Here is a 270,668-nt window from a genome sequence, read left to right as displayed (position 1 = left end):
TTCCAGAACCTTGAGCAGAAACCAGTGTCTTTTCTGTGTTCTTCAGGTTTTTTTTGTGAGTAGTTGGCCTCAAGCCAGAGTATCTGTTAAGAATCTCATCTTTAGTTGTTAAATTAAAAGATAACCTCTGTTACTTGATTTTTTATGTGATTTTTACTCATAATTCAGATCCTCAAAACATTTTATAAAAATGTTTTAATAAATTTGCAATGTTGTGTCTGAAGTTGTCTCTGGTGTTTTGAGCTGTTTTGGCCTAGTAGAGGATGTATTTGCTACACATTTATACAGTGCTTGCTCTTTTGCCAGATGTTCTTTTGTGGGAGTTGTGGGGGAGGTTCTCAGGCAGTGTTCAGGCCCAAGATACTCAGCCAGCCCTGTGGGAGGTTGAGGTGCTCCTCTGGGTCCAGGTTGCCAGGGACCACCAGGGCCACCTGGTGGTGCTTGAAGGCATCCAGGCTACCCCCAGTGATGCTCAGGGGACCACATAGTGCCCAAACCCTATCCCATCCCCATGTTTTTTCTAAACAGCATTTTAATTATTGATTCCCTTGATCCCAGTAACAGCTGATTAGATAGGGAATCAAGTTTTATGGGTTACTTGTCCCAGATCACATGTCTAGTAAGTAGCCAAGCTGGGATTCAAGCCCATGTGGCTTACAGAGTTCTACAGAGTTTACAGCAGGAGGCCTCAAACTTGGCTTTATACACTGCTGTGATGCTGTTGTGTTTCTTAATAGCGTGAACAAGAGATCTGCATTTTATTTTGCAGTGGGTCCTACAAAGTACTTAGCTTGTCCTGACTGAGAATCTGTACTCCCAAATAAACCCTGGCCCAGTATGACAGAAAAACCCTTCCTGGTACAGGGCTGGCTACTCAGGTCTGCTCCTTTACCAAGCCAGCAAGCAATGAGATGTCTTGTAGTATTTATTTTTTTTCTTCAATTTTTGGGGGGAAGTGGAGGCAGATGCGGGGGGCATGCCCAGCTATATTTAGCGGTCATCCTGCCCTGTGCTCAGGAGATTGTATGAAGTGCTGGGAGTCGAATGGAGTCAGCTGCATACAATGTAGGTGCCTTGTCCCCCTATACTATCTCTTTGGTCCCCTACTTTTTTTTTTAAGCTGTGATATAACGCCAAGAAAAAGTGGTAAGATTCAAGTAAGTAAGTAAGTAAAGGCCCTCCCGTTGTTCATCGATTTGCTCGAGCGGGCCCAGTAACGTCTCCATTGGAGACTTTGTTGTTACTGTGTTTGGCATATCGAATACGTCACGGGGAGCTTGCCAGGCTCTGCCGTGCGGGCGAGATACTCTCGGTAGCTTGCCGGGCTCTCCGAGAGGGGCACAGGAATCGAACTCGGGTCGGCCATGTTGGCTGCGTGCAAGGCAAACGCCCTACCGCTGTGCTCATGTAAGAAGTTCCAATTTAGTGAAAAGAGGCATCACCAGAGATGATGTCTAATGAAAATGCTGAAAGCCTGCCTCAAGTGCTGGGGGAAAGGGAAGTCGGGATAGAGAAAAGACCACCATGACAATCAATGATGGTTGGAGATGTCCCTCTGGATGGAGATGTGTGCTTAAAGAGGGCAAAGGACCAAACGTGATGACCTCTCAGTATCTGTATTGCCCAAAAGTAGAGAGATAGTAAGAAGAAAAGTCATACAGGCAGGCCAGGATGAGTAGGGTGGGATGGTGGTGGCAGAAGGTATACTGGGGACACTGGTGCTGGGAGGTGTACCCTGGTGAAGGGCCAGGTTTTGGAACATTGTATGACTGAAACCCAATCATGAACAACTTTGTAACTGTGTATCTCATTATGATTCAATATGAAATTTTTTTCAAAAAAATAATCAAAATGCTAAAAGCTAATTAGCTAAAATGCTAGTCAGGTCTTTCTTTTTTATATATATATATTTATTTATTTAGACCTCCTTAACCTTACTCAGATGGTCTGGGGTCCCCTTCCAAAAATTCTTGGCCAACTAAGTTGGCAATTCAATGCGAGGACCCAAGGATGCAATGCTAATCGGGCCCTGCACTCTCAGGGTTACCCAGGCCACCCCAGTGATGCTGGGGACCTCCAGGGCCACACCCATCAGTGTTCAGGGTGTCCAGAGATGCACCTGGAAGTGCGTGGGGGGTGTTGTAGATCAAACCTCAAGAATTTAGTCTGGATCTGGCACAAGCTGAGCATGCACTATATCACCCACCCTGTCCTCTCTCCTCTTCCTTCTCATCCAGCCTCCTTCTTGGAATAAGATGCCATCACAATGTTTTCCTGGCTTTTGGGCTGGAGACACCATAACAGAAGCCCTGGTCAAGGTTCTCTGGCCATGCAGCAGCCAAGCAGGCATTCTTTGTGCTTTCACCTTCATTGTCAAATCTCAGACTCCATTTCCCTTGTCATAAAGGCCATGGGCATTAGACAACATATCCGTGTGGTTCAGCTGGGCACTGAGATGAGACAAGCATGTACATTTCTGGAGACTGATCTGAGTTTGGAAGCATGGGGCTGGATAGCAGCAAATGCGTTTTGTTTCTCTGAATTTTTCTCTGCTCTGTCCTTTGTTCCTAAGATGCATGGTGTGTATAACAGGTGAGCGGATATGGACCACACTGGTTCTGTCAATGCCTGTCTGTGTTCTAGGGCAGCCTTTCCAGATCTGCACCAGGAAACCTACTGCTGGGGCTTAAGCCAGAAGCTGGTTATATTGTTTCCCAAATCCCAGTTGTGAATACCTTGCAGAGCCTTGACCCACACAGTCCTCCTGGAACATCAGAAGAAGAATCTGTTTCAGTGAAAGTTTAGAAAGTCCTGCCTGGGATCAGTAGGCTGTGAACACATTCAGACCCAGACGGGTGTAGATTCTCACACCGTTCTCGCTGACAGATTATTGGGTAAACAGATGCGCTTCTGCTGGGTGTTGCTTGTTATGGCTAATCCAAGTGCTCAAGGTCATCGCTGGCACAGGAGGCTGGTGTGAGGGGCACAGCTTCCTGGCTCTGCATTTCTGTGACATTGTTTGAGTCACAACTCACACTGAGGACTGGTCACTAAAACATCTGTTTCAATTTGCCTTGAAATGCTCCACTTTCACTGGAAAAAGAGACTATTCGTGAAAAATGAACTACATCAGTCTTTGAATGAGAAGGAAATAACACATCCTCCCCAAACCCTACTTCCCTAGGAAATTTTATTTTTATTTTTTATTTTATTTTATTTTATTTGCTTTTTGGGTCACACCCGATGATGCACAGGGATTACCCCTGGCTCATGCACTCAGGAATAACTCCTGGCGATGCTTGGGGGAATCGAACCCTGGTCAGCCTCGTGCAAGGCAAACGCCCTATCCACTGTGCTATCACTCTAGCTCCTTGTTTTTGTGTTTTGAGCCACACCTGGCAGTGCTTGGTGACTGCTCTTGGCTCTTTTCCCGGAGGTCACGCCTGGCAGTGCTTGGGAGACCAGGAAGAATCTGGGATCAAGCCAGGGCCTCCCACATTTGGAATAATTATCTGTTTAGTGCTTCCTATAGCTCAGCTACCCCAGAGTGGACTTAGCTTGCCACGTCAGCAAGTAAGTGTGAGATCCAGAAGTCATCACAGGAAGCATTAGCCTGCAGTATAACGTGCTTCAAACTGTGTCCATGGGCAAAAATGTTGGATAGTCGGGGTTCAGTATTTCATTGGATAGTCGGGGTTCCTTGCTAAAAAGATAACCCAAGCTCTGTGCTTAGAGGAGTGATTCCCAGAGTTCTAGGGACCATATAAAGTGACAGGGATCAAATCAGGTTTACCAGTTGCAGGGCAAACGCCCTACCCACTGTACTCTTTCTAACCCCAAACAAAAAAAAATGTTAAGCCCTACACTATAGAAGAAATTGTTCTATTTCCCCTCTAAGCAGTGAGACTGCCTGTCATTTAGGACTTGAAACTATGACCTCATGAGACAGTGAGAAGGGCGAACGTAAATAACATCTACCTCTTATTATGAAAATAGTTTTTGACTTCATGGACTTATGAAGAGTTCTTGAGGAGTTCAGGGTCACATTTTGGGACCATGGCTCTCCACAGTAGCTTACCAGTGGTCGCTGGCCCATAGTTAAGTGATCTCTGCTATTCTGTTTGCTGTGCAGTACATTGCCACAAACTTCTAGGCTGAGCGCAACGTCGGTTATATTCTAACTACCAGTGAGAAATCCAGGGAGGACTTCAGACTTCAGGTCCCCAGGGGAAGCAGTTCAAGTGGCAGCCGAGGCAGGGTTCTCGCAGGGGCTCCATCCTTTTCCAGTCAGGTTGTTTGGTTTTGTTCCCAGCTGTCCAAGACATGTGATGACCTGCTTTTTTCCAGGGCGCTGGTGGTTCCCTGTTTTGAGCCTGTTTTGAGCACTGGCGTTGGAGTGAACACACCTAGGATAATCACTCTTTAATTAACTCAAAGCCAACTGATTAGGGAACATAATTATATTCTTTTTCACCCCAAATCTTTTTTGCCATGTTAATGTCACATCACAAGCAGAATGATGGCCCCTGATATTTATTTAAAAGCCCCATCCTGTTCTTCAGGATAAGAGATTAAAAGGAGGACCTATCTCAGAAGGTAGAAAACTGGGGTCATTTTAAAGTTCTATAATTTTTTGTTGTGTTTTGAAAATGGTATTTTTTGGGACCAGAGCGAATAGGTGGGGTCCTTGCCTTGCACATACATAGCTAATGTGTTTCATCCTCACCACTCCGTATAGTCTCCAAGTCCACCAGGAGTGATCCCTGAGCACAGAGTAAGAAGTAAGCCCTGAGCACAGCCAGGTGTGGCCCAGACCAACCAACCACCCTCATCAAAAAAATGAAAAGGAAATATGTGTTGATTCTTACTATTGAATTTTAACATAGATTTGCAAGCATTCCATACTTCCTAATTTTATCCATAGAAAATTTAGAAACAAATGAGGACCCACAGAGATGGTATGGTGGATAGGGCACTTGCCTTGCATGTGGCCGATCTGGGTTTAATCCCCAGCATCCCATATGGTCCCCTGAGCAATGCCAGAAGGAATTCCAGAGTGTAGAACCAAGGATAACCCCTAAGCACTTCTGGGTGTGATTCCCCCCACCAAAAAAAAAGAAGTGATTTTTAGTATTGGCATGATTTTTTTAAAGCTTCACATAACGGTCACACCCCATTTGGGGGACAAAAAAATAAATGTCATAAAATCTGTGAGGGTTATATTACTAAATACCATACACATAGCAGGAGCCCAAGATCTGACTAAGTGGTAAAACATGTTCCTCATCTGAGACCATGGGGCTGATCCCCAATACTACAAAAAAAAAAACCCACAGCAAGTACTTCCCACCCTCTTGGTAATAGAAAAGTGAAAAATACCAAATATTGCCATGAATGTGGAGAAATTGAAATCCTCATACTGTGTAAGCAAGACAATAGAATAATTCAACTGCTTTTGAAAATCCTAGCAAATTATTTAGAACATTAAATCTAAAAATACCATTCACCCAACCATCCCACTTCTAGGTACTTACCTCAGAAAACTGAAGAAATTCAAACTGCACCCCAGAAGTTTTCAGTGTCACAACTATGTATTTTACAGCTCATGTAGAAGCAGCATCAGCAGTCACCGTGAGGACCCAGAGTATAGTGGGTAGGGTGCTTGCCTGTGTCTGAGCAACTTGAGCAGCCAGAAGACTTAATGCAACAGCCAGAAGCTGCCAGAGGGAATGTTTCTGTTTATTGTAGGTGATTCCATCTCTGCCGGCAGCCCAGCATCAAACGAAGACTGAAGGTGCTGAAACAAAGCATGGCTATTGGGAAAGGGCTGAGTCAGATCTGGAAGGGGAGAACCCAGAGAAGGAGAGCCAGATTCCTAAAGGAGACACTCTGCCTGACATAACCTCTCCTGCACCTCCTCCTTATTCCTTCAGGGATGGTCCAGCCAAGAGCAAAGGTGAAGCATGCTTAGAGTCCTTCCCAGACAAGACTCCTAGTACTGATACCACAGAGCCAGAAAAGCCCTCCCGTTTTTTTAAAATTTGTTTTTATTTTTATTTTATTGAATCACCATGAGATAAAGTTACAAGCTTTCATGTTTGAGTTACAATCACGTAATGATCAAATACCCAGCCCTCCACCAGTGCACATTCCCCACCACCAATCTCCCCAGTATACCCCCCCTTTCCCGCCCTCCCACTGCCTCCATGGCAATTTCCCCCATATTCTCTCTCTACTTTTGGGCATTATGGTTTGCAATACAGATATTGAGAGGCTATCACATTTGGTCCTTTATCTACTTTCAGCACACATCTCCCATCCCAAACGATCCCTCCAACCATCATTTTCTTAGTGATCCCTTCTCTATTCAGGCTGCCTTCTCCCCTTCCCTACCTCCCCCCCCCCCCATCCGCTCGTGTGTGTGTGTGCGCGCGCGCATGCACACACACACACACACACACACACACACACACACACACACAAGGCAGGCTGCCAACCATGGAACAATATTCCTGAAAGTCCTCCCTTCTGCATCTAATCCACAGACATTTTTTGGCTGGGGGAGGGAGGATGCGGTGGGCCACACCCAGCAGTGCTCAGGTTATTCCTGGTTCTGTGCTCAGGAATAACCCCTGGCAGTGCTTGGAGGATCATATGGGATGTCAGGGATCAAACCCAGCTCTGCCACGTGCAAGGCGAGCTCCCTGCTCACTGTACCTTCACTCCTGCCAGATCCACAGACTCTAGGGGCAGATTTAAATAGTTGCCCACTCACTAGCTAGGACCCCAGGCTTTGCACAGGAGAGACCTGAGCGGGATCCCTAGCACTACCCTGAGAAGCTCGGGATTGGACGGGGAGCACCAGGCCAGCCATGGCTGTGGTGGTCCCCAAAATATTCTTAAAAGTTGCTGTTTTCTCACACTAAATTGGAGAGCCTGGTAGGAATTTGTTACAAAGCAATCGGCAATTAGAACAATAAGTTACTTAGCTGCTATTTCCTATGAAGTTTGGTTACTCTGACAACTTTTCACTGCTCCGACAGGAAGAAGAAACTGGATTTCTTATACCATTTGGTAGGAAAAGGATTTTTTCTTCTTGCTTGCTTCTTGGCCTACGTGTAACCTTGAAACAGAAACCATTGGTTTCTTTTACGTCTTTTAACCATGTGCAGATGAGTTTTGGCCTTGATTCCTAATCTCTTTTCCTTCCCTGTGTAACTGAGGGTGTTTGTCCACTCCCCCCCCCCCCCGCCATCCCCCCCCCACGCCACACACACACACTCTAATAAGCTTTAGCATTTAGACAGAAATCATGTGTCACATACATGACGATCGGCAGCAAGAATGTAGAAAAGGAGATAGAAGCTGAGCTGGAAACTCATAGCCAAGTCAAGTGAAAATAAAAACTTTCTGGCAGGGAAATATGAAATCCTCTCTCTCTCTCTCTCTCTCTCTCTCTCTCTCTCTCTGGTTTTCCATTCTATCTTTTTAGGATGAGAATTTAAAATTTAGTCAACTATAACGAAATTTTAAACACATTCAGTTGAAGTACCATCAAATACGGTCACCCTCCTCTCCCCAGCCCCCCCCCCCTTTTAAATTGCCAAGCCCCAGGATGTGCAAACTGAGACACATGCTGTGAAATAAATCCAAAGAGAAAGAGAAGCTGAGCAGCAGCAGGAGGGCGGCAGGAGGCTGGTGTGACAGCTTCTCTCAGAAAGGGGAAGAAGCTTCAAAGAAAAGGAAGGAAAACAAGCCTTTTATGGAAAGATCATATAGAGACTTGGTAGAAATTCAGCAAGAAATAAAAGTATCCCATGTGTTCCCTTATTCAGTTCCAGTCTGGAAACCAAGTTAAAAGAGGTTCCAGTTTTTTTTGGTTTTTTTGTTTTTGTTTTTTCTAAGCTGATTTGCTCCAAATTCCCTAAACCCTCTTAGCCAAGCGAGATTTCAGAAAGGGTCCAACTTCAGTCCATTAACTTCCCAATAAAATGAACTGAGTCAAAAGTGACCAGATAGAGGGAGCTTGAAATGTTCATCAGAATCCAGGAAGCAAATTGTTTGGGGAATGTACTGATAGGTCTGAGATCTGATTTAAATGGCATGACCTTGCTGAGGAAGGTAGGATTTACAGGTGGCACAGGAGTAGCCATATGTGAGCCCTGTCATGAGTGAGAATGAGAGTCAATTCTCTCACCGTCAGTCCTATAGCTAGACCTTTCAAATACATAAATTGGGTGAGAAATTTTGATTGTAGAACTAGGTTCGAAAAGGAGATCAGAAAAGAAATATTAAAATTACTTTATGTCTAGAATTTACTGCGAAGATAGCCAGTCTGATTCCTAAACCTGGGTAGGTCCTTCTCATTTAAAAATAATCCCAGGGCCCCAGAGATAGTGCAGTGGGCAGGCCATTTACATAGCATGTGGCTGCAGCCTTGGTTCAGATCCCAGTACCTCAGTTGCTCCCCTAAGCACTGGGAGGCATGACCCCTGAGCACAGAGACAGGAGTGACCCCTGAGCACTGCTGAGTGTGGGCCTCCAACCCAAAAATAATAATTAGCCCTGTACTTGCCAGATGATCCTGCTCATATGTGGTAATTAAAGAAACAAGAGGGGCTGGAGAGATAGTACAGATAAGGCACTTGCCTCTTGCATGCAACTGACGTTAGGTTCAATTCCCTGCATCCCATATTGTCCCCTGAGCACCGACCACCAGGCGTGATTTCTGAGCACAGAGCCAGGAATAACCACTGAGGAGGGCCAGCTCTGCCCTCCCCTCAAAAAAAGAAAGGGAAGTAGTGGTGTGGGGAGCAGTAGGTCAAAGACATAAACTTTTTTAAACCATGTTATCTTAGGAACAATGCGGGGACACAGGCAGTTTAGACAGAGAGGATTCTGGCCGAACATTGAGTGAGAAGGAAAGGATAAATGTCCTTTGGGACCCTAAAAAGTGACACTGATCTGCTTGCCTGGCTGGACTGAAGATATCAAGCAATAAACGCTTGGCTCTAAGTAGACCAGAGAACTTAGAGTCCAGGGAACCACTTGTGGCTATAATATAAATTACCGATTTTGCACCTCCAAAGAAAAATAATCAGTCCTGGGCTTTCAATGTACTGCTAACTGCTGAGGACAAAATGTCATTTTCTTTATCCCAGCAAAGGCCATGTGGCAAAGTGTTCGATAAATATTTGTTTCAGCATCAAGCGGATGAAATCTTCATGGTGGCTGTAAGGGGCTGACTCACCCAAAGGTGCCCCTTCCTTCAAGGACACACTTACCACCTCTTCAGAAGGCCACCCACCCTGATCCAGGCTGCCTCTGGAGTGGTGGCCATCAGTGCAGACTCCTCATTGTGTGTCGCTGGGGAGAGAATGTGAGGGAGCTAGAAGGGCAGACAGTGTTAGGTGCCCTGGGTTCCATTCTGGCTTTGCCACCATGCAGGTGTCTACTCAATCTGCTACTCGGTCACCATATAAGAGGAAAAACGCAAATGAGGGCACCTTGATGTTGCTACCTGTTGGATAACATTGGGTTGTCCTTGCACCTCCCACAAGGAGTTTAGGTTTATTGAGTTACTCCCACAACGGTGTCCGTGAGGCACATCCAATTCCATCAGGCACTAATATTCCTATATTGCTTTTCTCTTTCCTTTATCTCACTTCTATGGTTTAGCAGTGTCCTTTTTGTTTAGACACAGGAAGACAGTTGATGCTATGGTTTTGTAACATAGGAGTTAATTGACTCCAAATAATATTTACTCCTGGGCATCCATCATATTAACTTGACTTAAGCCTCAGTTGCCCTTATTTCCTAACATCCCCAAAAGGAGAGTCCCAACAAAAGGACTGGATGGACCCAGGGCAACATGTAAGCTATCCTGGCATTGGAAAGGGACAAGCTAACTGCCATGAGAAGTAAAATAAGTTAAGAGCATGGTCATAGAACAAACTGTCATGACCCAAAAAGAAGTAACTGAATATGTTAGTCCCTTCCTAACCTGCTGGGGTTAGGAAAGGACTAACCTGGCCTGAGGACTGTGGTCTGGAATATATAGTGAGATATCCCCAGGAAGAACCAGTCTTTAAGCTTAATATATCTCTTACTGTGTTCATATAAGATGACTAGAAATATTATAAGAAGTAAATTTATTATGATTGGTTAAACGGATTAGTAGCCAAGGAAAGGAGAAAGAAATACACCGTAGATGGAATCCTGCCCTTGAGTGGATCTCCTAAGTAATCTAGAGTGCTGAACCCTCAAATGAGATTTTATCCTTGAGTTCACTTGTATCACTTGTCATCCTGTTGTTCATCGATTTGCTCAAGTGGGCACCAGTAATGTCTCCATTCATCCCTGTCGCATGCTAGTGTAGCACCATGCATCTGCACGCTCCAGGAACATGAAGAGCCTCAAACCATTCATTCAGGGTCTTCACTAAGAAGTCAGTCCATCTCATAGGTGGGCGGCCAGGCGTTCTTTTGACATCCTGTGGAATCCAGTCAGTGACTACTCTAGTCCAGCAATCATCTCTGAATTGCATTACGTGTCTGGCCCATCTGACTTTCAAAGCCTTGGCAAATGAGACAGCATCCCTGATTTTCGATCGTAGATGGAGGTTCGAACTCTGATTTCTTCTCTCATTTGGATGACACATGACATTCCGAGCATAGCTCTTTCGATTCCTCTTTGAGAGACCCAAATAGCATTCTTAACCTATTTTCGTAGGGTCTCTGAGGTGTATGTTAATGCAGGAAAAACGGTGGAGTCGAAAAGATGTGCCCAGAGCTTGTGGTTCTTCATCTTCTTAACTACTTCAAAGCTCTTGAAGGTTTTCCACACTGCTCTCTTCCTCCTGTGCAGCTCAGGTGCCAGGTCATTTGTCATGTTGAGTTCTCGACCTAGGTACACATAACTGCTGCATTCGGAGATGTTCGTTCCGTTGAGAGCGAATAGAACATCAGGGACTAGTCAGTTTCTTATGAACATTGTCTCCGTGAGATTTAACTGCAGTACGACCTTTCCACAGTCACGGTTGAAGTTGGCCAGCATTTGTGCCAACTTGGCTAATGTTTGGTTTTATTAGAATGATGTCATCAGTGAAGTGGAGGTGATGTAGTTGCCAACCATCTATCTTCACTCCCATTCCTTCCCATTCAAGTCGTTGCGTGACATTCTTGAGGGTGCAACTGCAGAGTTTTGGTGAAATGGTATTGCCCTGCTGAACCCCTCTCTTTACTTCAATGATCACTTCCTTGTAGAATGGTGAGATACTGGTAGTGAATCTGTAATACAGCTCATGGAGGATCCTGATGTACTGAGTTTGAACGCCCTGTTTGACTAAGGCTTTGATAACCGCTTTCGTCTCAACAGAATCAAAGGCTTTCTTTAAATCGATGAACATTAGACAGAGCGGCATCTTGAACTCTCAAAAAACCTCAATGAGCTTGGTCACCATTGATGGTTGATCATGCTGAATCCTCTTCAGAACCCAGCTTGCTCGCATGGTCGACCTCCATCAAGTGTTCTGCCAATCCTACTCAGGATGACTCAAGTGAATAAATTGTAGACGACAGACAACAGGCAGATTGGGTGATAATTGCTGATGTCATGGATGTCTCCCTTCTTGTACAAGAGAATAGTCCTGCTGGTTTTCCACTGGGATGGAACCTTGCATTCAGACAGGGAGTGTGTGAAGAGCCAAGCCAGTGTATTGACGAGCACTGGTGGCAGATTCTTCAGGTGTTTGGTTCTGACCTTGTCTGGAGTGGTGCTGTACATTTCCTTACCAATGAAATGGTATGTTGGATTTTGTTAGGGAGAACTCTGAGAACGACATGTCCATCCTATGGAATTTGGTATGTGGGCAGGTGGGCGTGGCTATTGAAGAGATCAAAGTAGAAGTCATGGATAACCTTGCCCTTCAGGAAGATGTGCCTTCCTCCATCAGGATGTCAGAGGGCAATCATCTTGATCTTGTAGTTGGTGAAGGACAGACGGGCATTGTGAATACTTTTCCTGGCTTCTGCCGCATCGGCCAACACTGCTGCTCTTCTCTCTTTGAGGTCTTCCTTTATCGATTCTCTGCACAGCTTTTCGAGCTGGGATGTTAGCTTGTGATTGCCTGAGGCTTGTGCCAAACCACTTTGGCAAATGAGCTCCAGAGTTTCCGAAGACAGCATCTTTTTGTTTCTTTCTCTCTCAGCATTCCTCACACAATGATGGAGGTGCTGAGCCAGTCTATCATATTCCTTATCGATGTTGTCAGCGACAGCATCTTCCCATATTGCCACAATACTGCCAAAGAGCTCCCAGTTGGTGGTCGTTCTGAAAGTTCTCTTTTTAAACTTTGCAGCCCTTTCTCCCCACTCCATAAAGTAGAATTTCGCACGAAGGAGACAGTGGTCTGATCCTGTTTGGAATTTTGGGACTGCAGCGACATTGGTCAGGCAAAATCGTCAATTGAATATGATGTGGTCAATTTTTTTTTGTGGAACTGTCCACTGGGAGACGCCCATGTCCAACATTTAGATTTGGCCTTCTGGAACTGTGAGTTACCATGGATGGTCTTCATCAGCCTGATGAAATCAGTCCTTGAGTTAATCTCCTAGAACTTCCCCTAAAGGAGGGACTTTACATCTGTTTGTTGTTATGACAATGTTCAACCCCATCTATGTGTACCCCCATCCTTCATGGTTTCTATATAACTATGCTGTAAGGGGAGTGACGAAAGAATGACCAGAGTTGAGGACTAGGAGGACGAGGATGAGGGAACTATGATGACTGGGTCTACAACCAAAACTACGACTGCAATTGTGCTGTAAGGGAGAGATCTATTAAGTTGGGGAGGGAGAAGAGAGAAATAAACTGATACCGACCAGCCTAGGGCCCTTTTCTCCTTCATCTGTCTATCACCGTGGACCAGCCAGGGGAACGGTTCTCGGCCACTGAATGCTCTCTCCGCCCCCGCCCCCCATTGCCCTGCGCGCTCACGCTTTTTGAAACTCACAGCTACCCACAGTGCTGCCATTGTGATAATAGTGATGAATAATTCCAGCTTCCCATGTTTATTGGGTGTTCTGAGCATGGCTGAGCCTGCATGGCTCTTGGATTGACTTCTTTAGTACTCAGACCCAGGTAACTGGTGCCCCACATTTTAGAAAAATCTTCCCCCCTCAGTGGCCAGAAGCATACTCCCTTTCTGGACCAAGTACTGACTTCCTACATGCCCATCATTTCCTGTCTCGGGTATAGCTTTTAGATCCCCAGAATCACCTATCTCAAAGGCCTATCTCAAAGCTAACTCCTAGGGTTGCTCAGGACTAAGAGATTTTCCAGGAAGGGCCTCCTGGGGGCCATCACAGAGTGGGGCAGGATTAGAACACACAGCCTGTGATGTGACCACGGCAGATCAGGGTCCTCCCTGAGAGATGCAACTGCGTAGAAAGAGAAGAGAACCAGGCAGAGGGCTGGGCACTGTGTGCACTTGGCCCAGGTCTGTAGCTGACTGGGGAACACCTAGTGAAGGTGCTTTGTGACTGCCACGTTTCTCCCAACAGAAATTAACTCTGGAAAGCAGGACACAGGCATCGCTCAGCAGAGTCGGGGCTCACAATGCTGTCCCAGCTGGCTGTGTTCTTCCCCTCCACACTGCTGCACAACCAGGTCCCAGTCCTGAAGAGCCACTTCCTCCCTGGAATGTGCTCCCCATGCTGTTGGCACCAAGGGAAACGTGCCAAACGCCAAGGATACCAGAGCCTCATCCAGAAATAATTGCCATGGGAAGTTGATTCAACGGGAAAATATTGGGCACAAGAGTCTGACAGTTAATCCCCAGATTTCACTTTTTGTTCTGAACTTCTGACCTACAGCTGCTAGTCCAAACCACAAAATATCGAGAAGGTGACTTAGCTTGATGTTAACCCTCTTCCACAAGGGTTTGACCAGTCAAATAAATCAGTTTTAGTCCATTTCCTTTAAACTCTAAAATCAGGAAATTACTTCTCATATGTTAACCCCCCCTTCCCCCGCATCTACCCACCCATCTTCCCTCCGAGGACATCCTGAGGCATATGAATAAAATCTAATGAAACACACTCTCTCTCAATGATTCCTCATAATGAAACATTCAGGAAAAGAAATAGCGGGGGGGCGGGGGGGCAGCTGTGATTCTTGCGATTCTTAGCCAACTGAGCCCATGGGTTCAGCTCAAAAGCCAGAGGATGTGCTTGGGCCCTGCCGAGCCGGGGATACCTGGTTCACCCCAGTAGTGCTGGAAGACTTCAGAGCCACAACAGGTAATGCTCAGGGGTCCTAAGGCTGCACCTAGCAGTGCTCAAGGGACCATATGATTCTAGGAATCAAACCCAGGTCAGGTGCATGCCACGCATGTGCCTGAACTGTTGCATTATCTCTCAGCCTACATGCAACAAATTTCTAGGTAATTGGAAAAAGGGCTGGAGCGATAGCACAGCAGGTAGGGCATTTGTCTTGCACATGACCGACCAGAGTTTGATTTCTTCGTCCCTCTTGGAGAGCCTGGCAAGCTACTGAGAGTATCCCTCCCACAAGGCAGAGCCTGGCAAGCTCCCGGGGCGTATTTGATATACCAAAGACAGTAACAACAAATCTCACAATGGAGATGTTACTGGTGCCCACTCGAGCAAATCAATGAACAACAGGAGGATAGTGCTACTGTGCAGTGCAATTAGAGAATGCAAATTTCTCTACAAACCTACCAAATCATTCTTATGTTATGTTAAGAAGGCATATGTCGACATACTTAATATCCAAGCAGATAATTTCTGTTATATGCTGGATATTAACTACAAATATCTATATCTAGTAACTATAATAGCTAATAGTATGAAGTGCTTAGTATGTGACCAGCTGAGGTGGTTTTTTTTGTCCTTTTTGTGTCTTCACACACTTAATCTTCATGTGATCACAAGTTATAGTTAGTATTATTGATTCTTTATAGAGGAAGAAACTGAGGTAGAGAAGATAATAAGCTTAGAACTAAAAATATATTCAATGGAAGTCATCAAAATCTCGTATATAACCAAAAAATGCAATTTAAATTGGAAAGTATTGAGTAAATTGCCATATGGCTATATCATAGGCTACTGCACTGCCATTAAAATCATGCTGAGGGTGGAAGATGCAGGTAGTAAGGCACTTGAATTGCATCCCCATGTCCCCTTCAGATCCCAGCTCCACATATGGTCCCCTGAGCACTGCCAGGGCCTCTCCTGAGCACAGAGCTAGAAATAGCTCCTGAGCACCATGAACATTTAATAGCATAGAAGGTGCTTAAAGCAGATTATTAATTTGTCATTTATAGAGTCACATCCAGTGGTGCCTTGAACATGCTAACCTTGTGCTCTGCCACTTGAGCTATCTCTCCAACCCTTAAATCCATCTTTAAATGATGCAAGCAAGTGCTGGATCAATAGTACAGCAGGGAGGGCATTTGCCTTGCACGTGGCCAACCTGGGTTATATTTCCAGCATCCCATATGGTCCTCCGAGCATGGCTGGGAGTAATTCCTGAGTGCAGAGCCAGGAGTAACCCCTGTGCATCACCAGGTGTGACCCAAAAAGAAAAAAAATATGCAAGCAAACATGTCTCATGAGCACAGCTTCAACACCTATGCAGAGTTTTTAAATAGGCTAATAACATATAAAATGCTTCAAAATTCTTATTCTGATGAGAAATTATGTATGAAGTCTATTCTAATAAAAAACTTCTATTTGATTTTGTATTATGTAATGATGGAAAAAGAGATTTTTTTCAATGGCAGTTCCCCTGAGTTATTAGTTTGGGATGTATTAAAAAGGGAAATAATATCTTCTTAGAAATACCAGTAGAAATAATTGCTTAGTAAGTCTATATCCAGTACTTGCTGTTTTATATTGCAATTTTCACCATCTCTCATATATCCCTGCCAAGGAATCACAAGGGACCAGGGGGACAGATCAACTGGCTGAGCACATACTATGCATGCAAGAGGACCAAATTTAATTCCCACACCACATCCCAAAAGCACAGGAATCGCCTTTGAGAAAATGGCTGGGAATAACCCCCCAGCACCACTAGGTGTTCCCTCCCCCACAAAGACACTGTATGAAGTTGAGTTCATAGAGTGTCTTAGCTAAATAGATGCTTCACAGAGTGTCTTAGCTCTCTCCCCGGCCACCCGTAGGAAAGGGGTTGGGGCCACACCCAGTGGTGCTATGGGAACCATTTGTAACGCAGAGAATCAAATTGGACTTGGCAGCATGCAAAACAAGTACCTTATTGCCTGTGCTATCTCTCTGACTCCATTAGCTCCAGCTTTTTAGATGAAAAAAAAAAAAAGCTTAGCACAGCTTTAACATTTGCTAAGTCTCCACAGGTGGTGCACAGTAGGACCAAGACTGAAATACTTCATCACAGTGTGACTTCTGCGAGTACACAAGGCCTGTGTGCAGATAGAGGCAGAAATATTTCGCATTGACCCTGTTATGACTTAGAAAACCTGAGCTGTAGTACAGGAGAACATTTCACACCAGCTTTTGGGCAGGCTACTAAAATCAGAATCAGCAGATCTGAATCCTCAGCTTGGTCATGACATTAATTGGGCTTATGGGCAAAGGTGTTAATAGAAAATTTCGGTCTGGAACTATTTGTGGATTTGTTGATCTCACATGATGGGAGTGTAATTTGCTTCCTGGGACCCAGTATTTGTCCTACCTGCATTGCCCCGTACTTTTTTTCTCTGGATAAATCACCCCAAAGGCTTTGATTTCTGTTGAGGATGAAGACATCTTTTTTTTTTTCCCCTTTATTTTATTTTATTTTTTTTAAAGTTGTAGATTTACAATTTTTTGTGCTTTGGTTCCAATTATACAATGATCATATACCCATCCCTCCACCAGTGCCCATTTTCCACCACCATGGATAATATCCCTCCCACCCCCATCCCCCCATCCCCCCTGTCTCTGTGGCAGGGCAATCCCCTGTGTTCTCTCTCTCCTTTTGGGCGTTGTGGTCTGCAAAAGAGGCATTGAGTGGCAAACATGTTCAGTCCATAGTCTACTTTCGACATGCATCTCCCCTCCTGGGAGGATCCTCCAAACAGAGGATGAAGACATCTTATTATGACATCTCATTCCTATTTTGACAAACTGGCAGGCTACCGAATGTAGCCTGCCCACACGGCAGAGTCTGGCAAACTCCCCGTGGCGTACCCAATATGCCAAATACCAGTAACAATGATGGGTCTCATTCTCCTAAAGAGCCTTGAATATAATCTCAGGGCTAGGATGAAAGAGACGTTACTGGGGCCTGCTCGAGGCAATCGACGAATAACAGGATGATCTGTGATCTGTGATCTGTGAGGATGAAGACGCAAAAGGTTTGCAGGATCTTTCACCAGCAAAACATCCTTGGTTTCCTTGGATTTATTTTACTTACTTATTCATTTTTAATTCATTTTTATCACTGGAGCAATAGCACAGCAGGTAGGGCATTCGCCTTGCATGCGGCTGACCCAAGTTCAATTCCTCCGTCCCTCTCAGAGAACCCGGCAAGCTACCAAGAGTATCCAGCCCATATGGCAGAGTCTGGCAAGCTCCCTGTAGCGTATTCAATATGCCAAAAACAGTAACAAGTCTCACAATGGTGACGTTATTGGTAACCACTCGAGCAAATCGATGAACAACGTGAGGACAGTGCTGTGCTACAGTGCATTCATTGTTTGGGGGGTTTTGGGGCCACATCCAGCAATGCCCAGGGGTTTCTCCTGGCTCTGCATTAGGGAATCACTCCTGGTGGTGCTTGAGGGATAGTATAGGATGTTGGGAACAAACCCGGGTCGGCCACATGGAAGGCAAGTGCCTTACCCACTTTACTATCACTCCCATCCAATCCTTAGATTTTTTTTTTAAACATTACTCTCAGGAGCCTGGGATGTAGCTCAGTGCTATAGAACTTGTCTTGCATGTGTGCTGCTCTGGGTTCGATCCTAAGTATTGCAAAACAGTAAAAATAATAATGAAGGTGATGGTAAAGGTAAAGGCCCTCCCGTTGTTCATCGATTTGCTCGAGTGGGCCCAGTAACGTCTCCATTGGAGACTTTGTTGTTACTGTGTTTGGCATATCGAATACGTCACAGGGAGCTTGCCAGGCTCTGCCGTGCGGGCGAGATACTCTCGGTAGCTTGCCGGGCTCTCCGAGAGGGGTGGAGGAATCGAACTCAGGTCAGCCATGTTGGCTGCGTGCAAGGCAAACACCCTACCTGCTGTGCTATCGCTCCAGCCCTAGAGAGGATTTTAATTATTAATAATTTTTTAGTGTTACATGAGAGGTCAGTTCTCATAAAGAACCTTATAGCTCTATTTTAAAGATCATTGGTGATTCTAGAAAATTTGTTTTATAAAAGTGTCTCCTTCCAAGGAGACATGCAATTATAACAAGTAGTTATTCAGTATTTAGTATACCTCTGGTCACTAATTACCTTACTCTAAACCCTCAAAACCCATGAATGATAGGTACTGTTATAATTTCCCTTCGTTAGAGGACAAAACAGGTTTAAAGACCATGGATGGTCTGTTTTGTTTTTGATTTTAGGAGCCATACCTAGTAGTGCTCAGGGCTGGCACCTGGCTTTGTGCTGAGGGACCATATACACATCTGAGAACAAACCAGGTTCAGCGGAGTGTGAGGCAAGCACCTTACCCGAGGGCTACCCCTGAAGCCTAACATACATAGATTGATGAACGAACAGATTTTAGGAGGAGGCAGCACAGATGTAAGGCCATGTTCCAGTTCTGAGAAGGGAGAGAGTCAGTTACACAAAGCCTTGCCTTACTTTTGGCCCTGAGAGGGACACAAAGAATTCACCCACTTTTGTTCATCCAAACCCGTTTCCATTATTTTTGCATGTATATAAGTTCACCGGGTTTTTGAGCCAGAAAACTCAATGGTTGGAACACATTCTTCTTTTATAAATTTTATTTTTATAAAGTTGTTCACAATAATTTATTACATTCAATATCTCAGCGGGCTGGAGCAATAGCACAGCGGTAGGGCATTTGCCTTACAAGCAAACGCCCTACAAGCGGCCAACATGGCCAACCCGAGTTCGATTCCTCCGCCCCTCTTGGAGAGCCCGGCAAGCTACCGAGAGTATCTCGCCCGCACGGCAGAGCCTGGCAAGCTACCCGTGATGTATTTGATATGCCAAACACAGTAACAACAAGTCTCATGGTGGAGACATTACTAGGCCCGCTCGAGCAAATCGATGAACAACGGGAGGACCGTGACCGTGAATATCTCAGCACCAATTCTACCCCCATTACACTTTCCCATTACCATTTTTAAAAAAAATTTTCCCACCACTACCCAAGCCTGCCCCACAAGCAGATGCTAAATAATTTATTTTGTATTGCTTGTTATAAATAATCCTCTAAAAATGATCCAAACCAGTTTCCTCAGATGAAAGTGTGCAAATTGTTGTATCTCACCTTGGAGCCATTAAATCCCTGAATAAGAGATCACTAACATGTGACACGTTGAGTCTTGTGTGCTAATATCACTTGATCACACTTGACATCCCTTTACTCATCAATTTGCTTGAGTGGGCTCCAATAATGTCTCCATTTGTCCCTGTCATGTGCTAGTGTAGCCCAATGTCATCTGCTCATTCTAGGAACATGAAGAGTCTCAAACCGATCTTTCAGGGTCTTGACGAAGAAGTCTGACCATCTTATAGGTGGGTGGCCACGTGATCTTTTGACATCCATGGAAGCCAGTCGGTAATGGCTCTAGTCCAGTGGTCGTATCCAAATCGCATTACATGTCCAGCCCATCTGATTTTCAGCGCCTTGGCAAACAAGACAGCATCCCTGATTCTTGATCGTTGATGATCAAGAATCCACTACCTCTACTATCAGCCGCTGCTACGCTTCAGGACACTTTCTGGACGCTCAGGCTGAGACTCATGCATGAATGAAGGCCCACAGAACCAGGTAAGTGGATCTCTGTGACTTTGGACTCCAGGCTAAATGGGACCGAGAATAGAGATCCTCTGCCTGCTCCCACCAATCTCCAGCAACCAAGGGATTAAAACCAGAACCCCCACCCTACCCTGCCCTGTCTGCTTCCACCAACCTTTCCAGACCACGTGTGTTAATATATTTATATTTACATATTTAATCAAGATGCCTTCTACTTTATACCCCATCAAATATGGTGTGCATATCAGTGGTATATGCTATATCATATTCTTGGCATATCATGGCATAAAGTATAAGATATCACTCCAGGAATCCTAAAATTTTAATTGGGTGTTAGAGTTGAAGTTAATTTTTTAACTGGATGGTAATTTTGGGGGTCTGGAAGCATCTCTGCAGTGTGTTGCTCTCTACTGAAATTTGTGAGTCTCTGGATCATGGCCATTAATTAGCTTATATGGCACCAGAGGCAATTCATGGGCATGGCTTCCAGGGACTCGAAAGCACCAGGAGATGTGGGGAGGGTGCCCACCCCCGAATCCATATGTGCCTGGAGGTTTCAGTCAGAAAATCTGCATACTTGGCTCTTTTTTTAATTAGTGAAACACTATGAGGTACAGTTGTAGACTTACAACAAGGTTCATTCCATACTTGGCTTTTTCGGGGGATTCATTCTCATGTGTGAAGGGCTCATCCCGAGCCTGCGAAGATCAGCCATGAGCATGGTGGCAATTGGATTCTGGGGTTGGCGGCTGCTGGGCTCTGTTGGGGCAGGTGGAGGGACTCACCCATCCCCCTCAGAGGTCCCCTGGATGAAGTAAGCCTGGCGCGGCATGAGGAGGCATCTCTGCAATGTGTCACTTTCTTCCAAGATTTATTTGTGAGTCCAGAACACATTCTTCATAGGCAGGGAGCCTGGTTTCAGTTCATGGGGCTGAGTGTTTTCTCAGTTACCTCTAGGAGTGATTCCCCAGCACCAAGCTGAAGGTACTACTGAATACCACCGGTGTGACCCAAAAAACAGATTATAATTATTATTCTAACAATAATAAATGTATTATGTTATAAATAATAAATGATCCATGTTATGCACAAAAAACATATTTAATATATTTTTAAACAAGGGCTTGGTTCACCATTATTACCTATGTAATATATTTGATAATCGCACCTAATCTTTTTAAAATTTCCCTCCACCACCCCAATAACTAGTCCAGGGATTCTAAAATTAGAGTCTATGGAAGTCTCCATGGACCCTAATTTGAGAATTTATCTGTAGATTTGCTGGAAAGTTTTTATTTGTTTGTTTTTTTGCTTTTTGGGTCACACCTAGCAATGCTCAGGGATTACTCCTGGCTCTGCTTTCAGGAATTACTCCTCGTGGTACTCAGGGGACCATATGGAATGCCAGGAATTAAACTTGGGTTGCCTGCAGGCAAGGCAAACACCACACCCTCTGTACTATTGCTCCAGCCCTGATTTGCTGGAAAGTTAAGCCCTAACTCTCATAAGATTCTCCGTAACCCTCATTCCATCCCATCGAAGGATACAAGAGTTCCACCTAAGAATATGAGACTTTTTATTTGTAAAACTTTACAACAAAATGGGGCTGGGGGGTGGACATCAAAAAATAGATGAACAGACACTTCCTCAAAGAAGACATTCAGATGGTCATATGAAAAAATACTCTGTATCCCTTATCATCAGGAAAATGCAAATCAAAACAATAAGATATCACCTCACACCAGTGAGATTAGACATGTCAAAAAAACAAAAACAACCCATGCTAACCTGTATGTGTGGAAAAAGTGACCCTCATCCATTGTTGGTGGGATTATTGATTTGTTTATCCTCTGGAAAACAATATTAATGTTACTCAAAAAATATAAGAATTTAACTTCCATATGACCCAGAAACTGTACTTCTTGACATCTATCCCAAGGGCCCAAAAACAAAATTTCCAAAAGACATCTGTGCTTCTATGTTTATTGCAGCTATATTTACAAGATCTGGAAACAGCCGAAGTACCCAAGAACAGAAGACTGAATAAAGAAACAATGGAATACTCTTGACTATAAGAAAAGACTGACCCCCAACTGACCCCCAGCACCATATAATCCCATTAACGGCCAAGACCCAGAAACTATAAAACCCAGCTCCCAGAAGAAAACAGCACAGAGTCTCCTGCCCCCGCGCCGGGCTGTCCTCGCCGGGACCCCTTGAAGGGGGGCAGGTTGGGTTTCCCTCCCCATCCCGAGCAGAGCTCCGGCAGCCAAAGACCTCCAGAACCAGTCACAACCGTGCTGAGACCACTCTCCACACGCATGAAGGTACCAGCAGAGGAACAAAGGCATGCGGGTCCTGGGGCTGAGATCTCCAAGACTGCTCGGATGGGGGCTGAGTATCCTCCACCCAGATCCTCCATCCTCCAGTAGGCAGGGGTCACACCCACCAACTGAGCCCCAGCAGGCCGTGTAATTCCATCAATGGTTAAGACCCAGAGACTATACAACCCAGCTCCCGGATGCAACATCTTATTATGACATCTTATTATCTCATTCCTACTTTGGACAAACGGGCAGGCTACATTCACAGCCTCGTGACATCTTATTATATCATTCTTACTTTGGACAACCTGGCAGGTTACCGAATGTAAACTGCCCACACGGCAGAGTCTGGCAAACTCCCCGTGGTGTACCCTATATGCCAAATACCAGTAACTATGATGGGTCTCATTCTCCTAACCCTGAAAGAACCTTGAATATGGCACCTTTTAAAATTTCAGGGCTAGGACGAAGGAGACGTTACTGGGGCCTGCTTGAGGCAATCGACAAACAACAGAATGATCGTGATTGTGATTGTGATAAGAAAAGACTGTCACTGTCACTGTCCTCCCGTTGTTCATCGATTTGCTCGAGCGGGCCCAGTAACATCTCCACTGGAGACTTTGTTGTTACTGTGTTTGGCATATCGAATACATCATGGGTAGCTTCTGCCGTGCGGGCGAGATATTCTCGGTAGCTTGTCGGGCTCTCCGAGAGGGGCGGAGGAATTGAACTCGGGTTGGCCATATTGGCTGTGTGCAGGCAAATGCCCTACCACTGTGCTATCGCTCCGCACCAAGAAAAGACAAAACTGTATAATTTGCCATTACATGTATGGAACTAGAGGATATCACACTGAGTAAAGTCAGTCAGGAGAGGGACAGATACAGAATGATCTCTCTTATATGTGGGATATAAAGAGACATAATAAGGGAACAATAAATGGGGCTGGAGATATAGTAAAGCACTTGCCTTGCATGTGGCTGATCCATTTGATCTTTTGCACCCCATATTGTCCTTTGAGCCTCACCAAGAGTGATCCCTGAGTGCAGAGCCAAGAATAAGATCTGAGCACCATCAGTTGTGTTCCAAAAACAAAAAAATAACAAAAAAATTTTTAAAGGAAGCAGCAAATATCCAAAAGCAACATAGTTGAAGAGTTGATCTATAAACTCAGGCTAACTTGAGGTTGGGAGGGTCCTTAAGGACACTGGTGGGGAGAAGCTGGCACTCTGGTGGTAGGTGGGTGTTGGAAGGGTAGATGCAGAAATGAAACTCTCGTTAACAGTAATCATGGAACCTCCACAAAATGGGGGTCATTTCAAGGCTTTTCAATGATCGATTTCTTTTTAAATTATTATAAGGGGCGTGAGCTTGTCTGGCATGTGTGAGGTCCTGATACTCACCCTGCCCTGCCATGCCATGCCTTGCCCTACCAGGTATATCCTCGGGGCTGGAGCACGCCAGCCTGGAGCATAGGCTCTTCACGCCCTTGCAACTAGACTTCCCACCCCTACCCCAGCACTGCTGGTTGTGTCCCTTATTTAAAATCATCTTTTAAAAGTATGAGGTTTGAAATGTAAAGGTAAACTATTTCATTTCCTTTCCTTTTGTGCCTATTGAATCGTCTCCCTTCTCCAATAGTTGTATATGTGTGTCTGTGTATATTTGTGTGTCTGTGTGTATGCGTGTGTGTCTGTGTGTTTCTGTGTTTGTAAGCTCTGGAAGAAGTAAGATGTGAAAGGAAAGAAGAGAAGAAAAGAGGAAGAGGGAGAGAGGAAGGAAAGGAGGGAGGGAGTGACTGAGGAGGGAGGGAGCGAGGGAGGGAGGGAGGGAAGAGAGAAAAGCAGGGAGGGAAGAGAGAAAGGGAGGGACAGTCACGACAATCTAAAATTAATTTTCTTAATAGAAGTGTTTCATGATTTTTTCATTCCTCTCGCCTGAATCTCTTGGCTCTCATTATTGTTATTTAGTAGTATTCACTGTGAATTCTTTTGTGGGCAACTGTAAATAACTAGAACGTATTTTAGCTAGAGGAGCCAACACAGCAAATTTATGGTCTGTTATAAATTAAGTGATGTGATGACATAAGCTTAGTGGTTAGACTGGCGTGCATATAAATCAAATGTAATCATTTAACTATAAGTTTGAGATAGAAAATAAACCAATTCAGGGTCAAAACAAAAGGCAGAAGTAGCAAAGGGATAACAGTTTGCCAAAGCACAAATACACTAATTCTGCTGCAGTCAGCAAAGGGGAAAAAAAATCTTTCAACTGGATGACATGACTTTGTTTTCTTTTTCTCTGACTTCCATAAAGGGAAATTGATTGCTTTTGCTTCCCATTGGTCTTCTACAGCGTGCATTGGGGATTCCTTTGGGGTTGTCTCTATTTGTGGTGTTTACATCTCACCTCCTGCATAAGGTAGAGAAGTAACAATCAGTCATGCTATGACTCACACATGCTCTGCAGGGTTCCAGGCACTCAGTGGACACCTCATTCCACAGCACACCCCCAGGACAGGACCACCCTGAACAATGGTGGTTCCTCTCTCTCTTCCATGTCAGAAACTGAACTCAAGGAGCTGGGGCCAGATCCGATAGCCTTGCTGCTGGTGGATGAGTGGAATGTGATGCAAACCCAAATCTGCGAGCTTCCAAAGCCCATTGGCAATGCCTCTGGATAGAATTATGCTTGGTTCCCTTCGTGTCAGAAACTCATGAGAATATGCAGAACTTGAAAATGCTTTTGAAGATTGGCCACATGACATGTCCCTTTGGACAACATGCTTATCAAAAGAACTTTTCAAAATATCGCTTTCAACACTACAGATTTTGGGCTGGAGCGATAGCACAGAGGGTAGGTCGTTCGCCTTACACGCGGCCAACATGGCCGACCCGAGTTCGATTCCTCCGCCCCTCTCAGAGAGCCCGGCAAGCTACCGAGAGTATTCGATATGCCAGACACAGTAACAACAAAGTCTCCAATGGAGACGTTACTGGGCCCGCTCGAGCAAATCGATGATCAACGGGAGGGCCTTTACCTTTACCTATTGTTGTTAGGCTTTTTCGTTTTTGTATTTGTTTTTTATTGAAAAACTGAGATAGACCCTTACAAAGCTATTGATGATTAGATCTCAGCCATGCAGTGTTCCAACACCCATCCCTCCACCAGTGTACGTTCCCCCCCTTTCGCAGCCTACCTTTATGACAGGTGCTTTTCTTCCTCCTCTCGCTTTCCCTCCCTTTCTTTCCCTCTCTCTCTCTCTCTCTCCCTTTCTTTCCCTCTCTCTCTCCCCCCCCAACTTTTGCTTACTTTTTTAAAACTAACTAATGATTATAGTTTAGTCTATACATCTACAGTAGAATTACTGCTTCTGATTCTGATCATATTTTTTTGTTCCACCTCTTACTGTGGGGAGAAACCAACATATAGAGGTGAAAACTCGGTCACTCAGCCATTGACAAGTTTCTCTGTCATCCCACAACCCATGTGGTGATGTGCTTCTCTGTGGGGAGACCATGTGGGGTGGATGCAGGTGCCATGTATCCACATCCTGGACAGATTCTTGAGTTTTCCCAGCCTCACTTGTTTTGTTTGTAGAGAAGTCTTTAAAGGGTTGTTTCAGGGTTGAATATACTGACATCTCCCCCCAAGCATATGATCATCTAATCTTTGATAAGGGAGCAAGAAAAGTGAAGCGAAGAAAGAAAATCCTCTTTCACAAATTGTTCTGGCAAAACTGGATGGCTACATGCAAAAAAGTGGGCTCAGATCTCTGCCTAACGCCATGTACAAAAGTAAGATCAAAGTGGATTAAAGACCTCAACATCAGATCAGAATCCATAAGGTACATTGAAGAAAAGGTTGGCAAAACCCTCCATGCCATTCAAGCTAATGGTATCTTCAAAGATGTCACGCCACTGGCCAAGCAAGTGAAAACAGAGATAGACAAATGGGACTATCTTAAACTAAGAACCTTCTGCCCTCAAAAGAAACAGTGACCAAAATACAAAGACAGTCTACAGAATGGGAATGGATATTCGCCAAATACACATCCGACAAGGGGTTGATATCAAGGATATACAGAGTACTGATTGAACTCCACAAGAAGAAAACATCCAACCCCATCAGAAAATGGGGTGATAAAATGAACAGAAGCTTTCTCAAAGAAGAAATCTGAATGGCAAAAACGGCACATGAGAAAATGCTCCACATCATTAATCATCAGGGAGATGCAGATCAAAACCACAATGAGATATCATTTCACACCACAGAGACTGGTCCACATCCAAAAGAACAAAAGCAACCGGTGTTGGCATGGATGTGGTGAGAAAGGGACTCTCCTTCACTGCTGGTGGGAATGCCAACTGGTTCAGCCCTTTTGGAAAACAGTATGGACGATTCTCAAAAAATTAGAAATTGAGCTCCCATTTCTAGAAATATATCCCAGCAATACCACTTCTAGAAATATATCCCAGAGAGGCAAAAATGTATAGTCGAAGTGACATCTGCACTTGTTTGTTTATTGCAGCACTCTTTACAATAGCCAGAATCTGGAAAAAAAAACCTGAGTGCCCGAGAACACATGACTGGTTAAAAGAAACTTTGGTACATTTACACAATGGAGTACTATATAGCTGTTAGAAAAGATGAAGTCATGAAATTTACATACAAGCGGTACTACATGGAAAGTATCATTGGTACTACATGGAAAGTATCATATTAAGCGAAATGAGTCAGAAAGAGAGGGAGAGACATAGAAAGATTGAATTCATCTGGGGAACATAAAGTAACAAAATAGGAGACTAACACCCAAGAATGGCCGAGATTAGTACCAGGAATTTTACTCCATGGCTTGGAGGCCAGCCACATATGCTAGGGGAAAAGGGAGCTCAGATAGAGAAGGAAGCACCAAATAAAGGATGTTGGGAGGATCCTCCCAGCATGGGAGAAGCATGCTGAAAGTAGACTATAGACCAAACATGATTGCCACTCAATGCCTCTTTTGCAAACCACAACACCCAAAAGGAGAGAGAGAACAGAGGGGAATGCCCTGCCACAGACGCAGCGTGGGATGGATGGTATGGGGGGGTGGGAGGGATACTGGGATCCATGGTGGTGGGAAATGGGCACTGGTGGAGGGGTGGGCATTTGATCATTGTATAATTGAAACTCAAGCACAAAATTTATAAGTCTACAACTGTACCTCATGGTGTCCCACTAATAAAAATTTTTTAAAAAGGTTGTTTCAAAAATAAAATGATTTAATAAATTTAAGCATTTTCTTAATATCTCAGTCAACACTCAATGCTTACTTTTCTTCTTAGACTTTTTGAAGTCCTTATTACACTTTTGTTTAAAAGCATTTTTAATTAACCTTTCTTTGTACCATCCACCCAGACCTATCTTGGTTTTGTTGTCCTGGAGTTGCTGAGTGTGGATGCCTTTGCCACCATATTGCTAATATTCTGCTATTTGTGCTGCAGTCAAAGTTTTCCCAGAGGCTTTGCATACCTCTAGCAGTCTGTTGCACTTGGGTACACTTTGAAACATGACAACAACGGGAATTGAAATAGAAGAAGCTGAAAGCATTTCAGGTAAGTAATGCCTTACTATATTTTCCTCTTGCTGCATATGAAAAGAAATAAAGGAGCACATAACTAAATAAATAGAAAAAAACCTAGGAGGTCCGGGCTGTTGTTTTCAGAGCTATTTTCGTCTTAATTTTCTAAATATCTTGACAGAATTTTCATTCCTTCATTAAGCAGACATTTTCTGAGGACTGAGATGCGCCCTGATTGTTCATATACATCTGGTGTCCATCCATCTCGAATTTTCTAGGACAGTCCTCATTTTAAATGCCTTTGACATCTTTTCATGGAATTAAATTAGCAAGGCAAAGTGAGGGAAAGTCTCTGTCAGAACCTTTAGGTAGAGTTTTTTCTTGTATTTCCTTTCTTCCTGTCCTGAACTTAGGAAACACCAGTTCAAGTCTTGCAAATCCCATTGAACACAGGAGTTTTGAGCAAGACAGCGTGTGTGTACATGGGGCGGGGGGGGGGGGGGGGCTGGCAGGGGGTGCGGCACCAGAGGACATCCAAGGGAGGGGTTGTTTATCTGTAACTCACTGTATTCTGGTACCTGGTAATAATGAAAATTCACTTTTATTTTCTCATGATACTTGCTTTCTCATGTTTATCATGAGTTGAGCTACTATCCGTAAGCATTTTTTAAATAAAGATTTTAAAAATCCTAGTCTTGAACTAGAAATTAAATTTTTTTTTGTTTGCTTGCTTGTTTTTTTTTCCAGCAATGCACAGGGGTGGGGGTGACTCCTGACTCATGCACTCAAGAATTACTCCTGGAGATGCTCAGGGGACCATATAGGATGCTGGGAATCGAACCCAGGTTGGCCGCATGCAAGGCAAACGCCCTACCTGCGGTGCTATCACTCCAGCCCCTTGCTTGTTTTTTTTTTTTTTTTTTTTTTTTATCCATATGCAGTAGTGCTCAGGGCTTGCTCCTGACACTATGCTCCAAGGTCACTCCTGGTGGTGGTTATGGTACAAGATGTTGAAGCAGGGGCTTGTTCGTGCAAGGCAAGCACCTTAACCCTTGTACTATCTAAAGGCCTCTAAATTTCTGTTTTTTAGCAACCCAGTATTGACAAGTGATACATTCCAAGAAGCCAAAGCTTTGGGCTCCATGGAGACAAAGACCATCAAATTTTCTCCTTGTTATATTCCCATATGGAACACAAGTAAATATCCAGAAAGAATAAACAGATCTGAGGCAGGAGAGATAACACAGACGTAGGGCTCTTGCCTTGCATGCTGCCAACCTGGGTTCATTCCCCAGCATCTTAGAGGGCTCCCTAAGCCTCTCCAGGAATGATCCCAGAGCACATAGTTGACAGTAAGTCCTGAGCACCACTTGGTGTGATCCCCCCCCAACCCCCTCACCAAAGAAAAGGGAATAAACAGTCATCTTGATACTCTAGTCAGTGTCTTCACTTTCCCAAATAAGGAAACTAAGCATCATAACTCATCTAAAACTTGTAGAAGTTACATACATTGCATGTGAACATTGTTTATGTGTTCATATATTGTTTCTTATGCATATAATATATGCATTACTTATACACGGATTTTTACACAAAAACCATGTATTATTTGCATAATGAAGAGTCAACAGATTTTATTATTGAGCAAGTTTCATCAGTTACATTTAAAGTATAATTTGATGTTCATAGTTTTTGTTACGGGTTGTGAGTAGATTAAAAGAGCTTTAATAAAGCTAAAGCTCTAGATTCAAATTCTGCTTCTTTCTCTCACATATGTGTAATCATAAGCGAAGCTTTGTTTCTTTCTTTGAACTCTCTAGATGTCTGTTATTTCTACTATAAAATGAGAATAACTAGTAGGGTTAGAAGTGCCGCTTATCTTGCCAGGACTATAACTGTAATGGTAGCTGCTGCTATTGTTGTTGTTTATTAAAGCATTTCAAAACACAGAGTGCAGGCACTGAAGTCTAATTACAGAGATAACCACAAGTTCCAGAGTGTATCATGAAGGCTCAAACTTAATTAGTACGAAGGAAAAAAAGTGTTTCCTGAGTAATCCTATCCAAGCGATAGGAGTACTTTCACTTGCATCTTGTTATGCTTGTAGTTCTGAGAAGCAAGTGCCTCCTTCCGGGCCTTATTCCAGTGAGAAGAGGGAAGCCCCACCCTCACAATGTCCCTTTTGAAGCTTTGCAAGAAAAAATAAGACAGGCAGTGAGGTGAGGGAAGCCACAGTTAAATTTAGGAGCAAGGAATGATCAATCTGGATTTAGAATAAGTGTTGCCAGAAGAATTAAAAGAACTATTATTTAAATTATTACTGGGTTTAAGCTGAATGGAACCTTTAATCCAGTTTAGTGTAAACACCAGATTCTTGAGGTAGGGAGCTCCTGAGGGTTCCCTGCTCTCAGGTGTGAGAGAGCCAAAATCAGAAGACCAGTGATCTAAATCCTGAGGATATCCCCTAAGTGCCAACCAAGAAGGGCAGATCCCCTAAGGGATGAGTGTTGTGGAGAGGGAGACAGGCTGATCTCTCACTGCTCTTGGCACTCCCTCCACAGCCAGGACTAGGGCTGCAGCAGCTGTGATCTCAGGACTGCCACAACCTCTGTTGTGTCCTCCTTCTAGAGTCTGGCCCTCAGAAAGTGGGCAAAAAGGGCTGGAATGATGGCATGGTGGATAGGACACTTGTCTTGCACGTGACTCGCCTGGGTTTGATTCCTGGCACTCCATATTGTCCCCTGAACACCACTAAGAATAGTTTCTGAGTGCAGAGCCAGGAGTAAACTCTGAGCATGGCCATATCTAGCCCCTGAATAAAACAAAACAGAACCAAAAACGTAGGCAGGGAGCCACAGGCCAGTGGGCCTCAGGGCCCCCACAGACTAGAGCATCTCCTTGTCTCCTCTTGTTCTGGTGGTAAGGTATAATTCTGTGATAATTCAGGACACTGAGGTGGGAGCCTTCAGGGGATGGAGCCCAGAAACTGACCCCTGGAAATGGCTACAGGAAGAGTGTTCAGATATTCCCAACAAGGAACATGCAGGAAAAATGCAAAAGGGTGAAATGAAGGAATAGTATCCTTTAATTGTGCGTGCATGCAGAAGCACATATGCGCGCGCGCGCGCACACACACACACACACACACACACACAATTTGTGTACATAGTGTGTATACTAAGAGTTCTGTTAAGAAATCTGAAACTTATACTTCTTTGGACCCTTTAAAATTCCCAGTATAGGACTGGAGCGATAGCACAGCGGGTAGGGCATTTGCCTTGCGCGCAGCCAACATGGCCAACCCAGGTTCGATTCCCAGCATCCCATATGGTCCCCCGAGCACCACCAGGAGCAATTCCTGAATGCATGGGCCAGGAGTAACCCCTGAGCATTGCCAGGTGTGACCCAAACAGCAAAAAAAAAAATTTCCCAGTATAGGGTCAGGGACCTAGCTCAGCAGTAGATTACTTGCCTTGCATGTGTGAGGCCCTGAGTTCAATTGCCAATTCTGTAAAAAAAAAAAAAAATAAGTAAAATAAAATAAAATTTCTGATACAGTATTATATTCATGTAGATGCTCATTTGATTTCTGTTGAGTGAAAGAATTCATGGGCCAGAAGGATAGCTCAATGGGCTGAATGTAAGCTTTGCTTTTGGGAAGTCCAGATTCGATTCCTGGCATCATATAGTGCACTGAGAAATATCAGAAGCTACCACCGAAGATTGTTCCCAAATCCCCCAAAGAAATAAAAAGCAAAGCAAAATGCATGGCTGTCGAAATGGAGAACTCTGGGAGGTGGAGCTGGAGAGATAGTACAGCGGGTACAGTGTTTGTTTTGCTTGAGACTGACCCAGGTTCCATCCCTGGCATCCCATATGGTCCCCTGAGCACTGCCAGGAACAATTTTTGAGTATGGGTCCAGGAGAAATCTTTGATCACTGTTGAATGTGGCTTCCAGATAAAAAACAAACAAAAACACCTCTGGGTGGTGAGGGTTCAGAAGAAAGGAAGCTCGCTCTTGGGGTACTGACAGAACGCTAATTCTCTACTTTTTTGGCTGTTATTTCTGGGCCCAGTGGCTGCTCCTGACTAAATTCTCCAGGTTTGCCTCTTAAAATGCTCCAGAGAACTTGTGGTGCCAGGGAGCAAACCAGAGGCTTCTTCATGTAAAGCCAGTGCAAACCCCACTGAACTATTTCCTTAGTCCTAGACAGGTCCTTTTCTTTTCTCTTCTCTTTTCTTTTTCTTGTCTTTTTGTCCTTCCCTTCTCTCCCCTCTCTCCTTCCTTTCCCTTCCCCCCTTTCCCCTCTCCTCCCTTCCCCTTTCTCTTCTCCTCCCCACCTCCTTTCTTTCTTTTCTGTGCTGGATCAAATCCAGGGCCTCACACATGCAAAGCAAGTAATCTACTGCTGAGACACATCTCCAGCCCCTTAAGCTCAACTTTTACTGTCAGTTCCTATTAGATATGCACAATCTAGAGAAATCAGTATGCTTCGTTAATACACAATAGATTCCCTTCTGCTTGTTTGTTTTGTTTTGTTTTACAAGATTTGATGGGACTGGGGAAACATCTTGCTTTAGAGTGATCTTTTTTGATATTGAAGCTAAAGAAGCACAACATGGGTATAAAGGGTCCTCCTTTCCACCCTGTTATTCTATCCTGATTTCACGTTTCATCAAGATCCAAGATAGAAGATTCACAATACTATACAAAATAGAGGCCAGGACACTGTACTGCTAGTGTTGCTCTGCCAAAAACAGCAGCTCACTTTCTTTCTTTTTCTTTCTTTCTTTCTTTCTTTCTTTCTTTCTTTCTTTCTTTCTTTCTAAATTGAACCACAGTGAAATACACAATTATAAAGTTGTTCCTAATTGGGTTTCAATCATACAATGTTCCAATACCTGTCCCTTCTCCAGTGTACATTTCCCACCACCAATGTTCCAAGTTTCCCTCCCATCACCACCCTATCCCCACACAGTTTTTGCTTTTGGACATTATCGTTTGCAGTACAGGTACTGTAAGATTATCATGTATTCCCTTTATCTCCTTTCAGCACTCAGTTCTTGTCCAGAGTGATGATCATTACCAACTATCATTGTCACAAAGGTTCTTCTGTCCTAACTGCCTTCTCCCTCCACCCCCTGTCCCTCAACACACACACACACACACACACACACACACACACACACACACACACACACACTATGGACTGGTCCTCCTAGTTCCTGTTTCTACCAGCACCTTATTTTGTTGTCAGAGAGGGTCCTGGAGGACAGGCGCCCCATGGTCATCTTAACTGGAACTGATTCTGGACAGAGAAAGCTTAAAACCTAGCTGTCAGTGGATTGTGGTGTAAAGGTTATAGCGCTTTCCTAGTTCTTTTGCAAAGAATTTCTTCTATCTTTGTAGAACTTATGATGTTTTTAGCATATTTTGAAAATAATCTGTCACCTACAGAGGGAGGGGTGAGAAGTAAACCATTTCTACATGAGTTGGTTGTTATTCTCAATACAAGTTGGTGGCAAATTGAGGAAATTCTCACTGTTTGTGATGGTTAATTTTATTTGTAAACTTGAGTGGGTCCTGGGGCTCCATATGTGGTCAGACTTTATAATGGATATTTCTAACAGAGCTTTTAGGATTTGTTGACCATTTAAATGGGTTCATTCAGAATAAAGAGAATTTCCTCTCTGATGGGAATGGGCCTTATCCTATCAGGTCAACTGAAGCTCAGAATGAAACAAAAACATCAGCCTTTCCCAATCAAGAGAGAACCCACAGACGATTTGGGGCTTGAATTGCATTGCAGTCTGGCATCTTCCTGAGTCAGACCGGCCTCTGACTGCTGACCCATCCTGAAGATTTTGAAGTTGTCAGCCTGTGTAACCGTGGGAGCAGATTTCTTGTAATGAAGCTCTTTCAAACAATGGATGTGACTATGGCAGAGCATATACAATGGGTATGTGAGGCTATAGCCCTAGCCTACCACAGGTAGATCTCAAATCCTTTGTCAGTAGAAATAGGTAAATTAATATTGATAGGTATCTTTGTGGTATGTGTGTGTGTGTACATACCCCCTAGATCTATCTTATTGGTTGTGTTTTTATAAAGAACCCTGAAGATACATTGCTGTAAAAAATAACAAAACAAACAAACACTGTCCTCCCGTTGTTCATTGATTTGCTCGAGCGGACCCAGTAATGTCTCCATTTTTTTTTTTTTGAGACTTGCTGTTAATGTGTTTGGCATACTGAATACATCATGGGTAGCTTTCCAGGCTTTGCCGTGTGGGCGAGATACTCTTGGTAGCTTGTTGGGCTCTCCAAGAGGGGCGGAGGAATCGAACCCGGCTCGGCCAGGCTGGCTGTGCACAAGGCAAACGCCCTACTGCTGTGCTATCACTCCAGCTGTAAAAAATAATTACATATTATTTGTGTCAGTGGCTGAGCACAGTAGAATTTGTATCTTAGCCAAAAAGCAACCAGATTCTCAGGTTCCTTGTTGGTTCCAGTTTCTCACTAATGAGTGCTTTAGTTTTATTTCATCTTATGATCTATTTTCCTCCATACTCTGAGTCCTCTATTTCCAACTAGCAGAGAGAGGAGAAAAGAAGAAGTGACAGGTGACATACCCATGCTTCTCTCTTACCTTGACACATGTGGTACACACCATTTCCAACTCTCTTTCTGTGGCAAGTTATTGGACTCCAACACAAGAGGCAGTGGGGTTGGGCAGTGAAGCCTTTGCCTCATCCACAGCAACTCTCACTATAGACAAGGAAGCAAGGATTTGGAGCTGGAGGTGTGGTTCAAGTGGTAGAGCACATGCCTAGCATGTGTGAAGTCCCGGGTTCAACCCACAGTGCCATGTGGTATACACCATTTCCACTCTCTTTCTGTGGCAAGTTATTGGACTCCAACACAGTGGTCTCCCAAGGACAGTCTGGAATCGCCCTGGTGACCTCTGAGCACCACTAGCTGTGCCTCCTCAACCAACTTTAAAAAGGAAAACCAAAAAATTGGTTACTATAATCTTCAGGAATACTTTATTACATAGTGTGTGTGTGTGTGTGTGTTCATACTTGGGGGCTTGGGATATAGAGCTGAGGCCACAACCAGCCGTACTCAGGGACTACTCCAAGCATGAGGGTCGTTTCTGGTGGTGTTCAAGGAACCATGCAGTGCCGGGGGGTCAAACGCGAGCCTCCAATTTGCAAGCTCCAGCCTTTTGCACCATTTCTTCAGCCCACATAGTGCACTTGATTTATTTGTTAGTATTTGGGTTGCACCCAACTGTGGTCAGGTCTTACTCCTGGCTCTGCACTCAGGAATTACTCCTGGCAACGCTGGAGGGATCATAAGAGGTGCCAGGGACTGAACCCCAGGTTGGCTGCATGCAAGGCCAGCAGCATACCTCCGTACTCTCTCTCCAGCCCCCATAGTATTTTACAGATGATTTTCTGGTTTGTATGTATTTCTTGATAAATTTGCTTCCTTCTGATATGACTCAGAGCCTTTTCCTTCCATTTCCTGAGAGACTGACCTCACGGCATTTGCCCTTTCCTGGATTTCACATTGAATAAGGAAAGTGAGGTTAGTACAAAGGAAGGGTCCGGTCATGACGACAGCAGCACGGTGGTGTGGGCGGCCTGAGCAGGACGAGAGCAACACAATGGGGTTCAGGGAGGGGAGGGCTCTGGAACTGTGATGGTGGAGAGAGCATTCATGGGAGAAGTGTGCTTGAATGGGGACATTAAGTGGAATTTTTATGGATACCAGGGTATGGTGATGGTGTTCCAAGGAGGGTGAAAAAGGAACACGAGCAGAAGAGGCAAGAGTGAGAAAGTAACTTTTGAGGTATAGTTAACCAACCAATCTGATTAGAGAAAATACTGGAAGAAAATATTGTTTCTGTCAAAAGACAAGTTGCAACTGGATTGTGTTTGAAGTGAATTAAAGTGGTAATTGTCCTTTTGGTCACACCCAGCAGTGCTTAGGGATTACTTCTCACTCTTTGCTCCAGGATAACTCCCAGTGGTGCTCGGGGAGCATGTGGTGATGGAGATCAAACCCATGCCCCCTGCATGCAAAGCATGACTCAGCCTGTGGAGCTATCTCTCCAGCTCAGAGTGTGTGGAAAAAATGATGCTCTTAAGAAATAGTTTGATTAAAATAATAATTTGGAGGCCAAAGAGATAGTACAGGAGGTAATGCCTTACATTAGCTGACTCTTCAATCCTGGCACCACAGATGATCTCCAAGCTCTGATGAGCACAGAGCTCCTGAACATCACTTGCTGAGGTTCAAACTACTTCTCCCAAATTAATAATTTGCTTTTTTGGGGGGGTGAGGACCACATGCCGGGCTGTCATGCTCTTCCAGGCATCAAGCCAGGTCTCATACAAGCAGAGAATAAGTGCTAGTCTTTAAGCTATCTCCCCAGCCTCCCTCAAAATTAATATTTAAAAATACCAATAGAGCCATCTTTGAAACGTTCAGAATAAGAGAAGGAACACATGGAGGGTGCGGGATCCCGGAGGAAAAGAAAAAAGAAAAAACAGGTTCCAAAAAGAGCCAAGAGCACCGGCAAGTTCCAGATGGAGTAGGCGCCGCATCCCGCCTCCCCCAGATGGAACCCTGGTGACCAGAAGCCTCTACAAACACAGCTCGAGTATGCGGGAACGAGGACTTTTTCTCAAATCTGCCAGACTACACCTCCCAGGTAACCTCTGATCCCGGAAGTCACGCCCACAGCCCGCCCCCCAGCGCCATCTTTGAAACGTTCAGAATAAGAGAAGGAACACATGGAGGGTGCGGGATCCCGGAGGAAAAGAAAAAAGAAAAAACAGGTTCCAAAAAGAGCCGAGAGCACCGGCAAGTTCCAGATGGAGTAGGCGCCGCATCCCGCCTCCCCCAGATGGAACCCTGGTGACCAGAAGCCTCTACAAACACAGCTCGAGTATGCGGGAACGAGGACTTTTTCTCAAAACCGCGCGGCCGCTTATGCGGCCGCGCGACATCTCTCTATATACAAAGTGATCAATGAGAAGTAAACCACCCAATCTTTCTCCCTGAAAATCAGAGTTAAGTTTGGAGCATGGCCACAGCCCCAGAAACACAAGGACTTAATGCAGAAACCAGCAGCTTAGAGCAGAAAAGTGAACGGACGATGAGTTAACCCAGGCCATCATTTCTGCCCAGAGGGGAAAAGGGTGTTGCCCCATTCGCCCTCTCTTCTCTGGAAAGAAGGATGGCGGCCGCATGGGAGCCTTGTGGACAGCAGGTATGAGCCGGGAGTGTGGGGGCGACTAAAACCTCATGGGAAGGGGGGCGTTCCGGTCCGTCCTTCACGCCCTACCGAGGTCACCAGTTGCCCCCCACGAGCGGCTCTCCAGCACGGCCACAGCCCCAGAAGCACAAGGGCTTAATGCAGAACCCAGCAGCTTGGAGCAGAAAAGTGAAAGGACTATGCGTTAATCCAGGCAATCATTTCTGCCCAGAGGGGAAAGGGTGTTGCTCCCTTCCGCCCTCCTCCCTCTGGAAAGAAAGATGGCGGCCACATGGGAGCCTTGTGGACAGCAGGTATGAGCCGGGGGTGTGGGGGCGACTAAAACCTCATGGGAAGGGGGGGCGTTCCGGTCCGTCCTTCACGCCCTACCGAGGTCACCAGTTGCCCCCCACGAGCGGCTCTCCAGCACGGCCACGGCCCCAGAAGCACAAGGACTTAATGCAGAACCCAGCAGCTTGGAGCAGAAAAGTGAACGGACTATGCATTGATCCAGGCCATCAAGTCTGCCGGAGGGGAAAGGGTGTTGCCCCATTCGCCCTCTCCTCTCTGGAAAGAAAGATGGCGGCCACATGGGAGCCTTGTGGACAGCAGGTATGAGCTGGGAGTGTGGGGGCGACTAAAACCTCATGGGAAGGGGGGCGTTTCGGTCCGCCCTTCACGCCCTACCGAGGCCACTGGTTGCCCCCCGCGAGCGGCTCTCCAGCACGGCCAGGACTCCAGAACACAGAAACCAATTTCTTAACTATCTGACTTTCAGTAGAAATACTTCCAGGGTCAATAGGTAAAAGAGCAGAAATCCAAAACCAACATTTAATTCTTGAACCCAGCCGTAGAAAGCAAATCACTTCACAATGCTTTTTCAGCATGTCTGATTTGGGGGGGGGGGTAAACTCTAAATAATAGTGGTGAATCTTTTATTGAAACAATGAATCTAATCAAAGCAGATAGAGTGTTAACTAGAATTCATCTGCTTCACAGGGACGGGGAGGGGTGGGGGGTGGGGTTTTATTGGGGTTCTTCATGGTAAAAAATAAGTATTGGTAAAGGGAAATGTGTTTGATATTTGCATGACTGAGACATAAACCTGAAAGCTTTGTAACCTTTCCCACAGTGATTCAATAAATAAATTTAAAAAAAAAATACCAATAGAGTGAGCCTATACAGGATCATTTGGAGGGCAGAATACAGAAGTGGCATGAATTTTCATGGCCACTGATTATACAACCTTGAGATTTTCTTCGAATTTGTCAGAACATTTTTCAGCTACATGTGAAAAACTCATGCCCCTTATACTAACTTAAGAGGGAAAACAAACCAATGTCCTGGTTTATATAAAAGAGAAATCTAGGCTGCATCTGTTTTTGCATGACTGAATCCATGAGCAAAAAGTACACATTGGAATTCAGTCTTTCCATTCCTCAGCCCTGCTTGAATCTGCTTACATATTCTCTGTGATGGGCAGGGACCCTGGCAGCCGCAGTCTCTCTCTCTCTCTCTCACTCTCTCTCTCTCTCTCTCTCTCTCTCTCTGTCAGCTTGTGAAGCAGGGGTGTATGTGGGGGGACGGGGGAGGGAGAGAGGGAGGGAGGGCGGGCCTTCCTGGACGGAACCCCAGGGAACAGGCAGATGCTTCCTGCCCAGGTCCAACCAATGCCAGACCCCTCCGGCCAGTACTGGTCATGTGCCCCAGGGAAGGAAGAAATGTGCAAGTGGGCAAGGCGTGGAGGAGCTAGTTGGTCCATCTGACCTGAGGATGACCTAGCAGAAGGAAGAGAGATTCTGCTACTACGCATGCAATTCACTCCAGCCTCCCAGTTTTGAATTAACTTTTCTTTTAAACTTAAATTTGTCTGTGCATTTGGGTGCCTCGGGAGCTGCTCAGGCTGTGCAGTGCTGGAGATTGCTCAAGCCACCCCAACAGCTCTGGAGGGGCTCCGGGGTGGCACCCAGCAGTGCTCAAGGGACTATGTGGAACTGTTGGCTTCATGCAAGCCAGATGCCTTAACCCCCTAGTTATCTTAGTTGGGTTATCTCCTTCGTCCTGGTCTTCTCTGTTTACTTCTTTTTCTTCTTCTTTTTGGGGGGTTGTGGGGCAGTATGGTTTAGGGCCACACCAGCAGTGCTCAGGGACTATTCCTAGCCTATGTTCAGGGGTCAGTCTAGAAGATGCTCAGGTGCCACTGATATGCAGTGCCCTTGATCAAACTGTTGCAAGGCAAGCACTTTTAGCCCTGGACTATCTCTTCAGCCCTGCTTTTTCTTTTTCTTGAAAACTGTAAGTTCCTCATTGATCAAACATTTGAGTGCCTTTTGGTTAGTTTGGTTGATATTTTACAAGCAACTTATATTTCATATCCTAATCTCAACCCGAGCTGGAGCCATAGCACAGCGGGTAGGATGTTTGCCTTGTACGCAGCCAACATGGCCAACCGAGTTTGATTTCTCTGCCCCTCTCGGAAAGCCCGGCAAGCTACTAAGCGTGTCTTGCCCACACGGCAAAGCCTGGCAAGCTCCCCGTGACATATTGATATGCCAAACACAGTAACAAGTCTCACAATGTTACTGGGCCTGCTCGAGCAAATCAATGAACAACGGGAGGACAGTGAATCTCACCCCATGCACAGAGTAAACACTCACCTCTCTGAATGCTCCTGCAGAGAATTACACCTACCTTACACCTTCATCCTCATTACTCTTCCAATCCCAGCCCTAGAATGAGGCCTTCTTGCTTCCTGTCTGATCTGCAGAAAAAGGAGTGCTACGTACGGGTCAGTCTACCTCTAATCTCTGGCCTTTCTCATTCTTTACAAATAACCAGCGTTATCTTCATAAAATAACAGGTCAGGTTGCCAGTGGCCTTGACATAGAACAAATTCCATTACTCTTTGTATGGTGTGTGCTGGTTTGTCAGTGCCCGCCATCTCCTCCCACCCCCAGGATGTGTGGGTGCCTTTGCAGTGTGACCTTGCAACATCCACCATCCCGTTCCCTCCTACCACCCTTAGCCTCCCACCCTCCCCCACAGCCTTTTTGTATCTGAGTTGACCTTGTGATATGATTTGACAAATAAAAGCACCAGTTGTAACTTGAAAGTTCTGAAGCTTGGGCTGAACAGGCCTGATGACACCGTGTTTGCTTGTTTGGAATGCTGTTCTGGGACTCCAAGGTAAGGAATGAATGAACAGATGGACGGATGGAAGGATGGAGGAGGAGAGGGCACCTAGAGAGGAGCTGAGATTCTTTGGCCAACACCTAACACCAACTCACAGGCACAAGTGAAGTCCTCTTGTTTTTTGTTGTTCACTTTCATTTGTTTGGAAGCCACTGCTGGCAGTGCTCAGGACTTACTTCTGATTCAGTGCTCAGGGATCACTCCTGATGGTGCTTGTGGGACCATAAATGGTGGTGGTGGTGGTGGTGAGGGCTTGGGGGAAGATGACTGGCTATACAGAGAGCAAGGTAAGCATCTTAATGTCTGTACTATCTCTCTGGCCAGGGCAAATTATTTTTTTTCTTTTTGGGTCACACCTGGCAATGCTCAGGGGTTACTCCTGGCTTTGAACTCAGGAATTACTCCTGCTGGTGCTTGGGGGACCATATGGGATGCTGGGAATTGAACCTCGGTCAGCCGTGTGCAAGGCAAATTTCCTACCCGCTGTACTATCGCTCCAGCCTCAGGAAATCTTCTTAAATCTTCCCGGGTACCTATTTCTTCAGGTCTCTAAAAGCACATTGATGAGCCAAGGAGAAGCACAGAGGAATCCCGATAAACTGATGTACAAAGAATGGTTCATGTTAAGGCACTGAACTAACTGTTTAGCAGCAAAGGACAACTCAAAGAGGTAGAACCAGTAGGCTGTATCTGGAGATAAGGGAGACTAAAATACCCGCTATTCATTGGTACAGATGTTGGATTCGGACAGGGTGTAGTAAGAATTGGGTGCTTCAGGAATATTCCAGTGGAACTACAGTAGGCAGGTGAATGCATGCCTTTGCGGCTGTTTGCACTGGGTCATGAGCTTCAAGGCTTCAAAAGGGCTTGAGTGTAGAACCACACAATGAGTAAGGAAACAGAAACCGAAGGTCAGAAGAGACCTTTGAGGGACTAGCAGTGAAAGATGAGCAGAGCAAAGAAAGCCAGGAAAGTGGAGAGATAGACATTAAGACACTTGCCTTGCATGCAGCTGAACTAGGTTTGATCCCCAGCACTGCATGTGGTTCCTTGAATACAGCCAGGAGTGATCCCTGAGCACAGAGCCAGTAATAAACCCTGAGCATTGCCACTGTGTGGCCCCAAAATCCATGCTCTCAGAAAGGGAAAGAAAATTAGAAGACGGGATTGAGTTTTATGACAGTTAAAAAAGAATTGCTTTCTTCCGCTGCTTTCAGGTTGGTTAAGGAAGTGCAGGGGAGAAACTATGGAAGTCAAAAAGTTACTATCTGATCATTGTATAATCGAAACCCAAGCACAAAAAATTGTAAATCTACAACTGTACCGCATGGTGTTTCACTAATAAAAAAAAAAAAAAAAGAAAAAAAAAGTTACCTGGGGTGGTGATGGCAGAATGTCCCAGGGACCTAATTATTCTTTCTCAAACAAACAAACAAACAAATAAACAAACAAATAAACCTTGGGTTTCCGGGATCAAACCTGGGCTTTATAGATAAAAGACACATATTATACTCCTGAGCCATATCCCCAGCCTCCCCAACCTCCTGGAAAGTTCTTCTTTTTTTTAACTCAGAATGTTTATTTTATTTTATTATTTTATTATGTCCCCACTTTTATGGATTCACAGTGAGACACAGTTACAAAGCTTTCATGTTTGAGCTTCGATCATACAATCATCAGACACCCATCCCTTGACCAGTGCACATTTTCCACCACCAAAATCCCCAGTATTCCCCCTCCCCCATTCCAACCCTTCCCCTGCCTGTGTGGCAGACAATTTCTCCCATACTCTCTCTCTACTTTGGTTACATTTGATATTGCAACACCAGTCCCACTCAAACCTGCCAAAAAAGGTAATGCTAGACGATTTGTTTTGTATTGCTTGTTACGGATAGAATTATAATGTCCAGGAAATTCTGTGTTGTTCTCTTCCAGAAACTTTAGTTTATAGTCTCTGGGTCTTGGTTGTTGATGAGATTACATAGCGCTAGAGACGGTTTGTGGGTATGACTGCCAAGCTACTGGAAAATTGGGGATCTGGGGGGAGGAGGCCCAGTCCCAATCTGAGCAGGCTTGAAGATCTCAGTCACGGGTTCCCACATACCTGGGTTTTCCTGCTGGTCCACTCTCGGGTAAGGTTCATCCCATCTTGAGTGAGGCTCATCCCCTCTTGGGGGAGGCTCGTGTGAGTGCATGGAGAGTGGCCTTGAACATGGCAGCAGTTGGGTTCTGGGGGTTTTCAGCTGCTGGGGTTCTGTTTGGGGCAGGGACGGAGACTCACGGGTTCCCACTTACTTCTATGCCACAGGCCCTAACTGCATCTTTTGATCTCTTTTGAGATTTATGGGTCTCTGAAATAAGGCCAATAAAGGAGCTGAGCCAAAGGTAGTTTTTGGGTGTGGCTCCCACATACTTAACTTTTGTTTTTGTTTTTTTTTTCTTTCTGGGTCACACTCGGTGTTGCACAGGGGTTATTCCTGGCTCGTGCACTCAGAAATTACTCCTGGCGGTGCTCAGGGGACCATATGGGATGCTGGGAATCGAACCTGGGTCGGCCACGTGCAAGGCAAAAGCCCTACCCCTTATACTATCAGTCCAGCCCTCATACTTTAACTTTTGACTGTTTAATTTTTTGGTAAACTTGACCCCAAGTTGTTGGGGTCTAGCCAAAGGCACAGCAGCATTTGTGGGGTATCTGGAAGTCTGAAGGTACCATCAGGCTACTGATACACTCACCCCGCAGGTACAGGTTGACCTGCTGGTGACACCATACCCCCACCCCCACCCACCTCATCCTGGAAAGTTCTTATCAAGATGCAAACTGCCTCTGGAAATTCCACAGGTCAGAGGTGAGACATTTGCCCATCTCATCCAGGACACTCTGAAGTGCTATGCTTAAAGGCATCAAAATTGCGCACATAACCCCAGTACAACTATGCAGAAACAACAAACCAAATTCAACAGCCATCCTTGTTGCGCCAGAGATCTGAAGAAAACCCCCACACCTTTAGAGCACTAGAGACAAACTTCACTTGAAGAGGCAGAAATGTGTGCAGGGGCTGTCACGGAAAGAAGGAAATTAAAATCTAAGACAACATACACAATGAGGCCAGAGACAAAAATACACGAACATAGAAGGGACGCCTAAGCTTTCCCAACTCCTTCAGCTTGCTTTCTCCGTCCCCTCCCCCTGAAAGCTGTATTTTAAGGACCTGTTGATGTGGCTCAGTGACTGAAGGCATGAGGCCAAGAGTTTGATCCTTGGCACAATACTGCAGCACCCAACCCCCCAGCAAACTATGCTCAGACATCACAATAACAACAAAGGGAAGAAGGGAAACATAGGTCCCACCCTGTTGGAACAAACAGTCGAGTGCCTTATGCTTGCTGGGTTCCATTTCACCTATATCTTTCCTCTCATTTCCTCAAGTATTATCTATGCTGGTACTGAGCATATTCAATGTCTCTGTCCCTGCACGAGGCTTTCTTCCTTCCGCCTGACCTGCTAAAGCAGACTCTCCTCTGGGCAGTCAGTCTATCTCTAATCTCTGGCTTTTTTCATTCTTTATTTACAACCCCCAGCATTATCTTCACAAAACAATGGGTGAGGCTGTGTAAGACCTTGCATAGAACAAATTTCATTGCCCTTCATCCATGTGGTGTGTGCTTGTTTGCTAGTGCCCACTAGTGCCTCCCAGCCCAGAATGTGTGGGTGCACTTGCAGTATGACCTTGCAGCTTCTCCCACTGAAGATAGAGCTTTGATAAACTACTGTCCTGTGAGGACGTCAGTATTACATTTATGTTCCAGGATATGTAAGTAGAAAACTATATATTGATGCCAGTTGGAAAGTTCCCACCAAAAATATCAAAGCAATTAATTAATAGAACTACTGATACTCTTTACAATAGATAATGTGTGTGAACATGTGTTTAGTCATTAAATTGCCGTCATGGTCACGGTCACAGTCCTCCCGTTATTTGTCGATTTGCTTGAGTGGGCCCAGTAACGTCTCCATCGTGAGACTTGTTGTTACTGTGTTTGGCATATCGAATACACCACAGGGAGCTTGCCCGGCTCTCCGAGAGGGGTGGAGGAATTGAACCCGGCTCTGCAGGGAGCCCTGCGAGACCACTCTCCAGCCCGTGGAGGTGGCCCTAGGGTCCGTAGGTGCAGGGAGGGACAGACCGAATGAACACAAGACACAGGAGACATAATCCAGAGAAAACAGGACAGAGCAGACAGGACAGCAGACAGGATAGGAAAGGACAGGACTTTATTCAGGGCAGCAGGGTATTATATACTTTGCGATGCAGGCAACTATGCTTACATCACAGAAGGCAATTACATCACTAGGTCATATCATATATGGTTAGGAGAGTTACAAAAACTACATGTTTCACATGCTTGATTAGTCAGTGTCAGTTACTTCTTATTCTTGGGCTAGCTGTGAATAATGTTTTCTTTTAGATAACCACACATAGCTCAGGATATGCATAGGCTGCAGTCAGAGCAGACTCAGTACCAGATTTGCGCTAGTCAGGACCCGCTTGTTCAGGGTCAAGTAGGCCAAGATAACCATACATAGCACAGGCAAGTAGGCCCTTCGTCAGTTAAAGGGCCAGCTTCCCACACGGCTCGGCCGGGCCAGCTGTGCGCAAGGCAAATGCCCTACTGCTGTGCTACCACTCCAGCCCAATAACAACAACAACAACAATAACAATGATGATGATAAATAATTTTAAGGTCAAATGAGAGTGGGGCTCATAATTAAAGCCATCTACCACAAGCCTACAGCAAGCATCATCCTCAATGGGGAAAAACTGAGAGCCTTCCCTCTAAGATCAGGGACGAGACAGGGATGCCCACTCTCTCCACTTCTGTTCAATATAGTACTGGAAGTACTTGCAATAGCGATTAGGCAAGAAAAAGATATTAAGGGCATTCAGGTAGGAAAGGAAGAAATCAAGCTCTCACTATTCGCAGATGATATGATACTCTACTTAGAGAACCCAATAACCTCCACCAAAAAACTCCTAGAAACAATAGACTCGTATAGTAAAGTTGCAGGTTATAAAATCAATACCCAAAAGTCCATGGCTTTCCTATACGCAAACAGTGAGAGAGAAGAAAGCAACATGAAAAAAACAATCCCGTTCACAATTGTGCCCCAGAAAATCAAGTACCTAGGAATCAGCTTAACTAAGGAAGTAAAGGACCTGTACAAAGAAAACTACAAAACGCTACTTCAGGAAATAAAAGAGGACATGAGGAAATGGAAAGATATCCCCTGCTCATGGGTCGGGAGACTTAACATTGTCAAAATGGCAATACTACCGAAAGCATTGTATAAATTCAATGCAATCCCTATAAGGATACCCATGACATTCTTCAAAGAAATGGAGCAAACACTCCTGAAATTTATATGGAACAATAAGCCCCCACGAATAGCTAAAGCAATTCTTGGGAAAAAGAAAATGGGGGGAATCAACCTCCCTAACTTCAAACTGTACTACAAAGCAGTAATAATTAAAACAGCATGGTACTGGAACAAAGGCAGAACTGCAGACCAATGGAACAGGGTTGAATACACTGACATCTCCCCTCAATCATATGATCATCTAATCTTTGATAAAGGTGCAAGTAATGTGAAGTGGAGTAAGGAAAGCCTCTTTAATAAATTGTGTTGGCATCATTGGACGGCTACATGCAAAAAAATAGGCTCAGAACTCTGCCTAACACCATGTACAAAAGTAATATCAAAATGGATTAAAGACCTCAATATCAGACCAGAAACCATAAGGTACATTGAAAATAAAGTTGGCAAAACCCTCCATGATATTGAAGCTAATGGTATCTTCAAAGATGCCACGCCACTGGCCAAGCAAGTGAAAACAGAGATAGATAAATGGGACTATCTTAAACTAAGAAGCTTCTGCACCTCCAAAGAAACAGTGACCAAAATACAAAGACAGTCTACAGAACGGGAAAGGATATTCGCCGAATACACATCTGACAAGGGGTTGATATCCAGGATATACAAAATACTGGTTAAACTCCACAAGAAGAAAACATCCAATCCCATTCAAAAATGGGGCAATGAAATGAACAGAAACTTTCTCAAAGAAGAAATCCGAATGGCAAAAAAGCACATGAGAAAATGCTCTACATCATTAATCATCAGAGAGATGCAGATCAAAACCACAATGAGATACCATCTCACACCTCAGAGACTGGCCCACATTCAAAAGAACAAAAGCAACCAATGCTGGCGTGGATGTGGCGAGAAAGGGACACTCCTTCACTGTTGGTGGGAATGTCCACTGGTTCAGCCCTTCTGGACAACAGTATGGACGATTCTCAAAAAATTAGAAATTGAGCTCCCATTTGACCCAGCAATACCACTCCTGGGAATATATCCCAGAGAAGCAAAAATGTATAGTCGAAGTGACATCTGCACTTGTTTGTTCATTGCAGCACTCTTTACAATAGCCAGAAACTGGAAGAAACCTGAATGCCCAAGAACAGATGACTGGTTAAAGAAACTTTGGTACATCTACACAATGGAGTACTATGTAGCTGTTAGAAAAGATGAAGTCATGAAATTTACATACAAGTGGTACAATATGGAAAGTATCATGCTAAGCGAAATGAGTCAGAAAGAGAGGGATAGACATAGAAAGATTGCATTCATCTGGGGGATATAAAGTAACAAAGTATGAGATTGGTAAAGGTAAAGGTAAAGGTAAAGGCCCTCCCGTTGATCGTCGATTTGCTCGAGCGGGCCCAGTAACGTCTCCATTGGAGACTTTGTTGTTACTGTGTCTGGCATATGGAATACTCTCGGTAGCTTGCCGGGCTCTCCGAGAGGGGCGGAGGAATCGAACTCAGGTCGGCCATGTTGGCCGCTTGTAAGGCGAACGCCCTACCCGCTGTGCTATCGCTCCAGCACAGTATGAGATTAATACCCAAGTATGAGATTAATACCCAAAGTATGAGATTAATACCCAAGAATAGCTGAGATCAGCACCAGGAGGATTACTCCATAACTTAGAGGCCAGCCGGGTATCCTACAGGAAAGGGCAGTTCAGATAGAGAAGGGAGCACCAAATAAAGGATGCTTGGAGGATCCTCCCAGGAGGGGAGATGCATGTCGAAAGTAGACTATGAACTGAACATGTTTGCCACTCAATGCCTCTTTTGCAGACCACAACACCCAAACGGAGAGAGAGAACACAGGGGATTGTCCTGCCACAGAGGCAGGGGGGGATGGGGGGATGGGGGTGGGAGGGATATTATCCATGGTGGTGAAAAACGGGCACTGGTGGAGGGATGGGTATCTGATCATTGTATAATTGAAACCCAAGCACAAAAAAAATTGTAAATCTACAACTGTAAAAAAATAAATTAAAAAAAAATGAGAGTGGGGCTTAGTGCCTTGGGCTCTGCGGGGTGGGGGCTGGCCAGGAGAGAGAACTTACAAAAGTGATCCCTTGGGGCAGCTGGGGGTTAGGGTACAAGCCTGGCATCCCCAAAATAGACCACGTCGGCCCGGAACAGCGGCCGGGTCATGAAGTAAATATAGATGGCAGAGGACACAGCGGCACTAAACTTGCCCAGAGAAGACCCCGGAATTTTGTGGGTCACCTGCGGGGATCAGGGACTGAGTGACAGAACACTGCAAGTAGGGCTCTGAAGAGTGAAGCAGTTTATTGAAAGGACCTTGGGTTAAAGAGAGTGGGCTTAGGGGCCCTAAGCCCACTCTCTCATTAAATTGCATCCCCCAAATAAACTCATTCATCTTGGCTTTAGCTACTTTATTTTACAATTTTGTTGCTGTGACTGTCTTTTCAGGGTGTTACACCCAGCTATGCTCAGGGCTCCATCCAGGTCTGTACTTGAGGATCACTTCCTGCAGATGCCATAGGAGGCCAGGCATGAAACCCAGGGCTCCTGCAGGGAGAGTCTGCCCTCAATCCACTGTGCAATCTTTCTGGCCCCCTGGTCCCTTTAATATTGTTTGTAGCTCTACTTTGGTGGAGGATGGGGGCCACTGCTACATCTGGCGATATTCAGGGCTTACTCCTGACTCTTTGCCAAGAGCCTAACCTGCTATACTTTCTCTTCGGTCCTGTAATTCTACTTCTCAACCAAAGACTCAATTCAACACACAGAGGCAGACAACAGGGGCCTGGTAAACCAACATTCCTGAGAAAGAAGTCTAAATTTTATAGCATCTGCTAATCTTTGTAGTGTAAACAACGACACCCTAGTTAAAGCTGGTTTGCAAAAACCATGAATCTTTAGTCACCCTGAGACAGATATTTTTTTTCCCATCAAAAGCTTTTATTTATTTATTTATTTATTTACTTATTTATTTTTAATTTTTATTAGTGAAACACCATGAGGTACAGTTGTAGACTTACAAATTTTTGTGCTTGGGTTTCAACTATACAATGATCAGATACCCATCCCTCCACCAGTGCCCATTCTCCACCCCCAATGATCGCCGTATCCCTCCCACACCCCATCTCCCCCCCATCTCACCCTGACTCTGTGGCAGGGCATTCCCTTTTGTTCTCTCTCTCCTTTTGTGTGCTGTGGTTTGCAAAAGAGGCATTGAGTGACAATCATGTTCGGTCTATAGTCTACTTTCAGCATGCTTCTCCCATCTTGGGCAGATCCTCCTAACACCCTTTATTTCATGCTCCCTTCTCTATCTGAGCTGCCTATTTCCCTAGCATGTGCAGCTGGCCTTCAAGACATGGAGTGAACTTCCTGGTACTTATCTTGGCTATTCTTGGGTGTTAGTCTCCTATTTTGCTACTTTATGTTCCCCACATGAATGCAATCTTTCTATGTCTGTCTCTCTTTTTCTGACTCATTTTGCTTAGCATGATACTGGTACATGCATGGTACATGTAGTACCACTTGTATATAAATTTCATGACTTCATCTTTCTAACAGCTACATAGTACTCCATTGTATAGATGTACCAAAGTTTCTTTAACCAGTCATGTGTTCTCGGGCACTCAGTTTTTAACAGATTCTGGCTATTGTGAAGAGTGCTGCAATGAACAAACAAGTGCAGATGTCACTTCGACTGTACTTTTTTTGCCTCTCTGGGATATATTTCTAGAAGTGGTATTGCTGGGTCAAGTGGGAGCTCAATTTCTAATTTTTTGAGAATAGTCCATACTGTTTTCCAAAAGGGCTGAACCAGTCGGCATTCCCACCAGCAGTGAAGGAGAGTCCCTTTCTCACCACATCTGTGCCAACACTGGTTGCTTTTGTTCTTTTGGATGTGGACCAGTCTCTGTGGTGTGAGATGATAACTTATTGTTGTTTTGATGTGCATCTCCCTCATGATTAATGATGTAGAGCATTTTCTCATGTGCCTTTTTGCCATTCAGATTTCTTCTTTGAGAAAGTTTTTGTTCATTTTATCACCCCATTTTTTGATGGGGTTGGATGTTTTCTTCTTGTGGAGTTCAACCAGTACTTTGTATATCCTTGATATCAACCCCTTGTCAGATGGGTATTGGGTGAATATCCTTTCCCGTTCTGTACACTGTCTTTGTATTTTGGTCACTGTTTCTTTTGAGGTTCAGAAGGTTCTTAGTTTAAGATAGTCCCATTTGTCTATCTCTGTTTTCACTTGCTTGGTCAGTGGTGTGACATCTTTGAAGATACCATTAGCTTCAATGTCATGGAGGGTTTTGCCAACTTTGTCTTCAATGTATCTTATGGATTCTGGTCTCATGTTGAGGTCTTTAACCCATTCTGATCTTACTTTTGTACATGGTGTTAGGCAGAGATCTGAGCCCATTTTTTTGCATGTAGCTGTCCAGTTTTGCCAGCACAATTTGTTAATGAGGATTTCCTTGCTCCACTTCACATTTCTTGCTCCCTTATCAAAGATTATATGATCATATATTTGGGGGGCAATGTCAGTATATTCAACCCTGTTCCATTGGTCTGCACCTGTCTTTGTTCCAGTGCCATGCTGTTTTAATTATTACTGCTTTGTAGTAGAGACAGATATTTAAGTACCAGTTGCCATATGCCGGAATGAGAGGTGCCCCAGACAAGAGCCAGCAACTGTTTGCATAGGCGTGAAAGAAGTTGCTCCTTCCGGCCTCACAGGCCCTCCAGCCTAAGTGCAGCCAGGCAAAACCAGCATATGTCTGATCCTGCCAAACCAAAGAAGCATGAGAAATTGTGTGTTGTTTGAAGCTACCTAGTTTGGGAAAGGTTCTCATGTAGTAGTAACTTAGTGACAGTTTTCCATGATGGACTGCCGGAGACAGGGTCCTTTGAGAGAGAAGTTAGGACCTTGCGCAGAGAACCCCTCTCCCCAACCTCATTTGCATCTCATCTGACAAGGTCCCTGGAGCAGTTTTCAGGCTTTCTCTTTTCAAAGCCAAAGATACCATTGAACAACATGAAGGGCATTCTTAGCCTTCAGGTCCCTTTAACTATGCCAGCAATATATATCCCTAGGTTCAAGCAGTGTTTTACAGAAGAAATTGTTTCCTTGGAAGTCAAGACTGATGATCCCAAGAAATGAGGGATATTAGAATAGCCATGAACAAGACCACCCAAAGGCGAACAAAACACTTCTTTAATTACCTCTGCCTCTGTTTTATTATTTCCTCTAAATATGGATGTTTCTGATCTATCTTGCCATCAACAATAGACTTGGATCAACTATAGCTGATAAATATTGCTGATCAACTGTAGCCGTTAAGTATTGACTTGATCCAGGGATATTTATTCCAAGACACACTGCTCCTAAAGTTAATGCTCATGTCAGGGTTATCCTTGGTTTCTGCCCACTTTTACAAAACTGGACTCCTCTGAGACTTTCTTCAAGTAAAAATTTTATGGTGAGGATCAATCACAGACTACCTATAGTATGGAACGAATACCTACGGATACTTACAGATAGCTTCTGCAATTCCAAAGTATCAGAACCAGAGCAATGAAAAACAAGCCTTTAAAAAATTAGTTTCCTGCAGAATAGCAGAAAGATGATGACTTCAGAAGTCAAGGAAATGTTTTGTCTAAAAAAGTGTGAGAGAGGTAAGGATGAGGGAGAGATAGAGAACCTTCAGCTAATGTTGTGTTTTGTACCAAGCAAGTAGAATCATAATAATTTCGCTTGATACCAGCTTCTGTTCTTTTATTTTGCTTCATAATAAATTTTATTCATATACTTTTTATCCTCTTCTGTGTAGGCAGCATTTATTTCATAAGAAAAACAATTTAAAGCTAGTATATTCCACATTCTCATTATATCACCTGTAGCTTAGAAATGAAGAATATTGACCCACCTCAGATCTCATGAACCTGTTTGTTGATGCCTAATTGGCTCATCTGCACATTCAAAACTGAGATGCAGGGACCTGCATTTGGCACTTGCCTTGCATGTGTGAAGCTCTGGGTTTGATTCCTGGCATCAAGCACACATACACTACACACATACACAGAGACAATCATTTGTGTTATTCATTCATTCATTCATTCATTCATTCATTTTCTTAACCTGCTTATTTCAGTTCAGAATCTCCTGTGGCCACAGTGTAATCCAGCACCCTCAGACGGGAGGCTCTTCCGTGGCCATGTACAGTCACACTCCTCAGACTGGGGTGATTCAGACACACAATCAGCCTAAAAGACTTGTCTCTGGGGACGTGGGAGGAAACCAGAGCTCCTGGAGCAAAGACCAGCCAACAGGGAAGAGTGGCCAGCTCCACTTAGAGGCTCCAGCTGGGAATCCACTTTTCCTGCAGCAACATTATAACTGAGTGAAACGATATTATTAGAGGACCTGCTGTACTTTCTGGAATCTTTTCAACTTTAGTTTCTGGGCAGCTGTATCCTTTTTTGATTCTACTTTGTGAAAGACGGTTTCCTTCCCTGTCCTGTGGGTGTTATCAACTTCACAAGCAGATGCTGGTGCCTCCATTCCCTTCACAACATCTTATTTTTTATTTTATTTTATTTATTTTTTAAATTTTTTAATGAATCATAATGGGATACAGTTACAGAATTATAAACTTTCATGCTTACATTTCAGTCATACAATGATCGAATACCCATTCCTCCACCAGTGCTCATTCTCCACAACCAATGTTCCCAGTATCCCACCCACATACCCTCCCATCCCCCAAACCTCTGTATCAGGCAGATTCCCTTTTTACTCTCTCTTTTAGGGTGTTGTGGTCTGCGATGCAGGTGTTAAGTGGCCATCATGTTCAGTCTATAGTCTACTTTCAGTACATATCTCCCATCCCTAGCGGGTCCTCCAAGCATCCTTTACTTGGTGGTCCCCTCTCTATCTGAACTGCCCTTTCCCCTCAGCATGTGAGGCCAGTTTCCAAGCCATGGAGCAATCCTCCTGTTCCTTGTCTCTACTATCTTTAGGTGTTAGCTTCCGATTTTGTTACTTTATATTCCACAAATGAGTACAGTCTTCCTATGTCTGTCCCTCTCTTACTGACTCATTTCACTTAGCATGACACTTCTCATGTTAATCCACTAACATGCAAAATTTCATGACTTCATCTTTTCTAACAGCTGCATAATATTCCATTGTATAGATGTACCAAAGTTTCTTTAGCCAGTCATCTCTTCTCAGGCATTCGGGGTTTTTTTTTTCCAGATTCTGGCTATTGTAAAAAGTGCTGCAATGAACATACAAGTGCAGATGTCATTTCTACTATACATTTTTGCATCTCCAGGGTATATTCCCAAAAGTGGTATTGCTGGGTCAAATGGGATCTCAACTTCTAATTTTTTGAGAAATGCCCATACTGTTTTCCAAAAGGGCTGAACCAGTCGCATTCCCATCAGCAGTGAAGGAGAGTCCCTTTCTCCCCACATTCACACTAGCACTGGTTGCTTTTGTTCTTTTGAATGTGTATCAGTCTCTGTGGTGTGAGATGATACCTCATTGTTGTTTTGATCTGCATCTCCCTGATGCTGTAGACCATTTTTCTTATGTGCCTTTTAGTCAGTCAGATTTCTTCTTTGAGAAGTTTCTGTTCATTTCAAAGCCCCATTTTCTTATGGGGTTGGATGTTTTCTTCTTGCGGAGTTCAACCAGTGCCTTGTTTATCTTTAATATCAACCTTTTATCAGATGGATATTGGGTAAGTATCCTTTCCCATTCTGAAAATTACCTTTGTATTCAAGTCACTGTTTCTTTTGAGGTACAGAAGCTTCTTAATTTAAGATATTCCCATTTGTTTATCTCTTTTTCCACTTGCCTGGAGAGTGGCAAGTCATCTTTGAAGATATCTTTAGTTTCAATGTCGTGAAGAGTTTTGCTAACCATGTATTCAATGAACATTATGGATTCCCATCTGATGTTGAGGTCTTTAATCCATTTTGATCTGACTTTTGTGCATGGTGTTAAGTAGAGGACTGAGCCCATTTTTTTTGCATGTAGCTGACCAGTTTTGCCAGCACATTTGTTAAAGAGGCTTTCCTTGCCCCATTTCACATTTCTTGCTCCTTTATCAAAGATTAGATGATCATATATTTGAGGGTGTATGTAAGGATATTCAACCCTGTTCCATTGGTCTACTGCTGTTCCAGTACCATGCTGTTTTAATTATTACTGCTTTGTAGTAGAGTTTGAGGTTGGGGAAGGTGGTGTCTCCCATCTTCTTTTTCCCCAGAATTGCTTTAGCTATTCATGAGGGTTTGTGGTTCCCTATGAATTTCAGGAGTTTTTGATCCACTTCTTTGAAGAATTTCATAGGTTTCCTTATAGGGATCACATTGAATAGTGCCTTGGGGAGTATTGTCATTTTGACAATGTTAGTTCTCCCAATCGTGATCAGGGGATATGTTTCTATTTCTTCCTGTCCTCTTTTATTTCGTGAAGTAGTGTTTTGTAGTTTTCTTTATAGAGGCCCTTTACCTTCTTAGTTAAGTTGATTAAAGGTATTTGATTTTCTGAGGCATGATTGTGAACGGAATTGCTTTTTTCATGTCCCTTTCTTCTCTCTCATTATTTGCATATAGGAAAACCATGGACTTTTGAGCATTGATTTTATAGCCCGTGACTTTACTATAGAGGTCTATTGTTTCTATGAGTTTCTTGGTAGAGGCTTTGGGGTTATCTAAATATAGTATCATACCATCTGTGAATAGTAAAAGCCTGATTTCTTCCTTTCCTATCTGGATGCTCTTAATATCCTTTTCTTGCCTCACCACTATTGCAAATATTTCCAGTACTATATTGAACAGAAGTGATGAGAGTGGGCATCCTTGTCTTGTCCCTGATCTTAGAAGGCTCTTAGTTTTTCCCCATTGAGGATAATGCTTGCTATAGGCTTGTGGTAGGTGGCTTTGACTATATTGAGGAACATCTCTTCTATACCCATTTTGGTGAGAGTTTTCATCATAACCGGGTGCTGGATCTTGTCAAATGTTTTCTCTGCATCTATTGATATGATCATATGGTTTATATATTTTTTGTTGATATGACAGATTTTATTGATTGACTTCCGAATGGTAAACCATCTCGCATCCCCGGGATGAATCCCACTTGGTAGTGGTGTATGATCTTTTTAATGAGTTGTTGGATTCTGTTTGCTAATATGTTATTGAGGATCTTCACAACCACATTCATCAGAGATATCGGCCTGTAATTTTCTTTTTTGTGGTGTCTTTATATGTTTTTGGTATAAAGGTTATATGTGCCTCATAGAAACTGTTTGAGAGTGTTTCTATTTCCTCCATTTCCTGGAAAAGCTTGAAAAGAACTGGGATAGGTTCTTTCTAAATGTTTGGAAAAATTTGCTAATGAATCCATCTGGACCTGGGCTTTTGTTTTTGGGGAGACTTGATTACAGTTTCAATTTCCTTGATAGTAATGGGTCTATTCAAGTATTCCAGATCATCTTGGTTCAGCCTTGGGAGGTTATAGAAATCCAGGAATTTATACATTTCTTCTAGGTTCTCTTGTTTCGTGGCATACAGACTCTCAAAGTAGTCTCTGATGATCTTTAGAATTTCTTTGGTTTCTGTTGTGATGTCTTCCTTTTCATTTCTTTATTAGGTTTATTAGGGATCTCTATCTTTCTTTGTGAGTCTTGCCAGTGATTTATCAATCTTGTTTATTTTATCAAAGAACCAGCTTTTGGTTCCATTTGTCTCTCAGATTGTTTTTTGGGTTTCTAAGTCATTGATTTCTTCTCTAAGTTTTATCATTTCTTTCCTTCTGCCTGTTTGGGCTTCTTTTGTTGGTCCTTCTCTAAGGTCTTGCGCTATGAGGTCAAGTTATTCATGTGGACTGTTTCTTCCTTCCTGAGGTATGCTTGCAGGGCTATAAATTTTCCCCTCAACACAGCTTTAGCTGCGTCCCACATGTTCTGGTAACTTGTGTCTTCATTCTCATTTGTTTCCAAGTATCTTTTGATTTCTTCCTTGATTTCCTCCCTGACCCACTCGTTGTTCAACATTGAGTAGTTTAATTTCCAGGTGTTTGATTTGGTTCTCCACATCTGTCCAAGGTTAACTTCTATCTTCAGTGCATTGTGGTCTGAAAAGATCGTTGATACTACTTCTATCTTCCTGATTCTATTGAGGTATGTTTTGTGGCCCAGCATGTGGTCTATTTTGGAAAATGTTCTGTGTGCATTGTGAAGAGTGTGTATTCTTTTTTATGGGGATGTAAAGTCCTGTGTAGGTCTATTAACCCTCTCTCTTCTATTTCTTCCTTCAAAGCCAGTATTTCCTTGCTGAGGTTTTATTTTTTCTTTTTGGGTCACACCTGGTGATGCACAGGGGTTACTCCTGGCTTTGCACTCAGGAGATACTCCTGGCGGTGCTCAAGGGACCATATGGGATGCTGGGAATCGAACCTGGGTTGGCTGCATGCAAGGCAAATGCCCTACCTGCTGTGCTATCTCTCCAGCCCCACCTTGCTGAGTTTTAATCTTGTTGATCTATCTAGAGGTGATAAGGTGGTGTTAAAGTCTCCAACTACTATTGTGTTTGTTAGAATGTCCTCCTTAAAATCTGTTAACAGTTGTTTTAAGTATTTAGCTGGTCCCTCATTAGGTGCACATACATTTAGGAGTCTGATTTCTTGCTGTTGTATGTCAGGATCACGATCATCCTGTTGTTCATCGATTTCCTCGAGCAGGCACCAGTAACATCTTCTTCCTAGCCCTGAGGTTTTAAAAAAGCCATTTCAATGCTCTTTCGGGATTAGGAGAATGAGACCCATCATTGTTACTGGTATTTAGCATATTGAATACGACATGAGAAGTTTGCCAGACTCTATCATACGGGCAGGATACTTTTGGTAGCCTGCCAAGTTCTCCAAAGGAAAAAATAAGATAATAAGATGTCGTGCCCACACGCTTCCGGGAGCTGGGTTTTATAGTCTCTGTGTCTTGGCCGTTGATGGGACCAACCTGGCGCTGGCAGCAACTGGTGGGTGTGACGCTTACCTACTGGAAGATGGAGGGTATAGGTGGAGAAGGCCCAGTCTCAGTCCTAGTAGGCTTGAAGACCTCAGCCCTGGGACCCGCATGCCTGGGTTCCTCTGCCAGTTCTTTCATACATGAGGCCCATCCGGACATGTGGAGAGTGGTCACAGCATGGCCGTGGCTGGCTCCGGAGGTCCTCAGCTGCTGGGGCTCTGCTCGGGGCCGGGGTGGGGGGCAGAGAAACTCCACCCTCCCCCCTCCAAGGGGCCCCGGTGAGGACAGCCAGGCATGGGGGCAGGAGACTCTGTTGTACATATCCTTTGATTAATAAAAAATGGCCTTTGCTGTCCCTCTAATCTTTTTCAACCTGAAATCTATGTTATCGGATACTAGTATCGCCAATACATCAGGATCATCCATGAGTTGTATTACGGATTCACTATCAAGATCTCACCATTCTACAAAGAAGTAATCATTGATGTCAAGAGAGGGGTTCGGCAGGGTGATACCATTTCACCGAAACTTTTCAGTGCCACCCTCGAGAATATCATGCGACAATTGGAATGGGAAGGAATGGGAGTGAAGATAGATGGTCGGCAACTACAGCACCTCCACTTTGCTGATGACATTGTTTTAATAACACCAAACATCAGCCAAGCGGCACAAATGCTGGCCGACTTTGACCGAGTGTGGAAAGGTAGGACTACAGCTGAATCTTACGAAGACAATGTCTATGAGAAACAGCCTCGTTCCTGACGCTCCATTCGCTCTCAAAGGAATGACCATCTCCGAATGCAACAGCTATGTGAACCTAGGTTGAGAAGTCAACATGACAAATGACCTGGCACCCGAGCTGCACAGGAGGAAGACAACGGCTTGGAACGCCTTCAAGAGCGGCGAAGAAATAGCTAAGAGGACGAAGAACCTCTGGCTCTGGGCACATCTTTTTGATTCCACTGTTCTTTCTGCACTAACATACACCTCAGAGACCTGGGCCCTACGCAAACAGGATGAGAACACTATTCGGGTCTCCCAAAGAGGAATTGAAAGAGCTTGGAGTATCACGTTTCACTCAAGTGAGAGAAAGAATCTGGAGTTTCGACCTTCATCTACAATCAAGAATCAGGGATGCCATCTCATTTGCCAAGGCATCAAAAATCAGATGGGCTGGTCATGTAATGAGATTTAGAGACGACCGCTGGACTAGAGCTGTTACGGACTGGATTCCATGGGATATCAAAAGACCGTGTGGCCGCCCACCTACCAAATGGTCAGACTTCTTCATCAAGATCATGAATGATCGGTTTGAGGCTCTTCGTGTTCCTAGAACGAACAGACACCATTGGGCTACACTAGCACAGGACAGGGACAAATGGAGACATTACTGGCGCCCGCTCAAGCAAATCGACAATTAACGGGAAGTCAAGTCATCTAGTGATCAAGTATCTCCACCCCAGCTTTTTTTGAGGAAGTTATTTGCTTGCAGGATTGTTTTCCATTCTTTGACTTTGAGTCTGTGTTTACTCTGACTGTTCAGTTGTGTTTCTTGTAGGCCACAGAATGTTGGGTTTGGTTTCTGAATTCATTTTGCCACTCTGTGTCTCTTAATTGGTGCATTTAGACTATTGGCATAGAGAGAGATCACTGTCATGGGTTTTGTGCAATCTTTCTGTAGAGGTTTGCTGTGCTTGTAGGTGTTTTTCTTGTCTCAGAGTAGCCCCTTTAGTCTTTCTTTTAGGTTTGGTTTTAGGTTCAGTCTATGAAGTTCCTGAACTGTTGTTTATTCGTAAAGTAGTGTATTGTTCCTTTGAGTTTGAGTGAGAGTTTAGCCCGATAGAGAATTCTTGGTGAGGAGTTCATTTCATTGAGTTTTTTCACTATAACCCACCATTATCTTTGGTCTTGGAAAGTTTCCTCTGATCACTTATCACTTAACTTCCCGTTAGTAGTCGATTTGCTCGAGCGGGCACCAGTAACGTCTCCATTTGTCCCTGTCGCGTGCTAGTGTAGCCCAATGGCATCTGTTTGCTCCGGGAACATGAAGGGCCTCAAACCGATCGTTCATGATCTTGACGAAGAAGTCTGACCATCTGGTAGGTGGGCGGCCACGCGGTCTTTTGACATCCCGTGGAATCCAGTCGGTAACAGCTCTAGTCCAGCGGTCGTCTTTAAATCTCATTACGTGACCAGCCCATCTGATTTTCGACACCTTGGCAAATGAGACAGCGTCCCTGATTCTTGATCGTCGAAGGATGTCAGAACTCCGGATTCTTTCTCTCATTTGAGTGAAATGTGATATTCTAAGCATAGCTCTTTCTATTCTTCTTTGGGAGACCTGAATAGCCTTCTCATCCTGTTTGCGTAGGGTCCAGGTCTCTGAGGCATATGTTAATGCAGGAAGAACAGTGGAATCAAAGAGATGTGCCCAGAGCCAGAGGTTCTTCGTCCTCTTAGCTATTTCTTTGATGTTCTTGAAGGCGTTCCAAGCCGCTGTCTTCCTCCTGTGCAGCTCGGGTGCCAGGTCATTTGTCATGTTGACCTCTCGACCTAGGTACACATAGCTGTTGCATTCGGAGATGGTCGTTCCGTTGAGAGCGAATGGGGCGTCAGGAACGAGGCTGTTTCTCATAGACATTGTCTTCGTAAGATTCAGCTGTAGTCCTACCTTTCCACACTCACGGTCAAAGTCGGCCAGCATTTGTGCTGCTTGGCTGATGTTTGGTGTTATTAAAACAATGTCATCAGCAAAGCGGAGGTGGTGTAGTTGCCAACCATCTATCTTCACTCCCATTCCTTCCCATTCCAGTCGTCGCATGATGTTCTCGAGGGTGGCACTGAAAAGTTTCGGTGAAATGGTATCACCCTGCTGCACCCCTCTCTTGACACCAACGATCACTTCTTTGTAGAATGGTGAGATCCTGGTAGTGAATCCGCAATACAGCTCACGGAGGATCTTGATGTATTTGGGCTTGAATGCCCTGATTGGCTAGGGCTTCAATGACCGCTTCTGTCTCAACAGAATCAAAGGCCTTCTTTAAATCAATGAACGTTAAACAGAGCGGCATCTTGAACTCCCGAGAAACCTCAATGAGCTTGGTTATCGTGTGGATATGGTCGATGGTGCTGAATCCTTTGCGGAACCCTGCTTGCTCGCATGGTTGTCCTTCATCTAGTGTTCTGCCAATCCTATTTAGGATGACTCGAGTGAACAACTTGTAGATGAGACAATAGGCAGATCGGGCGATAGTTGCCAATGTCATGGATATCTCCCTTCTTGAACAGTAGTACGGTCCTGCTGGTTTTCCATTGGGACGGAACCTTGCATTCAGACAGGTAGCGAGTGAAGAGCCGAGCCAGTGTATTGATGAGTACTGACGGCAGGTTCTTCAGGTGTTCAGGTCTGACCTTGTCTGGGCCGGGTGCTGTTTGTTTCTTTACCGACGAAATGGCATGTCGGATTTTGGAAGGGAGAACATTGGGAACGACATATCCATCCTGTGGAATTTGGTATGTCAGCAAGTGAACATGGCTGTCGAAGAGATTTGAGTAGAAGTCATGGATAATCTTCTCCATTGCCATTCTGGAGGATGTGATGGATCCATCAGGACGTTGGAGGGCAGTCATCTTGGTCTTGTAGTTGGCGAAGGACAGGCGGGCGTTACGAATACTTTTCCAGGCTTCTGCTGCATCTACCAGTACTTCTGCTCTTCTCTCTTTGAGGTCTTCCTTGATCGCATCTCTGCACTGCTTTGCAAGCTCGGATGTTAGCTTGCGGTTGCCTGAGGCATACATCCTCTGATAGGTCTGCTATAAATCTAAGGATCCCTTCACAGCATCTTTAAGGTAGCTGGACTCTCTATTTTATTGTATTTATTTTTATTATAGTCTGGGTAATATGGCTACAATAATGCTTAAATTTACAATAGTTTTGATAAACAAAGGTACTGCACAACACCACTGCCCAAGTGCCCATGGCCCTCCACCATGGTCCTTAGGTCATCTCTGGTCCCATTTCCATTCCCCTACCATTTTGTTTGTTGATTGATTGTTATGGGTTTGGTACATACAGTGACCTCAGTTGACCACTGCTAATGACCCTTCATCTAGGTAGGACTCTTAAAAGTCACTGGGCTCTCCAGCATGACTTCTGATAAATCAAAAGCTGTTGTATGACAGCAACACAGCAGAGCTCTGGCTTTCCCTGGTGGAAGCTGAGCTCCATCTGGAGGGATCTGTGAATACCAGGTACCAGGCTTCAGAGACATTTTCAGCATTTAAAGGGAAGTAGCTCTTAAAGGGAAATAGCTATCCTGTGCTCTGGTGCTCTGTGGGAACTCAAAAAGTGATGATGAATGTGTGCAATGTTTTATAGTAAGTCCTTTAAATCTTTTTGCAAAGCTGAGGGTTGAGCTCTTGTCTATTGAATGTGGGGCAAGTGCTCTACCACTGAGCCACATCCCTAGTCCTAGTATTAAGTCTTCTAAATTCAAAAAAATCTGAAACATGTAGAGTTCATGCCCAATTCAATCAGCTTAATCAATGGCTGAATAAATAACAGTATTTCTACATTATTAAAAAAATAGTTTTAATTAAAAAAATTTTAAAAATAACAAAAAATCTGAAACAGTTCACTATAGAGGACTGATCAGTGTGATTGGCTCAGGTTTCTTACATTAGGCAACTCCTACACAGTCTCAAGAGTTAACCTAGTGGGGGGGGGGGCTGGAGCAATAGCACAGTGGTTAGGGCATTTGCCTTTCACACGGCCGACCCGGGGTCAATTCCCAGCATCCCATATGGTCCCCTGAGCACTGCCAGGGGTGAGTCCTAAGTGCAGAACCAGGAGTAACCTCTGTGCATCGCCAGGCGTGACCCAAAAAGCAAAAAAAAAAAAAAAAAAAAGAGTTAACCTGGTGTTGCTACCTAAGTTTATAATATGGGAGTCTAGAGAGATATAATAGAGGAAAGACCTCTAAGCACAGAGCCAGGCCTAGCTCCTAAGCACTGCCTGATATGCCACTGCCTCTCCCCCACCCAAACAAGCAGTATAGAAACATAAGCTATTCCCTGCTATGCTTAATTATCCATTCTTTACAATACATATCTGAAGACCACTATGTACCTGGTTCTGTAATATTGTGCTTGTATCCTATCAGTGCAACACAGAGAGATACAGAGATATGTGTCTAAGCCTTTTTGAAAATCACATCTAAAGAAAGCAACCAAAAAAAAAGGGAAGGTGTGTGGTTTAAAAAAAAGAAAGAAAAATGAAAACAGAACTCTCTCTCTTTCTTTCTTTCTCTCTCTCTCTCTCTCTTTCTCTCTCTCTCTCTCTCTTTCTCTCTCTCAACCCATTTTCAACAGTCATACCTTCCTGGTCCTATCTTGGCACTATCAATTATAAGCCATAAAATTGGGCAGGTTATATGACTCAGATAGAGTAAACTGTTCTCTGTGCAATGAGCATAAAAACATGAGCTGATTTTAGGCATCCTATAAAATTCAATTATATGACTTCAGCCATGTGCTTGGCACGAGAGAAGAACTGCATAAACGTTATTCACATAATGATGAAAGAAAAGAACAGAATCAGGGAGAGAGTTCAGTAAGCTGTAGCACATATTTTGCATGCAGAAGCCCCAGGTTTAATCTCTGGCACCATATCTTTGCCAGAATACTAGATGTAGTTCCTGGACACCACTGGTTTTGAACCCCACCTGCACCTCCACCCCTAAGTAAAATAAAATACCAAGAAAAGGACAAACTTCTTTGGAGGGAGAAGCCCGGAAAATATATTCATATTGTTTTTATTAATGTTCAGACAGAAAAGAGTTAACCTAAGTAGCCTAACAGTCTTTGAAAAGGCATGGCTCTTTGCTGTCTGGGAGCTTTGATTTTGAGTGCGTTCCCACCCTTAAAGGTAAGAGTGTCAAACTGCTTATATGTACCACGTGATTAATGCCGAACCCTCCTTTTCTTCTAAAAGTTCTGGCTTTTGGCAACATGCCGGGCAGAGTGGAAATCAGCTTCAGCTGCAACCTCAGGTACCAATTCCCAAGGGAAAGTGCCAGGCTGGCAGCATCTCCCAGGGGCTCTCACCAGTAGAACTTGTTGCTGGGGAGTCAGGTGTGTCGCTGGAGAGATGAAAGATTTGGATCTGGTTCGCTCCAGAATTCACGTCAGGCCTCTTATAGTTCCTGGTCTGTGCTAGCTCTTCTCTGTAATGGATCAGAGCTATGATCCTCCCTATTCCCCTATACGGGTGTTGTGAGAACTTGTCAACTGTCTATTCTGGGGTAATCTTGGAGCCCCTCTGACATGGTCGTTAACTAATTGCTAAATTGAAAGAAAACCTCTTTTTTAATTTTTAATTTTTATTTAGTGCTGAATGAGTGGTTTGGGGGGCCACAGCTGGCCTTGCTCAGGGCTCATTCCTGGCTTTTGTGCTTATGAATCACTCCTGGCAGGGTTGGGGGACCATATGTAGTGCTGGGAATCAAACCTGGATTGGCTGCGTGCACCCTGGTCACTATTTCTCTCTTCAGTCCATATCAAGTTAGTTAGTTTTGATTTTTACTCACAAATCCGGTCTTTTAAAACTTAAATGTAAATATATCCCATTGCAGGTATTTCTAGTGTAAGTGCTCTGGTGTCAGTTTGAAATATACCAATTATACTAGAACTATTAGAATACTTTCTACATACCAGGCAGGCATATAAAATGTTTTGGTTTGATTAGAATCCTGTCTTTTTCATTATGATACCGCAGAATGTAGCTTAAAGGCTTTTGTAAAGCAAGTCTCTTAAAAATTCTTGCTTTATTTTCTGCTAAAGCTGATCAACAAAAGCACGGATTTGGGTAGGTTGTGTTGAGCTTTGTATCAAATAAAGTAGTCAAGAGTGCTGCTTTCCATTCCTTTGATGAAATGCAGATTTTTCCTTAAAAAAAAAAAAAACAACCGGCTCTTTCACTTTAAAACAAGCATTTAATAGAATAGTACTTGCCCCTCCTCCTCAACCCTTCCCAGATGATAAATTTAGAAAAAGAAAAAAGAGGAGTTTCATGCAAATTTAGAAAAAGCCAAAAAAAAAAAAAAAGAATTTCATGCAAGACTCTTCTTCCAGTTCAGGCTGGAGCATTTTCATCCAGATACATTGGTATTTAACTCACATCCATGAGCATAATTTGTCCTCACACAAGAGGGAGGCAGCCTTTGGAGGCCTCCCAGTTTGCATAACCGGGCAGTGACGATTGCTCTTGTATTATTGCTGCTGATGAAGGCCTGGCCCAATGAGTGCTGACAGATTTCAAAGGTTCTGCCAAACCTGTTAGAATCTTCCTCTTCAAATCTCCAATTGAGACATTCTCTGATCCCTTAGCAAGACGATCTTTCTGTCTTTGTAGCCTGTAACTTGCCAGAAATAACCGAGACAGATGGTAAATGCCTCCAGCTGCAAAGGTAGCAAATACATTACGTCAAATCAATACTTATCTACTGAGCTCAGCACTCTCAAAATCTTGAGTCAGGAACAATAAGGTCAAACCCTTGCTTCTGAGAAGCATTTTATCAGGCTGATTGTCTTAAACAATGGTTTTTGATGTCAAAGAACAGAAGGCCACTTGGGTTGGTTTATGCAAAGTCAAGGACTAGGAAAGAGAGAAAGGCTGCTAGGTTTCAAAAAAGAGACCCAAACCAAGACAAGGGGCAAAGAGGAACTGCTTTGGCGCCCCTCACCATGGCTGCTTTTCTCTAAGCCTTTCTTTTGGTGCTCAGTCCCTGCTGACTGCTGACTGTGTGAACTTGAAATCCCCAGAGATGGCTCTTTGTACCTGCCATCTCTCTCCTCCCCTTTTCTCTCCTTCCCTTTTCTGTCTGCACACATGGGCACTCAGCTAAAGGCCACACTTTCTGGCCTCCGTTGCTGTAATTTGTCACTATTTACCAGGCTCTGCTCCACACTATATGAACAGAGGTAATGGGTATAATTTCCAATTCGTGCTCTGACATAGAAAGGAATGAACTCCTCCTTCTTCCAAAGGGCCCAGGGCTCTAGCTCTATGGAGCCATGATTGTAGCCCCAGACTGAGTAATTTTGGATATATAGGGAAGGGAAATGTGCTTCTGCCTCTATCTTATTAAAGATACTGGTAACTACATATACCTACTTTCTCTGATTTTCAACATAGAAAATTAAAAATGGCCATCTAATGCTGGTGAGATAGTATAGCAGATAGCGCACTTGCTTTGCATGCTACTGACCAGGGTTTGATCCCCAGCACCACATTTGGTATGCTTTGTCCTATCAGAAATGATTCCTGAACACAGCCAGGACTAAATCCTGAGTACCACCAGTTGTAGCCCAAAATACGAAAGCAAAACAAATGATTATTTTGGAGCTTCTAAATTTATAAAGACTTCAGTTGAAGGGACCACCAATTTGGCCAATCAAATACCAAGTCAAGAGAATCAATGGGTCTCCAGCCAGCAAAACAAAGAGGAGTGGCAAAGAACAGAAGCATAACGACTAGGACTCACTATGTGGAGGAGGTAAAAAGAAAGGTGTTCCGGGGGCTGGAGCGATAGCACAGCAGGTAGGGTATTTGCCTTGCCCGCTGTTGACCCAGGTTTGATTTCCAGCATCCCATATGGTCCTGTGAGCACCACCAGGAGTAAATCTTGAGTGAAGTGCCAGGAGTAATCCCTGTGCATTGCCAGGTGTGACCCCCACCGAAAAAAAAGAAAGGGGTTCCCTAAAGAGAGCCATTTATTTTATCTACCCAGGCTCTTATGGAAACAAAGCAGGCAGCCCTAGAGACATCAAATATTATTTTATAAATAACTAATTTATAGCATATGAAAGCAAAAGCATATGCATTTAGAAAGTGAGGAGAAAATCTCAGAAATGAGGAATGAAACAAATATCTCTCTCCCAATTAATGAGGTCTCCTGAACATGGAGTAGACCAGTTAGCTGAGGGTAACCTGTCCTCCCACACGCATTTCCCAAAGTTGGTTGTTCTGCCAAAGAGGATGACAGTTCCAAATAGAGGAGAAGCTTTAGTCAAGAGTTTTCAAAGGGCTTCATTCTTCTGCTAGCCCTCAACCCAGACTTAATTGATAGGAGATATTGGGGAAGGTGGGAGGGGTTGGATAGGGGAGTGTTTGATGAAAAGAAGGAATGTTAGACTGAAGAACAAGCACTTTTGAGGTATTGATGAATTATTCCCAGGAAATAGGTGACAATAATGAAAAATGCTCTTCTTGAGGAGGGCAGGAGTTCTTTGTCACTCATCTTCCCTCTTGCTTTTATTCTTTTTGCACTCAGCAACTAGCAGCATATTGTAATAGAGAATCAACTCTGGAAACTTCTTCCCTCTCTGGGGTAAAGATCCTCTCAAAGATTTTCTGTACAAAAAAAAAATTATAGTTTTAGTAACATGGTCACATTAGTGTAAATGCATATGGAGTTTTCGTTTCTTGGTTTTAGTGTTGGTTTTGGGCCACACCTGGTGATGTTCAGAGGCTATTCTAGGCTGTGCTCAGGAATTATTTCTGGTCATGCTCAGGGACTACATGGGATGCCTGAGATCAAACCTGGATTTGCCATGTGTAAGGCAAGTGGCCTGTCTGCTGTCCTATCACTCTTGCCCTTCCAGCACTGTCATTTAAAAAATAAATAAAACATCTTTTTGGAGAGTGGGGGTTTGGGCCACAACCAGTGGTGCTCATGGCTTACTCCTGGCTTTGCACTCAGAGATCACTCCTGGTAGGCTCAGGGGACTATCTGGGGTTGCTGTGTGAAAGGAAAGCTCCCTACTCACTTTACTATTGCACCCCCACCCCCAAATACTGTCTGTATGTTACTTCTAAATCTCCTCTTCTTCATCAGCCCCTCCCTGTGGCTTGTAATCTCATTTTGTAATAAAAAGCTAAGAGATTGTGATCATTCCATATCATCTCTTGTTTTGTTTCTCTGTATACTACAGATATAGTGTTGATCTGGTATTTGTTTTCCTTGGACTTAATTCACTTCACATGATACCCTTCAGTTCCATTCAAGTTGCAGTGAACTGTAAGATTTTATCTTTTCTTATAGCTGCATAATATGCATAATATTCCGTCGTGAATACATACCACAAAGCCTTTATCTATTCCTCTGTCATTGGATGGCAGGAGTGTTCCCATATTCTATTATGTGTGGCACTGCAGTGAAGAGAGGTATATGCATATCTTTTCAAATTAATGCTTTTCTGACTGACTGGTAGAAGCCAAGAAGTGGAGTTTCATGGTTGTTTGAAAGCTCTGTTCTTATTTTTTATATTTTGTGAGAAGTTTACTGTTTTTCATAGAGACTAAGCTTGACAATATTCCTGCCCACTGTGGATAATAAGAGTTTTTTTCTTAGCACGGCCCCAATTGGGCTATTCTCATTTGTGGAAGGGATAGAATAGTACTCACTACTACTCACTGAAGGGGTTATGTGAGGATTAGCAGATATAACATGTGAACATCCAAAACAGCACCTGACCTAGTGCTGTACATGTTAACTGTCAGTGTTAGAGTTAAACTTCTACTAATCATTATTTGTTCATTGAGTAATGGCGTGATTCCTGTTGAGAGGCAGAGACCCTGCTGAGTTAAGTATCTTGTCCAAAATATAGACTCTTAAGAATTATCGGCATCGAGTTAGCACCAAGATTTTCAGGGGAGTTCTTATCACTTTCATCACACAACTTTTACCTTTCTATAAACTCATCATTTTTGTAAACATGTAGATCTAAATAAGGTATATACATTCTAATGAAATGGGAGTCTAAATAATTTGATTATACTGCACTCATTTCTCTGGTAGGTCAAGTACTAAAAGTCATGGCTGCCTAGAAGAGGCCCTCACCCAGACTGGTGGAAATTGAAGACTTCCATAGAGAAGTTAGACATACCAGGTAACACATAAGGGGCAGTTGGGAAAGACTTTCTGAAACAATAACTTCACTCAATTACTAAAACTAGGTCGGCCATTGCATTGAACGTAGAGAGAAAGTGGCATGGAGAAACCCCTGGTGTATTTTGCAGGGGGACAATCTAAATACAGAGGGCTTAGTAGACCAAAGATGTTTGGGCTTCATTTTGGAAGAACAGGAAGAACAGGTGTGCTATTCAAGAGAATGAAAAGTCTAGATGAATGTCTATCCTTGGGCACATGTGTTTTTTGTTAAATCAAAGATATATGAGCAAATGTCTTGACTTTTCCTAAGTCATTGCCAAGCAGAGGAAGCCAGGACCTGGAAGCACATGGGCTCTAGCTTCCTCACTGTTGTCTAGAGTCTAGGACAGAATCTGGCACACTGAAAACACTCAACAGATATTTGATGAATGAACACATATGTTGGATGAACGATATGGATGTATTATTTCAAGAGCATATTTGACAACTTTTATCCTTTGGGGTTGATGTTGACTAGCACTCTATTGCTGGTTTCCATCTGAAGAAACTGAGTTATAAGCTCTTTATATTAATCAGCCTTCTGGTTGGTTAAAGAAATGACCCAGCAGTCTGCAGAAGGTAACACTGCAATTTTAATTCATAATTCAAAAATTCAAAAGAGTAAGAGAGGGGCTGCTTTTTCACCGAGAACCCAGCTAGAAAACAGTAAGGAGCAGATATAAAACATGACTCCAGGAACCTCAGGACGATTCCAGGGCTGATCCCTGATACCTCATGGTCCCCTGAATACCGCTGGGAGTGGCCCTGTCAACAAGAAGAAAAAGTACATGATCGTACTCCATAGATATTAGTTATAGTGGTGAGACAGGTCTGAATATGTCACCCAAAAGATATTATTTCAGCACAAGGATGGTTTGAAGTGAAAGTAAGAAACAAAAGACAGGCCAGAGCCGTAGCTCCACAGGCAGGCCAATGCACTAAGTTTAAATGATGCATACAGCCTCTTCATCTGCCTCAAGTCACGGTCTAAATTTCCCATCCTGGAGATATCCCTCCTTCTCTATCCTTATACCAGGTAGAAAACAACTCTTAAAACTGTGGACTCTTATTACTGGAATTTGCATATCAAACCTTATCTTTATTGGTTTCCTTTTTTATCTTTACCTTCTTACAATTGAAAGAAACTAGAAGCCCAAATGGACTCCATGCATATTTTGAATGAAAAAGGGGGAAAAAAGTATTATTTACATTTGTATTTTCCTTCCTTCTCTTCCTTTCCTTTTGCTGTTTTTGTAGCAATGACCAGGCATCACATACAGAGTTGGCCATGTCCTTGCACACTTAGTCTGTGTGCTCCTTGGAGGACGGCCCACCTTTTGTTACAGGCCTCACACTCTGGCTCCTGGGGGCAGACGGCCCTCACTCATGGCAGCTACACACGCTCATGATTAGTTGCAGAGATTTCCAGGGGAGAAACACTTTTTATTTGTTTTGTTTTGGGTCACACCCAGTGGTGCTCCAATGAGCATTTATTGATTTGTATTTGTTGTCGATGTGGGGCTGCTGTGCTGTGTTTGTTCCTGCTATTGTGGCACCAGTGAGGGGAACAGGGGAGGGATGGGATTCGGGGGAAGGCAAGGGTGTGATGGGGGCACACCACAGTTCCTGGGACAGCACTTGGTGCATTTGGACTGTGGCTCTGGGCATAAAACTTGCAGCTTCAAGCTTTCAGGGCAGTTGCCTTTTCATTGAGTAAGTCCCAATCTCCGAAATTTATTTATAAGTGTCACTTTCCCACAGTTTTTTGTCCTCTGTTAAAAAACAGTATAGACTCTCTGGAGCCTAACCAGTTCTTTGTGTTTTCACTTATTTTTTTTTTGTGAAAATCTGTGCATTGTATAATTAATATTTTCTCCTGTTACTTTATCTTTTGTCAACTGAATTCACAGATAGCATTCAATTTAGTTAAGAAGGTATAGAGAAATTCCCCCTCCCCCCCACCGCACACGCAGGAAAGAAGGATGAGCATAACTCAGGCATATTGTGTGAACATGACTAATGGTGCCTTAATTCATAGTTGTAAAAATAAGGATATGTGAAGATAACTGATAACATACATATCACATATATAATACACACAGATAGTCTAATTTCACCTTAGGTATCTAAGTTCAAAAGTGCATTATCATACAAATCTCACACAACTATATGAGGTAAGTCTCCATCTCCTTAATTTGTTTTCATATACAACTTCTGGCATGACAAGAATAAAACCAAGTAATTCAAAGGCAAATTTAAAAAGCTGGAATGAATTTGTTGCTTTTGAAATAATGCCTGTGAATCAGACCCATCTTCCTCTTCAAACCTTTCATGTTGAGAGTAGAAAGTGTTTACATCACTAGACAAAGCAGTTTCCTTGAAATTTTTTTGAAAAAAAGACTAGATCTGGCCAAAGTATTTTTTTAATCTGTGATTATGATTCAAGCATCTTAAAATGCAAAGTTGGAGAAAGAAATGGAAACTATTATAGTGGCCAATTCCAAACACACAAAAAAGAGTGGAAAAAATGTTCCTATTATGTTGACCACATTCCTCCCTTAAGTAATAAGAATTTCAATAGAACACACTTTTTTAACATAATATGCTCTTATTATCTAGAGTGCCTGAAAATGTACAGGCCTACCTACTTAATTTTAGTATTTGAATGGGTTGTTAAATGCTTTTTGGGTCACATCCGGCGATGCTCAGGGGTTACTCCTGACTTTGCACTCAGGAATCACTCCTGGCGGTGCTCTGGAGACCATATGGGATGCTGGGAATTGAACCCAGGTCGGCTGCATGCAAGGCAAACGCTCTACCCACTGTGTTATTGCTCCAGCCTCATGAATGAATTGTTAAATGCACCATTCAATAATTTCTATTTTGATTCATGTACATTCTCATTTGGGCTTATTTTCATCTTTAAAAAAAAAAAAGAAAACAAGCACAGAGCACTGTGGTTATTCCTTTAAGGCTGCACCTCTCAATCTTTGATTGATTTACTCCCTGCCACTTCATCCTTCTCTCCCTCTCACACTATTTCTGGTTCTGGAGCACACAAGCCATTTGCTCTGACAACTTTCTGTGCCAGGAGCACAGCCCCACCCCCACCCCCAGACCCTACATCGCCCCTCCCCCCATCTTTTTGACATTCAGCACTTCACTTGAACATCATCTCCTCCCAGACCACCCTCCCACACAATATTGATTTACTGACTTCAAGGCATTAGTGACTCCAGGAAATGATCTTCCTTATTGAACTTCATGATGATGGTCTGGGCATCCCCAGACTGCCTGCCAAACTGAGAGCTTTTAGAGAAGTTTCTTAGCTGTCTCCTTTTATTTCTAGGACCAAAGGAGCCCCCAGTATCAAATTGGTACTCAAAAATGTCTAATGATAAAATGGACTGATGAAAAATTGATCAGGGGCAGAAAAATAATGGGAGCACTTGTGCTGCACAAGCTAACCCAGGTTTGATCTCCAGCATCACATATAGTCCCCCCAGCACTGCCAGAGATGACCCCTGAGCACAGAACCTGGAGTAAGAACAGGGAACAGCTGGAAATGGCCCGGAAACAAACAAAAAAGTTTAGTAGATAGCATGCCTTTGAAAATGTTTTCTATAAGAGTTCTTTAAATTCATCGTATTATAGCTTATACTTTTTCATTCATTTATTAACAGTGATACAGTGATACAGTGATTTATTGAAGACTATTATGTATAAAGTATGGAAGATACAATGTCAAATAGAAAGGTTTCTGCCCTCCTGGAATTTTTAATCAAATAAATAGTAAAGGAAAATTCAGTTAGTTTAGCTTTACTACATTACTGTTTGTTTTATTTTATTTTTTGGATTTTGGAACCACATCCAGTGGTACACAGGGCTTATTCCTGGCTATGCTCTCAGGGATCTCTCCAGGTAGGGCTTGGGGGAACCATATGTAGTGCGGGGGTTCAAACCAGGATTGGCCACATCTACTGTGTATGTAATTTCTCCAGCCCCTATATTACTATTTTAAGCAAATCTCTTTTTTATTATCAATTTTACTTAAGCTATTTAACAAACTATGTATAGTTACTATGTCATATTTTACAATTATCATGCAGAATATTGCTGAAATAATTTGATTCGAAGGCATAAACAAAAAGTATACTCACAACCCAAATATTTTCTATGATATAAACATCAGTTCTTGAAATTCATAATATGTCAAGCCAAACTCTTGAACTACCAAACAAGGTCATCGAGCAAAATAAAGATCACATGATTTTTAATTTTGTTAAGAGAGTTCTAAAAACATACTATCAGCTGTTTATATCTTTTTAAAAATCTGTGTACATCATGTAATAGTTTTCTACAGTAGTCTTCAGTACACTGTGAAACCTAAACTCCCTAGAAATGTATAGCAAATTAATTATTACATTAATGTAAATATAAACGTAGCACTGTAGCACTATCCTCCCGTTGTTTATCGATTTATTCGAGCGGGCACCAGTAACATCTCCATTGTGAGACTTGTTACTGTTTTTGGCATATGAATATACCACGGGGAGCTTGCCAGGCTCTGCCCTACGGACTGGATACTTTCGGTAGCTTACTGGGCTCTCTGAGAGGGGCAGAGAAATCGAACCCAGGTCGGCCACATGCAAGGCAAACACCCTACACACTGTGCTATCGCTCCAGCCCAAATATAAATGTAAGCATATATTTTAAAAATCTCTTTAAAGTTTAAACTTTAGGAATTTTGTTATATTCTTCAGTGCTTGGGGGCTCTTTCACTCCCATCAGTGCTTGGGTGTGGGGTTGGGGATATAGTACAGGGAATCAAACCCAAGCCTCTCACATAAAAAACATGCACTTAGCCAATTGAGCTCTGGCCCTGTATTGCAACTTTCAGTGCTATTGAGCTAAATTCCTGGTCTCCAAATATCTTCATTACCGAAGGGTAAACTCATTTTATTTCAAAAACAGGTGTTCAATAGTTTACAGCATAATTGGGAAATACTCTCCTTTGTTAGAATAGTGATATGTGCTGAAATTTAGACCATTGAGAAAGAGTCCCTATTCCTATAGAGTGGGAAGGAATTGCATTTCAATAAAAAACTCTTGCCTTTACATTTCAGAGTAAACACATTTATAAAGGAATTAAACTGAATTAGTATTTTGATACCATCTTAAATTACAAGCAAGATTTTTGATAAGCAGCAAAGAAGATTGGAATTTGAACCTGGAATGTGAGTCATTTTGCACTCCAAAATTGTTGCTTAGTTGAGATTCTTGTTACTAACCCTGGTCCCAACAAATAGAAGTGTTAAATTATACTGTGAGAACTCAATTATTATAAAGAAGAAACAATTAAACTAGTACATTTGAAACAGGGGGCAGCTAGGGAGACCCTAAAGCTTTTGCATTTTTTCCCCTTGAAAATTATTAAAATCAATTGTCTTGATTCTTCCCCACCACAACCAATGGGGAAAAAAATGTCCACAAGCACATACACTAAAAATGGTTCAATAAGAATCCCAAAGATTACAAACCCAAGAAAGACGACTCTGTCTGTAGCCTCTCCCATCTGCCTAAACTCCTTGGCCAGACAACAAGTTCTTATTTTACTATGGGCTGGAGCGATAGCACAGCGGGTAGGGCGTTCGCCTTACACGCAGCCAACATGGCTGACCCGAGTTCGATTCCTCCGCCCCTCTCGGAGAGCCTGGCAAGCTACCGAGAGTATTTGATATGCCAGACACAGTAACAACAAAGTCTCCAATGGAGACGTTACTGGGCCCGCTCGAGCAAATCGACGATCAACGGGAGGGCCTTTACCTTTACCTTTACCAAAAATCAATAGTCAGCTATAGCACAGCGGGCAGGGCGTCTGCCTTGCACGCAGCCAGCCTGGCTGAGCCAGGTTCGATTCCTCCGCCCCTCTCGGAGAGCCCGGCAAGCTACCGAGAGTATTCGATATGCCAGACACAGTAACAACAAAGTCTCCAATGGAGACGTTACTGGGCCCACTCGATCCTGAATTATAATTGTAAAATTACGAGGAGATTACCAAATACTTCAAGCAGGGATAAAGCATGATAAAAGTAAAAGGACTGCAAAGAGAATAGCAGAAGCACAAAGAGAGAGAATGGGTGAGTGAGTGAATAAATACAGGAATGAAGAGAGGAAGAAAAGAAATGAAGAGAGACAGAGGCAGGAGGTGAGTGATGGGAGAAGCCCAGAAGCACCCACTGCCCGCCCTCCTTCCCTTCCTGTTAGTCCTCTAACTGGGGTGGGGTGGGGGCCTATTCCAGGAACTCTCATCATTTCTGATAACTTTGTTAGTGTCTTCAGCAGTTCTCCTCTCAGCTTCTTTCTCTTTTGTGGGGGAAGAGTGGAGAAGATAATGTGAGACATAACTGGCAATACTCAGCTGCTACTGCTGACTCTTCTGACTTTGCTCAGGAGGCTGGTGGTGCCTGGGGAACCATATGCGGTACCTGAGGATCAAACCAGAGTCCTACACACGCAGTGTAAGCTCTCCAGTCCCTCTGCCCCGTTCAACCCAGCTACCTATATATTAAGGCTACCCCACTTCTCTGTTTCATTCCAAAGCACATGGATTTCCTAGGACTGCTTTCCTGTTATAGATGAGTTCTTTTGGACCTGTGGTCTTGAGGCTTCTCAGTAAGATAAAAGGTCACAAAACAGTGAAATGCTCTTTCTTGTTTTCATCTGGTATAATTATTCACCTTCTTCCTTAGAAGCCTTTTCTATCAGTTGGAGAGATAGTATAGGGGTTATAGCACTTGCCTTGTCTGTGGGTAACCACAGTCTGATCCCCAACACTGCATACGATGTCCTGGGCATCACCAGAAGTCAGCCCTAAGCACTGCTGAATATGACCCTTAAATAAACACATATCCCCCAACAAACAAAATATCCTCCACAGACACACAGAAATATCCACAACGGAAAACAACTAAAGCCTCTTCCACTTTATTTTGGGGCTTCACGTCAATGCATTTTTTTGCAATTCTTTGTTGTTTCTTTCACTCCATCTCTCTCATCACCTTTAACATTTGGGCAAGTTTAGTTTCTACTTTTATGTTTATTTTACACTTCCTCTCTTAGGAAACTATGAACTATAATGACACTGTGAAAGAAAAAAAAGGGATTTTGGAAGCAGGTAAAAATCATCAATTTGTACTTCTAATACCATTGCTGTGTAACTTATACATATTAGTGACCTTTCTGAGTCCCTGTTTCTATGATCTAAAGAAAACTGAAGATACTAATATGTTCCTAAACTTTTTATGAAGATTCAACATAGCGTTTTTCAAGAAGAGGCAGGGCATATGGCCCAGTGATAGGACAGATGCCTTACATGTATGGGTTCCACCTTTGACACAGCTGACTTGCTTTGCATACAGTAAGTCTGGGTTCAATCCCTAGCCTTGCATCGTTCCCTGAGCACCACAGACAGTGATCCCTGGGCACTGCCAAGGGTGGCCTTCCCAAAATTAATAAATTCATTTAAAAAGAATACTTGTCATTATTTTTTGCTGAGCAAGCACTTTGACCATCTACAAAATGGTACATTCAATATAAGATGCTCAGGAATGATGCTTTTGACAATGCCACTTTCTGCCCAAAAGCTATAGACTGTCTAGGAGAGAGATTCACAAGTAAGCAAATAAATGCACTGATAGGAACAATGATAGGAACATTTATAGACAGGGAATTCAGAAGAAGGGCTAAGAAAATCTAATGGAGGTTTGTGAGACAAAGAAGGCTTCTGGGGAAAGGTGATATTTGAGTTGGATTTTGAAGGATAACTGCTAACCAATCAAAGGGGAGAAAAACAGCATGTGTAGAGGCCCCTTGCTGTCAGGAGAGAAGGTCAGGTAATGCTGGGGTGGTGATGGCTGCAATCACATCCAACTATTGCACAATTATTCTCTGCCAGGCACAGCCATATAATTAAGCACTTTGCATACACAATTTTTTGAATATCTTCCTCACAGCATCCCTGTGAGCCAGAGAGCTAGGGCTTGACCCTGTGGCCAAATAAGCCAACTAGACTTCTTAAGTAGGGTGGAGTCTATGATCATCTGTGTATTTAGAAGTGATTAAGGTGTCGGGTGGTTTGTCTCTTAAATGGATGCATTAAAAGACGTTGGACATGAAGTTGGTAGTTTTTCTCCTGGTGTCCAAGTGATTGATTACTGTAGAAATGAGTAGGTGATTCTAAGGTGATTCCAAATAAACTCCTCTAGAATTTTTGTTGGAGCTGTTGGTAATAGTTTACCTCTCTGTTTCTCTTTCCCTGTTGTGGTTGCTGAGAGATTAGAATGGATGGTTGGACCATCTAGAGGTGAATTTGATTTCTCCTCTTGGGAAAAGTTAGCAGGGAAGAAGAAGAGGTGCATGGATGCCCTGACTGATGAGACCTTTGACTGGGACTCAATCCAGTCATGTGTATAATTAGACCTGCTTCTTCTTGTTCCTTCATAGAAACCTCTTAGGGCCACTTTTTATCCATCAGTTGGAGTGAGCTTTCTGTCTGGTGTACTCAAAATATTCAGGTTTCAGAGTCTATTCACCAAAACTAACTCTGGCAGGTTTGTTTGGGTCACATGCCTTCTTGACCTCAGAGACTGGAGATAAGGAAAACCCTTTGACAAGCCAGTCACATGCCTGTCTCCTGGAAAGGAGAACAAAGCTATGATAGACTGTGTCACGTGGAGTGAGGGATGGGCACACCCAATAAAATGGTGAGGAGAGGATAAAGGGAAAGACAGGCCTTGAGAGAGTGGTTTCAGATTCTCCGGGAATCTCGAAAGCGTTTGAGAAATCTTCCTACAGAAGGCATGATTTTTTTAGAGATGAAAGATAGCTCAAAGGACTGGAGCATATACTTTTCATGTAAGAGTCCTGGGTTCCATCCCCAGCACTGTACGATCCCCTAAGTACTATCAAGAGCAATCCCCAAGAACAGAGTCAGGAGTAGCCTGAGTCCTGCTGGCTATAACCCCCAAATCCCACCTGATTCCCATTAAAGTCCTGGTTTTAATTCTGTTCTCTGATAGCCTTTTGACTTTGGCCAAGTTGTATATTCTTTCTCATTGAATCTTAGTTTCTGAGTAAATAGGGATAGTTAATATTTATTATTATAGGTGTGTGTGTAGTGATGCCTATAAGTCAGGTGACCATGTGATTTTTGATTTAAACAAAGACACATTCTGAATAAAAGGGGGAACCATTAAAGAGTTTCATCAGGACTGACCAAGACTAAAAAAGTTATTGTTGCTCTCCCTCTGATACTTAATAGTATCTTTATTAGGTGAAACTTGCGTTTTTGTTGCCCTTAATGCCATACTAATTCTTTTGAGCAGAATAAGCACTTCAACATCCATCAGTCTCTTTTTAGCCCTCCAGAATCTTTCTTTTTGTCTTATAATTGACTGATCCCTTTGTATTTGTACATCTCTTGCATGGGGGATTTACACATGATATTCTTTAGCACGTTTATTACTTTTGTCTAGGTAACAAGGTACATGATAGTGTGACTCACAGACATGCATCTGTGAAAGAAAATTTTCGTGACTACCTACTTTTCCCCACCTACTACTTTTAATTAATGAGAACTTGGAGATGAGGTATTGATCTCTTTTAGAGCACGTATTTCAATGTGTTCCCTTATTGAAGGCATTTCTTAATTGTTGAAGTAATTACTTAATTGTTGGACCACACTCCGATTGTATTTTGTACTAATTTTTTAAAACTTAATTTTGTGCTTACACTTGAGCAGTCAATAACACATTGTATTGTTAGAGGTTGGTAAGGATTTTCTAAATATCTCTTTACGGTGATGTTAAAGATATACAATATGATAAGAACACACTCAAAAAGTGGGCAAATATTTTGAATAATCAGGAAAGATGATAAGTACATGAAAAGTGCCTGGGAACGAGAGAGTCAGTACAGGGGTTACGACTGCATATCCCCAAACCTGGGTTAGCATCACATACAGTTCCCTGAGAACTGCCAGGGCTCATTCCTAAACACAGAGCCAGGAGAGCTCCTGAACACTGTTGGGTGTGGCTCAAAGCCAGGGAAGGGAAGGGAAGGGAAGGGAAGGGAAGGGAAGGGAAGGGAAGGGAAGGGAAGGGAAGGGAAGGGAAGGGAAGGGAAGGGAAGAAGTTTAACCTTAAAAGGAATTCTTATACCAATATTGATGGGAATGCAAAGGAACTAGAACTATCCCTCACTGCTGGTGGGAGTGTAACATGATACAATTGGTAAATATTTCTTTTTGCTTTGTTTTGTTTTGGGGCTACATACACCTAGCTGTGCTCAAGGCTTACTTCTGGCTCTGTGCTCAGGGATCACTACTGGCAGGGTTCAGGGAACCATATGTGGTGCTGGGAATGGAAGCTGGGTCAGCTGCTTGCAAGGCAAACATCCTATCCACTGTACTATTGTTCTGGCCTGCAAAAGTAAGCCCTTTCTTAAGTTAAATATATATTTTTCACATGCATAGTCTATGCATTCCACTCATAGGTGAAATCCAAGAGAAAGATAAGCATTTAAAAGTACATTTTAAAGACCTAGTTCACTTCATTAAATGAGTCACAAACTAGGCAGCAGCCCATCTAGCAAGTAGAAAGCTTATCTGATCAAGCAATTCAAGAGGAGAGGCTTTATAGGCAGAGAAAGGGTAAGGGAAGGGAGAAGGGAATTATTTTAGGTTTGAATAATCTACCTCTGTATGTGGATACACACACATACAGCTACACACACATACATACACACATACACACACACACACACACACACCCCTACAATGGAATACTATGCAGAAATAGGAGGAATTGACCATTGTGCCAACATTAATGGATCTCAACATAAATTAAATTTTTTTTATTTTATAAGATAGTTCACAATATTTGATTACATTTAATATTCAAACACCATTCCCACCACCATATTTGGGATTTTTCATCCCAAGCCCCAAACCCTGTCCCAAAGCACAGAAGAAATAATATATATTGTATTGTCTGTTATGGAAAACTGCTGAAAATGCTACAAAATATCCATAATAGCACAAAATTTGTAAGTCTACAACTGTACCTCGTGGTGTCTCACTAATAAAAATTTTTTAAAAATCCATAAAGGAAACAGTGTGAAGATTGTTCCATTTTGGCAGGTGCCATTAAGACATTCTTTAAGATATCAGTGACTTGTTAAAAGTTGAGTGATGTGAGCTTTCGTATATATATATATATATATATCAGAAAATATGTATATATGCATATATATTTCCCTCTATGATTAGTTGCCTACTATTTGAACCCCATCAAATGTGGTGTGGTACTCTTGGAGAATGGATAGGGAGTGTCTTATGATGTATGCGGTCCAGGAATACGTTCACTTGTGCGTGAAGCTCGGCCTAAGCGTGGGAAGTAGCCTTGAGCATGGCAGTGGTTGAGTTGTGAAGGTTTTTTGCTGCCGGGGCTGGGTCCCTTGGGGAGGGAAGGGCTCTCACCTACTCCCTCTGGGGCACCCCAAGTGAAACAGTCTGGCGCGGGGTCCAGTGGCATGGCTAATAAATTTCCTGAATGAGATAAGTCAGTTAAAATGGAATATACAGGGTATAATTCCATTTATAGAAAATTCCAGGTAATAAAACTGATAAGCCAGCTTCTCGGTGGTTGCCTGACATTAGTCAGAAAGAAAAAAGAAAGTTTATAAAAGGTTTGTTTTGAAGTATACGGTAGTAGTACGTACGTTTACTTTGTTGTAAGACTATCACCACGACCTTATTCCAGAACATTTTTTATATCAAATTAAAACTCCACATCCATTGAACAATTCGCCCATTAAGAAAAATTCATTTTAGTTTTTAGCTTTGGGGACACATCCAGTAGTGCTGAGGTAGAGTGGGGTTGTTCATGTGCACAGGTGAGAACCATGCAGTACTGGGGAGGAAATCCACATTTTTCATGCAGAAATGAATGAAGCCCACAGAATATGTGCCCCAGCCAGCTTGAACTATGTCTCTGGGCCCAAAGTCACATTTCTATCTCCAAGATATATGTGTGTGTGTCTTATATATGTATATATATGTATGTCACTGTCCTCCCATTGTTCATCGATTTGCTCAAGCGGGCCCAGTAACATCTCCACTGTGACACTTGTTACTGTGTTTGGCATATCGAATACTTCACGAATAGCTTGCCAGGCTTTGTCATGCGGGCGAGATACTCTCAGTAGCTTGCCGGGCTCTCTGAGAGGGGCAGAGGAATCGAACCTAGGTCAGCCGGGTTGGCCGCATGTAAGGCAAATGGCCTACTCGCTGTGCTATTGCTCCAGCCCATATATATGTATATACATACATACATACATATTCATTTTACTCCATTTTACTGAGATTTACTGAGCTGGAAAATCTGGCTTAGCTCCTAGATGGAAGAGCTCATAGGCTGGTATATGATAGAAATGGGATCTAGGGCTAGAGTGATAGCACAGTGGGTAGGGCGTTTGCCTTACACGCGGCCGACCCAGGTTTGATTCCCAGCATCCCACATGGTCCCCCCAACACCGCCAGGCGTAATTCCTGAGCGCAGAGCCAGGAGTAATCCCTGTGCATCGTCGGGTGTGACCCAAAAAGCAAAAAAATAAAATAAACAAATAAATAAATAAAAAAGAAATGGGATCTATACTTCAGGTGGGGTGGCTATTCTTCACTGGGACAAGGAAAGAAGGTGAGGTATTATAGGTGACAGAGAGTCACTCTCACACTACTGGAAAAACAGCTCAAACTGCTTGTCTCACTAATCCTGGACCCATTGTGTCATCTCTGTGTGGGAAGAATGCCCTAATTATCATTAGTACCTTCAGATCAAATTAGCAAATCACATATAAATCATTCACTTTCCTCACAATTAGCCCCCTTCTCTCTCCTTCAAGTACCGCCCCGCCCTCCCGCTCCAAGTCCCGCAAAGTCCTTGCACAGTTAGTGGTTCCGTCGAGTTCGTTTGCGAGTCGCCACACTGTTTTTTTGACCCGTGGAGGTTCGACTAGAGGAACCAGCTGCTCTTCTCTTGAAGCTGGCGGCCACACCTCGTCCCACCATCTCTTCTGGCACAGTCTCAGGCTTTTGGTAACCCAAACTACAGAGGAGCATCGGTGGTGGCGATGGTCCTAGGTGTGCCTGGAAAGCGGTGGCAGGAGGAGGCTGCAAGCAGCTTCAAGGCGGACAGCCCTGGCTCAGGGGCCTGGCTGGGCTTCCTCCTTCCTGCAGGAGTTGCTTTCTGTCCGGCCACTGTCGGCTTGGAAGGCGTTTAGCATCTTGTCAGGCGCTGCCCAGGGCAAGTGGCGAAAGTCCAGTTCCCATCCCCTTCTTCACGAAAGGACGAGATCGGTGTGTGTGTGTGTGTGTGTGTGTGTGTGTGTGTCTGTGTGTCTGTGTGTGTGGTGGGGGGAGGGAGGCAGCAATCAAAGCGGGTGGGGGGAGGGAGGGAGAGAGGTGAACTTTGGGGTGGCTGCATTCCGGGTAAAGCTGGGAAGCTCGTTGGGGACAGGAGCTGGTGCAGATCCAGAAGCAAACAAAGCCCTGAGATGCCCCTGGCGTTGCCATAGCGCGTACCCCAGTGCCCCGGGCTCAGCTCTTCAGCGGTTCCCACCAAGTTAAGGTGACTCTGGCGCCCAGCCGCGTGCGAGCCCGCGGCGGTCCCCGGGCAGAGGTCGGCCAACAGGTGTGGGAGGCTGGAGCAGGTGTACGGGCCCGGGAGCCCCCAGCTGCGCCGTCAGGGTGCTCGGCCCGCCCCGAGGCGGGGGTCCCCGGGCAGGGGCGGGCGCAGGCGGGGCCGGGCCGCGTCCTGCAGCTGCCGCACCGCCCCCTCGCGGGAGAGGCGGGAGCGGCTGGGCGCGGAGGGGCGGCCCCCATTGGTCGGGCTCGCGGGCCAATCCCTGCAGGGCCGGGGAAAGGGGTGGGGGGCAGTTCTGGGGGCCTCGGGAGCCGACCGGGAGGCTCTGCGAGACCGAGTCGCCAGGGCACCGCCCCGAGCTGCGTCCCGCAGTCTCCGTCGCCGTCCGGGGAGCGAGCTCCGCGCATCTGCCGCGGCGAACCCTACGGGAAGCCCAGCCCCGACGCAGCCGCTGCCCGCCGCCACGATGACCCACTTCAACAAGGGCCCCTCGTACGGGCTCTCGGCCGAGGTCAAGAACAAGGTATGGGGCGCGGGGGGCGCACGTCCCGCCGCGTGGGCGCGCCGGCTGCACACGTCGGGGCGGCGCGGGGGCCGCCGTGGGCTTCGGTGCCGCTGCGGTTCGGGTCCCGCACCCGGGCGCTCCCGGCTTTGTTCCCGCCCGCCGGCCTGCTCGGGGAGCGGGCGCGGAGTCCGAGCTCCGGGGAGCCCTCGGGGCCGGCCAGCGACTCCGCGGACCGCCGAGCTGCTGCAGAGCGCGCCCCTCCGGGAAGGGGGCGCTCCTGCCCGGCGCCCGGCCTTAGGTGGGGCCGGTGTCCACCGCCGGGACCCCGCGAGCCGCTCCCGCCGCCCACCCCGGGCCGCTGGCCGAGCGGCGCGGCGCCCACCCCAGCCCCGGCCAAGTCTGCCGCGCGCACAGCGGGCGGCTCCGCTCCCCCGCCCCCTCCATTGTTCCCCTCTCCTTCCCCGGGGGGGGGAGGTCCCCACCGGCCCGGGGACCCCCGGAGGAAGCGGAGGCGCCCCGGGACCCCGCATCTCCGGGCCCCCGGCCACGAGGCGCGTCTGCCGCTGCCTGTGCGGGCAGCCGAGACAAAGCCCGAAGGCGCCCGCTTTGGAGCGCTCCGTGCGTCGGACGGAAGTTTCTGCTCGGTCTTTCACCGTGAAACCCCGAGGAGTTGGCGGTTTGGGAGGTTCCAGGCGCCCGCGAGGGTCCCTTTGGGGTGTGGGGGAGCTTTTGTTTGAGGTTTATTGGCTGAAGCTGCCTGTCCTGGCGAGCGATCGCTCTTTGGGTAACTCCCGGCTTGGCCCGCCCGCCTGGCCTCCGAATGCATCGGGTTTATCTTAGGGACTTCTGGTCTGGGAAAGAGATGAGAAGCGTCCCCCTCCCCAAATCCCCTCCTTCCTTCCTCCCTCCCCGCATTCCAAGCCCATGACATCAAGGGGTTTCTTGGGGGGAGGTTTTGGTGGTGGTGCGGGGGGAGGAGAGCAGCCAATCGGCGCCGAACTGCGCACAGACGCTCATTGTCTCCTTCTGCTGTTCTGGGAGCGCCACAAAGGAGCGCCGCTGCGGTCTCCTTCCCGCTGACCCCCGGGCCGGTCAGCTTGCACCGCGCTGCGAAAGGACTCGGGCCCTGTCGGTGATGGAACATCGCAGTGCCCGGGGCAGCGCGGTGAACGGCGTGGACCGGATTACGTGGAGGCAATGAAGCGTCCCATTGCCAACTCCCTAGGGAGATTTCGGGAGCTTTTCTCCACTCTGTTTCGGTCTACCGTCATGTCATTCCATTGCTAGTACATCGGGAACAAAGCAAGCAGTTGGTTTCCGTTTCGGTGGCTTAAAGTGAAATCTCTCCAACCTTTACCTGGTTAGGAGTGTTGCCCACAATAGGAAAGTTGCTTGAAAAAAATTTTTTTCTTTTTTCTTTTTTTTCTTAAGAAAGCCGAGGGGTTTGTTCATCTTAGATTGATTAACTTCGCCAGCTGAGGGCTATTGCAAAATATTTGTCCCCCTTATTTTCAAGGTTTCCAGATGGAGCTTCAGGAATTCTTCACCATGTAGTAACTGTTGGATAGAATACTCTGGCCTGGCTTGTGCACTTTATTCTGTTTTGTCCCCGTGATACTCCGCCGGGAAGTTGAGCCTCCCTTCTGGGTTGTAAATGGTACTGATAACTTTGGCAGGTCCTCAAGTGTCTGACTTCCATTGGTTTATTTTAACCACTCCACGTCTTTTTGCTGACTAAGCAGCTTCTGCTCTTTTTCTCCTTATGGAGCTGACTGAATGCATAGGCTGACGTCACCAACATGATAATAATTCGAAAATCAAAAACTCTCAGTTTTCAGAACCTTTGGAAAGTTGATTATAACTTTGAGCTTATATAAGTGAGGAGGATTTACCTAAGAACCTAGCCCATCTGTTAATAGCTCCTTTAAGAGGAAGTCTTGCTTTTAACAGCGGAGCAGCCCTGTGCACTGCGAAAGTTGTTTGGGATTCTCCAGCACCCTATATGGATCAGGATGCTAAATCCTAGCAAGGGTGTGATTAGCTCAAAATACCAAAGAAAGCTGGGAGTATCCAAAGACTTATAACTATGAGCAAAGTAGTCCTTGAAGGGACTCTTAGGGAATAGTGCTAATCTCTCTTGTCTTTCCCTCTTTCCTCTCCTTTTTATTCTCCACCTGTCACTTCTTCACATTGTGATTATTCATGTAATATGACTTTAATCTGTTCTGGGCTTGGAAATCAAATATCCACAGCTGCTAGGCCTTTGTATAAGATAATGTCTTTCATCAAGAGCTCAGATCTGCCTGATGAATGGGTGTGTGGAAGATGAACTTTCACATTGCTGATTTGGCCACCTTTTGATTTCTTCCTGCTTTTTCTTTACAAAGAGTCTTGCATAACTGCTATGTGGCTTAAATGTAAGTTTTGTTTGTTTTCTTTTTATCTGAAGACGTTGCTTAACAAACTGGAAGGTAAGAATATCTTTGAGGCTGCAGTATAGACGGGAATTGGTGACAGACAAATGTGGATCTAGTTCCCCCATCTGTCCTGTGTGATGTCAGGTGAGGTGTTTGATGTCTCTGGTAGAGTTTGCTAGTCCAGGGGATAGGGAAGTAATAGTTCCCGCACTGGAGTACTGCATTGTTCAGTTGTATATGGTTTGTACGCAGTCAGTACTAAAGACTATGTTGGAGATCTTGGTTCTAAGTAATAGAAAAAAATTAATGCAGGTATTGTATGTCACGAGCTCGTTAAGTATTCCATGTCTATTCAGTAAGCCTTTGGTCTTTTTATATTCTAGTTGTGAAAGAAGTTCATCAATAAATCAAGGGAGTCTTTGATCTTAAATACGTAGCAGAATATCAGGAGCATGTAAACTTAAGTAAACTTACGATGCTTGTTTGACAAGATGATAATAAATGGCGAATACACAGATTTGAACTTTTTTTTTAAATGGTTGAGAGATGTTTGAAACTAGTTTTTAAAAATAGAGTCTTTTAGCCTGGACTGTGACTGTCTCTCTGATGACAACTAATGGATCACTAATTTGCAGTCTACAAAGATCCTTGCAGTGGATGGATCAGGGAAACTATAGCAGATGGGTCTGGATAATTCAGTTGGAACAAGTTGTCACTCATAAAGTGACAAGATCCTCGGGTTGGGGAAATAGTTCAGTGGGCCGGAGTGCATGCCTGCAGAAGACCCAGCTGGATACCAACACTGTGTGGGCTCCAAACCAAAAGAATAAACAGGGGCCTACACATATCGGGCAGGTTGAGCGAGGTCCCTCACTACATCTTGGGGACTAAAATGAGCCAGAAAATACCTCTTTGCTGTAAAAGCCCTGTGACAAGTCCTCCAGGGAAGTCCAGCATTTCCTGACACTTTGCTCTAAACAAGATACTGCCATCAGGACACTGTCTTGCAAAGCAGAGGTGCTGGTGACGCAAGCTTTTGCTTTTTTTAGAGCAAATACTGCAGGGAGCTTTCTTAAGATTTCTGGAAAAGTGGAGGAAGTCCAGTTGGGGTGGGGTGGGGAGGACTTGAAATCAAATTCTTTTGGTAGGGTGTTGGGAGAAGTTAATTGAAATAAAAATGGAATTGGTATATTCATTTTTTTCTTTCCTGTGGAATGTCTGATGACTTAAATAGTTTTCAAAGAGTCTTCTTGGTTACAAAGTGGAATGCTCACTGGGGGCTGGAGTGATAGCACAGTGGGTAGGGCGTTTGTCTTGCATGCGGTCAACCTGGGTTTGATTCCAGCATCCCATATAGTCCCCTTAGCACCGCCAGGAGTAATTTCTGAGTGCAGAACCAGGAGTAACCCCAGAGCATTGCTGGGTGTGACCCAAAAACCAAAAAAAAAAAAAAGTGGAATACTCAACAGCTAAACCATTTGGGGAGGACTTTTTACTGAAATTGTAAGTCATTGATAAGTAAATTACATGACCATATAGTCAAATTTCCATTCTTTAAATGTTACAAATAAGCTTGACAATGGAAATATCGCTACTACAATCATCGAGCAAAGGTTTGTCTTTTTTTAAAAAAAATTTTTTTAAAGTGAATCACTGTGAGATACAGAGTTATAAAACTCTTCCTTGTCAGATTTCAGTCCAATGCAGTGTTCCAACATCAACCATCCACAGAACCATCCACCAGTATACATTTCCTACCACCAATGTCCTCAATTTCCCTCCCACCATCCTCCCCCAACTTGTCTCTATGGCAGACACTTTGCGCCCCTCTCTCTCTCTCTCTCTCTCTCTCTCTCTCTTTCTCTCTCCCTCTCTCCCCCTCTCCCCCTCTCCCCTTCCTTCCCCCTCCCTCTCTCTCCTTATGAGCTCCCTCTCCCTTCTTCTCTCCCTCTCTTTTTCCCTCCCTCCCTCTCTCACCTTTGGGCTCTATGGTTTGCAGATACTGAGAAGTTATCATGTTCCTTTACCTATTAAAATTTTCTTTATACTTTTTCCTTTTCAGGTTGAGATTATGGGGTTGGTGTTTTCACATAACAGTATGGTGGACAATGAATGTTATTTGTGACATTTTTAAAAGAAGCACTATCGGATGGTCTTGTATTTTAGCAGCTATTGCCATTTTATCCAGGAAAGTGAGGAATTGTTTTATTTCCCCTCTTGGTATGAGCTGGTGGAGGGACAGAGCTTGTCTGCAGAATTTTAGGACAAGTATCTTATTATTGTAGTCATTAGGCTCCTATTGCTATTATATATTCTGCTTTATAAGTTTGAACTCAGCCATAATAGGCTCTTACTGTATTTTACCCCATAATTATAGCACCCTGTTTTTTTTAATCCAAAAATTAGTTTGTAACCTCTAAAAACCTTTATATAATTTCATGCCTTCTGAAAGGGCATACAATTTGTTATGTCTTTGCTAAGGATTTATTGGAGCGAAAGCACAGCGGTAGGGCGTTTGCCTTGCACGCAGCCCACATGGCCGACCCGAGTTCGATTCCTCCGCCCCTCTCGGAGAGCCCGGCAAGCTACCGAGAGTATTCGATATGCCAGACACAGTAACAACAAAGTCTCCAATGGAGACGTTACTGGGCCCGCTCGAGCAAATCGATGATCAACTGGAGGGCCTTTACCTTTTTTACCTTTTTGGGTCACACCTGGCAGTGCTGAGAGCAGCGGCAGCCCCCTACCTTGCTTGGCGCCCAGGGGTAGGGCTTGGGTGACCAGTGGAGAATGGGAATCAAACCCAGGACTCTGATCTGTAAGCATGTGAATCATCTCAGCTCTGAGCCATCTTTCCAGCCCCTGTTAAGAATTTTTTCAGCCCTGGGAAGATTCAGGGTTGTTTGTAGAATCTGAAACTTACAGGTTGCTTTTTTTGGGGGGGAGGGAGGGGATGGGGCAGGGTCATCATCATTACAAAAGATTATAAAATATTCTGCAAAATTGATACAGTCATAGGAGTATAATCAGAAGAATTCTTGTGAACTTGAAGGCGTTGCTCCAGTTCTAGCCAGTGAGAAAGTAAAACCTACTAGAGGCCAAAGCCATATTCTGTGGAGACTGTTGGGGTCAGATCCATGGATCAGTCCTTTACTCTATTTTTGGGCAAATTAATCTGTCTTTCTCATTGGTAAAATGAGGATATGGTATCACTTATAGTCCAGTGTTGTTGTGGGAACTAGAAAGTCCCTGTAAAGCATTTTGAATGATTTCTGAAACCACTGTATTGCTGTTGGCCCGTTTGTTTTGCTGACTTTGTCTGCCAGGTCAGATTGTCCTATATTCTCAGTGTCTTCTAGCTTCAGAGACTATTTCAGGTCTTGTGCATTCATTGATAAATCCATCTGTATCTGAAAAAGATTTCATTCTGATAGTACTTCAAAAGCATAATCAGTTCCCCTCAATTTTCCTTTAGTGTTAGAAGTGTTATCTACTCACAGAACCTTCCTTCTCTAGGACTTCAAAGCTCTTTCCCATTCATTCCCTCAGGGAAGTCCTGTGTCACACAGGGTTCATGTTGCCCCGAGGGCTTTGGGCTTCTTCCTGCAGTCTTTAGTCTCAGGTAGGGCTCAGACTCCTTCTGAGTGGACTGATACATTTACTTGCCTTCTAGTGTTTAGATACTGTGTGTCTCTGGAGGGATATATATGTCAATGTGTGGTGTTTGCGTGTTTGTTTTATTTTTGCACACCTGGTAATGCTCAGGGCTTATTTCTGGTAGTGCTTGGGGTGCCCTATGTAAGGCAGTGCCCTCTCTGCTGTATGATCTCTTCCACCTCCAGGGGGTCTTAGAAGGCTTGACCTAAACCTCTATCAGGGACTTGAGTGAACCAGCCTCTGGGTGGAGGAGGCTAATTCCTGGGTTTACCCATGAACAGGGAGGGGATTTATTTAATCTTCCACCATCCTCAGGGGCAGGAGCTTCAGGATGTGTGACTGTTGTATGGTCCATCTGCAGAGGAAGTTCCAAGGAATTGGATCTGAGGGAGGAGAAAGGAGAAGGCCCTTTGTGTCTGAGAGAATTCTTCTGGAAAAGTCAAAACCTAAGCTTTTATGACTTTGTCCCTCCCCCCTCCCTCCACCCTTCCAAAAAACTTCCCCAGCCCCCATTTTCCAAGAGTTTCTGACTGCAGAAGGGCCAGGCAGCACTGGCTGTGGTCTCTCTGGTGGTTCTTTTCTCCCCTTCTCAAATGTTTGACCGCCAATCTTCATTTTCCCCAGCCTTTCAGCCCTGCTTTGAACAAGCTACCAAGGACTCCAGCCATGTCTAGAGAGAAAGTGCTTTATGATTGCAGGTTTTCCTCTCTCTCTTTTTTATTTCACATGGGAAGAAGCAGAGAAAATAATCAATACCATGTGTAATAAGTCTCTCCTGATTCAAACATGTGATTCTACTTTGAATGCAGAAATAGCAACAGCCACCATCATCCTCTAACCAAGTATAGATGTTACACATGTTACACTTGAATGGTCAGGGCCCTTCGGCCCTCACAGCCATGCTCCAGCTCTTCTCTGCTCAGACTGGAAGCATTTGCCTTGGCTGTTTCCTTACTTTTCTTCAGAGACCTGCATGTAGTCATGATGCCTCCCACCTCCTCCCATCCCCACCCCCGCCTCACCGTGGCCACACACATTCAGGCACTTTGCCTGCCAACCTTTCATTTCTCATCTGTTTCCTCTCCAGGCTTGGCTTTTGTATTAGCTCCCCTTTTCTCTTTTCAGTTACAGTTCTGCTGGCACCCTTTGCACTTTTTATAAGAGCCTCTGGGAGACGAAAATGATTCTAGTCTGAGACATCTCTGCCAAATATCTGATTATGAACTCTGGAGCCACTCTGGCCATGTCCTTCGAGGCAGCAGAGCCCCGAAGTGGGTTAGAATCAGCCTCTCAACCCCTCTGCTTGCTGAGCCTCAGCCCTGCCGGGGTGCTGCTGAGTGCCCACTCACCCTCCACCAGGTGAAAGGATTCTGGGTCAACAGTCTCCACCACCAACTTTCATTGTTCATTTTGATTTTGTTTTGGGGCCACACCCATTTGTGCTCAGGGCTCACTCCTGACTCTGGGCACAGGGAGATCACTCCTGGTGGGCTCAGGGGACCATATGGGCAATTGGGAATCGAACCTGGGTTGGCCACTTGCAAAGCAAATGCCTTCCCCACTGTACTATCACTCCATCCTCCACTTTTTCTGTTCTTGACCCTTTGTGAGTTGATCACATGTTGCCCTATTACCAAGACTCTGCAGAGTATAGAGTTTGGATCTCTCTAGTTAGATGATAGAGTTCCTTCTTTTTTTTTAAAAAAATTTTTTTTTATTAGTTAATCACTGTGAGGTACAGTTACAGACTTACAGACTTTCAGTCTGTACATTTCAGTCATACATTGATTGAATACCCATCCCTCCACCAGTGCCCATTTTTTACCACCAATGGTCTCAGCATCCCTCCTACCACCCCTCACCCTGTCCCCTCCACCCCACCCTGCCTCTGTGGCAGGGCATTCCCTTTTGCTCTCTCACCTCTTGGGTTTTGTGGTTTGTAGTAGAGGTATTAAGTGGCCGTCATGTTTGGTCTATAGTCTACTTTCAGCCCACAACTCCCATCCTAGCACCCTTTACTTGGTGGTCCCTTTGATAGAGTTCTTATTTCTCCCATTGGTTAGGAGGGTCAGGGTGGGAGAACGGTCAGGAGTTTATTGAAAACTTTGACTTTTGGACCAAATACTTGCCAAGCCTCTGGTGCCTGCGTCATCTACCTTGGGAAACCATCTTCCTTACCTGTGAGAACTGAGCCTCTTTCTAGCGATCTCTTTTTAAATGCTTACTTTGTGAAAAGAATATTGGTTTTGTAGAAAGCAAGCAGCACAAAGTGTAAGGAAAGTGAAGTATCCTATGTTCTCTCCCTCATCACTGGTATAACTTTCAGTATTGTCCTGTCACTTCATTTTTATTTTTAGTTCCCTCCCCCCCCCAACTGGTAGTGCTCAAGGGTCACTCCTGGCAGTGTTTGGAGATCACTCCTAACAGTGCTCAAGGGACCATGTACAGTGTTGGGTCTGGATCATCTGCATGCAAAGCAAAGTGCAGCCCACTTATTCTATCATTTTGGAATCTGATTGGGTATGGATTCTTTTCTTATTACTTCCCAACTGGTGTGTATTTTCTTAGAAAGTACTTGTGAATAAAAGTAGAGAAATCTTTTCATCAAGCACTTAAATGGTCTTGTAAGTAGTACCAAATTGCTTTCTCATAAAATCCAGTTAATGCTTTGCACTGATGGCATGGAAGAGAAGTTTCAATCTCTTCTTGATGTTGAAAAACAAGATAAAGGGCCGGAATGATAGTACAGTGGGTAGGGCGTTTGCCTTGCACGCGGCCAACCCAGGTTCGATTTCCAGCCTCCCATATGGTCCCCCAAGCACACTGCCAGGAGTAATTCCTGAGTGCAAAGACAGGAGTAACCCCTGTGCATTGCCAGGTGTGACGCAAAAAGCCAAACAAACAAAAAACAAGATAAAGCTATATTTAAGTAACAGTGTCTGCATTCAAGACACTTGCTGTAGTTCTTTATTATCAGGTCACAAGTCATTGATACTTGTGGCTCCTTTTCTATTTCACCCCCACCAGACTCAGATAGAAGCTGGCAGTGGGGTTAGGCCTAGAAATGGGGTGAGGATGTTTCTCCTACAGATTATTTGATGAGGATCAGGATCATCCTGTTGTTCGTCTGTTGCCTCGAGCAGGCACCAGTAACGTCTCCTTCGCCCTAAACCCGAGATTTTCAAAAGTGCTGTATTCAAGGCTCTTTCAGGGTTAGGAGAATGAGACCCATCATTGTTTACTGGTATTTGGCATATTGGGTACACCATGGGGAGTTTGCCAGACTCTGCCGTGTGGGCAGGTTACATTTGGTAGCCTGCCAGGTTGTCCAAAATAAGAATGAGGTAATAAGATGTCGCACGGCCGCGAATTATTTGATAATATTTTTAAAAATAGGAAAACTGAGACCACATTATAATGATCACTTGTCAGCATAGCTATCAGATTGTCGTTGGTTTTATGACATAGATGGAAGTTGAAGTAGGGATTCTTTCTTGTGTCTGTCCGGGAGTGGGCTTCAGTGCAGAGAAGGGCAGGACTGTGTTGAGGTCTGATGATTTACATGAATTAAATCATTGATCCTTCCTAGCCACCCTCTGATGTCATTACCTTTGAGACTCTGATTTTCAGTGAGGCGACTGAGATGTGGGAGAGGGGGAATTCTAACCCGAACATTCCGTTTCCAGAGCCCCTGCTCTGTGCCTTTTTAATCTAGAGCCAGTACTCTAGAGATTCATCATCTTTCAAGGGGGTAAGGAGCAGACAGACCAGAGGGAAGCTTCAGGATTACGTCATTTAACAAGATGCCAGCGGAAGAGAGGCTGTCAGGCTTTGCAGAGGCCAGGAGGAAGACTGGAAACAGGCCACCAGATTTGGCCGCTTTAGAGGTCAGATGATCTTTTTGAAAGCTCATCTTTAGTAGAACAAATTTCCAGGGGGCTTAGGAAGAAAACACAAAGTGAGGAAGTGAAGTGAGTCATGAAATACAGAAACAGAACTGGGCTGGCGCGAGGACAAAGGGCTAAGCTCATCCTTTGCATGTGGGAGGCCCAGATTCAATAGCTAGTACCACATGGTCCCTCGAGCACCACACAGGGAGTAGTCCCCAGTGGTGGCCAGGTGGCCTAAAAAAACAAAGCACAGAAACAGAACAGTGTTTGAGGCTGACATCAGTTTCAATCAAAGATAAGCTACAGACTGCCTCTGCCCGGTGAGAGACCAAATAAAGGCATGGGCTGGTTTTTTGGTGGTGCTGAGCGAGAGCAGAGCGGCAGAGGGAAGCTGCTATGTCTTGAAAAGCTGTGAAGGAAAACAGAAAAGAGTGCCAGGGAGATGGCTCAGGAGCAGGAGAGCATGTTTTGTGGAGCATGTGGGTTCCATCTCTGGCACCACACTCTCCAAGTCTGACTGGGAGTGACCCCAGACACTGAGCTGGTGGATGTGCCCCCATAATCAAAAGAAAGGAAAAGAAGAGGACCGGAGATCAGAGAGAGTAGTGACTAGAGACAAGCCCCTTCCCCTGCCCATCTGTGTCACCTCTCCTCCTGGGGACCGGGCTCTCGCTGTGTCCTCAGCTTGCTTTCCTGGAGCCACAGATGTTGCGTGGAGGAGCTGGGCCTGTGGGGTTTGGACACATGGCATTCCAGCACCGCTCACTGCCATGTCCTGCAGCTGGGCATTGCCCCCTCATCTCCTGAAAAAGCATGTGGAGGGTTCATTCTATTTTTTCTGCCCAGGTGTTGGGAGTGCGTCTTCAGAGCCTGTGTTGGGGCCAGAGTTTTGGTACCTTATTCCTAACTCCATCTTTTAGCATTTTCATTAAAGCCAAATGAGCCAAAGCTTTATTTATTTATTTATTTATTTATTTGTTAAACTGGGGTCAGAATGTGAGCATCTTTGTATGCTGTTTCATGAGCTTTAATAGCCAGCCCCTGCCCTGCAAGAACCCGTTCTCCTGGCTGACCAGCCTTATAATGGACTGTGTCCAATTCTTGTCATCTCTGCCCCTTCATGAAGTAGAACATCGATCTTTGAAAGAGGAAATGGGCGTTTTTCTCCTGCTGTACCCGGGGAAAGCTCATCCCTCTAATTTTCCTAGGGGAGAGAAAGGTAGTGGTAGTGTCCCCAGCTGGTGAGGATATTGCGAGAAGATGGAGTCCTGCTGGCCAGCTGTCCAGAGTGTGCTAGCTGGGCAGAGTGCCGTGCCCAGGTAGGCAGCCCCCAGAGGGGCGGGGGAGGCATCCCACATGTGCCCCCCAGAACTGGCACCAGCTTCCCATGAGCAGCCAGACTCTCGGCTGCCTCTTCCTCCCTGTCTTCTAAGTGAGTGACTGGGGCTCTTGGACAGGGCTTGGGTGGTGGGGGGGGGGGGGGCGTCCCGGGTCAGGAGAGATGAGTTCTTCATCCAAATGGTTTTCACTTGTACCATAGGTTCCTTCCTCCATCCTGAAGACTGTGACTCATTCTAGGGAGCAGACTTGGCTAGGATCGAGGTGATGAGGAATAGGTGAACATTCTGGAACTGCCCAAGAGTTGCTGGTTCAAGTCTGTCCTTTACCAGGCAAAATACAAAACAGGAAAATGAGCCCTTGGCTACTTCCTCTCCACATGCTGATATCCGAGAGTATTTAGTTAAGTTTTAAACACCTTCTGTGATGGATGTAACATCTTAAAGTTTTATTTATTTCTATAGGGGGTCACACTCAGGGCAGAGTGTATGCCACTTGAACTGTCTCCCCTTGCCCTTTCTTTTTTCAATCAGGGGCTACACCCAGTGGTACTCGGGGTGCGGGGTGCAGCAGGAGTCAGAGCAGGTAATCCAACCCCATGCTTTCACCGTGCTCTCATCTACCAAGGAGCCACATCCCTGCCCAGGAATCAGAGGTTACTTAGGAGGCAACTAGAGATCTACTGAGAAAAAAAATTGCTTTAAATTCTGGCTAGCTGCAAAATAATCTGCAAGTGTTGTGATGCACGAACTGAGTTCTAGATGGCGGTTGCTGTGGTCTCTGTAGCTGAGTACTGTTCCCTTGCTTGCCTCTGTCCCCACTGAGAGCGTATTCATCAACAAACTTCCTTGTGCTCCCCACTGCCTGACTCATGGGCACCCCATGCTCCTTCCAGCCTTGTGTGTGCTTCTCGGCATCTTTCTGGAATATCTACACATCTGTCCTGGGACTTCCCTCTGTGTGGCATTCAGAGCAAATTTATTTATTTATTTATTTTGCTTTTTGGGTCACACCCAGTGATGCACCAGGGGTTACTCCTGGTTCTGCACTCAGAAATTACTCCTGGCAGTGCTTGGGGGACTATACGGGATGCTGGGAATTGAACCCAGGTTGGCTGTGTGCAAGGCAAACACCCTACCTGCTGTACTGTCACTCCAGCCCCTCAGCAAATTTTTTGAGTATTTGAATGGTTACTTGCTTGTGTTGCCAGTGTGCCCCCTAGCCCCTCACCCCCCATTCCCTTTCCCAGGCCCCTTTCTCCTGGCTAACCAGTCTCTCATGATGGACTGTGTCTAATTGTTGTAATCTTTGCCCCTGCTAGAAGCTGATGTCAGTTTGTCAGTATCCGCTTCCAGAGTGTGGCACTCAGAATTGGTCACAGTCACACCACGAATAGGGTTTAACCTCCCCGGGCCAAGTGGGGCTGTGAGCCAATGCCTTTGTTTGCTTTCAAAGCGCTCGCTCATTCTAGGGGACAGCATGGTCACCTGCACCGCCGAGGTGCAGACATGCCATCTCCATGGCAGGGAGGAGTCTCATTCTTGCTCTAGCATGGGGATTTTCTTTCTTTAGGAAATAGGGTTGGTGACAGTTGCCTAAGGTGTAGCCGTCTCACACAGGCTCCCTTTCACATCTGTTTCATTTAACTGACTTCTAGTGACCTCATGGGCCTGTGTTAGTGACCAAACCACTGATAGAAGCTCTGTGTTTTATAAAGGGCGGTGTATCTGTGCAGAGCAAAAGAACACGCCCCCTTTTGAGGCATAGTTGTTGGCTCGATGAGCGTTGCTAATGCTGAAACTTTGGGGACACTATGATTTGTTTATTCAGCTAGCATCTTCCTGAATTTGAGTTTTATGTCTATCTATTCCCAGTCAGATATTTTGTTTTTGTTCTTTTGAGGCCAAACCTGATTATGCTCAAGCAGTACTCTCTTCATATTAGGACCATTTGCTAGGGATTCCTTCATGGTGGTACCAGGCATAAAATGGGCCCCTTGCACGCAAAGCCTCACCTGAGCATTAGCTTGCTGAGTTGTATTCCAGCATGGAGTTTCTTTTCATACCCTAAGTTTGCCCAGTAACTGCCACATCATTTATGATGAGGGATCCAATCCTCGGTTTGGGGCACACATCCCCTATTGGCTTCACATGGGTCACACTGCTGGCATGGTGGCTCTTTCCGACCTGCCTGACATCTAGGGTTACCAAAATGGACTTCAGAAGTGCCATAAGCATGAAAAGGACTCCTATCAAAGTAAAACAAATATGTCCCGAGTGATGCATCTAAGATTACTAGATTGGCAGATGAAGGCGATGTGACGTTCATAAAAAGTGGAGGCATTCAAATGCAGATGCCATCCCGTAACCAGATAGATCTTCATGTTGGCACCTTTTCCAAAGTCTGGTAATGCTGTACTCACAGTTCCCACTACACGTCACATGTGAGTAAAGCCAGTCTTGCCCAAGAAGAGCACATGGGCTGGTGTTTTTGAGCATACCCCTTGCATTCTTCTGCTGGTTCCAGGTGAGGCCAGCCCCTCTACCCCGACTCCCAGTCTCTAAGGGTCATTCCAGTGCAACAGCTGGGCTCTGGTCTGGGGTATCTGGGAAAGGAATGGGCCTAGTTCTATTTCCCGTTGGAGCCATGTGCCAAAGTTTCTCACACCTGTGTTAGAAGTACAGGCATTGCACCTCTTGAGTACAAGCATCTTTCTTCATCATTATTTCTGTCTGGGTTCTTCTAGGGATCCGGCCTCTGCACGGACTCTCCTTTTTGGATTAGAGTTGAATTTTGAAAATCTATGTTTAATTTTATCTGTTTTAAAGTTGGGTCACCTGAATGTCATTTTCTAGATACAGAAGAGAACATGGGCATTCACTTACCTGTTTCACAGCTCCCCCTTCGTTGTTTGGACCATTTGTTTTCCAACAGCTTTAATTTTTTAATTTGTTTTTGACTTTGAGGGTCACACCCAGTGATACTCAGGGGTAACTCCTGGGTCTACATTCAGGCATTACTCCTGGTAGTTCTCGGGGACCATAAGGGATGCCAGGGATCCAATTCGAGTTGGCTGTGGTGAGGCAAATGCCCCATGAGCTTTCATTTCTTACTGGCATGCATACATTGAGCCAGAGTGCCTCGGTATTTCTCCAACTGTCCTACGGGGAGGGAGGAGAGCTCTGGCACTGGCTGCTGAAACCTTGACCTGAGTGTGACCCATACAGGCCCCAAAGAAAAGTTGACATTACCGGGGCCTTAGAGCCCACTCCTGTTCATGGAGCCACAGGTGCTTCTCTGGTTTACAGACCTTTGGCTTTTTCATTTTTATTTTTTTAATTTTTTAAAATTTTTTGCTTTTCTTTTGGGTCACACCCAGGGATGCTCAGGAGTTACTCCTGGCTCATGCACTCTGAAATTACTCCTTGCAGTGCTTGGGGGACCATATGGGATGCTGGGAATTGAACCCTACCTGCTGTGTTATCTCTTCAGCCACAGCTCTTTCTTTTTAAATGGGTGCTTCCTTTCTTGAGCAATCATCCGAAAAAGAATGAAAACTGGAGTCGAGGTCGCCAGGTAGAGAGTTGAGCACAGGCAGGCAGGATAGTGTGGGCTGGGCCGGGCTGAAGGGCCGTGTCCCAGAGGTGGCTGTCTGTAGCAAGTGTCCTGAGGGTTCACCTCAGAGAAAGCTCCTGACCTGTGTGCTCAAGCTGGTTTCAGTGGAGAGCGTCTGTTTGCTGTGGAGCCCCTTGACCCATGGCCCTCCCAGCATCCCCTCCTAATGGCTTGGGGATAAAGGAGATGGCCTTCAAGAAAGGGGTCCCCCATGTGAGAGGAGGTACTTCACACACACTGGAACCGAACTGGAGTCTACTTTTCAAAGCTTGAGTTCGAAGCATTTTGGGGTGTTACAGTCTGTTCATGAGCTCTCACAGAGGGTGTCTGGAGGGTCAGTGGTTGAGGAAAAAGAAGTGAAAATTCAGTAGCTTGATGTTTCAGGTGAAATCTACCCGTTCTCTGTTTTACACTGTGCTAGTCCCTGTCTAATTCTGTTCTTCCCTTGTTTGAAATATTCTTCTTTCCTCTCTCCCCCCCATATTTAATACTCTTTATGTCTTTCAACTGGAAAGTAAACTTTTAGGAATCTTTCAAGATGTCTTTCTACTGGAAAGTGAACTTTCAAGATCCTGTGAAGGTCTTGCCTCGTTGATGGGAGCCATCTGAGTGAACATCAGAAGGAAGAGGCAATGGAGAGAGCTGAAGGGAGAATCCTGTACACAAGGCCACTTGAAGTCCCAGACTTTGATTTTACTTGGAGAGTCTGGAGTTATGTTCAGTTATCCTAGTGGTTAGAAATAGGGGTCTAGGATGGGCTCAGGGACACCTGCAATTTGGGGGGGCACTGTTGTGTCCCCAGAGCTAACATTCTGGAACCATTTGCTTTCCACTGTCATAGTCTGAGCAGGGGCTCTATGGGAAAGAAATGTCTCACTCAAGAGTTGACTTGGGATCTGAGCAGGGCACGTCAGCAGTACTTGTACCTAAGTATCAATTCTCTACCTATGTCAGGTGCACCTGTCTTTTTACCAGATGGCGCTTTTGCTGAGAAGCAGTCCCATAAAATAGTGTATAGAAACCTTACTTTCACACCTGCTGTTGGGTTGTTTATTTTTTCAAGCTCCATTTCCATCACCATCCTTTATCCCCTTTTAAGGATTCTGAAAAAGAAACTTCTCCAACCTCAGTGCCAGCCAGGTCTTGGCTGCTCCGTAGCAGCCTGCAGGCTGTTTTATCTGATTCAGTGTCACCCTTTCTCTTAGGGTGTTTAGGCCCTCGACGTTTGCATTTTTGAAAGGGCTCTTATTCTGGAGCTGTTGGATGTAATTCAATGTAATACCTGTGCTTGTGGTTTGGAAGATTTGGTATCCAGACAAACTTCTGGAAAGGAAATATGATTTGGTGGGGAGGGGGGCTGTTGGAAGGGTGTTGGCGGGGGTGGGGGAGTGGGAAGAAGATTAAAGAGACACCTGTAATTTTCACTTTCTCTTGGCATTTTCCATGACTGTTTTCCCAGAATCATTACCATTATTATTCAGCCTGTTTCAGGCACTCAGATTCATACTTGGACATCTGGAGACACCAGCACACGCACCATCAGATCCGCACTCTCCATCCGCTCTGCCGCAGGCCCTCCTCCGCCTTTTCCTCTGTTAGACTCTAGGGCTTGTGTTTGTTTTGCTTGTGCTTTCATCTTGTTTATCTTCCATCTGTGGCTTCTTCCGTTGAGCCTCCTAGCACACCCCTCAATTTTGATTTTTTAGTCCCAGATGACAAAATTTCATCTTTGTGTGTGTGGGGGAGGCGGGATTAGGGAGGAAGGTACACCCAGCAGTACTCAAGTCTTATTCCTTCTTAGATATTATACCTGGCAGTGCTGGGTATTGAACCAGGGTTTGGTTGAGTGCAAGGCAAGCATCTTAGCTGCTGTACCACTAACTGTGCTCTCTCCAGCCCTGATTTTATCTGTTTTAAAAGGTGAGAAGTATCCATTGTCCATGTAGAGTGGGTGAGCTCACACACTGTCCCCAGAACAGCATTTTAGATGTTTTTCCCTGAAATATCAACAAATTTAAGAGAAAACCATATAGTTTGTTGGAGCAGTCACAAATTGTGTGTGTGTATATGTGTGTGGGGGGCGGGTTGGTTTTTGACTGGTTTTTTAATCATACTTGGTAGTGCTCGGGGCCTATTTCCAGTTCTATCTTCAGTGAACCATGTGGTGCTAGGGATGAAACCAGGACCTCTTGTAGACGAAGCATCCTAGCAGCCCCTAAATAGTCTCTCTGGCTCTGCAAATTATTGTAGTATCTAAAATGTTTTCTACCACCCATCACAAGAGCCAGTTTTCACCCCCTGGAGGGGGGTGACTGTTCTCACCCTTTTTGAGAATGTATGTTCATACACACTTCTGTTTTGTGTATTGGTCGGTCATCTGTTATAACAAGCAAACATTATTGTAGAGGTCGTAAAGAAAGTGAGAACGTAGGTCATGCTGTGGGAAAGGGTTACACTGCCTTTGAGCTGGAGGTGACTTCAAACTAGTAGTCCGGATTGTCATGAAGGGAGAGGGACACTCATAGAAGTGAAGTTTTGAGGGCACCAGTTGCTCAGGAGGGAGGTGGGAAGGAGGACTGAAAGACTTGGGCGGGGGGCGGGCAGGAATGGAAAAACATTGAAAAGCTATCAGGGGAATGGTCCAGATACCCTGAAGGTGCTTTTTCTAGTCATTTCTTTCCCCTTTGATTCCATTTGGCGAAGGTCGATGCTCCAGTGCTGGGTGAAAAGCCTCCAGCAGTTGTTCTTCATGGTTGCACAAAGGTGGTTTTGCACAGAAACCAGTGCCTGGCACCAGTGTGAGGAATCTTTGGTGTTTAAGAGGGAGACATGTTTAGCCGCCCTGACAGCAGAAAGTTCATTTATATGAAAAACATTAGTATTTTAGATGGAAAAGTCCTTGTTGCCTTTCTACTTACTGGAATCCCTGAGTTAACCAATGGTGCCATGATGTGAATGTGCATCTAGTTTTCAGGGTGATTTTTTTTTGGGGTGGGTGGATGATCTTCACTTTTGCACAGATATACTGATGGCTTGTCGTGTTACATCCCCGAGCAGTCAACTGGCTGTTGGCATCCGGGCATTGTGAAGAGTCAGAGTTCCTAGCCAGTACTTGATTTATCGACTCCAGTGCTTGATTTGTTGTTGTTCTTTCATCACTGCCTCTATGAGAAGAGTGAGCAGAGAGGTCTGTTTGCCTCTGCTCTCTGTTTCTGGTTTCATCTGTGATGTTTGTGGTCTGGGACATGGCACTGAGTGCCTCAGACATGTTTTGAATAAGAGGATCAAATATGCATGTAAGGACCCTCCAACATAATTTCCATCTTGATTTTTGGAAGAACGAAGGTGAAGAATTTCTTGACAGTTGTTACTGATTGACTAAATTATTTGAGTGACTTATGGGTTACCTAGTGCCGTCATGGACATCAGTCTCCCTGTTGTCAAGACAGGAAACGCTCAGACTGAGGTGAATGAATTAACCAGTGGGTGGATGGGTGGAGCCAGATTCTGTGTGGAGGTCAGACCACCACCCCCCCCCCCCCCCGTGTTTATTCTATCTCACCACATCTTTTACACACAGTTTTTTAAAAGTAATACTAGCACAGTGTTTTTTCTTTTAAGTTTTACATAGTGGTTGCACCCGCATTTTCACAAAAAAAATGCATAAAATCTGCAACAATTATTCATTGAAACATGGTGTCTTTAGATTTATTAAAATGTATCCCCTAGCTGAAATAAATTCTGCTCACCATTAGAGGTTGCTTTCCATAGCCATTGCATAAGGATACCCGTTTCTCCTCATTGTCTCTCTTTTCTGTCCATAACTGAGCTCTCAAAATTTTTATGTTGAGAACATTTTCTGCCCACCTAGACCAAGACTGCGGTGTGAAAATATAGTCAGACCTTAACAATTTTCTACCAGTTCATTATTTGTTATGTGGAGGTATCCCATATGTTCTGGGTAAGGTAGGGAGGTATGTTACCTAGGAATATTTGTCCAAGAAATTATAGGAGGGGCAGCTCCTTTCTACTCCCAGAGACACTGTGACAAAACCTTCCAGCACTGCCCTTTTCTTCCATGTCCCACAGTCAGATGCCCGTGTGAGCCAGACAGGCAGAAAATCAGAAGAGATGCGTATTTTTTAGGGAACGGAGGTGCCACGGGACAGAAGTTCCTCCACATCAGGCACTAACTGGCTATTGAGCCTGAACTCGCCTTCGTAAACAGACCTCCAGGTTTTGAGCACATGTGCTCCCAACATGAGAGCTTCCCACCAATTTTGTTTCAGGAACATTATATGGTGTTCATCATCTTAATACAAAAAGATTGACTCATCGAATTTCCATTTGTAATTGTGGTTGAGTAAATCTGCAGCTTTGATAAATGACTCATCCTGCCAGTGGGATAGAATCCTTTTTTTCTTAGTGGGATGGAAAAATTCACAGACTACTGCTGTCTCTTGAAAAGGCATTCATAAGACTTTTGCACTGTGGTCCATCTTCTACTCCTGGTAGAAGGGAGACATAATTCCTGGGAGGGCTCTGAGGTGACCCAGGGGGCAGTTAGCTGCCTCTGGTATAGTTGAGGTGCCTCTGTGCTCTTGCTTTTTCAAAGGGGAGATTTTCAGGGCTGGTGCTCAGTGATTTTTTTTCTCTAAAAAGAGGATTCTATGCCCATAATTCTGGGACTGTCTGGCCTACCTCTTTATATTACAAGGTAAATAGGGGAGTCCGCAGTTAGATGACTTGGTATGTAGAGTTTTTCACCAACTTCTCCATGGCAATTGAATCTTTCTTCTACCTTGACAAGCAGAAAAGGTTGTCATGGTTGTTAATGGACATGGGGAGAAAAAACAGATCCTATGTGACGAGTCCCTTTTAATATTCATTGCCGGTTGTCACAGTTGGATGGTTTTATTTTAATGTTTTTGGGCCACACCTGACTATGTTGCTCAGGCCTTAGTCCTGATTCTGAACCCAGGGCTCATTCCTGGCTATGCGTGATGGACCCTAGGCGGTGTCGGGATTTAAGGGGTCAGACTAGTGCCAGGTGAGCGCCTTCCCTCTGTGTGCTCTCTTGGGCCCGGTACAAGGTTAATGTCAAGGACAGCTGTCTAGATAATCTCTTCATTCTGATGCTTCTGGCCTGGAGAATATTTTTCTCTTGGGAAGGAGAAGTGCGCCCCCTCTCCCTCCCCGCCTAGGGACCTGCAGCATTGGCTTTTGACCCAGGGCCTCACACAGGTAGGGCAGGTGTTGTGCCACTGGCCACTTTCCTGGTTCCTGAACACATGCTGTTTTGTTTTGTTCTGTTCTTTAAGCCACATCCAGCAGTGTCAGGGCTTACTTTTAGCTCTGTGCTCAGAGATTGATGACTCCTGGTAGGGCTCAGGGGCCACATGTGGTGCGGGGGATGGAGCCCAGTCGGTTGTGTGCAAGGCATGCCCATGCCTTACCCACTGTACTGTTGCACTGTTGCTCCAGCCCCTAAACATGTGCTTTTAAAGAATATTTTGGATTTTTTAAAATTGAGGTTTATTATTATTTTGAAGAGATCTTTCAAATTCTTTGTTTATGAGCAAGCAGTTTTATTTTTTTTATATAATTTTAAGTTTTATTTTCATATGGTTGTTCACATTAATTGATTATATTCAATATTTCAACACCAGTCCCACCACATTACACCTTCCCACCACCCAAAATTTCAAATTTTCCCACCACCATTCAAGTTTGCCTGCCACAGGAAGATACTAGATACTTTATTTTTTATTGCTTGTTCTGAATAGCATAAGAGGTCCTGGACTTCTAAAATTGTAAGTGATTGGGGTCCAGAGACATCTCTGTAGGGAGATAGTCCATATTGAGATTCATTTGGGAGTCTCTGATTCAAGGCCATTAATGTGCTTAAGTGGTACACTGAGGCAGTTCATGGGCATGACAGCAGGACCCCTAGCAGGTGGGGGACGGGAAGGGAAGGCCTGTCCCAGCTACCAACATGTAGCCTGAGGTCTTCAGTCCCTGCTCCGGCATACCTGGATTTTTTTCTTCTGGAAGTCTGTGGCCACTGGGGGTTCATTTGGAGTGGACAGAGAGGGAGCATCCACTCTATCTGAGTGTCCCTGTGGAATCAGCTCAGTGTGGGGTCCGGAGAGATCTCTGGTGAGTTGCTGTCTTCTGAGGTTTACTGTGGAGTCTGGATCAAGGCTGTTAATGCCGAGCTAGCAGTTTTAGCCAGTACAGTAACACCTTACTTTTATTGTAGATTTCAGTAAGTAAAGTATTCTTTTGATTTTGTGAAATGTCTGGATATCAGGGACAGTGCTGGGCCAGAGGGCTAGAAGAGAATTGAATGTTCTTCCTTTCTGTGAGGAGTCTACAGAGATGTCAGTTTCATAGAGTTTTAGTATTTTACTATAAATACAATAGTACTGAGAAGATTGTGTGTACATGTATGTGGGCGTGTATTTGCTTAGACGTGTGTATTTGCTAAATAGAAAGCTCAGGAGTCTACCAGACGTATCGTTTTCTTATCTTGGTAGTATTTTCTCTTTCTCTATTCCAGCTTTTCCCCCTGTGCTGTTAAAATTTAAAAAAAATTTTTTTTTAATTTAAAGCATACCTGATAGGTTCTGGTTACTCAGGGGACCATGTAGTGCCAGCTGTCAAACCCAAGTCTTGCTCGTGTGAAGCCTGCACTCAGCCCTTCTGAGCTAGCTCTCTGGATGTGCTGATCAAATGTTTCAGGCCTTGCCTTGCTGCTACCCCTCCTCCCTCCCCACTCCCACTTTTCATCAGTTGCTGGAACCGTGATGGTTTATTTGGTTTGCCAGTTGATTCTGATGCATGTGGTTTACTGCCTGCCGCAGCTGTGGTCACAAACGGGTGGTTAAAGCAGAACACGGCATTAGCAGTTTCTGATGCTTTAGTGGAAATTCTTCTAAAATCAGTTAATTTGTGTTTCAGATTGCTTCTAAATATGATCATCAGGCAGAAGAAGATCTTCGCAATTGGATTGAAGAGGTGACAGGCATGAGCATTGGCACCAACTTTCAGCTGGGCTTGAAAGATGGTATAATCCTGTGCGAGTAAGTTGGATTCCCAAGTGGCCAGTCCTGTTGTAACAGCCCCTCTCGCAGGCCTTGCCTTGCCCGCCTTCCCTAGACAGGGAGTCAGACCTTGATTTCTGTAAATGTTTTACCTTTATTGATGTTAAAAGACCAACTTTACATCCTAACCCTTGTTTTTGTACAAGCAGTGAATAAGGTGTCACTTCACACGTTTCTTTTCAGACTCATAAACAAGCTACAGCCAGGCTCAGTGAAGAAAGTCAACGAGTCTTCCTTAAACTGGCCTCAGGTAACAGCAAACTAGCAGCCTTCCCAGTTCTCCTTGGTTGTTCCTTATGTTACAGGAATGTGTTACAGTTTTAAAACTTATTTGAAACTGTTAACACTGGCATATTAGAAAACATTTGTGGTTTTATAGGGTTTGTTTTATTTTGGGGTCACATCCAGCAATGCTCAGGGCTCACCCTTGGCTCTGTGCTCAGGGATCACTTCTGGCAGGTACTAGATATGCCAGGGATCAAACCCTGGTTGGCCGAGTGCAAGGCAAGCGCCCTACCCACTATATTCTTTCTCTAGCCTGAAGTGAAGTAGGTTTTCTTGAAAGAAATTTACTTAGAGAAATGTGAAAGAAGAGAGAGAGAGATACAGGTTCAGTAGAGAATGTGGGCTTCACCAGAGGGGAAAAAGTCTGTGAACATCTTTTATCCATGTAATTTTTAATATTTCCATAGTTAGAATTAGTTCTGTGATTATTAGATGTTTAGCTTCAACTTGTACGAAGAAATATAATCTAGAACCTGAAAAAAAATGTAGAGGAAAGCCAGGAATCAGAGCAGTGGTTAACTCTAAAACAGTACTAAACTGTCTCAGTTCCTGAGTATGTAATCAAGCAAAATGCATTATTTATTGAGTATGTGTTTAGTAACCATGGATTTTTTTGTTTGATTGCTTGGTGTTTTTGTTCTTGGAATATACCCAGCTGTGCTCAGGGTTAACGCCTGGCTCTGTGCTCAGGGATCACTCCTGCCGGACTCGGGGGACCATATGTGGTGCCTGGGAATAGAACCCGGGTTGGTTGCGTGTAAGACAAGCACCTTATCCGCCCTGCCAGCTCTGTCCCCACCCCCAGATTTAAATGAAAACATTTCTAAAATTTGACAGTGATCCTTTTGATAAAGAAAATACCAGGCCTTGGATCACTCTGATAAAGAATTCTTTTTCCTCCTCTCCCCTGACACAGAAATCTTAAAAACATAAGAGAAAGGTTTGGCTTGTAAAGAACTGAAAAAGAAACTGGACTGCTTAAAAATGTGAAAAAATCCTAACATTGAGTCACTAAAAATAGTTCACCTTTTCCACAGAGAACTTTACTGAAGAACCTGACTTAGAATTCTTATGTAATATGTTAATGTCAATATTTAGCTCCCACAGTTACACAACTTTTTCTTTATAGTTGGAAAATATTGGCAACTTTATTAAGGCCATCCAGGCTTACGGCATGAAGCCTCATGACATATTTGAAGCAAACGATCTCTTTGAGAATGGAAATATGACCCAGGTTCAGACCACGCTGGTGGCTCTCGCAGGACTGGTATGTATGTCTTTAATAGCCAAACAAAGCCCTCTGTGTTAGAGCAAAATTGTGTCTTTGCTGTCCCCTATGTGGCAGGGAGGAATCTCTTTTTCATACAGTTTGTAGCTTTGTGGAAAAGTGGTGGGCATCAGCCTCTTGGTGTAAGATAGTTTAGTTAAAACACTGTCCCCTTTGTTCGGAATGGTTTCAGATCTCTTTGGCACCCCTAGTTTGGGTTTACCTGGTGACACCATGCCTCTTGACAATGCCATTTCTGCGTTATTCTCTGGGTGAAACTCTGTTGTCAGACTGCATCTGAGTGCCCATGTTTCTGTCTAGGCGAAAACAAAAGGATTCCATACAACCATTGATATTGGTGTGAAGTATGCAGAGAAACAAACAAGACGTTTTGATGAAGGAAAATTAAAAGCTGGCCAGAGTGTAATTGGTTTGCAGGTAATGTGGCATTGCATAATCAGTTACTCATTCCATACTCTTAATTCTCACCATGCCAAGTGTCTCCCATAAGTTTATGCCTATTTAAAACCCACAAGTTGATGATGTTTATTTATTAATTTATTTACTGTTAATGGAATCACTGTGAGATACATAGTTACAGAGCTGTTCTCGGTTGGGTTTCAGTCATAGAATGCTCCAACACCCGTCCCTCCACCAGTGTACATTGAAGTGATGTTTAAAAGAAGACATGGCATATGACTTTACAGTTCTTATTCCAGGAAATGAAATTTTTTTGTATTTACATTCTTCTTCTGAGTTTTTGTTTCATTTTATTTTTGGGACGCATCTAAGCAGTGTGCTAGTGCTAGGGGGTGTTGCTCCCGGAGGTGCTCTGGATTCTATATGATGCCAGATATTGCTTTGAGTTGAGAATTCTGTTACTAAATGTCCTTAATACTTTATGTTTTCTTCTCTGATACCTGTTTTTACTTGTTTGTTGCGGGGGAGGGGAGGGGGGAGGAGGAGATTCTGCTCCCAAGTAATGATCTGGGGGTCTTGGGACCACTTGGAGCAGATCTCGGTCTGCCAGGGTAATGGTAATGTGAAGGTAGAAGTGTGCGATGCTCCTTGGCCTCTGCAGCCCCAGGAATTTCCTGGAACCATCCTGTTGGTGTTCAGGGCCTCCAGGCATTCCCCAGGATCAAACCAGGCCTGGCAGCATACAAGGAATATGCCTTAACCCCTACATTATATCTCCAGCCCTTTGAAAGCTGTCTGATTTGGTGCCCCACTCTGGGCTGAGTCTTTGTGAGATTAATTATTATTATTTACTTTTTGCGGCATGGTTGTTGATTTAATAAATAATAAATAGTTAATTTATTACTTATTATTAGTTACATGCCCAGCAGTGCTCAGGAACTACTCCTGGCTCTGCACTTGGGAATCAATCTTTGTGGACTTGGAGCCATATAGATGCCAGGGATCAAACCTGATTTGGTGTTGTACAAGACAAGCGCTCTGCCTGCTGTACTATCTCTCTGCCTCCCCCCACCCCACTCCCATGAGATAAATTATTTTTATATGGTACAGAATTATATTAGTGATAAGGAGTTAGGACCCTCAACTCCAAGTAGCAACTAGTTGGTTAAATTATAAAGACATGAAAGGAACTAATAGTGTAAAAGTGATAAACAAGCATTCAAAGTATAAGGAAAACAAATGAGGTTCTAAGAAATAGTGGTGTGATCACCATTTTTTCTCCATGTGCTGGGGATGTGACTTAAGTGGTAGAGCAGAAGCCTTGGCTATGTGATGCCCTGGGTTTGATCCCTCACTGCAGGACTCCCTGAGTACAACTAGGTATGGCCTCATAACAAAAACAGACTCACATGCTTATTTTTGTGTGTATATGTATATATTTATATGCATATGTGTAAGTGTGTATGCAAACACATCAGTTAAGAAGTTAGTGAATATGCTCAATGTTTACAGTAAATGTCTGGATGGGAAAATTATAGTAATCTCTCCCCCCTTCTTTGCATAAATATGCCTTATGTGTCTTCTCATATCAACAAATTTTCCTTGAATGAATCTTGTTTTTAAGATCAAAGAACGGTGTTTACAGCCAGTAGAACAGAGTGTACTGGTGGTTGTTAAACCATTCTTCTCAGCGTGGGGGGAGTTAATTATTGTTCTTCTAAACTTGGTTGCTTTCCCATTCTTCATTCTGCTTCTCCAACCCTGTCCGGTGATCCGAGTATCTGAATAAAGTGTAGCTCTTTTTCCGTGGAAATGCTAGTGATTTTGATGGAACATAAAGAAGGTCCCCTTGAGCTGCCAGAGAAGAGACACCTGACATTTGCTCTCACATTTTATGCAAAACGTACCTGAGGAGACAAGACAAAGATTGCTCTGTCCCTTTAAATGATTGTTTAAAGTTACTCACAGTTACTCTTTTATCCAGTTGTTTGGACTATGGAGAGGAAGAAAGACAAGTAGAGGAAATTAATTTCTCATAATTCTCTTACATCATTGTTGGTGTTGATTTTTTTTTTTTTTGGTATATCTGTTTATTCCTTTTTTGTTGTTCTTGGTACCGGGGGTCGAACCCAAGTCCCCATATTTGTCATGCAAGCGCTCTACAGCTGAGCCACTTCACTGGCACCTCTGCATGTACATTTTCGTACAGTGAATTGTGTTGTGGAAGCAAATTGAGATGGGAGAGGCTTTTTAAAGTGAGCACATTCGAATCTATAAAAAAGGACAGGAAAGTCTTTTTTTTTTAAGTTTTGGGGCCATACCCAGTGGTATTTGGGTGTTACTCCTAGCTCAGTGCTCAGGGACCACTCCTGGCGGTGCTCAGGGGACCATATGGGCTTCTGGGAACCAAACCCAGGTCAGCAAGCACCTTACCTACTATGCTATTGCTCCAGCTCCAGAAAACCATTTTCCTCTCGCCAACCATAGCATCAGCACTGGGAGGGAAGTGTCGGTTGTGCCATGTTTATCTTTTGAGTGAAACCAAGTTTTGGATGTGTTACACGTGTTTTCTGCTAATTAGTGCCTATTTGTTTTTGTCCTAAAAGATGGGAACCAACAAATGTGCCAGCCAGGCAGGTATGACTGCCTACGGGACTCGAAGGCATCTTTACGACCCCAAAATGCAAACTGACAAACCTTTTGACCAGACTACAATTAGTCTGCAGATGGGCACCAACAAAGGCGCCAGCCAGGTAAGCAGAACCTTCTTACATATGCAGAGAGCCCAGGCCTGTTAGTTATCCTCACCTTATGTCCGTTCTGAGTTGGTATTGTTGGTATGATACTCAAATAGTCTGTCCCTTCAGGACAGAAGTAGGTTTTGAGGAGAGAGCAAAAGAATCAAAGGACTTTTTCTGTAGTGACACAAGTATGCTGAGACTCAGGGCTTTGTCAGGACAGCTGGCCTTCCTGCCCAATCAGAAGAAAAAATGCTGTTTATGACAGTGTTTCTGCTCCAAGTCCAAATAACTAGCTCATTCTAATAATGTTTCTTTTACTCTTGAAGGAGCCGGGGATTCGTTTGGTAGATTAGATGTCTGGTGCAAGAAATGTTCCACACACATTGCTATTAAATGTGAGGCTCTGAGTGCAGAGTGAGCGTGCTTGCGTTCTGTCGTCATGCTCTGCTGGGATTATTTCCGTACTGCCAGAGACCACTGGCAGCTGGTCTTTTAGCCAGCAAGATTGGAGAGAGGTTTGAAAAAGCCACCCCACCTCCCCTTGGTGATTTTATCTTGACTCCTACCCTTTACTCAATCCCACCAATGATTTTTAAAAAGCATAATTACTCTTGTGGAAAAAAACAATCAGAATTATCACCAAATGAAAAGGATTTACTTTTCACCCAAAAGGAAAAAACAAACAAACAAAACCCCAAGGCAATATTAACTATAAAATTTAAGAAACTTTACTTATTGAGAGTTTTGTGGTGGTTTTTCTCTCTGTGGAACATGCCCTGCCACATGCATCATTTGTGTCCTGATTGCCTCTTGGGTCTGCTGTTTTACTGATTTCTGGGAATGTGTCTGCATGGCATAGACAGGGAATTATGCTGTGAAGAGAAGAGAATAGCTGTTCCAGGACAACAGGCGCTGGGGTAGCTCAGGTACTTTCGCAGGAGTTAAGTCTTTAGGAACTTCTCGTCATAATTTTTGTTACATGGCTTAGAAACTTTTGAAATTGGTAACCTGGGTGCGTATGTGGTCAGGTAACTGCCAGGGATGCCAGCATTTGGTTTTTTTGTTTTTTTGTTTGTTTGTTTGTTTGTTTTCATTCTGTACATCTACACCTCTGCTAGCCCTGAAGTAGGCATCGTCTCTGTTTGGCAGCCAAGAAACCTCTGAGTAAAGTGAAGTAAATTTGTTTGTGTCCACGTAACCATTTTATAGCTAGCTGAGCAAGGGCGAGGGCCAGTCTCCTTTGAAATCTGCTTCAAAAGAAATAATTTGTCATGCCTGAGAGCTAGCTCAGCAGCCTGGAGCACATGCTTTGCATGCAGGTGGCCTAGGTTCAGTCCCTGGTAGGGCCTGGTCCTCTGAGCACAGCCAGGAGTGGCCTCTGAGCACTGAGCTGGGAGTAGCTCCTGAGTACTGCCAGATGTGATGCAAAAAAAGAAACAAAAACAAGAAAGAAAAATATCTGCCAACAGGATATTTTGGTAAACTAGATTTCTTCTTGAATGAAAAGTCATTAGCTTAACTTCTGAGGGAAAGTAATCCATGTCATCCTATTAACGCTAGTTTCATGATTTGTAAAATAGTCTCAAGGATCTAGTTCCGCCGTTGATTTGACTTCTATGTTATGTGTTGTTCCTAGGCGGGAATGTTAGCACCAGGCACCAGAAGAGACATCTATGATCAGAAGCTGACACTACAACCAGTGGACAACTCGACGATTTCCCTACAGATGGGCACCAACAAAGTTGCTTCCCAGAAAGGAATGAGTGTATATGGGCTCGGGCGGCAGGTCTATGACCCCAAGTATTGTGCTGCTCCCACTGAACCCGTCATTCACAATGGAAGCCAAGGAACAGGAACAAATGGGTCAGAAATCAGTGATAGCGATTACCAGGCAGAATACCCCGATGACTATCAGGGCGAGTACCAAGACGACTACCCCCGAGATTACCCGTATGGCGACCAAGGCATTGATTATTAGTCAAGCAGGGAGCTCAGTATTTAGCCCGTTGTTTTTATTCCGTGAGAACCAAGCTAGCCTTGAGTAATTTTTATCTCGTCTTCCTAAAACACTATTATGCTTATTGTACTTAAAAGAAATATTGCCTTACATACATTCCTTTATCCTTTTTTCAGCCTCTTCCCTAAATAGTTGCCTTTTAGTGCTGTAACAGTTAAATCCTACAGCATCACTGATAACTTACATTTGAAGTCAAAAGGAATACTGTGAAAGGGGAGTACTCTTGTACAGCTGATTCTTCTATTCAAGATCTATGCATTTTTACACTCTTCTACTTAAACTGCTATTTTCAAACAATAGAAACCTATTTTTTTTTTACAGTTTAGTATCTGGTTTCTACATGGAAGACTAAACCCCGTGCTTATAGCTAAATGTGGTCTTTGCCAACTAAATTTAAGATGCAGCATTTTAGAAATTTACATATGAATGTTTCTACAGTATTGTTTGCTAATTTTTAAATAAAGTTATGATCTGTGTGCATTTGTGATTATATGTGTACTCATTCTCTTACCTAAATTGACAAGACCTTTGTGGGGTGGTTTCTCAAGGAGCATGTACAGAGTCGGCCTGCAGACATTTGGGTCTGGGTGGTGCATTTGCTCTTCTGTTTGTGCCAATGTATCGATGTAGAGTTGCTCTGTTTTCTTCAACTGTATTTATTGCTGCATTTCTCAGCATAAACTTATCCCATTGTATTTTTTATAAATAAATATTTTTTTTGAACATTCACACGAGCCACAGGCTGATTATTTTCTGATGAACATACTGATAGTCAGATATTTTTTTTAAATTACTCTTTTCCAGGCACTGTTCTCAAGTACTTGAACATTTATTTATTTAATACACACAATAAATCCTGTGCTTGAGACAGGTATAGAAAAATAAAGACCCCAACAAGTTGCATATTGTACATTACAGCCAGAATTCAATGTATTATTTGACCCTTATTCCAATGTGATTCAGTTGACCCAAACTTATCTTAAATACAACTTGGACTAATTTAAAAAATATCCTAGAGGCATTGTTGGAGAATGGGATAGAATTTAGATTCTGTGATGAATAAACCTTGGAAAGAAACATAGTAGGTCAGGTTAATCATTGTTAACATGGGTTTCTGCTAAGAAGTGTCAGCAGAATTGAACCAGCAGTCATGGCATAGAAAAAGGCCAAACAGCGAAGTGTTGTGATGACCAAAATAATCCAATCACTTAAAGTTAACAACCCAACATTTCCTCAGCTTTGATTTCTGATAAGGGGTCTGTTGGTTGTACGAGTAAAATTTGTTTGTTCTAGCCAAGGTAGTCACTGACGACATCGCTGAGATCTGTAGCCACAGACTTGCTCTTCATGCCAACAGTGCCCAGTATCTCAGAGCCGAACATTTGGAACTGTGTAGCAACTCCACATATGGAGTTATATGACAGAATGTGGGGCTTGCAAACAATCATAAAAGTTGTTGTGAAATAACCACATTATTTACTATCAGTAAATGGGCTATTTGGATACCCATTTTATGCACCTGTATACCCAAATTGTATAAAAATTTCACAGATGAAATGGAAAAAGGTTTAGAAACCCTGTTCTAGGGTCCAGAGAGGTACAGGAATAGACTCGATTCAGTCTCTGGCACCACATGTTCCACCCCCAGCATCACCATGGCCAGACTTGAAGTCCCCCAAGCACTACCTGGATAACCCTGGGCAATGTAGGGCCCGAACTGCATGCCATCTGTGGGCCATAGAACTGAACTGTCAGTTCAGTTGGCTGAGTATCAATAGGACTGGCCCCAACCCCCTGGACCCCAATTGCCCTGCATGAGATCAGTGATTCACAGAGTGGGTATTATTACGGCTTGAGGTGCTGGAATGAGCTGTGTGGGGCAGCAGTAGCCTCTAGCACACTTCGGGGGAGCTTTGTCTTTATTTGCTAAAAGAAGATAGATTCCTTGGTGGGGACTGAGCAGTGTTGTTTTCTGAAAGGGGGAATTTGGCTAAGTCAATTTGGGAAGCCTCTGCTTTAGAAACTGCTATGTAACTCACCTTCCTAGAAGAGACCAGAGCAGCTCAGCTGATTTCAATGGTCCTGTTGTCATTTGTAATGTAAACTGGAGGTGGTGTGTTGCTTCTTGGCGTCTTTGCAGAATGTTTTAGGGAGATCTACATTGTGTTACTAGTGCAGGGCTACACATGGGCTCAGGAGACCATGTGGTGCTGGGGACTGAATGAATCCAATGCATACCAGGCATTCACTCCAGACCTTTGGGCTATCTCCCTGGCCTACTGCTCTGCCAGTTAAGTCCTCCTGTTAGCAGAGCCTCGAGATGCCAACCAAGTCCCCTGACTGAGATCATCTGCCAATCATCATGTTAAATATTTAACTTTGTTTAAAGCTTTGAAAAGGAAGAGTCTTCTGGCCTGTCATAAGATCCAAACCTCTGGGCACAGGGCCCAGGGCACATATTTTAAATCTTCCTCCAGGCAAATCTGGTGTGGCTGTGGTTGAAATCCACATCTCCAGAATATTCATCTTGTAGCAGATTGAAGTTTTGACTGGCTAAATTGCTGTCCTTGGTTTATACCAGGCCCATTAGGTAACAATTCCTGTTAAACTTTTGGTTTTTATTGTCAGTCTTAAAACTGCTTTGACAAGTTAGACCAAGACCATTTCTGGATAAGGGAAAGAATAGTGACATTGTAGAGGCTTCTGCAAAGGTTCTAGGAGTGTTCTTTTCATTGATGCCCTGAAATAAGACTTGACATGAGTGCTTTCTTGGTTATATATGTATGTGTACGCATGAATAAAAGATTTTATATAGAGTGTGTGTATGTGTGGGTAAACAAAGTGTTTAAAGATTTTCTGTGCCCATGGGTACAAAACTTTTATCTTACACTTTATGGTTCTATTATTGCAACATGACAAAACAAAGGGACAGAAACAGGACCCTTTGGGCCTTTTCATTATGCTGTGAATGGCTCTTACAAGGAAATTTGTTCCAGGTACAAATAAATACCTAGCACCTATCTCACTATGGGCTGGAGCTCCATTCCTTCATCCTTCCTTCCCAAGTCTTTGTCACACTGTGCCTTTACGTCATTTAATTTCTGGATCCTTTTTATGAAACTCTGAAAAAAAAAACAAAAACAATACAGGATTAGGTCTGCTCTGTGTCTGCACTCTTAAACAGCCATTGGTCTATCATTTTAGCAGATTTAAAATCCGTTGAAAAAGGGACTGGAGCAATAGCACAGCAAGCAGGGCACTTGCCTTGCATATGGCCAACCCAGGGTCAATCCCTGGCACCCTATGTAGTCCACTGATCCCCACCAGGAGTAAGCCCTGAGCACCCTTGGGTCTAGCCCAAAAACCAAATCACAAACTAACAAAACCCTTCTCTGTTAAAATGAATTAAAATATTGAAGGGCACATTTTAAAGTAGGTTTTTAATTGGAAAAAAGTAAATTAGGGAATGAAGACCTAGTGAGTGTCCTATCACCATTAGAAATTCTTTCTTTAGAGTAAAATAAAGCACCGGGGCTGGAGCAATAGTGTAGCGGGTAGGGCATTTGCCTTGCACGTGGCCGACCTGGGTTCAATTTCCAGCATCCCATATGGTCCCCCTAGCACCACCAGGAGTAATTCCTGAGTGCATGAGCCAGGAGTTAACCCCGGTGCGTTGCCGGGTGTGACCCTCCCCCCCAAAAAAAGCAAAATAAAAAAATGAGAAAATAAAGCACCACTGTATTTTCACACCATGCAAAGAAGGATGACGCTTCCAATAATTATACAGCAACTGAAGTGCTTGTTAAACTTCAGGGCCTAGATGAACGGGAGAGTGCTTTGAATCCTCTGCTTAAAAGCAGGAGGGCTTTAATGCCCCAGTTTTATGGCAACAGAATGAAAGAAAATTATTAAAATGACACTTGACCCAGGCAACAGAAAGAGGCTTCATTCAGCTGTCAGATGCCCCTGTATGTATAGGATAAGGCTGTTAACAACTGTATTACAAAAGTTGTTAGAAGCAGCTGCCTGCTATTTCCAGATAAAGCAGTTGGGGGGCTCTCAGGGTATGGTTAGGTGCACCTTGTGGTGCCCTGGCTAACCAAGAGCCTGGAAATAGCAGATGTAGCCAGCCCAGAAGGTCTACACTGAGGCATGCATTTCCTAAAATACAATAGGTATGATGCTTGGGGATACTAAAGTGTTTGGGGGGAAAAATCAACTGTTAATTTCTCAGACCACCCAAAAGTTTCTTAGCACTGAATTCTGTTGGTAAACAGCTGCTGCATCCCAAACACTTTTGACTTGGGGTAATTTTCTCAATTCCTCTTGTCCAGTTCTCCAAGGAGAGGCTTCATTAAGGGAGACAGGTTTGGCTTTGGAAAACAGCTCAGATTCCATTCTGAAAGGCTCCAGGCATGTGGCAGAGCCCCCGAGAGCCCTGGAAAAGATGAGACTGGGTCCCCATCTCCTTTACCAATGAGTCTCCAACACTTGCAGGGCCCAAGAGTGTAACAAGGGATAAAATATCTGCTTACCAAAAACTCTTGGTCCATAAAGTAGGGCTTTTCTGAGGATCCATCATTTGTTTCCAGGTCAACAGCAAAACACAGGAAAAGAACATTCAGCACAGTTTCAAACACAGACAAGAAACTGTGGGCTACTAAATAGGCAAAAAAGGCAACCAGTAGCAGAGGGATGGCCCACAGCTGCAGTGCGCGGTGGTAGTTGAACGCCATCAGGCCTCCAAACACAGTGAAGCACACCACCAACACCTGTACAAACGACAGTCACTGAAAGTGATTAGAACATCAGAGAAGAGTTATTCGGTTACAAGGCAGTTTCACAAATGTGTATGAGAGTGTGTGTCCTTCCCGAATCCAAAGAATGATGGTCAGAAAATGAGGTCCAATGAGATAGGAAGAGGAAGAAAGGAAAGAGCTGTGATGGCTAAAGAAAACCCAGCAGGGGCTGGAATGATGGCACAGCTGATAGGGCGTTTGCCTTGCACTCAGCCGACCTGGATTCAATTCCCAGCATCCCATCTGGTCCCCCAAGCATTGCCAGGAGTAATTCCTGAGTGCATGAGCCAGGAGTAACCTCTGTGCAGTGCTGGGTGTGACCCAAAAAGCAAAAAGAAAATAAATGAATAAATGAATAAATTAAAAAAAACCAGCACATTTGGAGGGTGGGCAGAGAAAAAGCACTTTTTCATTTGATAGTTTCAGTGTCTGTGTAGACAGAATAACAACCTCACAAAACCACTCTTTTTTCGCATGATGTCACAGATAAATGTCTTCATTGAAATGCTTCCATAAACACCATCTTTTGGATAACCATTTGATAATTGGTTGAGTGGCTGTATTGCTATTTAATATGTAATCATTTGTACCCTGGGATTTAAAGCAATGGTGGGAAAACAGGATTACTCCATGCTTTTGCTCTATATATTTATATTCCCAGGAAATGATTACTGACCATGATGTTTTTTGTTTGTTTGTTTGTGTTTTGTTTTGTTTTTGGTAGAACAGCTTCCCAAATAGTGCTCAGGGGCCCTGGGGCCACTGTTGATCTGGGGTCACTCATGACAGTACTCAGAAGACTGGGTGTTGCCAGGGAGGAAATCAAATCTGGGCTTCTCACAGGCAAAGCAAGTTCTCTCTGCTTTGAGTCATCTCCTTGGCCCAATGGACCTAATTCTTTGCCAGGCAAATGGACTAGTCTGAAGTCCCCTTTGTCTTTGGAAGTCCACATAGAAGGACATAACTGAATGCTATTTCATTCAAACGCCCCAAGAATCTGGGACTGGGGGCTGGCTCAAGTGACAAAGAAAATGCCTGGCCTGGGTGTGATCTGAAGCACTGCACAGCCTTGAGCACTGCCCACTCAACAACTGGGATGGGTGGGGGGAGAATCACTTGTAAGAAAACTCATTAGCAATGATCCTATGGGAAATAATTGACTATTCAAATTCATGATTATCTGAAACCTTTCTTTATCTTTTTCCTTCTGATTTCTAATTTTTATTAATGTATTCTTTACCCTAAATTATATTTATTTTGAATTACCATGAGATACACAGTTACAAAGTTGTTCATGATTGGGTTTCAGTCATACAAGGTTCCAACCCCCATCCCTTCACCAGTGTATCTTTCTCATGACCAATATCCCCAGTTTCCTTCCCTCCACCACCACCCTCCCCCCAAAATAAAATAAAATAAAATAACTTTTTTATTTTATTTATATAAAATAACTATAAAATATATAAAATCCAGATCCCGGACAAGAACAGTGCAGTCTTCTGCCCCCGCGCCTGGGTGTTCCTTCCCGGAGCCCCTTGGAGGGGAGCGGGTTGAGCTTTCCTCCCCGCCCCGACCAGGGCTCCGGCAGCCGAAGACCTCCAGGACCAGCCACCACCATGCTGAGACCACTCTCCGCACACATGAAGGGACTGGCAGAGGGACAAAGCCACGCGGGTTCCGGGGCCGAGACCTCCAAGCCTACTCGAATTGGAGTTGAGCATCTTCCACCCAGATCCTCCAAATTCCAGTAGGCGGGGGTCACACCCACCACCTGGCCCCCTGGCGCCGTGTAATCCCATCAGCGGCCAAGACTCAGAGACTATAAAATCCAGATCCCGGAACCGCGCAGCCGCAAATGCGGCCGCGCGACATCTTATCAAAACTTTTTTTTATGACATCTTATTGTCTCATTACTACTTTGGACAAACTTGCAGGCTATCGAATGTAGCCTGCCCACAGGGCAGAGTCTGGCAAACTCCCCGTGGCGTACCAAATATGCCAAATACCAGTAACAATGATGGGTCTCATTCTCCTAAATAGCCTTGAATATAATCTCAGGGCTAGGATGAAAGAGGCGTTACTGGGGCTTGCTCGAGGCAATCGAGGAATAACAGGATGATGAAATGAAAAAATGATGAAAAAAACCTTTTTTTTCAAGGAAGGTGTCATTTCAAAATTAAACCTCTTTTAAAGACACTTTTTGGGAAATGGTCATGAGAAAATGTATTGCTGAGAAGCTTATCAAATTAATATACATAATCCTTTAAAAATTTTTCAATTTTATTTAATTTTTTTATACACACGAATTTTTATGATTATGTTTCAATCAAATAATGTTTGAGTACCCATCCCTTCACCAGTGCCCATTCTCCACCACCAGTGTTCCCAGTGTCCCTCCCCCACCTCCACCCCTTGCACCTCCTGCCTCTGTGGCAGACACATTCTCTCTTACTCTCTCTCCTTTTGGGTGTTATGTATATACATAATCTTATCCATTTAAATACAAAGAGAGTTTACTGAATCTGATTTGAATGGCATTAATGGATTTGTGCCTCTAGAGTGCATGACACATGGAAAGCGCTGGGGCCCAGCTGAGCCCTGAAATAAACATGCAATTAACACACACCTGTGAAATCCAAGCATGTTATAACTTGTTACTGACAGCTAACTATGAGAGCAATGCACAAAACCAAATGTCACAAAAGCACAAATGCTTTTTTCGTGAGGAGAGCAGGGTACCCATATTTGGCACTGGTCAGGTCACAACTGAACTGCAAGATCTTGTTCATTTCAGGGAAGCCTATAGCCTACCCTGTAGCCCCTGGCATTCGTGTCCTACAGGGAGGAGAGGCTGGAAGAATCAAGGATGTCAGTTCAGAATAGTAATGAAGATGGGGTGGACAGGATGTCTGTGGTCAAGAATGTGATTAGCTTTCAGGAACCTGAGGAGTGCAGAAGCAGGCCAAGTGGGAAACAAGCTTAAGGAAAAACTCCTGTTACTTCTCCTTACAACCAAGGAAAGGCCGGTGCTGTCTCTATAGAGAGGAGCTGAGGTTCAGAGGTGTTAGAGCTTTGGGCTTGTCTTCCATTTGTTTTTGTTTGGGGACCACACCCAGCTGTTCTCAGGGCTTACTTTTAGCTCTGTGCTCAAGGATCACTCCTAACTGGCTCAGGGTACTGTATGGGGTGTTGGGGGCCAAACCCAGGTTGGCTTTGTGCAAGGCAAGTGCCCTGCCCACTGTACTATCTCTCTGGCCCAGGACTTGTCTTTTATACCATGAGATATTGGAGCTTTAAGATGCTCTGAAAGGCCTCTACGCTCCCTAAGTTTACAAATAATTCCTTGGGCATAAGAGAGATACTCAATTGGTTGAGTGCATGCAGGAGACCCCTGGCACCTTTGGGAGTGGTCTTTAAACACAGAGCTGGGAGTAGCCCCTGAGAACTGCCAGGTGTGACCCCCAAACAGAATAAAGACTACCAAAATTTCTTTTTTTAAAGGTGCACATGACAGAAAAAAATGTAACTGACTTCGTTCAGAAAGTTAACAATGATGTCTTTATGTTCACAGACAGCTTTTCTTTAATAATGCAGGCATTTCATCAGTTTTCATCAGTCTTCAATACTATTTTTATATAATTTTATGATAGAAACCCTTCATAGAATGAAAGTATCTATTTTCTAGGGGCTAGTGGTTTTTGCTTTGTTTTATTTTAGAAATGAAGAAGAAGAAATCAGAGCAGCAGGAAAAATTGAGCCATATGTACCTATTATGGGCTTCTAGATGAGATCTGAACCTCAGCTCCTTGTCTGCAAAATAAAGATACCTCATCAGGTGAGGACTTAATGAGATCATGAACATGACAGCTAGTATGAAGCACTCAAGCAACACTAGTTCTTACCAAAGCATTGTTGTATGACTTAATTTTGGGATCCCAAGCTTTTGAATTTTTAATTTTTTGTGAATACATCTCACCTTTCCTAGGAAAATAACAAAGTCTCCAAAACAGCTAACTGATGCAAAATGACTTGAATTCTTGGATAAGAGTTTGAGTGCATCTTTTGCTGATGTACAAAAATCTGTCCCATTAATAGCAGTTGCAGTGTAGGCATTCTGAAACAAAAGAAAACAGTTTAAAAATGATAATTCTCATCTTAGAGTTCGTAGATTGACAAAAAAGAACATTTGCAAAACCGAGAAAAAAGTTACGATAATCCCACATCTCTGCCATCTCACTCATTTTCAAGGTATCTTCCCAGTCTCTGGAATATACATACATGTATTTTTATTTAGTTGCATCAAGAAAGATAAATAAATACTTCCAGTCAATATGGTGGGCTGAATATCCCACTTTCAATTATAGAGGTGATGAATAGAGCATAAACAAATTTCCAATACAGAGCAGATTTTGAGGTCAAGAATGAAAATTTAGATGTTGAAGTGAAGACCCTAGAGCTAAACACAGAAAAGTTCAATCAATGGGTTTGAAATAGGCAATTTGAAATTGGTTAGGGATTTGGAGATGGGGACTTAACCTTCTAGAAGCAAGAAATAATTAACCCAGGTATGAGACAAAGGTCAGGCCATTGCAGGGAATTGAGCTTCTGGCACATATTCAGGATTTAGACTTCAATGAAATTCAACCAACTGTCCAGTAAAATGCCTGCCTGTGACCAGAGAAATCACTGGATTCTGAGCAGAGACTACGAAAGATCAGAGCAGGGAATACCGGAGCCTCACAGACAATAGCCCTTGAAGGAGATGATATGTCTGTGAAACAAATGAAAAGATACTGTACTGTACTGTCCTCCCATTATTCATCGATTTGCTCAAGTGGGCACCAGTAATGTCTCACAACAAATTGGGAGATTGTTACTGCTTCTTTGGCATATCGAATACATCACAGGTAGCTTGCCAGGCTTTGCCATGCAGGCAAGATACTCTTGGTAGTTTGCTGGACTCTCTGAGAGGGGCGGAGGAATCAAACCCGGGCTGGCTGCATACAAGGCAAACACCCTACCCGCTGTGCTATCGCTAGCCCAATGAAAAGATAACCAAAGGAAATAACTAGCTCAAGAAATGGGAATCTATTTCTCTCTCTCTCTCTCTCTCTCTCTCTCTCTCTCTCTCTCTCTCACTGAATCATCATGAGATACACAGTTACAAAGTTGTTCATGTCTGGGTTTCATCATACAAAGTCCAATACTTGTCCCTTCACCAGTGTGTACTTCCCACCACCAATGTCCCCAGTTTTCCTCCTGCTTGCCCTGTCCCCCAAGTCTGCATCTTTAGCAGGCACTTTTCTTCTCTCTCACTTTCTATCCTGCTCTCTCTCTTTCCCTTTAGGAATTATGGTTTGCAGTACAGGTACTGAAAGGTTATCATGTATCTTCCTTTACCTCCTTTCAGCACTCAGTTCTTGTCCAGAGTGATCATTTCCAACTAACAAATGAGAATTTATTAATCCACCAACTCTACCCATGTAACAAGTCATCTACTTTTCAAAGTTCCTTCCAATCTCTGGAATATAGGCATATACATTTCTCTACAGAGAGATAACAAATTGAGATAAAAAACCAAGGAAGCATGTTTAAACTGCTGAGGAGATAGGAGTTGGAGAGATACATGGGGATTATGGTGCTTGCCTTGCATGCAACCAACCCCAGTTTCATTCCCAGTACAGCATATAGTCCCCCAAGTACTTCCAGCAGTGATCCCTGAGCACAAAGTCAGTAGTAGCCCCTGCATATCACTGGATATGTGGAACAATTCCACTCCTGGAAAAAAAAAAGATGCTAGAGTGATAAAGGAAGGAATAGTGTTCATATGGAATGAGAGCTTGGTATCAAAAATGATGAGACAAAGTAGAAAAATTGAATAGAAATTATAGAAAATATACACAATCCAAATGATATGGTGTCATTATACATTTCCTTGCTCATTTACATAATCAACATTTTCATGCAGTCTTATGGCCTTTATAATTTTAGATTTTAATACATACATAGTCTATCAGTTTTGTGTAGCTGGAATATTTTGGGCTTTCGAAATTTTTGTTATCTTTAATAACTAATTATTAGGGCTGGAGAGATAGCACAGCAGGTAGGGCATTTGCCTTGCACGCAGCCAACTGGGGTTCGATTCCTCTGTCCCTCTTGGAGAGACCGGAAAGTTACCGAAAGTATTCCACCCGCACAGCAGAGCTTGGCAATCTCCCCATGGCATATTCGATATGCCAAAAACAGTAACAAGTCTCACAATGGATATGTTACTGGTGCCCGCTCGAGCAAATCGATGAGCAATGGGAGGACAGTGCTATAGTATTAATAACTATTTAATGTATATCTTAAAGCCCTAATCTGTAATACATTATTTGTAATAATTTGTAATTACTTCTCTGTTGCTATTATAGTTTTTGATTTTGCTATACACCTGGAGTTGCTCAGGTGTTGGGGATCAAACCTGGTGGGCTTCCTGCATGCATAGTTTGTGCTCTAGTCCTCTAAGTGATCTCTCTGGCCCTTGGAATAGCATCTAAAAGGACACATTTCCAGGAATGGAAATCAAGAAGTGGTGTGTGTGTGTGTGTGTGTGTGTGTGTGTGTGTGTGTGTGTGTAAGAAGATTTCTAGGGTGGTTTCCTCCCACAAAAATACCTTTCCCGGGGCTGGAGCGATAGCACATCGGGTAGGGCATTTGCTTTGCACGCAGCCAACATGGCCAACACAGGTTCGATTCTCAGCATCCCATATGGTCCCCCGAGCACTGCCAGGAGCAATTCCTGAGTGCATGAGCCAGGAGTAACCCCTGAGCATCGCTGGGTGTGACCCAAAAAGCAAAAAAAAAAAAAAAATACCTTTCCCTTAAACAACAATTTAAAAATCATTAAAGACATTTCCCTTGAAATTTTAAAAATGTTTCATGCACTGCAGTTTACAACAAAGAATCTATAACTTTCCAGGAATACAAACTAATTATTTCATATAGCTATTCAAAGATCAGATTATAAAGAAGCAAAATCAGAGCACTGTGTACTAGCTAATCCAGCCTTCGGTGATGCAGGAATGATTCAGAGTAAGCCATAGGAAAGGAGTAACAGGATGGGAATAAGTGAATAGAATGAACTGCCCCACTTTTTGCAAGCTGCTGCAGAGGAATACTTGATTATCCAAGACAAAACAAGACAAAAGCTCAGGTCCACACATTCTCCCCCAAGGGCTTCAGGCTCACCATGGAGGGGAGATTCTCTTTGCTCCTTCTAATGTAAGAATGAGTCCTGCAAAAAAAAAGTCTTAGTGGTATTCCACAAATCTATTTGCTTGTTTCCTTAGATTGCAATTGAACTTTGCTTTGAAAATCCCAGTCCAGGACAGGAGAGATAGTTCAAAGGATAAGAGTATATGTAAAGCACAGGAAAGCCCTGGGTTCAACCCCTGTCCCCCCTCTGAATACTGATAGGCGCATCTTTTCTTTTAATCTTTATTGAGGTGCTATGATTTTCAATACTGTTGATGATAATAGTTTCCTGCATACATCATTCCTACACCTCATCTGCCACCAGAGTACCCACTGTCCTCTACCAAGATCCCAAAGACCCCTCTTATTCAATGCCACCCTCATTCTCCAGGAATGTTGCCTTGGGCCTCCCACATAGGAGAGAGATAATTCATGTGTCCTTTCCTTCTAACTCATTTCACTCAGCAGAATGGATGCTCTCTAATTCTATCCATGTAGTGGCAAATTGAATTATTTTGTTCAACAACAAAGTTTCCAATGGAGACGTTACTGGACCCGCTCGAGCAAATTTTGTTCAGAATTTTATATTATTTTTAATTTTGTTCTTTTTTAAAGCTACATAATATCCCATTATATATATATTTGTTTATATACCACAACTTCTTGATCCATTATCCTACAGTTGGACATTTGGGTTGTTTCCACATCTTGGCTATTGCACTAAACACTGCCATAAACATGGTTGTGAATATATTCTTTGGAATGAATTTTGTGTCTTGGGGGTAGACACCAAGTAGTGCTATTGCTGGGTCATACAGGAGTTCTAGCTTTAGTGCTTTGAGAAATCTTCATACTGCTTTCTGTGGACATTGAGCCAGATAACATTCCCACCAACAGTGGATGAGGGTTCCTTTCCCATCACTTTCCTGCCACCATTGGCTATGTCCAGACTTTTTGATATGTACCATTCTCACTGGTGTGAGGTAATGTCTCATTATTGTTTTGATTTCATTAAGCACAGAGCTAAGAGTACCCTCAGGATCATTAGGTATAATCCAAAAACAAACACAAGATAAAAAAAAAATTCCAATCCAGTTGTTGGTGGAAAGGTGCTCCCAATGTAGAGACTTAAGGAGGGATATGGAAATACCCTTGAGCAACAGAGAAGTGTTGGAGTTACAGTACAGCAGATAGGGCATTTTCTTTACACATAGCCAATTCCCAGCACCATATATGCACCACCCCCTCCCCAGCACTGCCAGGAGTGATCCCCAGCATAGAGCCAGGAGGAAGCCCTGAGCACTGCAGGATGTGGGAAAAAAAAAGAAAAGAAAAGAAATAAAGTTAACATTAACTAAGAAGCTTCATCTTCTAAGGCTCTCAGTGCCTGACCAGTGGTAAATCGATCCAGAATAGTGTCTTGGCAGGGTAGGTAGGTGGTCGGGCATCAGCATGTTTTTACAGCCCAGCAAACAAGGGCAAGAGCATTTCCCCAGGTCCCCAGGTGAATAAGAAAGATTTTAAACCATTATTTCCCTCTCACCTCCTGAATATTACACTACCAATTTTCATTAGAACAAAATGCTCTTTAAAAGCGTGGTGGTGAGGATAAAGACAAGCTCCGCAGTCAGACCGTCTCTGGGTTCAGATCACAGTTTACCGCTGCCTGACTGTTGTGTGCTGGACAAATGGTTCCACCTTTCCCAGACCTCAATTTCTCACCTGTAAATGGAATGACAGCACCTCCTAAAAAAGGGCTGTGGGGAGCATGAAAGAGCTTGTTTCCTATAAAGCATTCAGAGGAAGCACACAGCAGGGTGATCATTAGCATGCAGAGCTCACCCAGGATGATCTCATTTACAGCTGGGAAACAGGCAAGGCTAAAGCTCCAGGGAGGTGCGGGAAGGATGCCTGCTCTCATTCTTTTTTCCAAGGGCTTTCTTTCATCTCACCTGAGGGCAGGACTCCCTTTATCGACCATCATTCAGCTTCCTGGTGATGGAGCAGAGAGCACTGAGTTGCTCATGCCTGTCCGCCTCTCTGCATCCAGGCTCTGTGCCAGGCTCATCATTCCACCACTTTGCCCCCACTAGCCCCAGCTACTTAATGATTTTCTCATTCATACCACGAATATAGTTCTTGTGGAGATCATAGCCTAGTAGTCAATTTAGCACCCCTGCTCCAAAGCAAAAAATCGACTTGGCACCTAAGCTAAAAGGAGGAAAGGTTTGTGTGCGCACACGCTCTCACTCTGGGGAACTCTTCATCAGTGGCACTCAGGGGCCACACCTGGCTCTGTGCTTAGGGGCTGTGAGCAATGCTGAGAATTGAACCAAAGAAATCAGGTCACAGTCACATGCCTAAGCAAGTGTTGTAACTTTTGTTTCTTTTTTCTTTTTTTTGTGACTTTTGGGTAACACCCAGTGATGCTCAGGGGTTACTCTTGACTCATGCACTCAGGAATTACTCCTGGTGGTGCTCAGGGACCTTATGAGATACTGGGGATCGAACCGGGGTTGGCCGCATGCAAGGCAAACATCCTTCCTGCTGTGCTATCGCTCCAGCCCCACATGTTGTAACTTTTGCATCATCTCTCCAGTCCTTAATTATTTCTCTTTCTCTTTTTCTTTCTCTTTTTTTTTTTTTTGAGCCACTCCCAACAGTACTCAGGAGATTATTCTGATTCCATGCTCAGGGATCACTCCAGGCAATGCTCTGAGGACCATGTAGTGATTCGGATTGAACCAGGATCTCCTATATGCACAACAGGCACCTTAACCCCTGTACTACCTCTCTGGTCCTTAAATTGCATTTTCTTATGCATGAATTGATGCCACTGATTTGGGGAGAACCCCAAACTATATATATATATATATATATATATATATATATGTATATATATGATATATTTATATCATGCCCCCTGGAACAGAACATTTAAAACCACACTGACAGGGAAATTATATATGCCTTTTTGCTGTTCCTATTTCACAGTGCTTTACCACAAAGTTCAACCCTGAGTGCTGCAGAGACCTGGAATTAATGTCTGGATGAATAGCAGGAGGAGGGAAGTCTCACTCTAGACACAGGAAATGAATGGAAAATGTCTGCTGTTTTAGCATTAGCTAATTGATACTTATTCTCAGTAGGAGCTGCTCCTTGTTGGGCATCTGCAAAATGAACTGCACGAAACACTGGAGTGTATGTGTAAATCCTCACTGAGTATTTGCATTCTCCCAGGATGAAAAAATTGGGGGTGAATATGCCACAGTAATCTGCAGGCCCTGCCAATATGTAAAAAGAACTGAACAGCATAGGACTAATCACTGTGCTGTTGATTGTGCAAGTGAATCAGGAGATTCTGAGGCTTATTTTAAAACAAGAACTGAGGTAGTAGGCCACAGAGGCAGTACAGGGGATTAGACGCCTGATTTGCTATGCCTGTGGCCAGCTGGCACCACCAGGAGGGATCCCTGAGCAGAGCCAGGAGGAAACTGATCATAGCCAACACAGTCACCTCCACTCCACCAGAAAAGGGAAAAGGAGGTAGGGATACAAAGACTCTTCATTTATTACTGGAAGAAATTCAGTTTTGTGTGCACATTTTTTAGCTTTATCCTAGTGATGTGTTCTGAGTCTTGAAACCAAACCTAAAATTATGAAAATATTTTATAGGAAATAGGGACCTAGGTAGTTACAAGGTTGGAGGGCATGCTTTGCATGTGAGAGGCAAAAGGTTGGCCCCAGGTAAACATAGTCTGTGATTTTGGGTTCCGTTGCTGGTACTGCAATAAACACACACACACACACACACACACACACACACACACACACACAGAGTAGACACAGCAAGAGCGTTCAACTACATAACCTCCAATATTAGGTTCCCATAGCCAGTCTCCTATCTGTAATTCAAGGCCCCTCTAGGAACAGGGTGATTCACTTTCATACCTCCCTGGGTTATCTACTGTCTACAGATTGTAGGAAAGAGGGGTCACAGCAATAGTGCAGTTGGTAGGGCATTTGCCTTGTACACAGCCAGCCAGGTTCAATCCGCAGCACCTCATATGAGAGCATGGGCTAGAGCATTTCCCACCACGTCCCTGCTCAGACCTAGGTTTCTCTTCACCATTTTCCACTGCTGCCTCAGCCACTCTCTCCACCATATCCAACAGGATCCCCAAGCTCAGGGACCTGTTCCAGTGCTTCTTCTGCAGGTTCCCCAAGCAGCAGCCCTGCCGGAGTTCCTTCCTCCCCTTTTCCTGTGTGTCCACTGTGCTGTTCTCCCCACTGGGCTGAATTACAGAGTGGTAGATCAGTTCTCTCAAGTGCTCACAGCCATGCAGCCCCTGACTTGAATTCCAGTCTTTCCCTCCCTATTTCTGCCAGTTTATTGTGCCCCACTTGACTGTGCTCAGGGCGTACTTCTGACTCAGGGGTCACTTTTGCTGGGCTCAGGGGACCACATGCGGTGCCAGGGATCAAACCTGGTCTGGCCATGTGCAAAGTAAGTGCTTCCCAGCAGTAAGTATCTTTATGATTAATTTTCAGTGCATGTTTGGTTCCTCTGCCTCTCTTATAGACCTACATACTGGGATCATGTAACAACTTCTCCTGAGGAAAAGGGGTGAGTGATGGAAGAAGTTTAGGGAGCTCTGCTCTAGGGGAATGAGAAGCAAGGTCTAGTGGGGCTGAAGGCAAGTTGGGGGACAGGAAGTTTCAGGATTCCTATGGGTTTTAGTCTGTGTTTGGGGGAGCTTTCTCTCAGTTTTGCTTAGTTGCAAAGTCTTGCACCTCTTTGTTCTCACCTCAGTTTTTGGGAGACCCCCCCATGAACCAAAACAGTGTCTAGCAGACCTGGCTTGAGTTGAACCTAAATTGGAATCATTAGCTGTCATAAGGCTCAAAGAAAATGAGCACTTCTCTGGAGAGAAAGGCCACACGTCAGCTGTTAGGAATGGTGGCTCTTCCCAGTACATTCTCCCCTTCACCTGGCTTCAGAAGGAGCCTTAGCATTATATCCTAAATAGCTCAGAATTCACCCAACTGTAGTTGTTCCTAATTTGTGTGTGTGTGTGTGTGTGTGTGTGTGTCTGTGTGTGGCACAGTCTTCCTGACCCCCTTCCATCCCAATCGGTAGGCAGGTGAGCAATTTTACCACAAATAAATAATAATAAGGATTCAGAGAAATAGTACAGGGATTGAAGCACTTGCTTTGCACATGTTCTGGTTCAATCCCTGACACCTGGTTCAATTCCTGAGCACCACTAGGAGTGATCCCTGACTACTAAGCCAGGGGTAATCCCTAAGCACCCCCAGTGTGGCCCAATACTTCTACATAAAAACTAAAATAATAAAGGATAATTTGTTGATATTTTTGCTACTTGATTTCAAGAATTGTCTATTTGTATTCTTTGCAAACAATTTTAGTGTTGTCTATATTATTAATGAATGAATGAATGAATGAATGATTTTTGGCTCTTGGGTCCATGCTCAGGATGACCATATGCAGGGATTGAATTGGGGTTGGCCATATGTAAGGCAAGAACCTTGGGCTTGTACCAATTTCTCTAACCCTGTTTATTGTTTTGGGGCCACATCTCGAGATGCTCAGGGCTTACTGTGCCTAGCAATAACTACTGGTGGGCTTGGGAGAATCCTATGGGATGCTAGGGAGTGAGCCTGGGTCAACCAAATGTCAGGCAAGTGCCTGACCACCACTGTGTTATCACTCTGACTTGTGTTTTTTGCTTTTTGGCACCCAACCATGTTCAGGGCTTACTCCTGGCTCTGTGACCAAGAGTCATTCCTGGAGGAGGCAGGGAAACAATATGGGTGCTGGGAATCCAACTCAGGTCACCCACATGCAAGCAAGTGTCTTGCCTGCTGATCTATCTTTCCAGGCCCTCTAGTCCTGTATTATTAATTTATAGGATATCTAATATAAGTTATTACATTTGATGTAAAAAGATGAATGGCACACATTTCCAAAGGTCAGACACCAGTCCACATTCCTCCATACAAATCCGCTGAATTCTGAGTTATTACAATCAGCCCCAACTGGACGCTGGAGCCTGAAGTTGGGAAATGCGCTCCAGGCGCCCACACCACCGAGGTTACATCACTTATCAGCGAACCTCTGACTCACTGCAGGAAAACATTTACTTTGAAGTGTACTTTGTGATTTCCCTTCCAAAAGGTTCACAGTAGTACAGCAGTGCACTCCTGAGATGTCTCAGTAAGACAGGGCAAAGATGAGACCAGATGCTTTCACTGGGACGGGGGGCTCCCCTCGAGGGGCACAGGGCCACTGAGCAGTTTCTACTAGGTACGGCTGCTTCTCTGGTGCCCCCAGAAGTCCAATTTTGTTGCTTGTGAAAGGTGTGCACCAGTTGTGTCTGTGGGGAGTTCCCCCTAGCCCGGCCTGGCCATCACCCTCTCACTCCATCTGTTTGGAATAACATGCTCCTCACTCCACCTGACTATTCTCTTTGACAGAAAATTATAACTCTGAAGAAGGAAGAAAAGGACAGCTAGAGAGCACTGTTAGGTAACAGGGAAGCTGATCAACCCTTGAATTTACTTTGAGAGTTATCCAAGAATGTTAATCGCAGCTTTTCCATGGAAGGAACTTTTTTTTTTTTTGAGTAAAAGTCAAACTCATAAGCCTGCCTGGTTTGGCCCCAAATCTTCCATCAGCTCTGGTTCCTCCTGCTGAACTGAAATGGTTCCTTCTTCAGAGGAAAGTGTGAACTCGAGGTTCTGTTGATTCTTCAAAAAGATCAACAGAGTTTCACAGCATATCAGGAGGGAAGGCATTTGCCAAAAACTCATGCTATGAATAGGCAGCTTTATTCCCGGGATGCCTTCCTAGACAAAGTTCTGATATTTATATACTTCACTCAACATGAAAAGAACCACTAAAACAAACTTGAAAAACCGGATGATGAATAACACTGGACTCTTACTTTCCTTAGAACTGAAAGAAACACCAAGAAGGAGGCCAGACACAGCGGCACCCACCCGGGGGCCCTTCCCGGCACCTAAGTCAGAGGTGCGGGCAACCCGGCCAGTTCAGCAGAGCCTTTCCTCACGGACACACACAGGGAGAGGGGCAGAGGTTGTCCTGGGCTTCTGGGGCTCAGTTCCTTCCTCCACACCCTAAGGAGTTCCTGGTCACTGAGAGGGTGAGTGGGAACCCGCAGTCCCCCTAACTGGGAGCCAGGCAAGAGGTGTGGGGAAAAGGGACGTGTGTTTGACAATGCTGTCTGCTTTGCTTTGCTTCCTGTCAGTGTATTGACTTTTCACTTATTCTCTCTGTGTGTGTATGTGTGTGTGTGTTTCAGAGGCGGTGTAGATCAAACTCAGAGTCTCACACATGCAAGGATGACATTCTGCTGCCAAGTCACATCCTTGGCTCCTTTCCTTATTTATTTTTAAAGAATAATGCTATTATTTTCTTTACTTTTTGCTGTTGTTGTTTTGGGGGAGGGCTCCACAGTCTGTTTATGGGGACATCAGTCCTGCTGATACCTGATCTGGCAGTGTTGGTCTAAGTGTTTGGGGCTAGGGTTCAGAATGCTGGGGCCACGAGGTCCATACCTGGTGGTGCTAAGGGGTGGGGCATGACATGCCAGGGATCAAACTTGGGGCCTCCTGCATCCAAAGTATGGAGTCCAGTCCTTACCTCTCTGGCCCCAATTGGCCCTAGCATGGAACTGTCTGATTTCATATTGCTTGGAATCCCCCCCAATAAATAGATACAAATAAACAGTGTGAATCTTGATTAGGCTTCAAGAAAATAAAACTTGAGTGAAACAGAAGAAATATTTGAGAGCCAAGACAAATGTATCTTCACATCTAGACTTGGGCTATGTGTCCAAAAATCTAGATTTTAAAAAGATCTCACATCATAAAAAATGTTAAAAATTTAAGTGTTTCATTATTTCATGCTTTTCATTTCTTGGCATAAGAGGATTAACCTCATGAAAATAAATAGCCATGCAAGCAAAGAGTTGGGATCAGAAATACCAGGCAGAAAAGGATCAAGCAGTAAGATCTAACGGAGAGGTGTTCTGGTTGTTTGTGAGTGAGGAGCAAAGGAGGGTGGAGTGTAGTAAGCTGGGTTGGATTCTGTCAGTCCTTACTGAGCATTCGAGGAGGGTGGTATTTGCCCCCAGTAGTGCTCAGGAGGCCTGAGGGCCTCACTGGTGATTTTTCAGCTAATTGAACCCAGAAATTCAATACAAGAGCCTGAGGAACCCCATGCTGCTAGGGGTTGTCCGAGCTTTGATGGGGCCTCCAGCGGGTGGTGGGGATTGAACCAGGCTGGGTGTGGGCTTCTTGGTGTTTGCCCTAACCAGCTGCATATATTTCATGGAGAGTGCCATTGCATGGTGAAAGAAATTCCTGGGGCAAAAGCACAGAGTGCTGACTTATTTGTGTATTCATTTCTCTATCTTAACCACTGCGCTTAAGGTCTACGTCACACAGATGGTCAAAGATGAATCAATTCTCTTGCACTTTCTCTTGATTTTAATGGAGTTTTATGATTATTATGATTTTGTCATCACTTTGGACATTTAGAAGAGGTCCCCAAACTTATTTGGCCTGTTATCTTCCTGAAAAAGCAAACAAAGGAAACAGTGGCCCTCCAGAAATCTCCCTACCTTACGCAAACAAATAGAAAGGCACCCCCCATAGTACATGAAGTTCCTTCTGCCTCCCCACTCCCACAGCCCCCTCCCTCTGACCGCATGACACCCCCCATTGGGAAACAGTGACTCAGAGCCTTTTTGAGGATGTCAGGCTAGTTTCCTCCTGAGGCCTCCCGTCTCTGCACCCCATGTCCCATATTGTCTACTGAGATGCCCTCCCCTCTTGGTGAGGCTCCTGTTTGTTGAACTCACAGAGGAAGATTCTTCTGGCAGCCCGAGCATATCTCCAAGTAAGGTTTCCTCCTATAAAACCCAAACCAACGGACAGGTTGGTGTGTCCTTCCACATACTGCGAGGGCTAAAAAGCGCTCAGATGCCACCTAGGAAAACCTTCTCACCTTACTTAAGAGGAGGAGAAAATGCCCACTGATTCACAGAACAGGTAAGTCAGCATGAGTGTCCCGGGTCAGGAATTCAGAGGCAACACCTGCTCCTCCCACGGATCCAGAGCGAGTAAAACCAAACCCCAAGGAGACATCTGGTTGAAATTGGTATTGATGCCCAATGGAGAGGAGTTCCAGGAGGTTGGAGTGAGGGGTCTTCTCCCCACTTCTTCATGTTTAGTGCTCTCTCACTCCTACCACACCTCCACCCAGGAAAGCGACCATGTGTCACCAGCAGAGGAAAGGGACAGGGCAAGAGGCAGGTAAAATGGGACACGTGATGGTTGAGAAAAGCTTGTCAAGTTTTGACTGGACTTCCTTAGAAAGAAGCCTTAATAGATGTTGTTCCCTCCCCCACCCCGAACTATTTATGAAGATCATGGTTTTCTCTCCTCATTATCTTTCTCCTTGACCAGGAACTTCAGCAATGAACAGCAACAAGGCTTCAAGGGCCCAGGGAGGGCCCAGATCTTCCCCGACAAATGCTGCCATTCCAGAGGACACTTTAGTGTCTGAGCTTCAGCTTCCCCATATGAACCTAGAGTCTCATATTTGTATAACTCAAACCTTCATGAGCAGAAACACAAAGCAGGCATGTTCAATGTCCAGTGCTTACCATAGTGCCCAGCACGTCAAAAGATCAGTCAATGGCTCTGTTACTGATAGGCATTATGAGGTTGAGAGGGTGTAAAACATCTTTTATGATTTGAAGCTTAGAAATGGGGAAGTGTCAGGAGGGAGACAGCAGAAATAGGAATGCAAACATCTTTTCAGACTGCATATCTGAGGGGACCCATGAGAGAACAGATATCTATCCTGTGGGTGCACTGCTGTGTGCTAAAGCAGTAAATGCTGATTTGCCAGGGCTGCAGGAGGAAGACCTACTGAGAGGAAGTCTGGGTCCCTGGTTGTGGGGAATTATTATTACTCAATACTTAGCCTGATTCTGTGTTCAGTGGAAAAGTCTCTTATAAGAACAGTATGGGGAATGGGGTGCGGAGACAGAGGAGGGTTTGGGGTGCAGGTATAGTACAGGGCTGTGTAGGTGCCTCAGGAGGAAACTGAGATCCTCAAAGAGGTTCTAAATCACTATTTTCAATGATGAGGGGTCATACTATCTGCAGAAGAGAGGAATGGAAGAATGTGGGGGTCAGGGGAGGAGAAGAAAGAAGAAGAAAAAAGAAAAGAAAAAAATAAGGGGGGAAAAAAACTTTTGCTGAAAAGTATCTGCTGTAATAACAGATCTTTTCTTTCAATGCATCTAAAAGCTGTCTTCCCTCCCATTTTAGCCTTCTCTGTCCCCTGGGACTTCTGTTCAGAAGACAGTTTCCCTGCATGAGTCTTAGGTGTGCTAAGGTTAGGTCATCTGAGCTTGTATTTCCTTTTCTTCATTGTCTCCCCACTGCCTTTAGCAGATGCTAAAACCTGTGTATAGACAGGAGGAATCCGGGGCTGGTGCTGAGCTAGCCTGGGCCCCCACGTTCACATCCTGGCCTCCAGAGACGTGCATGAAGAGGTGCTCTGACCAAGTTCCAGACTGGGAGCTGGGGTCCTTGGCCAGGTCAGCAGCCTTGTTCCCCAAACATCTTTGTTGCCGCCTGGATGGAGTCAAGACCTGGGCCAGGCAGCTGGAGAGTCTCCCTCTGCACTTTGAGAAACCTCCTGATGAAGTCACCAGGCTTCAGCTGTCGCACCCCTTGGGAAAATGAGAGTCTGGCATATGCTTCTTCCCACCCACCCCAATGCCAACTGAGCCACATTGTAAAACGGGAAAGGAGGGGGAAGTTGAAACCAGTTGAGATATGTCATCGTTTGCATCTACCACCTGGATCATTGCCAAAACTTTGAAGAATTTTCTTGCCCTGCCTGAATAAGAACACTCATTGCACCCACATCCTCTGAACTGCACTCTGCCTGCCTTTCTACAGAACTCATGTCTCCAATGCCCGTATAGAGATCCAGTGTGATGAGACGGTCCAGAGCTCTCTAAGACACAAGGTTTCTCCATCACCTCACGATGATCCTTCCTCTCTGTACTCTCCATTAGAAGATTAAGGAATCAAATTCTGTGCTCAGTTCCCCAGATGAGGTTAAGGGACTGGCGTGTTGTACACAACTGTGTATGTGCATGCATGTATAAATTGCATGCATCCGATCTGCAACTCATACTGACACTTACTCTCAACTTTTTAAGGTTTTGTTTGGGCCATACCCAGAGATGCTCTGGGCTTACTCCTGTGTCTGCACTTAGGGATTACTCCTGGAGGTGCTCAGGGGACTGTAGAGGATGCTGGGAATAAACCCAGGTTGACCTCATGCAAGGCAATCTCCTTACACTTTGTACTATCTCTTCAGCCTCAATTAAATTTTTAAGTTTTCTAAAGCTTATATTACCACCAACAAAGGTGAAGGAAAGAGAGTCTCAAAGGAACTGAATGTCTGGGAGCAGCAGATTAATGCAGGTGCTCTTCCACCCCCCCAGATCTGAAAGTGAGAATCCTTGGCCTAGAAGAAGGAAGGAAAAGACGTGTCTGGGCCTTGGCCATGTAGTCCAGGTCTGCTTTTATCAGGGCATGAAAAGACAGTGAGACACTAAAGGAAGAACTTGGCTTGTGAGGTGATCCCAGAAAGTACCACTCTCAGTGCTAAACACAAGAGTCCCCAGGAAACAGACATTTGGGCCCACATGTCCACCCATGCATGAGACCTAGTGAGAACCTCAGGCAAACATGTTTCTCTGGCAACCTGTGTACATAGGAACAAGCAATACCTCCTCAACCCTCCTGGAGGGGGAAAGGCCAATAGGAAAAGATTAAATTAACTGCCTCCTTTTTCATACAGAGGCTCAACACCAGGCGTTCAGCTGAGAGACATGCCATGTGCAAGTCTTGTTCATCTGAGCTTGAGATTCACGTGAAAAGCAAAGACAAGATTCAGAGGCTGGGAATGCAAAACCAAGTCAGATTCCAGCCTGTTGCTTAGGCTGTATCCAAGTGGTTTTTATTTCCTCAGTTCCGGGGACACACCTCCCTTCATTTCATTTTTTTTTTCTCTAGTTCTTTCTTTGGGAGAATGATCACTTCTTTCTCCAACCAGTTTCAGTGTCTGGGACAAAGACACTGGGGAGTGATTTCTGAGAAATGGACTCCCAGGAAGGACCTGTGTTGGGAAGTGGATGGACTTTAGAGGTGGGTGGACAAAGCCTTCTACAATCACTGATTCCAGAACCAAATCCAAAGAGAAGTACCATGGAGCAACTTGCTCTCTATCATGAGGAAGTTCAAGCTTGGGCACAGAGCTACTTTGTGCATTAACTGCATTGAATTTGGGAAATGTTGGAACTAGTTTGTTATATTTATGTATTTGGTGGGGATGGTGGCTCTCAAGCAAGGAGTCCTGGGGGTCTCTCCAAGTGATAGTCAACCAGGCTAGATGGTTCAATGCTCAGGGCTGATAATGCAGCACTGCCTGGGTCCACAGGTGCTGGAGACCATCAGGGCCACAGCCAGTGGTGCTTTGGGGGCCAGTAGTGCAGGGGGTTGAACCTGGGTCCTGTGCAAATAAGGTATTCATCCCAACCCATCATTTCTCCCTGCCCCCAGACCTTTACATTTCCTAAGCATTTAAGGTCATATTGAGAACTTTGTGAAACTGCTTCTGATTGCTTCCATTGTTTATGAAATTGCTTCTTATTAATCGCTTCTCCATGCAACTTCCAGTCTGGCTGTCACCAGAGAGGATGGTGACCCAGCCTCAGGGGCTGGGCAGGCATGGCATACAAGAGTCAGAGAGTGTAAAGAACAAAGGGAGCCCATCTTTGACACGGACCATAGGCAAAACACTCCTCATCAAAGCTCTGTGTCTTTAAGGGCTACCTGCTGCCTTTTTTATGGAGGGAGCAGATTTTACTGACTCCAGAGACAGTATTTATAGATCACTGTTAAAAACACAGGCAATCTCCATTAGCGTAGTGTAGCTTACCCAATACCTGTCTGCCAGGGACATACAAAGAGCATGAAAGGGTTATTTCAAGCAGTATGTGGAGCTCAGCCTGGGAAAGTTATGCAAATGGTGCTTTCAAAGGACCCTTGAAGCCAGTCTGGTGCAAAGGATCCCTGGAGCCACTGAGAGGCAGAGATGCCACAGATCTTGCCCGCAAGAGAAAAACAGTGACTAGGTGTGGAAAAGAGGTCAATGGGAGTTGTAGTGTGAGATGTTCCCTTAACCTGGGGTCCCGGACATGCTCTGTATCCTGGTTACAAGTGTTGATTGGAATGTGGACTTCCCTCACCACTGCCCTTATTCTGAACTCTAAGAATCGAAAGGGCTGATTTTCACAATTTGACCCCCCTCAGCCAGTCAGGAGGCAGCGGTTTAGCTGAGGGTGGGTTGGGAGAAGAAAAATGTGTCTCGACATCACATCTCCGGTAATTGCTGATATTCCCCTAACTGGAGTGGGCACCATGATTAGTCCCAGGAATGCAGCACTGTGCTAAGCGCCATAGAAGAGAATCAGAAATTTGAACACTTAACAGGATGATAATAACAATAATACACATCTTACACTTACTGAGTACATGTTTCTACGTGCCAGGCACAAAACTAAAAGTGTGAAAAAAATGATCTCTAGAAATACTTACAATAACACTGGGAGTTGGGTTTTTTTGCTATCCCCAACATGGCACAAAATATACTTGGAGAGAGTAGAGTGGAAGAATGCTTAGATCAACAAGTAACTCAACATTCTTCTCTTCCGACCACCAAAAGAAAGAGAAAAAGAGAAACTAATATTTATTGTGTATGAGTCAGGTGTTATGCTATGTTAATTGGTGATAGCTTAGTTTCTACACGTTAGGCTCCTCCTAGCCCGGTGCTCTTGAACTGGACATGTGCTCCAGCCTACTGAGCTCACTCCAGCCCTTTTGGGCCTTCTCTAAGTCAGGAAGGATTTCAGAGAACAATGTAAGATGACAACTGCTCTCTGGTCCTTACTCCCAAAGGAAGGGCTTCTAGGCCCACTTAGAGAAGAGGGCTGGGGGCCTCACCCTTCTGAGCAATCCCCCAGCAGGTGGGCCCTGAGCTCCAGAGTGGCTGTTCTGAGGAAAGTCACTTAATGTCTTATCCCTAAGTGCACCCAGTTGAGAGCCAAGCCCAGGAAGCAGAGAATGCAGGGAGTTGTTTCCCAGACAGTCTGGGGCCTCTGAGAAATAGGTGTCTCAATTCCGTTCTATCTAAAGCGTGGGAGTAGCATTTGCCAGCAAACAGCTGGGCACAGGATTACCAGCATCTATAAACGGGCCTTAATGCACATGATTGTGCTGACACACATGTGAGTTTCTTTTTCAAACATGCACACGTGGCGGCCTGTCTTGGGGCTCACAGCATCATCTGGTTGTCCCGGAATAGCTCCGCGCAGGTCTCAGGGTTGGCAGGGGCTGCTTTCATGGAAAGCCCGCTCAACTATTGAGACCTAAGCACACTCTTTTTATTCTTTACTTCATTTTCATAATCTAGCTAGAGAAATCACCCAATAGCCGTATAAACCCCACCCCTCCCAGAGATGCACATGCTGCTCTGGAAGAGGAGGAGGAAGTCCCTGGAGCTGTGCCAGTTGGTGTGGGATGAACCAAGACCTGACAGGAAAAAGTCACCAAGAATCTTGGATATTGACAGCACGAGAAAGAGAATCATTGAAATGGAGCTAGCCGTGAGGGGCAGGGTTGGGGTACTGGTGAAGGCTCCACAATATTCCAAAGTCAAACCTGCCACAAAGGCTTAAGAGACAAGACCAACATTATGTACAGTGAAAAGAAAGTCTTGGCAAGCAGTATGGGTTGGGGGTGGAGGGGCCGTGGGGATGGAGGGAGAGATGTGTGTGTGTGTGTGTGTGTGTGTGTGTGTGTGTGTGTGTTTATTTTCTAAGTAGTAACAAGTTTTTCTCTACACTAGATCTGACAAGTTTATCCAGGACCTTTGTGACCTGCAGTCTTGTTAGGCAGGAAGGCAGGGAGTCGTGAGCCTTTTTGGTCAAATGCCAAGAGGCAGTGACTCATGCACGGATCCTATAGCACCAATAAGCTGATGCCGAAGCAAAGCAGGCAGTCAACCTAATGCACCAAGCATGTGCTTGACTTGACCAAGATGGTGCTATTGCAGAGGTGCTATCTCTTCAGGATCCCTTGTGGTAGTCCATGGCAGAAGCCAGGTTTGCAAGGTGTTAATTTTTACTATCTCAGCCCACTGTTAAGAGTGTCTGTGGTCACTGACCCTTTACCAGGATCTCAGACCCAGATACTTGGTCTTGGGAAATGATCCTTACCAAGGAGCAGTGTGGGGTGCCGGAGAGCTAGTACAGCAGGTAGGGCACCAGCCTTGCATGTGGCCAGCCTGGATTAGAGCCCTGGCTCCTCCTCGTATTCTCCTGAGCATCACTGGGAGTGAGCCCTGCACACTGCTGGATGTGCCCACCAAGCAAACAAACAGTAACAAAGCAGTGCCCCATGGTACTCCTCTTTCTCTGCCCACCCTCGCTTCTAGGTCACTCAGAAAAATTCCAGGGACTCAAGCCCAGGGCAACAAAAACATTGTGATCTCTGTGATTCCAGAGTTAGTCCTTACTGGGGATAAGAATTGTGACCCCACGCCCGGGGAGTAGCTCAAAGGATAGTATACATACTTGGCATACCAGAGACCTCGCTTCCATCCCCATCACCACCCTACCCTCTTGGACTAGCCCCTAAGCACCACTGGGTGTGACCCTCTGCAGGAACGACCCTGTCCCTTACACCACTTGGCCCATTGTTAGGATGCCTGTGCTCAACATTTCTCCCATCGTGTGTCATAATTCTGTGCCAGAGGCAACCCCATGTCCTGCTCTCCATCAGGGATCACATGAAGACCAGTAAATGATGAGGACCCTGGGATCCTTGGCCCCAACTCCATTCTGCAGAAGCTCAATCAGGTGCAGGGATTCTCCCAAACTCTCCCCCCTCAAAAGGCAGTCCCTCTTGCTGGCTGTGCCTCAGAGGACTCTCCTTTACTTGAGCTCCTGGCCAAAGAGGAAATGCAAAGGGTCCTCCAACTAGCTGGCTGCACAGCCTTTCACTTCTGCCAGAGGAACAGAGCACTGAAGGGAAGAGCAATGGGAAATGTAAAGGGAAAAGGCCTGATAAATGGATAATGAACAGGAGTCGGAGGACATTATAGGTGGTACAGGTTTTAGGATGCATCAGTCCTTGTTCCACCCTGGTGGAATGAAAGTCCTTGAGCATCACTCCATGGATAATTGTGCATTGCTAGCTGTGGCCTTGTGGCCCCCGTCCACCACTGCAGTGGTCTAGGTAATCCCTAGCATGGCGGGGCCCAAGCAACACTGTATTCTTGGGCCCTTGCATTCATCTGGCCTGGTTGGCCAAGAACTGCTGAAGTGGATTGGGAGCATTGACTGGGATTCATTCCCCACCCTCTCGCCAGCTCCCCTCTCCCCAACACACACACCGCAGGTACACACAAAAGAAGGGCCACAGTGAATGAAGAAGGACCAAATAATTAGCAGAGTAAAATGTTAATCATGACAAAATAACTGCAATTGAATAGCACAGTCAACCCAGAACCCAACAACACTGCATCCTTGTGTTACCAAGTAAAATGACCTCCCTTCCCTTTCCTGCACATAAGGCAGTCTTTCTTCCAGCACTTAAGCACACAACTCTCTGTCTATACACATATGTGTTTCATGCAAATGCATGTCTCATAAGGCCTCTCCCATCTCCAAATTAGCCTGACAGTTCTTCCAAGGCCTGGCTTTGCTTTTTACTGAATATGTAATACTATCACACCCAGTTTCAAAATGTTTCACAGGCAGCCTAAAGAGATCCTTGTCAGGATAAATAAATGTGTAAGCCATATGGATTATAAACACACACACACACACACACACACACACACACACACACACTTGGTATTTATATTGTAGAGATGAGGAAATAAGAAATGATGACAGGTGGGGTTTAATCCTGCTCCATGCAGCTGTAGGCTGGGTGTTTCAAACACAAAACTGCCACCCACTCCCTCCCTGGACCAGTGGAGATGGATTAGACTCTTATAAGGGAACAGCAAAGCTCCACAAGTCCTTGCTCATAAGTAAAGAGCATCTGGGTGCTATTTGTTACAAATGGATCCCTTTCTCTTTCAGCATCTCCCACCTCTGACGACACAAATCAAAGAAGATAAAATAGGCCTCGGCTCCCTTAAATGCGATTTCCAGAGAAATTTTCCCTGGTGTCTCCTTCCAGTGCCAGGAAATTCTTCAAAAAGGGAAAGAATCTAACTTCCATTTCTCACTTTGAATCACTTTCCTTGGTCTGCTGGCAGCTGAGCGAGCACCACAATGCTGCTGCTGATCTGGCAATAGCACGCTCACCTTTATTCTGACATTCATACCTCACTCTGCTTTCCTGTAGTAGATTTAGGCCCGAGGCAAACATTCCCTTATGCTCAATATTTACTGGACTTTTGCATTCTCCCACCTCTTTCTTTCTTATTTATTTATTTATTTATTCTTACCATTTTTTAAAAATTAAATCACTGATAGACCCTTACAAAGCTGTTCATGATTAGGTTTCAGTCATATAGTGTTCCAACACCCATCCCTCTATCAGTGTATATTTCCCAGCATCAGTGCCCCCAGTTTCCCTCCCATTACACCCAGTTCCCTGCCCCTTGATCTGCCTCTATGAAAGGTATTTTTAATCTCTCTCTCTCTGTCTCTCTCTGTCTCTCTGTCTCTCTGTCTCTCTCTCTCTGTCTCTCTCTCTCTCTCTCCTCTCTCACATTTGGGCATTGTGGCTTGCAATATAGATACTGAAAGGTTATCAGAAATAATTCCTTTACCTATTTTTAACACTCAGTTCTTGTCCAACATGATCATTTACAGTTCTTATCCAACATGATCATTTACATGATCATTTACTGTGATACTGTTCCCTTCTCTATCTTACCTACTCTCCGCCCCCAATTTGTGGTTGATTTTAACAACTGACCAGTCCTCCTAATTCCCACTTCTTTCTCAGCCTCCCAAATCTCCAACTTTGGAGCAGTATCTACTCCAGCTGGCTTGGCCTGTTCCTGCATGAGTCTTCACCCATAAAGAAGCTCTGACAGGAGGGTCAGGGCAAGACTCCATGCACCAAGACCAAAATCCAAAGGGCAATCCCCACTCCCACCACTTGTTCCTTACAGAGCATTTTTCAGAGGATTTGTCCAGTCTCAGTATTCTCTTAAGTAAGGATGGCCACTGCTATTACCCTCTGCCATGAGTCTCCAACATTAGAGAGCTGATTAAAACACAGTTGACACAAGTGCAACTTATGCTCTTGGAAACATTCTGCATTCCCAGTGACTATAAAGGGGTTGACAGTTTGGGAAGCAGAAACTAGGTGGCTTCAGCTTTCAGGGCAGAGCAAACCAACCAAGGTGAACACAGCGGGAGCTGCTGAGTTTCTGGTGTCAGAGCAGCTGAGCCCATGGATGACAGCATTGTGGAGTCCCAGCTCCTACAGCAGCCAAAAGTGGAGCTGCTATGCAGGAATGCAGAGGAGGGATGGTGTGTGTGTGTGTGTGTGTGTGTGTGTGTGTGTGTGTGTGTGTGTGTGTGTGTGTTTTGGGGGCATCTGCATCCTGAGCCCACCTTTCCTCTCCCTCTCCTTTCCACTACAAAAGTGAAGGTCCCCACAAGGACCACAAGGAACCCAAAAGAAAGAATCTTATTTCCGTGGGAACAGTGAAAATGAGGAGTAAAGAGAGGCATAGAAAGATCCCAAGTCAATGTACTTCCAAGTGAAGGAGTGCAGCTCAACCTCGGGCCTTTAGGACCAGCAGCCTTTCTGTGTGCCAGTAGTCCCATGCTGTCTGGGTATCTGTCTGGCTCTCAGTCTTGATTTTCATGGATCTATAGATTTGATAACATGTATTGGTAAAGCAGCCCAATACTTTGGACGAGTAAGTTGCACAGTGCATGCGATTCTTGGAAGAACAAGGCCAGCATATTACACGGTTGTCAAACAGTCTCAGGTTCAACTAGACATACTAGATCACCCACTATTCTGAATGGTGCTGTTGGATATTGCTGTATTTTATACTCTCTGGCTAAAAATGATCCTAATGAACACTAACTAAACCCTAAAATGTATGCCAAGATCCTTCCAATTATCCTTAAAAACAGAGCTTCACTATAAGAAGACCACACAATCCCTTGAACAATGAAAGCTGTTCCTAATTTCAGTTATCAGACATAAAACATGGATGTTCTAATTAATCCCTTTACTTATAACAGTACGTTGATTTCTAGTGATAATGGTAATAAGAAGTACTTTTCTAAGTACTATGAGATTTCTGTGGAGATTTAAATTGTGAAACAGTCTACTGAGTTATCAAAATATCCTTTGTGTAAATTTGACTAGGGGTTATTAAAATTTCCTAAATTACTGCCAGAAAAATAAAACATATATTTAGATTTCCATCTGAACATATATTTAGATTTCCATTGAAAGACCTAAGGGAGAAAAAAACCCCTGGAATTCAAGCAGTCGTAGTATATAATTTTTGTCCTTATTTGTAAAGGGAATATTTATAGCTATAAAGGGAAAACTGGTGAAATATATCAAAATTAAGGAGGTAATTTTTTTCCTATTTCAGGAAAATTATAGTTCTTGGAGAAGACATTGAAAATTAACTCTCAGTTGATATGTGTTCTTATCCTGGACTTTCTAAAGACTCTCTCTCTTTTATTTCCCAAAGAGAAATGCATCGTCCTCCACCCAGAATTTAAAATGAGCCAAGAAATCCTTTTTTTTTTTCCCAACTATAGTAGTCTTCCTCTCATCCTAGGGAAAGTACATTCCAAAATTCAGTCCTATAGAGACTTTGTTTATTGTTAGACCATTACCTAGAATAGTTCACTTTATAAATTAGTTCTCCCCAGAATTTGAAGAGTGGCTTTAGTGAGTTAAGGATCTATAAACTATAGGTCTGTAACTCTTGCTTTTTTATTTATATTTTTTTGTCCTGAGGATTGAACCCAGGGCCTCACATATGCTCAGATAGGAGCTTGTAAGCTGCAGCCCAGCAGTGAGGTCAGCCAGTCTGCTTTTCTCTGACTGTGGCTCCAAACAATGTTCACTTTTTCAAAATCCTGTAGACACATTTCTCCACCACCCCCTTTCCTGTGGTTTCTCGTTCCTTGGTTTCAGTTACTTACAGTCAGTCTCTACTGGAAAATACTCTGGACAGTAAAACGTTTTGAAAGTGATTACGTGGATATATTTTTTATGAAATAAATTGTTATAATTATTTTGCCCTATTACTAGGTATCATTATTATTCTCTTACGGACCTAATTTATAGTCAATCATCAAAGGTCTGTCAATAAATACAGCCACCATAGGACTTGGTACCTCCCCTGAGGGTTTTGGAATGTATTTCCTGGGATTAGAGGGAGACTACTACAGTTGGGAAAAAAATAAAAAATAAGTATTCTTGGCTCATGAAAAACCTACAAAATTCAAACTTCAATGTTTGTAGATAAAATTGTACAAGAACACAGCCATGTCAGTCATTTGTCATTTGTCCACAATAGTTTTCTGATTGACCATGACTATATGAGGAGTTGCAACCCAGACATGGCCCCAGAGTCCAAAACATTTGCACTTTCTGGCCTTTTCCAGAAAAACTATCTATCTCTGAGCTAAAAGACAGAGCCCCACTGGTTCTCTCCCTGGGTTCCTGTGGCATGTGGCAGAGACATACCTGGTTGAGATGGCACAGACATTTGTCAAGACACCAGGAACAGCAGAAGCAGCATCTGAACATGTATTTTGACAGCGCACTGTGCTGCTAGGATCAAGTTCAAAACCAAAGGAACAGAATTAGAAATGGTACAGGGAAGACGGGATCAGGGTATGTCTGCAGACACAGTTTTGACTCGGAGAGTTGGCCCCTGGGGAAGCATTACTCTCTGGCTGTGAGGCAAGTTCTACTTTCCAGGCTACTCTTCTATCACCATTTTTATTCCTGTGAGCAAACTTTCTCTCCTGGTCTTACTCCTATGGCTGCTGCCAGTCTCAATAAAAGGGAAATGGGCTCATCTATGTTTATTAGGAAAGGTAAATAGACCTTCTGGTTTTACTAGAGTCTCAGTTCATCTGTTCCTTTGTCTTTTATTATAAACTTTATTCTTTCAAACTAAAGCTTATATTTATGAAAAATCACTTCCCAGAGGCAATAAAACAAGGAATAAATTGTAGATACTGGTTGTGCCACATTAAAAAAAAGAAGGATCACATTGAACTTTTTTTTGGCAGTAAATCCTACAGTGAGAATTTCAGGGCTAAATTTAAGGGAGTAAATTAGTCCTTTGAAATAAACTTGAACTTTGATATTGCTTGAGTGATAATTTAATAAAGCTTTAGGGAGGGTGACTGAATAAACTCATCTTGCCCACTGCCCAGAGTTTTAAAAAAAAATTTCTGAGAGAAATCCTGAAGTAGTCCTCTATCAGGACCCCAAGAATAACACAACCTTATATGGACATTTTCTTGTCCCAGTGTTAATTCAATTGGATGCAACTTGATCTGGAAGCTTTTCAGCCTGGCTGCGGCTGTGAATGAGCCATTTAATGTAGGAAAGATCACAGGGTGACTGTGAAATGTTTAAATTGTAGACACTGGGTAGAGTTGTAAGGCTGCTGAGGAAGACCATGAAAAAAAAAAGAAGCTTTTTAAACCCAAGAAAGACACATTTCTCTAACACTATCTTTCTTCACCAAAAGGGAGTTTGGCCCCTTGGTGCTTAGGAGATCTGGAGAATGATAAATCTCCCTACTGAGCTCAGCCAGAACATGGATCTTGTGAGTTTTCTTTTAGATTTATGAACAACGATTTCCCCAGAGTTTAAAAGCATAGGAGAGATAGCCAGCTCCCCTAGTGCTTATTAATTTATAATTATCATTACTAATTACACTCGCATATTTTTTCCCCGTAAGAACTATTTCTCTAAGTTTCCTAGGATGGCAGAGCCAATTCAAACTATAGAAACCAGAGTAAGTAGATTTGACCAAGAGGTGAAAATCCCTTGCCGAGTCACCAAAATGCAGGAAAATAATGTTTCAATGGAAATATAAGAAAATATGCTATGATCAGGGCAATTGCTTAGCCTGTGTTTCCAGATAAGCAAGCTAGATCATTTTATGCCAAGTTCATCCATTGTTCCTAACTGATATATGACTCTTACATCTGGACCATGAACTTGAAAACATCAACAATTCAGATTTCACCTTCAAAGAGAACAAAACAAACCCAGAGCTCCAAATAACATTACGAATTCATGTGTCAAATTTACTAGGAACAAATAAATTCCAAAGGTTGGCATCAGGTAAGTTTGTAAAACTCTTACTAAGGCACCAACACAGAGGTGGGGGAGGCAATGAAGATTGTGTGAGAACAGAAAAGTTGGGTCAAGTCCAGCCTCCCCTTGTCTGGCAGGCCAGAAATACCATGAGAACAGCTGTTTTCCTGGTGTTCTGGTTTCCACTGGCATTCATAACCAAATGTGCATGGAAATAAAAACCAGTGAGGAGAAAAAGCCCTGGGCACAAAAGCCCTACAGTTCTCTGTCTTTTGAGCTGAGATTTAGGTCAGCCTGCCCAGTTTTTACTCACAATTGTGCATGTGTACAAACGCCAGTGTGCATTTGCACACACATGCACTCTCTCTCTCACTCTTTCTCTCTCACACACACATGCACACATATCCCCACCCCCCTAATTTCACACTTAATTCAGTCCTCTAGGAGATATCTAAACTAGATCATGCATTAAAGCAGAAACAAGCAGTAGTATTTCTCTCTTGCTGTATATTTTCTTTTAATAAAAGCAAGATAAAAGTCTTTGAAATCTTGTTTGAATTTCTTCTTAACAATACCTCCCATTTATTTAGGATTACAACCAGGAGGAAAACTATCATACTACTGCTTCTCCACCTCACCTCCAGCAGGGTCTTGGAGAAAACCCAACAAACAGGCATAAACAAATGGACTGGGGGTGGGGGTGAGAAGCTGGAGCTGAAGGAGCTTTTGAATGGACATTGTCATGGGTCACAATCCTGCCCAAGAACTTGCTGTAGTTCCAATGATTAACTCTTTCTGTAAGTCACACACTGACTGCATGGTGCACAGGGCTGTTGCCTTACCTTCCTCTTCAGAATGTTGTAAATGTGCAGGAGAATGATCCTTGGAATCCTCACCACAGTGATTAAAAAGGACCCTTTTACTAAGGTTCCTTGATGGTAGCAGCAGAGAATGGAGAGAGAGGAAAGGATTGGGTGATTGGGAGGGTCATTTTTATTCCTGGAAATAAACAAACAAAAAAGAGATAATATTTTAAGATATAATACTCTCTACAGTCATATGATAAGCAAAGATTGTCCAAAAATGTCTCTTCTCTGAGAGTTCAGTTTAAACTATGTTTTAGTTAGATAGTTCCTTTTGGTGGCACTAAATATGACCACCAAAGACTACAGGGAAAAAAATGGTTTTCTTTAAATACTGAGGATATAAGACTCCTTCTTTGCGATATCTCCTCCCTCCTTGAATTCTTTATGTTGCCTCTTAATATCATTAATATTTTTTTGCTTTTTGGGTCACACCTGGTGATGCTCAGGGGTAATCCTGGCTCTGTACTCAGGAATTACTCCTGGCAGTGCTCGGGGGACCATATGGGATGCCGGGAGTAGAACCCAGGTTAGCCGCGTGCAAGGCAAATGCCCTACCTGCTGTACTATCACTCCAGCCCTAATCATTAACAGTTTTGGAGATTTAGTTAGGTAATACCCTCTGAATGGACACAAGCACACACATTAACATTGCCAGCCTTGGCTGGTGATGAAAATCACCATCTAGTCACATGATCTGGGTCTGTAGCCACAATGAGCTCAGCTGCCAGTGAAGGGCACTCTGACCCCAGGCTCCTGAAACCAGCTGATTCCCAGCTCTTTAAAAAAGCACTGCAGTGTGAATCATTGATGGGGCTTGTCATGACGTGGCTCCCAAGAATGCACAAGTCCATTCTGTGGGGTTGGAGGAGTGGGGAAGAATTGAAAAATAACAGGATGGACACAGCCTTCCTTCTCCCCCAGACCTAAGAGATCAAACAAAGTCGAGAGAGGTGTTGCAAACCCCCTCTGGTCACCCCCCCACCCCAGCTGACCGTCTGACTCTCCGCTAGTGCCAGTTCTAGAAAACAAGGCCCCTTCCGAGAAGCAGCTCCCACAGAATCCAAGTGGAGCTTAGTTTTTTCATAGTGGATTGTTCTACAACTTCTGCTGGTTGCTAGTAAGTCACTGTGAATTGAGGATTTGACAAAAGCCTAGGTTTTTGAGGGAGAAAAAGAATGCAGCCAGAAAGGTTTGGAGAGTTGGCAACAGCTATATTTTTCTTTATTTGAATCATCCAGGAAGAAAAAGAGAATATGAAGGCAATCTTGGGAGCAGAATCGCTGCAGTCCAAGGGCCCACACACAAAAATGGACACCCCATATTTCAACTCAATATTACTGAAAATAGGAAATACCAGGGAAGCTATTGCTGATATGAATTCATTTTGATCTGATAAATAGAAGTATTGGGCAGGCCAGGAAAATATGACACATTTTTTCCTTTATTGTTTTTTTAAAAGGAAGAATGTTTACTTTTCCATTTAGGAGATTTATGTGCCTTAGAACTTGTGATGGTGCTCCTGAGGGGAGTGGGGTTGCAGGCAAGGCCTGCTTCGCATCTGTTGGATGACTGATGATTCACAGTCGCCAATAATGGGGGTTTTGGGGAGGGCTGGTCTTGCAGGTATTGAAGTTTGGGGTGAGGCAACAGCTTTTTTTTCTCACCAGAATGGGATTAACCATTTCAGGCCAATTTCCCTCCTCTCTACCATATTCTGTTATATTCTGGAAGGAAGGTGTAGTTTCCAGATGCCTGCTCATCCTGTCACCAGAGAGACAACTTAGAAAGACAAGCTTGAGACTCAGGGTCACTCAGGACTTGCCCTAGAAACTAGGAAACACCCTTAAAGAAACAGATTAAATTAGCAGTGTGTCTATGAACACGCTGCCACCCCCCTCTAATTCCTTGATACTTTTTCCCATTTCAGAGGCAATCAGCCTGTCCTTCTCTGTCCTTCCTGTATGTTGTCATCCTCACAAACAGCAAAACCTGCCTCAGGAAGAGGCTCTGATGACACCTGCTAAGCTAGCTTCAAGTTTATCTCAGAACGTCTTTTTAAAAAAATTTTTAAATATTTTTATGAATCACCATGAGATACAGTTATATACTTACAAACTTTTGTGCTTACGTTTCAGTCATATAATGATCGAGTGCCCATCCCTCCACCAGTGCCCATTCTCCACCAATGTTCCCAGTATCCTCTCCTCCCTTCTCTGCCCCCCAATCCCCCCACCCCAGCCTCTGTGGCAGGCAGATTCCCTTTTACTCTCTCTCTCCTTTAGGGTGTTGTGGTCTGCAATGCAGGTGTTATCAGAACCTCTTTTTGACAGCTGGCCTCAGGCTCAGTCCTGCAATCCTGGGCAATTGACCAACTCAGCGATGAGCTTCTTGGGGGTGGGGGGTACTGGGCTACCAGGCTGACTCACCTGTCCCTAGGTAGAGCTCCTGGCTGAGGAGCTTCTACCCTGATTCTGTATGTGGAGGCAAGGGACGAAGACCAGGACTATGGTGCACAACTGCAGAACTCACCACCCAAGCCTGACTTCCTCACCTTTCAGATTGGTGAGGACTAAAGGCTCCTGACTCCAGAGCTAGGGCAGAGCATGCGGGACGTGGTTGGATCTCCAGCACCAGGTGGCTGCAGAAGCATTGTCGGGGCAGCTCTGGTGGATCCTTGGCATTACAGAGCTCACGGGGCACCCATCCTCAAGTTGGGCACTGAACCAACAGCCCCCCTGATTGAACATCACAGAGTGGTCCACAGGCCCTCTGAACACTTCTCAGTAGGACCCTGACTCCAAATAGTAATAGTAATAATATAATAATAATAACAATAACAATAATGAGGCCTGGCTTTGGGCTCTGGAATAAGGTCCAGAATACCATCTCAAATCCAGCTTCTGAAAACAGCACCTAAATGTCACCCACTTGAGTCCTGGAGCCCCCTTTAGATCATGGTGACTGCTGATCCAAGGACTCAGAGCATGAGTCTAAGCAAGGAACTCCAGGACCAGGAGAAATCTTTTCTAGTTTCATCCATCTCAGGACTCATGAATAATTTATTTTATTGTCCACTTGACCACTTGACTTTCCATTAATCACCGATTTGCTCAAGCGGGTGCCAGTAATGTCTCCATTTGTCCCTATCGCGTGCTAGTGTAGCCCAATGGCGTCTGTTCATTCTAGGAACATGAAGAGCCTCAAACCAATCATTCATGATCTTGATGAAGAAGTCTGACCATCTGGTAGGTGGGCGGCCACGCGGTCTTTTGACAACCCGTGGAATCCAGTCGGTAACAGCTCTAGTTCAGCAGTCGTCTCTAAATCTCATTACGTGACCAGCCCATCTGATTTTTGATGCCTGGGCAAATGAGACAGCGTCCCTGATTCTTGATCGTCAATGGAGGTCAAAACTCCGGATTCTTTCTCTCATTTGAGTGAAACGTGATACTCCAAGCATAGCTCTTTCCTCTTTGGGAGACCCGAATAGCATTCTCATCCTGTTTGTGTAGGACCCAGGTCTCTGAGACATATGTTAATGCAGGAAGAACAGTGGAATCAAAGAGATGTGCCCGGAGCCGGAGGTTCTTCGTCCTCTTAGCTATTTCTTTGACGCTCTTGAAGGCGTTCCAAGCTGCTCTCTTCTTCCTGTGCAGCTCAGGTGACAGGTCATTTGTCATGTTGACTTCTTGACCTAGGTACACATAACTGTTGCATTCAGAGATGGTCGTTCCGTTGAGAGCGAATGGGGCGTCAGGAACAAGGCTGTTTCTCATAAACATTGTCTTCGTAAGATTCAGCTGTAGTCTGACCTTTCCACACTCATGGTCGAAGTCGGCCAGCATTTGTGCCACTTGGCTAATGTTTGGTGTTATTAAAACAATGTCATCAGCAAAGCGGAGGTGGTGTAGTTGCCGACCATCTGTCTTCACTCCCATTCCTTCCCATTCCAGTCGTCGCATGATGTTCTCGAGAGTGGCACTGAAGAGTTTCGGTGAAATGGTATCACCCTGCCGAACCCCTCTCTTGACATCAATGATTACTTCTTTGTAGAATGGTGAGATCCTGGTAGTGAATCTGTAATACAGCTCATGGAGGATCCTGATGTACTGAGTTTGAATGCCCTGATTAGCTAGGGCTTCAATGACCGCTTCCATCTCAACAGAATCAAAGGCCTTCTTTAAATCAATGAATGTTAGACAGAGTGGCATCTTGAACTCCCGAGAAACCTTGATGAGCTTGGTTATCGTGTGGATATGGTCGATGGTGCTGAATCCTTTGCGGAACCCGGTTTGCTCGTATGGTTTTCCTTCATCTAGTGTTCTGCCAATCCTATTCAGGATGACTCGAGTGAACAACTTGCAGATGACAGACAATAGGCAGATTGGGCTATAGTTGCCAATGTTGTGGATGTCTGCCTTCTTGTACAGTCCTGCTGGTTTTCCATTGGGATGGAACCTTGCATTCAGACAGGTAGCTTGTGAATAGCCGAGCCAGCGTATTGATGAGTACTGATGGCAGGTTCTTCAGGTGTTCAGGTCTGACCTTGTCTGGGCCAGGTGCTGTTCGTTTCTTTACTGATGAAATGGTGTGTCGGATTTCGGAAGGGAGAACATTGGGAACGACATATGCATCCTGTGGAATTTGGTATGTCGACAGGTGGACATGGCTATCGAAGAGATTTGAGTAGAAGTCATGGATAATCTTCTCCATTGCCGTTCTGGAAGATGTGATAGATCCATCAGGATGTTGGAGGGCAGTCATCTTGGTCTTGTAGTTGGCGAAGGACAGGCGGGCATTACGAATACTTTTCTCAGCTTCTGCCGCATCTACCAGCATTTCTGCTTTTCTCTCTTTGAGATCTTCCTTGATCGCATCTCTGCACTGCTTTGCGAGCTCGGATGTTCGCTTGTGGTTGCCTGAGGCATGTGCCAAACCACGTTGGAGAATAAGCTCAAGTTTTTGAAGACAGGCTTTTTTTTTTTTTTTGTGGCTATCTCTCTCGACATTCCTCGCACAGTCATGGAGGTGCTGAACCAGTTGATCGTATTCCTCGTCAATGTTGTCAACAATGGCATCTTCCCATGTTGCAGCAATAGTACCAAAAAGCTCCCAGTTGGTGGTCATTCTGGGAGTTCTTCTTTTTTTTTTTTTTCCCTTTATTTTATTTTATTTATTTATTTATTTATTTTTTTCCCCTTTATTTTATTTTATTTTTTTTAAAGTTGTAGATTTACAATTTTTTGTGCTTTGGTTTCAATTATACAATGATCAGATACCCATCCCTCCACCAGTGCCCATTTTCCACCACCATGGATAATATCCCTCCCACCCCCATCCCCCCATCCCCCCTGTCTCTGTGGCAGGGCAATCCCCTGTGTTCTCTCTCTCCTTTTGGGTGTTGTGGTCTGCAAAAGAGGCATTGAGTGGCAAACATGTTCAGTCCATAGTCTACTTTCGACATGCATCTCCCCTCCTGGGAGGATCCTCCAAACATCCTTTATTTGGTGCTCCCTTCTCTATCTGAACAGCCCTTTCCTCTAGGATACCCGGCTGGCCTCTAAGTTATGGAGTAATCGTCCTGGTGCTGATATCAGCTATTCTTGGGTATTAATCTCATACTTTGTTACTTTATATCCCCCAGATGAATGCAATCTTTCTATGTCTATCCCTCTCCTTCTGACTCATTTCGCTTAGCATGATACTTTCCATATTGTACCACTTGTATGTAAATTTCATGACTTCATCTTTTCTAAGAGCTACATAGTACTCCATTGTGTAGATGTACCAAAGTTTCTTTAACCAGTCATCTGTTCTTGGGCATTCAGGTTTCTTCCAGTTTCTGGCTATTGTAAAGAGTGCTGCAATGAACAAACAAGTGCAGATGTCACTTCGACTATACATTTTTGCCTCTCTGGGATATATTCCCAGGAGTGGTATTGCTGGGTCAAATGGGAGCTCAATTTCTAATTTTTTGAGAATCGTCCATACTGTTTTCCAGAAGGGCTGAACCAGTGGACATTCCCACCAACAGTGAAGGAGTGTCCCTTTCTCGCCACATCCACGCCAGCATCGGTTGCTTTTGTTCTTTTGAATGTGGGCCAGTCTCTGAGGTGTGAGATGGTATCTCATTGTGGTTTTGATCTGCATCTCCCTGATGATTAATGATGTAGAGCATTTTCTCATGTGCTTTTTTGCCATTCGGATTTCATCTTTGAGAAAGTTTCTGTTCATTTCATTGCCCCATTTTTGGATGGGGTTGGATGTTTTCTTCTTGTGGAGTTTAACCAGTATTTTGTATATCCTGGATATCAACCCTTGTCAGATGTGTATTCGGTGAATATCCTTTCCCATTCTGTAGACTGTCTTTGTATTTTGGTCACTGTTTCTTTGGAGGTGCAGAAGCTTCTTAGTTTAAGATAGTCCCATTTATCTATCTCTGTTTTCACTTGCTCGGCCAGTGGCGTGGCATCTTTGAAGATACCATTAGCTTCAATATCATGGAGGGTTTTGCCAACTTTATCTTCAATGTACCTTATGGTTTCTGGTCTGATGTTGAGGTCTTTAATCCATTTTGATCTTACTTTTGTACATGGTGTTAGGCAGAGTTCTGAGCCTATTTTTTTGCATGTAGCCGTGCAGTGATGCCAACACAATTTATTAAAGAGGCTTTCCTTACTCCACTTCACATTACTTGCACCTTTATCAAAGATTAGATGAGCATATGATTGAGGAGAGATGTCAGTGTATTCAACCCTGTTCCATTGGTCTGCAGTTCTGCCTTTGTTCCAGTACCATGCTGTTTTAATTATTACTGCTTTGTAGTACAGTTTGAAGTTCGGGAGGTTGATTCCTCCCATTTTCTTTTTCCCAAGAATTGCTTTAGCTATTCGTGGGGGCTTATTGTTCCATATAAATTTCAAGAGTGTTTGCTCCATTTCTTTGAAGAATGTCATGGGTATCCTTATAGGGATTGCATTGAATTTATACAATGCTTTCGGTAGTATTGCCATTTTGACAATGTTAAGTCTTCTGGGAGTTCTTCTTAAACTTTGCAGCCCTTTCTCCCTGCTCTGTGAAGAGATTCTCTTCTTGCTACCACCAACCACAGGTGATGAAGGGATTAAAACCAGGAGCCCCACCCTACCCTGCCCTGTCTGCTTCCACCAACCGCCAGAGACCCAGTGATTGGATTGCGCACAGAAGACCCACCCTAATCCCTACAAGTACCAGATAAATACCTCACCGGCAGACCTCCACTACTTCCACTACCCAGCTGCCTCCACACTCCAGGATGATTTCCAGACTGCGCGGCCGTGCAACACATTATAAGACACTAAATATCCATCTTCCAGAATTGCTGTACCATATTTGATAGGGTTCAAATATGGTTTGAACCATGGGAACACCTACAAGGGTGATTAGAGGACGCCCCAAAAGCCTCTATCCCTCTTGGAGAGCCTGGCAAGCTACTGAGAGTATTCCGCCCGCACAGCAGAGCCTCACAAGCTATCCGTTGTGTATTTGATATGCCAAAACCAGTAATTACAATGGGTCTCATTCCCCTGACCCTGAAGGCATCACCAATATGGCATCATTGAGAAGGATGAGAAAGGAGAGGCCGATAAAATCTCAAGGCAGAACTAGGCTGCCACAATGAAGGAAGACAAAAATGATCATCTGTATTTTCAATGCACGTACGCTAGCATCAGATGCATCCATCGAGGACCTGATGGCACAAATGCAAAAGATCAAGTACGACATCATTGGTTTGACCAAGACAAGAAGGCACCAATGCCATTTTCGACACTGGAGAAGAATTGTTCCTCGGAACATGCGATGAAAGAGGTGTCGGTGGTGTCAGTGTCCTTGTCAACATGAACTTGGTCATGAGCATTGATTCATTCGAATGCCTAATAACCCAAATCAGACGTTTACATTTGAATAGATGTGGCTCACTGCCGGCAGTTTCTATCTTTGTTGTCTATGCACCAACATCCAATTATGATGAAGGAGAAATTGAGAAGTTCTACATGGAGCTGGAGAAGTTCTATAAAGAAGACCACACCTTCTACAAGATCATTGTGGGTGATTTTAATGCCAAGATAGGACCGAGAAGATCAGCTGAAGAACTCCACATCGGGACCCATGGCCTAGAATGGAACGAACAGGGTGAGTTACTGTCTGAGTTTATCATGTCGACCAAGACCATCCATGGTAACTCACAGTTCCAGAAGGCCAAATCTAAACGTTGGACATGGGAGTCTTCCGGTGGACGGTTCCACAACGAAATAGACCACATCATATTCAATCGATGGTTTTGCCTGACCCATGTTGCTGTTGTCCCAAAATTCCAAATGGGATTGGACCACCGTCTCCTTCATGCGAAATTCTACGTCACAGGGCGGGGAGAAAGGGCTGCAAAGTTTTATTGTCCATTTTTTTAATTATCCATCCCCCCATCTGAGGTTCTGGGGATCAACCCAGGTCATCCACATGTTTTCCACTATTTAACTCTAGCTCCTCTTCTTTTCAATTTAAATTTCATTTATTTTTATATTATTTTGGATTGGGGGAGTAGCACTTGCCAGTGTTCTGGGGGTGGGGGATACTCCCAGTTTTGCGTTCATGTGCTCACTCCCAGTGTTGTTCAAGGGACCTCTATGCCGGTAGCCTGAACCCAGCACCCCTCCCCTGCCCCCGCCTGGGCAAAGCCTGCAGTCAATCCACTGAACTCTGTCTCCAAGCCTGAATGCCAACTGGTTCAACCCTTTTGGAAAACAGTATGGACAATTCTCAAAAAATTAGAAATTGAGCTCCCATTTGACCCAGCAATACCACTCCTGGGAATATACCCCGGAGAGGCAAAAAAGTATAGTTGAAGTGACCTCTGCACTTGTTTGTTCATTGCAGCACTGTTTACAATAGCTAGAATATGGAAAAAACCTGAGTGCCCAAGAACAGATGACTGGTTAAAGAAACTTTGGTACATCTACACAATGGAGTACTAAGTAGCAGTTAGAAAAAATGAAGTCATGAAATTTACATACAAGTGGTACTACATGGAAAATATCATGCTAAGCAAAATGAGTCAGAAAGAGAGGGACAGACATAGAAAGATTGCATTCATCTGGGGAACATAAAGAAACAAAATAAGAAACTAACACCCAAGAGCAACTGTGATAAACACCAGGTTGTTCACTTCATGGCTTAGAAGCCAGCTGCACACTGTAGGGGCAAAGGCAGCTCAGATAGAGAAGGGAGCACCAAATAAAGGGTGCTGGGAAGATCTGCCCAGGATGGGAGATGCATGCTGAAAGTAATCTATAGACAGAACATGATTGCCACCCAATGTATCTTCTGCAGACCACAGCACCCAAAAGGAGAGATAGAACAAAAGAGAATGCCCTGCCACAGAGGCAGGGTGGGATGGGGAATGGGGGGTGGGTGGGAGGGATACTGGGATTGGTGGGGGTGGAGAATTCGCACCGGTGGTGGGATGGGTACTTGATCATTGTATAACTGAAACCCAAGCACAACAACTTGTACGTCTACAACTGTACCTCATGGTGTTTCACTAATAAACAAAAAAATTCCTTCTTCTGGTTGTAGTTGTGATGACTAAGAGATCCAGGGTTGCACATGTCCTAGCTGCACCATTGGTGGGCTGTGGCACCCCTTTAGTTATGGTGTTCATTCCTGTTGCCTGCAGTGTGGCACAGAGCTGCAAAAGCCAGCTGAGTTGCAGACAACAGAGCAGGAACGAAACTAGCGGGTTTTTACTTGCAGTGCAGGTGCTCTGAGCCACTTAGCTCTCAGCGAAAGCCCATCACTAAGAACTTTTTGAACAGCTAGGAAAATAAATTTTGTGCTGAGGCTACTGGACCAGGACTGGGTTCCACAGACTGGAAGGCTCCAACGTAAACCTGGTCCCCAGCCGAGAAGCTCTGTGTGCTCCTGCCAGAGCTGTCCATCTTTGACTGTTCTCCCTCTAAAATGATCACAGGACAGGGGGAGCGCAGTTGGAAGAAGTTGTAAGGTTCTCCTTTCCCATACAGAACATGGACATGTCCTCGTTGGCTGTCCTCAGCAGTTCCCTCCAGGGTTAGGAAATTCATCTGTCTCCTACCTCAATTCCTCAGACTCATCTTTGAATCCACTTTCTTGCCTTTCCTTAGTGAATCCAGCAGCTGGAAACCATCTTTTGAAAGCGTGAAAATGCCGATGAAGTCATGCCTCCAGTGTCTCATCTCCAAGTTAATGGCTCTAGTTCCTTCCCATCACACCCCCAGTTGCCTCTTTAAGGCTCTCGGTTGAGTTCTCTTGAAGCAAATGATTGTGAAAGGGAAATTTTTGATGTTGCCAAAACTCTGGCATTTGAGAGACTTAGAATGAACTCCTCAGCTTCCTCAGTGTTAAACAAAGGACAAAGATGAACACACTTTGGCATATTCTACACCCTGTGCAGGCCGGAACATGAGATTAAAGAACTGTAAATTTGCAGATAATGAAAAGCCTTGAGATTTCAAAATTAGGCAGGAAGTCAAAGAGAAAGGAGAATTTCTAATTAATGAAACAGCAGTGCTAAAAATAAATCACCATGTATTCTGTTTTTCAGTTAGTTTATTTTTTAAATCAAAGTAGTATGTAAAATATCTTTAAAAGCCAAATAGTACTGCTACATGAAAGTTTTCTTCCCTAGCTTTACTTTTCTATCTCTAGAGATACATAATATTTTAGCTGTTCCTTCTGTATCTTCCTGCTATTTCTTTTTTTTTTCTTAAATTTTTATTAGTGAAACACCATGAGGTACAGTTGTAGACTTACAAATTCTTGTACTTGGGTTTCAGTTATACAGTGATCGAATATCTAGCCCTCCACCAGTGCCCGTTCTCCACCACCACCAGTCCCAGTATCCCTCCCACCCCTCATCCCCCCCATCCCACCCTACCTCTGTGGCAGGGCATTCCCTTTTGTTATCTCTCTACTTTTGAGTGCTGTGGTTTGCAAAAGAGACACTGAGTGGCAATCTTGTTCGGTCTATAGTCTACTCTCATCACGCATTTACCATCCTGAGAGGAACCTCCCAACACCCTTTATTTGGTGCTCCCTTCTCTATCTGAGCTGCTTTTCCCCTAGCATGTGTGGCTGTCCTCAAAAGCCATGGAGTAATACTGCTGCTACTTATCTCGGCTATTCTTGGGTGTTAGTCTCCTATTTTGTTACTTTATGTTCCCCAGATGAATGCAATCTTTCTATGTCTGTCCCTCTCTTTCTGACTCATTTCGCTTAGCATGACATTTTCCATGTAGTACCACTTGTATGTAAATTTCATGGCTTCATTTTTTTCTAACAGCTGCATAGTACTCCATTGTGTAGATGTACCAAGATTTCTTTAACCAGTCATCTGTTCTTGGGCACTCAGGTTTTTTTCAGATTCTAGCTATTGTAAAGAGTGCTGCAATGAACAAACAAGTGCAGATGTCACTTCGACTAAACTTTTCTGCCTCTCTGGGTTATATTCCCAGGAATGGTATTGCTGGGTCAAATGGGAGCTCAATTTCTAATTTTTTGAGGATCATCCATACTGTTTTCCAAAAGGGCTGAACCAGTCGGCATTCCCACCAGCAGTGAAGGAGAGTCTCTTTCTCGCCACATCAGCATCAGCACTGGTTGCTTTTGTTCTTTTGTATGTGGGCCAGTCTCTGTGGTGTGAAATGATATCTCATTGTTGTTTTGATCTGTATCTCCCTGATGATTAATGATGTAGAGCATTTTCTCATGTGCCTTTTAGCCATTCAGATTTCTTCTTTGCGGAAGTTTCTGTTCATTTCCTCGCCCCATTTTTTGGATGGGGTTGGTTGTTTTCTTCTTGTGGAGTTCAATCAGTATTTTGTATAACCTTGATATCAATCCCTTGTCGGATGTGTATTCGGAGAATATCCTTTCCCATTCTGTAGACTGTCTTTGTATTTTGGTCACTGTTTCTTTTGAGGTGCAGAAGCTTCTTAGTTTAAGATAGTCCCATTTGTCCATCTCTGTCATCTCTGTTTTCATTTGCTCGGCCAGTGGTGTGACATCTTTGAAGACACCATTAGCTTCAATGTCTTGGAGGGTTTTGCCAACTTTGTCTTCAATGTACCTTATGGATTCCGGTCTGATGTTGAGGTCTTTAATCCATTTTGATCTTACTTTTGTGCTTGGTGTTAGGGACAGGTCTGAGCCCACTTTTTGGCATATAGCTGTCCAGTTTTGCCAGCACAATTTGTTAAAGAGACTTTCCTTGCTCCATTTCACATTTCTTGCCCCTTTATCGAAGATTAGATCATCAAATGCTTGGGGGGAGATGTGAGTATATTCGACCCTGTTCTATATGTCTGCAGCTCTGCCTTTGTTCCAGAACCATGCTGTTTTAATTATTACTGCTTTGTAGTAGAGTTTGAAGTTAGGGAGGTTGATTCCTCCCATTTTCTTTTTCCCCAGAATTGCTTTAGCTATTTGTGGGGACTTGTTGTTCCATATAAATTTTGCTCCATTTCTTTGAAGAATGTCATGGGTATCCTAATAGAGATCACATTGAATGTGTACAGTGCTTTGGGAAGCATTTCCATTTTGACGATGTTAATTCTCCCCATCCATGAACAGGAGATATTTTTCCATTTCCTTGTGTCCTCTTTTATTTCCTGAAGTAGCGTTTTGTAGTTTTCTTTGTACAGGTCCTTTACTTCCTTAGTTAAGCTGATTCCTAGGTACTTGATTTTCTGAGGCACAATTGTGAACTGGATTGTTTTCTTCAAGCCACTTTCTTCTCTTTTACTATTCAAGTATAGGAAAGCCATGGACTTTTTGGTATTAATTTTATAGACTGCGATCTTACTATACAAGTCTATTGTTTCTAGGAGTTTCTTGGTAGAGGTTTTAGGGTTTTCTAAGTATAGTATCATATCATCTGCAAATAGTGAGAGCTTGATTTCTTTCTTTCCTACCTGGATGCCCTTAATATCTTTTTCTTGCCCAATCGCTATTGCAAGTACTTCCAGTACTATATTGAACAGCAGTGGAGAGAGTGAGCATCTTTGTATCATCCCTGATCTTAGGGGAAAGGCTCTCAGTTTTTTCCCATTGAGGATGATGCTTGCTGTAAGCTTGTGGTAGATGGCTTTAACTATATTGTTCCTGCTATTTCTTGATTTTTATGGCCCTAACTATTGTCCACTGGTTTTCCAGTGTAGACAATACAGGTTTAGTCTCTTACAAGCTAAATTTCTAACATTCTCAGTTTTCTTCTTCCCTTCTCAATATAACAAGATTGAAGTGTTTTTTCCCCTTATTTTGGCCCTGGGGCCACACCCAGCAGTGCTTAAGGTTTACTCGTGGTTTTGTGCTCAGAGATCATTCCTGGTGGGGCTCTGGTATGGGGTGTTAAGGATCAAACTTTGTTGGCCATGTGCAAAGCAAACCCCCAACACACTGTACTAGTTCTCCAGCCCTTGAAGTTTTAACTCATTTAAAAAATATATCATTGAGAATCCATTGACATAAATCCATTGTGTGTGTTTCCATGTCGATTTACTACAGCTATACACTTGCTAAATGCTCACCACATTACATCAGCTAAGACTTCTGCCATGCCACATGATCACCACTTCTTTTTTGTGTGCGCGTGCATGTGTGTGTGTTTGTGTGTGTGTGTGTGTGTACGGTGAGAACATTTAAGATCTACTGTCTTAGCAACTTTCTAGTATATAATACATTATTATATACTTGATTGTTATTATAGTATATAATATATTATTATATTAAATATGTGATTGAGGTAATACTATTCTAATACACAATATATTGATAATACCATTAGTAATTATAATATTAATAATAGCATATGAATACTGAAATAGTATAAATATTAAATTATTTATTATTTTTATATTATTTTAATAATAATTTATTATTTTACTAATAATTATTTATTATTATATTATTTATATAGATAATATATTAAATATTAGGGCTGGAGTGATAGCACAGCGGTAAGGCATCTGCCTTGCACGCAGCCAGCATGGCCGACCCGAGTTCCATTCCTCTGCCCCTCTTGGAGAGACTGGCAAGCTACCGAGAGTATCTCGCCCACATGGCAGATCCTGGCAAGCTACCCGTGATGTATTCGATATGCCAAACACAGTAACAACAAAGTCTCCAATGGAGACGTTACTGGGTCCGCTCGAGCAAATCGATGAACAATGGGAGGACAGTGACAGAGTGACAGTGACTGAATGCATTGATTATTTCTAACAGATTTTTTCCAGAGTCTTTAGGTTTTTCTGTATATACCACCAGACTTGGTATCCACAAACAAAGACCATTTCCCCCTTTTGATTTGGTTAACTTTTTTTTCTTGCTTGATTTAATTGGCTAGAACTTCTAGTCCTGCATTAGATACAAGTGGTTAGAGTGAGCACTCTTGTTCTGCTCCTAATACTAGAGAGAAAGTTTTCAACTTTTCACCTCTGAGTATGTTTGAGTCAATGATGAGTGTTTATACTATCAGTACATAAATAATATTCATGGGAGAGCCAACAGTTCTTATATTTTTTCTCCTATATGGCTTTTGGATTTTAGTTAAGTTTATAACTATGTCATACTTATATTTGATTTCCAAGGGACATTTCACCAAATGTCCACAAAAGTATAAATCTATAAATCTTTTCTATACAAGTCCACATCTGCCTTTCTGATTCACCATAGACAAACACTCTCTCCACTGCTGCTCAGCTACCATTCTGGAAATTCCCTTCCCTTCTCTTCTGTGTAGAAATCCACTTCCTGAAACTCATAGTTTTCTCCCAAGTTTACTCATTCATTTCATGTAAGAAAGGATGTGGGGAGGGAAATCTTTTGGAATATTGCATGCTAGAGCATGACTTTATTGTCTTTTACCTTTGAATGATAGTACGTATTACAAGGCAGAGAATTTGAGGTTTGAAATGATGGTTCCTGAGAATTTGGACAGCTTTGCTATGCTGTCTTCTTGGTTCAATGCTGCTACTGGGATTTGGATCAGAAACCACACTAGTGTTTGGTTCTCTGCTCCTGATGTATTTTCCCTACTAAAAGCTTCTGAGTTTTTTTTTCTAAGTCCATGTACTCCTGCTCTGCTGCTCTGGTAAATCTCTCTCTTCCCACATTCTCTATTTTTGAAACTTGTAAGATATTGGGTCTCTTAAATTTATCCTGACTTTTAATCTTCTCTTTTCTGCCTCTTAGTGTCTTTGCTCTACTTTCTTTCTTCCTTTTTATTTTAAGCTCAGGAGGTTTTTATTTACTGTTTGTTTTTGCAGTGCCAAGGATCAAACCTATGACTTCACACATGCAAGGCAAGAACGTTACTGCTGAGCTGTCTTCCCAGCCTCTCAACTTTTTTTTTTCTTGCTCTACTTTCTGAGGGTTTTTTTTTTAATTTTCTAATTTGAACTCTCAAGATGTATTCCTCTTTTCGCATTCATATTTTATGAATACCTTTGTCCTCTCTGAGGACATTGCAGGTGTTTTTTTTTTTTAAGTTTTCTTTTGCTACCTGCGCTTATTTTGTTCTCCTTAAATCCCTTTGCTTGTTTTTGTTCATTTTACTTTATTTTTGTCATTAGAGATATTTAACAATCTCTAGGTTCCCAGCCATATTTAAACATGAAGCTCTAAGAAGTTCATTGGAAGCTCTGAAAAAGGACATTGCTTTTTTGCTTGGGTCAGCATCTAGAAATCACTCCATTTCATTAGACCCCTGTATGACACTCTGTGTTGGCCTCTTGTTTGTTTGGGGGCCACACCCGGAGGTGCTAAGGGCTTACTCCTTGCTCTGTACTTAGGGATCATTCCTGGCAGACTCAGGGGGACCATATGGGATGGTGGGGAAAAAACCTAGGTCCCCTGCGTGTGAGGCAAACATGCTACTCAGCCACTGTACTATCACTCCAGCCCCTGTAGGTCTTTACTTAGACGGTTTATCTAGAAGAATGCCCAGTCTCCAGGGAAAGTGACATTACCCTTGGTGTCAACATCTAGGGAACTGAGCCTTGTGTGTGGCTTGGTGGTAATGCATGAGGTGGGTCCCCACATTTCAGTATTTAGGCTCCTGCTTATTCCCGACTACACCTTCTTTGTGCACAGAATCTGATCCCCAGTTTTAGCTGCCCCAGGTACTCTGAGTTCATACCCTCCCTGGTTGACCCATCCAGAGTGCAAGCTCCTGCCTCCTGCTGTATATGGCCGCAGGGGACTGGGTGTTCAGCTGCCCCTCAGGAAAAATTTTATAATCTTCAGAAGTGCTTATCATATCCTGGACCTCCCCAGGTTGTTGTAACTCCAGTTTGTGTCATATTTTTTTTTATCTCCTCTCTCAGCTGACTCACACAGACAGGTTTTTCTCTTACTCCCCCCAGCCCAGCCTGCTTAGAGTCACTCTCTAAACATCCTCTCTTCAGTTTCCAATATTTGGCTGATGTTTCACTGCCTCTGTTTTATACTGTCGCCAGATCATTCTTTTTCATTCCTTTATGATTTGAGATGGGGATCAACGAGGGGTGCAGAAGAAAGGAGACACATCTGCTTCAGTAGGGTAGCCCAAACCTAAAAGCTCACAAACCAAGTGGGTTGGTATGTGAGCCCAAGATAACACAAATTGCCTGACTGCACCCTGCCACTCCCCCACCCCCACCAAGATAAAGCAGCACACCCCGCCTGCCTCTGTAGGTGTTCGGTGGGGGGGGGGGTCCCAGCGCCAGAGATTACAGCCCGTGTGCAGCCTTTAGTCCCTAATGATGGGGGTGCCCAACAGCACTACCCTATTAAAACCCACAGTGCTCTTTATCATCAGGAGGAAACTGCTCCTTGGTATGAATCATCTCTGGTTGACTTTCTTACCCCACAGACACTCCTTTTTATCTACTCATTTGGTCTGAGAGATTAGAGAAAGACCAGCGGTATTCAGAGCAAACTTCCAGGTTGGAGTCTAACCCTGTCATTTTCCTGAGATAGCTCTTCTTGCCTGTGGTTTAATCATTGCCCCGAGGAGAAGCACATACACATACAAAAGAAGTAAACATGTGTGTGTGTGTGTGTGAGCATGTGTGTGTGTGTGTGTGTATGTGTGTGTGTGTCCACCCTCAATTATTCTGATGAGGTAATGGGGTGTAAACACTTAAGTATCATGATGAACACAGAAGCAAGTAATTAACTCACTAGTATGTAACTGTAAGAATACTCTTATTTTATAGTTATATATAATTCCCTTAAGGTTTATAATTCTTTTCTTTTAACCACATTCAGTGGTTTTCAGGGGCTCATATGTGGTGCTGAGGGTCAAGCCAAGGTTGGTTACATGCAAGGCAAGTGCTTCAAACCCTATACTATCTCTCTGGCCCCTATAATTATTTTCTAGGCAAACATTTTTATCATTTCATATAAGATTGAGGGGTGAGGTTCACAGAACTTGTTGAAGTGTGTTTCAAGCAGAACAACAATTCTTTAGTGTGTGCTCAGTAAGAATGAGTATTTATAGAAGCCAATCCTTCCTTTCAGATACCTTTCAATTCTAAGCAATATGATTAACTTCCCCATTTGGTTTCTTTCTGAATTTTCTAACTCAAAGAAAAAGAGTTGGAACTGTGACAGACTGCACCTAGAAGATGTTTGTTTTCCCCTCTGAATGAGCATCCTGCTCAATGTTTAACTTAGTCTTTTACTCTTGCCAACTCCTTTTAAGAGGTCACATCAAAATTCCAACATACCCCTTTCCATAAGGTTGTTCTGGAGGCTTACTCTTGGCTCTGTGCTCAGGGATCATTTCTGGCAAGCTCAAGGGCCATATGTGCTGCAGGGATGAGATAGCATCAGCCAAAGGCAAGCAAGGGCCTTGCCCATTGGACTACCTATCTCTTAGGCTTTGGGAACTCCAAAATATCTTCTGAGATTCAGAACATGAAGCCTGTAGGAACCCAAAGGAGTAACACGCTTGACCCACCTGTTGAAGTAACAAGTGGCCACTGCCCCAGCGACAGTGAATTGCTGGCCCGCCAGGATGAACTCACTGGTCCAGATGAGACCGAGCAGGTGGTACCACCACATATAGCGGATGCCTGAGAGAGGCTGATAATCCACTTGACCGCCTTCGATAACCTGGGCAGCTCCTAAAGTGGAAAACCACAAAGATGCTTTATTGCAGAGTCTTGCCAGCAAGGAGAATGGCACCACAGCTGTGCCGCAGGGCCTGGAGTGAGAGGCTGATGCGCCTGGAAGTGCTTCTATGGCTTCAGATCTTCATAGCAGCAACACAAGCCTGCCTGCACACGGTTAGTATACAAATCCACGGTCCACGGTCCTCCCGTTGTTCATCGATTTGCTTGAGCAGGCCCAGTAAGGTCTCCATCATGAGACTTCTTGTTATTGTGTTTGGCATATCAAATACGTCACAGGGAGCTTGCCAGGCTTTGCCCTGCGGGCGAGATACTCTTGGTAGCTTGCCGGGCTCTCTGAGAGGGGCGGAGGAATCGAACTCGGGTCGGCCATGTTGGCTGTATGCAAGGCAAACGACCTACCGCTGTGCTATCACTCCAGCCCAGTATACAAATAAGGTAAAAAAATTGATCATTTCAGAACTGATGAGTAAGCAATTTGGTTCAAATATTTATCACTTTCTGTAGAATTGAAGACTAAGGTTTGGAAGAGTTAAGGAACTTTTGTGACATCTCACTGCTCCTGGTAACTTGAGGGTGAATATTTGCCTTGACAAGTGAACTGTTAATGCACAAAGTCTTTAGAACTATTTTATAGTCCTCTACCTCACCAGAAATCCAGGTTTTATTTATTGCTGTTTTTTTTTGTTTTGTTTTAGAGTCATACCTGAGGATGCTCATGCACTCCTGGCTGTGCTTGGGGGACCATATGGAATGCCAGGGATCAAACGCAGGTTGGTTGTGTGCAAAGCCAATGCCCTGCCCACTGTGCTATCACCCCAGCACCTCTTCTTGCATCTTTACAATGTCTCTAGGGAGGTGGCTCAGCGACCGAGCACCTGCCTTGCATGTGTGAGGCTCTGGGTCCCATTCCCATATTGCCCCCTTCTAAGACATCTATGGACCTCAGGAAAAATCTTTACCATTTCCAGGAAAGGCTGCAACTAACTATTCAATCTCTTGGATTTTTCTTTATTGTTAATCCCCAGCATTATATATAGTGCTGGGGATCTTACCAAGGTCTCTCATACTTGAGAGGTAAGTGCTCTACTGAGTTCCACACCAGCCCCAGTCTCTTGGAGCTTTAACTTCCTTTCCTGTTATACTCATTTCCTTTTGGAAATGAATGTGGAGTGAGATTAGCTGGTAATTATTTACATAGAGATATTAAGTTCCTTACGATAGCACAGCGGGTAAGGGCGTTCGCCTTAACGCGGCCAACATGGCCGACCCGAGTTCGATTCCTCCGCCCCTCTCGGAGAGCCCGGCAAGAGAGTATTCGATATGCCAGACACAGTAACAACAAAGTCTCCAATGGAGACGTTACTGGGCCCGCTTGAGCAAATCGACGATCAATGGGAGGGCCTTTATCATTTTTTTTACCTTTACATTAATATATTAATGCACACACACATATACATATATAACCTTATGGCTTGTCCTATAGACATATCACTGCATAATAATTATTATTACCTTTCAGAAGCACCTGTACGTTCAGTTGAGTTAAGGCGGCCAAAACAATATTATGCTTTTTGTGAGGTCATACCCCGCTTTACTACAATCCAAGTCCATTTACGGGGGAGTGGGTAAGTTCAAATCCCAGTTGCATTTGTTTTGAGATACCTCCCTCATCTCCATGTTTAAAATAAACTACTCGACATAAAATGATGGGTACTTTGGTCTTTGGTGAGTCTTACGACTTGAACAAAATGTAAAAGACAGCTTCCTATTTCCTTTCCCAACTATAAATCTATTTATGTTCATAATTGATGCCTCTTTGGATATTCACAATAGGGTCTGTGCAAAGGAAGTGGGGAGGCAACTGCTGCCCAGCAATCTGATCCTCCACACTGGGCTGGCCTCAGCTCCTTACACTCTCTGTTCTCTGGAACAAGAGTCACATTGTGAGCACCAGGGAACCCACTTGGTTTACAGAGGGGAGTTAATATTTTGTCAAACACTGGGCTCATTCTGGCTTGGATGCAACCTTTGTCTCAGGTAAAGCACTGAAAAATGCTTATGTTTTCTGCCAAAGCAGGTGTGTTTCAGCAAACGATTCCCAGTTCCAGAGGAGGAGTGTTCTGACACGCAGCACAGATGCTCTGGGGGCGGCCAGTGGATTCTTGAGTACCATTTCCCAGGACTGAAGTAGGAACAGGTCCATGAAGAGGTGCCTGCTCCTCCTGCCAGACCCCACATCCCAGGGACAAATGGCAGTTTTCCAAGAGCTGGGCTGTGGGTGGAGTTTTCTGTGGAACAGGCCGGGTGACTACCTGGCCAGGGGAAAGGTGAGTAGAAAGGACCGAAATGTGAGGCAGGGGAAGTTCATCTTCTTGGCTGCCCTGTGTGTCCTTCAAGGTCACCAGCAACCCTGTCCAGCTCAGCACAACGACAGCAGGAGCCTTTTGAACTCGGTGTCTCCCCTGAGAAAGCAGAACCCATAAATCACTCTGGGCTGCTTACTATTCTGATTGGGGGTGTGTACACTCTATGGTGCTCAAGGCCACTCTCTGCCCAGTGCTTGGAAGTTGTTCCAGCAGTGCCCAGGGGCCAGCAGTGCCAGAGATAAAACGGGGGTTTCCCATAGTTACTTCAGGGAAGGGGAGGGACAGTTTGGCCACACCTGACCATGCACAGGGCTTACCCTGTCTCCCCACTCAGGGAATTCACCTGGAGAGCCCACAGATTCATCCAGGGTGTCAGGAAGTGAACCTGGGTGAGCCGCATGCAAAATGAGTGCCCTGCTCTCTTTACTATCTCTCTGGCCCAGGTCACTTATTTTTAAATATCTGTTTTGAAGCCATTTTTTGTTTACCCCTTTGTTTTTGTTAAACAAGCTGTGGAATGACTTTCCTACAAGGAAAGACGTCTCAACTCTCAACACAAAACTGGGGTTTCCGACCCAACCATTCTTGCTTGGCTGGAGTCGGGCAGAGGACTGAGGATGTTTGCAACAGTCTCCACCAGATCCCAGGAGCGATCTCCCTCCCCTCCTTCATGTATGACATTGCCCAGAGCCGCCCGGGGGAACAATATCAGTGCTTTAGCATTTAACGTTTAAAGAATCATTGCTTTAAAGGTTCTGGGAAGAATCAGTCAGACTCCGGCTCCAGGGCAAAAATTCTGAAACTCAGCTACAAGCTGCGGGTGGGTGGGGCAAGCTTCCTTGTGCACACACGACTGCCCTCTGCTGGTTGGATGTGCCAGTGCAGGCAATAGCCCCTCACCGCCCCAAAGAACCAAATGCTATTTATGAGAAGGGTGACAATTAGCTCCTACTGTGTGTAACTCCTGCTCATAATAACTGGACTGCAGGCAGAGTCCAATCAAAGGGCATCTCGGGAATGGTCGTGGAAAGAGCACTGAACAGATTCTTGGGTCTAGTCTCAGCTTGGGTATGTTTCAAGCAATCTCGTTCTTGGTTCTCAAAGATTAAGAGGGCAGACAAGAAAAACCCGTGTACAGTAGTTACAATTTTGGGCTGGAGAAACACACAGGCTGAGATCACATGTATGTACTATACCATAAGAGCTGGACAAACTCTGGGGGAGTAGGAGATCTTTAAAAGCTTGTTGCATCACTGGTAGCTGAATATACTACCTTCCCAGTATCTACCTTTAATTCCTTAGTGACTTCTCACCCATTCTCCAGGCATGGATGGCATGGTGTTAGGTAAGGTTTTAGGACTAGTAACTTAAAACACTTATCCCTGAGATATAGGTAGGTAGCATTCCAGTTCTGAGATTAACCAATATTTACCACTGCACATTGAAATTATGTGAACATTTGCTGCTGGGGACAAAACAAATTGAAAGAGAAACAAATATACATACAAAAAAGTTATCATCTGTGGGGCTGGAGAGATAGCACAGCGGGTATGGCATTTGCCTTGCACGAGAATAACTCGGGTTCGATCCCCAGCATCCCATATGATCCCCTGAACACCACCAGGAGTAATTCCTAAGTGCAGAGCCAGGAGTAACCTCTGTGCATCGCTGGGTGCGACCCACAAAAAACAAAACAAAACAAAAAGTTATCATCTGAATGTCTAGCAGGAACTCACATGTTGCTGTATGTCTCTTCATTTCCCTTTCTTTGGGGCTGTTTCTAATTCTACCTCCAATCTCTGTGAGATGACTTCCCCATCCTCACTCTCAGTCAAGGACTATTCTTTTAATTTCTCTAAGAAAATTAAAAAACTCTAAAAATCCCTGGTAGATTACCCTTCCCTTCACCCCAGCCTCACATCTATCAAATCTCAGTACGTGATCATAACCGACCACTTTGGGTATGGCAAGCATGACTCTAAAGCTAAGCTTCCACTAGTCCTTGTTCTCACTCTCTACAAGACTCTCTACCAATCCATCCTCTCTTGCTTGCACCATCAAAGTGTTCATCTCACTGGATCATTCTTTACCATCTCACTTTTTGGTTTTATTTTTTCGGTTCTGGAAGAGAAACCTGGAAGGATACACCACCATCGCATCCCCAGCCCCCCATCTCATATCTTTAAAAAAGTATGAAAATAAAAAATATTGCATTATGGCTTGCAATATACAGGGACTGAAAGGTTATCACGTATATGCCTTTACCTACTTTCAGCACTCAATTCTTGTCCAGAGTGATTATTTCCAATTATCATCACTGAACAATATTTTAATTAGCACAACAAAAGTAAATTTCTCATCTCCCCCCAGAAAATGTGTCTTTTTTCTCTCTTTTTTCCTTCAACTTCCTTTCCATTTTCCTATTGCATATCTATGGCCAAATTCTTCGAAACTGGGTCAGGGATTTGGCTCAGACAGTAATGTGAATGTCTCTCAAGTACAAAAAATAGACAATTCCCCAAGATTGTCTTCAGCTACTCTTTTTCATTTATTTCTCCTACATTATTATTTTTTTTTAAACTCTTTGCTTTCTATTTTACCCTTCCCTTGTTATAAGTTCTGAGTGGGGGTGTTTCACACACTTGGCTGTCTCCCACTTTCTCTTAACTCTGACCAATCACAACTCACTCCTTATGCTTTCCAGAAACTGGCTTGTTTCCCTTCTGTGCTGTGACCGACATGATCAAATCACAGTTAGTGCTTATCAGCAGCATTTGCTGCCCCAGATAATTCCCTCTCCTTAACATAGCGCTGTTTTCTCCTCTGGCTTCCTGCTTGTTTTACCCCTTAGTCTTTCTCATCTCCAGGATCTCTGAACACTGAAGTAGCCCCACCTCGAACCTCCCCCCCGCCACACCAAACCCACAAGCACTGTGTGGATTTCTCTTCTCTCTCTCTAGTCATTCTTACCTATTTTTATGCTCCCTCATTTTCAAATGTACATCTCTAGTTGGGACCTTCTAACACCTAACTGCCCACCTGACATTTCCATCTGCCTGAAATACTTTTTTAAAAAAATTAAATCACTGTGAGACACACAGTTACAAAGTTGTTCGTGATTTGGTTTCTGTCATAGACCCATCCACTCACCAGTGTACATTTCCCACCACCTACCTCGATAGCAAACATTCTCTCTCTCTTTCTCTCTCTCTCCATTTGGGGATTATGGTTTGAAATACAGGTGCTTAAAGATTATCATATATATCCCTTTTCTTTTTATTTATTTATTTATTTATTTATTCAATCACTGTGAGAACAGTCACAAAGCCTTTCAGTTCGAGTCTCGGTCGATCATACAATGATCAAACACCCGTCCCTTCACCAGTGCACATTTTCCACCACCAAGAACCCCAGTATACACCCCCTCCCACCCACCCTCTGCCTGTGTGGCAGATTTCCACTTTACTCTCTCTCTCTACATTGATCACATTCAATATTATGACAAAAGACCCAACATTATTATTTGGAATTTTCCCCAATATTCAGACCTGCCAAAAAGACATCATTAGAAAATTTGTTTTCTATTGCTGATTATGAAGAGCATATGATGTCGTGTGGCCACAATAGCAGCCATGCGAATTTGGATTTCTGATATTTTAGTAATAAATCTAGAGGGATTACTGCCCAAAGCCCCTGGATTCCGAGATTGATTTGTGTGCCTCTGGGATCATGGTCGTTCAGATGCCGGAGGAGGAGTTTGAGGGTGGCAACCCGGAGCATTGTCATGGCCAGGAGCAGAGCCAATTCCACCTCCGATCCCACGAGGCCCCTAGTGCCTTGTCAATGCAGTCTCATACCTGGCTGTTCATTAGGCTCTAAAAGTTGCAGGCCACTGTGCTGCCGCCACAAGGGGGGACAGGCGGAGGGACAGACACCCTTCCTCTCCCAGGGCAGCATAGCACCATAGTTAAATGCACAGTCCAGATGCATTTTGGTTGGGCATTCTATTGTGCTCAGATTTCCCCACCATCATTCAAGCCTGTTTTTCAGGGACAAACACTAGATCATTTACTTTCCATTGATCACTTTGCATATCAGGAAATGTCAATATCTCTTTTTTTTACTTTCAACACTCAGTTCTTGTCCAGGGTGATCATTTCCAACTACCATTGCTGAAAAACACTTTAATTAGGACAACAAAGGCGAATTTCTTATCTTCCCCAGAGAATGCACCAAATTTGCTCTATCTTATTTTCCAAGTCACCAAGCCCTCAAACCTGTCAACTCCAACTCCTCTCCAATAAGACATCTCAATTGATAAATCAGGAAATCCTTCAAAAATAAATGGAACCTGGAGAGTTGGTTCAAAGGGCTGAGAACAGCTTTACATACAGGAAGCCCGGGATTGATTCCCTGCACTTGTATGGTTCCATGAGCACTCCTGGGATTAGCTCCCCGAGCACTCTTAGGTGTGGTCTCAAATAAACAAAAGCCCAAAATAAATAAATTCTCATGTTCACATCACTGCCAACATTTGGTCTGAGTCACCAAGATCACCGCAATTAAATAGTAAGTCAGATCATGTTGCCATTCTGCTAACAACTCAGTAATGAGTTTTCATCTCTGATCAGAACCAAAGAAAGTGTTCTAAATGCCCGTGAGACCCAGGATCCCACCCTCTGAACTCTCTGATCCCTCCGGAGCCTCCTCCCTGTAACCACATCATGAGGGCCAAAAGGCCTCCTTGCTGTTCTTCAAGATTCCCTTTTCCAAATCATTTTCTCTTCTACATTCCTCACTTTCTTCAAATCTTTGCTTACATTATCACCTTTTCAATGAGACCCTCCCTGATGCCCTAATTTAAAATTGCATCTCCCCTTAAACATTCCATATTCCTCTTCCCTTCTTTAGTTTCCTCTAGAGCATGTACCAACTCTTAATGTACTACAAAATTCATTAAGTTTTTTTTATGTTTATTTAGTTTAGCTTCTAAACTGGAATGGAAGCCACAATAGGGTCAGTTATAGTCAATGTTTTGTCTATACCTGTTGAATGACTGAGGGAATGAACCTACCACAAGTAACATATCCTATCATAAGCATCTGAGACTGTTTTCTAGGAGCGACCTAAGAATGGCCAAAAGAACCTGAAGGAAATCCATGGCAATGCTGGTTATGTATCTGGACACTAAAGGTGAGCTTTAGAGTATACAAACAACCACAGTGATGCTAGTGGTTGTCCAAACAGGCAGTTTCTCAGAGCCGATTCAAGAGAGCCCCTTACTTCCTAGCCTGTCACCTTGGCAACTCACTCACACAGAGCTTCATGTTCATGCCTCAAATGCCCACCTCTCAACACACCATCCAAAGGGGACTGTGATGCACCGAGGAGAGAATGAATGCCAGGGTTTAGAAATTAGGGCATTTTTGGCATACGCTGGCTTTATTTTATACTGCAAGGCTACTTTGTGAGTGGAACTGAGACTGCTTCAAGCTAAAAGAGAAAGGCTTTGTATTGCTCCCAGTGGGACACTGGACTCTTCCACAATGGGCAATAGAACCTCCACCTCCAGTGTTTAAACTGTTCATGGCTGTCCCAAGTGAAGGGCATTTCCTGTCCCTCCCACAGACATTGCCCTGGAACTTAGAGGTGAGGTGGGCAGTAAGCACAAGAGCTGTCCTGGCTTCTGGGAGGTAGCATGATCTTCTCCCTGCACTCCTGACTGTGGAATGACGCAGAGAGTGGAACCTGAGGGCCACGTGAGCGACAAGATGCTGAGATTAAAAGCTGGGTCACCCAATTCCTGGAAGCCAGGGGGATTGTGCTGGCCGGAAGGGCAGGTTCCTTCTTGAAGACATCATAGGAGAAGAAAATGTTCTTTGATCTTGTATGAACTATGATGTTTCAGGCTTCCTGATACTCTCAGGTAAACCTCTTTCTTTCTGAATGATTACTGTCCTAAACCTGATGGACCAAGATTCTCTCCTGGATCATGACTGAGGTTCATCACAGGCTTTCTGCAAGCTCACAGCCTGTCTGTCCGACACCACTCCCCCTCCTCCCACTGACCCAACCCCCAAAAGGGATCCACAGCCTCTAGGAAATGGAAAATATGGACTTTCGGGGCTGAGACTTTCTGGGAGCCTGCTGACCATCCCCAAGTAATCTTTAAGAGATTGTTCTACTCCAGAGGAGGAGGAGGAGAATCTGTTTAGGAAGAAACTACATGGTGTGGTGGCTCTTCCATGTGGGACTGGCCCAAGAGGAAGCCTGAGGAATGCATTCACAGGAAGGAACTGTATTCTCTGGTTGACCAGATGTCTGCTGTGGTTCCCCTCTGCCTGATGAGAGCAACACAGTATCCCAGCCTTGACCACTGCAGGTGAAAAGTCAGCGATCTAGAACAAATGTGTACAGACTTGCCAGATGCTTGCTTGCCCACAGTGTGGGAGGGAAGATCATACAGCGAGATCAGGAGCTCCGACAGGAATGAGGCAGCCTTTCTTTCATTCTGCCGACCTTTCCTCCCTGCAGGACTTTCTTGGGCAAGGAAGCAATGTCTGTTCTGATCTAAGCACCTTATCTACTTTTGGGAATGCTTTGAGCAGCCCTGCTCTGGAATGCTGCCGCTCTGTTTGAGGACTTCCAAAAACACACAATTCTACTCCAAGCCAAATGCAACCTCTGAGGAAGGAGTCCACCCATCTGTATTACAAAAGAACCCCAGGGCTGACCAGGTGACTCAGAGGACAGTTTTGGAGGAGAGGCTGCTCAAACAGGAGACACAGGACAAGGTACTGTTTTCTCAGGACAAGGTGTGGTGAACTTCTAGAGCACTTGCTGTCAACTAAGCCAACCCTGGGAGCACCTTCTGGGGTTCTTCCTAATGAACGGATTGAGATTAGCACCTTGCCTAACATTTCAACCAGAGCAACTGATAATATTCCCTCTATTGCCTTTTGTTTGGATTTTACTTTGCCCTCCAACTCTTCCAGTTGTTACTGATCTTTTTTTCATAAAATACAGACCCAGACTGAGCAATAGCACAGTGAGTAAGGTACATGGCTTTGCACACAGCTGACCCAGATTTGATCCCTGCATCTCATGTCATCCCCAGGAGTAATCCCTGAGCATCGCTGGGTGTGGCTCCCAAGCAAAACAAAACAAAAAAGAAAGAAATAAAGACAACTCTTTTATATATGGGAGAAAAAGCTTCTCTTGCTCACTCCACCTTCAGGTCAGAGCAGCTGCCAACTCCACTGTGACTACTGGCATCGGAAACTCCCACTGAGAGGGTGGTTTGGTCCTGATGAAAAGAAATTACTCCAACACATGTTCTGTGCATGATCCAAGAGAAGCATCCCGCGATCCCCCTCTCCCTTACCTGCAGTGCCCAAGCAGAGCAAAACAGTCAGCCAGAGGACCCAGAAGAAAATGAGGAGGGCAAATGTCCACAGTGGCTGGAAGAGGAGGAGAGGCAAGCTGCTGATGGCTTTATTTGTGACTTGGAAAAGTTCAACTGCCAGTTTAATTCTCTTCCTGAGGACAAAGATCAAGACGAGGAGCACTGCCTGGTGAGAAAAGCATTGGAGTCGATCATTCTAAAGAATGGAGAACCCAAAGAGCTTCAAAAAACCCTTAATCATTGACAGGCACTTCGGCAAACAGTTCCCTCAAGGTAGCTCCTCACTCCTTTGATCATAATTGAGCACATACTATCTGCTGATCCCTTTGTTTAATCCTCTGAGAAGAACAGGAGTACCTGCTTTTAGGGAGATTGTGGTCTGATCAAAGAGCAAGAGAATAAGTGAGAGCATAAATAAGAATAAGGTGGCCTTGGGTCATGGGACTGTCACCTCCACTGCACCTCAAGACACACCCTCCCCCACATATACACCAGAGAAACCAAGACACTCAGAGGAGCAGAAGGACCCCAAAAGGGATGAGAGTTCAGAACAAGCTTCTGTGCCTTCTCAACCATACTGCATAGAACTGTACTGCATAGATTAAAGAAACAAACCATTGTTCATAGTCACCTCCTGGTCCAGCCAGTATCTCCTCGCTCATCCCCTCCACTGGCAAACTTCTTCAAGGACCATTCTCTTCTTTCACACACGACTTATTCTCCACTGGTCTGTGAATCCAGAGCCCTAGACTCCACTGGTGCCTCTTCCCTGGACACCTCAGTTCCTAAACATTAAAGCTCATGGAAAGAGTCCAGGTCTTTTTTGTTGTTGTTTTTTGTTTTGATTTTTTTTAAGAATTTTTTTTTATTTCTTATTAGTGAATCATCATGAGGTACAATTACAAACTTAAGAACTTTCGTGTTTGCATTACAGTCTTACAATGATTGTTTACACACCCTCCACTAGTGCCCATTCTCCTCCACCAATATTCCCAGCATCCCTTCCACCACCCTGTTTTACTGCTTTTTGGGTCACACCCAGTGATGCTCAGGGGTTACCCCTGGATCTGCACTCAGTAATTATTACTGGCAGTGCTCAAGGGACCATATGGGATGCTGGGAATCGAATCTGGGTTGACTGCGTGCAAGGCAAACACCCTACCCACTGTGCTATCTCACTAGTCCCAAGAGTCCAGGTCTTTCCAGACCTCAGCGTGGCCTATGAATCTTGTTAGCAACTAGTTTCTTAGCACTTCCTTCTCTTGTTGTTTCCATTTTATCCCATACACAGCCTATTGTTGGGTATGTATGGGGTAAAAATTCTCCACTCAGCTTAGTGTATGTGGTTCCTTGTCTAGATTTCCAATTAGATTAATTTCCTTAAGGGCAGGGCCACGCTCACAGGCAAGGCCAGCACAGGGCAGCTCCTAGGTATATCTGAATTAGTTCCTGATGGATCCTTCCTTTCCCATAGCTCAAGTCTCATTCTTTTCCATATAGCTCTCAATAATCTCCTTGCTAGTATTTTATTTTTATCCCTTTCACCCCTATTCTGACCCATTAAGTCCTGCTCTGACCTAGGGCTGAAGGAGTCTTTGTAAGGGTCATGTGAGGGCTGTTCTTGCCCTAAGCAATGAAAGGTCTCCCAATGCCTCTGAATAAATATCCAGTTGTGACAGCAGAGGGGAACTTCCCTGTCTCTCTGGGCATCCCTGGCATGGCCTCCATGTCCCTCTCTCGTCCATGTGACCTCAAACGCTATGTTTCCTGGGCCTAAGGTATCATTTCACCTCCAGCTGAACCAAGACATTCCTGCATCCAGGACTTAATGTGCAGTTGGGGAAAGGCTTTGGAGGTGGAGAAATTTATGAGCAGACAATCCCATTTAGAGGAATCACAGGATCCCTAGCCCAGCACTGGGGTGTGTCTGGAGTATCTGGAGCAGGGAAGATGCAAAGTGGAGACCTTGGAGATTTTAGAGCTCAGCAGGTAAGTCTATCTCTGTGTTCCCAATGTCTAATGCAACCATCAATGAAGGACTTCTGATCATGTTTCATTTGAACGTTTCTGGCAGAGGGCCCCAAGAGATAGTACAATGGCTAGGGTGCATGCATGGACCCAATTTGGGTTCAAGAACCCTGAGTCTCACCAGGTACATCCCTGGAGGCTCCTGACCACCAGTGAGGTAGCCTGGGAGTTCTGGTACCACAGGCCCACACAGCACCATATCCTCAAGTCCGTGCACTGAAGAAACAGTCTAGTTGGCCAGAAATCAATGGTTGGTCCCTGGATTTGGAGGATCCCTGCCTTAGTTCCCCCTCCCTCGACCCCAGCCTCAGTTTTTTGGCAGGGTTAAAGGAGGACAGGGTTAGGTCTTCTTTGAAAGTTGGACAATGCCAGTGAAGCTGTCTGTCCTGGGTTTCCATTTTTTAGGTTGGAGACTTGTTTACTGTTTCAATTTCCTTACTGTTTACTTAAAATTTTAATGAAGCAAAAGGACATTATGTTTAAGCCAATAAACTTGATTTCTCAATCTTGAGTGGAGGGCTAACATGTGTTGTATGTTTTACAACTTCTGCATATTCCCAAGATGCTTCCCTGACATTTACTGGAGGATATTCATTAGCGGTGGTGAGGGTGTGGGGAATGCTTCTATGGCTCAGAGAACCAGCCTCAAAAGTGTAAGGCTGGGAGTTTAATCTCAACCAACCATATGACGAGGCTCTGCCCCAGCAGCTCAGTTGCTAGAAACACTGGCACCAGCAACTTCCTGCCACATTAGTTAGTGTGTGAACACCACTGCCAAAGAAAATGTGTTTATCTATGTGTGTGTGTTTGTGTGTTTGTGCCCCCTAATAATCACAACAACCTCAACGATAAAGGGAAGGTAGGAAAGTAAAGAAGGGATGAGTTGCCTCTTCTGCTACCTCCCCAGTCCCAGTAGGGACTAGCATTACCCAGTGGGGACGGTGTTTAGTGGGTGCATCAGCATTACCCAATGGGGATGGTGCTTAATGGGTGCATTCCAGGCTGGGCTCGCAGCAGACCTCACTCACTAGCGCTGGCCTCAAGTTCATGTTTCCAGCTTCCAAGCTACAGGGAACTGCATTTCCATCTGAGTCTCCACACTAATGCCCTGAGGTCAGAATTTAGGGCATTCTCTTCAGTGCTGTAAGCAGTAATGCGGAAACTTCATCCTGCATAGTGGTTCTTTAGAGGGTCTTGGTCAATAATATTCCCAGGTAGCCCCTATTACTCCAGACAATGTTTTTAGACTAATCTGTGAAGCAGATGCTGGGAACTTGGGGCAAAAATTGTAGCCCCATGCCAGTGGTCCTCCTGGCACTCAGAACAGGTGCTGAGACTCACGTGTCCCCATAGGTTTTGATTGTGGGTGGAAAGCAGGTAGCTAGAGTGACATGGGCCTTCTGTAAGCCAAACAAAAGGTTTGGGGAAGGTCACTCTCCAATGCATCTCTCCGGTCAACATGGGTTCCTTTCTCTCCCTCTTTGGGAAAGTGGGTTTGGGGGTGGGGAGGGCATAGAAGGGGCAATTGAGGAGCCCAAGAGAGAGCACAAAGGTGCACCGGCTGGCATGCAGGAGCCCTGGCTCATCCCAGCCCCATAGGGACCAGGAGTACCACCAGGTGTGCCCCCAAAACCAAAAGAGAAAAAAGAGAGCAGGAGAAAAGAGAGGCTGATAAGCTTTCCTGGGAGGCTGGTGATGGATGGAAGCGTGCCATGTAGGGATGACCTGACTTTCTCTCCCTGTCCCTATCCCATTCCCTGTGCCAAGCCTGGGCTCTGTGGGGGGCATTGTGGGGGCAGGCAAATCCTGTTTCCCCAGCCAGCACCCTCCAATCCATAGCACTGCTGCTTCTGGTGTCAAGGCTTCATACAGGGAGCATTGGGGTCAGCTCTGGTGGAACTGGAAGGTTCCATGGTAGATATCCCCAGGGGCAACCTTGCAGAGAGATAAGAAAACCACACCCTAAGAGGTCAACCCATTTCTCTCAGGTCTCATAGGTGTCGGGGGATGTGGATAATGATGATGATGATTTTTGGTTGTGGCCAAACCTCAGCTCAACATCTTCTCCTGGCTTGGTGCTCCAGTTTCACTCTGAGCAGTGCTTGTGGGATCATGTGGTACCAGGGGTTGAGTCCAGGCCTCCTGAATGCAAAACGCACTCAGCCTTCTGAGACTTTCCCCGCCACGGAGGTGTGGGTTTCTCCTGCAGGCCCGAGACTGCCAAGGCCAAAATCCTGCCCTGTGTCCAGGCTGCAGCTTCTAGCTAGCCCATCTCCTGGCATGGCACTGCCCTCACCTTGTTCTCCTTTATGCTCCATGTGCTCCCTGACATGCAGTTTCTGGGAAGAACCCAAACCTGAAACCCTCAGGGAGAAAATAATGAAGGCCAACCTTCAGGGCTGAAGGATTTCCCTGACAGAAGGAATGGAGGGGGCGAAAACTGTGGCTTCTGCTTGAGATCTAAGGGTTGGGGGAAGCCCCTGGCTGTGGCTCCTGCATAAAGTGGTCTGGAAGCCCCACACAGGGTCAGAAAGCCTTACACCACCATAAATCAATTCAGGGTGCTCTCTGGAGCCCCTGGCTCCAGCACTCAGAAGAGCACCAGGGGGCCACTGCAGCTGCTAAGAACCCACCTCACAAGAGCCATGGCTTCACCTGGGATGTTTGCCTTTTGGTCACCAGGGTTCACCCTGGAGCCGCAGGTTCTGTGAAACCCAAACAAGCCTGTGGCCAGCAGCTGGGGGACAAAGGGCTCTCTGTGCTCATGGCACACCGTGGCCTGCTCTGTACCACGGGCTGCACAAACAGGAAGTAGGAACTCTCCTAAGCCTGCACTGCTCTCTACCCACAGAGCCCACCTGACCACCGCGGGTGTGTGCGACAAGGTCCCCAGGGATGGGGGGAAGCTTCCTGGGAAGAAGAAAGGTTGGCTTGGACTCTCAAGACTCCACTGTATTCCTATGCAGAATTCTCAAAGACCAAAAAAAAAAAAAAAAAAAAAAAAAAAAGAAAGAAAGAAAGAAAAGAAAAAGAAAGAAAAAAGGAGAGAGTAAGCACTCGTTTGTGTGTCTCACTGTGTCTGTGTGTATGTGTGTGTGTCTCTGTGTGCATATTTATGTGTGTCTGTATATTCTATGTATAACTGTGTGTACCTCTGCGTTTCTGTGTGTGTCTGTATTGTGTCTCTGTGTGTCTTTGTGTGTATGTGTGTCTCTGTGTGTCTTTGTGTGTCTCTATGTATGTCTGTGTGTGTCTCTGTTTGTGTGTGTCTCTGTGTGTGTCTGTATGTGTCTGTGTGTATATGCATTCTTACTCCTAAAAGAGTGGTCCATTGTGAGATGTAAAACAAAATAAGGCAAAAATTTGGCTCTAGATTATAGACACCAAAATGCCATGGGAAAGACAGATCGAAGAGAAGCCAGAAGAAGCGTTCTAGAAGGAACAAAGGGGCCAGGCTCGGGGGCTTTGGGATGGTCTTGGGAGCAGAGGGGAGGAATCTGGGCATACTGGAACTGCTAGAGTCAGCCCGACTGTAAGCATGGGACCAAATGACAATGATCAAACATAGAAGCATGTCTGTCAAAAAGTCAGCCTGGGAGGGACCCTGGGATCAGTGGTTGGGGTAGGGATCATGATGAGGTGGTGGGGAAGAAGGTGAGAATACTGAAGACCTAAAACCCTGTCGTTAACAATTAGGTACATATGTGGTGTCTAAATAAATTAAAATGGGAAATAAAAAGTGTAATCAAATCCATCCCCAGTTGTTTGCAGTTAAAATCCAACTATTTAGGCTTCAGAGTTCTGGCTGTCTGCTCAGATGACGGTTGGACGGGTGTTTGCTTACCGTGATGGCTGTAGATATGAGAGCAAAGCCCAGCAAACACTTCATATTTTCCCTTTCAGTGTCCAGCTCGATGCTGAGGTCATTGGTGTAGTCGTAATAGAGCCACCAGAGGATACTGCAGACAACTGGAAAACAGAAGGCCCTGAGGACCCTCCAAACCACTCTGGGGTGAGGTGGGGGCCCTACCTAGGTGGTGGGTCCACATCCTGGGGCTCAAGGCAAAGACTTCACCTCTGTAGAAGCCGCCAGCAAGTCAGGGGGCCCTGAGCACGTGCCAGCTCTGCCGTGGTGGCTGCTGGCTTGGGGAGCCACAGGAGGGACACTGGCACCCAGAGGCAGGCTGTCTGCCTTGTCATAGCCCAGCCTCACTTCTCCAAATGAGCTCTTCAGGCAGCAGCTCCGTGGGAACCTGGGCGTTCACTGGGCCCCACAAACCTGGGAAAATACCCTACATTTAGAGACTAAGGCCAGAGTGACACACTTCTATCACAGTGACAAGAAGAAGGCCATGGTGGACTTTACCAGTCACTGAAGGAGAAAGTCTCCCTCAACAGCAGGACTGGGGGCACCATTGTGGGACAAGTGTGGGTGATATCAATGGAAAATATGAAAGTTCAGGAGAAATCTTATACAGTGCTCCCAACATGGCCCAGAGAGACAGTACAGTGAGGAAGGTGCTTGGATTTCTGGTAGCCAACCCTGATTTGATCCCTGGTACCCCATATGGTTCCTGAACCCCACCAGGAGTGATTCCTAAGTGCAAAGCCAGGAGTAAGTCCTGAGCACAACCAGGTGTGGCCCTCATAAACAACAATAAGAAGCCAAATTTTAAGTTCTGTATTTAATGGAAATGCTTTTCATTTATTGTGTTTTGTTGTGTCTTATTGACTCCTGGCTCAGTGCTCAGAGAACCATGTTGGTGCCAGACATGGAACTTGGCCCTCCTGCATACAAAGCCTGTGCTCAGCTTTTTGATATTTCCCTCTAGCCCAAATCTTTTCAACTACTCATAGATCAATCAATCAAGTAGAAATTACTTACACAATAACCCAAAAACAATCAATGCGATGAAAATGTGAACCAGAAGGGTGGTGAGGAATCGGAAGGTAATCATCATGGCCAATGACAAGGCTGAAAAATCAAGAAATACTTGTTACCCTCATGGTGAGCAGACTAGAGGGGGTGATGACAACTCAGTCTGGCTAGGCCCACATCCAGAGTGGGGGCAGAGAATTTTCTTTAATTTCAAAGTACCCCAGGACATCTGCCAAATACCAGATAAAAACAAGCCCTTCCTGAGGGCACTCTCTGAAGCGCAGACAAATTTGCTGCCCTGGAATACAGTCTCTCAAAGGACCAGCATCCCTCTGGAACCAAAAACGAATTTTGTAAAGCAGATATGAGTCCTAAAGATAAAAATTATTCGGGACTGGAGTGATAGCACAGCGGGTAGGGCATTTGCTTTGTACGTGGCTGACCCAGGTTCTATTCCCAGCATCCCATATAGTCCCCTGAGCACCGCCAGGAGTAATTCCTGAGTGTATGAGCCAGGAGTAGTCCCTGTGCATCACCAGGTGTGACCCCAAAAGCAAAAAAAAAAAAACCTAACCAACCAACCAAACAAACACCCCCCCCCCCCAAATTATTCACTTTCTCTTCCAGTCCAAATAAATCATTGTACATTTTCATTATCTCTCCTTTCAAAACTTTATTTCAGGCATCATGGTTTTCTGTTACTGCTTATCAGAGCTAATTCTCTTGACTCCATTCTGGATATTTTTTCATTCTAAAATATTAAATGTTGGTAGATGGTCTTCTTAAATATGAAAGACAAATGCTTTTAACAATAAAAAACTGAAAATTCTTACTAGATAATAATAGACTTTACGAAGAGCCCACATATCATAATTTCCTAATATTTGGTGTTTCATGCTGGTATAAGTATTTTGGTGAATTTTAAGGCATTCAACTTTTCTTCCTGGCCAAAAAACCTGGGCATGGCTTGTGAATCAGCCAGGTCAGTGGTGAGTCTCATTCTGCCCCTCTGCATCTCGTGTGGCCTGAGCTGGGACACTGCTCAACCTCAGTGCCCTCTTGTGCAACAGCATTGGAGTCTGGGGAGGTCCTGGTGAGCTATAGGAGCACCGTGATGGGCAGACATGAGCCCTAAGACAGCAGCACTAACAAAGCATCCCCCAGGCATTCAGGAATGAGTAACCCTTTGGTGACAGAACTCTGGAAAACTCAGCATGAAAATGGATAAAACTGTGTTAACAGTTACCAAAGAGTTTCTTCCAATCAAGAGGTTAGAAGGCAGCCACAGGGAAAGACAGAAGGTAACAGGCCCTTGTGACTGTCTATAGAAGCATCTGAGTTGGCTTGAAGAGAAAGTCTCTTCAAGAGGCTCACCAAGCTGAAACACAGCAATGGGAGAGTTAAAGGTTCAGACATGACTAATGGAAAGCTACATGCAGAACTGCCAGAAGATGCATGTCCTACTCAGATTCTTGATCTGCAAATAGCCCACAGCAGTCTGTTCCCAGGAGGCCATGAGTTTCTCAGGCCATTGCCGACCAATGATCTTCCCAGACAGCACAGAACCCTTTCTGGCTGACAAAGTGGCCTTCTGAGCTGGCCTACTCACAGGAAGTGGCCATCCTTCGTGACATGCCTTTGTGAACTGACAGTTGGACTTGTTACGACCAATTCACAGACTGGCCATCAGCTTCACACATCCATCCCGTGGGCACTCAGTTCAGGCCCTGGAATGTGGTCCCTATATTACAGCAAACCCACCCAGAGGAGCCTCATGTCATAGATCCAGCTAGTCTCCCCCTACCAAATGCCCCTCTCACCCCTGGCCCATCCCCCCAATCTTAGTGACCCTCCCACAACTGAACTAAAATTTGGCAAATATCTATAAAATACATACATAGCCTGAAACTTGACCTCTAAGTCGAGTCTTAATTTCATTGTATGACATACACAAGTGCTAGAAATTTTGGCATACTCACGGAAAGAAAATTACCTAATGCAAGGAGACAGAGACCAAGGATTGTGTCTCTTCCTGACATGATTCCACTTAGAATTCGGTGGAGAGTATCAAGGTCATTTATCAGGACAGATGCAAACGAAGAATAGCACTCAGGTGTTTGAGGGATGCAGCGGTTAAACAAGGGGAAAGACTTGCTAGACATAAAATAGAGAATAAGTGGTTAAGATATTAACTTTATGGGAAAAAATGACTCTACAATCAACTTTACCTAAAACCTGTGGCAACAGAAGGGGATCTAGCCTCTCACTTGTGAACTAGGCCCTAGAAAGGCTGGTGACCACTGCCATTGGTTGATGCTGAACAAGAAAACAACTCTGAGAATTTGCAGAAACCAGAAATCTAAACCTGGAAAGGACAATTCATTGCTGATTCTCATGTCCTGGATTTCCTTACACACAAACTACCAACTCCAACACAAAATCAAACTTCTGTAAAGAGCAGATACAGTAATAGATGGGATCATTTAGAAACTATTACTACCAGCATTTTCCCACTCTCTGTACACCTTAAGGGTGTTTCTATAAGCAGAGTTAGTACTTAATATAGTGTGACAAGTATGAATGAAACAGTGGCTGATAACTGTGGCTGATAACTGGGGAAGCTGACTTTTTGGTGACTTTTTGACTTTTAACTGAGGAATGGTACAAATGCCCAGAGCATTCATCTTACTGATGCCCAATGAGACTATAAACACCATTATAGGTAGTCACCAAGTGTTTTGTTAAAGGTGGGACCATAAAATAAGGGAGCACTCAAATGCTAACAGGATTATGTCATCATAAAGAAAAGTTGACTTCTGAAATGTCCAGTGATGCTCAGCAGAGAGTGAATGGGGAAGGGTCTTCTCCCAGAAGTTATGACATCCTGGAAACAGTTCCAAGTCACAGACCTCAAGAGAAGGACCATATAACTGAATAAATATTTTCAAACAAAACATTTTGAAGGTATGATACATTTACATGGCTATAATCTTAAAGGTCTGATAGATACACACGGAGAAACTGCCTTTTCTCTTATTAGAATCTCTGAAAAACATTTTCTCCTAGGCAATAATTCTTCTGGTTTCTTGCCTATTATTCCACAGGCTCTCTCTCTCTCTCTCTCTCTCTCTCTCTCTCTCTCTCTCTTGCTCACTCTCTCTGTCCCCCCTCTCTCCCCTGTGAAACAAGACAATTTTTATTGCTCAAAATTACTTGCTCAAACTTTCTTAGAAAGCGAGTGTGCGGGTGGAGAGAAGAAAAAGAAATATGTGTTCAAGAGAGAACGGGGCTTTGAGAGAGAGGATAAAAAACAAAAGACACAGAGATATGTGGAGACCATGCACTTGAAAAGCAAGCTTCTCTTAAAAATTATATGTACATGTAATCAGAAATTTAAGTGGAAAATTGCAGCTGGAGTTCAATGATAATAAAAAGTGATATTCCAACATGATATATTAGACATTCCCAGACAGTGTTTGCTCAAAAAAGAGTTGGCGAAAACAGTATGAGAAAAAGTTTAAATATTCTTAAACTCCTGATCCACACGGGGACTATAAAAGGATTGGGAATTGGAGATGGGAATGTTCAAAACATTAACTTCAAACTTGAATAATTACGGAGTTACAGAAAAATTACAAAAGTGTCAGAGAAGCCTTGTGTCACTTCACTCACTTTCCTTGTTAGCATCTTACATCAAAAGTGTAGCGCATTTGTGAAAATACAGAGATTAACAACAGCATTACAGTTCCGGCTACACTATAGACTTTATTGGGTTTTGTCATTTCCCATTATTGTCCTTCTTCTGTCTCTGGTGCCAGCCAGGATACCACGTCGCATTAAATCCTGTCTCCTTTCACCTGATGGAGATTCTGAGTTTTTTGGTGATCCTCGTCTTTAGCTCATTCAGCCACACAGATGTTTTCCAGAGTTATGTAGGTCGGCTCCTTTCTCAGACTCTTCAGGGAGGTGATTTTAGACATTTGTAATGTCTACACATCCATTTGTCATAGTTTATGTTCTTTCTAAGATCTCCTGACAGTTTGATTTTATTTATTTGGATACAGTAAAGTTCACTCTGTATGGCTGTTGACTATGCACAGTCATACAGGAAACAATTCTGAAGAGGGGTGTGTGCATGTGTGTGCATGTGCTTGCATGTGTGCATGTCTGTGTGTATGTGTGCGTGTCTATACATGTGTGTGCATGTGCTTGTGTGGAGAAAGAGAGAGTGAGAGAGAGATAAAGAGAATTTTCACCCTGTGAATTCATCTCTGTCCCTCATAACGAGAAATGCTGCTCCTGAATCAGATAAGGATTCCATGAAAAAAATTATTGCTAGTGAATAAACTCAGAGAGACAAACAAAAATAAAGTTACTTTCTGACTACATCCCATATATCTGTTTGTTTGACCAAATGATTACACAAGAAAAAAATATATTTATATAATTAAAGATGTATGTGTAACTTTTCTTCTTTAACATATATACACATAAATATACAAATCATTGAAATGTCTTTCTTTTGATGCAAAAGAATACACTACATACAACTCTAGTTTGCTTTAAACAAAAACTTTAATATATCTCACAGCCTGGTTTATTTGAGATAAAGGATTCCTTTTATTTTTTATTTATTTTCTTAATTCTTTTTCTTTTTTCTGGGAAGGTCACACCCAGAGATGCTCAGGGGTTACTCCTGGCTCTGCACCCAGAAATTAGTACTGGTGGTGCTCGAGGGACCATATGGGATTCTGGGAATCGAACCCAGGTCGGTCGCGTGAAAGGCAAATGCGCTACTCGCTGTGCTACCATTCCAGCCCCAAGATTCCTTTTATTTTTACAGAGGCAAGTTCACATGTAGTAAATATAAAGATTTTAAACATAATTACTGACTTGACACAGGTGGCTGTCCTGTACTCATCTAGATCTTTTCCTGGATATCTAACAATTTCCACTTTTCCTGAATATTTAACATCTCCAACTGGTATTTTTATGCACAAACTAGCACCACATGATATTTTAAAACTTATTTTGCTATAGTCAAGATATCATGGCTGGGGGCTGGAACAATAGTACAGCGGGTAGGGCCTTGCATGCGGCCGACGCAGGTTCGATTCCCAGCATCCCATATGGTCCTCCAAGCACTGCCAGGAGTAATTCCTGAGTACAGAGCCAGGAGTAACCCCTGAGCATCGCCTGGTGTGACCCAAAAAGCAAAAAAAAAATAGATATCATGGATACAATAATGCTAACACTTATGGTATTGATATACAAAGTTACTTTCCCCCACCACCATCAACATCCACAAAGGTCCTTGTGTTACTTCCAAGTGCCTCTTCATTACAATACTGTAATTATTAAATTTGATAATATGTTTTTAAAAAGTGCAAGGGCTGGTCCCCTTTGTTTTTCTTTTTCATATTTTCCTTTCCTAAGTCTTTTTGGTTTTGGTTTTGAAGTCATAGCTGGAGATTCTCAGGAGCTACTTCTGTTCTGTGCTTGGAGGTATTTCCTGGTAGTGCTCAGAGAACCACGTGGTGACAGGAATTGAACCTGGGTCCCTGCATGCAAAGTTTGAGCTCAGCCATTGAGCTCTCCCCCCCTTTCCTCTCTCTCTCTCTGGTTCTTACATATATATATATATATGCATATATATTGTTAAGATTTCTTATAAACTTTCAAATCTTCTGATCTCTTTACTAAAAAAATCCTGCTGCTATTTTCATTACATTCATGCCACATTTGTAGCTTAAGGAGAAAAGACATCTTTAAAATGTTGAATTTTAATTCTGTGCATCAGAAACCAGTTTAACAATCAGTTTAACTGGAGTGATAGCACAGCGGTAGGGAGTTCGCCTTGCATATGGCCAACCCAAGTTTGATTCCTCTTCCCCTCTCGGAGAGCCCCACAAGCTACTGAGAATATCCCGCCCACATGACGAAGCCTGGCAAGCTACCCGTGAGTATTCAATATGCAAAACACAGTAACAACAAGTCTCACAATGGAGATGTTACTGGGCCCACTCGAGCAAATCAATGAACAACCGGAGGACAGTGCTACAGTGCTACAGGGCGTGAGAAACCATTATTGATAGCATTGTAAATCACAGAATCTCAAAAATTAAATGAAATATTTCATTGTATTTTCAAGAACACAGCTTATTTGTTCAAATTTTCTATTAACCTCAGAAACATACTGTTTTCTTCCTATGGTTTTTGCACATTTCTTGTGAAATTGATTGCTAGGCACATTTGTGGTTTTGTATTTTTTCTTGTGATAGAAGGAATCTTATAAAAATATGAGTGATACAACTTTCATTATATTCATATTATTCACTGCCACCTAAATAAGTTATCTTAATACCATCTACCACAAACCCATGGCAAGTATCATTTTCAATGGGTAAAAACTAAAAGCCTTCTATCTAAGATCAGGCACAAGACAAGGTTGCCCACTTTTGCCACTCCTAGTCAATAGAGTACTGGAAGTCCTGGCCATTGCAGTTAGGCAAGAGAAAGGTATCAAGGGTATCCAGATAGTAAAGGAAGAGGTCAAGCTATCACTAATTGCAGATGATATGATACTATACTTAGAAAACCCTAAAGACTCTACAGGAAAGCTCCTAGAAACAATAGGTCAATTTAGTAAAGTGGCAAGCTACAAAATCAGCACCCAAAAGTCTATGACTTTCTTACATACAAATAATGAAAGGAAAGAAAGAGACTCTACAGGAAAGCTCCTAGAAACAATAGGTCAATTTAGTAAAGTGGCAAGCTACAAAATCAGCACCCAAAAGTCTATGACTTTCTTACATACAAATAATGAAAGGAAAGAAAGAGACATTAAAAAAAACAGTCTCATTCACAACAGTACCTCAAAAAATCAAGTACCTCTGAATCATCTTAACCAAAGTGGTGAAGGACCTACACAAGGAAAATTACAAAACACTACTTCAAGAAATAAAAGAGGGCACTAGGAAGTGGAGACACATCCTCTGCTCATGTATAGGGAGGATTGACATTATCAAAATGGCAATACTGCCCAAAGCACTATACAAATTTAATGCTGTCCCTATCAGGATACCTATGACATTTTTCAAAGAAATAGTCAAAACACTCCCAAAATTCATATGGAACAATAAACCCCCACGAATAGCTAAAGAAATCCTTGGGAAAAAAGAAGATGGGTGGCATCACCTTTCCCAACTTCAAACTGTACTACAAAGCAGTAGTAATTAAAACAGCATGGTACTGAGCTAGAAACAGACCTTCAGATCAATGGGACAGAGTTGAATATTCTGTCACAGACCCCCAAATATATGACCACTTAATATTTGACAGAGGAGCAAGAAATGTGAAGTGAAACAAGGAAATCCTCTTCAACAAGTGGTGCTGGGGAAACTGGATAGCTACCTGTAAAAAAAATGAACTCTGACCTTTGTCTAATGCCAGACACAAAAGTCAGATCAACGTGGATTAAAGAACTCAATATCAGATGAATCAATTAGGTACATAGAGGAAAATGTAGGCAGAACTCTCCATGACATTGAAGCTAAAAGCATCTTTAAGGATGAAACAGCACTGACCATGCAAGTGGAAGCAAACATAAACAAATGGGACTACATCAAAATAAGAAGCTGCTGCACTTCAAAAGAAAGAGTGACCAAAATACAGAAAGAGCCCACAGAATGTGAAAGAATATTTACCCAATACCCATCTGCTAAGGGATTAATATACAGGATATACAAGACACTAGTAGAATTGTACAGGAAAAAAAAAATCCAACCCCATCAAAAAATGAGGAGAAGAAATGAACTGAAGTTTCCTCAAAAAAGAAGTACAAATGGCCAAAAGGCACATGAAAAAATTCTCCACATCGCTAGCCATCAGGGAGATGCAAATCAAAACAACAATAAGATATCATCTCACACCACAGAGACTGGCACACATTCAAAAGAACAAAAGCAACCAGTGATGGAGTGGATGTGGGGAAAAAGAGACACTCTTTCACTGTTGGTGGGAATGCACACTAGTCCAGCCTTTCTGGAAAACAATATGGACAGTCCTTCATAAACTAGAAATTGAGCTTCCATATGACCCCGCAATACCACTTCTGGGAATATATCCCGAGGACTCAAGAAAGCACAGTAGAAATGACATCTGTACCTATATGTTCATTGCAGCACTGTTCATAATAGCCAAAATCTGGAAACAACCCAAGTGCCCTAGAACACATGACTGGTTAAAGAAACTTTGGTACATCTATACAATGGAATACTATGCAGCTGTTAGGAGGAAGTCATGAAATTTGCTTATAAATGGATAGACATGGAGAGTATAATACTAAGTGAAATGAGTCAGAAAGAGAGGGTCAAACACAGAAGGACTTCACTCATTTGTGGAGTATAAAACAACATTAGACTGACATGTTGTTTTAAGGATAAGGATAGTAGATACACGGGACAGGAAGATTGCTCCATAGCTGGAAGTCTGTCTCATGGGCAAAGGGGAGAAGGCAGCTGGAATAGAGAAGGGATCACTAAGAAAATGATTCTGCTCAGGATGGAAGATGTGTGCTGAAAGTAGATAATGGACCAAACATGATAACCTCTCAGTATCTGCATTGTAAACCATAATGCCCCAAAGTAGAGAGAGAGAGTATGGGGAATATTTTCTGTGATGGGGGCAGGGGAAGGGTGGGAAAGGGGGGGTATACCGGGGATATTGGTAGTGGGAAATGTGCACTGGTGGAGGGATGTGTGTTTGATCATTGTGTGATTGTAGCTCAAACATGAAAGTTTGTAACTATCTCAGGGTGATTCAATAAAATTTTTTTTAAAAAAAGTTATCTTAAAAATATTTGCAAGTTTTATGATCAGAGTAGCAATTTTACCTCTGGATTTCAAAGTCACATAAGTAACCTAGCCACACAGCTTAAGATTTTGGAAAATGATCAATAAAAAGAGCCCAACTCAGGAGGAAGAAAATAATAAAACTTAGAGCAAAAGTAAGAGAGATGGAAGCACAAAAGAAAGCAGAAAAATCAATAAAAGCAAGAGCTGGTTCTTTGGGATAATAAACAAGATCAACAAACCTTTAACAAGACTCAAAAAGAACAGGAGAGAGAAAACCCTAATAAACAGAATCAGAAATAAAAAGGGGGACATCACAACAGAAACTACAGAAATTCAAAGAATCATCAGAGATTACTTTGAGAATCTTTATGCCATGAAACAAGGAAACCTTGAGGAAATGGATAAATTACTGGATTCCTATATCCTCCCAAGCCTTAACCAGGAGGACTTCGAGTACCTATCACCCTCAAGGGAATTGAAACAGTAATAAAAAGTCTCCTCCAAAACAAAAGTCCTGCCCAGATGGATTCACCAGTGAATTCTTCCAAATCTTGAAAGAGGACTTACTCCCAATTCTTTCCAGGCTTTTCTAGGAAATTGAAGAATCAGAAACACTTCCAAACAGATTCTATGAGACAAATATTCTGACACCAAAAGCAGACAGAGACACCACAAAAAAAGAGAATTACAGGCTGGTATCCCTGATGAACACAAATGCAAGGATCCTTAACAAAATACTAGCAAACAGAATCCAACAATTCATCAAAAAGATCATACACCATGATCAAGCAGGATTCATCTTGGGGATGCAGGGATGATTTGACACGTGCAAGTCAATCAGCATAATACAACATCAATAAAAGAAAAGATAAAACCATATAACATATCAATAGATGCTGAGAAAGCATTTGACAAGATCCAGCATCTGTTCATGATAAAAACTCACAACAAAATAAATGGGAATTGAAGGAGCATTTCTCAGTATATTCTCAAAGCCATCTACCACAAATGCATAGCAAGTATTATTCTCAATGGGGAGAAACTAAAAGCCTACTCTCTAAGATCAGAAACTAGACAAGGTTGCCCACTTTCCCACTTCTATTCAATATAGTACTGGAAGTTCTTGCCATAGCAGTTAGGCAAGAAAAAGATATCAAGGGCATCCAGACAGGAAAGGAAGAGTTCAAGCTATCACTATTTGTGGCTGACATGATACTATACTTAGAAAATCCTAATGTCTCTACAAAAAAATCTCCTAGAAACAATAGGTTTGCATAGTAAAGTGACAGGCTACAAAATCAGCACCCAAAGTCCATGGTTTTCCTATATAGGAATAACGAAAGATATATTTAAAAAAACCATCCTGTTCACAATAGTGCCTCAGAGAACTAAGTATCTCAGCATTAGCTGAACTAAAGAGGTAAAGGACCTATACAAAGAAAATTTTGGAACACTAGTTCAAGAAATAAAGGAGGATACTAGGAAATGGAGACACATCCCCTGTTCATGGATCAGGAAGACTAACATTATCAAAAAGGCAATAGTCCCCAAAGAATTATACTTATTCAATGCAGCCTCTCTCAGGATACCCATTACATTTTTCAAAGAAACAGACAAAACACTTCTGAAATTCATATGGAACAATAACCCCCACAAATAGCTAAAGCAATCCTTGGGGAAAAGAAGATGGTGGCATCACCTTCCCAAATTCAATCTGTACTACAAAGCAGTAGTAATTTAAACAGCATGGTATGACGGTATTGCACTAGAAACAGACCCATAGAACAATGGAACAGAGATGAACATTCCATCTCAGACCCTCAAATATATGACCACTTAATCTTTGGTAAAGGAGAAAGAAATGTGAAGTGGAACAGGAAAGCCTCTTCAACAAGTGATGCTGGGGAAACTGGACAGCTACAGACCTCTGCCTAACACCAGGCACAAAAGTCAGATCAAAGTGGATTAAAGACCTCACTTTCAGACCTGAATCCATAAGGTACATGGAGGAAAATGTGGACAGAAACCTCCATGACATTGAAGCTAAAGGCAACTTTAAGGATGAAACATCACAAGAAATTGGAAACAAACATAAACAAATGGGACTTCATTAAACTAAGAAGCTTCTGCACCTCAAAAGATACAACAAACAAAATACAGAGAGAGCCCACTGAATGGGAAAAATTATTTACCCAATACCCATCAGATAAGGGGTTAATATCCAGGATATACAAGACATTACTAGAATTGTACAAGAAAAAACTTCCAACCCCATCAGAAAATGGGAAGAAGAAATGAACAGAAACTCCCTCAAAAAAATACAAATTGTCAAAAGGCACATGAAAAAATGCTCTGTCACTAATCAGAGAGATGCAAATCAAAGTAGCAATGAGGTATCATCTCACACCACAGAGACTGGCACACATCAAACAGTACAAGAACAACCAGTACTGGCACGGATGTGGGGAGAAAGGGACTATTTCATTGTTGGTGGGAATGCTGACTGCTCCAGCCTTTTTGGAAAACAATATGGGCATTCTTCAAAAAACTAGAAATTGAGCTTCCATGTGACCCAGCAATACCACTTCTGGGAATATATCCTGGGAGTGAAAAAAAGCAGAGTAGAAATGCATCTGCACCTGTATGTTCATTGTAGTACTGTTCACAATAGCCAGCCAGAATCTGGAAACAATCCGAGTGACTGAGAATAGATGACTGGTTTAAGAAACTTTGGTACATCTACACAATGGAATACTATGCAGCTGTTAGGAAAGATGAAGTCATGAAATTTTCTTGTAAGTGGATGGACATGGAGAGTATCATGCCAAGTTTAATAAGTCAGAAAGAGAGGGACAGATACAGAATGACTGCACTCATTTGTGGAATGTAAAATAACATAATATAAGTCTAACACTCAAGGTCAGTAGAGACAAGGACCAGGAAGATTGACCCACGTTTGAAGTCTGCCTCATGAGCTGGGGGAGAAGGCAGCTGGGATAGAGAAGGGATCACTAAGTCAACGATGGTTGGAGGAATAGGAGATGTGTGCTGAAAGTAGATAAGGACCAAACATGGTGGCTTCTCAGTGTCTTTATTACAAACCATGCCCCAAAGCATGAGAAAGAAGGAAGAAGGAAATTTTCTGCCGTAGAGACAGGGGGAAGGGTGGGGTGAGGGTGGTGGGAGGGGTACTGAGGACATTGGTGGTGGAGGGATGGGTGTTTTTGATTAAGGCTGAAGCTTAATCATGAAAGCTTTGTAACTATCCCTCGGTGATTCAATAAAAAAATAAATAACTAAAAAGACATGCTATACCTCATGTGATCCAAAAGGGAAAAGAAACAATTGGTTTAGTCAAAAAGAGGCATTTAGAAAATGTTCTTTAGCCCTATAGCCACACTTCTCATGTTTTCATACTTTTCACTCTTGGCACTACTCTTTCATGATGAATATGATCATTTCCATCTTAAAACAAACACCGGCTTGTGCAGGAAGAGGAAATGGAGCCCTCAAGGCTATTTCTGTCTCCCTGATTCCATCCAAGAAGGGCCAGTCAATTCACAGTTCTGTTTTCCCTTGAAAAGTTAGTATTGGAAAGTTCTCCAGTGGTGGGGGAACAGGACTAGGGGACACAGGACACGTGGTGGGGCAAGTCCTGCCAGCTGGTAGTTGAATCTAAGAAGGTCGTGTGCCAGGCAAAAGGAAGGCAATGAAATCTGGGCAGTTTGTTTCGGGTTACAAAACAAATATGGACGCTGTCTGGTTTTGAATGCCAGTTTTTCTCCTGATGTACAACCTGACCCATTTGCATCAGTTTTCTCGACTGTAAAATAGGAATGGAAAGAAGGCCCATAGCCTAAAGATGTGAGTTTCAAGAAATGAATCCATGAGCTTAGGAAAGCAACTGCCCACTATCAAAAACTCCGTGAGTGGTTGCTTTTGTCAACAGCAGCATCAAAATACAGGTTTCCTGTGGAATCACAGTTCTTGCCTCCACAACCATAGCAAGAGGAGTTTCCCTTCTCTGGTCATATTACAGCCTTCAAGTTTCATTCTCTTTCAGTTCTTTGCACAGATCCAATTACACATAGGGATCTTAAAACAAAAGCCCTTAAAAAAAACCCTTCTTAAACAACATGATCTCACTTATACGTAGAATTTCCAACAGTCATTCTCATAAAAGCAGAGGTGATCAGGGATAGTGTTGGGGTAGGGACAAGAAAGAGAGAAATGAGGAGATATGGGTCAAAAGAGCATAAAGTTAGGAATAATCTCTTGGGGCTGGGGGAGACTCAACATGCCTGGAACTCGGGTTCGGTTCCCAGCACCACACAGTAGTATTCAGAGTAGCTCCGGATACCACCAGGTGTGGCCACCAAACAAACAAATAATTCTTTAAACGTTACTTAATTTTCTTTAACCGGACTAAAACATTGTAATTTCTCCTTTGCACTCATGTTTCATTGGAGACATTTATGATATTTTATTTAAAAAAACAACAGAAGATAAAAAGGGGCCAGAGAGATAGTACAGTGAGCAAGCCACTTGATTTGCACGTGCCCAGATCTCAATCCCCAGTACGCCTATGGTCCCTGGAGCCCACCAGGACTGACCCCTGAGCAAAGAGCCAGCAGTAATCCCTGAGCACCACTGGGTATTGCTCCCCCTCAAACAAAAAAAATTTTTTTAAGTAAAATAGAATGTTTCCTATGTGTGTGAACTTGCTCTGGCAGGCTTCTATTTCTGCCGCATGTATCTATGTATGTACAAAGGCATGTGTATGCTGGGACTGTGAGGCCACATATTTCTTACTGTGGGTCCCACAAGAGAGAGATAAACACAGTACTAGACAGTTGGCGCCATGCCCTGTTCTACTGAAAGTATCATTATTTCTTGGAGATTTTGCACAGAGGTCTTATTTACTATAAACATACAATTTCCCAAAGCATGTTGTTCCAAAATAACTCCAAGTCCCACTTCAGTATGACTCAACATCTCAACCATGGCAATAATAATTGCATTTCTGCCTTAGCCATCTCAGGGACTGAGTGATTCACTTACCATGCAAGGCAACTGCTGCTTCAGCATTACAGCTTCACAAAGACTGATGACTGCCTACGTGGACCCAGTCAGGGCCCTTGTTGATAGGGATGAATAAAACCTTAACTCAGATCCTGAAGACTGTCCATTAAGTGGTGTTCTTAATGAGCAAAGAAGCCCTGTTCTCATGGAGAAGATGCCATGCTCACTTAGCCTTGCCCAGACATTTTCTGCTTAGGCTGGATGGTGGCAGGGACCAATCCCCTAGGGTGCTGGGGGAACCTTCAGGGTCACACCCAGTGATGCTTAAGGGACCATGTGGTGACAGGCAACAAACAGGTCAGCTTCATGAGGTTTACCTTAGCCCCAGAACTATCTCTCCAGCTCCTGCACCTCTATTTTACGGTGCAATCTAGAGCTATTAATGAAACAAATAAACCTAACAATGCCTGGTCACAATGAAAAAAAAGCAAAAGTAAATCATTACTTTCATGTAATAAATAGTTGAAGTAGAAATATGCATACCTGGGGGCCAGAGAGAAAGTACCGTGGATACTTGCTTTGCAGGTAGCCACCCTGGATTTGATCCTTGGCCCCCCATATGGTCCCCTGAGCACTGCCGAAAGTGATTCCCAAGTGCAGAGCCATGAGTAACCCTTGAGGACTACTGGGTGTGGCCAAAAAAAAAACTAAAACAAAACAAGAAAAGAAATATCCACACCAACTATTTAAAAAAACTATTGATTTGGTAATAATCCATGCTATTTTCACAAACAATAGTGGTCAGTGGAATGATTGCCCATCACACACATTACAGAGGACGTCTCCTTGTTTTCTCCTGGATTCCTGTAGATTTGAAGGTCCCAACATTAGAGGCTCTTCTCATGCCTCTTTTCATGCTTTTCAGAAGACCTAGGAGAGTGATAGACATGCAGCAAGTACTCAGGACCTCCTGCTAACGAATCAGGAAGAAGAGTGGAAAGCTTTACCTTGGAGGAACTGGTAGTCTGGGACACAAAGAGTCGACCTCTGGATTCTGGGTATAGTTGAAGGAATCCAAATTATAAACACACAGGAAGGACCCTGGAAGCAGAAGTCACAAAGACTTTACCATCTTTCTATGTTGGCCCCACCTTGCAGAGATACTTTGTAAGGAAATGATGGTCATTTAATTGAGCCAGGAGAGAAACAGAAAAGCTGTCTTAGACTGAAGAAAGTGATGTTTATGCACTTACCACACAAACACACATGGGGCCAGAGAGATAGTATCGTGGTGCTTGACTTGCATGTACCTTACCAGGGTTCAATCCCCAGCACCATATGTGGTTCAATCCCAGGAGGGATCCCTGAGCACAGAGGCCAGGAGTAAGCCCCAAAGCCCTGAGCACTGACAGCAGTGTCCCCAAAAGAAAACACAGAAACAAAACATACCATCAGAGGTTGACTTAGGTCCTCTCTTACTCTTTCTATAAAACCACATATCATAACTGTTATATGATTAATATTAAAATGATTTGAGTTTTGTGTGAGGGTGATTTCTGACAAAGTCTTGATACTTTTCACCAAGACTGGAAAATTGTGAAAACCTGACAGGTCATTCCACAGACAGATGGTTGTCAAGCTCTGGCCCCAGATTTGGATGAGGCCATAGGTGTAAGAAGGTTGAAAACAATTTAATCCTTGTCAGTCCGAAAAGCAGGCTTACAGCAAGGCTTCAAGAGGTACATGTGCTCTGGGTAAATTTACATCACTGACAATATCCATGGACCCCAATATTTGAATACAAGTCAGAAATATCACCCCAAAACTGTGGGTTCTTATGTGGTGGGGCTCTGAGACCACTGTCTGCCTCTGTCTCTGAGTCCAAAATGTCAGCCTCAGACTCGATTTCTAAGGTTTCTCTGCAGGGAGCAGAGAACAGCTAAGATTTGGGGGAAATGCCGATGAAATGAATGGCTTTGGATGAGCTCGAGAGAACAGGCTTCTGGCTTTTGTCACTCAGGAAGATAACTGCTGCTCTAGAGATCCTGACTGCTTTTCTCATCGTGGTCTCCCTGGGTGACCCCACGGTAGTTTCCAGCCTCAGTGGAATTGAGTCCCATCCCTGGTCCCTGGACACCTACCAGTGCTGTTTGCAAAGAGCTGGATCTCTTCCAGTGTGTCAAGCTGCTCCTCAGGACAGCTGGTGACACAGAGGACGATGGAGCCAAGCTGAACATTGTTGGTATCCAGATTGCAGGCATTCAGAAAGAACACATGCCTAGGAGATAGAAAAGAGAGGGGTGTCTCAGGGTGCATCCTTTTACAGAGCCTAACTCTCTGCTTTTATGCACCCAGGGAGAAGCTGGGGCTCAGGATATGGCTCCTTGGTAGAGCATTTGCTTTGCAGGTGTGATGCCCTGGTTTCAAATCTGGCTCTGCAAACAAAACATCCATAGGAATAAGAAAGGCAACTAGTTTTATAATCAAATGCCTCTCTATAATTTAATGTGAACCATGTCCCCTGGGGGCCATTGGTGGAACTGTACCGCTTGAAAGCCAAACTTCCATTAGCCTAACCTCCCACTTTCTCAGCTTCAGCATCTTCTGAGAGACCAGACAAAGTCCCCGAGGAAGGGGAGGGATTGACTAAAGGCTTCGCGAATAGCTAGATGGGGCCAATGTAGAGCAGTTCAATAAGATCCACAACATATTTCCCTCCAAGAGTAAAGTTCAGATACACTTCAGAAAATCTTGGAAGTGAATAGAAGAAGAGAGGCTAGGATGTCAGGTGAAGCTGGTCCCAGCTAGTCCTCTGAGCACTGAGGAGCACAGCAACCCCTTCCTGCTCCAGCTACCCAGCCACTGTGCATGTGTGCAGGTGTGTGTGTGTGTGTGTGTGTGTGAATGTGCATGCATGTAGATGCATATGTGTGTGATGCGTGTGCATGTATTTGCATCTGTGTTTGTGCTCATGTGCATGAGCCTGGGTATGTGTGGGTGTCACTCTGTGTATGAGCATGCATGTGTATGTTGCTGTTGTGTGTAGGTCATGAGAGGCATGCAGGCGGAAGTGCAGTGTAGGCACTGGAGAAAGATCTAGAGGGGTCCTGGCTGCTTTCTCCTTTTATCCTTTCTGTTATTTTGGTGTTTAGGTCACACCTGGCAATGCTCGCGGCTTACACCTGGCTTCATGCTCATGACTCACTCCTGGCAGTGCTCAGGGGACCAGAAGGGGCATTGGAGATCAAACCTGGGTCGGGTCGGCCGTGTGCAAGGCAAGTGCCCTACTTGCTGTGCTATCTCTCTGGTTCCATCTTTTTTCTCCAGTAAGGATGGGAAGAAGGACGATGGTGAAGAGGGAAATGGAAGAACAGGTTTCCTGGGCTTCTGATATACAGTATTATTTATTCTATTTTAGACATTTAAAAATTGTAATAAAATACACAAGCTGTCACCATTACGGTCATGAAGACTGTTCTGTGTGAAAGGAACGAAGCAGGGGGTTAGGTAGGTGGCCGTGCAGACAGTGTCACCATGCCTCACAACTCTTGTCTCTGCAGAGCTGAAACCCAGCCCCACCCAAGCAAGCTGCCCTCCTTGGCATCCCATCCCTGCTACACTTGTCTCTGAATTTGATGATTGATTCCACCTGCCTCTAACAAGCGGCATCATGAAATATTTTGGTTTTGGCTTTTGTGCCTGGCCTATTTCTCTTAGTATAATATCTTCCAGGGGCATCCAGGCAGAGGCATGTGACTTAATTTCCTTCAGGGTTAAGACTGAATGCCGTCCCACTGTCTGTACACCCCACATCTGGCTTCATCTGCTGAGAGGTTCTTGAGTTGTTCCTACCTCTGAGCTACTGCAAAAGTGAGATTTGAACCTTACACATATATAAGGAGAGTGAGGGACTCTCGACATTGCACCACAGATCAAAATGAAGCAGAAGTGTAGGGGCACCTGGCCAACCCCTCCCTTCTGTCATTTTTATCAGTGATGCTCACACACCCAGGGTGAAATGCTCTCTTTCACCCTGCAGTTGGCATCTGAAACTGCAAAGCCTCTTCTCTGCAGGCACAGAATTCAGAGCTAGAAGAGACATGGGCTGAGATTCATACTTGAGATTCTAAGCTGAAAATCAAGTCTGTGTAGACCTTTAAAATTTTGTTCCTAGAAAATGTTTTTGATGAGGTTTCAAAATTAGGACCAGGCAGTCTCGATCTTAGAAAATCATGGCTGGGGATTTCTTTTCTGCCAGAAAATTCCTTTCTCTTCTTTCTCTTTTCTGTTTCTGTGTTAGAACTGGGGCAAGAAAATGCAGCCCCGCAGTATCACAGTCACGAGCACAGACAGTGGAGTGGTAGGGATGGGGCCCAAAATTCCTGAGATTTCCACATGGAAGCATCACCGAGGATGCTAGCCAATTGGGAGCATACAGCACGTTGTGGATGACAATGGCAATGTGCATTCACTCATGCAAAATCTCAGCGGATCCTTAACACAACCTTGTGAGCCTACTGCAAACTAGGCTCAGAGAGGTTCTTTATGCTGCCCAATGTCACACAGCTGAAAAGTAGCAGCAGATGAATTTAAATTTAGGACTGGCTGACTCTAAAACCTGTGTCCTGGGGTCAGAGAGATAGAGCAGGATTTAAAGCACATGTCTTGCATGTGGCTGACCCTGGTTTAATCCCAGGCACCCTATGGCTCCCTAAGAATTGCTGGATCCCCAGAACACCGCTGGGGTAGCCCAGGTAATTGCTGGCATTACCAAGAAGCACAGAGGGTAGGATGTTTGCCTTGTACATAGCCGACACAGGTTCGATTCCTCTGTCCCTCTCGGAAAGCCTGGCAAGCTACTGAGACCGACCCGGGTTCGATTCTTCTGTCCCTCTCGGAGAGCCCGGCAAGCTACTGACAGTATCCCGCCCGCACGGCAGAGCCTGGCAAGCTCCCCGTGGCGTATTTGATATGCCAAAAACAGCAACAACAAGTCTCACAATGGAGACGTTACTGGTGCCCACTCGAGCAAATCCATGAACTATGGGAGGACAGTGCTACCAAAAAACACCAGTGCTTGGACCCTCACATTGATCTTGGCAAGAGATTCTGTTGGCTGAGAATCTCTTGGAGCAGTCAGTAGGGGGCGCTCTAAGCCCACTGAGCACAGCTTGGGAATCACCCACCCCCCAGCAAAACCCAGGCCCTGATGAACACTTCTAGATTTTTTTTTGGGGTGGGGGCACACCCAGCTGTGCTCAGAGCTGACTCCTGGCTCTGCACTCAGACATCGATCCTGGCAGGCTCGGGGTGTAGGGCATATCCAGGGCCAGCTGTATGCAAGGCAAGCTCCTTACCTGCTGTGCTGCCTCTCCAGCCCACTCTGAATTCTTAAAAAGTATATATATTTTTAATTGAATCACCCTGAGGGACACAGTTACAAAGTTGGTCATGATTGAGTTTCAGGCATACAGTGTTCCTACACCTATGCACATTTCCTACCACCAGTATCCCCAGTTTGAATGGGTGAAGGGTTTCCAGGCTCTGAATGGCTGAGAGGACATTTAGAGATGAGCACGAGTACATTGGAGACTTTGGGACACTTACTTTTTCAGGGTCATGTCTTGTCCCGAGAGAGGGGCGCCCTGTACCGGCGCGTTCTTCCTGCCACACACATTGCCAAAGCTGTCATAGCCGAAGAGGAGTCGTCCTGCAGAGCCAGCCACTGCCGAGTAGCCCATTAGGAACATCTAGGAGATCACATGGACAGTGAGAGCCTGGCCTAAGGGGTGGAAACACCCACCCGAGAAGTGCAGCTACAAGGCAGAATCCAGAATGAATGAAGGGTCTTCGAGCACCAGCTGGGATGCTCTGCTCTTAGCACTGCTTAGCAGGAGGGAATGGAAACCTGTGATGTGCCCACACAGGGTCTCCTCTGCTCTCTTCCCCAGGAGTTTGCCGTTTCCCCCTCTTGGTCTTACTTCACTCAACCAATTCAAGTTATTCCCCCTTGAGGTTCTTCTTTTATCTAAATGTACCAGGTAAATAATGACTTTATTTCCCGAGTTTTCCTTCCCCCTTCACTCCCCCCATGCCCCTCCCCTCCACTCCCCTACTCCCCCTTCTTCTCCCCTACTCTCCCTTCTTCTCTCCTACTTCTTCTTCTCCTCTTCCACTCTCTCTTCCCTTTCCCTTCCAGTCTACTCTCCTTCCAGTTCCCTCCCCTTCCCTCTCCTTCCCTCCTTTTGCTTCCCCTCCTTTTCTTTCTCCTCACCTCTCCTCTGCTCTCCTTATCTTCCTTTCCCCTACATTCCTTTCCTTGCTCTTCCCTTCCCTTCCTTTCCCTTCCCTTCTTCTCCCCTTCCCCACTCTCCCCTTCTCTCCTCTCTTCCCCTTACCTTCTCTTCCCTCCCCTAAAGTATACCATATTGTATTCTCTGTATTCCAAAGGTAACAAATATGTTTCAGATACTCAGCATTTTTACTCATTTAGAAATCAGAGTAACAGTATTCCAGTTATTGGTAAGAGATTCTGTTGGCTGAAAATTTCTTGGAGTGGTCCTTAGGAGTTCCTCTAAGTCCCCTGAGCACTGCTTGGGAGACACCCTCCCTGGAAAAAAAACTACTTCTAGATTTGTTTTGAGGGGGCCACACCTAGCTGTGCTCAGAGCTGATTCTGGCTCTACACTCAAAGATTTTTTACTTAAAGTGAAATTTTAAAAATTTTCACTTGAAGTCTTTCAGTCTTTCCCCTAGAGACTGTTATTGGGGGATATGAAGGTAAGCAAGTCTGAATATCTGCCCTCAAAGGATTCAGCCTGGAGAAGGGCGGGCTTATAAACTGGGGAGCTCCTATGGAAGGAGGGTTTCTTCCTCCATCCTTTCCCAGCTCCTCCTCAGTCTCAGGGTCAGATGTCAGCTGGGGCTGCTGTGAACGGTCACTGTTATGAGCAGGTCACTCCCTACACACACACACACACACACACACACACACACGTGTGGCCTGCGGGAGTGCTGGTCGATCTGGCCTGGACTGCTCTTCTCCTACCCTTCCACTTGGAAGCATGCTGGGATCCTGCTTGGGGTGCACTTAGAGGGAGGAAAGCACCTGCCAGGGATCTTACATGGAGGTGGTATTTCCCATTCATCATCATTCTCTATTGGCATGTGTCTTTGGGGAGGTCCATGGAGAATGAAAGGTTTTGTTATTGTTTGGAGGGTGGGGTGCAGGCTGAATAATTCTGACTCCCAAATCCCTAATAGCTAATAGAATAGTTGCCCTATTATTAAACCACCAAAACTTTGCTCTAATTTCAAACACACATGTGCCATGGCATGGACCAGGTGAGATAGTAGCTGTGACTGTCAGGGCTTAGAGGGGGCTGTCAAGGAAGCTTCCCTCTATGGTGCAGGATAGGGCCCCCCAACATGCAGTCCTGAGGGACGCATAGATGGAGGACACTGAAACGGTAAGTAGAGGCAGAGACAGACCGAACATTGAGCTACTTTGTCTGATGTGTACTCTGTGAATATAAACAAAGGCTGACACCATGTTTGCAAACAACAATCCCTGCTGGTAATTCGGGTACCCTGGTCCCCAACCAGCTCTAACCTGGGGCGGCACCATCAAGAATAGTCTTTCCAGCATGACCCTCCTGGTCAGACACAACATTATCAGACAAAAAAGCTGAATAGCAGAGGCAGAACTCCAACCTCGTTGGGCTGTGCCTTAAAAAGAGTTAAGAAGATTGTACACAGCACCAGAGCTATAGGACAGCAGGCAGGGTGCTTGACTTGTGCATGGTCAATGGGAGTTTGATCTCCAGGATCCCACATGGTCCACCAACGCCGCCAGGAGTAATTTCCAAGTGCAGAGCCAGGAGTAATCCCTGAGTAGTTGAGGTTGTGGCACAGAAATAAAAAGAAAATAGTAGATGGTCCATGCCAGTCAACTGGGAAAAGGCTGGTATTATTCGAATGCAGTCAAGAGACAGGCATATCTTGAAGCCTTCAGGTTTATTTTGCCAATGAAATACAATTTCAGAGCAGTTTTCAGCTCCCCTTCAGATGGTACGTAAGTCAGGCTGTGATGAATCCTCACTGACAAACCCTTTGCCCGGAGACCTGGGGCTGAGAGTTTGGTAGTGATGTACCAGTTCTGAACCCTGAATGGAAGCTCATTCACAGCCAGGGTGAAAGCTGCCAGGCCAGACTGGGCAGCTGTTTCCTCTGCCTTGGAAAATAAGGGAGGTGGGCACTGGAGATTCCCTCGGCCCCAAGAAGAGCTTCCCTGGGACTCTGGGACAGACACCGTGACACATTAGGTGTCAGCTCAACCTTCCATGATGCCACTTCTACACTCCTCCAGGTAAAAAACAGGAAGTTCTGCAGTGAGCATAGCTAGACCTTTTCTACTTGGCAGGAGGAGCCCAGGTGGCATCTTGGGGTCTAGTTCAAATTTAACTCTTATCAACAAAGGTAATTACCATCTGGGAGCTATCACTGAACTTTATTTGCCGGGCAGCCAATGGCTTGCCTCAGTTCAGTTCGGAATGACTGAGTGACTTCATCAACACCGTCTTTGAAGAAGCTGAGCAGGTCTTTTCCTGCTGTTACCTATATATTTTTTCCTTTTGGTTTTGGGGCCACACCTGGAATGCGCAGGACTTATTTCTGGTTCTGTGCTTGGGGGTCCCCCCAGCGGGGCTTCAGGGACATATAGGGCGCCTTGGATTGAACTTGGGTCAGTCACATGCAATGCAGACAACTTCCCACTGTCCATCCCTCTGATCCCACTACCCACAATTTTAAAGTGTGAGAGACTCTCCCAGAGCTGAAATGGCCTAGCTGGGTAAGAACTCCCTGTACCCACACATAATCTGCAAGAAAGAATGGGAGAAAAAGTCATGACCCAGAGTTAACTGGAGGCTTTTTATCCAGAAGGATCTTGATCCATTGCTACACCATAGTAATCTTGGATGTTTTATGCTCAGCGGAAGTAAGGGTAATTTATTTCTAGGTTCCTTCTGGATTTTTCCTTATCAGAGGAACAGAAAACCCTGGAGGGATATTTTTATGGGTGTCCCTCACCCCGCACACCTGCTGAAATGATAAACGAACTTCCAGGCCACTAGTAAACTGGCTTGATAAAAGAAGACAAACCGGCTCAGCGAAGGACAAGCCCATTGCAAAGTGCGGATCTCAATTCGCTGGAACTTGGCCTGCAGCAGCGAGAGCGTTGTTCCTCCAGGTTACTGCTGCATTTACCAGGGATTCCTAGCGGCCCCTGTCAGGCTGGAAGAGCAGGGGCTCCACCAAACACAAATTTGAACCTGGCAGTTCTGGGTCTCTCCCGGCCCTGGGAATGCGATTCACAGTTATTCCGGGGTGCACAGGACGGATCACTTCCCTCCAAGACCCCCCCACACTCACCAAACCAGTCCAAAAGAGAAAGAACAGGAATAGCCAGGCCGTGTCTGTGCATTTCCTATACAGCTGAGGTCGCCAAGCTCTTTCACTGGGGGTGCTCTCTGCAGAAGCCTTCCAGAAAAGGGGGGGTGGGAAGATAAAGAAGAAGAAAAGGAGTCGAGGAAAAGAAGAAAAATAACCCGGAACCCAAACCTACTCCCCGAGGGTTCAGGAACCTTCTGGACACCTGCTCTGCTGGCTGCTGTGCCATCCCTCGCGGTCTAGTCCTTACCCGGACGCGGCCCCCATCCACGCCCCATGGCCCGCCCGCCCCTCGCCTCAGCCCCAGCCTCTGGTGGGACCCGGGGCGCCTTGCTTAGGGGGGGACAGAGCGTCCAGGCTGGGCGTGCACGCTCTCCAGGGCTGAAGCCTTCCTGGGGCCCCTGTCTGTGGGGGTGGGGGGAGTTTCTGTACTGGGGGCAGGCGAGGGCATTACCGTCTGGGCGCCGAGGCGCGGCATGGTGCGGCCAAGAGCGGGGTGAGCAGCGCTTCGTGGCCGCTCCTGAGGGCGCGCACCGGTTCGGCCGCGCGGACTCGCCCGCCGGGCGCCGAGGGGAGAACGGGGCCTGCAGCGCTCCCCAAGCACCTGCGCCTGGTAGGCGGCCCCGGGAGGCCCCTTTCGGGGAGGGCAACGCCGCGTCCCCGCCCCGGCCGCGCCCGCCGGCACCCAAGAGCCGCGAGCAGGAAGTCGGTGCTGGGCGACTCCTTCATGAATGGTGGGGACGGGTCAGGGACGGGTCTTTTACAGTCCCCGGGAGAGTAGCCCTGACTTGTGCAGGGTCGGCTTCGTAGTGCTTTGCAAGCAGATTAAATAGTGAGGCTGGGTCTCTGCAGCAAAGCGCTGCCTGCAGAGACCCGGGCTCGACGCCACCCTGCATCATCTTCATCAGCAGTGAGGCAGAAGAAACGGTCATTCCAAACCTGCAGATGCGGGAAACTGAGGCCCAGGGCAGCGGCGCTGTGGATGGGTGAAGACTCAGAGGAAACATTTGCAGAAAGAACTAATTGCTCTAGGGCTGGTTCTTCCTGCAGCGTTCCTGCGCCCAGCGTTCCACCGGGCATCATCTCCAGATGAGTTCCTGTACGCCCTGGGCTCTCTCCACACCAGTTTCTCCTGGGAAACAAGCCACGGAGAAGCTGGCAGCTGGGCAGCAAAACACGAGTGGAACTCCCGAAGCCGGAGCCGCTGCCCGCTGAAGTTCCCGCCCGACTCTCCCCCCACATTGCTTTGGGATGTTCATTGCTCTGCTCTTCACCACTAGTTAGAAGCCTCTTCTGGGGACTCCTTAGCATAGCAGCAAAATAGGACAGTGGGTCCGGGGTTTCCCTTGCCCGTGGTCGACCTGGTCTTCCGCATCCTATACGTCCTCCGAGCACCATCAGGAGTCATCCGCGAGCACAGATCCAGGAGTAACTCCTGAGCATTGGCAGGTGTGATCCAAAAACAGAAAGAAAAAAAGAGAAAAAAAAGCTGTTAAGATTGAAGAGGCAAGTTGGAAGTCAAGAGTGTATATAAGTATATATATGAAGTATTTTTTACTGTTTGTTTTAGGAATTTCCTAAATATTCATGGCTCAATAGGCTGGCTGGCAGATATCAGTATAACTCCCAGTCATGGATTGGTCAATTGGGTGACCTTACCTTTCAATGTCCACTCCCTTTTGTTTACCTGCCCTTGCCCTATCCTCAACAGTACTCTCTCTCCCCACCAAAAGACCCATCACGCTGGTTGTCTTGCTCCTTTTGTTCTTTGTGTGTGCCAGTCTCACTGGTGCAGGTGATCTCTTTTATTTGATTTGCATTTCCCTGAAAAGTGATGCAGTACTTCTTTCCTTCTTTCTTTCCTTCTTTCTTTCTTTCTTTCTTTCTTTCTTTCTTTCTTTCTTTCTCTATTGGCTCTCTGAAATTCTTCATTGGGTTTATTTGTTTTGGTTTCGGGGTCACATTTCATGATGCTGGGGGGGGGGTGTGGTGGTGGTGTTACTCCTGATTCTGTGTTCAGGAATCATTCCTCAAGGTGCTTCGAGGACCATATGGGATACCAGGGATTGAATTGGTCAACTTTGTGCAAGACCTTACCCATTATACTATCTCTCTGGCACTTTGTATGTCTTCTTTGAGAAAGTTTCTGTTCATCTTTTCTCCCCATTTCTTGATGGGGTTGGTTGCATTTTTCATATTCAAGACTCTATCAGGGTTAGGAGAATGAGACCCATAAATCTATGTGAAGGGTACAAAAAAACCTATTCAGAAAAGATATTTTCTTTGGGGCGTGGTGCCGCCAGCAGGTAAATCTGTACCTGTGAGGCAAGTGCATCAGCAGCCTCATGGTGCCTTCAGACTTCTAGATACCCCAATATTGCTGCTGTGCCTTTGGCCAGACCCCAACAACTTGGGACCAAGTGTACCAAGAAAGTAAACAGCCAAAAGTTAGGTATGTGGGAGACACACCAACAAACCACCTCTGGCTCAGCTATATAATTGGAGGAAAGGCCTCTCTGGTTCTAGATCAAACTGCTTAAAGACCATGATCCCAGAGACTCAGAAACAAATCTCGGAACCCAGCAGCTTTTGGCAGAAATCCTTGCAGTCCCCACAGAAGGTTACTGGCACCGGGCCACCCCAGGTGGGAATAGGTTTTGTACTTTGGCCTGTTCCCCCTGGCAGCTCAGTAGCCACTAGACAGTCAGGTTTGGGCCCATAATGATGAGACATGTGGGGCCTCACAGGATGGGGGTGGAGCCGGCCCTTTCCTTTCTCTGCCCCAATGAGACCCCGAGTTGCCGCCCAAGAATTGTCTTTCTGGCTCCTGATCAAGCTGCTTAATGGCATAATCCCAGAGACTCATAAACAAATCTCGTAATCCAGTGGCTTTTGGCAGAGATGTGTTCGGTTCTGCAGTTGGTTACTGGTGCAGGGCCACCCCAGGGGGGAAAGGGTGCTGTCCCTCCACCTGTTCCCCCTTGGCAGCTCAGTGGCCATCATTCTCCAGAAGCCATTGGATAGTCAGGTTTGAGCCCACAGTGATGAGACACATGGGGTCTCAGGGGATGAGGGTGGACTCGGCCCTTTCCTCCTCGCCCCAATGAGACCTGGAGTTGCTGCCCACGAACAGCCTCTCTGGCTCCTGATCAAGCTGCTTAACGGCCATGATCCCAGGAACTCAAAAACAAATCTCAGAATCCATCAGATTTTGGCAGAAATCTCTCCAGATTTAATTGTTAAAATTTCGAAATTCCAAAATCACCCAGCCACTACTGTGGATGAGTGACATCATATGTTTTTCATAATCAGCAATAGAAAACAAATTTGTCTACAGTTGCCTTTTCGGCGGATCTGAGGGTTTGGGTAAAATCCCAAATAATAATGGTGGGTATGGGGTCGAAATATCAAATGAAATCAAAGTGGAGAGAGTAATGTGGAACTCATCTGCCCCACAGGTAGGGGGAGGGTGTAGGATGGGGGGGTGTACTGGGGCTTTTGTGGTGGAAAATGGGCACTGGTGAAGGGACAGGTGTTTCATCATTGTATGACTGAGATTTAAACCCAAAAGCTTTGTAACTGCTGTCACGGTGATTCAATAAATAAATTTATTATAAAAAAAGAAAAAGAAAAGGCATTTTCTCTCCTTGGTTCATTGTAGGACTATTCACAATAGCCAAAACCTGGAAACAACCCAAGTGTCCAGCAACAGATGACTGGAGAAAGTAATTATGGTATTATTTCTAATGGAATTAACTGTAAGTAAAGTTGACATCATGCAATTTTTCCCCACATGAATGGATTTGGAGAATATTCTGCTAAGTGAAGTTTGAAAGAGAAAGATACAGAATGATCTCTCTTATGGTGAATGTTAAAAAAGCATAGTAAGGGAATAAAATATGGCCAAAAGCAACAGAACTTGACAACTGGTCTATAGAATTGAGCTTACTTGGAGGGTGAGATGGCAGTGGGTGGGCATTTGAGAGTCGGGACACTGGGACAATGGTGGAGGGAAGCAGACAATCTGGGGGAGAGTGTGATATTGGAAAGTTATGTGTATGAAACCCTATCATTGACATTACTACAAATCATGATGCTGCAAATAAATTTAGATAAATAAATAAATATAAAGACACATCAGATCCTAAAAGAATCTACACATTCCATAGCCTTAAGACATTATATATATAAATATATAGAATCTACACATTCCATAGCCTTAAGACATTATATATATATATGTGTGTGTGTGTGTGTGTGTGTGTGTGTGTGTGTGTGTGTATGTGTGTGTATTTGGCTTTGATACTGGTCACACACAGTGATGCTCAGGGGTTACTCCTGGTCCTACACTCAGGAATTACTTTTGGCAGTACTCAGGGGATCATATGGGATGTTGGGGATTGAACCTGGGTCAGCAGTGTGCAAGGCAATTGCCCTACCTGCTATAGCAATGTTCCACCCCCACAATTTGTTTTTTTATTCATAAAGTCTCACCAATACAAAATAAAAATAAAGCCTCATTCAATAGCACAGTAGGTAGAGCGCTTGCCTTGCATGAGGCCAACCTGCGTTCAATTCCTCCAGCCCTCTCAGAGAGCCCGGCAAGCTAGCAAGAGTATCTTGCCCTCATGGCAAGCCTGGCAAGCTACCCTTGACCTATTTGATATGCGAAAAGCAGTAACAACAAGTTTCACAATGGAGATATTACTGGGCCTGCTCGAGCAAATCAATGAACAACGGGAGGACATTGCTACAGTGCTACAGTGCTACAGTGCCATTATCTTGGAAACTTCTAGGTGGGAAACTTCATGTTTCAGACGCTGGTGAGTTAAAGGCAAGATCCCTGTACCCTGTGCTTCTTCTGTGATATGAACTTCAAGATACTGAGGCTGATGGAGGGGTGCGGGGTCCTGGGTTCTATCTTTTTGTGTTCCTGCATAGAAGTGAAGATGTAATCAAATTAGAGGTGACAGGACCACGGTGGGGTGTTGTGGGCAGTTTGATAGTGGTGGGTGCCATAATTCTATGTATCGATATCATAAACCTAAACCAGGTGGTAACTACCTAAGCCATGATAAATTTAAATAATTTTAAAAAGGAACATGCAGAAGAAATTTAGGACAACATTAGAGAGGAACCTGCCCCCTCTTACTCAATGCCACTGGGAAGAAGTCAGGTCTGAAAAAACCCACCTGAAACTGCAGTTCTGGGGACCTCTCCTAGAGATAAATGGCCTCATGGATTCACTCTTCAAACTCCCCCTGCTCCAGGAATCTGGCCAATCATTTGTAAGAGATACAGGGAACAGAGAAACACATCCAGCAGGAGTACAGAGATGCCCTAGCAAAGCCAAGGACCAGAACATCTTCAGACACATAAGTTGGTGTCTTAACTCATAAATAGTAACAAAAATGTCAAATGAACACAAACAGTGGAGGAAACTGTCAATTAAAAGTGACTTGCGACAGACACTGCATGGATCTGATTGATTCAGGTGGGACAAATAAAAATATAAAGAAGGCCACTCAGAGGACAGTCAAGGAGATGTGAATACTGACTGGCTATTTGATGATAGTGATGATAATGGTGGTGGTGGTGGTGTGTGTGTGTGTGTGTGTGTGTGTGTGTGTGTGTGTGTGTATGCCTCCCAAACTATGGTCAGGAGACTCCAATGCTGCTTCTGGCAATTCTCAGCCAGTTTTTCAATGCCCACACCCAAGAATTCAGTGTTTCTCAGACCTTGCAGTGCCAGGGATTATCTGGGCCACCCAGTGATGGGCTTTGAGGAGAGACCCTCAGGTGCTGGGAATCAAACTGGGCTTGGTCACATGCAAGACAAGTACATTAACTCTTATACCAGCACTGTGACTCTGTATAATTGATTTTAAGTAATTTACATTAAGGAATTTGGGGATGTGATAGAAACCCAAATTGGGTTAAGTCCTGGTGTGGGGATATGATTCTGTTTTCTAGAACACCAGCTTTGCTTGTGTATGGCAGTGAGTTTGATCCTCACATTGTCCACATTGGAGAGTCTTATACCTAGCACCACTCGTATCATCCCTGGCACCACAACAAGTTTGTGCATCTGTGTGCGTGCGTGCATGAGTGCATGCATGCATGTGTGTGTGTGACCCCACACATGACAGCAGCAAAGAGAAAAGTCCCATCCCCAAGTAGACTTTTCAGCCCACCCTGTGCATGGGAATGACTGTCTCTGTCTCCAGAACCACTGACCAAAGTGCCTTGTTCTCTTAGTGGCTTCTCTACCCACCACCCTCTCTCCTCCAAAACCCCATCCCCAATCCCAGGGTTTTGAGAAAACTTGGGACATCTGGTTTCTTTTTTTTTTTTTGCAGGGGGTGCCCTACTTTTCTTTGTGAGTCTCTTCATTCACTCTCTCATACTGCCTTTTCTGTGCAATTCTCTCTATCATGTGTGATTTTCAGCCTTGTCTCTCCAGAGAATACACCTCTCCTTTTTCCCAGTGCTTTTGGCACCTTTTTAAACTCAAAATTGCTATTTTTTGGGTGCAGGACTCTCCCAGACTAGCCAGAGAGAGATGCATTTACAGCTATTCAGGCTGCTCACTTCGCTTGGGGTCCTTTGGGTTGCTCCAGTGAAGAGTTGGCCTGAATGAAGCTGCAGTCTACATGTTTCGGAGACACTGTAATTGAGGTCCAGCATCTGGGAAAAATCATATTTCCCCATGTCTTCTTTCCCTCCAAACCAGCCTCCTTAGCACTTGATTCAGGATGGTTAAGACAGTACTGTACTATACTGAGTTCTACAGGTACTAAGTGACTTCTACAGGTAGAAGGGCTTATCTAGAGCTCTATTTCTAGAGATCCCAGAGAGAGAGAGAGAGGCTCTCCCTCCCATCTCTAGAGATTTGAATCATTCATCATCTTCCTTTTCCTGTTAGCCATGAAGACAGATCCCTCAGACTAGAAGCTAGAAATGAAATGGATGATGTCACAGTTCTTGGGTTTCTGTTGGTTTTTGGAGTTGGCCTGCAATGATGTATGAGCAGACAAGGGGGTTACAGGGACTGAAGTAAGGAGGAAGATAAGTGTGTGCAAAGGTATCCCACCCAGGAAGAGCCTGGGGCAGGAGTGCTGTCAACAGGCCAGACTGATGGGGCATGGTTGCTGGTGTGGGAGAGCTTTGAGGAGTGTAAGGCTGGGTTGTGGCACATCTCAGGAGAATCACACTCTGTACCTGTATCTGCTTCGTAGAATACAATTTTCCATGTTCTGAGGGCCTTTCGGTTTGATTAAAATGAAGGCTTTTATTTTATTCTCAATGTCTCCTATAATAAAAAGAAAATCTTAGCCCTAATGCTACCCCTCATTCTGATCCAATTTACCAACATTTTAAATTTTATTCTGTGTCTACCATATCCAAAACAAAATTGTACCTGTAACCATAATCTAATCCTAGACTTATCCCTCAGCCTGATTTAATGATTTAAAGGCTGCCAGTTGCCTTCACCCTAATTTTGATCACTAACTGTTGTCTGAAAAATATCTAAACACTAATCAAAACCAAACTCTAACCTTACTCCTAAATCTTAACTTAAACCCATCTTGTAATATAATAGAATCAGTAGACATAGCAGAGTGAAAGAAACTGATTGCTCTAAAATTGATATTAACCCTCACCCTAACATTCATTCTCATTGTAAACTATGGTCAAAACAAAACCTAACCCAAACTCTAACTCTAACCCTAACCCAAACTCTAGCCTAACATTCACACACATTCTAATCCATTTATCATGACCTCTGGTTACCATTACTGTGAAGTTAGCATTCACCCTTACCTTGTATTTTATTCTCAATATCTACCATAATCAAAACAAAATCATAAAGGGTCAGAGAGGCAGTACAGTGGGCAAGGTCTTGCACATGTCTTGCACATGGCTGACTTGGGTTCTATTCCTGAAATCCCATATGGTCCCCTGAGTCCATCAGGAGAGCCAGGAGTAAACCCTGAGCACTTCCAATGTGGCTCTAAAACAAAACTAAACGAAAATCTTAACCCTAACCCTACTGGCGTTACTACTGGTTTTCTGGTTAGGAGTGATGCCCTGCAGTGCCTTGGGGGGCCACATGTGGTACTGGGGCTTTGAACAGGGTTGGTCCAGTGCAAGCTAAGTCCATTCACCCCCGTATTACTCTGACTTACATTTGCGTTTTGAGAACATGCCACTGCAAGGCAGAACAGATTGGGGACAAAGGCTCTAGATAAACGGTCAGAGATCAAATAAACAAAATCTCTGGAACCAACATAGGGGATAAGCACTCCCACTTTCCTACTTTTGTTTTTCTTTTCTCTCCCATCTTTTATTCTCTTTTCCTTTTATATTTTGTTTTTATTTTCTTTATTCATATTTACATATCTGATACTGGCACTTGTTCTCTTAGTCTAGGATAATCAATATTTAAAATGCTCAGAGCAGGACTCTTTTGGAACCCATAGGGAGGGACATTTTAAATTTTGAAACATTTTTTGCTACTTTCTGACAGCAGGTGGCACTGTAAGCCAGGGGTTGTGCAGTCTACCTGCCATAAGTTCTAGTATGGGGTTCTCATAGCTTGTAATATCACCCATCTTTCTTCTTCTTTTCCCTACTTCCAAAATTTGGGCATATTTTCATATTCAATGCATGGATTTACTCTCATTTTACATCTCCTGATTGTTATTCTCTCCATTCTGCTGCTTATGAAATCTGAGCATGTCTTAGAAGGAAATGGAATAAAGGATTATCTGGAATAAATCAGTGACCCTGACAGACTGATGAATCACTGAATGTGAGCCCTTGTTGAAGAACTAAAGGTGGCACGTTGTTTGGTTGTCTGGGAATCACAAGGCTTTGGGGTTACTCAGACTTCGGAAGTTTGCAAGCTGAGTCAGGGACGTACCCGCGGTGTGGTCGCTGCGTGGTCGGAGGCACATTTCTCTCTCTTTATAAGCCACAGTTCCCACCTCCTTAAAGTGGTGGTAGCAACGGCAAACTGGACGGTTGTAATTGTTTGCATACCATTCAGCTTGTATCCAAATAGCTGCAAGAACCTCTAACTCATGTTATATAACTATAAAAAGCGGAAGTCATCAATGAAGAGTGAAACAAACTCCTGCTAGCTTATGCCAGACAGGGAGAGTCTAACTGAGCTGCTGATTTTATCAGGCAACTGACTGAGGCTGTGGATACTGGGTCCTCTTTCGACACTTAGGCCTCGTCACTGTTTCCATAAACTCCTTTGATCCTTGTCAAACAGGAACGGTATACAGCAGGTAGACCTCTTGCCTTGCATGTCCCCCCCTCACCCCCCACCCGCCCACTGCCCCCGCATCACCTCCGGGAGTAATTCCTAAGTGCAGAGCCTGGAGTAAGCCCTGAATACTGCACGTGTGGTCCAAAAACAAAAACTAAGACCACAAACAAAGAAAACAAACAACAACCAAAACTAAAAACAAAAACCAGGAGAGTTCCTTGGCCAACTCAGACCTACTAGATGAGAATCTCTAGAGGGAGTCCAGAATGTGTATAAAACAACTTCTCTGTGTGGTTTATGAGGACGGAAAAAATTTGGAAAAAAATATGACAGTGCTGACCGTGGGAGGGATTCTTACAGGCTCCTACTGGGATGATGTCAACCTATATTCTGGCTTCTGCAGCACTTGAGTGATGTGGTAGTTCCATTAATTAATTAATTGTAATCACTGTGAAATACAGTTATAAAGTTGTTAAATTGAGCTTCAATCATACAATGTTCCAACGCCCATCCCTTCACCAGCGCACTTTTCCCACCTGATGTGGTGCTTTTAATGTGCTTACTGAGTGGTGGGAAAGAAAAGGAGGTTCTATAACACACCCTCAGGTGTCTATTATTCCTTCCTCTCTCTTTTCCCATCAAACTTTATTTTCTCTTTAGTTTAGCAAGAGAAGCAATTTTTATATTATGTTTTTTATTTTGTGAAAGTTTTGTGTCATTTAAAAGCTTTTAATTTAGTTTTTAAATTGAACCATGGTGAGATATCCAGTTACAAAGTTGTTCATGATTTCATCAGTCATATAATGTTGTAACATCCATCCCTTCACCAGTGTGCAGTTCCCATCACCAATGTTCCTAATTTCCCTCCCTTCATGCTCCACCCCCTGCTTTTATGTTAGACACCTCTCTCTCTCTCTCTCTCTCTCTCTCTCCCCCCTCTCTCTCCTCTCTCTTTCTCTCTCTCTTTTTTGGGCATGATAATGATTTGCAATACAGATGTTGAAAGGTTATCATATATATCCCTTTATCTACTTTCAACACTCAGTTCTTGTCCAGAGTGTAGGGCGTAGCGCAATTAGGATAGAGAAGGGACCAGTGTGACAATAATAGTTGGAAATGTCCTTTCTCTTTTATCAGTTTGTTGCAGAGGCAAGAAATTTCTTTCTTTTTTTATCTTATTGTATTGCTTCTTTTTCTTTGCAGTTTTTATTAGGCAACCAATGTTTTATGATATTGTTAATGATGGGTTCCATGCAAACCTGCTCTGCCCTCACGACCATCACCAGAGTTCAGTTTCCCCTGCTACCTCTCTCTCACCTTACAGCAATTTTCACCCCCATTATGAATGGGCCTTCATCCTGCAATGAGGAGAGTAAAATTTTCTGGAGAACAGATGTGCAGTGATTATAGTCAGCAATGTAGTTCTGCATAAGAGTTGCTAAGAGAACAGAATTTAAACAGCCTCACTATAAAGAAATTTTGCTACAGTATTGCAATATAGAAACATGCGTTCATATCACAATAAAGAAACATATAAAATCAACATATTGAGCGCCTTAAAAGTACACTGTGGTGCACCTCACAATTGAAGGAAAAAACAGCTCATGGAAAAGCGGTGTGTGGGTCTCACATGACGGCTGTGCTGGTCAGAAATGAGAATTCTGGATTGCGGAGTGTTCTAGATTGTTGGAGTCTTGGTTTTTCAGTGCAGGAAAGTCATTATTCAACAAATACTTGTGGATGACTTCCTAGTTGTTTCTAAGTAACTGGCTCCAGCTCTCAGTAACGAAGTCCAGCAGTCTGGAGCTGGCAAAGATGGGACGAAGCCTTAGCAGCACCATCTAGTGTCATAGTGAGTTAACGACGTGGTGAGTTAGTCATGAGGCTTCAACAGTACCACCTCGTGGCCATAATCAGGGCGCGTGCCCGAATCAAGCTGTGATTGCTGATTAGACTTTTCGCAGCTCCCATCACATCTATGATGTCTTCAAGATACAGTTTCCTTCTGAATTTCCACCTCCTTAGATGTTTAAAGTGAAGAGAACTTCACGATCACGACCATCCTGTTGTTCGTCGATTGCCTCGATCAGGCCCCAGTAACGTCTCCTTCATCCTAGCCCTCAGATTTGTTAAAAAATGCCATATTTAAGGCTCTTTCAGGGTTAGGAGAATGAGACCCATCATTGTTACTGGTATTTGGCATATTGGGTACACCACGGGGAGTTTGCCAGACTCTGCCATGTGGGCAGGTTACATTCGGTAGCCTGCCAGTTTCTCCAAAGTAAGCATGAGATAATAAGATGTCGCGCGGGCGCGAATGCACGCTTCTGGGATGTGGGTTTTATAGTCTCTGGGTCTTGGCCATTGATGAGATTACATGGCGTCAGGGGGCCAGTTGGTGGGTGTGACCCCTGCCTACTGGAATATGGAGGATTTGGGTGGAGGATGCTCAGCTCCAATCCGAGCAGACTTGGAGATCTCACCCCGGGACCCACATGCCTTTGTTCCTCTGCCGGTACCTTCATGCGCGTGGAGAGTGGTCTCAGTATGGAGGTGGCTGGTTCTGGAGGTCTTCGGCTGCCAGAGCCCTGGTCGGGGCAGGGAGGGAAACTCAACCCGCTCCCCTCCAAGGGGCCCCGGCGAGGACAGCCAGGCACGGGGGCAGGAGACTCTGCCAGAAGAGAACTTAAGACACCCCAAACACTTGCATCTATATCTGAATATGCATAAATGCTTGTACACACACACACACACACACACACACACACACACACGTTCTAGTTGACGTCTGCCCCAGCACTACCACTTCTGCACCCTTTGTCTACTAACGTGAGGCCATAGCTGGGTTCTGATGGGTGCAGACCCGTCTGTACCACCCAGGCTGCCGGACCTCTGCTGCCCAGCTCACACACAGCTCACGGTCCTGGTGCGGGTGACTGGGCCCTTTCATCTCCAATACAGTCCTGCTGCCAACATTCTTGCCCCCCTCCATCTCTCTCTCTCTCTCTCTCCTTTTCCCCCTTCTTTTTTCCTTTTATTTAATAAAAATGTTTCTTTTATTTATTTATTTTTGGGTTGTTTTGGACCCCAGGGTTTACACCTGGCTCTGAGCTCAGGGGTCACTCTAGGTGTGCTCAAGGAACCATAAGGGGCGCTGGGGATCAAATCAGGGTCCAGTGCTTATGAGGCAGGGGCTGTTACCCTGGCACTGTCTCTCTGGCCTGTTCTTTTTCTCTATGTGGTGCCAGGAATTGAACCCAGAGCCTCACCCATGCCTACACATGTGCTTAGCCATGGGGCTGGGGCCCTGACACACATTCCTGCAGACCCCCAGCTCCCCAAGTGCCAAAGTGGTGAGCATGGGGGTCGGGAAGCTGTTTGGCAGGACAAAGAGCTTTCCACCCCCACTTGCATTCCTGGGGTGGGGCAGTGGGGCCCCCTCCCTTCTCAGTTGCTAGCCCTGAGGCTGCACTCCGGTACAATCGGAGCACAGGTTTGAGAGCAAAGTGTGCTTGCCTTGCTCTAGTGAGCCCTGGGCATGTCAGACTGTCCTTCCCAATCGGGGAATCCAGATTTGACTCGGAAGAGGGAGCCCAGCGACTTTGGAAAGAACACCAGCCCCTTTCATTCAAGGTTATTAATCCTCTAAGGCACAGTTCAGAGACTCCTGCTTGGTACTACACAAGACCATGCTTTGTAAACTCGTTTAATGTCATGAACACGGATCCAGCCCTCAATGAAAGACTGAATGTACTACTTTGGATGTACCTTTTCTAAACCAACAGGAAAATATGGAAATAAAACTCAACTTGGGGCCCAGAGAAACAATGAGGTGGCAGCAGTGACAGAAATAAAAGCACTTGGGCCTTACAGGAGTACAGGAGTTAAGGCACTTGCCTTGCACACAGCAAACCCAGATTCAATCCCTAGCACCACACCTGGTCTCCTGAGTTCCATCAGGAGTGATCCCTGAGCAAAAAGCCAGGAGTTAAGTCCTGAGCACCACGGTCATGGCCTCTGCCTGCCCTTCCCACCCTCCACCAAAAGAAATCAAAAGGACTAAAAGAAATAAAAACACTAATTTTACAGAGCAAAGTGAAGGACAGGTAGTGTGTGAAGAGCCGAGCCAGTGTATTGATGAGTACTGATGGCAGGTTCTTCAGATGTTTGGGTCTGACCTTGTCTGGTCCGAGTGCTGTTCACTTCTTTACTGACAAAATGGCATGTCGGATTTCAGAAGGGAGAATGTTGGGAACGACATATCCATCCTACGGAATTTGGTATGTGGGCAGGTGGACGTGACTATCGAAGAGATCCAAGTAGAAGTCATGGATAATCTTCTCCATTGCCCTTCTGGAAGATGTGATAGATCCATCAGGATGTTGGAAGGCTGTCATTTTGGCCTTGTAGTTGGTGAAGGATAGGCGGGTGTTGCAAATGTTTTTCCTGGCTTCTGCCGCATCTTCCAGCACTGCTGCTCTTCTCTCTTTGAGGTCTTCCTTTATTGCTTTTCTGCACTGCTTTGCGAGCTCGGACATTTGCTTGCAGTTGCCTGAGGCTTGAGTCAACCCAATGAGCGAATGAACTCAATAGTTTTCTAAGACAGGCAACTTTTGGTGGCTATATTCTCTCTGCATTCCTCGCACAATCCTGGAGGTGCTGAACCAGTAGATTGTATTCCTTGTCAATGTTGTCAATGACAGCATCTTCCCATGTTGCCGAAATAGTGCCAAAGAGCTCCCAAGTTGGTGGTCGTTCTGGGAGTTCTCTTCTTAAACTTTGCAGCCCATTCTCCCTGCTCCATGAAGTAGAATTTTGCATGATTGAGATGGTGGTCCGATCTCGTTTGGAATTTTGGAACAACAGCAACATCGGTCAGGCAAAACCGTCGATTGAATATGATGTGGTCAATTTCCTTGTGGAACCATCCACCGGGAGATTCTCATGTCCAGTGTTTAGGTTCAGCCTTCTGGAATTGTGAGTTAACATGCATGGTCTTGGTTGACATGATGAACTCAGACAGTCTCCCACCCTGTTCATTCCATTCTAGGCCATGGGTCCCGATGTGGAGTTCTTTGGCTGATCTTCTCGGTCCTATCTTGGCATTAAAATCACCCACAATGATCTTGTAGAAGGTGTGGTCTTCTTTATAGAACGTTTCCAGCTCCATGTAGAACTTCTCAATTTCTCCTTCATCATAATTGGATGTTGATCCATAGACAACAAAGATAGAAACTGCTGGCAGTGAGCCACAACTATTCAAGTGTAATTGTTTGATTTGGGTTGTTAGGCATTTGAATGAATCAATGCTCATGGCCAAGCTCGTGTTGACAAGTACACTGACACCACCAACACTTCTTTTGTCGCATGTTCTGAGGAACAGTTCTTCCCCAGTGTCAAAAATGTGATGTGATTGACGCCTTCTCGTTTCAGTCAGACCAATGATGTCATATTTATCTTTCACGCTTGCACCATCAAGTCTTCAATGGATTCATCCGATGCCAGCGTACGTGCATTGAAAGTACAGACAGTCATTATTGTCCTTCTTCGTTTTGGCAGCCTAGATCGGCCCTGAGATTTTATGAGCCTCTCCTTCCTCATCTTTCTTAATGCTGCCATATTGGTGGCTCTTTCAGGGTCAGGAGAATGGGATCCATTGTATTTACTGGTTTTGGCATATCGAATACACCACGGGTAGCTTGCCAGGCTCTGCCATGTGGGAGGAACACTCGGTAGCTTGCCAGGCTCTCTGAGAAGGATAGAGGCTTTTAGGGTGGCCTATAATCACCTTGACAGGTGTTCCCATGCTTCAAACCTTTCAAATATGGTGCGGTAATCTTGTATTAACACATCATAAAATGTGTGACACATCAATTTTTTTTGAAAATTCTTTAATACCGTAATCAATGCTTAGATATAATGTCAAGAAAGATACTACAGAGGTTAAGGTGCTTGCCTTTCACATAGCTGAGCCTGTTTAATCCCTAGCACTGTAGATGGTCTCCTTCCCAAACACTGCCAGGAGTGACCCCTGAGCACAGAGTCAGGAGTCATCCCTGAGCACCGCCGGTTGTGGCCCAGTTTCCACTCTACTCAAACTTTCCAAAGAAAAGGGAAAAAAGCAATCTGGAAATATGGCCACAGTAACCTATGATGAGTTCTTTTTAAAAAATACTGGAAGGAAATAGTCTAGCTCATTAATAATGAATTTTCAGTGGTGAAACAATGAATAATTTTAAGGATCCTTTTCCCCTGGCATTTCTGTACTTCCCCATTTTATTTAAAAATAATTCTTCTACCCACATACAGTGCTATTTAAAGTATCTATTAATAACTCTGGGTAGACACAAAGGACAACTCAATTTGGACACTATCTTTGGACAGGATGTTATCATCATTTGTGGCCAAAGTTATGGTATGGGGACAAGCGTTGACGCCTTTGTTCTGTGGCCATTTAACTCGAATTCCCATCATTGGTCTTTCTAGAACTGATCAGGGAGAAAGCAAAATCAGTGGGGAGGGAAGTTCTTTGTACCAGTCACTGGTCATAAAATGTAACTCCAAAACTGTGAACTGAGATACCAGAACAGAACAAAACCCCTTAAAGCTTAGCCCTTAATGAAGTAAGCAAAAGTCAATTAGGACGTGTTGGTTCTGCCATTATTGTTTTAGTATTCTTTATATCTCAACCTAACATGCTCAATGTAAAGATACTTTAAAACCTTAAGTTAGATTTATATACTTTTATTTTTGTGTTAACAGTGCCTTTTTTTAGTTTAAAATTTAAGCACACAAAGTCTATGTAAATGAATAAAATTTATTAGCAATCTCAGTACCCAGCCAATGACCAGTTAAGATATAGGGTGTTAAATTTCTCATTTTACCTGATGTAGTTATGCTTGTAAAGTAGCTAATGTTTCTTTAGTGACGACCAGTGGTTGGTACTGCTAATCTCACATGAATTAACTAAGATTATTGTCACAGAAATCTTCTGAGGCAGCTACGATGATTATCTCCCATCAGGGAAGCACAGCTTTTATCTATCTACACAGTCAGTCCGTGACAGATCCAGGACACAGAGCCCCTAAGCTGCTGCATTTAACTTTTCTTTCTAAACTGCAGTGCACATACATTTATATTCACCTTATGGGGATCGTATTACATGTAATGTCTTGGCACATATCTGAGCATCATTCCAAGTCAACACATACACACACAAATATCACTTGGTACTTTTTTAATGTTTTATTTTTATTATTGTTTAGATGATCACTCTACTTATAGTGTTGGGGTACAATATCCTTGGACACATTTATCACTGAAGCACCCTCGAGTCCAACTGGTTGTTCCCCTCAACTCCATCTCATGCTGTGGTCTCCCATTTATGTGATTTTTACCTCCAGGTTCCTTAGAATATTCTGGAAGATCCAGCCCTGTTGAGAACCACTGATTTAGATGTCCCATAGCATCAACCTTAGATCTGCAAGCCTCCAGCTTTGTCTCTGCCTGCTTTCTTAGACGTGTGTGGAACAGGCAAAACTTTGTCCTTGAGCAGCGTTCTTAACCTTGATGCCTGTAGGTAGACTTAATACATCTATAATAATGGGGTAATGACCATTGCCTCAAAGGAGCCCACTCTGGTGGCCAGGTCAGACCCTCTACAACCCCAACAGGTGCCTGCTTGAGGTCACAAACTATCAAGTGTGTGTCTGGTGGGGAGGACAGGGAAGGTGTGTGGGTCTGACTTGCCCATGACCCCTCTTCTCTGGCAGTTTGTGGTGCCACTTTCTGGGGAAGCACCACCCTGGGCAGAGACGCATCAGAATGACACAGATCAGATAAGATTCTGGACTAGCTGCCCAGCTTCTACCTGTCCTTCACCTGCCTTGGGAGAGGAAAATCTTGGAAAGAAAGAACTGAATATTTGTTTCAGTCTGGCGCTCAGCCAATGGCAGTGTGAATTTCCCTGCTGTTGTCCGTTGTCACCAGAAGGCAATTACCCAGTCATCAAACCTAGACATCAGTTTTGGAGAGTGAGCGCATGGAAAACAAGGGACTCAACTCATCCTGTTCGGTCACATCCTGTTCATGAAGGCAGGAAAGATGACAGCAGGATGGTTAGAAAAATACTACCCAAGGCATTTGCATGTAACCCGCGCGCGCGCGTGTGTGTGTGTGTGTGTGCGTGCGCACTTCTAAAGACATTGTGAATTTCCACGTATTATGTTTTCTGGAAGTCCACAGCTTCCTGCGAAATAGAATTGGCTAGAAGGCAAGTGTTTATTTTATGACTATGATAATATATTGATCACATAAAAATTTTTTTTAAAGAGCCTATTTGCCATCTGAAAATTGGTTGGGAGGGCCCCGAGTATTTCCCAGGAAGAGAAACAAACTGTTGGGAATTTCTTTATGTTGATCCTAGCGTGAGAACTGGGTCACAGCCAGAAATGAGAATGCTGTTGTCTGACTGTGCTAGCCTTGGCCTGTTTCCTTCATTCATTTGCTCCAGCTGACCCAGGAGCTGCTCATTCTGACACTGGAAGGGCAGAAGTTCCTCCTGGGCTTTCTCTGACCTGTGCACAAGATGAAATGGTTAGTCTCACAGTGGTCGCTGTCGCTCTGCTCAGGGAGTGAGGATGAAGTGATGACGTCTCTAGGGCTATGTGTGGGTAACTGATGTCCTTGAGAGGCCACTGAGAATACCAGCTCTGGTAACTCAGGGCTCAGGTGCTTCTCAGATAAGCCCAAGTTCTAGATGGTGGCTTTCAAATTGTTGGGCCACCAGTACCTAAGAATTTGCCTTTAAGATTTAAAACAACAATCAGTGCCTTTTAGTAAGTGTCTGGTGATTTGCTGACTGGCCTCTTGGCGTTCCTCTTGTCTCTGGGAAGCAGTATGCTAGCAACCAGTCATTGTAACAAGTAACTCATCTCTGAGAGGTGTCCATGCATTCTAGCACCAAGGGGATAGAACTCTCCAGGTTACGAGATCAGCTACAATCTTTGAGTTCAGATTTCAGTGCTGTAGAAAGTGCTAGAGAGAAAGAAAAAGAATGGTATTGATTGTCTGTGAGAGGGGGTAATTGACCTTTTATTCTATAAAATTTAAATGACACCCAGCACAAATGTTGTATACAATTTTATCCTAAAATAATAAAGTTATAGTTTTATTTGTTCATATCATCCTTGAGTCCTTTCATTATGTAATGTTAATCTATGTTCAGTATCATCATAAATATCATACATTTTAAACTTTTCCTTTTATTGTACTTATCCATTTGTTTTTAATTTTTCTTTTTTGGATATACCACCTGTCAAAAATACAGGCTCATGGCATGTTGCTTGGGACCACTCCCATTGGTACCCAGAGGACCATGAAGTGTGGGGATTGGACAAGGGACTCTGGCATGCAAAGTATGTGCCCTTTGAGCATCTCTCGAGATCCAGTATTCTATCTATTTTCTTTCTTTCTATCTATCTATCTATCTATCTATCTATCTACTATCGCTAGGCTACTCCTATCCCTATATTTCAAAATTTATTTTTAAAATAATAGAATTTCAGAATCACCACAAGGAAAAGAAGTGGCAGCAAATGTGATATAATTTACAGGACATCAATGTCTGGGCGGCTAGCCAAGCAAAAATCCGCCTCTTCCGTAATTTCCTGTAGTTCTTATTTGTTTACGTTTTATGAGAGGAGATTTTTTAAAAATAGATATTTCCCATTACTAATCTCTCTCCCTTCACCCCAACTGTAGGCCGTCCCTTGCCTCCTTCTCCTTAGGTATCTTAGTTCTATTCTCACTGTCTTCTGGTTTATCTTTTTACTTAGTTCTCATCAATTTTGTATCCTTATATCACACATATTGATTGAAATGTGCTTTTTCTTTCCATCTGACTTAATTCACTTTGTATAATTCCTGAAAGTTTCTTCTATTTTGTTACAAATAGTAATTTTTTAATTGTTTCCCTCTATTATTGTTCTTTTTTTTATTGATTCACCGTGAGGTACAGTAACAAAGCTTTCATGTTTGAGCTTTGATCATACAGTCATCAAATACCCTTCCCTTCACCAGTGCACGTTTTCCACCACTCAAATCCCCAAATCCCCACCACCCCATTCCCCCCATTCCACATCTCCCCCTGCCTGTGTGGCAGACAATTTGCTCAATACGGTCTTTCTCTACTTTAGTTACCTTCAATATTTTGAGACCAGTCCCTCTACCACTCATTCCTGCCAAAAAGTCAATGCTAGACAATATGTTTTGTATTGCTTGTTTTGTATTACAATATAAAGTCGTGTGGCCATGAGAGTGACCATGTGCTCTCTAGGAATTAAAAAAAATTAAAGAAAAGATTGCTCAGAAAGTTGTTCGAGTCCAAGATTCGTTTGTGTGTCTGGATGGTGGCCGAATGGGAGTTTAAGTAGATAGTGGCCGGATGTGGCATCATCTTGGAGTCCCACCGGGGTGGGGGGAAGGAGAAGGGCCCACTCCTCCCCTGCCCCGTGAAGCCTGGCATCGTACCTGGAGCTTCTCGCTGATTTCTAGAAAATGGCGGCTGCCGGTGCTCCTAGGGGGCAGGCAGAGAGGACGGCACTTGCCCCTGTCTGGAGTAACCCAGCAGAAACTGCCATTCCTGGACTATTGCAAAGTCCAGAGCCATCTCTGCAGCAAGTTGCTCCAGTCCTAGATTCGTTTGTGTGTCCACAAATAGTAATTTTTAATCTTTTTAATAGCCAAATAGTATGCCACTGAATAAACTAATCACATCTTTACCTAATCATCTATTGACAGACTTCATTTATTTCTATATATTAGCTATTATAGCTAATGCTGCAATAAATTTGACACTGGATATATTTCACTTCAAAAATATTTCAGCACTGTGATTTACGCTACTGTTAATGGTGGGGCTTCATGCATGAAAATTCCAACATCACTTCCTCCTCCAGAGAGCCCATATCCCTCCACCACTGTCTCAATGTTCCATGCTCCTCAACCCTCCTCACCACCCTCGCCTCCACACCTTGGGAAGCTCAGGTTTATAGAACAATTCTCAGGTTCTATTATCCTTGGTCATTTGTTGTTCTCTTACCATGTTTTGTTTAATAACCCACAAGTGAGAGAGATCATTACATATCTATTCCTCTTCTGACTGACTTAACTCAGTATGATCCTCTCCAGATCCATCCCAAAAGCAGCAAATTGCAAGATTTTGGCTTTAAATATAGCCAAGTAGTATTACACTGTGCAGATGTACCATAGTTTCGTTATCCAGTCATCTATTATTGCACACTTAGGTTGTTGCCAGATATTGGCGATTTTGAAAAATGTTGCAATGAACACAGGAGAGCAAGTGTTGCATAACATGTTGAGCCCTTTGCTAAGAAGTGAAATTTCTGGGCCATGTGGAAACTCAACTTTTAGTTTTCTGAGAAATGTTCATATTGGGATATGAGGTTTTGTTAATGTTTCATATTCTTTGGATATATATCCAAAGTGGAATTGCTGGCACACTCCCCAGGAGTCCTCTGCAATCCTGGGCCACCCACCATCCCTAAGCCTCTTCCTGTTCGTTCCCAATACTGTGCCCGGTTTTCATTCTCTCCCAGGTCAGTGAACACTGGAATCCGGGACTCCACCTCCTCCTGCGCACATGCCCCAGGAATCCTATGCAACTCTGGGCCGGCATACCATCCTGAGCCCCTTCCTGTTCATCCCCAATGCTGGGCCCAGTTTTCATTATCACCCAGGTCTGCAAGACCACGCCCCATCCAACCCTCAACCCCCCCTTCCCCCAAGTCACCCGCAGCGGAGGGACCTCTGCAGAAGTGGGCATGGCCTCTGCAGAAGTGGATGGGACCTCTTCAGAAGTGGGTGGGGCCTATTTGGGGCCTGGTGGAGGCTCACACAGCCTCAGGTAAATTATCCAGACTGGGAAGTCTCCTGTGACAACTCAGTCTCCATACCACCACCACAACATAAAGAAACAATGCAAATCCCTACCACCAGGAGAGGATGTTGAAAGGAGTCCAGAAGCCTCATTTGGTGTTAGTCACTTCAGGGAGCTCTCTGATAAAGAATTCAGATATGAGGTCATGAAGATGTTCAATGAACTCAGTGAAACAGTGTGGAAGATATCCAGTAAATTAAAGGAGGACATGAAGGAATCAATCGAGAAAATACAGGAATGAATGAGAGCAAAAATTGGAAAGCTACGCACAGAAAATGTCATGAATAAAGGATTCAGTAGATGAAATAAAAAACTCAGTGTGTGCCCTCAACAGTAGAATGGCTACAGCTGAAGAAAGAATCAGTGAGCCAGAAGATGAGCTGCAGAAAGCCTACAGACAACAACAAACAATGGTAAGAGGCCTCAAAATAGCTCTAGAGTGAATCAGAGTCCTAGGGGATAATTCCAAAACGAAAACTATTAGAATCATTGGAGTATCAGAAGATCAGGGAAACAATCCCAGTGAGAAAGCCACGGTTGAAGAAATTATTGCTGAAAAGTTCCCAGAGCTGGACAATGCAGGCATCCAGATTCAAGGAGCCCAAAGGGTGCCAGCTAAAAGAGACCCTGATAGAAACACTCCAAGACATATCATAGTTAGAATGATGGATGCCACCAATAGAGACACAATACTGCAAGCAACAAGGTCAACGAAGGAAATCACATACAAAGGAGCACCCCTTAGATACACAGCAGGCCTATCAGAGGAAACCCTCCAAGCCCTAAGGCAATGGTGGGATATAGAGAAAATACTCAGTGAAATGAATGCTTCACCAAGAAAACATTATCCTTCTAAACTCTCACTCAAACTCGAAAGAACAGTACGCTATTTTGTGGATAAACAACAGCTCAGGAACTTCATAGACTCAAAACCAAGCCTAAAGGAAGGGCTAAAGTGGCTACTGTAAGACAAGACAAACCCCTACAAGCACAACAAACTCTTACAGAAAGATGACACAAAACCCCATGACAATAATCTCTCTCAACGTCAATGGTTGAAATTCACCTATTGAGAGACACAGAGTGGCAAAATGGATTCAGAGACAGAACACAACATTCTTCTGCCTACAAGAAACACATCTGAACAATCAGAACAAACACAGACTCAAAGTCAAAGGATGGAAAACAACCCTGCAAACAAACAACCCCCTCACAAAAGCTGGAGTGGCCTTACTAGTATCGCACAACATAGATTTCAGGTTGAAAAAGATTAGAACTGACAGTGAAGGCCGTTTTTTTTTAATCAAGGGATATGCACAGCAGGAAGAAATCACACTCCTAAACTATACGCACCCAGTGAGGGACCAGCCAAATACTGACAGCAACTGCTAACAGACCTTAAGAAGGAAATTGCAAGCTACACAATAGTAGTTGGAGACTCAATGCCACCTGATCACCCCTGGATAGATCAAGAAGACTAAAACTCAGCAAGAAAATAATGGCTCTGAAGGAAGAAATAGAAGACAGAGGACTAATAGATCTATACAGGACTTTATACCCCCCCCAAAAAAAAGAATACACATTCTTTCCCAGTGCACATGGAACATTTTCCAGAATAGACCATGTGCTGGGCCACAAAGCACATCTCAACAGAATCAGGAAGATAGACATGGCATCAACTATCTTCTCAGACCATGATGCACTGAAGATAGAAGTTAATCATGTACAGACGCAGAAAACCAAATCAAACACCTGGAAATTAAACAACTCAATGTTGAACAACGAGTGGGTCAGGAAAGAAATACAGAAAGAAATCAAAAGATACCTGGAAACAAATGAGAATGAAGACACGAGCTACCAGAACCTGTGGGATCCAGCTAAAGCTGTGTTAAGGGGAAAATTTATAGTTCTGCAAGCATTTCTCAGGAAGGAAGAAAGGGCCCACATAAACAACTTGACTTCACAGCTCAAGATCTTAGAAAAGGACCAACAAAAGGAGCCCAAAATGGGCAGAAATCAATGACATGGAAACCCAAAAAAGAATCCGAAAGATCAGTGAAACCAAGAGCTGGTACTTCGTGAAAATAAACAAGATAGATAAACCACTACCAAGACTCACAAAGAAAGAGAGAGAGAGAACCCTAATAAACCGAATCAGAAATGAGAAGGGGGATATCACGACAGAAACCAAAGATATTCAGAAGATCATCAGAGACTACTTTAAAAGCCTGTATGCCACAAAACAAGAGAACCTAGGAGAAATGGATAAATTCCCGGATTCCTATAATCTCTCAAGGCTGAATCAAGACTACCTGAATAGTCCTATTAATATCAAGGAAATTGAAACTGAAATCAAAATCTTCCCATAAACAAAAGCCCAGGTCCAAATGGATTCACTAGCAAATTTATCCAAACATTTAAAGAGGACCTATTGCCAGCTCTTCTCAAGCTTTTCCAGGAAACTGAAGAAACAGAAACTCTCCCAAACAATTTCTATAAAGCTCATATATCTCTAATACCAAAAGGAAACAAAGACACCACAAGAAAAGAGAACTACAGGCCGATATCCGTGATGAAGACTCTCAACAAATTACTAGCAAATAGAATTCAACAACTCATCAAAAAGATCATACACCATGACCAAGTGGGATTCATCCTGGGGATGCAAGGATGGTTTCACATTCGGAAATCAATCAACATAATCAATCGTATCAACGAAAGAAAAGATAAAAACCATATGATCATATCAATAGATGCAGAGAAAGCATTTGACAAGTTCCAGTACCTGTTTATGACAAAAACCCTCGCCAAAATGGGTATAGAAGGGACTTCCCTCAATATAGGTAAAGCCATCTACCACAAGCCTATGGCAAGCATCATCCTCAATGGGGAAAAACTAAGAGCCTTCTCTCTAAGATCAGGGATACCTCTATTTCAAACTTCAGGACCCAGAAGGAAGGATTGAGCAAAAGGGAATGCCCTGCCATAGAGGTGTGGTGGGGTGTGGTGGGCAATGGGGGGTTGGGAAATGCTACTGGGATTATTGGTGGTAGAGAATGGGTACTTGTGGAGGGAAGGGTACTTGGTTTTGTATAACTGAAACCCAAGTATGAGAGTTTGTAAGTCTACAACTGTATCTCATGGTGTTTCACTAATAATAAAAAAAAAGTGGGATTGCTGAATTATATCTCTAACTTTTTAAGGAAGCCCCATAGGGTTTTCTGAACTGCGTGTGCTTCTGTAGTTCTTGCTCTGTAAGTAATTCTTTTTCTTTTTTCCATCTCACTTTTTCCAGTCACTTGGTCCTCAAAATCCCATGTAATCTCACACACAGGATCCTGATTGCTGAATGTGTGGTGACAGAGTGCTAAACTCACATGACAGTTTAATCTTGACACGATTGTCATCTGTGCTTTACAGACAGGTAAACAAGTTGCTAGGGACTTTTTCTTTTTCACTGAAAAACATAGAATTGGTAAGGGATGGAGCGAGTGTTCTCTCACATAGATCTTCATGGTGAGATCTTTCTAACTGCACATCAAGTTCTTTAATACTTTCAGTGTAGAATTTTGGACAGAAGCATGAGAAGCAGGAAGCACTTTTTAACATCAGCTGCGTTTTCTTTGAATGGTATGCTAACTCTATTTTTCATAGCTTCTTGAAGATTGAATTCACTAATTCATGACCCAACACTGCTGGATAGAGAAAATGGTTTTCGTGTTAAAGGAAAAACTTGAGGAAAAGAAAACACAGAGAGTTTCATATTACTTCCTTTTTTTCTTTCCTTCTTTTGTAAACTAATTGAATGCTTCTGATTGGTTCCATTCATAATACAAAATTAGCTGCTTGAAAGATAAAATTAACTACTTTTGTAGTATTTCCTCGTGTAGCAAAACATAATATGCTTTTTTATGACAAAATCTATTTTTAGAGAGATTATTCGTAAGTACCCTGGTCCCATGAGCAACCATGAGTAAGATGATGCTTACGGCAGAAAATATGACTGCTTTAGAAGGCTTATAAGCCTTTTTATTGTTGCTGCTTTGGAGGTTTTGGATCATATTCGTAGTGCTCAAGATATATTCCTGGCTCTGTGCTCAGGACTGACTCTTCTCAGTGTTGAGGGGATCAAATGTTGTTACAGGAATTTTACCAGGGTGGAAGCCTGCAAGACAGGCAAGTGTCCTACCCCCCGTGCTATCACTTTGGCTCCAATAAATAGGTTTTTGAACAGTCTATAATGAGTCATTTTGCAAAATGTGAAGTGTCTTTAATAAAAAAAAACCAGTGTGTGTGTGGGGGTGTTGGAGGATTATTTTTACTTTCTGCCTAATTAATCACAGTTTAAATGTTCCAAGTAAGGTATAAAAAGGATATATCTCTAACATTATCTTACAGAAAATAAACAGTAGCTAGGACAGAAACTGCCAAGCCTGCCTGCTCCCATCATGCCTCAGGCAGAGGAAGCAGAGACCAATCTTTGGAGAATATTAGATGTCTGAAAAGTGAAAAGAGTGGGTGCTCTTGGGAAGAGCAGAGGCATTTTCTTTTTGGTTCTCACACTCATGGTATTTTTTTTATATTGAATTCTCCCCAGATTCAGGAGACTAGTCATTAACTCAAATATAGCCAGAAATGATCTTATCCTGTGTGACATATCTAAACAAAGTATAAAATAAAGACTAGAATATGAAATTTTAAACTTTGAGAATCTCTGTTTCCTAGCAGTATAGAGAAGAGTCCAGGGGAAATTATAGGGATAACTCAGAGACTATTAGTTGGGGTGTCTTTTTACTCTCTGACATGCCAGTGGTCTGTGGCTTTTTACCCTGCTTGGTCTAGTAAGTTTCCTCTGGGAGAACTTTCCAGCAAGAAGCTGGGAAGAGCCAGTGATCTCTACATGAAACAAAAATGTCAAGATACAGTTATCATTATTTTCAGAAATAACCATTATCTTGACATCAAGATTTATCTAAAACCCACCATTTGTCAATAGAGTCACATAGAGGCTTGATCTGGGAAATTATTCTCAGAATTGTGAGTGTCTTTATCTCTGAGTTTCACTGCACTTATTTGTGTGGTAATGTCATCAAGAATTCAATGAAGTTGAAATCCAGAGATTTGAAGACAAGATTATAAGTTTTATTGGATAAGATTTGTATTTTTGTATAACTTAAATATTTAAACCACTCAAAGAATTTTCTAAGCATGAAATATTGTCAAAATGTGGTTAAACACTTCATAAGCTAGTTAAGTGTTCTCAGAGTTTACAAGTTCTTACCCTGATCCTAGTCTCACTAGATCTGTAAGGTTTGTAGAATAGATAGCATTATTGCAAGGAACTCAATTTTATAACCACCTTAATGGGAGTAAGAATTGACAGAATTAAAAGTCTTTATTTGGTATAAAGTAGAAGACAACCAGTTTTGATTAAGAAAATATAAACACACAAGGCTTAACCTTTAACAATATGTTACTAATCTCTTCTAACAGGAGCTTACTGGCTCTTGTAGAGATACAGTGATATTCACATGCTTTCTTCTAAGGAAATATTTCAAAATAATTTTTAGTGAATTATAACAAGATATATAAAATAAATTATTCAGGTCCTGCTATAGGGGCAGGCTTAAGGGGTAATTGGGAAAATTGGAAATAATGGTGGTAGGAAGATACAATGGTGGTGGGATTGGTGTTGGAATATTGAATTTAATCAATCATCAACAACTTTATAAATGAAATTAATTAATTAAAAAATCTAAAAATGAAAAAAGGAAGTCTTCCCATGGATTTTTTAGATTTAAAATACAAATGTGATATATTGACCCCAAGAAAATCATTCTTATATAGTTCAGAAAAACTTAAAAACTTTATATGGAACTATACCTGGACTCATGATTACTGCATATTCTACAATTATATTGTATATTCTATTTCTAATCCCAGGCCAATGCTGAGATGCTTTCTAGCTTTACTTTTTCTAATTTTTCATGGAAATGAAAATGACTGCATGCGTGTGGCATTTTTGTGTCTGTTACTTTTCACATACATGATATTCCAGTTTCATGCAGGTTGTTGTGTGTATTAGTAATATTTTTTATTGCAACTTTCTGATGTATGGACCATATCAGAAATAGCCATACCTTTCCATGGATATTTTGCCTTTTCCTTTTTTTTCGGTCTGGATTTGACTGGGATCTTTTTTTTAATTAGTGAAACACCATGATGTATAGTTGTAGACTTACAAACTTTTGTGCTTCGATTTCCGTTATACAATGATAAGTACCCATAACTCCATCAGTGCCATTCTCTACCACCAATGACTCTAGTAGCCCTCCCACCCCCAACCCCCCATCCTACCCCACCCCACCTCACCTCTGTGGCAGAGCATTCCCTATTGGTCTCTCTTTCCTTCAGGGTGTTGTAGTTTGAAATAGAGGTATTGAGTAGCCATCGTGTTCAGTCTATAGTCTACTTTCAGCACGCATCTCGCATCCCAAGTGAGTCCTCTAAACATCCTATTTTTTTCCCCAAAAATTGCTTTAGCTATTCGTGGAGGCTTATTGTTCCATATGAATTTCAGGAGTGTTTGCTCCATTTCTTTGAAGAATGGCATGGCTATGCTTATAGGGATAGCAATTTGTACAATGCTTTGGGGATTATTGCCATTTTGATGGTGTTAATTCTCCCGATCCATGAGCAGGGGATACCTTTCCATTGCCTCATGTCCTCTTTTATTTCCTGAGGAAGTGTTTTGTAGTTTTCATTGTACAGGTCTTTTACATCCGTAGTGAAGCTGAATCCTAGGTACTTGATTTTCTGGGGCACGACTGTGAACGGGATTGGTTTTTCATGTCACTTTCTTCTCTCTCATTATTTGCATATAGGAAAGCTGTGGACTTTTGGGTATTGACTTTATAGCCTGCAATTTTACTATACAAGTCTATTGTTTCTAAGAGTCTCTAGGTGGAGGTTTTCGGAGGTTCTCTAAGTATAGTATCATATCACCTGCGAATAGTGAGAGCTTGATTTCTTCCTTTCCTACCTGAATTCCCTTAATATCTTTTTCTTGCCTAACCGCTGTTGTAAGTACTTCCAGTAGTATATTGAACAATAGTGGAGAGAGTAGGCATCCTTGTCTGATCCCTGATCTTAGAGAGAAAGCTCTTAGTTTTTCCCCAATAAGGATGATGCTTGCCATAGGCTTGTGATAGATGGCTTTACCTATATTGAGGGAAGTCCCTTCTATACCCATTTTGGCGAGGGTTTTTGTCATAAACAGGTGCTGGAACTTGTCAAATGCTTTCTCTGCATCTATTGATATGATCATATGGTTTTTATCTTTTCTTTTGTTGATATGATTGATTATGTTGATTGATTTCCGAATGTGAAACCATCCTTGCATCCCCAGGATGAATCCCACTTGGTCATGGTGTATGATCTTTTTGATGAGTTGTTGAATTCTATTTGCTAGTAATTTGTTGAGAGTCTTCGCATCTGTGTTCATCACGGATATCGGCCTGTAGTTTTCTTTTCTTGTGGTGTCTTTGTTTCCTTTTGGTATTAGAGATATATGAGCTTCATAGAAATTGTTTGGGAGAGTTTCTGTTTCTTCAGTTTCCTGGAAAAGCTTGAGAAGAGCTGGCAATAGGTCCTCTTTAAATGTTTGGATAAATTTGCTAGTGAATCCATTTGGACCTGGGCTTTTGTTTATGGGAAGAATTTTGATTTCAATTTCAATTTCCTTGATATTAATAGGACTATTCAGGTATTCTTGATTCAGCCTTGGGAGATTATAGGAATCCAGGAATTTATCCATTTCTCCTAGGTTCTCTTGTTTTGTGGCATACAGGCTTTTAAAGTAGTCTCTGATGATCTTCTGAATATCTTTGGTTTCTGTCATGATATCCCCCTTCTCATTTCTGATTCGGTTTATTAGGGTTCTCTATCTCTCTTTCTTTGTGAGTCTTGGTAGTGGTTTATCTATCTTGTTTATTTTCACGAAGTACCAGCTCTTGGTTTCACTGATCTTTCGGATTCTTTTTTGGGTTTCCATGTCATTGATTTCTGCCCATTTTGGGCTCCTTTTGTTGGTCCTTTTCTAAGATCTTGAGCTGTGAAGTCAAGTTGTTTATGTGGGCCCTTTCTTCCTTCCTGAGAAATGCTTGCAGAACTATAAATTTTCCCCTTAACACAGCTTTAGCTGGATCCCACAGGTTCTGGTAGCTCGTGTCTTCATTCTCATTTGTTTCCAGGTATCTTTTGATTTCTTTCTGTATTTCTTTCCTGACCCACTCGTTGTTCAACATTGAGTTGTTTAATTTCCAGGTGTTTGATTTGGTTTTCTGCGTCTGTACATGATTAACTTCTATCTTCAGTGCATCATGGTCTGAGAAGATAGTTGATGCCATGTCTATCTTCCTGATTCTGTTGAGATGTGCTTTGTGGCCCAGCACATGGTCTATTCTGGAAAATGTTTCATGTGCACTGGGGAAGAATGTGTATTCTTTTTTTTTGGTGGGGGGGTATAAAGTCCTGTATAGATCTATTAGTCCTCTGTCTTCTATTTCTTCCTTCAGAGCCATTAATTTCTTGCTGAGTTTTAGTCTTCTTGATCTATCCAGGGGTGATCAGGTGGCGTTGAAGTCTCCAACTACTATTGTGTAGCTTGCAATTTCCTTCTTAAGGTCTGTTAGCAGTTGCTGTCAGTATTTGGCTGGTCCCTCACTGGGTGCGTATAGTTTAGGAGTGTGATTTCTTCCTGCTGTGCATATCCCTTGATTAAAAAAAAATGGCCTTCACTGTCAGTTCTAATCTTTTTCAACCTGAAATCTATGTTGTGCGATACTAGTAAGGCCACTCCAGCTTTTGTGAGGGGGTTGTTTGTTTGCAGGGTTGTTTTCCATCCTTTGACTTTGAGTCTGTGTTTGTTCTGATTGTTCAGATGTGTTTCTTGTAGGCAGAAGAATGTTGTGTTCTGTCTCTGAATCCATTTTGCCACTCTGTGTCTCTCAATAGGTGAATTTCAACCATTGACGTTGAGAGAGATTATTGTCATGGGGTTTTGTGTCATCTTTCTGTAAGAGTTTGTTGTGCTTGTAGGGGTTTGTCTTGTCTTACAGTAGCCACTTTAGCCCTTCCTTTAGGCTTGGTTTTGAGTCTATGAAGTTCCTGAGCTGTTGTTTATCCACAAAATAGTGTACTGTTCTTTCGAGTTTGAGTGAGAGTTTAGAAGGATAATGTTTTCTTGGTGAAGCATTCATTTCACTGAGTATTTTCTCTATATTCCTCCATTGTCTTAGGGCTTGGAGGGTTTCCTCTGATAGGCCTGCTGTGTATCTAAGGGGTGCTCCTTTGTATGTGATTTCCTTCGTTGACCTTGTTGCTTGCAGTATTGTGTCTCTATTGGTGGCATCCATCATTCTAACTATGATATGTCTTGGAGTGTTTCTGTCAGGGTCTCTTTTAGCTGGCACCCTTTGGGCTCCTTGAATCTGGATGCCTGCATTGTCCAGCTCTGGGAACTTTTCAGCAATAATTTCTTCAACCGTGGCTTTCTCACTGGGATTGCTTCCCTGATCTTCTGATACTCCAATGATTCTAATAGTTTTCGTTTTGGAATTATCCCCTAGGACTCTGATTCGCTCTAGAGCTATTTTGAGGCCTCTTACCATTGTTTACTATTGTCTGTAGGCTTTCTGCAGCTCATCTTCCAGCTCACTGATTCTTTCTTCTGCTGTAGCCATTCTACTGTTGAGGGCACACACTGAGTTTTTTATTTCATCTACTGAATCCTTTATTCGTGATATTTTCTGTGCGTAGCTTTCCAATTTTTGCTCTCATTCATTCCTGTATTTTCTCGATTGATTCCTTCATGTCCTCCTTTAATTTACTGGTTATCTTTCTCACTGTTCCACTGATTTCACTGAACATCTTCATGACCTCATATCTGAATTCTTTATCAGAGAGCTCCCTGAAGTGACTAACACCAAATGAGGCTTCTGGACTCCTTTCAACATCCTCTCCTGGTGGTAGGGATTTGCATTGTTTCTTCATGTTGTGGTGGTGGTATGGAGACTGAGTTGTCACAGGAGACTTCCCAGTCTGGATAATTTACCTGAGGCTGTGTGAGCCTCCACGAGCCCCCAAATAGGCCCCACCCACTTCTGCAGAGGTTCCGTCCACTTCTGCAGAGGCCATGCCCACTTCTGCAGAGGTCCCTCCGCTGCGGGTGCCTTGGGGGAAGGGGGGGTTGGGGGTTGGATGGGGGGTGGTCTCGCAGACCTGGTGATAATGAAAACTGGGCCTAGCATTGGGGATGAACAGGAAGGGGCGCAGGATGTTATGCCGGCCCAGAGTTGCATAGGATCCCTGGGGCATGTGTGTGGGGGGGGGGGTTGGGGGGAGCTGGAGTCCCGGGTTCCAGTGTTCACTGACCTGGGAGAGGATGAAAACCGGGCACAGTGCTGGGAATGAACAGGAAGAGGCTTAGGGATGGTGGGTGGCCCCGGGTTGCAGAGGAATCCTGGGGCATGTGCCAGCAATCGCACCGTTGGATATATATCCAAAGAATATGAAACATTGACTAAGCCTCGTATCCCAATATAAACATTTCTCAGAAAACTAAAAGTAGAGTTTCCACATGGCCCAGAAATTTCACTTCTTGGGATCTATCCAAAGGGCTCAACATGTTATGCAACACTTGCTCTTCTGTGTTCATTGCAGCATTTTTCAAAATGGCCAATATCTGGTAACAACCTAAGTGTGCAATAATAGATGACTGGATAAGGAAACTATGGTACATCTGCACAGTGGAAAACCAGGAGCAACGATGGGGATGAACACGAAGGGGCTCAGTGATGGTGGACATCCCGCCCACTTCTGCAGAGGCCATGCCTGCAGAGGCCACGCCTTGAAGGGGCTCAATGACGGTGGGCATACTCCACTTCTTAAGAGGCCACGTTTCTCCCCCTTCTCAGGAAACCACGCCCTCTTGGAGTATCTCCTGTGCGTGGTGGCTACATCCTGGGAGGAGAAGAAAACCGGGGATGGTGTTTGGGATAAACAGAAAGAGGGTAGGGGATGGTGGGCAGCCTAGGGTTCTAGAGGACCCCTGGGTGCAGACGTGGAGAAAGAGAAGTCCAGGGTTTGAATAATGACTGAACTGAGAGAAGAAGAAAACCGGGGACAGCATTGGGAGGAACAGGATGAGGCTCGGGGATGGTGGGCGGCCCAGTGTCCTAGAGGATGTCTGGGGTATGTATGTGGAGGAAGCCCCAAGTCCCGAGTATGAATAATGACTGATCTGGGAGGAGAAGAAAACCGGGGTTGACTATTTCTTATTTTGGGTTATTTTGAATAATGATTCTCTAAGCACTGACATATAAATTTGCTTACAGACATTTCTTTTTATTTCTCATGGATGGGCACCTAAGTATTGAATTGTTGACTTACGTGTGAGTATATCTTAGCATTTTGAGAAACTTTTCAATATGCTTTATATATATTTTTTTGGTGGGAGGGTTCTTTGGGTCACATTTGGTGATGTTTACGAATCACTCCTGGCTGTGCTCAGGGAACAAAGCCAGTTTAGTAGCATGTGAAAAAGCTCCTTATCTACTGTACTATCTCTCCACTCATAAAAATGTTTTCTAAAGTTGCTGTGCCATTTTACTTTGCCACTAACAATACATGACTTGGTATAGCAATCCTTCACTTTATTATAGTTATTCTCATGGATGAGCTTTATTTTGGTTCTATTAATTTATATTTTCAAGTATTTTTCAGGTTGAACATCTGGTAAATATTTTGCCCATTTTTGGGAAAAGGTAAATAATTTGCTTGTTTAAGATTAGGACTTGTTGGTATGGGGCCTTACCTGGCAGTGCTTGGGGGTCTGCACTGAGCTCTATGCTTGGGGTTCACTTATGGAGGTGCTTAGGGGCCATGCAGAACCAGGGATGAAACCCAGGCTTTCTGCATGCAAGGCAGATCTTTAGCCTTAGATCTCTATCCAGGCCTTGTCTGTTGTATTATTAAATTGTAGCTTTTTAAATGTCCTGCTTATTTCTTACCTTTTGACAGATAATGGATTTGCAAACACTTTTTCTCAGTTTGCAATATCTCTTCTAATTTCTTTCTTTCTTTTTTTTTGGCATTTTGGGTCACACCTGGCAATGCGCAGGGGTTACTCCTGGCTCTGCACTCAGGAATTACTACTGGCGGTGCTCAGGGGACCATATGGGATGCTGGGAATCGAACCCAGGTCGGCCGTGTGCAAGGCAAATGCACTATCCGCTGTGCTATTGCTCCAGCCCCTCTTTTAATTTTCTTAAGGACACTGTTTATGTAAAAGCTCTTAAATTTGATATATCCAATTTAACTTTTTTTCTTTTTATAGATCATGCTTTTGGTATTATAGCTAATAAATGTTTGTCTAACTCAAGTTGTGTAATCTCCAGGCAGCTAGGGAAAGCCCAGTGGCTCTCTTTCTCGCTGCCTGCTGCCCGGTTTGGTGGTCTCAGACCGTTCCCCCATCCGGAAAGTGTTGCCATGGCAGACAAAGGAGTAAACGAGGCCACCAGGCTAGTTGGTGATCAGTTGCCATTTATTCCATTCTCACCACGCACCTGTTCCAGCCTCACTAAGCTCCCCATTCTAGTCTCACACTGCCCCTCATTCCCATTTCCTCCTGTCTCTCCCGCTCATCTCTCCGCACTCCCTCTCGCAGCCTGGTCTCTCTCTCCACATGCCTGCTCCCTACATTCTACTCCCTCTGTCCCCTTGCTAGTCTCTCCGTGCTCCATCTTGCTGCCTCATCTCCCTCTCTCTTGTCTCTTTCCAACTCCCCCACATTGTGGGGTAGCAGAATCAACATATCAACAAAGCCCTTCCTAATCCCTGATCAGAATCAAGGGTGGAAATACCACCTAAGGGTGTTTATCCTCTCTTTAGTCCAATAACTAAATTAACATCGTAATTGACATCTTAATTCTACTTCTTAATGTTAGTTATTTTGTATGGACACAGTAAGAAATACATTGAGCTTGTAGGGACATCTCACTATAGATCTCAGACTACAGTGTTCAGACCAGATTAATCTTTCCTAACCCTACCAGGGCCTGAAACTAGTTATTACTTTTTGGATCATGACAGAATTTGTCAATAACCATGCTCTTAACTTATAGTTAATTGCGCTTTGGCCTGGCCCAATTTTTTTGCCAGAGTAGCTCACAGCTTGCCCTGGGTACATCCAGTCTCCCTCGTCAGAACCCTACTTTTGGGGGTATTAGGAAGTAAGGGCAACTGAGGCTTAAGAGAACAGATGCCCAGGGGTGAATCTCATTCAGAGTCAATTAACTCTCAAGTTACAAAAACATAGCATCAATTGTCTTCCAATGTCCATACAAAAAGGACATTGGTCTGAATTAATTATGCAAAGGACTTAAGGAGAGGAGAAAAGCAATATTTACAAGCTAACAGAGCTCAAAGAAAGAGGTTACAAATAAACACAGAGATGGAAGCACTGTGATGGGAGTAACCCAATAAACACAAGCCCCCTGTGGCAAGGTGGAAAGGACAAACCAATGTTATCCTACATTTCCCCTTTTTTTTTTTCAAAAACACAAAATTTGAAATAGAGAAACAATTCAAATCACAAAACAGTCTTAGTTGTACTAAGGAAACTATTAATTCTCCTATTTGAATTAAATTTCACAAGGAATGGGTAGCAGGGAAACTCCTCATTCCAGGAAAAGGATATGCTTTTGTTTCAATAGATGATAACCCCACTGAGAAACTTTGGTCCCATTAAGTATATTCCTTATGCCCCCTCTTTTACAGGTTCTGCATTAGACAACGCCAGGACTCCATATGTTGAATTAATAATTCTCTACTTTTACCCTTTCCTTGGTATTCACAGTGCCTCAGTTCCTGAAGAAGGAAGAGATGAGTTGTACTAAGTTTTCAGTTTGACCCTGGATCCAGAGCAGTACTTGTAAAGCATCCAATTGTCCTGCACTGTCCAGGGGTGATGAGAGTCATGTTTTGAAGAAATGAAGTGTCCAGATAAAAATTTGAAGAGTTGTTTCTGCAGAAGCTGCACTAGTAGTAACAGCAACGAGTCCCAGGGGAGCAGCTATTAAGAGTCCGATAAACATGGAAGCACCGGATGAGGGAGGGAGCACTGGAACAGGAGCATCACAACTTTTGGCAGGAGTTCTTCAGTAGGACAGTGCAGCCATTCTCTGGTCAGGTTCACCAGCAGTCATAGATGTGCAACCTAGCTTATGTTTTAGAAAAAATATTTTTTAAAAGTTATCAGAGGCTTTAACCATCAGGGTTTGGTCTCCATGCCCGGGAGTAAAGAAAGAGACAGAGGGAAGCTCCAATACAAATGGATATTCTAAAGAGAAATGAAAAGGTGTTCCTGTTAAAAGTCATTCCTTCCTTCTTCAGGAACTGAGACACCTGTGAATACCAAGGAAAGGGTAAAAGTAAAGAATTGTTAATTCAACATATGGAGTCCTGGCACTGTCAAATGCATAACCTGTAAAAGAGGGGTATAAGGAATATACTTAATGTGAACTCATGATATGTTAAAGGAGCAAGAGGCCTTTGCTGTAGGTCCTCTAACTCTGGCTTCTCTTCTCTCCTTGTGACTTACAGCTGAAATTAGTTTGGCGATAGCTTGGGGTTGGAATTTGGAGTGTTGTGAGACTTGGATGGTCTGAGAGCCAAATCAGGTGGATGAATTCGACTCCTGATGAGATGTAACAGGAACCGAAGTTCTCAGTGGGATTATCTGTTGAAACAAAATCATATCCTTTTCCTGGAATGAGGAGTTTCCCTGCTACCCATTCCTTGTCAATTTTAGTCCAAATAGGAGAATTAATAGTTTCCTGAGTCTATGAACCTTCCCGAAAATGCCTCTCAGCTGCTATATAGGGCTCTCGTTGAGGTAAATTTAAAAAAATTGAAGTAAATAATGTCAAGGACATTTCCGCAAGAAATTTTGTACATGTAAATTTTACATTTTGGACTATGATATATTTTGAACTTGTATGTGTGATGTGAGGGAAAGATCTAAGATTAATTTATTTACTTTTTAACTGTGGATATCAATTATTTCAGTACTCTTTGCTGGGGAAAAAATCTTTTCCCCTATCAAATTGCCTTCACATATTTGGAATCATAAATAAGGAGTTTATTTTTTGGTGTGGGGTGTGTTTGAGGGAATTTGGCCACACCCAGAAGTGTTCAGGGCATGCATACTCTTGGTTCTGTGCTTTGGGGAGCTCCCATGGGTGCTAGGGATCAAGCTGGAATCAGTAGCTTGAAGGACAAGTAACTTTACGTTGTCCTCTCTCTGACTCTGAGTTTATTTCTAAACTCTCTATTGAGCTATAAATTTGATCTTGTAATAATATACTGTTTTGATTATTGTTGTTTTAAATTAAGTTTTGTGTAAGTCCTTGAATGTTCTTTTTTGTTTTGATTTTTCTTGGTTATCATCAGTTTTTTGAATCAGCTTGCCTTTTTGTTTTTTTTTTAAAAACAAAAACAGGATATTTTATCTTATGACTTTGCCAAGACTTCCTAAAATTTCTAGAGGATTTAGTTTTCCAAATATATAAGGCATCACAGACTTTCCCCAGACAGAAGCCCTACCTTGCTTCAGCCTCTCCATCGGAGGCCTTGGAGGAGATTGTTAGTGTGGCTGTCCAGGATTTGCTGCTGCTATGACATGCCCTGTGGGTAGGTTGTGAGCAAAACTGGTGCCCCCCCCCCAGACCAGCAGCTGTTGTGGTGAAGGCTGTTGGGTTCTCCACTGGTGTCCCATCGCCGTCTTCCCTCACCCCCCTCCCGTTATTGTTGACTCTGGAATCTCTGAATCTGGCCGGAAAACTGGCCCAGTCTCTGGGGAACCGTGCATGTGCTAATTTTTCTCATTAAAGACCTGGGAATTTCACCTTCCCACCGGGGAGTTGCTCTGCTCTCCCTCACCAGTGTGGCAACTGAAAGAAGGCCCAGCTTGAAGCTTCCTTCCCAGGGATCTCTCCGGATCTCCCTACCAGCTCGGCACCCCAGCTTCTCTTTTCTGGGTAATAGAAGGCAGAAAGGGATTGCCTGCAAGTACAGGGACAGTTGAAGGACTTTTCCATGACATTGCCCTGTCCAAACCCACTTTGCTCATTCCCCCTGCCCCCACCATCTCTGCTTTTGACATTTCCTCTGCTTGCAATGACTTTTTCCCCCTAGAAAGTCCCCCTCCACCCTGCCATTTGCTCTCAAACTTTTTGCTCCTAACGCTTCCCATTTTATAGACCCTGTGTGAAAATGTTTTTATAACTCCTTATCTCTAGGGGTCTAGGATGGTACCTGACATCTAGAATGATGACAATAGTTATTATTCACTATAGACTTAGCAAATGCTAAGCATATGCTATGAACTCCACCCCCATCTCATTGATTCACAGGAGAGTTCTAAGAGAAGTTGTTGGTGTTTATCCTGTTTTGGGGTGGATATTTAGAAATTCCTTAGAGAGAGATGGAGAAGAGAATTTCTGTTTAAAAGAGCAACAGGAGGAGAACAGAGCAGAGATGGAGATGTTTGACCTGTGTGTGGGAGGCGTGTGTGTGTGTGTGTGTGTGTGTGTGTGTGTGTGTGTGTGTAGGGTGGTGGTTAGGGAAGGGGCCTGAAGGAGAGAAACAGGCAGGAGAGGGACCTAGGCTAGGCTCTCAGAAGTCCAGAAATATTGTTTTCACTTTTGCAGACCCTAGGGAGCCATTGAGAGTTTGCATGGAAGGGCCAGCACCAGTAAGGAGCTGTGGCAGTGACCTTGGCGAGGCCGCAACTTTATCACAGATCCTGAGGCCCAGGAGGTTGAAAGTTGCCCGGGGCCTGGCAACCCTGTTGGTGGCAATGAGGTAGTCTGTGGGTGCTCCCAGGAAGTCCACGTGGTGGGCATCTTGCAGAGATATACCAAGTTCCCTGGCTCCAAAAGAAGGTTGCGAGGCACCTGGGGGTGGGATGCTGGGAAATTGTACAGAGGAGCTGCTTTATGGAGACTCTATACCTGTGAGGAAGGTAGCAGAACAGAGAGCTGGAAGGAGGGCTGCAAGGACAGAAGAATGCAGTGATAGTCCACAGCACTGCTAGCTCATAGGGGGCTGCTTCTATGGGTCCATTTACCCCTTTGTTTTGTTTCTTAGAACTTGTTCTGCTTCCTTAAATAAAACCTGTTAATTGTCACAAACAGAAAAACAAAGGAAGTGTCCAATTCGACTATCTAAAGGTAATTACTTAATAAATGAGGTAAAGGCCTGGATGATAGTACAGGGGTTGGGGTGTGAGCATTGATCAACCCCCAGCATCAATGGACTGAGCATCAATAGATGTAGTTTTGGTGAGTTGTGATCAGCACTGGTTGTGGCCCTGGTGGGCCTTGGTACTATGCCTGTATTCTAGGATTGCAGGACACCAGCACTGAACAGCTGATCTGGTTGACAGAATCACTGGGGAGTGATCTAGAATTCTGGGCTCCCTAAGAGCTATTGGAAACTCCTTATTAAATAAATAAATAAAAATTAATAACATGGATATTATTCCATCATGGGAGTGTGTGTCTCCTTACATAAGAATAAAGGTACACACACATAAATAGGTCAGTGCTACGAAAGTCTATGTGCATATGTGCAACTGTGTATTTCATATTTATCTGTACTGAATATACAAATTAGATATCCTGCTTCACCAAATTTAGGAATAAAAATGGATATAAAATATCTTTAAAAAATTTTTTTTATTAGTGAACCACCATGAGGTACAGTTGCAAACTTACCAACTTTTGTATTTCAGTCATACAAGAATCATTTACCCATCCCTCCACCAGTGCCCATTCTCCGCCACCAATGTTTCCAATATCCTTCCCACCACCCCCACCCCAGTCCGCCCATCCTACCCCACCTCTGTGGCAGGGCATTCCCTTTTGTTCTCTCTCCTTTAGGGTGTTGTAGTTTGCAATAGAGGTATTGAGTTGCCATTGTATTCGGTCTATAGTCTACTTTCAGCACGCATCTTTCAACCCGAATGGGTCCTCCCAAACATCCTTTACTTATAAAATATCTTTGAAGTCTGAGCAATACCAGGAATGTCCACCAGCCTGATCAGTCCAGACTTCTTCTGGGGCTCTCGAGGCAATTTCTAAGACTAAGAAAGTAACCCCTACAAACTCCTCAGCCTATTATAATGGCACTGCTCCTTGTCTGCACCAAACATGGGCCTGAGATTTAAAGAGGGTAGGGAAGGCTGCGGAAATAGCTCACTTAGCAGAGCACATGCCATGTATTCATAAAGCACTGAGTTCAGTCCCTCACACTACCCTTCTATCCATCAGCTATCCATTCCAACTCCAAATTGGTTTCATATGAACTCAGGATGTCAGTCTGTGAGCATAGAGCTGCAAGCCTGGCTGCCGGAGGAGAGCTCACTGCAGTCCATCCTCCCTTCCCTCCTCTCAGCTCCTCCCTCCTCCTTGGCAGGATGAATGGAGTCTCTGTCAGGCATAATCTTCACTGGAAAACGTTCCCACACTCCTCCCCAGGGACTCTGAACACTTCATTTTTGTGTGCCACTAAACTTAGTACAGTCTACAACTCCTTTTATTAGATTACAGATTATCAGGTCAATACCCAGGTAAGAACCATGTACCAAATAACACCCACGATGTACGAGACGCTCAATAAATATTCTGAGTAAATGAATAAAGAAAAATATTTCTAGCAATAAACATTTTCTACAGTTGGACTAGGACAGATGAAGCGGGGTCAGAAAGACATATATGTAGCCAGAGCGGGTAACACCATTTGCCTTGCACACGGCCAACCCAGGCTTCATCCCAGGTATCCTGTGTGATTCCCCAAGCACTGGCAGAAGTAATTTCTGAGCAAAGAGGAGGAACCAGTAACCCAGTAACCCCTGAGCATTACTGGGCCTTGCCCAATAAACAAAACAAAAAAGAAAAGGTGAAACACATAACATGATGCTTTACCTTGTTTCTTTTCCCTTGGCTGTTGTTCTGTGGGGCAAGGATGGGGAGAGATGGAGGTGTCATACATTTGACTGTGGTGCTTGCACACTTTGTTTTGCTGTGGAGTGGGCACCGGGGACTATAAGTAGCCATGTTGCTGGCTCACACTCAGCTGCAGGGGGTTGAGGTCTGCTGCCTGGGAGATAGGTGCTCTAGCACTGAACCACGTCCCTAGCCCACAAGAAACTTCCATCTGTAATGGATATGACATAAGGTTACACAGCTTTAAAAAACACTATATATTTTTTGTTTTTCTTTATTTCAGGCAGTGTGCTTTACAATACTGATAGTGACTGACAGGATTTCATGCGTGAAACATTCCAGCACCACACGCTCACCAGAGTGTTCGCTTCTCTCCATCCTACCTCCTCCCCATCCTCACCTTCATAGTAAGCTTCCTACTAAAGATCTCAGTTTCTGTTACCTTTGAGCACGTGTTACATCCTTTTCAGAGTAGATTTTTATGGTACTACTGTGTATTTCTGTGTTATCTGTTGTAAATTTCCCACTTTATTTTCTGATGCTTTTTTTTTATTTATTTATTGAATCACTGTGGGAAAGGTTACAAAGCTTTCAGGTTTATGTCTCAGTCATGCAAATATCAAATACATTTCCCTTTACCAATACTTATTTTTTCCCATGAAGAACCCCAATAAAACCCCACCCCCCACCCCTCCCCGTCCCTGTGAGGCAGATGAATTCTAGTTAACACTCTATCCGCTTTGATTAGATTGTTTCAATAAAAGACTCACCACTATTATTTAGAGTTTACCCCCCCCCCCAAATCAGACATGCTGAAAAAGCATTGTGAAGTGATTTGCTTTCTACAGCTGGGTTCAAGAATTAAATGTTGGTTTTGGATTTCTGCTATTTTACCTATTGACCCTGGAAGTATTTCTACTGAAAGTCAGATAGTTAAGAAATTGGTTTCTGTGTTCTGGAGTCGTGGCCGTGCTGGAGAGCCGCTCGTGGGGGGCAACTGGTGGCCTCGGTAGGGCGTGAAGGGCGGAGCGAAACGCCCCCCTTCCCATGAGGTTTTAGTCGCCCCCACACTCCCGGCTCCTACCTGCTGTCCACAAGGCTCCCATGTGGCCGCCATCTTTCTTTCCAGAGAGGAGAGGGCGAATGGGGCAACACCCTTTCCCCTCCGGCAGACTTGATGGGCTGGATCAACGCATAGTCCGTTCACTTTTCTGCTCCAAGCTGCTGGGTTCTGCATTAAGTCCTTGTGCTTCTGGGGCCATGGCCGTGCTGGAGAGCCGCTCGCGGGGGGCGACTTGTGACCTCGGTAGGGCGTGAAGGACGGACCGGAACGCCCCCCGACCCATGAGGTTTTAGTCGCCCCCACTCCCCCGGCTCATACCTGCTGTCCACAAGGCTCCCATGTGGCCGCCGTCTTTCTTTCCAGAGAGGAGAGGGCGAATGGGGCAACACCCTTTCCCCTCCGGCAGACTTGATGGCCTGGGTCAATGCATAGTCCGTTCACTTTTCTGCTCCAAGCTGCTGGGTTCTGCATTAAGTCCTTGTGCTTCTGGGGCCGTGGCTGTGCTGGAGAGCCGCTCGTGGGGGACAACTGGTGACCTCGGTAGGGCGTGAAGGACAGACCGGAACGCCCCCCTTCCCATGAGGTTTTAGTCGCCCCCACACCCCCGGCTCATACCTGCTGTCCACAAGGCTCCCATGTGGCCGCCATCTTTCTTTCCAGAGGGAGGAGGGCGGAAGGGAGCAACACCCTTTCCCCTCTGGGCAGAAATGATTGCCTGGATTAACGCATAGTCCTTTCACTTTTCTGCTCCAAGCTGCTGGGTTCTGCATTAAGCCCTTGTGCTTCTGGGGCTGTGGCCGTGCTGGAGAGCCGCTCGTGGGGGGCGACTTGTGACCTCGGTAGGGCGTGAAGGACGGACCGGAACGCCCCCCTTCCCATGAGGTTTTAGTCGCCCCCACACTCCCGGCTCATACCTGCTGTCCACAAGGCTCCCATGTGGCCGCCATCTTTCTTTCCAGAGAGGAGAGGGCGAATGGGGCAACACCCTTTCCCCTCCGGCAGACTTGATGGCCTGGGTCAATGCATAGTCCGTTCACTTTTCTGCTCCAAGCTGCTGGGTTCTGCATTAAGTCCTTGTGCTTCTGGGGCCGTGGCTGTGCTGGAGAGCCGCTCGTGGGGGGCGACTGGTGACCTCGGTAGGGCGTGAAGGACGGACCGGAACGCCCCCCTTCCCATGAGGTTTAAGTCGCCCCCACACCCCCAGCTCATACCTGCTGTCCACAAGGCTCCCATGTGGCCGCCATCTTTCTTTCCAGAGGGAGGAGGGCGGAAGGGAGCAACACCCTTTCCCCTCTGGGCATGATGCTTTTTATTGGGGTTTCCTTCTCTTTTTTTCTTAATGAGTCTAACTTAGGATCTGCCAATCTTGATGTTTTCAAAGAACCAGCTCTTGGTTTCACTGATCTAAAGTACATTCTTTTCAATTTTTATTTTACCATTTTTTGTGGGGCTGGAGTGATAGCACAGCAGGTAAGGCGTTTGCCTTGCAAGTTGCCAACAAGGGCAACCTGAGTTTGATTTCTCCACCCCTCTCAGAGAGCCCAGCAAGCTACCGAAAGTATCTCGCCCTCATGGCAAAGCTTGGCAAGCTACCCGTGGAATATTCAATATGCTAAACACAGTAACAATTGTAACAATGAAGATGTTACTGGGCCCTCTCGAGCAAGTTGATGAACAACGGGAGGACAGTGACACTGACAGTGACCCATTTTTGTGGGTTTTTGTGCTTGTTTTGATTAGGTTTGTGGCCACAGTTTGTTTACGCCTGGCTTTGCAGCCAAGGATCACTCCTGCCATTGCTTGTTGGGGGCCATATGTGGTGCTGGAGATTGAATCAGAATTATCAGCAAGCAAGACAAGCCTTTGTCACTAGCTAATGCTTCTTTAAAAAAATTGTTTTTAGTTGAATCACTGTGAGATAGACCCTTACAAAGCTTTTCATGAATAGGTTTCAATCATACAGCGTACAGTGTTCCAACACCCATCCATCTATCAGTGTACTTTTCCCAGCACCAGTGTCCCCAGTTTCCCTCCCATTACCCCCACCCTACCTCTATGGCAGGCTCTCTCTCTCTCTCTCTCTCTCTCTCTCTACCTTTTGGGCATTTTTTGCAATACAGATACTGATAGGCCATCTAGGAACATTCCTCTATCAACTCAACTCTTAGATATTGTTCAGCATGATTATTCCATCTATCATTATCATATTGGTAACTTCTCTATCCAATCTACACTCTGCCCCTCACACGCTTGTGTCTTCTACTATACATACATATTTTTATATACCACAAATAAATGCTGTCATTCTATGTCTGTCCCTCTCTTTCTGACTCATTTCAGTCAGCTTGATACTCTTCATGTCCATCCAATTATAGGCAAATATCATGACTTATGACTTCATTTTTCCTAAGAACTGTGTAGTATTCCATTGAAAACACTGTTTTTTTGGAAGTCAGTGAACTTCCCAGCTTGGGATGCATTCGAGCAGACAACTAACCAAGGTTGTGAAAGGAATTCTAAACAATCTCTAATGTCTCTGCCAAATGTAGCACTGTCCTCCTGTTGTTCATCAATTTGCTCAAGCAGGCACCAGTAACGTCTCACAACAAATTGTGAGACTTGTTGTTACTATTTTTGGCATATTGAATATGTCATGGGTAGCTTGCCAGGCTTTGCCATGTGGGCAAGATACTCTTGGTAGCTTGCTGGGCTCTCCGAGAGGGGCAGAGGAATCAAACCCGGGTCGGCCTCATGCAAGGCAAATGCCCTACTCACTGTGCTATTGCTCCAGCCAAATGAATATATTTTATGAATATATTTTAGATCATCTTAAACAAATTGACTGCAAAGAATATAGATTTACAAATGAAAAGCAAATGTTCTCATGGGATCCAACTATTAGGTAATAATAACAATTCTTCAGAAGCTCACAGCATACTGTTCTTGATTTTAAAAAAGGCTATTTCTATTTATTTATTTTTATTTAGGTTTTTGGGTATGGGGCCACACAGTGCTGCATATAGAGCTTACTACTGGCTCTGCACTCAGGAGTTACTCCAAGGCAGGTTTGGGGGACTGTATGGGAGCTGGGTATTGAACCTGGGTCACGAGCATGACATACAATGCCCTACCTTCTATTGCTCCAGCACCAACAGGCTATGTTTTTTAATTTAATTTTTTTTTTTAGTGAAACACCATGAGGTACAGTTATAGACTTCTAAATTTTTGTGCTTGGGTTTCAGTTATACAGTGATCAAGTACCCATCCTACACTAGTGCCCATCCTCCCCCACCACGGGTCCCAGCATCCCTCCCACCCCCCATCCTCCCCCGTCCCACCCTGCCTCTGTGGCAGGGCATTCCCCCTTGTTCTCTCTCTCTTCTTTTGGGTACTGTGTTTTGCAAGAGAAGCATTGAGTGGCAATCATGTTTGGTCTATAGACTACTTTTAGCATGTCTCTCCCACCCTGGGAGGGCACAACACCCTTTATTTGGTGCTCTCTTCTCTATCTGAGCTTCCTTTTCACCTAGCACATGTGGCTGGCCTTCAAGTCATGGAGCAAAATTCCTGGTACTAATCTCAGCCATTCCTGGGTGTTAGTCTCCCGTTTTGTTGCTTTATGTTCCCCAGGTGAATGCAATCTTTCTGTGTCTATCCCGCTCTTTCTGACTCATTTCACTTAACATGATACTTTCCATGTAGTACCACTTGTATGTAAATTTCATAACTTCATCTTTTCTAACAGCCACATAGTACTCCATTGTGTAAGTGTACCAAAGTTTCCTTAACCAGTCATCTGTTCTCGGGCACTCAGGTTTTTTCCAGATTCTGGCTATTGTAAAGAGTGCTGCAATGAACAAACAAGTGCAGATGTCACTTCGACTATACCTTTTTGCCTCTCTGGGATATATTCCCAGGAGTGCTATAGCTGGGTCAAATGGGAGATCAAATTCTAATTTTTTCCCCTTTATTTTATTTTATTTTTTTTTACAGTTATAGATTTACAATTTTTTGTGCTTTGGTTTCAATTATACAATGATCAGATACCCATCCCTCCACCAGTGCCCATTTTCCACCACCATGGATAATATCCCTCCCACCCCCATCCCCCCATCCCACCCTGCCTCTGTGGCAGGGCATTTCCTTTTGTTCTCTCTCTCCTTTTGTGTGTTGTGGTCTGCAAAAGAGGAATTGAGTGGCAAACATGTTCAGTCCATAGTCTACTTTCGACATGCATCTCCCCTCCTGGCAGGATCCTCCAAACATCCTTTATTTGGTGCTCCCTTCTCTATCTGAACTGCCCTTTCCTCTAGGATACCCGGCTGGCCTCTAAGTTATGGAGTAATCCTCCTGGTGCTGATCTCAGCTATTCTTGTGTATTAATCTCATACTTTGTTACTTTATATCCCCCAGATGAATGCAATCTTTCTATATCTATCCCTCTCTTTCTGACTCATTTCGCTTAGCATGATACTTTCCATATTGTACCATTTGTATGTAAATTTCATGACTTCATCTTTTCTAACAGCTACATAGTACTCCATTGTGTAGATGTACCAAAGTTTCTTTAACCAGTCATCTGTTCTCGGGCACTCAGGTTTCTTCCAGTTTCTGGCTATTGTAAAGAGTGCTGCAATGAACAAACAAGTGCAGATGTCACTTCGACTATACATTTTTGCCTCTCTGGGATATATTCCCAGGAGTGGTATTGCTGGGTCAAATGGGAGCTCAATTTCTAATTTTTTGAGAATTGTCCATACTGTTTTCCAGAAGGGCTGAACCAGTGGACATTCCCACCAACAGTGAAGGAGGGTCCCTTTCTCTCCACATCCACGCCAGCATCGGTTGCTTTTGTTCTTGTGGATGTGGGCCAGTCTCTGTGGTGTGAAATGATATCTCATTGTCGTTTTGATCTGCATCTCTCTGATGATTAGTGATGTAGAGCATTTTCTCATGTGACTTTTTGCCATTCGGATTTCTTCTTTGCGAAAGTTTCTATTCATTTCCTCGCCCCATTTTTTGATGGGGTTGGGTGATTTCTTCTTGTGGAGTTTAACCAGTAACTTGTATATCCTTGATATTAACCCATTGTCGGATGTGTATTTGGTGAATATCCTTTCCCATTCTGTAGGCTGTCTTTGTATTTTGGTCACAGTTTCTTTTGAGGTGCAGAAACTTCATAGTTTAAGATAGTCCCATTTGTCTATCTCTGTTTTCACTTGCTCAGCCAGTGGTGTGACATCTTTGAAGATACCATTAACTTCAATATCATGGAGAGTTTTGCCAACTTTGTCTTCAATAAACATTATGGATTCCGGTCTGATGTTGAGGTCATAAATCCATTTCAATCTTACTTTTGTGCATGGTGTTAGGCAGAGATCTGAGCCCACATTTTTACATGTAGTCGTCCAGTTTTGCCAGCACAATTTATTAAAGAGACTTTCCCTGCTCCATTTCACTTTTCTTGCCCCCTTATCTAAGATTAGATGATTATATGTTTGGAAGGAGATGTCAGTATATTCAACTCTGTTCCATTGGTCTGCAGCTCTGCCTTTGTTCCAGTACCATGCCAACAGGCTATTTTTAAAGAATAAAATTTGAGCTATATTAATTTTCAGAATTCATTTAAAATATTTGTTCTTTCATTCAATCAATTTACCATATTAAAAATCCATATTTACAAACAAAATGGCCAAGAACTGCATAAATATTCAAATAAACTTTTGACAATTTTATTAGTGAAACACCATGAGGTACAGTTCTAGACATATATTTTTGTGTTTGTGTTTCCGTTATACAATGACCGAGTACCCATTCCTCCACCAGTGACCATTCTCCACCACCAATAAACTCAGTAACCCCCCACCCCACCCCATCTCTATGGCAGGGCATTCCCTTTTGCTCTCTCTTTTTTTTAGGATGTTGTGGTTTGCAATAGGGGTATTGAGTGACCATCGTGTTTGCTGTATAGTCTACTTTCAGCATGCGTCTCACATCCCAAGCGAGTCCTCCAAACATCTTTTACTTGGTGTTCCCTTCTCTATCTTTTCCCCCAGCATGTGCTGCCGGCTTCCAAGCCCTGGAACAGACCTCCTGGTACTTAATTTCAACTATTCTTGTGTGTTCGTCTCCCATTTGGTTACTTTATATTCCCGAGATAAGTGCAGTCTTTTTCTTTATGACTCATTTCACTTAGTATGATGCTTTCCATGTAGAACCACTTGTTTGCGAATTTCATGACTTCATCCTTTCTAACTGCTGCATAATATTCCATTGTGTAGATGTACGAAGGTTTCTTAAATCAGTCATCTGTTCTCGGGCACTCAGGTTTTTTCCAGATTTTGGCTATTGTGAACAGTACAGCAATGAACATACAAGTGCAGATGTCATTTCGACTATACTTTGGGATATATTCCCAGGAGTGGTATTGATAGGTCAAATGGGAGAACAATTTCTAATTATTTAGAATCATCCACACTGTTTTCCAAAAGGGCTAAAGCAGTCGGCATTCCCACTAGCAGTGAAGGAGAGTCCCTTTCTCACCTCATCCACACCAACACTGGCTGCTTTTGTTCTTTTGGATGTGGGCCAGTCTCTGTGGTGGGAGATGATATCTCATTGTTGTTTTGATCTGCATCTCCCTGATGATTAGTGATGTGGAACATTTTTTCATGTGCCTTTTGTGCCATTCGGATTTCTTTTTTGAGAACGTTTCTGTTCATTTCATCGCCCCATTTTTTGATGGGTTGGATGTTTTCTTCTTGTGGAGTTCAACCAGTGCTTTGTATATCCTTGATATCAGCCCCTTATTGGATGGGTATTAGGTAAATATCCTTTCACATTCTGTAGATTGTCTTTGTATTTTGGTCACTGTATCTTTTGCGGTGCAGAAGCTTCTTAGTTTAATATAGTCCAATTTATTTATCTCTGTTTCCACTTGGTTGGTCGGTGGCATATCATTTTTGAAGATACTGTTAGCCTCAATATCGTGGAGGGTTTTGCCGACCTTGTCTTCAATGTAGCTTAAGGATTTTGGTCTGATGTTGAAATCTTTAATCCATTTTGATCTGACTTTTGTGCATGGTTTTAAGTCAAGGTCTAAGCCCATTTTTTTGCATGTGGTTGTCTAGTTATGCCAGCACCATTTGTTAAAGAGTCTTTCCTTGCTCCACTTCACATTTCTTGCTCCCTTATCAAAGATTAGATGTTTATACATTTGGGGTTGTGTATAGGGATATTCCACCTAGTTCCATTGGTCTGCAACTCTGTCTTTTTTGCATGATTCTGAAGTACTTGATTTTCTGGGGCTTGATTGTGAATGGGACTGCTTTTTTCATGTCTCTTTCCTCTGTCTCATTATTTGCATATAGGAAGGCAATGAATTTTTGGGCATTGATTTTATAGCCTGCAACTTTATTGTACAAGTTTATTGTTTCTAGGAGTTTTTTGGTAGAGGTGTTAGGATTCTCTAGATATAGTCTCATATCATCTGCGAATAGTGAGAGTTTGATTTCTTTCTTTCCTATCTGGATGCCCTTAATATCTTTTTATTAGGGTCTCTTTTAGCTGGTACCCTTCTGGCTCCTTGGATCTGGATGTCTGCATTCTTTAACTCTGGAACTTTTCAGCAAATATTTCTTTCACTGTGGCTTTTTCATTTGGGTTGCTTCCTTGCCCTTCTGGTACTCCGATGATTCTAATGTTGTTCCTCTTGGAGTCATCCCCTAGTTCTCTGATTCGCCTTAGAGCTATTTGAGGTTATTTCCCATTGTTTGTTGTTGCTTGTACATTTTCTGTTGCTCATCTTCAAGGTCACTAATTCTGTTTTCAGCTGTAGACATTCTACTGTTGAGGGCGTCCACTGAGTTTTTAATTTCATCTACCGAATCCTTAATTTGGGACACTTCTTTTTGTAGATTTCTTATTTCTGCTCTCATTTCTCCCTGTATTATCTCAACTATCTGTTTCACTGTTTCTTTCATTTCTTCCTTTAATTTTCTGGATGTCTGCTCCATTGATTCTTTGAGTAGTTCCTTGAACATGTTCAGCATTTCATCTAAGAATTCTTTATCAGAGAGATCATATTTGTGGGTAACCCCTGTTGAGGGTTCAGTACTCTTTTCTTCGTCCTCTCCTCATAGTGTAAATTTGCGCTGTTTCTTCATGCTGTTGTGGCTGTATGGAGGTAAAGCCTTGAGGTTCACTAACAATATTCCCTCTTATCGTGGGAAAGGATTCTGAATAAGGTTGGTTGATAGTGCTCAACCTTCTCCCCTTCTAGACTAAGTCCTTCCTCTCAGACATTAATCTGTGGCTTATGATAGGCATCTAGTAAAGTCTTGGAGGAGGTGCTCCTTTGTATTGGGCTTGAACAGCTTCTTGGGTACTGGTCTTTTGTTGGGATTAGAGTAGGCCAATGTATTATTGTTGTATTGTGTTTGAGGTGGCCAGGACTTTTCCCAAAAAATTAGGTGATACAGGTTGGGATGTGAGTGGAGAGTGCTGGCATTGGGAAATATAACTGCGGAAGGCCACGCCCACTCTTGCGGAGGCCACGCCCTACGTGGAGGCCATGCCCCCAGCCAGTCCTGATGCTAGTCCACAGACCTGGGTCCAAGGGCCTCTGCAGAGGAAAGGCGGGGTGGGGGGTTGTGTGGGCTCGGGGGCTGGAACTCCGGGGTGTGCCCTCAGGCCACTGTCCAGGTGGCAGGTGAGCAGGATCGCAGGGCTGGACAGGGACTTGGGGGCGCACAGAAGGATGTACTCAAGAGGAGGAAAGGCGAGGGCTGGGTGGGCACCCGCATTGGAACTCCGGGGCTTCACAAATCTTTTTTTTTTCCCCCCTTTTGAGTTCACACCCAGCAATGCTCAGGGCTTACTCCTGGCTTTGCACTCAGGAATTACTCCTGGCAGTGCTCATGGGATCATATAGGATGCCAGGGATCGAACTGGGGTCAGCCGCGTGCAACGCAAATCCCCTACCCGGTGTGCTATCAGTCCAGCCCCTTGAAAAATCTTTTTAAAAAACATTCTACCTTTGGTCATTGGAAAATCCAAGTTTAATATTTTAGGACAAAAATTTCAATATCTTATAGACTTGGCATTCAAAATTAATTTACCCATTACAGAAACAGGCAAGGAATATAGTGAATATCACTAAATTCAAGGCAATATGAAAAATTCCAAAAATGAAAGATTACAAGATTTTTAAACTATCTTTTAAAAAATATTTACTTTATTATGCAGTAGTAATCATCCACTGAATACAATGTTTTGACATGGAAATAGTAAATAGAACATGCTTGTCACATATTCAAGAGGCCATTATGACACCTCCAATCTTCCTTGACTCCCTTGGAGGTGAACGTGGGGTAAAGGGGCTGGAAAGATTCCCCGTGGTATCTCCTCAGCCCTGGGGAACTCCTTATTTCTACATCATCCTGTCTGTAGCTCTCATGCTTTCCCCTGGTGAGGCAGGCTGAGGTGGAGGAGAGAGACACTCATGGCTCCTCAGCTGGTCTCAGACCAGGAAGCTCCGCCTCTTAGAATTCAGGCTGAAGATCCTGAGACCAGAGGTGATGTCAGCCAGTTCCAGAGGAAAACACCCTTCTCAGAAGTTTTACCTGATGGCAGTGCTACCAAGTTTTAAAACTTGATAATATAAAAATCAGATTTGGAATGGTGGGGTGAGTAAGTTCTGTTTGTTGAGGAAAACCATGAACTTCAGGGATTGATTCTTTGTTTTGGTACAATCTTTTATTCAGTACTAATTTCACCTCGTTTCAAAATTTTGCTTTTCTCTATTGTGGTTGTATTAAAGCTGACTTTCACTTTCTGATGGGAAGCATTTAGGAAGACTGTTATTACATCTGCATGAGATAGATGAGGAACTATAAGTATAGAAAAGCCCCCGGAACATTCTAAGTGGACTCTCAAATCTCCATCCTGAGTTTGCTCTCCAGTGCTATGGTCAGATAAGCCAGGTCTGAGAATCTCCAAATCCTGCATGCACCCCAAGTGCTTCCTAAACGTCAAATGAACCTCAAACCCTCATATAGTCCCTCATGTGCTTCTCCTTTAAAGCAGAAGTTACAACTTATAATTAGAAATGTATTTGTTAATGTCAGTTCTCCAATACCTGCTTCATGATTCAGAGCCCAAGTGTCTCCTGTTCAACCTCTTGTGAGCTTAGCAAATTGTCTGCAACACTGGAGGCCCTGCCAAGAAAAAGTGATAGTTTAATAAAAAAAACTGACCATCTCATGGCAATTCAGCACAATTATTACATTAGAATGTGAAATTTATAAGCTTAGTTTGCTAAACAATTGAATGTAGGTGAAAATATAGCCTTTCTATGGTACAGGAGGTAAGGCACTTGCCTTGTGTGTGGTTGACTCTAGCCCAAATTCCCTGACATTTCATGGTCCCCCAAACACAGCCAGGGACATTCTTGAGCACAGAACCAGAAATAGCTCCTGAGTACTACTGGGAGTAACACAGAAACCAAAATAATTTTTAAAATTAGAAATGAATTAAATACACATATCTTTTCTCAATGATCAGTTACCTCACCCTAAGCTGAGAAATACCATTGCTTAGAAAATGTTGCTGGTCCAATTTAAGTTCCTGGCTGTTGTGTAATTGAGCAATATATTCCACCCCATAATGATTATTAGAAGAGCATGTTGTCTTCGATAAGATCCTATGTAATTAATTTACATTCCAAACAAAAGCATTGACATTGCCGTGTTTAGAAGAAAAATAAAAAAAATTGTCTCAAAACATAACCCAAGCACAAAAATTTGTAAGTCTATAACCGTACCTCATGGTGTTTCACTAATAAAAAAATTTAAAAAAAAATAAAGTGGAAGACCTTTGAAGACCACCATTTAGTCATTCACCATTTGTGTTAGTAAGTGCTTGTTCAATTTATTCCTTGCTACAGGCTGAGCCCGGCCCTGGGCGCCCCCAGAATGAAGATGTAGGCGGTTGATGTTTCAACAGGATAATGTGTGTAGAGATGAGGGAGGCAGGCAGGTGCTCAAAGGGGCCTATAATCTCCATGGGTCTTGGAAGACAAATGTAAATTAGTCAGCAAAAAACAAGGTTCTAGGTGCAGAGGGCAGAATGACAGAAGCCAGGGCAATTCTTAGTGATTCTGGAATCCATCTCCCTTATGGTGGAAAGGTTATTGTTCTGAAGGTGGCAACTGTGATGAATAGTGTTTGTTCCAGAAACAAAAGGTTTCCTCTGCCACTTCAGGAGCTTTCTCACCATTATATATCTGCCAGAGTCATTGTTCAGTATGTTTGTGAGAACCCCCACTTCTGACCATTGTGGAATGAGTAGGATTCCATTTTCCAGAATCTTTCTATAGTAGGGATCCTAGGAGGACTTTGTTCCATATATATGATTGGTTCATTTCAGGGTCTTTCCATTTTTTGGAAATAAAAACCATCTTGTCAAAACTCTGTCAGCAGAGGTGGGAACTGGACTATGGTATCCAAAGCTTTGGATAGATAGGTGGATTAAGCCCTGGGAGGTAGAGGAGGGCTTCTAGAATCTTAAAATCAAAAGGGGATGAAAGGGATCAGCCTCTATAGATAATGTTGTCTGGAAATTCTGTGGAGAAGAGCAGGGAGAGGAGCCCAGCTGGATTGTGGGCTGATAGGCCCTACCTATCCTGGCCTGGTTTCACGTAAGGGTGGACCCTGGCCTCAGTCCTGTGAAAGACACACCTCAGGTTAACTTGTTTCTCAGAGCAGCAAGCTTCCTTGTTTTTCCTCAAGGCTGGTCTGTTTTCACTGGCACTGATTCTTGTCAAGTAACATGTGGGTGAGGCTTTAGTCACAGGTGAAAAAAAAGGCCTGGTTTTCCATGAGATCATTCTGTTCTTGCAAGGGTGTTGGTGTGCATATGTATGTGTGTGGTGCGGGGTCCTTTCTAGCTGGGTTTTGTAATACTTTTTGTCACAGGAAACTGAATAGTGGTCCATTTTTGTAGTAAGGCTCATGAGGGAATTCCACATTCTAAGGTGTTCAGCTATGGTAGGCAACTCAAATTTCTGTTCCAGTGGACCTGTTCTTTCCAATAAGGTGAGGAAAATGGATTCAAAGCACAAAATTAAAGCATTTCAGCAAACCTCAGTGGGCAAAGTAGACACAAAAATCTTTCAACCCGAGGACCCCTGAGTCATCTCAGGATTCAGTAAGAAATTGTTTAGCTGATGTTAAATGCAATTTTTTTTTACCATTCAGTTAGCTATCTTTTAGTTTTTATCTCGTGTTTCTTTTGCCATGCAGAAGCTCTTTAACTTTATGTAGTCTCAAATTTTACTTGTTTGCTTTAGATTGTGTTGCCTTTACCAGTAGTAACTCTAAGATCCAAATCTTGAAGTGCTCTGCCTATGTTTTCCTCGGTGTATTTTATAGTTTCTGGTTAGATCTCAAGGTCTTTGATCTACTTTGTGTGAGGTGTAAAATTTGGATGCAGCTTTAATTTCTTACATATAATATCCAGTTTTCACACACCATTTGTTGAAGAGGCTGTCTTTACCCCATTTCATGTTCTCAGTTCCCTTATCAAAAATTAACTGCACATTTATACATCTACATATGTGTTCATATATATCAAATACCCTATGACAATAGTATTTACATATATGTGTATATATCAAATATGCTATGATATGTGTGTGTATATATATATACACATATACGGGGTTTTGTCATAGGGTATTAGATTCTGACCCATTGATCATAGGGTCTATCTTTATTTCAGTGCTGATTGATTACAGTACAGTATTGATCACTATAGTTTTATAAGACAGTTCCAAATTAGGTAGTTAAAAGACCTCTCAATTTCTTATTTTTCATTATGTCTTTGGCTATTTGTGGTTTTTTTTGAATCATGTGAACTTTTTTATTGACTTTTCTAGATCCTGGAAGAATTTAATCTGAATTTGGATGGAAATTGAATTGACTCTATATAATAGCTGAGGTACGATAGTCATTTTAACAGTATTTATTCTTCCAATTCATAAACGTGAGATATTTTTCCAACTCTTAATGTCTTTTTCTAACTCTTTCTTAAGTGATTGAAAGTTATCATGATATAGATCTCAACACATCAGATGAAGATTTGATATACGGGCAGGATATATATATATATATATATATATATATATATATATGTTTGGAGGTTCTAGCAGGGGAGTGCAGCTACTCATATATATATATATATATATATATATATATACACATATATGAGCTGGAGCAATAGCACAGCAGTAGGGTGTTTGCCTTACAAGCCACCACCAGCCCAGCCAAGCCGGGTTGGGTTCCTCTGTCCTTCTTGGAGAGTCCGGCAAGCTACCAAGTGTATTTTACTTATTTTACAGTAACAACAAGTCTCACAATAGAGATGTTACTGGGCCCGCTGGAGCAAATTGATGAACAATGGGAGGACAGTTTTATATATATATATATATATATATACATATATATACATATATACTCATAAAAACATGAAGGTACTGGCATAGGGACAAAGCCACGCGGGTTGCGGGGCCGAGACCTCCAAGCCTACTCGAATTGGAGTCGAGCATCTTCCACCCAGATCCTCCAAATTCCAGTAGGCGGGGGTCACACCCACCACCTGGCCCCCTGGCGCCGTGTAATCCCATCAGCGGCCAAGACTCAGAGACTACAAAATCCAGATCCCGGACGAGAACAGTGCAGTCTTTTGCCCCCGCGCCTGGGTCCCCTTGGAGGGGAGCGGGTCGAGCTTTCCTCCCTGCCCCGACCGGGGCTCCGGCAGTCGAAGACCTCCAGGACCAGCCACCACCATGCTGAGACCACTCTCCGCACCCATGAAGGTACTGGCAGAGGGACACAGCCACGCGGGTTCCGGGGCCGAGACCTCCAAGCCTACTCGAATTGGAGTCGAGCATCTTCCACCCAGATTCTCCAAATTCCAGTAGGCGGGGGTCACACCCACCACCTGGCCCCCTGGCGCCGTGTAATCCCATCAGCGGCCAAGACTCAGAGACTACAAAATCCAGATCCTGGAACCATGCGGCCGCAAATGTGGCCGCGCGACATCTTATCAAAACTTTTCTTTATGACATCTTATTATCTCATTCCTACTTTGGACAAACTTGCAGGCTATCGAATGTAGCCTGCCCACAGGGCAGAGTCTGGCAAACTCCCCGTGGCGTACCAAATATGCCAAATACCAGTAACAATGATGGGTCTCATTCTCCTAAAGAGCCGTGAATATAATCTCAGGGCTAGGATGAAAGAGACATTACTGGGGCCTGCTCGAGGCAATCGACGATTAACAGGATGATGAAAAAATGAAAAATACTCATAAAGACCACCATCAACAACAAGAACAAAAATAAAAAGCCCTATCAAAAAATGGGGAAGGAAATGAATAGATACTTCTCAGAGGAAGAGGCAGATTGTCAGTAGGTGCATAAAAAAATGCTCAGCATCATTACCATCAGAAAAATCCAAATCAAGATGATAATGAAGTACTATCTCACACCAGTGAGAACAGACGTATCAAAAATAGTAAGAACAACCTGTGTTGGCGGGGTTGTAGTGGAAAACGAACTCTCACCCACTGGTGGTGGGAATGTTGTCTGGCACAACGCCTGTGGAAAATAGCCTGGAGAGTTCTCAGTAAACTTATAATTGAGCTGCCTTTTGACCCAGTAATTACACTTTTGGAAATCTACCCCTATAACATAAAAACAATTTCTCAAAAAGACATTTGTACACCATTATTCACTGTGCACCCAGTAAAATAACTAAGATATGGAATAAACCTAGGTGTCCAGTGATAGATGCTGAATTAGGAATATGTGGTATATATACACAATGAATACTATGCAGCTTCAAGGAGCAATTAAATCACACAATTTGCAGCAACATGATTGGAATTGGAAAATATCAAGTTGAGTAAAGTAAGTCAGAAAAAGAAAGACAAACACAGGATGATCTCACTTATTTGTACTATACAGAATATTGGATGAGGGAGTCTATTGTAGTAAAAGCGGGTGGCTATATCATCCTTGATCCCAGTGTTCAGACAGGAGTAGGACAAGGAAGGAAAGAAATCAAGGTGGTGGTGGGGGGGAGACAAGAATGAAAAGTAATGGATGAACAGACATCAGGGCTTTGGTTATCCTGGTGATATGGGTGAGCAGTATAGCCATATATTAAAAACACATACTCAACAACACTGAAAACATGAGATCTAAGCTGCAGCCATTGACACTTTGTAATATTTCTGTCAAGTTGACATGTGGGAATTGAGTGGGGGTTGAGGGAGGGAGGGAATATGGGGATACTGGTGGTGGGATTGGTGTTGAAATATTATATGCCTAAAACTCAACTATCAATAACTTTGTAAATCATAGTTCTTTAATTGAAAAAGGGAAATCCCCCCCCCCCTTATATATAGTTATGTCTCTTTTCTTCTCGTTAACTAGAACCACAGCCTAAAAGGACTTTTTGGGAAGACTTAGCCTATTCCTTGCTTCATGCACTTGAGCACATGGCCTGGAGTGTTGGTCACAGTGCCTTAGCTCAACCAACTGTTACGGGAGGGGGGATGGGTCAAGAGTTAGACATTCTGAGGCCATTTCAAGGCTCAGTTCGTCACCCAGCCTGCATCCTGTCTGTCTATCATCACATTCTGCCCTGGTTATTTTACTGCATTCTTTCCCTCAACCTTTTGTGGCTTTGTTACTGAGCACAGTGTTCTTTACGTAGATGGTGCCTCAGAAAAGGGTTGCTCAACTTTTTACTCAGTTATTTATTTATTTTTTGAGGTTGTGATGTTAACTTTCAGGAAACACTTGAACATGAGTGAAGCTGCACAAGGCATCCTCCATGACTTTGCATCGAATTGTCAAGGAATGTGTCAGAGAAATCATTCAGAAAAAAGGAAAATCCAAGCTATTTTAGGGGCCTCTTACATCTTCAGAGAGATGGGAATTCCCACATTGACTGGCTCACTGAACATACACACATAAACACACACATACACATACACAAACACACAGCGCACCAGTCAACAGTCACATCTTTGGTTCTTGGTGATGCAAATATAGCAGCCTCTTCTCCAAAGAGAGTAATTAAGGATTGGTTTCATAACTTTACGCAAATATCCTTTGTTGGACTAGTTTTTGTAGGGGCTTGCTTTCCAAATGTCAACTCATTTCATCCTCAGTCCTGAGGGGTAATCTTTACATGACTCCCAATTTTACGAAAACAAAGAGTGAAACTCTGGCAGATCCTGGAGTCCAAGTGGCTGACTCTCAGCCCTCCTGTGGAGAAAGTGGAGATAAGAGCAGGACTGAAACCCACTGAGACACAATGTTCCATCTCAATCCTGTTCTGTATATCCAAATTTTGAAGGGGATGTGGAGGTGCTGCTCATGTCTCCTACTCTTTGCTTCCTCCTCCATAACCTATTCCTGGAGAGGATGAAAAAGAGGAGTGGGAGACTCGGGCATCTTTCTCTGCCTTCCGTGGTTCATGTTGGGCACTAGGCACACTGGGACCAAGGTTGGCCTGGACTCCTGCATGATGGGCTGACACAAAGTCTCAGCTTTCTGGAGCTGGGAGTGGAATGTGACTGCCCATGCCCTGGAGAACAGAGAGATGGTGTTTGCCAATAGTTAATCTCTGAACTCACTCCAGTGACCTTTGAGAAGTTACTCTCCATGGGAAATAAAATTTTTAGAGTAGGTATTTGTTTTTCACCCTCTATATATGTCTCGGTCAAGCTTATTACCAAATAAAGTGAGTATAAATACCATTCCCAAAATCTGAGACAAATTTCCAGAAATATTGCTGGTTCTCCTCAGGTGACTTACTCTACTGATTCTGGTGGTAGGTCAATAAATAAATGTGATATTTGTGCAGGGCTAGCTTGAGTCAGTTTTCAGCAACATCTGTATTACTGTTAGATTTTATTTTGTTTACATTCTTCATTGAACTTCGATTATGACCTTTTCAACAGAACTAAATAAAGACAATAATCCCCATCTTAGGAAGCTTACAATCAAATTCTGACTTTCATTATGTTTTTTTTTTGTGAGCCTCACCCAGCAACACTCAGAAGTTACTCCTGGCTCTGAATTCAGGAATTACTTGCTTGGGGGACCATATGGGATGCAGGAGGTCAAACTGAAGTTGGCTGCATACAAGCAAGTGCCTGCTGTGCTATCTCTCTGGTCCCTATTGTGCACATTCTTCAAACTACCCCTCAAATATATAGCTTTTAATCTATAAATAATAAATTTAAAAAACACTTGGAGTGTTTTTTCTCTTGAGGTTTTCTCTTCTCTTTGTGAGGAAGAATATTTTGTTTTAATTTTTAGGTCAGTCACAACAATCCATGTAAGAAGGGTGAGGAGATAAATCTATAGGACCATGTAATTTTTATATTTTGGGGCGGGCACACACGAGACTTACAGTGTTCAGGGCTTACTCCTGGCTCTGTGTTCAGGGATAGCTCCCGGTGGTGGTTGGTACCATATGGACTACCAGGGATCAAACCTGGGTAGGCTTCACATAAGGCAAGATCCCTACCTGCCATACTATTGCTCTGGCCCATATTTTAATTTTTATTCCATAGGGCACACCCCCAAGAAATGTTGGTTGGGAAGTTAACAGGGCACTCCTGGTGATGCTCAGTACTGGGGTGCTTAGTTCAGAGATTCTTGGGAACCACCTAAGCCACATCTGGAACCATGTGGTTCCCAGCTGCAAACTCAGTGCTTGGCACATGTTAGACACTTATACTACCACTTTAGTTATCTCCCTGATACCTATAAGACCACTTTTTATGAAGCATTGGATTTAAAAGCTATCCAATAATCCTTTAAATTTAGGAGCACTTTGGGAGCTTTGAATGAGACAATGAGAGAGAGAGAGTAAGGAGTTAAGTAAATATGCAAACTTTATTTCACAATTACTCTCACAGTCACAAAAGGGAGTGGGCATGTGTTAAAGAGGTTCACTGTCCAGGTGAACTGACCCAGAATATTCTTTCAGATTAGTCAGGAGCAAAAGAGTATAGCTTCTCTCTTACAGTCTGCGTTGACCAGATAGGCACTGGGAAAAGCGTCAGTCCACAAACTCTCTCCCCAAAACTTTCATAATTCCCCAGAGGAATTATCAGGCTTGGTAAAGACACACCATGTCTCTCATGAGATTCTATACCCCAGGAAAGACACAGAATCTTTCTTATCTTGACAATTTACTTTTAGTCCATTCAGGGATCAACAGTAAGTATAAAAAATGCAAAAAAATGACAATACTTACACATGATTTTATTTTATCCTATGATAAGCTAGAAAAGACACATTTTGAAATTATTCATTTTTGCATTCAAGGGTAAAGATGAAATTTCACCTTTAGGATATATCGGACTCTTTTAAAGAAACACCAGGGTGGGGGCTGGAGCAATAGCACAGTGGGTAGGGCATTTGCCTTAAACATGGCTGACCTGGGTTCGATCTCCAGCATCCCATATGGTCCCCCAAGCACCACCATTAGTAATTCCTGAGTGCAGAACCAGGACTAACCCCTGTGCATCGCTGGGTGTGACCCAAAAAAGCAATAAAAAAAACCCATCAGGGTGGCCCTTCTCCTATTACCTTGATCAATAAGACAGTGCTGACCTTCTGTGCTCAATTTAAGAGCTAGAAAGAAGTGAATTTTGTTCTTTGCCATATCTCTAGCACCTAGAGCAGTGTCTGGTGCAAATAGTGAATAAATATTTAGAATAATAAATGGATGCTTGAGCAAAAGAGATACTTCTCTTATGTTAACAGGGTGCATATAGGGTTTGGGAAATGCTTTCCCAGAATCTTCCTGCATTGGAGTTCGAAATACACTTTGCTAAAGCAGCAGCATTATTTAGAATGGATTGAGCTTCTGAAATAGTGCTCTTGGCATCATGGTTACTCTGGGCATTTATGGCTTGACCTGAGGCCCCTCACCTAGTCCATGACTCTGTTTCCATGAGAAAATGCGTGAAAGTCTCAAGAATTATCTTACACGTGACCTTTGGAAATATAAATCAATATTAGTGGAGACCTGCCTAAAACTTTGCTCAACTGTGTTGTTTTGCAATCTGTCCACAAACAGGCATTGTTAGGAAACCTGAATGGTCTTTGTTCTCATGGTTGGTTTAGGACAGGAAAGATATTGTAGTGGCAGGAATGCAGACTTGGCTATCATAGATCACTGTGCTATAGTGACGTTTTCTTAAGTGACCAAGTAGGATTAGAGAGTTTTTAATGGACCAGGGAGGGGTTCTTCAATGAACCATTACTATCCCTTATACTATGGCTGAATAGAACCAGCCCCAAAACATCACACTTTACATTCAGTGATCATAACATCAACTGAGCCTCAAATGAACCAGAGCAAGTTAGCGTTGTCTCACAGCATTAGGATGGGTGTGATGCTGCTAAGCTTGTTCTGGATAATGACTGGACTTTCATCCATGTTGACAACTGCACACGGATGTAAGTTTCAAAAGATATCCAACTTGCTGCTCTGGATGCTGGGTTTGTTATGAGTAGGTAGGTCCGTGTCACACTTGTGTTGTGTCCACAGATACTGTTCAGAATCTGGAGTCCTGTTCTTCTGTCTGAAGACTGTGGGACCCAATGCCTATGAAAAATCGATGCTTTCTGGCCATAGGATGGGTTGCTCTGCTGATGGAGGAACTGGCAATGGATCTAGGGGAGGATGCAGAAGGATGGCTCAAAGTTTCTTCCTGGAATCAAAAGGGAGATCTGGCATGTTTGGGTGGGGGCAAGGAATATATTGAAAGTAGAAATAGAATGCTAAGTAAGAGATCTTATTAGTATGTTGAGACTATCAGCTACCAGGTTCTTAGCCAGAATATGGGGATGCTAGTGAGGGGTGAGGGTCGGCACTGACCTCCTGAATAAAGACAGTAGAGTCTGCCTTCAGTGCCCCATGGTGTGGGCGGAGAAAAAATACAGAGACTGTCTGAGCAAAAACACTGACTCTGTATTAGCTTTGTTTTTAAGTAGACTTACTTCAAGTGTGACGATAAAAACAGAAACCTGTGACACCAACCTCACTTCAACCCACCCCACAACTTTGCTAGCCAAGTGGCAAGAGGTTGTCTCTTTGCCATGAGGACCCATAAAAGTCCCAAAACTTATGCTTGTTGGTCCATGAAGGACTATGATGCTGATTGGTCAGTCCTGAGGAAGACTCTTGATGGAGATATAAATTGAAATAGTTCTTCAAGAAACACTGAATTATGGTCACCTTAGAGATGTGTTGAGCATCAGAAATAGTTCTTTCTGCCTATTCTTACTTTATAATGTTTAACTGGATGTAAGTCAGAACTAGAAGTTGAAGGAAGAGACAGTTGCCTCAGGTCTTTACGTACCACCAATCTTTCTAGAAAGTAAAGGGGTTTCCCCTGATTTGATCTAGAACACTTCTCAAGAAGTAAAGTATGCTTGAGCATTTGGTTTGGCTAAAAACCACGTGACTAACAAAAAGTGTAAAATGGAAACGGGGGAGGGACCGGGAGGAGATTAGAGAACATGGCTCAGAGACTTTTGACAATACAGCAGCATTACTTAGGCTAAAAGAAGTGAAGCAAGATTTAAAATCATGAAGTGGTTTGGGTCTTTTTTTTTCCAGGAAAAAAAGGCAATATTTATAGCCAAATGAAAATCCATGCAATTTCCGTCCAGTTTCCATTATTGTGTTATTAGTAGATGACATTGATTTCTTTTATGTTTTCTGTCATTTTTTTATGAGCTAGTCTTATCTGGAAATTTGATACACTAGTTTTATCTCCAACAGATAAAACCCATTATTCTTCAATGGTACCTCTTTGAAATATCTCTCCAGCTTTGGAGAGGAAACTTTCTGCTTTTGTTTGTAGAACTTACCACAACACACATGGTAGCTCTATTTGTTCATAAAGGTCTGTCAGGAGCCTGAGTACAGTGAGTAGGCGGGTAGGGCACTTGTTTTGCACACTGTCAACCCAGATTCGATCCCCAGCATCCCTTGAGTGATCCCTGCCAGGAGTGATCCCTAGGGCAGAGCCAGGAGTAAGCCCTGAGCACCACCTGATAATGGCCAAACCTCACATATCACAACCCCAACCACAAAAAAAAAATGAAAGAAAGAAAAATAAAAGAAAAAAATACTGTCAGGTAAGAGCTGTGAGATTTGAGCTTTATTATTTGGCTTCTCTGAAACCTGGTTTATGTTAGGTGGTTCCTTCCACTTAGGGATTACATAAAAAATAGATCATGAAACACTAGTATGATTTCCAGCAGCTCAGGAAATATCTTCTGTAAGTATCTTAGTGTCTATACTTAAAATATTCATCAAGTCTTTGGACATATCTATCAATATACATGGTGAGCTTTTTGAGGAAGTGAGCTGTTCTGAAGTTTGTACCAGGTAGCAGGGACTCTACATAGACAGGAAGTATTTTTTAAAAAGTGGGTGGACAGGTAAGGGAAGAGAAGAAAAAGAGACAGGGAAAAGATGGGAGGAAGGAAATAAGGGAACAAGAAGAAGAAATCTAAGACAGTGACACAGGCTTGTCTAGAGGCATAGGCATGGCAAGTATATCCAGCGAGGACCTTTACAACTTTTGCCTTGTTGTATAGGTGAATGAAATGTAGGGCTAAGAAAGGTGAAGGGATACTTCTAAGATCACAGTATGAAGGGAGGTTAAAATATAGGTCTTTTGCTGCTGCTTGCTCCACACAGCCCTGCTGGGTCCTAGGTCACTGTTTCGTCTTTTCTTTAGTAAAGATCCAGCAGTCCCAATGACTGGATGGACCTCAGCACATCTCTGCCACTGAGGAGACATTTCCCACGCATCCTTGGAGGAAGAGACAGGAAAATACAGATAGATTGTGAGAATCCAATGAAACTGTGTAATTTAAAAAAATTCACCCTTGTGAAAACCAATCATTAAGGAAGGATAACATGGTCTTCTTCTTAATTCCCAAAGGAGTCCAGTAGTTCTGGAATCATAATGAGGATCCTTAATTCTAATTGTAAGTGATGAGGGATTTAAATAAATACAGTGGGTGTCCTTGATTACCGGTTCAGGCTGAACTGCTTGCAAGGAATACTGTCTTCCTTGGAAACAGGCATATCTTCAGTTGATCTGTGAGCACACACAGAATACCTACAGCTTGTGCTGGAGGGAGTATAAGAAAAGAAAAGACTCCCATATTTGGTAAAAAGAAAGTGAGCAAGATAAAAGCTGCATCCATTTTTATGACCTTACCATTAACACCTCTGCCATGTTCTGTGCATCAAAGCAATTACAAAGTTCTGTCAAAAGCCAAAGAGAGGGGAAGAGAACATCTCTCTCTCCTTTTGGTGGGGGGAGGAAGAAACACCTAGCAGTGCTTGGAGGATCATGTGATGATGGGGGATTGAATTCAAGACTTCCATATGTGCTCCACCCCATTGAACCATCTTCCTGGCTAGACTATCTCTTGATAAAAGAGTGACATGAGAACTTGGAAGCAGAAATAGTGTTTCTGGATTTATGTTTAGAAAATAAAATTTTCCTTAGATGGAGTGACTATTGACTAAGATGAAGAAAATTATAGAAGGAGAAAGCTGGGAGCTGACATCAGGAATTTGAGATGATTTTATTTTGCTTTTTTTGCAATGAATTAACCAAAAACCCAGGGATCTTTGAGATAATTTTTAATTTGATATGCACTGTTGTGCAATTTTAGTTGCTTACTTGACCTCAACTTGGAACAAGTGCGTTGGGTAACTCCCAAGATTTTGTTGGGTGCATTGTTCTATTGCATCAATGTCTGATCTTGATTGCAGAAAGACCAAGAGAGTCAATTCAGAAATTACAAATAAATTTTAGCAAATAGGCAAAATTTCAAATATAGAATCACTAAGTTATGAGACTGATTGAACTGATTGTGTTAATTCACTTTATTTATTTATTTAGCTTTTTGGGTCACACCTGGTGATGCTCAGGTGATGCTTGTGTCACTTCTGGCTCTGCACTCAGAAATTACTTCCAGCGGTGCTCAGGGGACCATATGGGATGCTGGGAATCGAACCCGGGTCGGCTGAGTGCAAGGCAAATACCCTACCCACTAATTGACTTTAAACTGGGAGATCATGGGCTTTATCATTTGCTCCCTGTATCTCCATTTACAAGGGTCTGTAACTTTAGAGTATTTTAACTTACAAGATGTCATCAATATTTTGGAGCTTAATACCTTATGTCAATCACTATGAAATTAGTGTTTGTTTGATCTGAGTTTAAAGTCAGATTTTATTACTTTGAAAACATCTTAACATTCCCCTTATTCCTATATTTCCATAATTTAGAATTTCTGAGCAGGTCTTTACGTTTGAGCATTGAAGTTATTAAACAGAACAGAAGTTAGGGTATGGCGATTGTGTTTTAGGTCCTAATTTTGTTCTGTGTTAGAGTAGCACTATAGAGCAGAGATATTTGACTATATAGATCTTCTTTGACTTGTTCTGGTGAAACTTATCGTCAGAAGGAGAGGGACAGACACAGAATGATTATCCCTCACATATGAGGATATACAGAGACATAGTATGGAAATAACAGAGACCCAAAGGCAATAGAATGGAGAACTGATCTTCAGTAGGAAGCTAGCCACAGAGGAGGTGGGCATTGGAGAGAACAGAACAAGGTGATGTTGTGACAATGGTGAAGAGAAATGGGCACTGGTGGAGGATGAAGTGCTGGGATGATTTATCCATGAGACCCATGGTGCCTAACATAAACTTAAGTTTAAAAAGAGGAAATATTATTAAGTTGAAATTGCATTTAGTACACTGAACCTACTGAATATGTTATCTTAGTTTAGTCTGCCTTAACTGTGCTCAGCACACCTACATTAGTGTACAGTTGGGCAAAATTATCTGACACAAAGTTCATTCTCAAATCACATTGAGCAGCACATTAATATATTGAATTCTATATGAAAGTGGCAGCAACCTGAGAGTGACAGTTACAGCTGATGGGGAGATCTCACTCAGCATCCTTAGAGAGCATAGGATTGCCAGCCCATGAGAAAACCCACATTCACATTCTGAGCTACAGTTTATACTGAATACATATCATTTTTGCATCATTATTAAATATTTATAAGCCAAAGACTGGTGCACAGGATCTTCAAGATGTATCATTGGGAATTTGCATACAGATATTCCCTGGATATTCAAAGCCTATAAATAGGGCCAGTTAGATTAAAGTTGTGAAAAGGACAAACTGTAAAAATTGAGCCAAAGCAGCACTGGAACAGCGGGAAGAGATGATCATTTCCCTTCCTGAAAGCCTTAGGGGCTTCTGTGAAATAAAATTAAGCAGAATTGTGGGTTTTGTTTTAGATGTGTGTGTGTGTGTGTGTGCGCACGTGCGTGCACGTGCGTGTGTGCATGATTATGCATGTATGTGTGTACACTGCAGGCACAGTGTGCCAGAGATCCAAGCTCATGGTCTCACACATGAGAGGCATGTTCTCTACCTCCAAGCCACATCCCTAGTTCAGATTTGATTTTCAGGGAGAAGATGTCTTGAACTTCTGGCTTTAATAATAATTTTCCTAAATATCTAAATTAAGTTAAATTTAAGAAGAAACTTAAAAGTAAAGAGAAATGTGAAACCTAATGTTCTTTTAAAATGCCTTTGTAATAGTCCATGGAAACAATTAGAGTTAAGGAAAAGCAAATTGTTCTTCCTTTCTGGCAGCCTCAAACTATTTGGCCTCCAAATCCTAAAGGAGTCATTTAGTTCATTATAGAGTAATTCCTGCCACCCCCGTGAAGCTAGACAGTCCCACCAGTGAATCTCAAGGATACTTGCAGTGTGTGTGTATGT

At 43.8% G+C, this 270,668-nt stretch overlaps 2 protein-coding genes across 4 annotated transcripts; one reads left to right on the top strand and one right to left on the bottom strand.

The window, feature by feature from the left end:
• Positions 1 to 81,888: 81,888 nt before the first annotated feature.
• Positions 81,889 to 111,231, top strand: CNN3 (calponin 3). The gene is made up of 7 exons (XM_056106588.1): positions 81,889 to 82,016; positions 103,879 to 104,000; positions 104,205 to 104,271; positions 105,436 to 105,573; positions 105,895 to 106,011; positions 108,600 to 108,746; positions 110,371 to 111,231. Exons 1-7 carry the CDS (start codon positions 81,960 to 81,962, stop codon positions 110,710 to 110,712), a joined length of 990 nt encoding a protein of 329 aa, XP_055962563.1. The 5' UTR covers positions 81,889 to 81,959; the 3' UTR covers positions 110,713 to 111,231.
• A 2,537-nt stretch (positions 111,232 to 113,768) lies between these two features.
• SLC44A3 (solute carrier family 44 member 3) lies at positions 113,769 to 204,444 on the bottom strand. Of its 3 annotated transcripts, none has more exons than XM_056106585.1 (14): positions 204,331 to 204,444; positions 200,506 to 200,648; positions 197,040 to 197,176; positions 195,906 to 195,999; positions 183,015 to 183,175; positions 181,028 to 181,117; positions 179,987 to 180,111; positions 174,094 to 174,280; positions 164,169 to 164,334; positions 146,129 to 146,285; positions 143,691 to 143,774; positions 119,527 to 119,664; positions 115,287 to 115,523; positions 113,769 to 113,873 (listed from the first exon to the last, which is right to left on the bottom strand). In XM_056106585.1, exons 2-14 carry the CDS (start codon positions 200,646 to 200,648, stop codon positions 113,769 to 113,771), a joined length of 1,824 nt encoding a protein of 607 aa, XP_055962560.1. In that variant the 5' UTR covers positions 204,331 to 204,444. The 3 variants fall into 3 exon arrangements, with proteins under 3 accessions (XP_055962560.1, XP_055962561.1, XP_055962562.1); XM_056106586.1 differs by having other exon boundaries at positions 143,691 to 143,777; positions 204,331 to 204,429; XM_056106587.1 differs by having other exon boundaries at positions 195,906 to 196,001; positions 197,138 to 197,176; positions 204,331 to 204,429.
• Between the last annotated feature and the right edge of the window lie 66,224 nt (positions 204,445 to 270,668).

This window comes from Sorex fumeus, unplaced genomic scaffold, assembly GCF_029834395.1.
Source record: "Sorex fumeus unplaced genomic scaffold, SorFum_2.1 ptg000131l, whole genome shotgun sequence".
NCBI lineage: Eukaryota > Metazoa > Chordata > Mammalia > Eulipotyphla > Soricidae > Sorex > Sorex fumeus.
Note: the sequence above shows the minus strand (reverse complement) of the source record. Positions and strands in the feature narration are given on the sequence as shown.

Coding starts and splice junctions, on each gene's coding strand:
- SLC44A3 (XM_056106586.1), bottom strand. CDS start 200,648: ATGTTCCTAATGGGCTACTCGGCAGTGGCTGGCTCTGCAGGACGACTC. Junction 180,112..181,027: donor GATTGTTTTTGGGTTATTGT/GTAAGTAATTTC, acceptor TCTGTTTTCCAG/TTGTCTGCAGTATCCTCTGG. Junction 174,281..179,986: donor TCATATCTACAGCCATCACG/GTAAGCAAACAC, acceptor TTTTCTCACCAG/GCAGTGCTCCTCGTCTTGAT.
- CNN3 (XM_056106588.1), top strand. CDS start 81,960: ATGACCCACTTCAACAAGGGCCCCTCGTACGGGCTCTCGGCCGAGGTC. Junction 82,017..103,878: donor CGGCCGAGGTCAAGAACAAG/GTATGGGGCGCG, acceptor TTTGTGTTTCAG/ATTGCTTCTAAATATGATCA. Junction 106,012..108,599: donor AGAGTGTAATTGGTTTGCAG/GTAATGTGGCAT, acceptor TTGTCCTAAAAG/ATGGGAACCAACAAATGTGC.